General features: G+C 44.7%; 1 protein-coding gene across 1 annotated transcript; it reads right to left on the reverse strand.

The window, feature by feature from the left end:
• Nucleotides 1-584: 584 nt before the first annotated feature.
• Nucleotides 585-141,642, reverse strand: MYBPH (myosin binding protein H). Its single transcript, XM_078644123.1, has 11 exons — nucleotides 141,297-141,642; nucleotides 129,299-129,433; nucleotides 105,286-105,453; nucleotides 103,331-103,419; nucleotides 70,549-70,744; nucleotides 68,524-68,663; nucleotides 51,651-51,810; nucleotides 19,132-19,268; nucleotides 11,979-12,165; nucleotides 7,003-7,052; nucleotides 585-4,427 (listed from the first exon to the last, which is right to left on the reverse strand). The coding sequence occupies exons 1-10, from the start codon at nucleotides 141,625-141,627 to the stop codon at nucleotides 7,042-7,044; spliced, it is 1,554 nt and encodes a 517-aa protein (XP_078500249.1). The 5' UTR covers nucleotides 141,628-141,642; the 3' UTR covers nucleotides 585-4,427; nucleotides 7,003-7,041.
• Between the last annotated feature and the right edge of the window lie 146,716 nt (nucleotides 141,643-288,358).

A 288,358-nucleotide genomic window follows, 5' to 3' on the forward strand; every position in this document is an offset into this window, starting at 1 on the left:
TTTCCTTAATCGAAAGCCAAGTGGTTTAATGCAAATAAAAAACAAACTTTGTGATTCGTGAATGTTTTTAAATATTTATTTTCTTTGTAAGCATAACTTTGTTTCCAATTTTTAAAAGAAGAGGTTTTTGTAAGCCATTTTAATTAAAGGTATGTTATCTTTGTAGTTGAAAATGAATACATATGAATCACTTCACGTCTGCCATTAAAGGGTCCTTTTAGAGTGGTATGCTGCCTTCTTTGAAGCTGTGCAATTCCAGAATCTTTTTAACCAATCATTTTTTACTAGAAGTCACATATTCTGTGTTGATGACCTTTTGTGGAGGATTATTCTTTCAGTTACATGTTTTGTGCCAAGATCTTAACGCTAGTCGCCAGCATCTATTGTGTGCTCTGTCACGCAGCCACATCACATGTTGATGATCTCTTTTGCTGAAATGACTTAGGAACCACATTTTGTCTTTACCTGCCAGACATGTTAGTGTACCGGGGAGCTAGACCAGCCTCCTCAGTGGTGATCTCTCATGGAGCTGGTTAGGGGCCTTCTAGTTTATTTCATTTTGAAGAAGCACACGGTACTCAAAATCTTGGCACAATAGCAGCTTTATTAACTAACAGAAAGGTGCCACAATGACAACAGTGCAAGAGCCAAACCAAACAGAGGAAGTATCTCAGAGAACCAAGGCTTCCCTTTAAATTCAAATTACAAATACTCTATAAGACATCGGTGGCGCTCTCCTGAGACTCCTCCTGCTGAGGTTCCCTTATCTGTGACCTTATCAGGTGTGATGCAGTATGCAGTTCCACATATCTGTTTACTTGCAAAAACAAAAAGCAAACCACTCAGAAATTAATTAACAGAACTCTGGCTTGTTGTGTGTAGTGGAGCACCAGGGCTTGCTTTCTGAATGCCTGCCTCCTACCGTTCTTCAGTTGCCAGGCCAGGGCACCATCAGAATGCAAATGGAGTTCATAACTATATATCCACTTCTTGCCAAACGTGAAACACTACATATATTTGCACCATGGTGTTGCAATGGTCCTCATTGCATTAATGAGACCAAGAAGCCAACAACTCAAGCAGGATCCTTCCTACTTCCTGCCAGTTCAATGTCTTCATTTTACTGGGATCATTTCTTCAAACCAGAAGATTGGTCTCCCCAAGTAAAACAAATGATGGAAAGCATATGCGCACATTTGGGTCGTATATTCTTGCCATCTCCTGCCACTGATCCAAACGACCTCTAAATGAAAATGGTTTCTCTCTTTGTAGGCATATTGTCCTAATCCCATTGGAATATGGTTGTTATGCTCTAGAGCAGTGGTTCTTAACCTGTGGTCCAGGACTCCTGGAGGTCGCAATGCCTACTCAGGGGGTCCACTACTGCTTAGAAAATTTAATTATATCAACAGGTTAATAAGAGTATACAAATAAAGAAAATAAGAGTATACAAATAAAGAAGCAAAATGTCAAATTGATTTTTTTTTATGTTCTGTAAATGCCAAGGAATTTAAAATTGATTATAAAAATGAAGTCTGTATCCTTAGTTTGATTTCTGAAAGCAGTGTAAGTGCATCAAACATGATATAGTATGAATGATGAGTGACCTCAATTGAATTTAGAAAAGCATCAATATTCCAATACAAATTTAGATTTGTCTTATCTTTGTATTGTGAAATATATTAAATATTTACAGTTTTTGCTTGATGAATGCTCTGTATTCTGAGAGTAATGTTTTGCTGTTCGATTCATTGAACATGCTTAGGCTGGGGTCCCTGGTTTCCAGTAATGACTCAGTGGGGGGTTGCCGGATTCCAATGCGGGTTCCTTGGTGGTCCCGGGGTTCCAGTAAAGGTTAATTGGGGATCCAAAGAAGTCAAAAGGTTAACAGCCACAGGTCTAGATTTCATGCGGTGTATTTTAGACAGCCTAATATTTTATGCAAATTTCCAGTGGATTTTGTTGTCTGTGATCCATTTCATAAGACAATCTTAACTGAGGAAACACGAAAAAACAAATTGTATGAGTATTGAACTGTTTTCAATGAAAATCGTCATCCTGACTACCTACATAAACACCAACTTTATCCCCTGAGGCAAATGGAATGACAAAGTGTGTTACCGCAAAAGGCTGAGCGTTGTGACTCTGGTACTGTATGAAATTCTTCCACCTTTCCTCAAGTCCTTCACAACTCTTAGAAGGCGCCGACCACCATTATTTTCACCAATATTTCCACCTCCTCATTTTCTGAGTGCAGCTCTCCTTTCAATGGAAGTCATGATACACTTGTGCCTGATTCCCTTAAGGGAATTACTACAATGAAGCTAATTCATGCATCACGCAGCAGACAAAGCCTGGAAGTTTCCCTAAAATAATTGTCTCTGCCTCACTCTCACAAATCTCTTTAATGGTTTTCCGTAATTATCTCTCCACCACAGAATACCTGAATGTGATTATGCAACCTTTGCACTGCCCCACTTGCCTTTGGTCACTCGTCCCACATTTTTCTTTTCCACTTAAGCAATAGCCAACTTCATTCTCTAAACCATTATGTACATCTGCATCATCAAACTACAACCTCAATAGGCACTCTGCCATATAACTCCTATCTTAACACACATACAGCCAAGCCGTAATCACTGGTATCTGTAACTTTCAACAGCCTAAGATCAAATCTTTGATAATAAATGTAAATCTAAACAAAGAAAATCCTTTACTTGTAAAACCTTTGTCAATCATTTTGTGTTTGGAAGAGAAATGGCAGACACACTTCATTCACTTATTTTGGTTGGAGTTTAGTGGTGTAGGTAGTTGATCAAACAGCCTCACACCGTGCAATGGAGTAGTAAGAATTTCCTTTCGGTGATAAGGAAGGATTGTTGTCTTAATATGAAGATACTTCATGTAAATAGTGCCCCCTATGGGTGACTTAAGAAAATACTTGGAGGATTATTAGATGCTGGTGTATATTGTCCAGATTGACCCTGTGAGGAATTTCATTCTGCAAAAAAAAAGAAATCTACACCTACATGGACAATATTTAGCTAAATTATATTTTTGGAACAATATTTCTTTTAGAAGCTATTTCTGTATTCAAATTTCTGACATGTATCCCCATCAAGCGGTTGGGAATCTCAGAATTTAGAAGGTGTTCCTCTGCTGGGTGGGCAGAGGCTTAAGATTTGCTTCTCTGATTGTCTGGAGGACTAGCCGCCATTGTTTAAATGCCCCCGTAGTCTGATAGATGTTTCCTGTCATATTAGTGAGAGGGTAACTGTCAGACAATATGGGTGAAAAGAGATTGTATTAGCAATAGCATCGTGTAAGGTGAATGTTAGAATATCATTATGAAAAATAACGCCTACCAGAAAATTGTGTCCTAAACATAGTTAAAAAAATTTCACCAATTGGGTATAGATTTTTTCCCATGAAATCCAATGAGGCAATGTTTGTGAACTATATTTAGGACAATCTATTTCTGTCAGACGATATCTTGTCTAGAATACTCGGGTACCATAATCACTATTAGCAGAAATTAATCCAAATATTTCTGAATCACAAGGAAGTGCTCTTTCCTGTTGTCTAAACCTGAACCCTGGACTTAAGTATATAAAGAAGAAACCTTGGGAAGAACTGAACGCACCGGGTAACATAAAAAGTTTACCCAGTGCAGGAGAACCCTAGGAGGCATGTAGCATAAACATGAGCCTTTGCAAATTCAAACTATATAGTGAGTTGATTCTAGACAAGGAGATAAAACAGTCATTTGTAATGTAGGCTTATTGGGGAATTTAACACAGTCATGTGTAATCAAAGTTGGAAAAGAAAAGACAAACATGTGTTGATACATAGGAAGAATCAGTGAGCACAAATACATTGGCACACAACATCAACAGTGAACAATGAAAACAGGCTTCTTGTATTAGGTAGAGTGGCAACACACACCGACCAGATCTTTAGTGCTCCCTCTTGAGTTGTTTTTACCCACAAGCGCCTTATCAATATACATGTCTGTTTTAAAGTCCTTAAGGAACTAAACAACCAATATTTGCAGGCCGGGCTTTCATTGTCCAATCACACATTTAAGACCAGTAAGACATACGATTTCTCAATGAACAATTCAGGAGTAAAAAGGAGATCTTTGAGTTGCATCAGACACTCATTTATTCAATTGCTGAAATGTACTAATGAGCAACATCGATTGCTCCAGCAAAGTTCAAGCACTGTGAAATGTAGCTGACGGCATACCCTCCTGCCGACCTGCCCGACCTGAGAAGTGACGCTAAAACACAATAAATATATGAACAATGTCATTGTGAATTGCTTCTGTAAATGGTGATGGCTCAGAGGTGATGCACAGCATGGACCTGCTGTTGTTTGTTTGTTGATGTCTTGAAGCATCCGCTTGTATTCACGATGGATTCAATCTAACGGAAGCAAAGGAGAGCAAACACAAGTAAATAAACAGCAAGGACCTGCACATGCGAATCACCATACAGCATTTTTAACAAAAACCAAACCTAACTAGATTGCTTGCCTATTATTCTGTTCATTGAGTGGCACAGTATGGAGGCACAAGAATACGAGTATACAAGTGATGGCATCTCAAATGACATAATTGATGAAATCACTTCGGTTGAGTGCGACGGGTGTTGGTTGCAGGGCCTTGTCTGCAGCCAGGACCTGCAGCCAGCACCCCCCAATACAGCCAACACCACACTGTGGGAAGAGAAACAGATCTAAAATCTCCTCGCAGCAGGCAGGATAAATTCTGAAGCTCCCGCCAGCTTGGAGCGGACTTGCTCTTTGTTCCTGCTTGGCAGGAGATATAAAAATCCTCCCACTGAGTGAAAGCAAACACAGCTTTCCCTGCCTGTGCTGCTGCAGGTAGGGAAGCTGCTATGTCCTGGGGGTGGACACCCTGGGACATTGCCTGTGAGCTGGTCCTGAGGGATTGGGTTCCCAGGGCCATTACTGGCTCACGAAGGCAGGCCGTGTTACCCCCACCCTTAAAGGAATCGGCCACGGTAGTGTGCTGCCCGAAGCCTTTTCAGGCTTGGGGAAGAGGGCTGAGGGGCCTCTCCCATTTTATTTAAACCTTGGCGCCAAGGGTGTGCGCTCCATTGCGGTGGTTTCTATTAATTGGCTCCCTTGAGCTTTGAGTCGACGGGCTCCTGGATGCTGCCCTGCGTGCCGGTTCGGGCATCGAGGCCATTGACGGTTGTTTGGCGGCCTTCTCTTCCACCCCTAACCATTTTCTCTACTGATGAGGGAAGTTATCCCGAAACCCGAGCCATGTCTCGGGCGATACCCAAAAACCCGGGACATGTATCGGGTCTAGAGATTCATCAGTCCAACAAGTACCGACTTGCACCCACCTGGGTGATCCACTATTGAACTACAAGTACCAGAGTCCCGAGGGGCGATCCGGGGGAGGGGCTAGCGGTGTGCGCTCCATTGCGGTGGTTTCTATTAATTGGCTCCCTTGAGCTTTGAGTCGACGGGCTCCTGGATGCTGCCCTGCGTGCCGGTTCGGGCATCGAGGCCATTGACGGTTGTTTGGCGGCCTTCTCTTCCACCCCTAACCATTTTCTCTACTGATGAGGGAAGTTATCCCGAAACCCGAGCCATGTCTCAGGCGATACCCAAAAACCCGGGACATGTATCGGGTCTAGAGATTCATCAGTCCAACAAGTACCGACTTGCACCCACCTGGGTGATCCACTATTGAACTACAAGTACCAGAGTCCCGAGGGGCGATGCGGAGGAGGGGCTAGCGGTGTGCGCTCCATTGCGGTGGTTTCTATTACTTGGCGCCAAGGGTGGGCTCCCCAGTACCATTGAGGCTTGGGGAGGGGGCTCCTCTCCATACAAATTAATATAGGCCTCCAGGGGGCTGTTTAAGCCTCATTAATAAAATGTCATTCTTTTTAACCCTTTTACCTGTTAACCACATTGCTGCGGGGCTAATTCCCCCGCGGTGCGGGGGGAGGGGGGCCGCGCGTGGCGCTGATGACGAGCTCGGCTCGTCATGCAGCACGGTGGCGCTGTGCTGATGACGAGCTGAGCTCGTCATGGCCACGCCCGCTCAATGGAACGCCCAGCACAGCGGGGGAATTATCCCGGCGTGGGCGTTCCACGGAGGCATCAGCACAGCGCCACCGTGCTGCACGATGAGATGAGCTCGTCATCAGCACGTAAGAGGTTAATCCACCAGCAACTGACCTGGCAGTCATGACTGACAGCATTTAGAATAACTGAAAAAACGAACTAATATACGTTTTTATCCACATTTAAAAATAAATACAGACAGGAAAGTAAATGATTTTCTGTCTGTATTTATCTGTAAACATCAGTAAAAATGGCAAACAGGTAGCTTTAGTTGTATTTCACTTTTAATACTGGGAGGTCACGAGCATTACATCTGCGTGTAAATTATAATTTGCATGGCTGTTTATGATTTATGGTTTCAGATTTTCAGAACATATGTTGAGGTATTATAACCAACAGTTAACCATAACTTCTCTTTAACCTTTGGTTTCATCTGTGAGGTTTCTTCAATCATATACAACATCCAAGTGTTCCATGCATGTATGCTAAGAAAAACTAAGAAATCAATTTAGAAAACACCAATTAAAGTGCAGGTATTCCTATGGATTCGACATCCATTGTGGAAAATAAATGGAGCAGCTTTTTAAGGCTCAAACATAGCAGAACTGATAGGCACAGTTTGAAAGCCACTCACCGGCTGGAATCACAGAGATAAATACATAAATAAAAATAATGCCATGTTTGATTGTGAACGTTTCGTGCGAACTCTTATGATGTCTGTGCACCAGGCCCCTGAGCTCCCTTCAAAGCAGCATTAAGCATCCATAAATTGTCCTTCAAACAACTTACTTTCCAGTGCAATATTGCCATGTATGGGACAGTAAGGACATTGGAGGGGTTTGCTGAATTCTGACAAATACACCTTGATGAAAGGTTTATCATAACACTTACCATGCTCTTTGCTTCTACGCCAGTTCCAACTAGGGATCCTTATTGCGGCACTGCAAGAAAAGAGAAATATGCTTTTAGGAGATGAAACAAGTTTCAGCCAGCCCATCCTTCTGCCTCCTCTGCTTCCAGATGCAGAGCAGCAGACTGCCCGCTCCTGCCAATGGCAATGATATGTTTTAGGAATTGAATTACTCTGTTGGCAGGATCTGTGTTGCTTTTGCATATTTTTTGGGGTCTCTGCTTCATAAACAGTGGAACAACACGAATTCTAAAATGAGAACGTTTTGTCGCATTCATTTTCCTAAGTTGAATGATTACAGCATCTGTTCTTTTGGATTGGATCCTGATTAAACAAATGGAAACATTACAGACAACCATGGCCTTTCCAGACCCTGCCTGCTCAGAGGGAGGAGGCCCTTTTCACCACTTTCCTTTCAAAGTTGGACAGGCTTTTTGTTGTGCTGCCACTTTCATTTAAAGTAATGTATCCACAATTCCATGCACCCACCAACAGCTGCCTGCTTAAATGGTGATCTATTAAGTCACACTTTCCTGTTCTAAAATAAAATTGATTTCAACATTGTGTTGCCAAACTATAATTTGTGATCTTGTGGATACACATTTGTATCTATTTACCACATTCCTTAATTGGAAGTATCCTGTATCCTATACCTTGATCAAGGTTGCCGTTGATGTATCAAAGTAAGCGTTAATTGGTGCACATACCCAAATTATTTCAAATGTACTCAAATTCATGTTTCTGGTCCTTATAAATAAAGAAGAATCGCTCCCTTTTGGCTAACTTTTGGCCTGTGGTTAACGTTTTCAAGCAAAGTTGGTTCTGCAAAATTTAGATTATAGTATGTTATGTTTTAGATATTAGGTTTCACAATGCTTTGTCAGTCTTTTTCAATTTACTGTATTTGAGTCAGTTTTATGATTTAAATGATATGATTTTAATTAATCAACAATTAACTTTTTACTTGACTTGTACCCTGATCAGCAAAATGTCCTTTCAGGTGAGGACCCCAATCCCATTCCTCCCTTCCTTCCTTATACCTCCCAACAACCCAGTGAGAGCATGAGGTGCAAGCAGTGTGTCCACATATTTCTATCCTAATAAAAGTTTCAAGACACCCGTGATCATTAGGTAAAACAGAGACATCACACCCTGACAATATCGGGTAATCTCAGTTTTACATAGATTGAAAACATGAACAACAAAAGATGTACAGGATTGGGCAGTAGAAAAGATATATCCTACGTGGCCATGACACTGCATGCATCTAATTGACAGCACCTTAAGGAACCATTTCCCCAATAAATCAAGACATAAGTCCCAGTTACAGACGTGAAAAAGATCACAGAGAAGCAATATTGACCGGCAGAGAGTCAACCAAGGCTTGTGTAAGCACCAGCTGAGAGGCTAGGCATCATGGGTGTCATCATACAGGGCTTGTTTGAACCCGGGACAGATACTCGTGGAAGCAGCAAAAGATAACATCTCATTTTAAATTCTACACCAATATGAGTATCAAAGCTGGCGATGGTTCTTTCAAGGACTGAAAAATATATATATTTTATCTAGAGCAGAAACTTGATGTGGAACAGGCAAGCACTTCAAAACCGAGCCCTTTGACTGATGTGGGAATAACAAAATAAGACAAATTGTCAAGTGCATTTGAATACATTAAGAGGCGCCAACATGACTCAAGTTACTTGATGGGTATTTTACATGAGGAAGATATCAATACAGATCTATGCTCTTTTGTATTTCACCTGTCTTGCTGAAATTAAGTAGAGAAGTGTACAACTTACAAAAATTGAAAGAGTGTATTTGGGACTGGGCCACTTGTCTAGAAGTGAAAATTAACCATGATTGCTTGGACTGTAAGTTATTAGACAAGCAACATATAATAACCTTCCCTTTAATTGATGTGGATTAAGCTTTCACTGTAAGCATTGGGAGATTTAAAAACATAATGAGAAGTTCTTTAATAGCTATGTATTTTCAAGACTATTCACATAGTAGTAGTAGTATGAGCTTTATTCGATACATAAAATATCATAAAAGCATATACCATTTTTAAAAAAAAAGTTAAAATGTTAAAAGAATATACAACAATTTAAGATACGACATGCATCATACTATACAATACACTTGTAATCTACATATTAAAATCCATTCATTTCAAAAGTGCTAACGATTAAAACTAGACCATTTTATAAGCTGGAACACTATAGCAAAAACATAGCAGCAATTAGGTTAAACGTATGGCACTCTAACCCCAAACTCTATTCTCATAGCGTGACGGAGCTGGTGGGGCATATTGCCTTTTTTGCCAAGATCTTATTTCTTATCAGCCATGCACAGCCTAAAAACTTAGCCACCCCGCAAATCAATGTCAGTGAAGATGTCTCTGTACACAGGATGCGGAGAGCGGCACAATGGTTCATTTTGGCCAATCAATTGACAAGCCGGTTTGAGCCACTTGGCACTGGCCGATCTGTAGGCTGGACAGGCGAATAAAAGGTGCGCAGTTGACTCATTGTGGTAGGCGCAGCCTGGACAGGGCATGGGTGTCGAATTTGGCCATTTATTCATATAAAATTGTTAGGATAACTGAATGTCTGATTATTAGACCTTTTAGTTTTTGGTATTTAGGTAGCATAATTCAGACATTCAATCTACGATTTTCAAAATGGCTGTCCTTTTAATAAAAAAAAAACTAAGTTAGGTATACGCAAAAATATAAAGATCTAAATAATCTAAACAATCTGCATTAGATACAAAATGGCATACACAGACGAATGAAGCTGTCAAATATACACACAGTGTCACTTCAATAAGAATTTCACGTTGAACAATCACCTACACGTATTTCTATGTGAATGTGTCATTGCTACATTTTTCACATCATTCAGTGCTTTTTCCTCAGCCCTGTCTTCTCAATCACAGGAAAGGGACACACTACAGCAGACGAACTGACCTGACAACCATAACAACCTCCCTGATAAAGGGAGCAAATGAGGTCTCTGGTGACTTTGATCTATCAGTTTGCATGTACCCTGGGAACAAGCTGCATGCTGCTCATATCAGGCTGCCTTTAGATACGTATAGTGAGATTACAGGGATTTAGTACATTTTCACTGAGACAGCAGGATAGAAGTGGTTCTCAGAAAGCTAACAATGACAATATTTAATCTCCCAGGATTCCTATTAATCGGCTACTGGCACATTTTTGATATGTTTATTCATTTAATAAGGAACACTACCACCAATGAAGGCTTACAGGTATCTAGTCTCAGGCAAAAATGATCGATTCTTACCAGAACACAAGAGTTATTTTACAGAAAAGAACTTGTTCACGGTTTTTGAAAAGTGAGAATTGCCGGTCTTCAAAGCACTGCAGGGACAGAAATTGCAATGAAAGCAGCCTGTACCCAAAAAGTTTGGACCTTGATCTAGACTATACAAAACTGAGGGACCATCAAAACGTCTTTATTTACAAAGCAAAAAAACTTGTACCCTAGTGGTGTTTGAAAACACTTGCAGAGAAGAAAAAGCATTTATCATTTTCTCATTTATAGACAACCCAATTCTATCCATGTAACTACAATTTAATTAGAGGCGTTCAAATGCAAAGGAAGATTTGAGGATGAATACATAAAGAACTGGTGATTGAATCTCCTCATTAATGTGCACAGATGTGTAACGTAAACAATTAAGAGTGGTAGGCTCAAAGCGGAAATCTAGGAAACCAAGTCAGATAGGTGCCTTTCCACACACATGTATGGTGGCACGGCAAAATGCTGGGTGCAGTTTGTAGAAATGAGAAGCTCCAGCAAAGTATAAATCCCCCCACACCTGCATTAGAAACGTGATCAAGAATTATTGAATGTTGACTAATGCTTTGTAAAAGTGAAGGAAAATAAAGGCATTGCCACTGTTGTCATCTGCAACTTGCCAACATTTGTCCACAGGTGCCTCGTGTTTTGGGCACATTTCTGTGTAAAAGGATTACAGAAGCTGAAGTAAATTTAGGAATTGGTGTATTTGGCTACTTATAGTCCTTCAATACCCTTCCATTTGTAAAGCAGTTTAGATACAGGGCTAAGATCGTCAATGCCAGAGACTCCTTATTTGAAACTGATCTTACACGCTTTTAGAACTAGGTAGGCCACCATAGTAGCTGGACTTCCACCACCTTCTCCGTTGCTTGCTTTCATTCCATTCCTCCCCTCATTTAGTGCATCTGGAATTGACTACTGTATGGTTGGCTATATCAGCAGAAAAATGTCCTTTCATATTCGTCATTGGAGCTCTTATAACCTCTGTATAGACTGTGCCTTGTTGGCCCTAACATATTCACTTCAGAGGTCAGCTCATGTAACAAGCCCAAGGTGAGTTATCTCAACCCAGTCATGGTCAATGAGGATTTACCACCTGTGTCACTGCTTCATGCATGCCACATCATCCACTTCACACATAGCACCAGAACAGGCAATTTCATGTCTGATGCTGTGCTTTCTCTCACTCAGGTGCTCAGAAGCGACTGTAAGTTAAGCACTTGTTATGGTCGAGCTTGGCAGTGCATTTGTTGCCAGACAATTATGTGAGTATTACTAGGAGAAGGGTTTTAGCTCTGTCCACATGATGGGAGCCAAGTGTACATATTTTGATTGGGAAGGAGTTGTGTGCTACCACAAAAAAGTGAATGCCGTCCACACAGATGTGATCATTTTGTTTATTGATCCAGCTGCCTGAGCTTGCCAATGCTTGTTGCTCCTTTCACAGCCATTCTTGCTGTACACTTTCACGAATTGAGGCTGTGTGCTCAGTATGAAAATAATGCCATGGTTGAAAAGCTGGGGTGGAAAGTGGCAATTTAAATCTGGTCAAGCGGCAACAGTGTAAAACTCATGGGATGTTGCTTATTCTACACATGTAAGCAATATTTGCATTCATCACCTACCTTTCACATCAAGTCTGCAATCCACAATAGCTTCTCCAAGGTCATTGACAGCTTTGCAGGAGTACACGCCCCCATCAAAGGGGCAGGGCTTGCGGATCTCTAGGGAGCACACACCCTGGTTGGTGAGAGCTCTGTACTTAGGGTCTTCTCTGATCTCCATCTGATTCTTCATCCAAATAATTTTGGGCTGAAAAAAATGTATTGTTTTAACTAATTGCCAACATTTTTAGAAATCTGTAAATACGTTCAATTACAGGAGTGCATAACTGAAATGTAGAATCCTGTCATTAAAGTACTGGCAAACGACTGAGAGCGGCTAGCGCTCTAGTTGCCTGCATTTCTCTGGGTTATTTAGCCCCCGCCCCTCCCTGAGCGCGCAGCGGTCGCGCGCGAGGGAGCCGAAGCTAGGCCGAAGAGTAGCCAAAGAGTTGCCCGTCTGCGCCCGTCCGTGCCAGGACGGGGCTAGGGGCCATACTCCCTGGCTAACTCATACATAATGGACATCATGAAAGGCCCCAGACTAAGGTACTCTTCCCAAACGCTACACAACCTTCATCCTCTGAAGGAAGGGGGCTGTGTCAGTGACCAATGGCCATGCCTGGAGGGTCCCTTTTCTTGCATACTTTGCAGATTCCAAGCAACCCTTACGGCTATCTCCATTGGACATGTGGTTACTGAAATACCTATAGCTAAGGGATGGAAAAGTTTCCTCCTTAATGTACGCTCATTACCCAAACATTATCTGGAGATCTGGGACCTTATACATACTTCTAGTCCCGAAATATGCTTCTTAACAGAAACATGGTTAAAAACACATTCTACCCCAGCTATAGCTTTGGGAATTCCTGAAGGATACAAATTTCTCAGGCTTGACCGCCCTAAGAAAACTGGAGGCGGATTAGCTATAGTATATAAAAAAGATTTGAAAGTCTCCATAATTGAGCAAAGTTGTAGTCCAGTGATGGAAATGATGATTTTCAAGATAGAGTCAGGCTCCAAACAAAACTGGAAAGGAGCTTTGATCTATCGCCCTCCTGGGCCTAGTAAGGATTTTACTTTATCTCTAACAGACTTACTAGCACAACACCTAAAATCCAAAGAAAACTTTTTGTTAGTAGGTGATTTTAACTTTCATGTTGACATTCCCGACCGCCCTGAAACCATGTCCCTACTGTCAGACCTCTCCTTACTAGGATTCCAATTACAAAACACTGGTCCCACTCATATAGGAGGACATACCTTAGACTTGATTTTTTCTAATGGCCCTAAGCTATGTAGTCGCCCACCTACTCGAGTTAATTGGTCAGACCACTGTCTTGTTGAATTCACTCTTCCTGGATTAGCAAAATCAATTAAAAAACTATCTGCTTCTCCCATATGGCGCAGACAATGGCATAAGGTCACAGTAGAGGAAATCCAGAAGGTATTGAAGGAACCACTTATCACAGCATTGGACAATGCGGAATCAGCTCTTTCTAAATATACCACAACCCTTAAAGAAGCTGTTGACCTCATTGCCCCATTGAAGCAAAAAAAACAATATCCAATATCGAAACAGGAGACATGGTACACAGAACAATTAAGGACTGAAAAGCAAGGTTGTAGGAAATTAGAAAAGGTATGGAGAAAGACACACACGGAAGAGAGCCGGAAAAATCACTCAGAATCGCTAAGCTCCTACTACAAAAAAATTAGGCTAGCTAAAAAGAACAGCCTAACATCACAGTTAGCAGAAGCAGGGAACTGCCCAAGAGAGCCGTTCAGGATCTTACAGACCTTTGTAAAGCCCTTGGCCTGTGAGAGTCCTGATGAATTTACCCAAACATTATGCAATGATGTTTCCCTCTTCTTTGAGGAAAGAATTGACACCATTTATCAAAAGATCACAATGGCTAAAAACTCTGGGACTAACACTAAAAAAAATACTCTGAGGCCCTCTGACAATACCCAACCTAAGTTAACCCCTTCGACGCTCATGACGAGCTGGGCTCGTCATGAGGTAGCCTCCTCGCACGCTCATGACGAGCCCAGCTCGTCATGTAAAGTGCGCTTTTGAAAAAGGTTAACTGAGTTCCCTGAAATCAGTCAAACAGAAATCCTATCCTTGATCAGTAGCACTAAAACCGGCTCCCCACTTGATCTCATTCCAGCAAAAACAACGGCCTTAATAAGCAAGCTTCTGTCTCCCATGATACAGACGATCATCAATTTATCTCTCAAAGAGGGACGAGTCCCCCAAGACTGGAAAAAGGCGGTAGTAAATCCCATCCGTAAAAACACGGCCCTGCCTTGGTCAGAAATATCCAACTTGCGCCCTATCTCCCTATTACCATTCTTAAGCAAACTGGCTGAAAAACATGTAAACACTCATGTATCACGGTTTGTTGAGGCTACAGGAGGCCTGGACCACTCTCAATCCGGGTTCAGACCCAACTACAGCACCGAATCTGCACTCCTCTCCGTGTCAGATAACATCAAAATGACACAGGATAGAGGAGGCTCCATGATTCTGGTGCTGTTAGACCTGTCTGCAGCCTTCGACACCGTGTCTCATGAGATTCTTCTTGGCCGGTTGCAGCAGGTGGGGATCGAAGGCGTAGTTCTGTCCTGGCTGGAGAGTTTTCTCACAGGCCGCTCACAAAGCGTCTGCTTGGGCTCCTTTCATTCCATCTCTAGGGAGCTCACCAAGGGGGTTCCGCAGGGCTCATGCCTAAGCCCCACATTATTTAATGTGTATGTGGCCCCCCTTGCTGACATTGTGAGACAGTATGGGTTTACCCCTGTGTCGTATGCGGACGACACCCAGCTCTTGTTCCCCTTTCAGACCTTAACTCCAGAAATTAAGAACTCCTTTGCTGAGGGTATGAGAGCGGTATCACACTGGATGGCCAATAATTGCCTCCAGTGTAACGTGGGCAAGACAGAAGTTATGCTGTTTGGGGACGCAAATCTTCTGTGGTCACCAGACTGGTGGCCTCTGGAATTGGGACCCATTCCAAGTCCAAAACAATCAGTTAAGAACTTGGGAGTCAGATTAGACCAGAACCTGGTCCTAAAAGACCATGTGAATCTAGTGACTGGATCCTGTTTTCGGACAATTGGTCTTCTGAGAAGGGTTTTTCCCTACCTATGAGATTGCTACAGAAAGACCTTAGTCCAGGCGCTTGTAATAAGTCGGTTGGATTACTGCAATGGCCTCCTCATTTCAGCAAATGAACATGTAATCAACCGACTCCAAGTGGCCCAAAACACTGCGGCCAGACTGGTTCTCAATGTTCCCCCAAGAACTCCATCTAGGTCCCTTCTCGAAGAGCTTCACTGGCTGCCTGTACGCCAGCCAATCAAATTTAAAATTTGTTGTATCATCCACAAAAGTCTCTTTGGATCAGGCCCTCATTACTTGACTCAGCTATTTAAAACCCACAAATCCGAACGCCATCTGCGCTCCAACAGCCAATTCCTATTAAAAATTCCATTCATAAAAAAGGTGGACGTGCCCTCTCTTATGTTGGACCTTCCCTCTGGAACCAACTCCACTTAGACATGCGCCTTAACGCCAATCTTCTCTCCTTCAGGAAGGCACTTAAAACTTACCTCTTTAGGGAAGCTTAGACATCTAAACGACTCAGCACCCAAGACCCTACTTTTTTTACTTACAAGCATGCGAAGCGCGGAGATACCCCTCAGGGGGTCGAGTCCTGCGCTATAAAAGCAAATAAATAAATAAATAAATAAATACAAATATTATTTGGCTGCAAGTTATATAGACAATGTTATGTGTTATAGAGAAGGTGGGACCTATTCAAAAGGGCATTTTGGAGGAAGAAAGTAGGACTGCTCTGGTAATCTTTTACGTGCCTTTGTGAATTGGCCTCAAAACATGTAAAAAGGGAATATATTGTGAATATTTAGGTATTATCCTTGTACAATTAATACAAATATAATGGATGGTGCCCTAATCACACTTTTACTAAGAGGATGTTGGGTATTTCACGGTGGATTGAAAAAGGAACGTAAGAGTACATAAAATAGTACTCATGTAGCACTGCTTCCCCTACTCATGAAGGTTTTTGTGAATGAGTCACTTCATGTTATTTCATAATGCATTGTTATATCCCAAATGTGTTTATGTTGTATGACTCACTTTTGATTATTGCAGGCCATTGTCATACAAATGTATAACAGAATATAATGAAATACAGTAGTTTTAGGGCTATTTATTTAAGAAGGTCACGAATGGTTAAAAGGCATTTCTGAATCAAAGATGTAGACACTGACACATTCAGTGACTGAGAGTGCAGACACCTTCAATCGTGATACAGACTGAGGATGGCAGGCAGATGAGGTTCTACTAAGTAGGGGGGACAGTCATCTTTATTGTGGGACTGACTTGAATTTCTTCTCCAAATCCTAGATCGACAAACAAAAAAGTACTATTTTTACTAAGAGCTTAATCTGCTTTGTTTGGCTTTCTTGGAGATGGCGATTATAAGCATCAGGCTGAGTCTTTGATAAAGAGGAGATTTTGTATATGCTGAAATGGAATATCAATTAGCTCGTAAAATAAGTGTGTTTCATGTTATCCTTTATTAGTTTATTCAAAAAGTGGAGATAAGAACCCTCTGTCAGGTGTGTTTGCAGTGTTGCAGCAAGAATGCCTAGGGGTCTAACTCAAGGAAGGCTGCTCTGCCACCTTGCCTTCTGGTTACATAGTCATAAACAGCTCTAATGTGGTTGCAATAAGCCCTTAGAGCCCCCAGACCTGGTGCCAACGCACCTGCTCGACTAATGATAGCTATGCCCTCGCACCCTTTAAACCTACATTTTACATTTGTCCAGTGTGAGAAAGTGAATTATTAGTTGGGGTTGATTCTAGTCCACCATGCATAATAATGCCACTATTCTTGTTAGGTCCAATAAAGGTTTCAGTAATCTAAACCTGAGCTGAACTATGGCACAGAGTAGACAGGCTTAACTCTTTTAGTGCGGGCGTCGGCTAACAACTGAGGCTGGGCAGGCTCCTGGCGCACTGATGTAATTTCCACTGAAAGCAAAAATAATCTATCAGCTCCTTTTACTTTTACTAAATCAGTGCTCAGGGGCATATCTCAGTTCATTGAGCATCGATTTGCATGGGGAAGGTATTGTTGGAAAATGGGGTATCTTTCCTTTCCAGTGATGTCTCTCCCTACTAGTTCCCATTGCCACAGGAGGGCAATCCCTAAGCAGGTATCCTTCCACTGGTCACCAGGGATAAGGATTGTGGGGAAGTGGGGAAGGACATCACCCTGGGCATGGATATGGGCCTGTGCTCCTTCCCACCCAACGGCCCATTAGTCCTTTGGGCTTGTTGGAGTGTGGATGGGGCTTAAAAAACACTAAGCACCATGGTTTTTTGCTTGCGGGTTTTTGTGGGTGGTGAGTGCCCCCCCCCCCACCCCCACCCCCCCCCGGTCATGGTCCTGTGCTCCCCCTACCCCAGGCCCAATTAGTTTTTCTGCCCCCATGGGGTAGATGGGGTGCTCACATCAATCTGACCCCTCCCACAGGAGAGCAGATTTTTACCTGGTAGCATGTTTGGTGAGAAAATAGCCCCTAATAGCCTGGGCCTGTGATCCCCTAATTAGTCTTTCCTCCCCCCAGGGGTTGATGGGGTGTTCAATACAATCTGTCCTCAAGGTGCAGAAATCCCATTGGACCACCAAGGAAAATATGGTTGCAAACAAATAAGGGGTGAAGGGCTGCCTGCCTTGGTCACCAGAACTCACCCAACATTCTTCATCTCCCACTGGGGGTATATTGAGGGGGGGTACCTTCAATCTTCCCCCTGGGGGACATTAAACCCACCATGGATATATTTTATTGTTGTGGAAAAAAAGATGGTGGATGGGTTGACCACCTTGGTGTTAGGCCATTCCCCCAGCCCTAAAAACCCAACAGTCTTTCTGCCCACCTGGGGCATAGAGTCCCATTCCGTTTGCAAGTAAGGGGAAAATTCAATTGTTTTGGTCATAGTTTTAAAATATGGACTGGCATAGTAGGAGTAAATCTAAATCTCTTGCCATGGTGAATGGTTGCACCATTCTGGCCTGTGCTATGCCATATAGAAAACTAACCAAACCCAACCATTTTGAAAACTAGACAACCAGGAGACTCCAGAGTGGTGTGCCTTGCATGGATACCATAATAATTTCTTACCTAAAATACCCTGAAAACCTCAAACTTTGTCAAAAATCACACATTTTCTTCACATTTCTGGGAGGGAAAGTTACAGAATCTGCAGGGAGCTAAAAATAAATGTATACCACAGGGCATTCCCCTAAGTCTCGTCATAAAAATGGTACCTCACTTGTGAAGATGGAACTAATGCCCACAAGAGCAAAAGCTCCAAAACTGAACAAACCAGGGTTAATGGGGGTTTGCCCCGCAAGGACCAACGATTGGTCTTCAAGTTCCTATGTCTACATTTTTTTCTATGAAAAATAATGAGGTGGAAGATTACTGCAAAGTTTGTGATATGTTGTATGACAAAAATATAGAACCCACAATAGCGGCCATCACTACATCATCAAGTTAAGTAGATGTGGAGCTAACTCTCATAAATATTAACTAACCTAGATAATGTAGTCTTAGTTCTGTAGTAAATTAGATCATTTTTTAGTTTTACATTGTTGACCTTGATATAGTAACACAATAAAATATAGGTCCCCGTTGCCGGAAACCAAACCACCTTCACAAGTTGGCGTAATGTGTATTGTACTCCCCTGTTCAAATTGCCAAGAGTCATTTAAACAATATGCGAAGGCCAAATCATTGCTGTCATCAATGTGACCATCTTGGGGCAACTCCCACTTCCTAGCAATGGAGTATGATTAACACATCGCTGCTGCATAATAAAGATATACATCTTAATGAGATCTTTCAAAAGTTATCTTTCATGACAGTGATTGAATTCAATTTAAATTAGAAAAATAAATGTGTTTTTACCAACTGTCTGTGTGACAATTTTCAGATGCATTACACAATAAGGCAGAGTAACATGATTGAACAGCTTGGACACAAGGTAATAAACATTCTGTTGTCAATGCATGAAAACTCACTTATGTAAAATAAACAGTGCCATCAAGTTTTAATGCAGTGTAACTCGCCCTACCTTAGGGGTCCCACGAACTGCACAAAACAGCTTTGTGCTGTAGCCTGTTGTAGTTGTCCTGTTGCTCAAGACCTGAGTGAACTTAGGTGCTTCGGAGAAATCACGCTCTGGGAACTCTGCCGGCTTGAACACAACTCCTGTGAATAGACACAAGAGCATGAGCATCAGCAGCTCCCGCAAGGCCGGTCAGTATACCACGCTGTGTGCCTCCTTTCAGTTTTTTTGTGAAACTGTGTGTGTGCAACAGTGATCATATATGTTATTATGAGATGGAGCTAGTAATGTATTTCCATATTTGTCTTTAGGCCAGTGAGAGGCAGCTCAACACAGAGACATTGGGGATTGCACTCAAGCTTCATGGATGTCAATTCGCAAAAATACCAGGGGTAGTGGAAGTGACATCATCTCAACTGTCAACCACTGATGACATCACAGCAAGTGACATCAAAAGAAGTGACTTCAAATTACCTTTTGACACTGATATTAGAGAAACTGTTGTCACGTGACCTTTCGCATACTGGCATTGTGGTAGTGACCCCATTGATTTCAAAATACCAACAGTAAATCAAAGAGCAAACAATAAATGAAAGATTTATAAAGTAATGCACTGGTTTCTAAAACAGTTACAAATCTGTTTTTGTATCACTCTTAAATCTCAATTTGTGTTGTGCAGCAATTATCAATCACATGGGCAGCAGAACAGAGGCAATCGGCCAAATTGCTGAACATAAATCAATGGGATGCAGCTATATCCTGCCAGGTAATCCCTAGGATTTATTTCATTCTCTCGTCTCCTGGAGGTGGAGGGAGAGGTCCTAAAAAAGGCACATGCAAAGCTCAGTAACAGAAGAGAAAGTGAAAGGACTTCAGCTGCTGTTGGCGCCCCCGAAATGTAATGGGGCTTTTGTAATAATCCTGCAGGGAAGCAACGTTTCAATTCATTTGAGTGTGCATTGCACGCGCTTCAGATGTTTTCTATATTTAAAATAAAAACATTCTGAAGCGGGAAAGAAACTCAAATGAATTAAGATGTCCCTTTTCCGCTCAAAAAACAGAAAGTAAACAGGGCTCATGCAAGTCCCGTTCCGTTCTTCTTCTGTTCCAACCACTGCCATTGTGATTTGTGAAGCCATTGGTTAAAGGGGGTGCCAGGGATCGCAAGAAGCATGCCAGTGGTCGCAGATGTGACCCCTGGTGATCCATAAATGACGTCCATTGGTAGCTTCTATTTCAAGTTCCTCGATGGGCCATTAACATCCCAAAGTCTAGCCAAACTAACACTCAGAGGACCTAGCATAATCTTTTCTTCTCACACTTGCTACATTTTAAGAAACAATAGGGCTTATTTACAACGCCTTGTGCTGCTGGTGTGTCCCTTTTAATATGGGTGGAAAGGGGCGCACCGGCAGCGTAAGGGGCTTGTAAATAAGCCGCTCTTGTCTTCCCTTCGTAAGGGAGGTTTTAGAGATGTTACAAAGAATATGTATCCATTATTTCATAAGCATTGCTATTTTGGACAAAGAATAAGAGCACTACTTCAACATATGTGTGAGAAAAAAAGTAAAAGAAAACGTCATCATTCAAGTTACATACTTTCAAAATACAGCAAACACTTACAGTTCCTACAATTGTAATGGCTTGGTTTTGAGGCAGTGAAACATAGATATCCTGGACGGCATGGTCGAATACTGAAAGGGTTGCCAACTCCATTTTTCAAGTACTTGTATGCCGGGTAAACTAAACTGTACAGTTCTTAAATTGTTATATTCGTATTTCATTTGTAGTAGATTTCTATGGGTTTCTTAAAGGCAAATTAGGAAACTGCGTGATAAACATAAGGAAATATAGTGTTTAGTATTACTATTGGACAGGTGCATAAGATTCTTGTAAAGGTCCATATATGACTTTAGAATGACCATCTAGAGGCAGTGATATGATCATGCGAAGTGACAGAAGCCACTAGGAAAGTCCCAGTCAGCCCATCGGTCAGGGTGTTGTCCTATCAAACAGTAGTATAAAAATATCTCATTAGCTTTCCAAAAGATTGTTGATTGATCTTAAAGATTTCTTATAGGATTATGTTGTAATCGAAGTATATCTTGCTCACATATATTATATTTTATTTTCTTGAAAAGGGTTGGTTAGAACCGTAAATTGAGCAAGTAGTTGTGAATTAGACAAATTCATCATGAACAGTTGTCTTCAGTTTATCTAAACCTGTTTCCAAGCAGACGTGCTAAAAATAATAACAAAAAAATGATACATAAAACAGGATATCCCAAGGCTACAACAACATACACCACTTAGTTATTATTAATGTATTCCCCAATTATGCTGAAAAAACAGCTCTATACTATCTGCTTTATTGAGCGACTGCAACTTGAGCTGGTCTGGTCCGTGCTCACCAAAGCACGTGCAAAATATAATATCTAGTGGTCAAGTGATAAACTCCCTTGAAATCAAGCAATGCTACCCATAGTATGTATTGGAATACTTCCAATCCAGTACTTTATCCCTTTGTCTGGCGCCCAGCCCCAAAACACAACTATTCAATCTACATTTAAAATATAGGCAGAGCAATAGTCATTCATGAGTACCTATCCATTTTCAAGAAGTTCATTAGCGGAGTTGCCAGTGAAGACCGCTCTGTAGTTATCCATTAGTATGAAGCAATAATGGTTGGTGTGTCCTAATGGTTGTCAGTGGAGTAAAAGTGACCATGGAAAACTGATATTGTGTATCTCATAGTTATTTTGTTGTGTATGCCAACATCGGTACATCTAGATAGGCATCAGCTACAAAATGCCTTATTATCCACATACAAGGGCCCAAATCTAATAACAATTTGTGCCAGTTTGTGTCACAAAAGTGATGCAAACCCAGATGGATTTACTTTCCAACGCAAATCATGATTAGCTTTGTAAAGTTTCATAAAGTAGCTCTTGGTGTAAGATGCAATACTCTGAGTTAAGGGGCATACCATGGGTAATATATGGGCATTGACATGCAACCACCATTGGTTTTTGACACAAATCCCTATCTAGTAGCATTTATAGACAGAGATTTGCATAACAAAATTACCCCCCCTTGAGGCAGGAGTAACGGTTGAGCAAGATTTAAAACTCCCCACTTTTTTCCAGCTTTGCACATATGCTGCACTGTACAGCACATAAAGAGGAAACATTATTAAAGCATAGTTTTGTACTGGAAGGGTTTCCTTCCAGGACAAAACCTTTCCTTGACAGAAAGCACCCACCCCTGCATTATGGTTCAATGGTCGGTGTGTTAGCTCATGGTAGCCTAAAATGTGCCATTACTGGAGAACAGAAGAACAATTCCATATCCTGGTAGATATGGTGCTGTTTTGCTCATACCCTTTCACGCAACCTGGCGAGCAACTTTGGTTACTGCCCTGTGCTGTGTCAAAACTCAGTAAATCTGCCTTATAGCATGCATAAAGTGAGGTAGCTGTTAACATAAAGCATAGTATGTTTAGACAAAAGCAACATAACATTGATGCAAATCAACACGACCCGCACACATCAGAACTCTCCTAATAGCACACAAAAGGCAACATGGGCCCTCATTTGGTGTTTGTCCTGCTGACCAATGCAGTCAAAGAACAATTGACAAGTGCCTTTCTGCAATTCTTTCAAGACTAAACCTAGTTGGGTGCGCTTTGCTTACTTTTGTTGAGGTTCAATCAATCAATCCGGATTAGCAAAGCACACTAATCACCCTGTGAAGGAATCTAGGCACTGAGATCTGAGCTGCTCTGGAGGCATCATTTAAAAAGCCAGGTCTTGAGTCCCCTTCTGAACTCCTGAAGAGAGGGTGAAGCCCAGAGATCTAGGGGAAGGTTGTTCCAGGATTTTGCAGTGAGGTAGGAGAAGGAGCTTCCCCACTGCTGCTTTGGGGGGATACTGGGGGTGTGAGCAAGGTAGAGAGAGATGGATCATTGGAATCTGGAGGGTTGGTGGAAGCTGAGGCAGTGGTTGATGTATGCTGGTCCTTGGTTGTGCAGGGCCTTGTAGCCTGAAGTTAGAATCTGGAATTGGCACCTTTTGTGGACATAGAGCCAGTTGAGTTTCTTCAGGTGAGGGATGATATGGGTGCATCTGGGGAGGTCGAGGATGAACCTGGACACTGAGTTCTGAATGGTCTGCAATCTCTTGAGGATGGTGAGGCTATTCCTGCATAGAGTGTGTCTCCGCAGTCCAAGTGGCTGGTGATGAGGGCTTGATTTATGGTGCATTTGGTGGAGATAAGGAGCCATATTAAGATCTTTCAGAGCATGCTCAGGGTAAGAAAGCAAGTGGAGGAGACTGCTTTGATCTGGCTCTTCATGGTGAGTGTGTTGTCCAAGATGATGACAAGTTCGCCGGTGTGGTGCGTGGGGGTTGGAGAGGGTCCTAGTTTGGAGGGCGACCAGGAGTTGATCCATGGTGAGTATGTGCTCTCGAATGTCAGTACCTCAGGGGCAGCTTTACAAGCCCCTTGCGCCACTTTTGCTTCATTTTTTACATGGGAAAAGTGACGTACGGGTGGCGCAAGGGGCTTGTAAATATGCCCCTCTGTGTTCTGCGATTTAGGAAGGAAGTATTTCATTTAAGGGCATTCTTTTGGATTCTGATCCGGTGAAGCCTCTTGATCAGCTTGTGGTGGAACACAGGGTTGACAGCCGCTGTGAGGCCGAGGAGGGTTCTGATGTCATCTGTGGCTGTGATCAGGACGGTTTTGGTGCTGTTTTTCTTGCGGAATCCAGATTAGGATGCATCCAAAAGATCATTGTTGTTGAGGTATTTTGTGATTTGGTGGTTAATGGCCTTTTCAAGGTCTTTGATGGAGGAAGAGAGCAGGGAGACGGGCCGGGCATTTTTTAGCTTGATGGGGTCAGGTGAAGGTTTCTTGTGGAGGGATTTGACTTTGGCTTTTTTCCACTCATCCGGGAAGGTGGCAGAGGGGATGAATATTAGGATGATGGCTGTGATCATGTTCCTTATGGTGTTGTTGCATAGGTTAAACATGTGGTGTGGAGAGGGGTCTGTGATAAGTCCTGAGTTGACGGAGTGCATGATGTTGGTGATGCTCTGTGTGGTGAGCAGGTCCCATGCAGTGATCTGGTGGTCAGGGGGGCGCCTGTGGGGTCGAAGCGGCTGAGTATATCAGTGGTGGTGGGTTGGGGTTTGAAGTTTTTGTAGATGGTGGATATCTTGTCGGGGAAGAAGTCCGCCAGAGAGTTGCAGAGTATTTGGCAGTTGATAAAGATGTTTTCTGTCACTGAAGTGTTGGATAACACCTTGACGATGCTGAAGAGTTCTTTTCTGTGGACCGAGCTGTCTTTCATCCAGGCGGCTAATGTGTTCTTTCTTGGTTTTTTTAGGAGTCAGTGACACTAGTTGAGTGAAGTTTTGTAGATGTTCCAGTCGGTGGGCTCCTTGGTGGTGCACCATTTCTTTCCCAGTTGTTTGCACTTATGTTTTGAGGTTCTTGTTTGGAGGGTCTGTTGGGTTTGGTGGGTTTGATGGGGGCGACTCTGTCGGTGCAGTCGGAAATCCAGGTGGTGACATTTTTGACAGCCCATTCAAGGTTGGTAGAGGTGTTGGGTGGGCGATGTTGAGGGCATTGGTCAACTGGCTTTCAGATAGTCTGTTCCAGCTGTGGTTAGAGTCGCTGGATGGCCTGTTGGAGGTGCTGGGGACTGCTGTGAGGGTGAAGTGGATGATTGTGTGGTCCCTCCAGGTGAGCTCGGTGGTGTGACTGTACTTGACTCTGTTGCAGGCTGTGAAGATGGGGTCGAGCGTGTGTCCTGCGATGTGTCTGGGGTCTGTGACTAGCTGACTGACGCCAATGTTTCTCATGCTTTTGAGAAGGTTGGTTGTGATGACATTGTTGGGGCCATTGAGGTGAAAATTGAGGTTTCCAAAGAAGATGTAGTGTTTGGTGTTGATGGCTTGGAGGGCGATGAATTTGAGGATTGAATTGCAGCAGCCAGGTGTGGTCCTGGAGGTCTGTAGGTGAGGGTGCCCCTGATAGTGATGTTGCTGTCTATTCTGGGTTGGAAGTTGAGGTGTTTCCTGACCGGAGTGTTGTCGTCCGTGGTGGTGGTGCAGTGGATGGATTCTTTGTGGATGATGGCAAACCAGCCTCCATGTTTGTTGATTCGGTCCCGGTGTGCTATCTTGTAGCCGTTGGGAGTGGCTGTGGTGATGTCGGCTGTGGATGCAGGGTTGAGCCAGGTCTCACTGTCAGTCAGATTAGCTTTATTCGATTTTAGTTTAAAAATCATAAAAGCAGCAACAATACATAAATAAATACCTTAACAATTCATTACAAGGTTAATATCAATTATTAAAACAGGATTAAATAGGTGTGACGGGTCAACTAATCAATGTAAAACATTTCATTTCTTTATCAAGTAGGACATCTCTTGAAACAAAAAGGGTCATGCATACAGTGCCAAAAATAGCTTAAGGTTCAGGGGAAAAACATCAAGCAAACCTATGTCAGCAGTTTGCTTGCTAGGTACATACTACCGTGTCAATTGGACTAAAACTCGTGTGTTGCCTCTTTATAAATGGTTCTCCCAAAATTCAATTTTTAAACAGAGGTTCGAATCTATTAGAGGCTAGGGGGTTAGTGGCACAAGGTGCACAGGATCCCTTTCTCCAGGAGTTGTATCTCTTTGTCATTACTCTTGGTAACGGAGTGTCTAGGAAGCTCGGGTAGAAATCATGCAAGTCCCAAACGCCGATGGAGCCATCTCCTTCTTTGGGCTGGCAAAAACGTAAGTAGGGGACGATGTTCCTATTCTTAAATTTAATTAACACCAAGTCCCCCAATATGTCTTTCGGCAGCGTACCTAGCCACCCCACCCTCCTGACGCTCAGGATTCCACCATCTAAATCAGGTGGCAAAGGTCTATTGTTCTGTAACCAAAAAATAACCTTATTTAGCAGGTCCTGATGAGTTTCGTGTTTCCCCTGGCTGAGTGCAGGGACCCCAGAGAGGACAGTCACATATGGGGCGGCTTCGGGAGGTAAATTAATACGTGGCGTTCTTTCTCTGGCCACTTTGTGAGTTATTAGCGCAGGTTTTAATGTTACTTTTGAGGTAGGTGTATTAAGAGGCGGTAATTGAGTTTGGGTATTCTTACATGTAATGGGCTTAGACTTTTCAGGGTTGATGGGAGGATTAGGGCAAATAGGTGTTGCTATTTTATTGGTTGGTGGAGAATCCCTTTTAAGTATTTTTTCAATGCTGGTCAGCCTGTCCCCCAGGTCATGAATTTTTATAACCAGAGGTGATATGGCAGATATTAACAGTTGCTCGAACTGAGCCAGTAAAGTCAGTTGAAGGGGCGATACAGGATCATCTATTCTATCCACAGTCTTATCCACCATTGATGTAATTGGGTTAGAGGGGGAAGATGTAAGGCAGCTGCACAATTTTTCAATTTTAGATTGGTTCTCGTTGACATTTTACCCATCATGCTTCCTTTTAGTAATGGAACCCCAGGGCAGTGCATTTGCTTGAGTTTGATCTTTATTTGAGGGTAGAGGTACGTCCCGCGGAGTACCATTTAAATTGTCAAAATCACTGCCCATAGTGGGGGGGCTGATGAATCCGGGAGATATTTAGTGCCACACAGGGCATTGAGCTCCTCCCAGCTGGATATGACTATTAAGCAAAATCCAATAAAGCAACAAAAGCAGTACAGTAGAAGTCAAATAGTAAGAAGAGTCTCTATACCTTCTCCTTGGAAAAAGTCAGGTGGGGTGGCCCATCCCGTCCTCTTATGACCTCTGAGGGCCGTAGAGGGCCCGCCCTTTGCCCGGGCTTAGTCCCGGGCACTCCCGCGCGCGACTCGCGTGGCGAGAGGCGTTCCTCGCTTATCAGGCGCCTCCGGGCGCGAAGGTGGCGTCAGGGACGCGACTCGGCCGCCGGGGCACCTGGGGGTTGTGGTTCAGTCTCCCCGGTGGCAGTAGGCGTTGTGCGATTCAGCCGTTCCCCTCACGGCGCTCCCCTGGACAGAACTGCATGGGCCGTTGCCCTCACGGCGGGTAAGTGAGCTAATCAGATGTCCCCCTGAGCACTCGGCGCTCCTCGCTTATCAGGCGCCTCCGGGCGCGAAGGTGGCATCAGGGACGCGACTCGGCCGCCGGGGCACCTGGGGGTTGTGGTTCAGTCTCCCCGGTGGCAGTAGGCGTTGTGCGATTCAGCCGTTCCCCTCACGGCGCTCCCCTGGACAGAACTGCATCGGCCGTTGCCCTCACGGTGGGTAAGTGAGCTAATCAGAGGTCTCACTGAGGAAGACGACATAGGGGGTGATGGTGTCCCTGATCATGGTGGCATAGTTGCAGAGTTATAAGACATTGAGCAGAAGGCCATGAAGTTGATTAGGCGCAGTCGTGGTTGACGAGGGGATGGCAGTTGCACATGTGGGTGCTACAGCATTGTAGGAATAGTGGCAATAGTGGCAAAAGAAGGGTCCTCCTGTAGAGCAAGGAGTGGTGCAGCAGCAGTTTTTGTTGCAGAGGATAACATCCAAGACTATTAGCTCAGCGCTGGAGTAGGAGCTGGTGACAGGAGAACCAGAGATCCTGGCGCTGGACATGGTCAAGGCACGGACGAGCCCAGACAGGCTTGCTTTGGTGCAACAGCGGCATTCCCGCTGTGTGGCCACAGTGCGGCCTCCATTAAGTAGGTCCTGGGTGGACGGAGGAACTCTGGGAGGCGGTAAGCAGTGGAAGAGAATGGCAGGTAAAGGGTGGCAAAAAACTGGCATAAAGAGGCACACACTGGTAAAATAGGAGAACAGAAGCAGAGCAGAAGCAAGCAAAAGAAGAAAGGCAAGTGAAGGTAAAAGCAGTGAGCTGGCAGATGCGGAGCCGAGTGATAAGCAGGGTGGAGCTGTCACAGGGACCTGCTCAATGGGTTTGCGCTGGGAGGCGATAAGCGAGCGTGGGGCGAGAATGGCAAGAAAAGTGCAGCAATGGGGGGGAAAAAAGAGGTAACTATAGGCACAAACTGGTGTAATAAAACGAAATAGAAGAAAAGCAAGCAAACGTAAAAGAGGCAAGTGAAGGCAAGAGGAGCAAGCTGGCAGATGCGGATGGAGTTATACGCAGGGGGGGAGCTGGCAGGGGGCCTGTTTTAATGGTAAATGTGAAAGTGACATTTTAAACTATGTTTTGATACCAACACTACCGTATACAAAAACGTGTATATGCAAAGTCATAATTTGTGATCTGCAAAAATAAGCTACAAGGTACCTAAATACGTTTAACAATTGGTAGTGAATCCATGCACTTCATGGGTAAATCTTGCGATCAACAATACTATCTATCCATGCTGAAATGAAGTGCGGCGTGTGGTTCTGTGTGTTTCCAACGTCGGTCTCTGTGATAATCAGGCAACTGGTAAACAATAAAACCGCCCTTTAGAGCTACAATTGGACACATTGCTGGTTTTAGAAAAGCCCAAAGAATTAAAATTCACATAAAAACCAAAATGAAGTGCTGGGGACGCATTTCGTTCATGTCATCAGCTTTGCATAAAACACAGAGGCTTAAGCAAAATCTGTAAGCTAAATCTTTTAAAAGGAAATGTAAGTGCAAAGAACCTAATAGCCCGCTGAGTGGGACATAAGTAGACTGGGCTCGCTGTTGTGATAGTAAATGGCCGCGCTGCAGGGGTAGCTGGGCTGATATCTAATGCCCCTGATTAATGGGAGTCAATGCCGCGTGGCAGCGCATCACCATGCACGCACACACAGGAAATCGATGCATGGAATGTAGCAATCCATTCTAATCTATACAAGTGCTGCTGTGGACCCGTTCTGGGATTCCTTCCAAAAAGCAACAAATGACCTCAAGAATCCGTTTCTAAAGGCGTACATTATCCTCACAGAATAGCTAAAGAGAGCCAACATGGCGGAGCGTGGTGAACGCAGGCAAAGACTACTAAAGGGGGCAGCAGTGTAATCCAGGGCTTCCTGCCACGTGCTGCCCCTCCCACCTGAGCATCACTCGCCGTCCTGCCCCACTCCCCATCTCTGGTCCCTCTCTTCCTGCCCTCTATGCCCATGTCTCTTCCTGTCCTCCACTTCTGCTCCTCATCCTCACCCTTTCTCGTCTTCACCCTCGTACTTCCCACTCTGCCAACAAACCCAGCCCCAGCCTTCTTCCTTGTCTACGCCGCTTCATGGACGAGCGCGCATTGCTCTTATATCTAGTATGGTGCATCAAAAAACTCTGAGAAATTTAAAAACACTCTACAGGAGCTAATAACCTTGTGGCCAAACAAAAATGTGTCCTTGAGATTCCCCATAGTTGGACAACGCCCCTAAAGTGAGGGTGGGTTAAACACCCCCTCCTTCATTGAGTAGGAATAACTTTGGCTTTGATTTTTTGTGAGATGTCTACTCATTCAGATCACATCTCAAACTATCCTCTTGTCACATGGTGGCATGGCCCTCCTCCTCTTGACATCTAAGGGATGTTTTCTGATGGTTCTTCCAAACTGAGTTCTCAGTTGCCCTGTAGCTTTAGCACTGTTCACCATTCCATGCGCCACTGCCCGCGGATTCTGCTGTTGGGTGGAGATATTGACACACAGCAGAAAAGCTAAGGGCAGTTCTGCACACCACACCAATCATTCAAATGAGCGACCTTCTTCTTAAAAAGAAATTCTTCAAAGTCTTCAGGTTATAGAGAAGATAACAGCCATGGCCCGTGCAGGTAAGAGCAATGGGGCCGGTTGGGGGGATTTAGACGGACAATGATGAGGGAAAATTAAATAAATAATGAATTTTCCCTCGTCATCGTCCATCCAAATCCCCCCTCCTGGCCACTCCGCCGCACAAATTTTACCTGCACGGAATGCGGCTGGAAGATAAATAAAGCAGTACATGATAAAGCTGTTCATACATTGTGGAGATTGTCCATCATTATCCCAGAATGAAAAATGTCTCCTCCAAATTTAAAGGGCATTTTTGCTGAAAATCAAAGGTCATGTGTGTTTCCTAAAATTAAATGTCAATTCATTGATATGATGATAAGTGGTAGGCCTGGCATCTTTGGCATATTTTTCCACTGTCTCTTTGCTTCAGACTTCCATTTTTTTTAATGTGTGCTGCATTTAGTTTTTGCTGGTTTTAGAACTCTGAGCACTTCACCACTGCTGATCAGGGCTAAAGTGCTAGTGCTCACTGTGTAAATTGTCATTATGATGAGTTATCCATGATTGGATTATTTGATTTACTGGTAAGTCCCTTGTAAAGTGCAATATGTGTGCCCAGGGCGTGTAAATCAAATGCTACCAGTGGGCATGCAGCACTGGTTGTGCCACCCACATGAGTAGCCCTGTAAACTTGTCTCATGCCTCCCATTGCAGTGTCTGTGAGTGCGGTTTTAAACCGCCATGTTAATCTGGCAAGTGCACCCATTTGCATGGCCCAAACCTTCCCTTTTACAACATGTAAGGTACCCCTAAGGTAGGCCCAAGGTAGCCCCATGGGCAGGGAGCAGTGTATGTGAAAGGTAGGACATATACTGGTGTGTTTTATGAGCCCTGATAGTGAACCACTGCTAATTTCATTTTTCACTATTGCAAGGACTAGCGTTCCCATATGTTATCATCGGAACTGCCTTGTAACATCTTACAAGTGTAACCTTCAATTGGGAAGAGCTAGAGTTTGTGTTCCCTGAGCTCAGAATTTAATAACACATATTTTAGTAAAGATGGATTTTAAATTGTGCATTTCAATATGCCACTTTTAGAAAGTGGGCATTCTCTTCCTTTACCATCCCATGCCTCTGCCTGCCTGCCTGTGGAGTCAATGTCTGGTTCAGACAGCTGGGTTGTTTGTGCATTCATTCTAGACAGTCATACAAAGGGAGTTAGTTGAGGTGTGCCCTGCATATCCTGATTGCACATCACCAGGCTGATGGGCCTTCCTGAACTAGAGTGGTGGAGGAGCTGTCACCTGCACCTCAATAGGGCTGTGCCTGGACTCTCACAATGCTGTCCTTCTCCGGCCAGGGCGACTGACGCTGGAATCTGGGGACCACGGTTCGATCCCCGGCTCCGGCGGCAGGTTAGCCCAGCACCATGTGACTCTGGGCAATAGCTCGCTTAATCTTCCCGACGGCCCCCAGCGCCTAGAGACCCTTACGGGTGATTGTGCGCTTTACAAACGTGGACTTTACTTTACTTAAGTGTGTATGAATCCAATAACAGGCAGGACAAGAACTTGTGCTCTACAAAGAGAATCCTTTGAAGAATGCCTTCTTGAAAGGCAATATGAGGTATACATACTGGACCTAAACTCCAGACTTTTAGAACATTAGATCTAAAGGAACCTCTGACAAGGAGAAGAGCTGAAGAGCTGTGAGAAAGAATGCTGCCCCTTTGCTTTGTGTTACTTTACTGGGGTGGCCTGTAGTTGCTGCTTTGGAGAGTTAAAAAACTGGACTTTGCTGTGTATCCTGCATGTGAATTTTCGCCAAGGCTTTTTATGTGCTTGCCTCCTGTTAAGAAGTTTCAAGGCCATCAAAGACTTAATTTGCAGCTTCTCTGAACTCCACTGATGTGAGTTCTGGCCTATCAAGTGGTGCCAATTCCAGTTCAGGCTCCTTGGAGGTGTTTCCTACTACAAAAAGCTGCAAAATCCTGCAAAATCGATGCTTGGTCCTTCTAGCGCCTGTTTTTCCAATGCAGCAATACCGTGCAGGACAAATTTCCAGGCACTGCTGCCATGCGGCCGAAGAAATCGATGCATCGCCTGCCTGGGGCCGAAGAAACCGCCACAGCTCAAATTCAGTGCATCGTGTCTCTGAAGTCCGAGACCAGCACACTGACTCTGATGCAGGCCCTGCTGTGCAGCTCAGAAGATCAGCGCATCGTGCACCGCGGCTGAGGAAATTGATGCAGCGCTTGTTTGCAGTATCAACCTCAAGCACTTCCGGTTTTTCACACATCGCAAATGTGCGCCAAGTCAACATCGACGCTGGGCTTCAGTAAGGAACCTAGGCTGAGTGTCCAGAGAACGCATCACTTCCCCACGCAATAAGATACAGACGCATCACCTCCTCACTGTAAGGAACCAATGCATCATCTCTCTTGCTTAGCAGTAAGGAACTGACACATGACCTCCCATGGAAGCAAGGAACCCATGCATCACCTTCCCTGCGTGCATGAAAATGGCACATCGTTTTGCTTTCCATTGCTTCACCTCTGCACCAGTTGTCAGAGTGTAATTTTGACGCATCAAAGGTACTTGACAAACAAAGGGGCCCATTAGAATGTCAGACAGATCACCACCGCCCGCATGGCGGTGGCGATCCACCTGACATTCTTTCCCGCCCGCATGCCATTCCCCCGCCATATTACTATGGCGGTGGGACCCCGACGGACGGAAAGACCGTCTGCCGGTTTTCCGCTCGGTCGATGAGTCGACCAGGCGGAAAAGGTTTTAATATGGTGGCGGTGGCTGTTAAGACACCTACATCCATAATATAATGCATGTGTGTTTTGCCTTTCAGTGGCGGAAAGGCATGCGGTCTTTATCATTGGGGGCCTGTGGTGGACCCCCAGGAAGTTGTGGGGTGGGTGGTGCACATGGGGTGTGCCTATGGTACCCCCCTGCAGTTTTATGCACAACATGGCTGGCACCGTAAGGTGCCTGCCACGTTGTGAATGAAAATGCACTATATGCCCTTTTCGCATTGTGGCGGGCGGTGCAATGTCAAGAATGCAGGATGTGCCCGCCAGTGTGGCGGGTACATCCTAATGACCCCCATGGGACCGCCACACTTATGGCGGGCGGTCTCTTTCTACGTCAGGATGGCAGGCGGACTAAGTACGCCTGCCATCCTAATGATGCCTAAAGTGTGGCGAATGGAAGATGGTCGATGATCAGGGGACAGGTAGGAGATGAGCCAGCAGAGAACAGCTCTTGACTTCTCCAGAGAGAATAGAGAGTAAACACAGATGAGCCAGGTGTTGAAGGGAGCACAGGAGGGTTTCAAGAGGCAGGAATGCAGGTGTGCAGGAGATATCATGCTCAAGTATGGTAAGGTACTACTTTGTAGTAAAATAAGACATAGGTGCTAATATAAACTGAACACAGCATCTTTCCAGCCTCTACTATCAGACCAATGGAACTCGGGGAAAGGTATTTGCGTTTTTTATAAGATAATGTAATACACCCACAGTGGAGCTAAAAACAATCCAAACTCTTTAACCTGAGCTATCTTTAGCCTTACAACTGCCCTCTTGACTTATGTACCATCTGACAGACCTCTTTATATTTAGGGTCACAGGTTCAGATTCTATTTACCTTTTTGGACAGAGACGCAAAAAGGTGAAGGGATATTTATAATTGAATGACCATACATTATTGACAAAGTGCCTCTGTAAACACCAGGGACCCTTTGCCTGTGAAGGGTTAGACAGGGGAGATGAACACGGAGTCCATTTTCAAGCAGTGTGTGCACTTTCAAGAGGTCTCAGCTGATAATGAATCGTGCCTGACACCAAATGATTATGGCTGTGCCTTTTATGATTGATTCTTCTGAGGCAGCATCTTCGATCTAGTGCCTTGATACTCAAAGTATGGCCCGATGGCCGCATGCGGCCCTCCTGACCTTTACATGCAGCCCCCTGGTGTACAGCAGCACTCAGCTGCTGTTTACTAGAGAGATGCTAACAATAAAAATAGATGTTGAATAGGCAGACAAGCATTTATTTAAAGGTTAATTGGTGTCAAAGAAAGGCAGTAACTATTGAGTCCTGCATCACTTAACTTTAGGAGCACTTTCATTTTTAAAGTCATCTTGCAGCAATAGTGTAAACATACGATAACGTCTCTTCAATTCAAAAAGTGTATATAATTAATCTGCAGATCCTTTTCACTATAGTACATCAGGTTCTATCAGTGCATTGAGAAGCATTATTTTAAAAGTGATGCTTTTCAAACATGAATTTAGAAACATTCATTCTTCACCTCACCCTGACAACAATGGCAATAGTGAACTAAAGAGGCAAGTTAGTTCTTATGTGCACTCTTTGGGTGACTTGGGTTCCTATTATACAAGTAAAACATTATAGCTTATTAAATCAAACACAGGAGAAGGTTTTGTACTGCACACATCCTGAAGTCCTGTATTTTGAGATCCTCGTATATGTGATAATGAAGAGAAACGAGGGAAAGTGAAATTAAACTATTGCCTAGGATCACGCAATTTGGTAAAGTGGGGAAGCCAAGGGTTAATCGCAGTTTTTCTGGCTTCCCTTTGTGCAATTCAGCAACTAGATGTATATGCTTTGCTTCCCCTACACCCACCTTACCACCAATGCCCTGACCGCACCCATCTTCCATCAATGCGGCACTCGATCACATCGCAGACCACACCTTTTGGCCCTTGGGAAAATGTTTGCGCGTACCCATGATCTAGTGTGAATTATTTATTGAATGACTGACGCGCAAGGGGCGTGACTGTGACATCAGGGGTGTCTTGCTCAGAGGCAGGACACAAAAGGATGCGACCCGCCCTGAAGAATCTAATGAGCGGCCCCTGAGGCTTCCCTATCTCACAGATATTAATTGGTCTTGAGCTGAGTGAGGGCCCCTTGAAGGTTTGGGGCCCTCTGAAGGCTTGTCCCTTCAAGCCCTCCTCCCAATCCCTGCCACCCGTGTTCTGGGGCGGTAGCGTTACACCCCTGGTCTTGCCCTTGAAACTGTGATAGAGAACCACGTGCACCCTGGCCAGAGCGCATCCTTCATGAATGCCAAATCCACCGACCCATAACTGAACTGTGGCCTACTGAGAGAGAGAGGACACAACGCCCACGCTTTAAGGAAAAGACTGTGGGGCAGATTTATGATGACTGGCGCATCCCCAGGGATGCGCCAGTCATCCTGCGCCGCTGCTCCGCCACCCATGGTGCGCCGCATTTATAATGCGGCGCACCATGGGGCAAAAACGGCACAGATGCGTGACGCATCTGTGCCGTAAAAGTGGCGCATTGCTGGAGCTGCGTCGCAAGCGCGACGCAGCTCCAGCAAGGCTCGAGGGTGCCCCATCTCCACAATGCTGCGTCAAGACCTACGCCTGCTTCAAGCAGGCGCAGGGTTTTGACGCAGCAATGTCCTGAAAGTGACTGAGTGAAATCTCATAGATTTCACTCAGCCACTTTTAGGAGGCGTTCCTGCGCAGGAACGCCCCCCCCTGCGCAGGAACGCCTCCTTATGGCGCAGGGCTTTACAACGTGACGCATCTCCTAGATGCGTCACGTTGTAAATAGGGCGCATTGTTTGCGCCGCCGTTGCGTCAAATAAAGTGACGCACCGGCGGCGCAAGGCCTTCATAAATCTGCCCCCGTGTATTTTCACTCTACAAAGTTTTCAGGAGCATAAAATCTGGTCCTGGAGGGCGTAAATCCGGCACCTTACAAAAGGAGGACGGGATTAAATATGGGGAAAATGTTTAGAGAGCAGTAAATGAGCACTTTGCAAGCGTAAGCGTGTTCTCCTCGCTCGGTATTGCTTAAGTCAGCAGAGCGCAAAACTCTAAATAGAAAATGTCAATAGTAAGCGTGTGTTCAGGAGAAGAATAACGTAACCAATGAATCAAAGTTCGCATGGCTGGCTTCCGGTGAACACAAGAAAGAAATACAGGCATTGGTAAAATGGCCGCCTCCAGGTGGAGTGCGATCATGCTGCAATCCTACTGCCTCTTAAATTAGTCAGCTTGAAATGGACACTCTCTTGCAGGTGTGCCGGAAAGAGACGGCTAATGGAAGTGCCTGCACTCACTGATATCTAACGCCAAGGAACTATTTCAGCTGGCACAAAAAGGTGTCATGGTGGAATGCCTGGTACCTGTGCAAATGGGGGCATTCGCTTCTCTTCTGACATCAAGAGTCCGGCACACCACCTCTCGATCCGGATACTACATGTAAATCAGAGAGAAGTCCCTGAGGCCCAGGGTGCAAGGGCAGCCATGATTCACGCCGATGCCAAGGGACTATGAGGTGGCGCCACGGTGACCCCACAACCCAGGGCACCAAAAACAAGAGAAAAGTGAGATCGACAGAAAGGCAGCTGGTCCTCTCTTAAGATGTCAGTGCAAGTCCAGGGGGCCTGCAGAAGCCCAGTCTCCTGGACACGGATTCACCTTGTTCCCCTGGACACCTTCAGTTCTGACACACCTTTGTTTCCCATGGCAGGTGCTGACAAGATCCTTTTGTCAGCGATTAACACAACCTAGAGGAGGGAGGTCCGGAAGTAGCACAGCTGGCAAATTCCTGGCCCGGGGTGGGGGGAGGGGGGGCACCGAGATGGGTAGAGAATGATGACGTGAGTAGCCTGGTCAGCTACTCAGTGGGCGGACATGTTGATATCAGGAGCCCTCTTGATAAAAAGAAGGGAAATCGCAAGCAGGCAGATGAAATCAGGTGGCCCCCTGCAACCACACAAATGCAAAGATTCCATTATAACTGAGAAATATGCCTGCCAATGGGATGAAACTGGAGAAAAAGAAGCAAAGGAAGATAGAGTGGTGAGGATTTCTGCTTTCAGATCTTTGAAGCAAAAAGGGCACACACATGTGGTATAAAGCCATGCATCGCCGTGGCAACTTCTCGTGCAGGAGACCTACGGAAGAACCTATTTTCCATCTCTCATATGGAAAGGGAATTGTACATAAAGAACAAAAGAGTATTGTGACGAAAGGAAAGGGTCCAACTGGGCTTGCTCTAAAGCTACGATTACAGCATGCAAATCAAACATGTACATAAAGGCTATTTTAGAAGTCGGTTACGTCAATCAACAGCCTTGCGGTTTTGTGTGGCACTGAAGAGTAAAATAAACCTTGTGTTTCTCAATCGATACATCTTTTATGACTGCGCGTGGCTTCCCGCTTTGTAACAAAATGAGGTGCAACATAGACCTGCCGCCATTGAGCCAATTTTAAAGCAAACAGAATTACACCGTTCCCAGAATATCTGTAACAGTGAGAGCAGCCGCAGGCAGGATGTCTCAGACAGATGGACTCCTACCTACCTGCACAATCGATAAATGCATTAGGTGGAAATGTAAACTGCAATATGTGCGTTTTGATACTACGGTGAAAGATAAACCTTGTTTGCAGCCACAGGCACTGCAATCTACCGCACACCTTTGTATTGTATTGTAGCTGCATCTACATAGCGCTTCAAACTACTGTGAAGAATCCAAAGCACGTTTGGGTGGGGTAGCATGCTACTCTACGTCATGTGGCGGAAGTAGGAAGTTTTTGGGTGTTGTGCTTGCATTACAAGGACTGCTGAAACTGTGTCTCAGTAAGCATGCAGTGCCACCAATAGGGGGCAGCAGGAGAAAGTGTGAGATAAGATGCCGTCCTGAATGCCGATACCTGTCGGTTTCAGAATGGTTGGCACTGTGCAGTTTAAACCACATTGAAGAAGGACACGTGGTTACCAGACAAGCATCGAATATAGTGTATGCACTGGAAGCCACACGAAAGTGGCAGAGTGGCAGCCCATAGGGATGGGCATTATGCACCGGTTTATGCTCTGGCGGGTCCATCACTGAGTGATAGAGGAGCAGCAGCCTGCAGTCATAGGATGTGCCTAAGGAGCCTACCCAAGGGTGACAGGGAACAACCTATCGGATAGGTAGAATATAACCAGCCATGCTATATGGGCTGTAGAGGACCCCATAGGAGCGGTAGAGGAGCACCTCACAGCACTGGGTAGGATTATATCAACAGCCATAGTATATGCTCTGATGGACCTCTGTGGAGCGACAAAGGACACCTATTATAGGAACAGGAATATTATATTATTATATGCTGGAGGAGTCCACCCAAGAGAAGCAGGAAGCAATCCAAAGGATGGGCTATTCTTCAGTCCACCACAGTACAGGTTCTGTAGAGTTAACCAGGAGCAACAGAGGAGAGGTCATTGTTCAATAAGTCATATTAAATGCTGTGGTTCCACATAGGAAAGGGATAAGAGCAAGCGTTTGATTGGTCATTGTTTCCAGGTATGCCACAACAGTCTGAGAGATCCACCTAGAATCGTCAGAGGAGAATCCCAGAATGGCAGTATGCATCAGGTTATGGAATATGTCGTTAAGGTCGCATAGGAGAGGCAGTGAGCAACTCATATGAATCTTCAATATACCATACCATGCTATATACCATGAAAATATTCAACTAGCCATGCTATATAGGCTGTGGAGTGCCCAGGGAGCAGCAGAGGATCTAACTTTATCGACAGGCATTATACAGTCAGTAAATTATATGGTTGTATAGTACAGCAGAGGGCAGCTCGATGCTAACAGGCAGATTACAACTGGCTATGGTATATATTAGGAAGAGTCGGCCCAGAAGTCATAGAAATAGGCAATATACAAATCAGCCATAAAATAGGGTCTGATAATTGCTCCTAGAACAGTCAAGGGAGAAACACAGGAAGCTACAGACACCACATATGTATGGGCTGTGGGGTCCACCCAGGAGCAGTGACACTCAAGCCAATCGATGTAGATGATGTTAAAAAATCACAGAAAAGGGGCATCAAGCAGTGATTCTGTGGAAGGAATGGCATATGGGTCAAGGAAAGGTCAAAGGCACAGTACATTGCAACATTAACGTCTCCTCTCTTTGGGTGGATGCCACGGCTGGACGCTCCAGTGGTAGACGTTAAAAAGGACAGGTGAGAGGAGGCAGGAAGGTCAGAAGTCAGAGAATGTGGGCCAGCTGAGCCACCATGAGTGCCAAGATTAGGAGCTGAAGGGAGAATGCAGGCAGGCATGTGAGGAGAGGGAAGAAGAAAAGAAATATCCAAGGAGGCCTTTGGGAAATAGACGGGCAACTGGAGAATCTTCTGTGTTTCCTGATAAAAATGTTCACAAATGGGTAAATTAAGAGGCAAAAACAATCTGTAGAATTAAACACCAGATAGAAGGTCACAGCTTTGGTCAGGCCCATCAGGATAGTCCAGGCTTGAGCTGCTCCCTCCTTTGGTCATTCTTTACTCGCCAAGCACAAGCCTAACAAGACCGTAGCGCTCGTGACACAGATTGGAGCTGGTCTCACCACAGAGGAGAGCTGAGTCACAGACCCTGAGTAGAGCTGAGTCACAGACCCTAAGGAGAGCTGAGTCACAGACCCTGAGTAGAGCTGAGTCACAGACCCTGAGGAGAACTGAGTCACAGACCCTGAGTAGAGCTGAGTCACAGACCCTAAGGAGAGCTGAGTCACAGACCCTGAGTAGAGCTGAGTCACAGACCCTGAGGAGAGCTGAGTTACAGACCCTGAGGAGAGCTAAGTCACATACCCTGAGGAGAGCTGAGTCACAGACCCTGAAGAGAGCTGAGTCACAGACCCTGAGGAGAGCTGAGTCACAGACCTTGAAGACAGCTGAGTTACAGACCCTGAGGACAGCTAAGTCACAGACCCTGAGGAGAGCTGAGTCACAGACCCTGAAGAGAGCTGAGTCACAGACCCTGAGGAGAGCTGAGTCACAGACCATGAGGAGAGCTGAGTCACAGACCCTGAAGACAGCTGAGTCACAGACCCTGAGGAGAGCTGAGCGCCAGACCCTGAAGAGAGCTCACCCCTCTTGTTTAAATAGGTTGTTCTTGATTAACAGAGATCATTCCTTCATGGGAGGGACCAGGTGCAGAAGGACAGGTAAGGGGAGAGAAATAGCCTATCTGGGCAGACCAGGAGTCCTGGGACACCGAAGTGAGGGTCAAAGCATACGAATCCTACACTTTTGGAGAAATGAGAGTAATATTTGTAGGCAAATGCGTAAAATAAAGGCATAAGCACTCTGAAAACAAACAACAATGCTCCCTTTAGCCAGGCTGCTGATCGCAGGGTATTCCAGGTTAGAGCTGCTCCGTCTTCTATTCGCTCACCAAGGACCGAGCAGCAGTCTAACCCTTATATAAGCTCCTAATCTTTACAAAAAAGAACCTGGGCCTCATTTTTAATGTCTTCTCAATCCATGGGGCATATTGATGACATTATCACGAAGCGCAGCAAGTCACCGCACTGCGCTACGCTGCACTGCATGACAGGGATAGAGCAGGAAAGCTCAGTATTTAAGAAAAATTCCCTTGCGCTGGTGCCATTTTTGCAACCTAGCGTCAATTCAGGCACCCTTGCACCTTGGTGCAAGTGTGCTTGTGTTGCATGCAGGATTGTTTTTGTGCATGAAGGGGCACCTTCCTGCACAAAAACAATCCTGAGAGGCATATTTGTCTATCTATGTGCGCTGCAGGATGCAGCACACATAGACGAAGGAAATAAGGAGGAGAAATAAATATATTTCTCCTTATTTTTATTTTATTTTATTTTATTTTGAGAGTTTTATATAGCGCGAACAAGATCTTTGCAGATAACAGAGCGCTTTACAAAGGTAGGTGGAAGGGTAGGGGAACAAGGGGGCATAGTAGGGAGGTATATCATCAAGTTCATGTACATAGCAAAATATTACGTATAGTACAGGTATGAGGTAGCAAGGCATAGTTGGAGCGTAGGCCATTAAAACGCTGTAAATAATACAGAATATTATTATTATAGAAAATATTACGTATAGTTTAGGTATGAGGTAGCAAGGCATAGTTGGAGCGTAGGCCATCAAAACGCTGTGAATAATACAGAAATCGAGAAAAAAATTATATGAGGGAGCAAGGATCTAAGCACTTTAGACTAATATAAGTCAAGACACACGTGCATAGGAATATATAGGCTATATCATAGCAAAATACTGATAATACTGTTCGCAATGTAAATCAAACGAATTGTTCAAGTGTATTTAGCCATAAGGATACTTTTGACTTTTTTCTTAAAAAGAAGGGAGGAAGAGATGAGCCTCGTTTCAGGAGGAAGTGCGTTCCAGATCCTGGGCGCCATTCCAGAGAAGGAGCGTTTGTAAGTTTTTTCCTTCCGGAATCTTCGCGGTTTCAGCAGAAGATTGTTTGTGCTCCTGGTAGTTCTGGACCCACCGGAAATTGTCAACTTATGAGTGAGGTAGCTGGGTGATTTCAGGTGTATAGCCTTGTGCGTCATGCAGGCGATTTTCAGCTGTATTCTGGCTTCAAGAGGCAGCCAGTTCAAGGATTTGAAGTCAGGGGAGATATGCGAATGCTTTTTTGATCCAGTGATGAGTCTTGCAGCCGCATTTAGTGACGCTCTGAGGGGTGCAGTTGTCGTTAGGGGTAGGCCGCAGAGGGCCACGCTGCCGTAGTCTATGCGAGGGATGACTAGAGCTTGTACTGCTGTTTGGAAGTCTTTTGCTGGGAGGAAGGGTTTCAGTTTCCTCAAGGTATTTATTTGGAAGTTCGCCCCCTTAGTAGCCTTGCTGATATGCTGCTGCATGTTGAGGTTGGTGTCGAGTGTTATGCCTAGGGATTTTGCTGAGTCCACGATGGTCGGTTGGACATTGAGTGCTGTTAGGTGCTTAAGCCATGTTTGTGCGGAAGATATTTTCGTGGGAGGTGAGATTAGGAGGAACTCAGTCTTCATAGCATTTAGTTTGAGGTGGTTGTCGGCCGGCCAAGATTGGGTGCTTCTGATCGTTGAATTCAGACTCAGGATGTATTTGGGGGATTGTAACTTGAGATATATTTGAGTGTCATCAGCGTACATGTGAAAGTGTACATTGGATGCTTGTAACAGGGTGGTGAGAGGTTCCATAACAAGGTTAAACAAAGTAGGGGATAGGCAGGATCCTTGAGGGACACCTAACGATACCGGTACTGGGGAAGACATCAGGTTTTTGCTCTTGAATTTTTCAGACCTGTTGTGTAGAAAGGAAGTGAACCAACGAAGCACAGTCCCAGAGAAGCCCATTCTTGTCTTAAGGAGTTCGAGTAAGTTCTCATGTTTCACTGTGTCGAATGCTGAAGAGAGATCAAGAAGGATGAGGAGGCAGGTATTATTTTGATCTAAGATTTGGATGGCGTCGTCAATTATGTGAGTCATCGCGGTTTCAGTACTGTGCCCTGCTCGGAAGCCTGATTGGTGTGGGTTGAGGAGATCAAACTGTTCTATGTGCTTTGTCATTTGTAGTTGGACGCATTTTTCTAAAAGTTTGGCGAGAGTGGGAATGTTGGTAATCGGACGGTAGTTGTTTAGATCCGTGGGGTCGGCTGTTGGTTTCTTCAATAAAGGTGTAACTTGTCCAACTTTGAGGGAGTCCGGGATGGTTCCTTGTTGTAGTGAGCTATTGATAATTTTAGTCCAGAGTGGGAGTAGCAAAGGGATGAAGTCTTTTACGGCGTTAGCAGGAAGAGGGTCAGTGAGGTGATTGGATGGTTTTAGGGTGCTGAGTATTCTGTCAATTTCTTCTTCAGAGTAGGTGTCAAAGGATGACCATGTCGCATTGTTTTTTAGTTTATTTGGTGTTATGCAGTTGGGTATTGAGTAAAGGCTTGCGTCAATGAGGAGGTCGCTCCTTATATTGTCAGTCTTTTTGTAAAAGAAAGCTGAGAAATCTTCACAGGAAGGAGTAGTGCTCATGATGTCGACAGCTGGGTGTTGTTCCTTAGATTGAGATCGGATTAGCTCGAACAATTTACTTGGACGTTTTTTTTGCGTGGTCTAGCTGCATTCTGAAGAACTCTGACTTTGAGCGTTTTATTTTCCTGAAGTATGCATTTCTCTTTTTCCTCAGAGTTTTGAGATGCAATGTCGAGGGAACTGCTCTCCAGGTGCGCTCTGCCGTTCACATAGCCCGTCTCTCTTCATTGAGACTCCCGTTGTACCAGGGGTTGGATATCTAGGTGGATACTCTTTTCAGTTGCATTGGAGCGGCCTCATTGATTATTGAGGCCATGGAGTTGAGATAGTGGTCAGTTAGGTCCTGAACGTCAGTAGCGTCGGTAGGGGGGAGTAGGAGATTGCAGCTGTTGGGGGGTAGAGATATTGGATTGAGTTTCCTCATGTCTCTTTTCCAAACTTTGGGCATGGCGTATTGCACCGGGATGAGTTTTACTTTTTCCTTGATGAGGAATGTGATAATATGGTGGTCTGACCAGTCACAAGGTTGTATTGAGTCGAGTTGAGTGGTGCGTTCTTTGGAAATGACCAGGTCGAGGATAGAGCCTTTGTCATGTGTCGGGGTGTTGCAAATTTGAGTGAGGTCAGAAGCGGAAAGGAAACTTTTGAGGCTATTAACTACTGCGTCACCGCAATCATTCCAATGGAGATTGTAGTCACCAAGGTAAATTTGTGTGTTTTGCCGTCATGCGTTGATTGATATTGTGTCCATGAGTTGTTGGGAGAAGACGAGGTTGTCCCCCGGGGGGTGGTACATGATGTGAAGTGAACATACAGGTTTGTTCTCACTGGTGACATCAAGGCAGAAGTATTCACAGGAGGTAAGAGAAGGAGCGGTGACTTTATTATTAGAGAGGTTGCTCTTGTAAATGCAGGCGATTCCGCCACCTGACTTGTTGTTGGACCTGTCAAGTCTAGTGATGCAGTGTGGAAATTTAGTATGGTTTGGTGAACATTATCTGCGCCATCTTGCCCTTTTCCCCTGATGCCACACTTTTTGTCGTGCGCGCCCCGCCATTTTAGGTGCCTTGAACAGAACAGCCCCTTCTGCATGCCACTGGCCCCCCCAGCATAGCCCTTCGCCCTCACCAAGCCTGCACGCTGACCAAACCCCCCCCCCCGCTCGCACCTGCCTTGAGTCATAAACCCCTCTTCAGCGCAGCTCTGCCTCGAAGCCCCATCCTGTTCCCAGCGCGACCCCCCTCCCTCCATTCTTTTCATAGTCCCCGGCCCTTTGATGCAAAACCCCCCTTTTCCTGTGCCCGTTTGCCTTCCTCGTTCCCAGGCCGACACCTTGCTCTGCCGATACTGTTTATTGCCCCTCCCCGTACAGTAGGAAGCTTCCCTCATCAAAGGACCCCCGAATTGATCAAAGCCCCCACCCTATGAGATCCGATCAAACCCCCCACATTCCGTGAATCGGCGGAATATCCAGCTGCGCGATATTCATCACCTGTTGTGACCGGGGTGGGGACTTCAACTGTAAATGTGTGTGGGAACAGGCCCAAAGGGGAAATTCCAAGAATGTCTTTCCGTACATCAAAGCACTGCCATGAATATGTAACCTGCAATAAAACCATAAAACCAGGGTATAAGAGGCCAGGCCTCAGAAATGTAGCTAGAGCACCTCAGAACGATACCTGCTGTCTGTTTTGCTGTGTTCTCCTCCGGAGAAAATAAAACCTTGTTTCCTGCTTTCCAGTCTCCAGCGCCTGCCTCTTCATTGCTTAATAATTTGTGGGTTACAGAGGCAATACCGCCGGACAAATATCGATTGTCCCCAACCCTAGGTTTTACAGCAGTAGTTGGGGGGGACTAGGATATCCATGATAGGATTGGAGGATTCAGTTAACCATGTTTCAGTTAGTATGGCCAAGTCAAGGTTCCTGGACAAGATGAGGTCAGCGACCTCCGTCGAGTGTTTTTGGGCCGATCTACAGTTGAGAAGTGTGCATTTGAGTCTGGGGGTGCAAGGGGAGGTGGAGGGTTCCGTAGCGAGAGGGACTTTAGTGAGGTTGTTGGGAACAGAGCCTCTGTTGCTATGCGTGGGGTGCCTACTAGGGTTGGAGAGAATCGTAGAAATGGACATGTGCGTGGTGGTTAAGCTGTTTTGGGTTGCCGGGACATATGTGCTGAGTAGGGTGTGTATGTCGCGGTCCGAGAGAGTCTTGATTGCGCGCTGGGGGCGGTTGGCGGTATTGCGAGAGGGGATAGAGGTCCAATGTAAGGAGCGGTTAGGATGTGTCTTGATAGTGCGCTTAGGCCTGTTGGAGGTATTGCGAGAGGGGATAGAAGTCCCATGTAAGGGGTGCCTAGGATGTGGGGGGGAGTTGATCATTCGTTGAGAAGTGGTGGTGAGGGGGGGGTGCTCGGTGTGCGTGAGGAGTAACTCTTTGAGTGAGTGGAGCTCTTCTTTCACTTGGAGGAGGGTGGTCATGATTGTATCCAGCCTGCCGTTGGGAATGGGGTTAGAGTTATTGGAAGGGTAATCAGCGACAGGAGGGGTGAGGCAAGAGCGGGACGAGTGGAGACTGGTCGTTGCGGGGGGGGGGCAAGTGTAGTAATGGGGAGTGAGAGTGGGGGGGGGAGATATTGAGGGGGGAGTGGGGACCAGGAGTGGAGGGGGGGCTAAGGGTGGGGAGTGAACTGTTGAGGGAAGAGTGGAGGCTTGGAGTGGCGGGGGTGCAGGTGGTGGAGGGGAGATGTTGAGGGTGGGGTGTAGGTCTGGCATGGGTTGAGTGCCGAGAATATGTGGGGCGCTGATGAGGGAGGAGTGAAGGCTAGGAGTGGCGGGAGTGCAGGGAGTGGGGGGGGAGATGTTGAGGGAGGGGTGTATGTCAGGAGTTGTTTGAGTGGGGGTGGGGGGAGATGTTGAGGGTGGGGTGTAGGTCTGGAATGGGTTGAGTGCCGAGACTGGAGGGGGCGCTGTTGAGTGAGGAGTGAGGGCTAGGAGTGGCGGGAGTGCAGGGAGTGAGGGGGGAGATGTTGAGGGAGGGGTGTATGACAGGAGTTGTTTGAGTGCAAAGAGAGGGGAGGGGTGTTGAGGGAGGAGTGGGGGCCAGGAGGGGGGGCGCAGGGAGTGGGGGGAGAGAGGACACGGCTAGGGGGGGAGCTAGGTGCGGCGGGGGTGTAGGGAGTGGCGGGGGTGGAGAGATTGGGGGGGTATTTGGGATGGCATAGAGTCGGGTTGTGAGGGTCAGAGGCGGTGGGTCGTTCTGAGACGTTAGTTGGAAGTGAGGAGTTCTGGTTCAGTTGGATTGGGGTATGTGTGGAGGGCCGACGATTGGAAAGGTGCTCTTTGAAAGTGGGGAACAGGTTGTCGAGTAGTTCCAGGTTCCTGTCTGTGGATTGAATTAGAACAATCCCGTTATTGTAAATAGTAATGGCTGTACTGCCAGGGAAGAGTTTGGATGGAGCGATGGAGAGTGATAGTCCATGAGCGGATTTCCTGATGGTGGAGACGTTGAGTAAGGCCTGGAAAGTTTTTCTCCATTGAGCTCTGCGTGCGGTGTGGAAGATGATATCAGTGTTCAGGGATCCATTTACCGGAGAGAAGTAGGTGTCAGCAAAGGGTCTTTCAGGGTGGGACCTCAGGAGGTTGTGTTTAAAGCGTTTAGCGGCTTTTTTTGTGAGTGCGGGTGGGTAGATTATTTTATATGTCTGCTTGCCGCAGTGATCCATGTTAGGAAGGCGAAAGGTGGGTGTGGGAGAGTGAGCAGAAGAGATGTGCAGGATCGCAGATAGATGCAGACAAAATGTTACAAATAACTGTAGACAGTATGTTACATAGGTCAAAAGGGATAACTGCAGACCATATGTTACAAGGGTCAGAAGAGGCACTAGTGAGAGAACTAAATATATGTGTTAGCAACTAGGTGCATTATAGGCATAAAAAGAGATGGGAGCAGCATACATAGATATATAACTATATATATAAAACAATCAGATATGCGTATAATACTGCTGAAATATTGTAGCAAAAAACATATGCCCACTGCAACTTAATGCGTCAAGTGACGCTAATGAGCAGGGTGAGTTAGGTGCAGAGTGAGTTAGGTGTAGGTAAATATATCCAAGGTACACGTAGGAGTATAATACTGCAATAAAGGCATACACTCTATCACACGGAGGTGTAGGTACATAGATATGTGAAAGTGCGCTGTAGATGACATTAGTCTCAAAGAGTCCAGATCTTAGAGTAGGGTCACTTTAAAGTGGAAATTACTGGTCCATAATGGGGGTACGGCAAGGGAGATATTACTACAGATTACTGTCCCCAGACAATTTAGACAATTTTGAGCAGATGTGGTAAACAATGTACTCGAGTGTGGTGATGTAAATACCTTTTTTTTGCAATTACTGCTGCTCAGCAGGTTGTTCCTTGTTACGCCTCTCATTGGAAGGAGTATCTTTTGGGGGCGTTCCCAGGTTTACCAGTTCAGGTAAAGCTGGAAATGTGTCAAAAAACCATGGGAGTTGTGTGGGAACACCCACGCAACTCCCATTGAACACCTCCCTTGCACAGAGAAAGGCAATGCAGAGATTTGCGCTGCATTGCTTCACTACAAATTTATGAAGCCATTCGGGATCACGCAAGTTGACCATGCGTGGCCTCATAAATCTCATTTTTGAGTTGTGATGCTCAAGAGTGATGCAGACTGGGTACATAAATACGGCCCAATGTGTGAATTTATAGAATCTGTGTGACCACACTAGCCCCAGGCTGTGCTGGGGAAGGGAACTAGAGGCAGACAAGGCGTCAGGAGCTGGCCAGCCTCCAACAAAAGCTGTTATACATCATGAGGCCGCTCCTGATTTTATGACCTAAAAGGTACCCAGGGTTGTTTTGTGTATGTGAGTGTAGGCATCTCACAAAAAGTTTTGGACTGGCCTCACACACCACCTGGTGTCATGTTTCATCATCGGCCGTCCTCGCCCTCTAAAAAGTTGGTTTGCTAGAGGGCGGGCATTCACCTGACGACAGAGATGCACTGCTAAACTAAGTTGGGGCCCAAAGTGAGTGAGTAAGATATAAAAAACATTACAGTTGCCTCACTAAATTTTAATGGAATAGGTAGCAGTACGGTGTTACAAACAAGTGAACGAAGATATAGGGTAAGTTATTAACCCCTCACTGTATAGAATTGGGTCGACATGTTTCTGCCTAGTGTCATACAATGGCACACGGCATTCATCAGGACCTATATATTCAAAGGGCTCCGCTCTTACCAACTCTGGTGAGAAAACCACTATGAGGGGTGACCTGTCTCACTCTCCACTTCCTGGGGGTCCCTAGTGACCCCACAGACTTCACAGCCAAGGATCTTCCCCCAAGCCCCTGAAACTTAAAACGTGGGACTACGGCAAGGTGTAGGGTCATGGATCAGAGAGCTCGCGAAGGAACATAAAAAGAGAACCGACCCTGCAGATAGCGAGGACCAAGCCCGTGGAGAGCACGATGCGCCTGGACCAAAATATTTTTATTTAACTCTATCCACCACAGGGAGCCAATGAAGAGTACGCAGCTGATGGTGAAAGCAGCTCCTGGCTGAAATGCCCAATAGCAATCTAGCTGCCGCATTCTGAACCACCAGACGTCTTTTCAGCAGGTAGCCTGGAACACCAGCAAAAAGGGCATTGGCATAATCCAACCGTGACAGAATTAGAGCACATGTGACCGTTGTCCTTGCTGCCTGCTGCAAAAAAGGAAAGAATTTTCTAAATGTTTTAAGAAAGCCGAAACAGCATCCTGCCAACTTCCTAATGTGCGTCAAGAAGGAAAGGCTCTCTCGAACCAGACACCCAGATTTTTAACTGGCTTCCCGGAGGAGGGAGGCAGCAAAAGATTTGGCAGCCACAGCCGCTTTTGAAATTTGGGAGGAAATTTGCCAAATAGCAAGATCTCAGACTTCTGATCATTACACTTAAGTTGTGCATCCGCCAGCCATTTAAAGACAGAGGCTAAGCAGTGTTGGACCAATGAAACAGAGTCTGTATCTTTGTCCCAAGTGAAGAGGAGATGGGTATCATCTGCATAAGCCATCACCTTAGCCCCAAGTTCCTCTGGCAGATAAATCAGTGGAGTGACACAGATATTAAAAAGAAGAGGGCTAAGGGAGGATCCCTTAGGGACACCAGTTGTCGCAGGCTGAGGGGTGAAGGAAGATGGTGGGAGCCAAATCGGCTCAGCACGCCCTTCCAAAATAGAGCTAAGCCAGTCCCAGTCATCCAGTAACACTCTCATCTGCAGTCTTTGAGAAGCAGAAGGCCCCACATGGCAGTCCATCTTCAGGGAGATGACACTTGCAGTAGGTCAGACCTCCACTGTCATTGAAACTGACGGCCACAGACTGTAGAAGCTGGCAAGATACATAGAACCATTACATTTCAGAGGAATCTTCAGGGCCAATCAAGGTATCTTACATAGAGGCAGTGCCCCAAAGAAGTGAGTTGAATTATGATTACATCAAGAAATGTATCTTCAAGTTTCCATATGAAAAATAACAAAACTATTGCAACTTGCAATATATCAATCTATGCATGGAACCTTTAACCGAAATTATGAAGCCTCCAATGTTCATGACCACATGTATGCGGATGACACCCAACTATACCTAAAAGTATCATCCCCGGGTGATATCTCTCTACTCAGCACAACTTAGCAAAAAAAACACAACTGGCTGACAAAAAAACATCTCAAACTCAATGCGCTTAAAACCAATTTTCTCTTAATCTCCCCACTGCAAAGACACAGCAACATAGAAAACTGGATGGAGCACTTAACAGCCTTCAACTGCACCCCACACATCATAGATTCCACAAGATCACTGGGAATAACACTCAAAAAGAATTTCACCATGCAGGAACACATCAGCACAGCCACTAGAGGAGCACACTTTTATATGAACCTTCTTAGAACACTAAAACCCTTTCTCAATGACGACTACCTAAAAACAGCTGTACAAGCTCTAATGATACCTAGAATAGACTATGGGAATACAACCCTTTGTGGTTTGCTGAGATCCAGCCTGGCTCCACTAAAAGCCTCACACAACGTGGCTGCAAGACTTGTCTCCTGCTCCAAAAGGAACATCACCCCTGATCTAAAGGCCATGAACTGGCAAGATCACAGCTAAAAATTGCCTGCATAACACACAAAGCCCTGTAACCTCAACACACCAAAATATTTAGCAAATAAACTGGAATTATCAGGAGGTAGCCGAAATTTGAGAAGCACCAACACCATGCAATTGCAACCACATACATTTTGGAAAATTAAAACCTACAAGCACAGCTTCTAAGGCCTGGCAAATAGGATCTGGAATTCCCTGTCCCTGGCAATCAGAATGAACCCTTCAATCTCATCCTTCAAAAAAGAAGTCAAACTATTTCTAATGAACAAAACTCCCCACTGATCCCAGTTCTAGAGCGAGATGGGTACCACTCAGACTCAGTTCACCTACTAGGATCTATGATGAATGAACGCGAAGCAAGAATGACTAAAGCACCCCTGAATTCCTCCAGACCTACAAGGTTTACTGTCAACATTTACTTTCTCCTGTTAGCTACCCATATCTATGTTCCTAGTTCTCACCTCTCTTTTTGTTGTAAAAATGGTAAAGCGCTCTGATACCCTCACTGGCTCTAGTTCACGCTACATAAAACTTTATAAATAAATGCATTTACGGCAGTATAAATTCACCATGAGAATAATATGACATTGGAGCGATCTTCATGCAGACCCTTGCTCCTTGACCGGGTGCATCCAGTGAATTTGAACAATTCCATGATGTAGTGTTATGGAGACCAACAACCAATTTTACAGGATTACCTAAATTTTGCCCTAAGTCCAAAATAGGATTTCTTAAGCACAGACCCAGCCAGGGCTGACGCAATTGCTAATGTTCCTAAAATTTGTAAGCTGTTGTTGCCCTGACAGTGCTGCAAGATGCATTGTGGTCCTCTAAAAAGACTTGGGGCTCATTTATTAAAAAATTGAATTGCAAGTCTTTCTGCTGCATTGCCCTTCAGCAATTTGAATGGGCAGGAATGCAGCTTGTTTACGCAACATTGTGCATTCCTGTCCTTTCAGCCAGCACTGACATGCAATTTGGTGCCTAGCACTAATGCAGGCCCTATTGCACCATGGTGCAAGGGTGTCTGCTTTGTTGACAGGAGTGTTTTTATTCAGGAAGGGGCACCTTCTTGCACAAAAATAATCCAGAGAGGTGTTTTCCTCATTCTATGTGTGCTGCAGAATGTAGGACACATGGAAAGAAGAAAAGACAGTGAGGCGTAAGGTTGTGTCGCTGCCCCGGTTTACGTAATTTTGTAAATTTGGGACTGTGTCAAAATCCATGGGTGTTGCATGGGAACACCTACCAAAGCGCCCATGGAATGCCTCCTTGATGCAGAGTAAGGCACCACAGCCCTTTTGTGCTGCATTGCCTTATTCCATATCTATGAGGCCATGCAGGGTGGCTTTGAGTGGCTTCATAGATATGTTTGAGAGTCCTGTGCCATCGGAGCGTAAACAAAAGGGACGCTCCGGCTGCAAAGGCCTCTTATAAATAAGACCCTTGCCCTGAAACTCGCACAATAATTCAGTGCAGGGTGCGAATGTTGGTTTCAGGCCAATGTGAGGCCAAAGGTTCCTCTCTAAGACTATGTATAAAACTTTCTTAGATAACATGTTATACATCTAATGTACACTAGAGGGCAGGGCAGGATTACTTTTTATTATTCCAGACCTGGCCCGCTTCCACTCCACGTTGCTGGAAGGGGACGTGTTGTATTGCATGCTGTATTCGCTACTTTACCTTACAGTGATTTTGATTGTCATGAAAGTTAGATGAAAAATAGTAAATAATGATTTTCACCGCCAATGAAGCACCCCTACACATTCAGTGAATTGTGGCACATTTTATTACGAACCTGTTTTCTTAATGAAGGCGCAGTCTTTCGTTACCGTGGGCTTCTCGCTGAGGCCACACTGGTTTTCTGAGAAGACCCGGAAGTAGTAGGAGTTGCCCATGATGAGGTCTGTCACCGTGCAGTTAGTCCTGTGGTAGTGCTCCAGAACAGTAAACCACTCCTGGAAAGAAGAGATCGTGTAGGTTAGTGCCTGTGCGGAGTATGTGAAAACAGTGGTCATAGCAGTGAACTCTGAAACTTCTCAATTCTTTCATTCAGCGCTGGCTTTTGGCATGGGTGAATTGGGCCCAGTCCCCGGCCACCAACCTTCAGAGGGGCGAAAAGAACTGTCTGCATTAAGGTCATGCAAAGTCAAGTCAAGTCAAGTCAGGGACATTAGTATAGCGCACAAATCATATCCTAGAAGTCTCATGGCGCAAACAGTAGCGCCCTCTAATGTTGCACCAATGATTCTGTTTAGAGTGCAGTGCTTTTAGTCACTATTAATAATGCAGCATGTGCTGTTTTTTTTAACACGCTATCAGCTCCATTTCCTCCCCCCAACCCCCATCCAGTGTTTGGAATGAAGGGGGATACAGATGGATCCCGGATCCGGCAGCTGTTATGAAGCCGGGTCAGGGATCTACAGTCTGGCCCCAGCGAAAAATGCTGAATTTGTTCCAGTGTAATTTAACAACACTGGGACACAATTCAGCAGCACCAGCACACTGTCTGCTCGGAGCAGCAACCAGCAGACAGCGAGGGAGCTTTCATATTTTAGATTTCAACTGGGATCCAAAATAAAGCCCATATTTAAAGGACCATCAGCCCTTCTTTTGTTCAGGTAAAAACCTGGCTGGGAGCTATCTGGAGCCTAACACCTAAGTGCAATGCAAAGGAGAAAATCAAAGGTGCACAGCTTCTTATCACTTCACAAGTACTTAAGAGAAACTACGATTTGGAGGTAAGCTTTTGACTGTGCATATAAGAGATGCAAATGTACTGTAAGAATGTCAGATGTTTGACTCTGTACGAGTATTTAGAAGAATAACAATTTGAATAGCATTAAATATTTTTTCATTTAATTCTTTTGTAGCACTACTCATCGCAGTGTCTCGCGTCAAAGCCCTATACATCACAAGCAGACATACATTGACAATAAATCATAAAAGTGTGTACATCAATTTACTGGGCGTTACAGAAGACAATGACGGTTTCTAGGTGTAGCAGTCATACTTCGTCTTTACTGGTAGGGAATACTGTCAGGGAGAAACACAAAGTCTGGATTTTAAAATGTAATGCAGGGCATGGGATTGACTGTACTAATCTGCATTATCCCATGCCTTACAGTTGGAATCAGGGTCCTTAATGCCCTTTCATAGCTCACTGTGCAATACTAGTAAAACAACAAGCAATAAAAGGATCTCTGAGTCACAAGCAATATCCCCTTACTTATCTACATAAAATAAATATTTGTCATCTGCATGTTAAAGGATATGTTTTCCAAGAAACACATCTAGGTCAGAACTGTCTCTAGACAAAACGCAGACCTCTTCAGCAAGTGCATTAACCACCAGAGTTATATTACCATTATTATTATTTCCTGAGATGTACTAGGCACACAAAGCTCTCTACAGTAGGTGCCTTTATCCCATAAGATATTTTAAAATCCAGCATTTTCAACCAATGCAGCTGGAACAGACTTACTGCCATATTTCTCCTTGCCAATTTTTGTTGGGGCAGTTATAAAAAAATAAATGTATAAGCTGACAGTTAGACTGCTTTTCGTTACTCCATATTTCACGACCTTTCACCTTTCCACCCCCTTTTTATTTCCCCTCATGACTCCACTCCCCCTTTGTTGCCACAACTTGGCCCCCAATTGATGGGTGCCCTGAGTCACGTTTTTCCAATGTCAGCACTGCTCCCATCTTGTTCTCACCCACTGCTGCAATGCCACCACATACCAAAGACCTTCCGGCCAAGAAACAACTTGGCACCAGTGTTACGGAGCTACGTTGTGAGTGTAATGAATAAGTAGGGGGAGTTGTACAGATGTTTGTGTTCAGAAGTCAGTCACTGCTCTAAAGCAACCAGCCAGGAACTGACCTGTCAACTCAAAAGGGACCCCCTCTGCTGCCTTATTTTATTAGTCAGCAGCAGGCAAGAGCTCTGATGGAGCACGATTTTTGAAAATAAAATCTGCTCGATTAAATCTACTCTAAATTTATGTATTTTAAATAACCATACGCAAATCTACTAATATAACACTAGAGTGTATAACATGAGAAATGTGCACAAGGCACGATAGTAGATTTTTCCTAACTAAAATATTGTGAATATTGTTAACTGAATGTTATGCTGTTTTCTTAACTGCAGAAAAGAAAACGACAAACAAAAGACTGTCATGCCATAGTCACATTTATCCAGCTCTATCAATGGTAGGACATCCATCACTCATCTTCTCAGGGAGGGGCAATACACTATGGAACCCTTCTGCAAGAAGAATTGTATGTACGGCAGGAAAAAAGTTACCTCATTGTCTGTTTAGAAACAAACTTTTTCTTTGGGAGATTGTTTTAAGAAAATATAAAACTTTCCTGAGCAGGTGCATTATAGATGGCACTGATTGGCAAATCTTTGGTGGTGTGGTTCCACTGAAGCCAGAACTATCCCGACATGCCTGGTGGGGAATCTCTAAATATGATGACAGTCTTATACCAGGGAAGAAGAGACCATACAGAGTGTTACCTGGTGAACCACCCATCATATTCTAAATGACACCATAGGTACATCTCCATGGCTTTCTAGCTGAAATAAGAGGAAATGTGGGCACTAATGCATCAGAATCCTAATATAAAGGCCATGTTAGTTAAGTATTGCCCTTTAGGCGTGCATGAGCTATGCGCTCCTTAATTTCAAATATGAGAGGTTAATGACAGAAGAACCGTAGCAAGCTCTTTGAGGCACCCTCCCTGGGACAAGGTTGGTTGAAGTCTCTGTGGTCTTAGAGTCTGATTTAGAGATTGGCAGATAGGTATTCCACCACAAAGGTGATGTATATACTGTCCACCCATTATAGCCTAATGCGGTTGAAATAAGGTGGACAGGATATCCTTTATATCTGTGACAGTGTTCCCATCAGCCAAATTCTAAATCAGCCCTTCATGTTTCAGCTAAAGTTCTTTTTTGATAAGCAGGAAGAGGATGATTTCAGACAACAGGCAAGGGTAGGGTATCTCTCAACTATAGGGATAAATGTTCCCTGACAGTCAGCATCTACTTGCATCATTCATTGCCCTGCTGGCAGCATCAGTACTGGTCAGTTTTCTGTCATATGGTAACACCTCCCAATGTCATGGAAGACCATGAAGTGGTGGTAACAGATAAGAGAGCTATCATTTTTGCAGACTGCTCCCACCCTAATGTGGGGGCAGGGTAAACATTTGCTGGGCTCCTGGGCTCCTGGGCTCCTGGGCTCCTGGGCCCTATACCAGGCATTCTCAGTTTAATTGAAGAACAAACAAGCCTCCCTATCTCATCACAATGGTGTGAAGATCTCTCCACCTTTTTTATTGAAAAGATCCAAAAGATCCAAGATAGCCTTGGGACCGCCTCCCAAGAGCAGAGGTCTTTACTTCTGCCTTCTCTTCCCTGTTCCAGAGCACCTATCCAGCTTTTTTCACAGTTCAGGCTTCCTGAGGGGCGGGATGTTTTAGCCATCCTTAAATCTTTGAAATCAGGATCCCCCTCAGACCCCTGTCCGGCTAGAGTTCTGGGCGGGGTGGCCGAGGTAGTTCATCTTTAGGCTGCAGCCCTTGTTAATGGCTCACTTCAGTCAGGCACAGTCCCCCACCAATGGAAGCAAGCCAACCTCCTTCCTCTCCTCAAGAAGCCTTCTGCGGATCCTTCCATCTCCTCTAACTACTTCCCCATCTCCCTCCTACTGGCCTTGGCTAAGGTCTGTTAAAAGGTGGCCTTTAGGCATCTGGAGGAGTTCGTTGAGTCTTCGGGGGCTCTCCACCCTGCTCAATTAGGGTTCAGGGCATCCTATAGCACTGAGACGGCGCTGGTTGAGATAACTGAGGCTATTAGGGAGTGCCTGAAAGCGGGCGGCAGGGCGGCTCTGATTTTATTAGACCTCTCTGCCACCTTCGACACGGTTCCCCATCAACAACTCCTCGCCCGATTGTCTGCCATCGGCATTGCGGGCCCGGCTTGGGACTGGGTCAAATCCTTTCTTGATAACCGCACCCAACAGGTGTGGATGCCGTCGTTACATCATCTGTAAGTAAACTGTCCACGGGGGTCCCGCAGGGGTATACCCTTAGCCCCCTGCTTTTTAACATTTAATTGACACCTCTGATTTTCCTGGCTGAGGGGCTGGGTGCCATAATAATAGCTTATGCCGATGACACTCAGCTCCTATTCACTTGGAAGGACTCTTATCTTCAAACTGACATTGCTCACAAGTGTCTTTCATCTGTATTCTCCTGGCTGGCTCATGCCAGACTTAAATGCAATGAAGACAAGTCCGAGGTGCTCCTTTATGGCCAGTTTCCTCCTTCCTTCAGAGAGACACTCTGGCATCCTGATTTTCCACGCCCTAAGTCTGAGGGTGGGCCTGCTAAGAACCTGGGAATATGGTTTGGGGAAGATCTGTGCTTTCACAATCAAATAAAAAACTTACAGGAGTCTGTTTTGGCTCTCTCAAAACCCTGAGGCATTTTTTTACCCTGCTGCCACGCACTGCCAGGGAAATGGTTCGTCATGACCACACCCGTTTTCGTTGCTGTACAGCACAGCAGGGGAAACTACCAAGCAGCGATGTGGTTAATACTTCTGCACACGCATGCCACAGTTCACCTACACGCCAGGACACTCCAGAGTATTAGTGCGCGGTACAAATCTCTATATCACATAACATAACAAGGAATCTGGGGGTCAGTTACAACTAGTCGTTGTTCAAGGTTGTTCTGTATCGCCTCCCCTCACTCCTTCATTTGGGGTCATGCTTGGATTGACGGCTGGGGTTTTAACTCTCCTATCCACATGCCATGGCTGGTAAGTGACTGATGCAGAAGGGAGGGGCCAGAAGACAATCAATAAGGCCTCCTATGTGACCTATTACACAAATTGAGACCGTTGTCTTGGATTTGACTAGATCAGAGTCGGCTGTATCGTGTAGCCACATTTTCAACATGCAAAGAAAAAGTGGACAGGTTGCCATGCTTGTTGGTTTCCACTCAATGTCAGGATATAACACTAGGATGACATTCCTGTTGAAGGATTGCGCTTATGTAATAACAGTATCCACAGGAGCTGTTGTTCCTTTCTCCAAAATAATTGGCTTTGCATAGCTGGCAATCGTAGGAGGGAGGTGGGGTAAAACAGCCCTCTTCCTTGGGCTACTGTGTTCATTCTGAGAGGCCAGCAGTCGGATTAATATTACTAGTGAGCTTTCCTCCTCAAGCTGGGCTACACACTCCTGTAGGTGCTGGCTGGCTGATTGTTGCCTGGTGTGGTAAAGGATCTCCTTGATTTATGGTGGGCTCCTTGCTACTGAGACCACCTTCAGCTTGAAGACCAAAGTATACCTAGCTCAACCCCCAGCTTGCACTTCTGGTACCTGCTCCTCTACAGTGGCCAGTGTACTTATTGCTAATACAAAAGAGGAGGAAGAGAACATAAGAAAGTTCCTTTATTCTCATATGGGTCAAACACATTGCATAGGCATACTGTGCCCACTGGATGGGAATAGACCACTCACTGTCAGAGGGATTGTGTCAGTAATTAATGAGGTTACAGTGTGAGGGACCCATGAACCAGTAGTGGTTAACCTGTTATATAAGACTGCTAATTTCTCCAATTAATCCCTGAATATTCGCATACTTGGGAGTCTGTGTACCTGTGAGAAAAAACTGAACATACAGGTTGGCTGCTATTGCTGTGTTCTCTGAAACGTCTAACCTACGCTAACTCCATGAGCCTTGTGAGTTGTTGCAGATTTTACATGGTTGCAGCAAGGATTAAGCGTGGTTGCTGGCTTGCCCAGAACTCAGTCTTCATTCATGATGGATTTGCCACGATGGGACTCACGGTGAAGCAACAGGACCAACAATGTAGCACCTGCCTCTGTTGTAACAGAGGGACAACTCAACATAGGCACACACATTATCATGTGTTCCATTGCAGAATCAGTCAGCAGCCCTTATCAAAAAGCAATGTAATTAGCACACTTGATACTTTGCACAAGCGTTGCATTCAATTCCCATAAATGCCTCATTGTCTTAGTCAGTTCCACCTTGTCTGTGAGAAATACAGAATCCTGTGGTTGGATCTTTTTGCTTCCCCAGACAATGCATTGTGTCCCCTTTTTTGCACAGAGACACCATATCCTCAGGCATAGGCAGTTGAGGCACTGGCAATCCCTGGGCCTCTGGGGTGGCTGTATCCTTTCCCCCCAATTCCCCTCCTTCCAAAAGTTCTCCAGAAAATCAGAATGAAGGAGGCCCATGTGATCCTGATTGCGCCTTATTGGTAGGGGTGCAAAAGACACACAATTGATGAACGGAATGCAGAACCAATCAAAACATTCACCCCCACTCAAGAGATCTGTGTTAAATCCATCATTCTTTTGCTCACCATGCCACCCCAGTTTAGACCTGGCCATATGCAAATCAGTCTTGACCCTGTGCCTCATGGGAACATTCCACCCTGAACTGTTAAGCCAGGTCCTCCCTGGACCGGAAACAATGATCCTAGGACCGGTTTCGGGGTTCCACCCCTCTTCAGCCAGGATAGCTTGAATCCAGTGGCACAGTGAGCCCGGGACCCATGACTAGGCATAGGGAGAAAGAGCATCCTCTGGTGCTGCTTTGGCATATGCGAGGTTTCTTTGCGAAGGAGAAGTGTACAGAGTGGAGATTCCTAGGTGGCCTGTGGAAGTGCAGGCACAGCCATTGCTAGGGCATACTCTTCGGTGGGGAAACCATTCCTGCGGATGTACTCAGACCTTCCACTATGGTGGTCTCTGCTTCCTGGGTGGAGGAATGAGGCGTTTTCTTACTTGAGACTGCCGAGCGGCTACTTGGTCCTCACAACAGATCTTCAATTAACTTTATTGTCTTTCTGTTTGTGATGATTTAGATGATCATTTTGGCTCCAAAGTTCTGACTACAACAATGAAGTAATTGCTGTTCTTCTAATAAACAAGTGTTGCATATGTTTGGTGTAGTGCAACTTTTTTTTACTGCTTGGATACATCCTGAAGTGTAAGGCCTTGGACGAGAATGGAGACAAAATAGCGGCCAATTTTCAGCAGGGCATGCTGGCCATCAGCAATTGGATGTCAGTCAACTGCCTCAAATTGAACTCCAACAAATCCGAGGTCATGACATTCGGTAAGCTCACCCCTACTTGGTCAGATGCATGGTGGCCCACTAACCTAGGGTCTCCCCCTTCCCAGTCACCAAGGTTAAAAACCTAGGAATACTCATAGATGATAAACTTACTTACTCTGCCCATGTCAACTCCACTGTATCGTCATCTTTCTTCAAACTCAAAGCCCTAAAAAAGATCTTCCCTTTTCTTTCCCCTAACTCTGGTAAAACTATGGTTACATCATTTGTTATGTCGTCAGTGGACTACTGCAATGGACTCCTGGTCAATGCCCAAAGCAAGGTCATTAAAAGGTTGCAGTCCATACAAAACGCCGCGGCCAGATTGCTTTCAGGTACCCCTAAATTCCAACCAATCGCCCATACCATTAAAAACTATCACTGGCTAGCACTGAAAAACAGTATAAAGTTTAAAGCTCTCTGTATCGCCTACAAAGCCTCTCACAAACAGGGCCCGCGATTTCTTGTCAACCCTTTCGCATTCCATGTCCCCAAACGACCACTTCGCTCAATGAATGCGTCTATCATGTCAGTCCCACGCACTAGAACTGTCGCCTGGGGCGACCGCAGTTTCCATGTATCAACGGCCAAACTTTGGAGCTCCCTTGAACCCGACGTTAGGTTGGCCCCCACTCTGACCATTTTCAGAAGAAAAATAAAGACATGGCTTTTCAACCAATAACTCCTTTCTCCTCCCTTCTTCATTCTGCTTCGTCCACAGCGCCGAGACGCCCTCGGGCAATTGTTCGCGCTATACAAGTCACATAAATAAATAAATAAATGAAGAGTACCAGTAAGTAACAAGTTATTTATTTATTAGTGCCCCCGATCATAGTTTAAATAGCTATAATGGTACACATATATGTTCAGGCTGAAATCCTTAGATCATATCGATAAACACAGCCTCTGCGTCTAATTGTCTCCTAATTGCCGTTTAAAAATATTGCCTCCATAAAGACCTCCCAGTTGGCTTGGACTACCGTGCTACCCGTCCTCTGGAGGCTGGGGATGCCTTCCTGCTGCTGTATTTGGTCAAGATATCCGTCAGCACTCTGCCACCCGTGACAGATGCCCCTCGGCTCAGCCAGACCACCGTAAATCACTCAAGCAGAGTCGCATACTCAGAAAGGATAAAAATATTTTTCGCTAGGGATTTAAGCCGGTGTCAGAAACGAGACACCCCCGCCTGCTGGCAGGAGAGAAGTGGTCCGGCCTGGTGCGTTTTCAACTGTTTATACTGTTTGCCAAAGAGAAGGTTGGAGGGCTCCTGCCTCTGTAAGCTCGAGCTCAAAATGTGATACAATAGCAACACTACTGTGCACAAAAGACACGCACGTTGTGTCCGTCGCGTTGTCGAGACGTCTTGCAAGGACCACGGCCTGACACCTCAAGGTAAGAAGCATTTTTTCAGGGACCGCGCATCACATTCTGCGGGGGGGGGGGGGTCGTTTTGTGTTACGCCACTGGCCAGCTCCTCTCTTTAGTTGCAACTCTACATGCCCGCGCCTATGGAATCCATAGGGGCTGAACACTGAACTCAGAGGGGTCAGATTTCACATCTGGAATATTCTCGGAGTCCGACGCCACCACTCGCCGAAGCCGCCTTCTCCGTTCTAAGCTGCTCCTGTCTCTCAGACCAACAACAGACATGATTGCACAGTGCGTTACCCAAAGGCCATTTCTTTGAGCCAGTCACCAGCATCCAAGTTTCGGTGGAACAGGAAAGATTCGAAGTACATTTTGGAAATGAAAAGATGGCTCCTCTCACAAACACTCATAACATAACCTTCTTTTTTTCTGAAATATTTAGCTCTTACAACTACATTTGTGGAATAAGCAGCAAGGCCCTGACTTTTAGGCTGTCAAGCGTGTGTAATGTAACATATTTACCCTCGAGAAAATCAGTGGAAAGCATTGCGACGCACTATACGAGCGACAGGGCAAAAAAACTTTACCAGCTACCCCCTGGCGACAGTAACATTGCAGTCTACGTGATAAATGCGGATCTAAAAAATGCACCACGTACCCACATTCTCTTTTCCGGAATAAAAGGTCACATTTGTTCAGTTCTGGAACTGAGAGCTACATCGTATGTATTTACTTAATCTGTAATACTGTATTCGAAAGCATCTGCCCCAGTTTGACAGCTCTTGCGAAGTATTGTAAGATATTTACCTACGAATCTATAAGCTACACTGCAGCAACTGCCCACTTCTGTCTCCATCAATAACTGTCTGAAGAGACAGCACCTTCCTGCTTTGAATTGTGTCTGTTTCCTGAAAGGTTTTGTGCCCAATTCAGCATTAACGCTAGGCACGAAGGATCAATGAAAGGAAGGAACATTTGGTTATTTATTAGCAGCTTTTATTGAGCTCTGGTAAATGAGGGGCATTCAAAATGGCCGCTCTGAAAACAGCGTCAGCGTCCGGTTCTGGCCATATCGGCATTTGATGTGTGAGACTTCCAAACATGGTACACTATCTAACTATCCAACACAGGTCTTCACTTGCCACAGATATACGCGTCATATATTTTGCTCCCACAAAGTATAAGGTCAGGTCAGTGGGGCTTTCTGTTTTTGGCCTACATTCGCAGTAGGCAATACGTTTCCGTGAACTCAGAGCGGCCTGCGCGTTCCAGGACAATCCCTGTGATACTACGCACATGGCTTCAACAGATTACATGTAATGTGTCTCAGTGATAATCTCCACACTCTGTCACTGGACAGCTATTCTGGGCGCCATATGCCTGAACAGTTACGGGCCTTTTCCGACTATCCATCTTCAGAAGCAATCTCCCACTCCGAGGCCTGCTCCCTGTTTTGTGTTGTGTCAGTGATATTTGAAAAGCGCAGTCTGTCACGTATATGGCTTAGTAGCCAACGCATGCTTCTATGCGCCTACTCCCAATGTTTCGATGGTTAGAAGTGGATGCATTTATATATAGCAATCATCTATGGCTGTCCTACAAATAACTATAGCAGACCACGAGTCAAACCCTGTCTCTATGCAGTTGTAATAATTCAGTAGCGCAACCGAGTGCCTGTATTTTTGGAAAAACCGCTGGGCCGGCCGGCCAAACACACATGCGCACTTACAAGTGCACGTGGCACTCCTCCTCCCCCCTCCCATGGCCCGGCCCGCCCGCCTGACCTACACGAGCTGACTCAGAGCCAGCAAAGGAAAAATAAAACAATGATAAAAAATGGTTTTATTTTTGACATGATGGCTCTGAGCCAAAGGGGCGATGCTCCTCCGCCATTGTGGCCGAGCCGCCCCTGATTTCGATCTGTCAGTTTTGTTTCAAATCCATCTGTTTCAAACCATCTTTGCTAGTATTGGGAGGTAGGACATTTGAAAACGATATCTGTGTTCTTTTAACCTAAGTTTCCGGATTTCTTTTATAAAAGTCACAAGGTGTCTCCTGAGCGCCACAGCCTAACAATGCAAACACAAGGAGATGGTGGACAGAGCGCTGAAACTTTTCAGACACTCACCCCCCCAGTCACAGATCTGGGTTGAATCCATCATCGTTCTTTAGCTCACTTCGACCCCAGTTCAGACACAGCTATATGCAAAACTGCTACCTTACTAGACTACAGCTTTGCTTGATTGCTGCCCTGAGGCTCTCATTAGAGGGTCTGGACCTGAACCCAGGACTCCCGGGATGACTCCAAGGGCTAGTCTGCTGGCCTCCTGTTCAGAGCCACAGGGACATAGCAGGCTCACAACCACCTGAACCAGCACCCAGATGCAGCTGGGGTAAGCCCCAGAACCCCAAGTGTTGTCCCTCAGGTCCTGGATCCTTGTGTGGCCTTGGAGGAACTGAATTGAAGTTTTTGGGCTCTATGCAACCACAAACCAGCCCATTGGAACCTAAACCTTGTCGCTCACACTGCCCGCCAACACGAAGTTCCATCAGCTCGATCCTTTGTGCTACAGCATTGACCGCTCGGGGGAGCGCCAATGCAAAGGCCCAACAGTTCGTGATAACAACAGGATCTTCATGCTACAGTCGAGTTGGTGATGCGGTGAGAGCAAGGTTAGTGATTTTATTACATTTTTTTTTTCATTTTACCTATTCCGGCATCTGTCAACTTCCCCCTCGCCCCGTCCCATTGCTATTACATGTGCCAGTCGCGCCTGTTCAAAAGAATTCTGAAACTATCTTCAACAATATGTTCTGCCGGACCCGAACTGCAGCAAATGTACAGGTGTGGACATGATCTGCTCTAGCTCAAATTGTTTATTATACAAGCATGATATTTGCAGGGCCTCTTGATCACATTTTGCATGCATCGGATTCACCCTCCTCCACAGATTGTTAAGCCATTGAGATACAGCACAACTATTGAAAGCAGGCGGAGGGGTACAAGAGCATTATGTGCATTATCTCCAGGGGAGAATCCCACTCACGAGCTCCACAGCCCTGCTTCGGGGATATTGCGGGGGTAGGGAGGAGAGTCGAGTCGGGGAGTATATTGACTCTTGGCACAGGTGAGACATGACAAACAGAACTTTATATAAAAGGTTGTGGTATTTATTTTTAGCACTGCTTTTCCCTAGGTTGGGTCACGAGCACCTACCACAAGGAAGCACAAAGAAAGTGTTGTGCTGATGTTTTGTTAGTCCCCCAATTGTCTGTGCCCTTAGCTGCCGACATGAGTGTTTATCTTATTGACATTTGTCACCTGCTAATTGTTCTACCCCTTAATGTGCCCCTATCATTCAACTTGATCATATTTTGCTTGTGTGCACATTCAGTGTAAGAAACTCCATGGTCCGTATCATGAGAGCTCCTTAACCACTACAGGCACATTAAAAACAGGCATTTGGTTCTGTGCTGAGGCATCGGAGTCCATCATGATATGGCTCAACAAGCTGTAAAATGAACGGTGCACCAGCGCAGACAGAGGCGTAACACACAACCCCCTACAGCACAGGGGTGGGGCCCACCCATCACAGGGCCCCCCAATGGGGCCCCAAACCTTCAGACGGCCTGCATTCAGGCCAATGAAAATCTGTAAGATATGGGAGACTCAGGGGCCCCTCGTGACATTCTGCCAGGGGGCCCCATCATTTTGTGCTATGCCACTGAGTTCAGGTCAGAGCTAAGTGTCAGTTTAAGGGGGTAAACAGCCTTTACAATACCGCCGTTACCATTCAATACCATTACCATGCATCCATTACAATACATATGCCTTTACCATGCAAACTTTTACTAAGCAGATGCCTTCACCACACATGCCTTTACAACGAAAATGTAAGTATTTTGCAGGTACATAAAAAGCATAGATAGATAGATAGATAGATAGATAGATAGATAGATAGATAGATAGATAGATAGATAGATAGATAGATAGATAGATAGATAGATAGATAGATAGATAGATTAGGTTATGTGTGTTTTTAGGGTTTAGGAGTGAGTGCGGATATTGGGTGGCTAGGTTTTTTTTAGGTTTAGGGTAGGTTAGGGTATTTGGGTGGAAAGGGTATTTTAGGGTGGAATACTTACATTTTCGTAGTAATTGTTTGGTAAAGGCATATTTGCGGGTAAACTTTTGCATGGTAAAGGCATATGTGTTGTTAAGAATGTGTGATAATGGCACACGTGGTTCCATCATACATCCGTTTTTGTGTTTTGCAGTATATAAAGTACATACATAAGTCTTTTCCAAGGTAGTGCATGTGCTGCCGGCAGCTTTGGTAATAAACAGAGGGAGGCAATCACTGCTCACTGTTTCCGAGCTGTGCTGTCTGCAGATTATGCATTAACTCGAAGAAGTTGCGCGTTAATGCAAGCACTTTAGACACTGTAGATGTGCTGGCTCTGCTCTGAGCCAGCACATCTGTGCATGATACAACCCCATTTGTGTCACATTTTTAACCTTGTGAGCCAAGCTAGTTTTGCACATAAACAAATAATGTTCTTTTTTTCCCCCATGGGTTAGTCTACTTGAATGACCCTTCAGTTTCGGTCGTGCTGAAATGATTGACATCAGCATTTTGCTAAAGCGTTTTTAATGCTGACTACGACGGCCCTGAAAAAAGCCACCAGCTGTGTGTGCCTTAAGAGGTGAGCCGAGGCCCCTTTAAACGGAGCCGAGAAGAATACATCATACAAGAGGGGGAGTGTTCATTGCTTTCAAAAGACTGTTAAAGTGATTTAAGTCTTTAAAAACCAAAGGAAACTATATTTATAGAAACACAGTGGTTCTTCTTATGACATGGGGAAGTTTTGCTGGAATATGTCCAGTGGACCAAACCACCAATATCTAGAAAGTTGCAAAATCTAAATCGAGGAGGTGTGTCTGGTGCTGAATTCATCAACTGTTGAATCAGAGCAAGTGGACTTGACCAGACTACATGATGTGAAGCAAACAATGTATCCACACAGCCTCAGTTCTCTCACCTCACACAGCTGGAGACGACAGGCGAACCCTAATACTGAGGCTGGTGGAAAGTGTACTGGAGCCCCCGGGCCCTGCTGGGCCTGAGCTCCTGCCTGAATCTATTCTTGTCAAGCCTCCAAACTCCTCATGCCGCAGAGGAGGTGCCATAAATGAGGTGCTAGTCAGCACAGTGAGCTGACTGCCACTGTGCAGCGATGCAGACTTCATGGACAGCAGGAGCGGCCCATGCAGGTAAGGGCGGTGAGGCGGTGTGGGGGGGGGGACTCGACAGACGATGAGCGAAAAATAAATATTGAATTTTCCCTTGTCGTTGTCTGTCGAGTCCCCCCCCCCATACCCCACCCCACCACCCACCGCTCTTACCTGCATGGGCGGCTCCTGACGTACAGACTCCAGGAGTGGAGTCGGTGTCTCTCTGTTATTTGTCGGGCTTGGGTGAGGGGTTCCCTTTGTCGCTGTTGGCACATGAGCCAGTTTTTGGCTGCTGGTGCTGCATGGTGGCTGCATGACTGCCTATCAGGAGGGATGTGAGTAATTTTCTCTCTGAATGCCATTGGCTGGGCCAAGGCATCTGGTGTGGCCTCAGGTGTGTGCATAATGCAGTTTTGAGTTGATGACCAACAGGGCAGACCTGTGTCTCATATGTGATTGTCTATAGAATGAGCTTTGCATGATGCACTCCTCTTGATGGACGTGCTACCTATTCAATGAAACCCATCAGTGCCCGTGTAGTTGAGACGGTGCTCATGAGTTTCCTCTGGAAGAGGTTTAAACAACTACTCTGAGGAAGAGATGCACCTGCAACAGCCTCTAGTTTGCTTCTGTTCGCTCGACTGTAGTGGACTATTTTGGACTCTGCCGCTGGACATACATCATCTGCTTCATGTCTCTTCCTTACCACATCCAGATGTGTTACTACCATTGGTGCAGAAGGTGCAGTGACATGTATGCCTAAAGTCTTGAGGTGCCCATTGAACCAGACAATGCTGTATTTTACTATCCCAGCACCATTGAAAGGGGCCATTTTCCTTGCTTGCACTAGGGCCCACGGCATCGTTGCTGCTCTACTGACCGCCTCTGAAAGTTTTCAGGACTTTATGATCTTGCTCTGCTTTTTTTTAGTTTTTCTTTATTGCCTAAATTATTGTACAGATTCATTAAAAATGAAAAGTGTATGCATGCAGAAAATTATAGATGCACCATACAAAAACGGCATAATTTCCCCCTTTTCTAAAAATGAAGTAGCCAGTAGGAGTTTTAACTGAAAAGCAAGTGGCGCCAATGGGGATAAAAGTGCCAAACTTCTCGCCTAATCTCTTGCATTACATAGTGGTAGCCAGGAACCCTGAGCTGGGTGTCAACACTTTTCAGAGACCACTGGCACCCTTGCACGAGGTTCTATCAGGCTTCCAGGACAGCCTGTACCTTCTCATCACTTTCTTGCCCGAGACATCAACACACCTTGTATTTGGCCAGGCCACTCTAGAAGTACTCAGAAGCTGGATGAGGTCCCAGCCGTGACAGATGATTCAGCAGCACATAATACACCCTGAACCCAATCCAAGGGTGCATTAGCTGATTACACAACCACCTCCAGGGCCAGTAGGGAGATTATAACTAGCCTGATCAAGTGCATCGTTGATGACATACGAACTCAGTACGTTGTATCCATGCATCTCAATAGCAACGAACCCCCCCCTCCACCTCACCCCCCCTCCCACCCCCATTAGTTCTGGTGATGTTGCGATGGTTGGTTTGTGGAAAAGGTCAACCTGTGTAAAACATTTATACCCTCATTACGACTAGCCCAATAATTCAGCTACAGCCCCATCGGAATGATAAGTGTTAGGGAGCGCTCATCTCAGTAGTGTTTCACCACAGATTTCACCTACTGCAAGCAGGCAAAGTGTCCCTGTGCAATGCAAACATATAGAAATTGACACAATAAGTGCAAGTTTCATGTTTTATATCCCAAAAACTATAATGATGTTTTTTTTTCTGCCCCTGGAAGTATTGGAATCAGAGGAAACATTTAATGGAAAATTTAATACATGGGAAATAATGGGCATCATTAACAGTCATTGAAATGAGGGCCTTGGCGACCACTATCTGACGGGCTGATGACCCCACACTCTACACCATCAGAAGAGAAAACTGAACGATGTGTTTTATTTCCAAAATTCCCTTTGCTTCTGCAGAAAACCAGCAGTAGGGTGCGCACACTTGTTATGTAGGAGCACACGTGACCTATAGCGTAGATCAGTTTTGAGTTCTGGCCCTCAGACTTCATGATAGTTCGGAACATAAGGTAGAGCACACTAGTGTGTATATGTCAATACCACTAGGCAGAATCAGTGCCATCTTAGTCGTCTTTCTACTATCCCTTTCATAATATATGTTGTTAATACAACCAATTACATAATGGCTTATTTTCCTCTGCATGTGAAGCCCTGGGACCGCCAGAAAATAACGAGCTCTTATTGCGATGCATGTGAGGCGGGCGCAGAGTGCAGGACTGCAGGGGTCTTTGTCAGGCAGTGACAGACCCTATGAGAAAGGCGTTGCTCCGCACTTGTCGTTTTACAGCTTTTACCACAAACTGTGGGAGAACAAATGTCTGCAGATGCCGGGAAGGGTTCTTTTGGGGATTTTGTGCTGCCTCGGGCAAGCTTTTGATGGGGCGAAACGTGGGCGTCTATAAGGTGCTCCTGCCTGGTGCAGACGTTCGTAAGGGTAAGAACGGAAGTGTGCTTATGCATGAGTAATACACCTGCATTGGGTGTGGGTTTGTGGTGGACTCCATTGCTGGAGTGGATGTGAACCCCATAACGCGGATTGTTGTTTGCTATTGTCAGTGCTGAGAACGGATACATAGAAGTGGAGGTGCCCTATACCAGAGTAGCTACTTGCTTCCTTGAAGTGCCGGCACTCTCCAATTAAAAACAGTGCCCCTCTGCTAAGAAGTGCTGATACACGGGCCCTGACAGTGCCGGCCCATGTGAAGCACAGCTTGTTGCTTTAAATGTGATTGGTTACATTTCGCTGGCCGTGCACAGTTGCAACCAACATTAGGGAGGCTTACCCCGGTCTTTTTGTCTGATTTCTGGACTGTGTAGCCCTTAATTTCAGAGTTGCCATCGTCATCGGGTGGAGTCCACTCCAGAGCTGCGTTGAATCCCCAGACGTCGACCAGCTTGATGGTCTTGGGAGGCCCTGGTCGCTCTTGAAAATAAAATAAAATGCAGGTAAGAGTGCTGCAGGGAATGCCTCAGCAATCAGACTGTTTAATATCCATTATTTACATTATCATCTCTCTGCAGAACTCAAAAGCACATTTTCGAAAAATGGTCGTGTTAGTTTCACCTTATTGAATGAGCTGTTCATTGCGTCCACACCAAACTCCTGCCCTAGCATGACCAGTTAGCTAAAGCCGCCTAACTTAAGCTTTCACTTGGGGTCAGAGGGTTAGTATGGATCAACACAAGCAACCAAATAAACCAACCCAGCTTCATCAGTTCCACCCTCATCCTGGGATCTGGTCAAACTCGCACCCAGGCACCCAAGCCACGGCTGGTAAAAGTCAGAACCTCTCCTTTGTATACCAACCACGGGTGCAGGGCTCCTTGTAAACTCTATCTTTCTGGTGCTTTACAAAGAACCAAGACTAATGTCAGCCCTAAAATGGCAGGTATTGTAATCCTCACTTGCAGGTTGCAATATCAACGCATGTCTCCCCCTTATGACTCTACCTAGTCTGCTTAGTGCACCATGGAACAAAGAATTCATCGCTAAGCCGGGGGATCCAGCTGGGATGCTTGATGCCCCAGTATTGATGGCCATTTCAATTGAACCACTAGTGGAGATGAGATCCTAAAGTGTCAGAACGCTGCAAGAAGCACTTTTAGCAAAGGATTGGGCTGTGGTTTCTTACATAGGCCTAAACAGCTGGAACACATCATGTGCAGATCGCTCACAGATCACCAAACTCAGTTCACATAATACTCTGTGCGATCACGCATCCTAACCCAGTCTGCACACAATGCGTCAAGTCTGCAGGCCAAATCTAACCAGATTTCAACAAAGCTGTCCACTGCCCTGTACCATCCTGGCAAAGCAGATCTAAAGCCATCTGGAAGACCTCTCACTATAGCAAGCCACCATCTTGCTTCACATGCTCTTCCAGTGATCACACCTTTCTCAAAAGAATGTTCCTCAGAAGACAAGCTACCCACGGGCTTGTTCTGAATAAAATCACACAAGCACCTCTCCAATATCCAAGCTCTGAATGAACCTAAAATTACAGGTAAGTAAGTATATTTCATGGGGAAAATTAAGAGGAGTCTTGTTTCCCAAATATAAACAAGATAGTCAATCCTGGGACTTAGTACCCTAATTTGACAAAGCTTTAGACAAAGATAACTTCAAAGTGTTGACTTCATTTCAAAATGACTGACAACTTCCTGCATCTTATGAATACATGTGATAATAAATTGCTTTACCGAATGAAATGCTTTGGATGCAGCACTCAGAAATAATTATGAATTCTCTACTAAACCACAAAATGGCCTGAACATCCACTCTGCCATCAGTGGCCGTCTCATATAGATAAATGGCTTGTTTCACAAGAACCAATCACTGGTCTCTGGTATCTCCCATTCAGGTGTTTTTCAACCATTGATGTCCAACAAAATTAGGAAATGTTGCAAGAAAATGTTATGCAGCGAGGGACTAACCAGTTACCAAGTTGTGCAGAGATTTTATAGGTAGAGAGTTACTGGCCCTGGACTGGAGGCAAGAGCATCAGATGCCAGGAGACTGAGAGAGGCAACGGTAAGAGGAGGGAAGAGTAATGCACACTTGAGGCATGGGATGCTTTCATTAACAGGAGTGATAGTGGCACACTTAAGGAAATGCAGGAGTTGCACAGACTTAGAGTGGAAGAGAGAGATCTATGTAGAAAAACAAGGCATGGATTACAGTGGAAGGGGAACAACAAGGTCCCCATGCTGTGCTGGTCAGAGTCAAACAGGCCATTGCACTTCATGTGATATCTTTTCTGTCACAATATATTAATTCACAATCGTATTTAAATTTAGAGGCTCCTTACCAATAATTTGAATATCAATGGTTGCCTTGTCCTCCAGGCTGTCAATCTGAACGGTCACCTCATATTTTCCGGAATGCTTTCTTTCCGTCTTGCGGATGAACAGAATGGTGTCCTTGTCGCTGTTCCGTACACTCACTTCCTTGGGATCCAAAGGCTGGCCATTTTTAGTCCAGCTCACCTGCGGCCTGGGCTTCCCCTAGAAAAAATAGAGTGACATGAACATGACGTTGTAACAAATGCAAAAGAGACCCCTGCAAAATGTATTATGGAACATAAGGAAGGGGATCTTGTTAACGATAAACCAGGCACATCGGGATACTACAACCACTCTGATGAGTAATATTGCCTTTCAAGAGGAATTTTAGACTCAAAAACTCCTGCAACTATCTGCGTGATGTGCAAACAGGTAAAACCTTTGAATAAACCAAATATAGTCCAAACATATTAAAATGCATTTCCTAATGAAGGAAATAAACAAGAGCGACAGCTAAGTGTATTTTGGGGAAACCTGTCTTGTCTTACTAGGCAGCTAGTATGGATGTTAACCAACGACAACTTAAAAAGCCAAACATTTTTAGGTCTCGCTGGTAAACTGCATCCGAAGGATGCGTGTCCAGCTGGAGACATATAGTTGCCTGTCTCGGGGGAAGGAAGGACAAGAGGGTGCCACGCGCTTCTCTTGTCCTGGATTTCACTGCGTGCACGCGCACCCACACTCACACTCACGCATGCGCACATCACAGCCACACGCATACACAGCCAGACGCACACCCCCCCCCGTCGCCGCACCTACACACACACTAGCGCACCTACACGCAGAGACCCCCCACACACACCAGCGCACCTACACACACGCACGCACACATACAAAGACTCCCCTCCCCCCGCCGCCGCTATCGCACACATACACACACACACACACACACACACAAGCGCACTCCCCTCCCCCCTAGAACTAAGCCCCACTTACCGCCATTCGGGACTTCGGTAGCCGGGGCTCTCCCTCGGGCATGGGAGCCCCGCTCTCAGGTACTCCATGGGCGCGTGCGCGGGACTTCAGAAGACGGAAGTCCCGTCCAAAGGAAGTGGCTCCACGTCTCCTCCGTGTTTGCCTGTCTTCCTGCCTCGGCGGCCGCCAATGACAGCGCGGCCCCGAGCAGGGAGGCGGGCACAGTGTCTCCCGTCCACAGTACAGCGAGGTAGGCTCTCGCTTATAGAAATCAATTGTTTGAATTGCACCGGGGGATCTGTTTGTAATTTAATTTAATGCGATTTTATATAGCGCAAACTTTACCCGAAGGTGTGAGAGCGCTTTACATAAGAACCAGTTTCAATACACAAGGATTTATGATGACGCGTGTTACATAAAAGATACAAGCAGAAAAAATTGCAAATGTACAAGTTGTAAAGTCACACAAGGAAGCCCGACTGTGAGGTTCGTATTGAAAACAAAACGGCAGCCTTAGGGTAACGACAGGACCGCGCGCTGCAACTGCCCGTTTCCTACCATACATATAAACCAAAGACAGAAATATTCAGCAATATCGGGCCGGGGCCGGCGCCGGCCTAGGGTCACCCCAGCAGGAGGTCACTAGCACCATGTTAACACTGGACATCTGACGAGCCCTTGGGGCATGAAAATGGCACCTAGGAAGTTAGTGGGGTAGGGGAAAGGTAGGGCTTGGGTACAATGCGGAGTGAGACATTGCAAGAACTGAGTAGTTCTATCGTACACATCACACTAGAGTGCGTCCTGTGTAAAACCCATGGCGAGGACATTTGTGACAGCCTACAGTTCCCAAAATGGGCAGAACTGGCATATACCCTGACGATCGTCACCAAATGAGACCACGTGTGAAGGACTGTCTGTCTCTCCCAAAAATCACCGAGAATGCGGCGGTCATGTCAAGCAGGGCCCCATGCAAAGCCTCTTCCCGCCTTTCCGAGAAAGGTATATCCCACATTCATCTCTACTGCTGGAAATATGTCAGGGCAAAATGTACCTTTGATGCTAAATTCACGGGCAGATGTAATTACTGCAGCTTGCGTTTTACGCAATACGCACGTACGTATTACGCACATCATTCAAATTCATAGGAGACCAAAAAGCTATTAGTAATTTTAAATGCCTCATCCACATATTCCGATGCTGTGAATCAGGATTAGTGGATTTTTGTGTCACAATGTGGAAAATCATCAGTTTTGGTGGATTTTCTTTTACTGTAATTTTATGATAGGGGAAGAGTTGTGCTGCTCTGCGAGAACAGCTAGCAGGAGGGTCATGTTAAATGTATTGAACACCCACAAATAGTCACTTCCCCACCACGCAAATCACATGAAATGACTCTAGAGTAAAGTGCCTTTCCATGGAGGGGCAGGGAAGTGAACTCTTCCTTATTCCATGGACGCTGTGTAGGAGAAGGAATTCCATGTAGAAAAGGTGACACAAAACAAGCAAACACATGTTTCGGCCACTTATATTCTTACAAATTGTACATTATGTAACAGATCCCCGGGATTATGCATGAAGAAAAAGGAGTGTGTATGGAAATCTACCACCTGCATAGACTACCATGTATACTGAATGGTCTCTTTGCTAATACCTTCAAAATGAAGACATTTGTGCCGGTCGTTAATACACTTTGGCGACGGTCAGGGGTGCAGCAATCATTAGTCTAGCAGGTGTGGTTTCACTGGTGTCCATGGATGGTTATGATGGCGACCTTGGTAGGTTAAGGCAGGTCTTTACATCTCAATCGCGGGTGCAGAGAGACCACTTTCTTTGCTTAGGACCCACAGCACTCTTGCTGTGCCCCTAGGGAGGGGCTTTGTGAATCTGGCCACAGTTACTTGGTAATCAGGACTTGACTCCGGAGCATGTCTCCAGGGGCAGTGAGAGGACTGGTTGACTGGGGGTCCAAGTTAGTTTCAGGGTCTAGCGAAACCCTGTTCGATTTTATGCTAATGTGGGGTTGGGGGATGTTTCATTAAAAGTTGCCCATTCAGAGTGGATCCACTGAGGATGCTTGTCACCTGGGACCGATGCGGCCTCTCTTGCAGCTTCCTTGCCCAGTGCTCTCGCAAAGTAATTGGGGACAACCAGGGTTGAGTTGGCAAGGTGGGCAATCGGCCGGTGCCGGGGGAGTCTGTGGCAGAAGAGAGCTACTGGGATGTCTTTTTTTGCCTGGGAAAAATCAGTCCCAAATGCCTGGGCAGATTTTTCTAACCTATAGACATCTGCAGCTTCAGGTGAGAGGTGGTCTGAGCAGACCATATATTATACCCATCAGTTGTCATTTACAAAATGATAAATTGTATGGCTGGAGGACGCACATCATCTGCTGCACCTCCTTCCATCCCGGGCCTCAGAAGGTGTCATGGAGCTTTTGTGGGAGGTGCCTCTTTTGAGCATCACAATTAAGAAGTCTTCGGTGTGGGAAAGAGGCTTTTTTCCCTCCACAGTAGCTTACATCGATCAGACAGACAAGCTGCAGTTGCCTGCTGCCAGTTTTCTCTGACTGAGATTGGGAGTTTCATTCAAATAATGTGCAATGGAATGCGAGAAAAACACCAAAAACCACACAAGTTTTAAATACCTTTGCACTTTGAAAATAAAATCTAATTAGAAACAGATAAAAGGAAAATACCTTTTATTGCCGTTTTATTGATAAAAAAGCATTCACCCCCATCCTGGGATGAAAGAGGAGACAACAGGAACCGAAAATAATAGAGAGAGAGTGACAAAGGGAAACTAGAGACAGGGAGAGTGGCGGAGAGATGAACAGAGGAAGGGTGAGGAAAGATTGAGTGGCGAGAGGGGTTGAATGATAGATTGGTATCGCAATTGTTATATGGGGCCTCCTCCTGGCATAACTTGTGGATTGACCTCACAGAGGCTGCTCACTTCCACCTAGCCTTTCAGCCTCTGCTTAGATGTATTTGTATAGTGTATACAAGCGCACAGGCTACCCACAGACAATGGAAGCTTGTATTACAATCACAGCTTCCTTTCCAAATTTGCGAAAACCGATAATCACCCGACTCCAGGTTGACTTCAACACACTTTTTTTTAGCAGTGGGTTCCCCATCCAGCGAGAACTCAGGCGAGGTATGCGCTGTTGTTCTCAACGCCGCAGGAGGAGTACAAGCCTGACACTTTTAATTAAGTATTAATTATCATGTTCTCAAAAAAAATCTTTAAAAAACTAAAACACTATTGCAAAGTTTGCACAATATATTTGTGATGTTTCCAATTACCTCGTTTGGAAATCGCATGTACATATCAAATTTATTTCTATCTATCATTAAAATTTGATACTTTTGTACAAGCCATATTTTATATGTTCCTTTTTATACAAACAAAACTTAACTACTGCAAAAATAAAAAGACATTGCCATTTACAATACTAAAAGCTCAAACTTACCTAATGCGAGACCTATTGCATTGCAAATGCTTGTTACATTTCTAAAACTAATTATGGCAGCCCTATGAGCATATAAGAGACACACATTGACAAACTGAAGTTGATATTCAGCAGCATTCCCAGAACCTCTAACTGTATGCACTACTCTCTACTGATAAAAGAAAAAACGATCATGAAACATGGACTAATGTCTAAAGATACTCAGCACTGGCTGCACCAACCATGGGGAAAACAAAAGATTGTTTAATGGAAGTAAGTGTTGCGGTGCATGCTTTTACCAGAATGCATCTGAGTGGACTGGGTGCTGGGATGACAAGGCATTGTGCTCCTGCTGTGTTTTTGAAGATGATACTGTATCCACGCCACAGGAATTTTCTCAGAATTTTCTTTTTAAACATTTATATAGTTTCAGTAACGCTAAACTCTCTTCAACACTCTTCATTTTTACCTTAGGTTCCTCCTCGATTTTCATCAAAACTTCGTTCACAATCTTCTTCCTTAATTGAAATAGCATCACCTCCCAAGCTCTCTGGTGGAATTCCCCAAGCCCCAGGACATGGTATTCCCTATTCTCTCACTATAAATACTTAGAGAACGAATCCACTATTTGTTATCAATTACTGACTTCACACACATACCAGCAACCTAACCCTGTCTCTCGGTACTCCCCCACTGTGCACCATGCAGAATCGAAGACCTCCTGGATCACATGCTGACACCTTAAGCTAAACATCTCAAAAGTGACAGTAGTCTTTTCACCTCAACATATTACCACCTGACCAGTATCCAAAGGCACAGCAATGTCAGTTTTGAACCTTATGTGTTAGGCCCCTAAATACTATATCTGGCCACCATGACATGCCCTTCAGGGTCTGAAAAGTCACACCCTTTATTTATTTCTCACTGTGGGAATCACAGCATTTTACTTCCAGACTTCTCTTTAATCACGCTCCTAACTTAGGCGATACTTTTGCTTGTTATCTAGTTTCACCCACCCTCTTCTCAGTTGTCCAGTGACTCCACCTCATCTCATGCAATCTTTTCCCAGAAAGTCTTGTACTTCATAACCCCATCTAGCAGATCATGCACAACTTCCCATACACAAAAGCTCCATGCCGCTCTTCTTGCCCTCTCCTACAGTACTAAATCTATAGATATTTTCAACTGGGAAACAGCCTTTAGAATGCAGTTGTTACTATGCAATACCTTTATCATGCATCCATTACCACATATATGTCTTTACCAAGCATATACCTTTACAACGGATAACTTTGCAATAAAAATGTAAATATTGCGCTGGTAAGTGTGTGTGTGTGTGTGTGTATATATGTAGAACCTAGTCTTCTCAGAACTTATCAGTGGCTCTTCTGTCTGTTACTTAGATCTAGAAGTCTATGTGGAGAATAACAGACTTCTAACAAGACTTTATAGAAAGCCCACGGCAGGCAATTCCGTCCTGCATGCAGGAAGCTGCCATCCCAGGAGCTTAATTAGAAATATCCCCTATGGGGAGTTCCTGCGCATTAGACGAAATTGTACGAACGATTTTGAATATCGTCATACAAAAGGTGATGCAGTGGAACGCTATAAGACGAGGAGATATATGAACAGTATCTTGAAAGAGGCACAACAAAGGGTAGACCAGGTACATAGATCGAATTTGCTAATAGCCAAAACCTGTACTGTTCCACAAAATGCCAGGGAAGACAGCACAGTCAGAATGATCACGCAATATAATGATAAATCACATCAAGTGATGCAGATCTTTGAGAAGAACTGGCACATTTTACAGACAGACCAAGCCTTGAAGAATGCCAGTACGGCACCAACCCAGATCACATACAGACGCTGTCGTCGCTGAGTTATCGTCTAGTACAGAGTCACTATCGAGCTATCCCTCCAACAAGAATAGAAGGAATTAAGGTGTTTTTTCCTTGCATGAAATGCTAGGCCTGTAAATTTAGCAGTAAAGCGACCAAGTATAGCATCATGGGAGATGGCCCCCGTAGATTCAGGAACATCAATACATTACTGAACTGTAACTCAAATTTTACAGTGTACTGCCTTGAATGCCCATGTCCGAAGAGGTACATACAGAGCACCATCCATCCCACTAAGAAGCGCATCCTGGAACACATGGTGGTTAAGCATGGGCGGATTTTGCGAATTGGCAATCCGCGAACTTGCGTATTTACGGATTCGCAATCCGCAAAATCCGCGAACTCTCGCGAATTTGCGGATTTTTTATTTTTTTTGTGTTCGCAAGGATTTCTGCAAGTTTGCGAGGGTTCTGTACCAGTTCGCAATTGCAAACGTACTTGTCGGCTCGCAACGGCCGCGACTATGTTGTTTCTATATCTGGTTCATCATCACAGGTTTCACCACTGCCACCCTCTGGTACACCCATGCCACCCTCTGGTACATCACTGCCACCCTCTGGTTGGTTTATCACTGTAGATTATGTGGGTGAAAAAAAGCAAGCACACCTGCCCTGCTTCAACTGACATGAATTAATTTGGGGTTGAGTAATGTGTCACTGAATTTAAACTTCCAGTCTGGCTGGCACCTGCTTCCTTATCTGTAATTTGCTTTCTGTTGCAGTGCACTTTTTTTTCACAGGACCTTTGTGGCCTATAGTTGCAAGTAGGCAACTGAACTCTGAAGGGGCCCCTCAGGAAGCACTACAGGGAATGGTTACTAATGATAAGATTGAACTTTTGCACCTGCTGAGTGCTTTCAGTTTTGTCTGTAATTGCTTTCTGTTGCAGTGTAATTTTTTTAACAGGACCTTTGTTGTATACTTGTAGCTTTTCTCTGAGCCTGCTGTGAGGGTCAGAGCAGGATCATAGAATAGTTGCAAGTAGGCAAATGAACTCTGGAGGGGCCCCTCAGGAAGCACTACAGGGAATGGTTACTAATGATAAGATTGAACTTTTGCACCTGCTGAGTGCTTTCAGTTTTGCAAAAATCCAAATATCCAGCAGCATCCACAAAAAGTAATCCTTCCAGGTCAAGATCCAAATCAAAGTGACCAGCACATGAAGAAAGCACTGGGAGGAGCCTGGTGGACAGGAACAGGAAGTTGGAAACTGTGGGGCACTTCCTTCCTCCCACCCCCACCCCCCAAAATGGACTCCTTGCAAAGAAAAAGTGCAGGCAAATGTCAACCTGAGGAGTTATTCTGATAAAAATCATAATTTTCAAGGTTTATGCTGCCTGCTGGTGGATTTCTTGTGCGAAATTGCAAATTTTGCAATCTCGCAATTGCGAGATTGTCGCTGCCCGCCGCATCTACGTGTTCGCAAGTGTTTACTCCCGCGAAATTGTATAGTATTCTAGTTGGCAAGTGCGACCAAGCAAAAAATCCGCTTCGCACTGATTTTATGAATTTTCGGTAAGTTCGCGAGAGTTCGCGGATTGCGAATTTACCGAAAATCCGCAAAATCCGCGAGCGGAACGGATTTTACGCCCATGCTTAATGGTGGTCATCACAAAGAATGATCCCACCTATCCGGTTGCCCGTCATTTTGAAGCTGTGCATAACAGCAACCGTGATCTCTTAAAAATGTTCTGTTTGGACCAGGTACCCAAAAATAAAAGAGGGAGAGATAAGATCAGAAAATAATGGGCTAAAATGCAAAGATGGGGCCACCCACCAAACTATTGGAAGCCATAATCAACTTGTACTCGCATACGTGGGTCCAAATAAAGAAAGGTGACGGGCGCACTTTAACCAAAAAGATTCAAACATCCAGTGGCCATAAACAAGGGCGCGTTCTGGCTCCCTGCCTATTTAACATCTATACTGCAGCCCTTGAGAAGTACCTCCAACTCACACAAACTGACCCCCCAAAACTGGGCAAAACGTTGATACGTAGTCTTCAATACGTGGATGACATAGTGCCCCTAGACCAAACACCTATAGGCCTACAGCGATCGATATCTCAATTAGGTGCCTACATTACTTCCGCCCAACCTTCAATTAATCATCAATAAACAAAGGTGCTATGCTTTTCAAAACATCATAAAAACAGGCAAAAAGGTAAATTTACATGGAAGCTAGATGTGAAACCAATATCCCAGTTGGACTCTTATAAATACCTGGGGTTTCATCTTGACCGCAATCTCAATTTTAAGTCACAACTGGATCAAGGCAAAACGAAAGCGAAACAACTCCTCTTCACTTTAAAACTGTTCAGAAGGAGCAAACAGGTTGCTCAACAGGACATCTCCTTAAAGTAATCGCTGCTAAATTCCTCCCCTCTATATCCTACGGGTCAGAAATTCTGAAAACAAAAGATGCCACTGTGCTAAATCTAGCTCAATCAAGTCTTTTTAAGAGACTGTTTTCAATTCCCCAATATATTTCTCAGGCTCAAATCCAATTGGAATACGGACTCAAAAACCAGATACCCGCTAGACAAGGGGCAATGGCCAAATATTACTGGCGGATGAGGGAAGCTGAAGACAACACTCTGGCCAACTTCTGTTGGGAAGAGATAGAAAAACAAACCAGGTCAAAGAATTCAATTTTTACCATCCTAAAAGAATCCCTCCTGGCCCTTCAACTCGAGGAGGCATGGCTCAGAATCACCACATACCCCGGATTCAAAACAGTAGTGAATAACGCAATTAAACAGGTCTCTTTGCTAATGGATAAAACTACCTCACCATGAAAAGTCACGCATGGGGAGTGAGACAATCGTATCAGTCGCTGAAGCCCCAAGCGTACTTATTTGAACACTTTTCACAGCACAAAAAGCATTTTTTGATGCTGCTGAGGCAGGGCTCTTTACCTATGAAAGACTTAACTCCGAAATGGAAATTCAGCTGGCCGACCAAAGAATGCCGCCTCTGCGGACAAGGAGAAGAGTCACTGCTACACCTCCTATACATTTTCCCCTCAATACTAGAAATTAGAAACAAACTGCTCTGTGAGTTACTAAGCACAAACAAGGACATGCAGAGGAGCAGTCATACAATGTCTTGAAGGCTCGTCAATTCAACTATCTTGCAGAGCTATAACTTTTTGGAAAATGGCGGCAAGTGAACTGAACAAAATAAACACAAATTAATTAACTGGAGCAGTCCAGAACTGAACGGCCTGTTCAATTTTCAAATATCACCGCTATTTCTCATTTTATAGTGCGCAAATTTTTAGAATAATATTTTATTGTACAATCCGATACTTTTTAAATCTAATTATCGATGATTGTTCAAGTACCTGATTGCGTAATGCACGTACTTCTTGTATTGTCAAAATTCCTAATTTATTTTTACAATGTACTATGGTGGTTTGCATACCCTTTTAAGATTTTTAATTAAATCAAAAACAAGTTTTATGACTGACTGACACTGTGTCCTTGAATCAAAATACATCATCAAAATCCAGACAAAGTCCCCAGCAGGCCTCAACAATGACAAGGAATTGTGGGTACATCTGGAATGAGATTAGGGAGGGAAGAATAGGTGAAGTCCACAACTGAGATATGTAAAAGTACAGATAGTTCCCTACCCAGAGTCACCCATTCCCCTTGTTTGCGTTACCAAGTTGCAGACCTGAAAAAAAGGTTTAGAAAGGCATTGGTTCTTTAAGAAATATCTATAGGTTGCATGGAAATCAAAGCAAGGAATGTGTTATAATTTATTTTTATGATTCCTGTCACCTATCTGCCCCTACAGCTCTACTCCTCTTCTTGCCCATTCATGGCTCTATATCTAATAACCAATGTGAATATGAGTCATCTTGTCTCTACAATGGAAAAATGGTATTCATCCAAATACGCCACAAGAGATGAGTTGGTTATTTTTTATTAGATGATGAATTCATAATAGGCTACCCTTAATTCTCATTTACAACAAAAACAATGGAGTTTAATTGCTTATGTAATTAATTGAGTATGAATTGCTGGTTTGAAAACAGGAATGCAATTACATCGATATAAAGGCTTTTCACATGTTTTAAGATGGCTGCCATTGTGACAAAATGAATGTGATGCATTTTGCGACCATCTTCACTGTTGATGAATTATGAAACACACCCTGTTTACTTTTTTGTGTAAAACGGCAACCATGACAGTGATCAAACTGACATTGAAAAAGGCAGCATGCCGAAACGCGTCTGTCAGTGTTTGGAGGCTTGTTCAGTAAAGCTTTGATTTAATAATACACCTGTGAGTGTACTCATTATTGGCCGAGTATTACAGTCCATTTTTGTGGTTTCCTGTGTTGCGGCTCACCACTGCAGTAGTTATGCACCCCGAACGTGAGATGCGGTGGTGTTACTGTGGAAGTTTGGAACTCAAGAGTGCGCTTTGACTGAAGGTCTACAATACTCCCGGATATTAGACTTATGGGACATGTAGTATTTACCTATTTTCGGTAATACTAATGGTGTAGATATACAAAACCTGATGTGGAATTTTTTCAGTAACCGGCACAATTATCTACAGACACATTATAGGCTATACATATTTGTTAGCATATGAATACAGTTTAGATTTTCCCCACTATGTGTACATTTCGCATTTAATATGCTTGATTCATAAATAATTTTATGTCACTTTATGCAATCATTTCCATACAACCTTCAGGTTTATTATTGTATATTTCTAGTGTCTTTATACTATAAATGCACGTATAGCTCCTCTGATTGATTTAAACCGAACGGGGTCATTGTTCTGAATTTTAAAATGTGTCGGGATTCTTTTTGACGGAGCATTTTTTCCAGATTTCCTCCTCGTTTACTTTCTGTCACTTGATCAATGCCATAAAATGTTAACAATTTCCAGTCCCCCTTGTGAGTCAATTCCATGTGCCTTGCTACAGCATTGTTTTTATCTTTATTTGTGGTGGCGCGCGTATGTTCCAAAATTATTTTTTTAAGTTTGCATGTTGTACTCCCTATATATTTTATTTACAGGGGCATTCAACTACATACACCATGTATCTGCTCTTGCAGGTGATCAAATTTTGAATTTTCCAAATTTTTTTATTTGCCATTTGGAGTTCCGATGTTGGCTTGGCAATCTGACAGACCTTGCAACTGTAACATTTAACAAAGCCTTTAGTTTGTAACCATTGATTTCCTTTACTTTGGATTTCTAGATGACTGTGAATCAAGTGATCTTTCAGATTCTTTGCTCTGCGATATGTTACTATCGGGTGATTTCCCACTACTTTTCCAATGGTGTTATCTAATTTCAGAATTTTCCAATTCTTTTTTAATATTGAATTCACCGTTTTGTAATCTTGGGTGTAATCCGTGATAAATCTTATTTCTGCTGGGTTTGTTGTTGTTTTTGCTTTTATTTTCAAACATTCATGTCTTGTTTTTTTGTTGGCTCTTTTCCAACAGTTTCCTACAATGCCAGCATTATAATTTCTGCTTTTGAATCTTTCTTTTGTGTTGGTACTGTGCTTTAGCCATTCTGTTTCCTCACTGCAGATTCTGCGTATTCGGAGAAATTCTCCTTGTGGGATACTTTCAATTAATGATTTGTGGTGGAAGCTGTCTGCTTGTAGGGTGGCATTAGTCGCAGTGCTTTTTCGATGAAGGGTGGTTTGGATTTTGTTTTCCTTTATGTAGATCTTCATGTCCAGGAAGATGGCATGATTTTTTTCCATTTGATAGGTAAATTTTAAACTTTCAATACTTGTGTTCAAAATTTTAAAATATTCCTGGAATTCTAATTCTGTTCCTTTCCACACGATCAATAGATCATCGATAAATCGTGACCACTGGACGATTTTTTTCCACATATTTGTTGTTTTGGATGTTCCAGGCCACTTCCTTTTCCCACCATCCCATGGTGAGGCAGGCATAACTTGGACTACAGGAAAAACCCATAGCTGTTCCGTTGCATTGTTTAAAAATGTCATCTCCGAAGAGAAAGATGTTTCCGGTTAGACAAATTTCCAACATTTCCAACAGCATTCGATTGTGATCACTTTAATGTATATTCCTTTCTTGTTGGAAATATTTACAAGCATTTATTCCCAAATCGTTTGCTATGGTGGTGTATAACGAGATAACATCCATTGTGATCAAGTAATACGAGTCATCCCAGGTTATTTGCTGAATTTTTCCAAGGATATCACTGGTGTCTTTGATATAAGAATCCAGGTTTCCCACAAATGGTTGCAAAAAGTAGTATATAATTCGCCATTGGCTCCAATAAAGACCCATTCGCCGAGACTATCGGTCGTCCGCGAGGTTTTAATGCGTCTTTGTGCAATTTTGGGAGGAAATAAATGGTGGCCATCACTGGATGGTCCACCACTAGATATTTTCTCTCGTCTTCATCAATTAGTTTTTGAGCTTCCCATTTCAAGATTTGTTGATCTATTTCTCTTTTCATTTTGACAATTGGATTGACTTGTAACCTTTCATAATAGGTGGCATCCCCAAGTTGCCGATGGGCTTCAGTCATTTATGCTTGTCAGTCCCAAATGACGACATTTCCGCCCTCATCGGCAATTGTTATCACTATTTCCTTATCCATTGAAAGGTTGTGGAGGGCTTCCTTTTCTTCTTTTGTTAGATTATCCTTATACCCTCTCTTTTTCATTTTATACAGGTCATATGTCACAGCTTCTTGAAAAAGGTCTATTTTGTTCCCTGGTTGTAATTGGGGATAAAATCTTGAGTTCGGGCGTTTTTTGCTAAGGCCTGCTCCAATTTGTTCACAGGCCTCTTGGAGGGTAATTCCTTCTTTTTCCAAAGCATTTAGATTTAGTAATGTTAGATATGCTGTTTTATCTTTGGCTTTTATGATTGATTCAGGGTTTTCCCTTATGCTTGGTTCTTTCTTTGGATGTTCTATAAAGAATTTTGAAAGCTTCAATTTTCTTATATATAGATACAGATCTATTCTTGTTTGGGAAATGTCCATGGTTTTGGTGAGGCAGAAGTTTATACCCTTTTTAAGTAAAGTGACTTCTGTTGCAGACATTTGGCGTTTTGACAAATTGATTACTTGAAGTTCCTTTGTTTGTATCTCATTCGATTCATTGTTTACTGGATTGTTTTCAGCTAGCGATCCTTCCTTTGGGCCATTCTCCTTGTTGTTGCTCCAGTTTTCTCCGTTGAACCGCTTGCTCCGTCTTCCTCTCCGCTGCGGTTTTTTCCTTTTACCTTGCCAAGGGCGTCCTCTGCCCCTTCCTCTTGATTGATTCTGCGCTCGGCGGTTCTGCTCCCATTCCCTTTGTCGAAGAACCAGGCGCATGTCCCCTAAAAAATTCTGTTTTTCTCCTCCTATTTGATTATCAGATTCTTCTCCACTCATTTGTTCCGTGGATGTTAGGAATGAAATACTGCTGGATGCGCTCGCTCTGTCAAATCCAGGTGTGTTTTTTCTGAATGGATCGAACTTGCGTGCAAATGTAAATTTTCGCCCTTCAGCGTAGTCAACTGTATCACGTATACATTTGGAGTGTTTCCGTTGTCTGACCACCTCCTCGTGTTTTTGTATATGACCTTCCAGTTCTTCTTTATATTTGGTCATTTCAGGGCTCAATTTCAAGGCTTCCAATTCTTTCTCCATCTCACATAATTCCTCCTTTACTTTATTTAGAGCAATGTCTATGTGTTTTACTAGAATTTCGATCAAACCTAGTGAAGATTTCAACACATAATTCCCCCAGTCCTCTAACAAGTCATTGGTTGCGTCTTGATAGTTGGGCATTAACATTATTCGCAGTCCCCTTGGGACCCGTTGCACCTCCAGATACTTCTTCAATGCCAAAACTTCCCAAGATTTATTTATTTCTTTCTTGCTCAATTTTTCCCAAGCCCAAAGTTTGCCTTTTACATCCAATTTCACAGTTATGTTTTGTGTTTCTACATCATTTTGTATTTTTTCCTTTTCAAACTTGGACGTCAAGAATTCTTGTCTGTTTACTTCTCTTTTTTCCATTCTGTCTTGTTAGAGTATTATTTATGTCGTTTTTGCCGTTTTTTATTCTTGTTTTTGTCTTGCGAAAGCTTTTGTTCGAAATTTTAAGGTTTGCATAAAAATACCTCTCCTTTCAATGCTTTTGGTTCCTTCTTAAACACATATTAGTAGGTTTCATAAGCAGTATCTCCACCAAATAAGCGAAACGGTTGAGTCTTCTTATTTTTAAGCATACATTTGCTTTTTGCATTCAATTGATTTTGAAATAATATTGAAATAATGGCTGTTGTGCCTCTTACCTCCTATCCAGGAGACGTAAGTGCAGTCTTGCGTTGTCAAATTTGAAATAGTTCAACCAACCGTTCGCGTTCACCGAAGCAGGTTTATTTGTATTGCGTTGTCAGTCCATTTGTCCTGCTTAAACCGGCGCTCTCTTTGCGGTGCATTTTCCAGCGGCGGGACCACGCCGCTAACAATTTGCCACATTTCCAGAATCTCAGAAAAACGGGTCGCACTCACCAAAGGATTTGCTTAATCAAAAATTATTTTTATTTTTATTCCATTTTCATTTTCTAGACGGCATATCTTAAGACAAACAAATCCCACGCGTTTCGCAGCAGCCGCTGCTTGATCACGGCATATTACAACTGGTTTTTTTCGGAGTTTTTAAACTTGTTTGAAAAGGACAATTACCTCATTTCCTGTTACATTTCAAATTGCCCCTGAGACTTATGGGACATGTAGTATTTACCTATTTTCGGTAATTCTAATGGTGTAGATTTACAAAACCTGATGTGGAATTTTTTCAGTAACCGGCACAATTATCTACAGACACATTATAGGCTATACAAATTTGTTAGCATATGAATACAGTTTAGATTTTCACCACTATGTATACATTTCGCATTTAATATGCTTGATTCATAAATAATTTTATGTCACTTTATGCAATCATTTCCATACAACCTTCAGGTTTATTATTGTATATTTTAGTTTCTTTATACTATAAATGCACGTATAGCTCCTCCGATTGATTTAAACCAAACGGGGTCATTGTTCTTAATTTTAAAATGTGTCGGGATTCTTTTTGACGGAGCATTTTTTCCAGATTTCCTCCTCGTTTACTTTCTGTCACTTGATCAATGCCATAAAATGTTAACAATTTCCAGTCCTCCTTGTGAGTCCATTCCATGTGCCTTGCTACAGCATTGTTTTTATCTTTATTTGTGGTGGCGCGCGTATGTTTCAAAATTCTTTTTTTAAGTTTGCATGTTGTACTCCCTATATATTTTAATTTACAGGGGCATTCAACTACATACACCACGTATCTGCTCTTGCAGGTGATTACATTTTGAATTTTCCACATTTTTTTATTTGCCATTTGGAGTTCCGATGTTGGTTTGGCAATTTGACAGACCTTGCAACTGTAACATTTAACAAAGCCTTTAGTTTGTAACCATTGATTTTCTTTACTTTGGATTTCTAGATGACTGTGAATCAAGTGATCTTTCAGATTCTTTGCTCTGCGATATGTTACTATCGGGTGATCTCCCACTACTTTTCCAATGGTGTTATCTAATTTCAGATTTTTGCAAGAGGAGATACGTGGTGTATGTAGTTGAATGCCCCTGTAAATTAAAATATATAGGGAGTACAACATGCAAACTTAAAAAAAGAATTTTGGAACATACGCGCATTTTTGCACATTATTGACTTGATAAATGAATGACCTGAGTAAATCATAAATTGTATCTGTAGAAAGGGGAAGTTTGAGAAATCTTTAACAAAGCCACCAGAGGCATAATGCAAATGAAATTTAATTGTATACAGCATGACACCGATTGGTTAAAGCCACCAGAGGCTTCCAAATATACACCGTGAAAGGAAAATATTGCGGTGTCTAATTAAGTATGTTACACTCAGCTGTCCTGACAATGACTTAATGGTACTGCAAAATCCGAATGATCCCCTGTAAACAATGACTGTTTCTAATTGTGATATTAATTTATATTACTAACAGAAATGTAATTTTGTTAATTTTAATCAGGTCTTTCACACATTGCATTTAACACATGAGTGTTACACGTTTATTTTATAATTTGAGAACAAATAGTTCTTTTATAAATAAGAGGGGCTTACAGCACTGTAAATATGAGCACTACAATTACCATCATGCCCGTTGTGCTGATGTCAGTTGCTTACGTATGATCACATGGTTCCTTTAAAATGTGACTAGAAACATGAGGGCGTTACCGTGAGCAAGATCTCAGAGGGAGATCGAAACGCGTTGGTGTTTTGCATGTTTGGAAACCTTGCGAAATAAATAATTGCTATCCTACTATCAGTTACTGGAGAGCGTCCTTTGGCTGGCACTGGCGGCAAGGATCGGGACAGCCTTGCTACAAATTGTTGCAACAAGTTATCTTCATCAAAGAAGACGCCGCACACCACTTCAATGTTGGTTAGTTTTGTTTATTTTCCTGTAGGTTTCTCCCACCTACGCGTTTCGGACTATACAAGTCCCTGGTCACGGTTTACAAACATTAGTCCTTTGTTTGTCTTGCATATTTATACTGAGATCTTCACATGGCTAGTTACGGTGCATTGTGGGAACAGTAGGCAATTTCAGTTTCATGCTATTTTTCAGCCTTATCGCTGAGTTGCTGGTCTGCAAGTATTTCGCTATGCATTAAGTTAAAGGTTAACATTGGTATTGGTATTGTATTACCAAGTATATATAAGGCATGTTTTGACATTTAGTATGCAAAAACGTGAAGTGGTGTGCGGCGTCTTTTTTGATGAAGATAACTTGTTGCAACAATATATATATATATATATATATATATATATATATATATATATATATATATATATATGCAGCTCCAAAATCCCCCCTCTCCCAGCCGGGAAGGACGAAAACAGCACTCACGGGGAGGTATGTAATCGGAATTCACTTTAATATCTTACGCACAGACGCGTTTCGGGAGAGCCCCTTTGTCAATGTCAGTTTGTTAGTGCAACACTGTAGCATTAGTATATTTGGGAAGCGACACGTGATTAGAAAGGGAAAAAGGAAAAGAGGACTACTCGCTTTAACCTTCAAGTTGCGAGCGCCATCTTGCAATGTGCACATATTTACATATTTACAAATACTCTGATCAGTATGTGAATAAAACAAATAACGACAGAATTAATTCATCATCATAAGTTCTAACAAACCACCACATCTATTGCGTGGTAATTTAGGGAAGATTCATCATCTAAATAGACAATAGCTTCACCTTAAAGGCACATTCGCAAGCATTTTGCAATGATTTAGCCGTGGATCAGCATAGGCGGCCCAATAAAGAGCCGCCTGATATCTCCTCAATTCACACACGATGTGTGAGTCCCATATTTACACTATATACCAATTTTATCAGTCAGCCATAGGGAATGTAAGAAAATGACATACATGATGGAAAAAGAAGAAAACAGAAATGATTAGTGCATTTTAGTTACAGATTATTTCCCCAAATGTACGGCAAGTTCTTCGCCGCTGTTCAGGCCCAAAGGGGCCTTAGTTTGGAGATCGATAATGAATCTAGATTCCAGGCGTCTAAGTTTCATTTTTCTATCCCCACCTCTCACGTGTTCGGGAACATGGTCTAGTCCAAAATATTGCAGTGCGTCCCTGTTGCTATTATGTTTGATGGCATAATGTCTTGCCACAGGAGATTTCATATCCTTGTTACATATGGCTCGCATATGCTCCAAAATCCTTAGTTTGACATTGTTCACCGTGCTTCCGATGTACTTCAGATTGCACGGACAAACCAAGCAATAGACTACAAAAGCAGTTTGACAGGTGATGAATGTGGTTATCTTTTTACGTTCCTGCATTCCTGGGACCTCGTACCCCAACACCCTTTTGCTGTATGTACAGGCTTTACATTTCCCACATGGGAAGAAGCCTTGCATATTTTTCAGAGTATTGTCCTGTTTTTTAGGGATGTCTAAATGACTCTGTACTAATAGGTCTTTAATAGATCTATTTTTCTTAAAGGTTACCAGTGGGCCCTGGGGAATATCCGATCCAATTATTGGATCTGTTTTTAAAATATGCCAGTTTTTCTTTAGAGTGGCTTTTAAGAAACCAGCATCCTCAGAAAAAGATGTAATGAGGCGAAATTTGCCTATTCCCTTGGTACCTGTCTTAGTGACCTTTGTGTCTGCCAGTAATGTTTGCCGTGGGATTCTGGAAACTTTATTGAGGGTTTCAGTTAAGAGAGAGCTCCCATATCCTCTCAGTTTGAACCTCTCAATACACTCATTAGCTGATCTCAGAAAGTCATCATCCTGAGAGCAGTTGCGCCTGAGACGTAAAAGCTCCCCATAGGGGACACTCCTCTTTAGAGCAGTTGGGTGTCCACTTTCAGCATGTAAAATGCTGTTCCCTGCAGTGGGTTTTCTGTACAGAGATGTAATGACTTGGTTGTCTTTAATTTCCACCTTCAAGTCGAGGTAGCTCACTGCCACTGAGCTTACCTCGCCCGAAAAGTGGAGATTCAGGTTGTTGTCATTCAAATGCCTGATATATTCCCTGGCACTGTCTTCCGACCCTTCCCAGACGATAAACAGGTCGTCAATATATCTGTGCCAGGTGACTATGTGATTCGACCAAGATTGGTTACCGTCGGACCAGGCCACCTGCTCCTCCCACCAGCCCACGAAAAGATTTGCATAGCTGGGAGCGAAGCAGGTGCCCATAGCTGTCCCGGAGACCTGTCTGTACATGTTACTCTCAAATAGGAAGATGTTATTCAGAAGACAAAACTCTGTCATTTCAAGGAGCATGGCACTGTGTCCTGCATATTTTAATGGTCTTTTTTTAAAAAAATACTCCACCGCTCTCAAACCTAACATGTGATCAATGCAGGTATATAGACTTGTAATGTCCATGACTATGAGAGTGTACTCTTTAGCCCATTTGAGTCTTTCCAACTTGACAATAAAGTCCTTGGTGTCCCTTATGTAGGAGCTGAGAGTCAGTACTGATTCGAAAAGAAAATGATCAATGAAGATCGAAAGATTTTCAGTTAAGCTACCCATCGAGGATACAATGGGTCGCCCGGGTGGCATCTCGATGTCCTTATGAATTTTAGGCAGCTGATAAAACGTCGGGATGACGGGGTGGCAGGACCTTAAAAAGAGATATTCATCAGTGTCCAGCATCTGTTTGTTATGCCACTTCAGAATTAGCTTGTCATATTGTTCAATACTTTCTAGATATTTCCTCTGCGTCGTCCTTTCGTAATGCTCATTATTGTTCAGTTGCCTCATGGCTTCACCAACATATTGGTCCCTGGTTAATAGAACGACGTTGCCGCCCTTATCGGAGGGTTTAAAGATTATGTTTGGTTCCTCCTGTAATTTCTTCAAGGCCAACGTTTGTCCTTTAGTCAGTGGATTTCTCTTCCATTTACGTGTGGTTTTGCCACGGAATTCATCGAGGTCTTTCAAGACTGCATCACTGAAGGTGTCAATGGCATCTGGTGGTGTTTGGGGAAGAAACTGGGAAACAGGTTTGAAATCAGTTTGTGGTGCCTCCTGTCCTATCCCCAAGGTTCTACTCCTCTGTGTCCAAGTATCGGATTCACTGGTCTCACTGCATGTTTCGGTTCCGAGTTCTTCCAGGGCTTCCAGTGTTGTTAAATCATCCAATTGTATGATGTCTGTGTCCCTCATCGTATTTCGTAGGCATCTGGTTTCTTTTATGGTGGGTTTCAATTTGTAGTACTTATGCAGTTTTAATTTGCGCACGAATTTGAAGAGATCAATCCTCGTTTGCGTAAATTCGAGGTTGGCAGGTGGGCAGAATGAGAATCCCAATTTTAAAACAGACTCTTCATCTGTAGTCAGGACTCTGTCTGTCAAATTAACAATTGTGAGATTGTTGGCCACTTCTACCATCTTCCCCCTCTCTTCTTCTTTTTCAGGGTTGATTGGTTTGGCGCTGCACCTCTGCCTTTGCCCTTTCCTCTTCCTGCCCCCCCTCCTAGTTCTTCTGTGGTTTGTTCTGGGGGTTTGGTTTTGCCTCCTCGCAGCCACGTAGCTCTTATCAGGTCGAACTCCTCGTGAAAAGGAGTCTTCTTAAGGGGCCTGGATGGTCCAGCTATTTCATCCCCTGAATGCTCAGATGCTGTTATGTCTGACTCTGAAGTTTCTACTGTTTCGGAAGGCTGTGAGGGGTTCAGTTTTTTGCGGATCATTTCTTTACGAGGCACGTCGAATTTTCTGGCAAAGGTCAGAGTGCGTCCCATAGCATAGTCTCTCTCGTCCCTATCAAATTTTTCTTCCTTTCTCTGCCGAATTTTTAGTTCATATCTTTGCAGTCTTTTTTGCATTTCTTCCCTGATTTCATCATGCTCTTTTTTGTCAGGGTTGTTAGCCAGCTCTTCATCCAGTGCTTTAATTTCTTGGAGCACTTTATCTCTATCGCTCCAAGCGAATTTGACCAGTATCCTCAAGCTCCCTTCACAGAAAGATGCAGTGTGGACCTTCCATTCTTCTAGAAGCTGTGGGTCTGGGTTCTCATAGGCGGGGATGGTATACACGCGCAGCCCACGGGGGACCCTCTCCACTTCGATATAATTTTGGACAGAGGTCGCCTCCCACCACTTTCTAATTTCTCTCTCATGTAACCTCTCAAGTTTTTGATATTTCACAAGTAAAGTGCCTGGAGTCTTTTTGGTGCCAGATTCAGTTGTAACATTTACATTTTGTTTCTTCTTAAACATCCCTGCAGCAGCTTCTTCACGCGCCGCATCACTAAACATTTTCACAGTGTTATATATTAGGTACCGAGCCCGGTATCCGTGTGAATTTCCAGCCGATTAGACCTCCCCTAAACGCCTCGCCTTGAATCAATCCGTGTAACGTCCCCTTTTAAGTAAGTCTTCAAGACGCGCGCTGCTTACCCGGTTTTCATGGAGACCTTTTTCAATGTTTGGTCGCTTCCCCGGGGAGTCAAGCTCCAATGCAGCCGCTGCTTATCTTGACCGGACGATTTCCTCGGAAATTTCGGCGGTGCCTCGCTGAAAAAACGTCAACCACGTTTCACGCTCCTTGCACATCAAAAGCCAGCGCAGCACTATTGGCGGGTGCCGTATCCACGGTGATGCTCCGTGTAACATATGCAGCTCCAAAATCCCCCCTCTCCCAGCTGGGAAGGAAGAAAACAGCACTCACGGGGAGGTATGTAATCGGAATTCACTTTAATATCTTACGCACAGACGCGTTTCGGGAGAGCCCCTTTGTCAATGTCAGTTTGTTAGTGCAACACTGTAGCATTAGTATATTTGGGAAGCGACACGTGATTAGAAAGGGAAAAAGGAAAAGAGGACTACTCGCTTTAACCTTCAAGTTGCGAGCGCCATCTTGCAATGTGCACATATTTACATATTTACAAATACTCTGATCAGTATGTGAATAAAACAAATAACGACAGAATTAATTAATCATCATAAGTTCTAACAAACCACCACATCTATTGCGTGGTAATTTAGGGAAGATTCATCATCTAAATAGACAATAGCTTCACCTTAAAGGCACATTCGCAAGCATTTTGCAATGATGATGATATATATATATATTACAACACAATCCTTTTTACGGGAAACAGGGGCTTCAATTTTCCCAGGATGTAGTTTATTCCCTCAAATGAATGTACTGGTAAAAAGCGTCTAAGCATTTCGGCACAGAGCCTTTTATATATATAATATATATAATATATACTTATCTGCAAAATACCTACATTTTTGTTGAAAAGGCATGTGTGGGAAAGATATATGTGTGGTAAAAATGTGGGTGGTAAAGGTTTGCATGAACGCGTTTTGCTGAAGCGGTGCTCCCGATGGAAGTGACACAGTGGAGGGCATGAGTTAAAAGCGGCATCCACTACGGAATGAACATTGTCTGTGACTACGATTTCCATGATGCATAGCGAACGTACCTGCCCAGGGGGCGGAACTAAGACTACATGAACATCTGAAATTTTGCACGCTTTACCTCACTTATCCCCCAGAATGCCATGCCATGATTAAGGACACACTCCGAAACGCGTAGGCAAATATATGGCACACAAAAGCGCCGTCCTGAGGCATCTCCCGACCTCTGCTGCTGCATGAATAAATAGGTGAATTTGAACGTTGCGTGGGTGTCTCTAACTGCGAGCAGTTTATGTTTGGATATATATATATATATATATATATATATATATATATATATATATATATATATATATATATATATATATATATATATATATATATATATATATATATATATATATATATATATATATATATATATATATATATATATATATTACCTACTGGCGGTCGCCAGTAGGTATATATAGTTAGGATTTTTTCTCTATGGGTTTTTTGAAAATTCTATGTCTAATAAGTTTGGCGTTTGTGGACGGAATTGGCTGAAATTTTCAGGAAAATGGCACATTTTGTTTCTGAGCAGCCCTTGAAAATTTGGGGGGGGTTCGTCAAGGGGGGGCCGAGAAAAAAGGGGGGTCCCAAAACGCGTTTTTCCCATGTTAATTTCCATAGGGCGGTTGGCCTCACTTTTAGCCCGAACGGCTGAATGGATTTGCACGAAACTTGGCAAAATTGTAGGGACTGGTAGCCCGATGTGCCTTTTGTAGGTCTCAATATATGTGCTCCAGTGGATTTTGAGAAATTAACGTTTAAAAAAAGATATATATCTGTAACAGCGGACCGGGCAGCGCTCTGGTTCGCGGACTTTTCGCGCAACGGAGCTTTGTGAAGCGAAGCTGATTGGTTCTCCGGCGTCTGTCAACATTCCAAACAGTCCGTAGCGGCCGCCATCTTGTCTCTCGGTAGGATCGAGAGACAAGAGGAGGCCAAAGCGAAGGGGCAAATGACCATAAGGGGGCATAGTACATTGTCGCTCACCCCCTAGGTTTGATGTGGAGGTTTTAAAAGGGCCCCGCGGGGCAAAAAAAAATAAAAATAATAATAATCGAACAGCTGAATGGATTTGCACGAAACTTGGCAAAATTGTAGGGACTGGTAGCCCGATGTGCCTTTGCTAGATCTCAATATATGTGCTCCAGTGGATTTTGAGAAATTAACGTTCAAAAAAAGGTATATATCTGTAACAGCGCACCGCTTCGCGTACTTTTCGCGTTACGGAGCTTTGCGAAGCGAAGCGGATTGGCTCTCCGGTGTCTGTAAACATTCCAAACAGTCCGTAGCGGCCGCCATCTTGTCTCTCGGTAGGATCGAACAGCTGAATGGATTTGCACGAAACTTGGCAAAATTGTAGGGACTGGTAGCCCGATGTGCCTTTGCTAGGTCTCAATATATGTGCTTCAGTGCATTTTGAGAAATTAACGTTCAGAAACAAGATATATATCTGTAACAGCGCTCCGCTTCGTGGAGATAAAATTATATGTGTATTACCTAGCTGTTGCTAACACCAGTTAGCGACGGCTAGTAGAAGATAGCGACCATCTTGGGCCCCACTTTGCATGTGAGTGATATTTATCACTAATGACATGCAAAGTGGGCATGCCAAGATGTTAGCGACTGGAAACAGTCGCTAACATCGCTATCTCCTATTATCAACTTTTGGAAATATTCGAGATAAGGGCGAATATCTCTAAAAGCTACCACCTGCCCTGAGCAGTTCTTAGCCATGTTATCCAATGGGAGGTGGATAACATGGCTAAGAGCATTAGCTCGGTAATGCATGAATATCGCTGAGTTTTCAGCGATATTAATGCATTGCGGTCGTTTTTTATCGTATTTCCGATAAACCTTGATAATAGCAAGGTTTATCTGCGATAATTTCTGACGGTAAAAAAATCGTTGCTAAGCATCGTTAGGGATAAATATCGCTTAACTTTGGTAATATGCCCCAACGTCTGTTAACGTTCGATTCGAAGGAAATCAGGAAGTGTTGAAAAACATTGTCTGCGCCATCTTGTCTTTTTTCAAATGCCACACTTTTGTCGTGCACGGCAGCCATTTTAGATGCCTTGACCAGACCCACTCTGTGCACGCTGTCGATCCTTAGCATGGCTCCCCACCCTCGCAAACATCTCCCCCAGGCAGTGGTCACCCCCGCTCTCTGTCTTATGCATGGGTAATAAACCTCCCCCATCTGCGCTGCTGTTCCCTGAGAATCACACCCTGTGCCCGCCCGACACCTCCCTTTCGCCCTATTCACTACCGCACCCTCTGACACTCCTTTTCCTCTGTGTCCGATTGTCCAGGCTGGTCCTAGGGTATCAGCTAGCCCTGCAGATGTAGTTTATGGCCACAGCTGTAAAGAATCACCCCTCTTCAAAGGAGTTATAGTAGATCAGAGCCTGAAGCGGAAGATTCCAGGGATGACTGTTTGTACATCAAAGTTTTTACAATTATGTGTCACATTAAAAATATATAGCACTCCGACAAAGTAGTAAGATTATAAAACTTTAATAATTTATAAATATATACAAGAAAACAAAAATAGTAATAACATATAAACATTTTTAGGGAAAAACAACGAAGTAGCGGTCGGCTGTGCGAATAGTCCCAACGCAGCACAACGTCCAGATTTCCGGCGTGGGGCGTCGCGGGGGGTGGGTCATCAGTAGCAAACTGTTGTGCGAATAGTTCCAAGGCAGCAGAACGCGCCGAAATCTAGATGACACGAAAGTGATGTCTAGTAAGTTGCCACCCAGCAAATAACGGCATGGGGCGTCGCGGGGGGTGGGTCATCAGTAGCAAACTGTTGCGCGAATAGTTCCAAGGCAGCAGAACGATGGCACCAAGGTGATGTCCAGTAAGTTGCCGCACTGGTTTTGGTATCCTACAATGCTGCTCCGAATAACGGCGTGGAGCGCCCCGGGGGAGGCGGCGTGAACGGGCCTCTCCAGGTGGAGTGTCATCTGTTGTAGTGGGGCGCCCCTTTACCGTTTCAGTTGCCATTCCGTCCGTTTTTGGTCCACTGTGTCAAAAGCCGCAATTCAGCTGAGTTGCGCCCACTCTTGCGGTGCAGCGATAGGCGGCTGTCACAGGACTCTCAAAATGGCGGCAGGCTGTTTCCTTTTTGGGCCTGGTCCACTGAAATGGCCCTGGGACACCTTGGAAATCGGACGCTTGTCTGCTAGGTCTTGGACCTCATTCTCGAAAGCGTCCCCTCCGCCTTGAGAATTCATCAAAAGTTTTGGGGGCTCCGACTCCTGCAGGCTTCTGATGGGGAGCGGCTGCCATGATTGCTCGCGGAATGACCACGACTGAGCTACGAGATGGTGGTGCTTTCATGCTGACGCCAGCTTCAGTCTGAAACATCCAGAAACAAGGTGGGGCTTTCATCGTTTGGGGAAAAAAAAAAGTTTTCATCCTATGAAAAGTGTTGTTTTTAGGTCACATGATCAAGCCTTCCATCATTAGGAAACCAAAAGTAAAATGAACCAATGAAAAGTTTTATAAACAAGTCACATGACCTGTTATGCGGCATAGGGTGTAAAATTAGGAGAAAATACGTTGGCACGTGAGGCGGCGTCAGTAGCGGACCGATGTGCGAATAGGCCGAAGGCAACACAACGCGCCAAGATCTGGATGGCACCGAGGTGGTGTCCAGCAAGTTGCAGCACTGGTGTGGCCATCCTACAATGCTGAAAGTCGGCGTGGGGCGCCCCGTTGGCCTGTGAGTTTGCGTCAGTAGCGGACCGATGTGCGAATAGGCCGAAGGCAACACAACGCGCCAAGATCTGGATGGCACCGAGGTGGTGTCCAGCAAGTTGCAGCACTGGTGTGGCCATCCTACAATGCTGAAAGTCGGCGTGGGGCGCCCCGTTGGCCTGTGAGTTTGCGTCAGTAGCGGACCGATGTGCGAATAGGCCGAAGGCAGCACAACGCGCCAAGATCCGGATGGCACCGAGGTGGTGTCTAGTAAGTTGTCGCACTGGTGTGGCCATCCAACAATGCTGAAAGTCGGCGTGGGGCGCCCCGTTGGCCTGTGAGTTTGCGTCAGTAGCGGACCGATGTGCGAATAGGCCGAAGGCAGCACAACGCGCCAAGATCCGGATGGCACCGAGGTGGTGTCTAGTAAGTTGCCGCACTGGTGTGGCCATCCTACAATGCTGAAAGTCGGCGTGGGGCGCCCCGTTGGCCTGTGAGTTTGCGTCAGTAGCGGACCGATGTGCGAATAGGTCGAAGGCAGCACAACGCGCCAAGATCCGGATGGCACCGAGGTGGTGTCTAGTAAGTTGTCGCACTTCTGTGGCCATCCTACAATGTTGAAAGTCGGCGTGGGGCGCCCCGTTGGCCTGTGAGATGGCGTCAGTAGCGGACCGATGTGCGAATGGGGCCAAAGGCAGCGCAACAATATTTTCTGATTTGAAGACACCACAAGGCGCTGAGATGCCAAGATCCGGATGGCACCGAGGTGGTGTCTAGCAAGTTGTGGCACTGGTGTGGCCATCGTACAATGGTAAAAGTCGGCGTGGGGCGCCCTGTTGGCCTGTGAGATGGTGTCAGTAGCGGACTGATGTGTGAATGGGGCCAAAGGCAGCGCAACAATATTTTCTACTATATTTTCGGAGTAGAAGACACCACAAGGCGCTGAGATGCCAAGATCCGGATGGCACCGAGGTGATGTGTAAGTTGCGGACGGATGTGCGAATGGGGCCAAAGGCAGCTCAACAATATTTTCTGAAGAGAATACACCACAAGGCGCTGAGATGCCAAGATCCGGATGGCACCGAGGTGATGTCTAAGTTGCGGACCGATGTGCGAATGGGGCCAAAGGTAGCGTAACAAGATTTTCTGTATGGAAGATACCACTAGGCGTTGAGATGCCAAGATTCGGATGGCACCGAGGTGATGTCTAGGAAGTTGTGCCACTGGTGTGGCCATCGTACAATGGTAAAAGTCGGCGTGGGGCGCCCTATTGGCCTGTGAGATGGTGTCAGTAGCGGACTGATGTGCGAATGGGGCCAAAGGCAGCGCAACAATATTTTCTGACTGACACCACAAGGCGCTGAGATGCCAAGATCCGGATGGCATCGAGGTGATGTCTAAGTTGCGGACTGATGTGCGAATGGGGCCAAAGGCAGCGTAACAATATTTTCTGTATGGAAGATACCACTAGGCGTTGAGATGCCAAGATTCGGATGGCACCGAGGTGATGTCTAGCAAGTTGGTGTGGTCATCCTACAATGCTGAAACTCGGCGTGGGTCACCCCATTAGCCTGTGAGATGGCGTCAGTAGCGGACCGATGTGCGAATAGGCCGAAGGCAGCACAACGCGCCAAGATCCGGATGTCACCGTGGTGGTTTCATAGTTGAGAGGCACTTCATCTGCAGTGGGGCGCCGAGATCCGGATGGCACCGAGGTGATGTCTAGCAAGTTGCTGTACTTGTGTGGTCATCCTACAATGCTGAAACTCGGCGTGGGTCGCCCCATTAGCCTGTGAGATAGCTGTTCTTTGGATTTGGGCCTGGTCCACTAAAATGGCCCTGGGACACCTAAGAACTCGAACGCTCGATTTTTTTTTCCTTTCCTGTACATGCAAAAAAAGGTAAATGCCCGGTATGTTACACGCTTCATCTGCCACGATGAACTCTCCAGAGGAACCGAAAAAATATATAGTTGTTGGTGTGGTCATCCTACAATGCTGAAACTCGGCGTGGGTCACCCCATTAGCCTGTGAGATGGCGTCAGTAGCGGACCGATGTGCGAATAGGCCGAAGGCAGCACAACGCGCCAAGATCCGGATGTCACCGTGGTGGTTTCATAGTTGAGAGGCACTTCATCTGCAGTGGGGCGCCGAGATCCGGATGGCACCGAGGTGATGTCTAGCAAGTTGCTGTACTTGTGTGGTCATCCTACAATGCTGAAACTCGGCGTGGGTCGCCCCATTAGCCTGTGAGATAGCTGTTCTTTGGATTTGGGCCTGGTCCACTAAAATGGCCCTGGGACACCTAAGAACTCGAACGCTCGATTTTTTTTTTCCTTTCCTGTACATGCAAAAAAGGTAAATGCCCGGTATGTTACACGCTTCATCTGCCACGATGAACTCTCCAGAGGAACCGAAAAAATATATAGTTGTGGTAACTATACCATGCATCGTCATATGGAGAGGTGGCACCAATTAATTATAGTGCTGCATAAAAGAGAGATTTGGAGGAGAACCCCTGACCTGCTAGTACATTCATCAAAGAAGTGGCACTGAGAGCTTCAGAGGCAAGGGAAACGGTCCCAAATATTTAGAAGAACTTTGGAAAGATTAAAATGACATGTTTAGATTGTGGTAAATTAATTTCATGTGGGCAGATGAGTGTTACTCTAATAAATACAGCATATGAACATCATCATAGTCGATGGTTGGTAGAGACATTTTGACTATATCCTGGACCTGCCCGTCCTCGCCCAAAATGGCGCCGGAATAAATGGGACTCGTAACTCCTTGTTGTGTACTGGTTGCAGAACCTTGAAATCACGAGATACGTATGCAGTTTTGAAGCACATGGCGGGCGGGGACGAGAATTGATTGAGTATTTCGACATCCCTATTGATATTAAGTTCTGATGTGTTATTGATTACTGTACTATTGAAAGTTCGAATTAACGTCACGCATGGTACTTGCCCGCAAATGTATATCTAGATAATTTTATTGTAACTGGCTCTGTCGTATTTTAATTATAAAATGTACGTCCACCGATTCCGTAACTGTTAGACACCTTAGTTTTTGCAACCTAATGGCCCGCCCGTTACGTTCCTCTACAGTGTAAATGTCTATTCATCATATACGATTACAGTTTGCTCCGTGGCAGGCCCACGTGGTTATAGGCTTGTATTTGTATAATGAAATTTTCACAATAAAGGTTTTTAAAAGAAAACATGGTAGTAGTGTATACATTGGTAAAGTTTTTAATAATAGTCACTGTTTTAGAATCATTAAAAGGCAAGTGAAATAAAGCAGACCAATTACATGAAGGGTAAAAGGTATAATACGAAGGAACGCAGTAAAGATAAATGGTCAAGGGCTGTTGTGTTTTCTATTCCTGCAACATAAAGTGATCGATAAGAATCTCATATTCAGGCGTATCGGCGACTAAGTCAGCAGGTCGACCCTCTTTTGCTCAACGGCTCCGTCATGGGACGAAGAAACGCTCTTTTTCTCGAAAAAAGAATATATTTTACTTGCAGGACAGTTGTAAAATTTCCGGGAAAGTACATTAGCTTGGAATATTATAACATATATTTAAGAGAAAATAATGTTCGGAAGTAATTAAAAGCGTAATTTTTAGGTGATATGACCAAGGCTTTCATCATTAGAATAAGAAAAGTAAAATGAACCAATGAAAAGTTTTATTAACAAGTCACATGACTTGTTATGCTTACGTTACGCGCTGCGCGCCCCGGATGACTTCCGGATGCGCTAACGCGGCGCGTCATATGACGCATTACGCGACAACGCAGGTCCAGAATATAGTCAAAATGTCTCCACCAACCAGCGGTCGAAACACAACCCCTTTCAGCAGGCTAAATAGTTCTGTTAAATGACAACAGAAAGGACAGGCAACAAGAACCACCAGTCAAAGAGGGGAGGGCTAGTTCTTCTCTACCGGGTTACATTGGGGCGCTACCGGAACTGATCAAATTGGTAGTCTACAGTGTTTCTGGATGTTTCAGACTGAAGCTGGGGTTAGCATGAGAGCAGCACCATTTCGTAGCAACGTTGTGGCCATTCCGCAACCAATCATGGCAGCCGCTCTTTATCGTTATTTTGGGCGGGGTGGGTGGCGGAGCCGAGCTGTTTTGCAGCCATCATTGTGTGGAGTTCAGTTCATCTCACTAGTTTTGTATTTGTCATGAGGGGTTGTTCCTAATGTTTCTATTTTAGCGAGGTCAAAAAGAGATCCCATTAGTGGCCTACTGATTTTGCTCGATTCCTTTTCTTTTTTTTTTTACACGATTTTTCGTTATCTGCAAAGACTAAACAGAGTATTGCGACTCTGTGTTTGTTTGTAAATAGAGAATGAACCAAAGAGAACTAATTCTAAAACAGTAAATACTTGGATAACAATCAATCAAATGGAGAGAGAAGCAGGCACGACGGATTACAACGGGGGCAAAGGCCTGCGTTAACTACCTTTCACTATCTGCAAAGAGAGAGTACTCCTAATAGAAATGAGGGGGGGGGGCACCATTCAAAGCAGATCAGTGTGCATAAACACGAAAATGTTTTCACTTACCACGTACTTGACATTCGACAGCTTATGATATTTGCTATTAAAAAACCATTGAAATTCACTGAAAAAACCATAGGTTATAGACCATATATAGTTAGGAATTAGCATTTACAAAACCTTGAAAATTCACTGAAAAAACCATAGGTTATAGACCATATATAGTTAAGAATTAGCATTTAAAAAACCTTATTTTACTCACACAAAACCATTGAAATTCCATATATAGTTAGTTGCACTAACTATATATCGCGCACCCGCAATCCACTGCTGATCATGTCACATATTACATCATTCATGACATGGTCAGTGACATCACTGATGACATCACTGATGACATCTCAAATGACATCACTGATGACATCACTGATGACATCTCATTTGACATCAATGACCACATCACTGATGATATCATTCATGTGACAATACAATGCATCTCCTCACATTTTAATATAACCTCTGTTTCACCCAGTGTTAAATACAGAGTATAATTTTTGAAACCATTGACACACCAATACTAGTTACTACATACGTACTCACTGATTCCTACGTCTACACACACATTCACTCATTCACCCATACAATCATTCATACATACAATCACTCATCTTTACAACACTATCATATGCACTCATACACCTATACAGACACTCACACTCTGCCACTCATCCATGGAGTTACTCACACACCTAGTCAGTCCTGTAAAGAATCAATCACACTTCCATTTTCTTGTCTATACAGTTAAACATAGAGCACCTTACATTTTCAAACATATAGTAACACATACTTACTTTCTTATACAATCATTGATACAAGTACACATTGATCTGCACAGAGTCACACACCTCCCAGCCAGCCACACACACACTCAGTCTCCCATACAAATACTTGGACAATCAATCAATAACCCATATAGTTAATCATATAGCTACTGATCAACACATGCAGTAGTTTACAGAACAACAGACATAATGATGCACAAATTAAGACAGTTTAGTCACTAACCCATGCACTCAGTGAGACACATTTAATCACTCACTCATACATTCAGTCATGCACCTACTAAATCCTTCGTCCAGACAGTTATACATCTACTCATTCTTCAATATCTAAAACATATTTAAACTTTACAGAAACACACAGTCACTGGATGATGTCATCAGTGATGTCACTGACCATGTCATGAATGATGTAATATGTGACATGATCAGCAGTGGATTGCGGGTGCGCGATATATAGTTAGTGCAACTAACTATATATGGAATTTCAATGGTTTTGTGTGAGTAAAATAAGGTTTTTTAAATGCTAATTCCTAACTATATATGGTCTATAACCTATGGTTTTTTCAGTGAATATATATATATATACACTCAGCAGGGCTTCAATTTTCACAGGATGTAGTTTATTCCCTCAAATGAATGTATCAGTAAAAAGCGTCTTTTTTTGTTGTAAAGGCATGTGTGGTAAAGATATATGTGTGGTAAAAATTTGGGTGGTAAAGGCATATGCGTGGTAATGAACATGTGGTAAAAGCATGCATGGTAATGCCATGCGTGGTTCTGTCATACATCCCATTCAAATGCATAATGCCCCATTATTTGCCACTTCCCTTTCGATCTTGACATCTCACAATACAGGCCATCTATCCTACACTCCTTCAACCACTAGCATGTATTTGCTCTTCACCTCCCTCTTCTTGCTTATCAGCATGTTGCTCTTCAGCAGCCAGTGCAACTTTTCATAGACACCTCTACACATCCAGCAGTTATGAATCTCTGAGTCAACCAAACATGCTTGTGCAATGCTTCTTAGCCACTGGAAGCTCAACGGGGTAGCATTATGGTGCATTGATTTTACTTTGCCTGCGCCAATGGAAAGGGGACCAGCAACAAGCAAATCACTGTTGACACCCATGCAAAGTAACAATCCAGTCAGAATTCCTAGGTCATGTCCCCCCTGCCTGGGACACAATCACGCCTGGATGCAGTGTTAGCACAGTCCCAGACAGTTCAATATTGGAGAATTTACCCCAGAAACCATCCCCATCATTAGCACAGACAGAGCCTGAACGGACCTTTGCAGTGACTTGGCAGCGTAAAGCTGTATTTTGTACCAGGTGGTAGGTGAATGTGCTGTATTGCGTCCGTTGGTTAGAACAAATGACGGTACATAATCAGAAAACATATTCTGCTATTACCTGGAAAGGAATGACCAAGTTCACGCCTTCACCAACGACTCTTAAATATGTTTGTCTCAGGAAACGAGGTAGACGGATTTTGGGGCGATCTGTGGGTTAGAACGAAGACAAACTCGACATTTCAATCAGTTTTATTTAATAACTGCCACTAGACAATCAAAATGTTACATCAGGGCAGAGACCACAATTACTTTCTGAACAATGCATGAATTTAACAACTTTTTTGCAACGTCCGTGTGCAAACGTATGCGCTTGCACCACTTTACCTAGACTTCCAGCTTTGTTTTCTACACTAATCACAATTTGGAAAGCAGTGCTAATACTTGGATGTACCTGAACCATTTCTAGCTCATATTTTCCCTGGAACTCTGCAGAATGGGTGCTTTTTCCGCTATGTGCACTAAATGCGTGAGAGACTTCAGGCGTGTTGCACATTTCCTAACACTTACAGACGTTCTTGACATATTCTCAGCCTCATACATATTTGACGACAGGGCATGAAGGGGGTGGGGGGGGATGAGGAATCCAGATGCGCCTGGGCATGGCCTGGACGTCAGGATTTGTGCGCACGCGGCAGTGTTGGCCGTGTAACTTAAGTTCCAGTACCTGAACTTAAAAATACACATAGCGACCCACGTGCCAGAGTTTATGCTGACAGAGAGGGCTGAGCAGGGTGGGGGGGGGCGTGTTGAGGGCTCAGAATAAGGCCATGAGTGCGCACTGCTGTCATGGACGGCGTCCGAGGACCTCGGCGGGCTCCAAGGCTCAGAACCGAGCACATGACTAACACTTCTACTGGGTAGAACACCTCATGCTCGAGAGACTAATGGGACAGCATGTCTCATCGATAATCTAAGTGCGATGACACAATGTTAGACGGGTTTTAAGTGCGCCACGCGGGCACTACTGGCGAGGTGAGACCCGCATGGCTGACAGGCCCAGATGGCCGCTAGAACAGCTGAGAAAGCATGTTCTCTCTCCCCTCACTCCATAACTTGCTTCTGGAATTTTTTTCCTGCTGCAAACACTTGCCCTTATCCGTCTAGAGAGGGAAGCGGCGAAACCCAATGCCTGTGAGTGGGCATTCCTGCCAGGGGCTTTGAGTGACGTCGTTCCTCTGATACAAATTGATTATTATACAGTTCCATAAGCAAGTTGCAGTATTTCTTTCATTTTTTTTGGTGACCTGCTATAAATTGGTTTCAGCAATGTCAATACAAAATCAAGAAAACGTGATACGAGGCAATGTAGTCTGTGTCATAGGTGTGAGCAGGAACACAAATGATGTACAAACAGATGCATGTGCAGATACTTGGGGCTTCTTGAACGGTTCCCAGCACTGTCAGGTTAGCACAGAAAGTCAGGACGGATCCTAAAGTCAGGATAAGCCTTTTGTATGGCGCAGCACTCTGTATCTCAGTTTACTTTTTTTAGCGGTATTTCTTCACCTAAAGAAAAGTAATTACGTTTTGAGATGTTGAACCCTTTCTAATGAGAGCATTTGGATGATTCAGAACCTAGAGGTATTCAATCCATCACAGCACTATAGTGTACTTAAATTCTAAACACTAGCAATAATTTTAGGTCCTCGTTTATTAAAATATCTCCAAGAGCAACTGGAAGCATAAGTAATGGCCTGCACTTTTATTATCTGTCTTCAAGTTGTAGATCTGTTGGGGTTCAGGTGTCTGGCACATTTCGTCCCTGGCACACAGTGTAGATCGGTCGAGGTCTGGGTGTCCACCACGCTTCCTCACGCGCATGGTCGCACCCGCTTGTACTTGACAAGCACAAGGGGAGGGGGGGTCACTAATGTCTTTACCCCTGGGACACAATGAACAGAATTCTTTGGATGGGTTGAGAAATGCAAAGCTCGAGGCCTATGCAGCAGGCATGCAGACGCAGCACAGCACACAGGAGTCCTGCAATGCGAGGAATGGACAGAAGGCGCTTACCAACAATCTCTCTAATTGGCACAGGTTGGTCCAGGACAGCTGGCGAGCTGGCTCCCCCACTGTTCACTGCCTTCACTCGCACAAGAAGCTTGTCTCCCTGGGTCAGGTTCTGGATGTTGTACCTGTTGGATACACAGGGTTCTTGGTTTACAGCAACCCAGGCATCAGCTGAGGGGAGACAAAAACACGTAGGTACAAGGTCAGTAGGAAGGGGCAGTTCAATGCCAAGTAACATTTAATACATGTGCACTTGGAGTTGGGAATACTTTTACTGTAGCTATAAAGGGACACAGAATGTAACGACACAGAGGTGTTCTGCCCAGATGCAGTACTTGGGTGTTTTCAGTAACATAGCTCAGATACAAAGTATAACATAGCTCAGAAACATTAACCATGTTGCGGGACATCTGATTTCATTTTAATTAAATCTCATGACAGACACACTTCATACTTCAATGTGAGAACAATTATAATATTTATCATCACACAAAAAACTTAAATAAAATAAGAAACACAACAGGGCCAAATGTTAGAGAAGCTGGCCAGTGGAGAGAGGAAAAGGAAATAGAAAAAAGAAGGCAGTTAAGTGCATTCAAAGTATGCTTAATATTTATTCATTTAAGAAGCAGAGGATTGTAAACTTTGAAACTTGTGGGACAAAAATATCTACCTAGAAAGTTTAGAAAAAAAAGACTAAAGTTTGCAATCTGAAGCACGATTATCACATAATTTGGCTATAAATGTCAAAGGTTACAAAGGTATTCTAACGGATTATGTATTCCAATATATTCTTGCCATGTTTAGTAAGACCTGTTCACTGTATGGGTGTCAGGGCATACCTAACACAAGTCAACTTTGAAGCAAATGGTGGAAAAACAATAGAATTACCGCACAATTTCCCTAGAAATTGGATCAAATGTTATATTTTGTATAGGTAAATTAAAGTGGGAATTGCAATGTCCTGGTGTTTTTCAATATATATATATACAACACACTTCATTTTCCATTCTTGTCCTTCCAAGTGGATTATTCCCTGTGACTGAGAATTAGACAGCAGCCAGGTTACACAAATCTTTTTTTTGGACTTTAGCAGTAGTGATAATATATATTTTAATTTTTTAATATAAATAATGAAATGTCTGCAATATATCACGTATCAACAGCTATAGCAGTGAGGTCTCCAAGGTACAAATGCCCAAAAATCATCAATAACTCTCCTGAACTCAGTTGTCACTAAAATGGCATATTTATACATATGTCATAACTTTAGCTAGTCTGTCCATATAGCTCCTCACCAGTTTAAAAAATGCGTACATTTCTCAATGCAGCATACATTTTTAATTTGTGATACGTGAACTCATCCCCACAAAGTGATATCTGCCCTGATAGTTAGAAAAGACAAAATTGTTGTCGTTCAGAATCCATTTTTCATTCCCAGTAAATAGGTTTGTTTTTTAAACATCACTGCCTTGACTTGACCAAGTATTGTACTCTAGTGTATTGTTTCAGTAATAATCTAGTGCTTTCCTAAGAGTTCACGTGTACTACTGTCCCACATGGACAGATTCTGCCTTGCATAATCATCAAATACCAGAGATGTCAAACTTAAGGAGGGGAGTTCCATGCCCCCAGTATGGCAGAGACAGTTAGAATGCTGTCAAGACTGGTCACAGTATGCTGAAGCTTGACCTATTATTATGCCAGATGTAGACAGACTTCGATGAGCATGGCCACAATCTGTCATAGATTGGCCGCTAATATGCTAGCCATGATGCTGTGGGGAGTACCCATCATATCTCAAGGATGGGCCATTATTGGCATTGCCACAGCACAGACATTGTCAAGAGTGAACGCAATATGTGAGGTGTGGGCCAGTATTATGCCAGACATCGCCTCAATATTCAAGAATGCACACACAATGTCAAATTGTCCCTGTTTTGCAGGGATAGCCAAGAGGTCGTCAAGAATGCTCACTATATATTTCAAGAATGGGCCACTATTGAATTAAAGGTGTCCAGAATATCAACAAGAATGCCCACAACATGCAATGGATGGCCCTTTTATGCCAGGGACAGCCAGAATGCCATTAGTAATGCACACAGTATTTGAAGGATTGGCCACTATTGCAGCAGGGATAGCTAGAATGTCAGCAAGAATGCCTACTACATGCGGAAGACGGACCACTTTTAAATCAGGGTTACTAAAATTTCAAGAGTGCACCATTAGTATGCCAAGGGTGGCTATAATGATACAAAAAATGGAGTCAGGCCCTGGGACTTGTGGCTGGTTGGGCCATATATATCTGGGAAAAAGACAGCGATGTTTGCAGTTTCGGATTAGAAAGAATCCTCTCAGAATTAAAAACTAAAACTTTTCCATCTCTGTACACAATTTCAGATACTCACTAAAAGAGCCCTGAAGAGAACCTATGAATTAAAAGCAACTGGTTCGAAACGCGTAGGCATAGAAAATATAACGTCGAGTGATTGTTAGACCTATGAATTACAATATGGTTTATCTTTTGGCATATGAAATGTGATATTGATTGATTTATAGACCTATGAATTGTACTACGGTGTATATCATTTAAATATCTTGTTTTCCACATTAAGCGTCATTTTGCCAAATTTAGATACTTTGTCAAATTTAGATAAGCATCTGAGTTCATTTATTGGACTAAAAGAAATATTTTGTACAGTTAGAATATAATTTTTGTATATATATGTGGTAAATGTTTTGTACTTTCGTGTAAATGTTTTGTATTTCTTCTTACACATAAGAAAAATGTTTTGCTAAAAAAAGAAAAATAGTAATTAAAAGGGCAAGAAACGCCCAACAGACCTGAAACGATATTGGTTTGTTACTTTCCTGCAGCGATAGGAACGGAAATAGAGTGTGGTTGGTACCTGTTCTTTTTCCCAGGTGGCTATAATGTCACTAAAAATACCAACAATGTTTGAAGGATGAGCCATTATTCTACATAGCTAGTTATATTGCTCCACAATAGCACGTAATAAGTCAAAGATGGTACTTTGTTATGGTAGATACAGCTAGATGAGTGTCAGGAAAATCCACAGTGTTTAATGGAAGGGCTGCTATTATTCCAAGAATAGCCAGAATATTACCTAGAATAGATGCCAATGACAGGGATGGGCAATTATTATGCAAGGGATAGCTGGAATGCCCCAAGAGTAACCGCATAATGTCAAGGATATGGAATTGTTATGCAAGGGGTAGCCAGAATGGTGGTAAGAGCGTCTCACTATCAAAGAACAGCGAGCATTACCCTAAATTTATTCCAGAATGGCAACAGTAAGTCAAGGATGAACCAATATTATGGCACATTTAGCGAAAATGTGATCAGGAATGCCCGAGTATGTCAAGAATGGGCCGCTATTCTCTCAGGGACAGTTAGCATTTTACTCATGCTGTCCACATTATTTCAGGATTTGGCTATGCTAACACCAGGGAAAGACAGAATGTTATTCAGAATGTTCACAGCATGCAGCTATTGGTATTCTTAGGCTTACCTCTATGGTAGAGTAAAGTTTCTCGCTGGCCTAACAGACACTCCCGTCAATTCCTATGTACAGGCTCTCCTACACTCACAAATAGGCATCCATGCATACATATCCATAGGCAGTTAATTCAATTCTCAACATATATTGCTAGGCCTGGTAGCACTGCAGGTGGTCTTACGCTGCTCATCCACTATAGCCCTGGATTTAAGAACAGTGCAACGAAAGTAACAGAGAGAAGGAACCAAGATAGACATCTTACGCTTGTCCCATCCAGGTCTCGGTCACCTTTACCAACCAGGAGTGGATATAAAGATTATGGGAAGCATTTGGTTGAGTGAGGGCTGGTGCTTGCATCACCCCTTAATTAGACAATACAGCAGGGTTATTTTTGCATGCTCGCTGCATGCAGAAGAAAGTCGAAAGACTCAACTGCACTCTGTCAACATGCAGTGCCCTTGTGCAAGGAAGCCAATAGTTAAGCTGGTGGCATGTGTACCTTTGCTAATGACTGCATTGAGTGGCAGCTCGAAAGTGATGAGGGTTGGCCCACCACAGACTAATGGGCCAGCCACTGCTGCAACTATGTGTAAAACGCTACAGGCTGACACATTTAATAGTGGTGAATTCCTGGATTGAAGCTATACGTTGATACCTTTACAATAGTTCCACAATTTTAAATCAGTGTCCCCTAGCATCATAAATGGCACACAGTATTGCACCAAATTCGTTTATGCCATGTTTAGATGTTTATCCAGCTAGTTGCAATCACTCTTGACACCACTGCCATCACTGTATTATTATTAGTGTCGTAACAATAGCCCCTCTTCACAGTGGTGTGAGGGGGGCCCCCTTCGAGTACCATGCACCAGCAGGCCTGGGAAATCCTGACTGGGTCCGTATTGTGGGGGGCCCCTTCCATGCACTTTGCAGGAGGGTCCTCTCAAGTTTTTGTTACGCCATTGATTCATAACCCCTCCGCTGCGCTGAACGTTCTGCGCTGGTGCGGAACGTTCTATTGCGCGGGCGGCGCCGCGATGTTCAGCGGACGTGCGCAGCACTACCGAGGTAGTGCACGCGACGTCCGCTGAACGTGCGCAGCACTTAACGGGTTAATGCTATGTCCTGAGGTTCAGTATCACTCTTGTTTTAAGGTCTCGAACATTTGCACCTTAAACCTCAACCAAGTTGATCCTCAAACATAAAAAGAAAGAGACCAATATTAAAAGTGAACGCAGAAGGAAAGTATGAGGTCAGTCTGGCCTCTTTACTTCCTTATGACTGTAGAACCTGTGCATGGAAGACCTACTTCTTCACCCTAGGGGGGTTACAATCATCTCTTTGCTTCTTGACACTTTTAAGTAAATCACAGCTTCACACTCTGGATTTCGCCATCAGCCCTTGCCAAGGCCTTTGATATTCATTTTGAGGTGGAGTCCTCATGTCCCCTGTTTCCATCCCCCTAATGCTCTGAAATGTGGAATGGGGTTTGATGAAGTGCCCCACACTGGAGTGGTACCCTAGAATGACAGAGTGAAGCTAGAGAATAGGGCAAGGTTACAGCTCTGGGAAAAGTTCGGATAAAGAGACATTGAGAATTGCAATAATAATCTACCAGGGGACTTCCAAGGGGGACTTGCTCTAAAAAACACCACACTCTCTATAGTGCCCTACAAATGTGTACCATACAACGTATAGATCCAGATGCCCTCAACTGCTTTTAGAGTCCGGCATGTGTGATCGGACGAAAGTATGTCCTCACCAGAGCCTGTCCTCACCAGAGCCCATCCTCTCCAGCACCTGCCCACAACAACTTCAGCCAGATAACGACATTGAGAGGAACATTCAGGCAGCAGACACTGGGAACAATTTTGAGGAAGATATAATTAAAATATCATCATCATGGGTACTGCATAAATCGTGGCACTAGTTCACAACAGGCACCCGACTGGATTAGTTAACACAGATTTTGAAGTGTCCATACAAGTAACCAAGTTTTACAAGTTAGATATAAAAATATCTCCACAATCTTTATCCAAACTTCTAGGAAAAGCTGGCTGACCTTCTGCCTCTGGACTGTGCCGCTATAAATGTCTGACCAGAGAGGCCTTTTTACAAGCAATCGGCATCCAATGTACTTTTAACGACAGCATTGAGATCACAGTGTACAGAAGAACAATTTATTATGGTAAGTTGACATGCAAGGTTTGTGAAGGATGTCCTACTATATATCACAACGTCTAATAAAGTATCCTTACTAGGGCGTTTTAGTCAGTGGGCAAATTCTTGTTAAAATTAGTTTGATCTCATAAAACACAGCATAACACTGCGGGAGATGTTTTACCCGATGCTGTATGCAAGACTGAATACCAGCCCTGGCAGTAACTAAACAATTCTATCATGCAGGGTAGGAAGCACAAGAGACGACCATCTTCTAAGGTGGCCAACTTCTCAGAGCCATCAGGGTAGCATTTTCGTCAACAGGGGAGAAATCCGGAGGTGGTGTATGCGCTGCTGAATGTAGGAAACTTTAACATTTCCCAAGTCATCCTCCATTGTCAGGGATCACCAGGGTCTGCTCACCATACGTGGGGAGCGCAGGAGCAAGACTGCGGACCTCCACGGAGAGGTAGGATCTCCACCTTCTCGATTACAATGCTAGAACTCTAGAATACTATATTGATATGTACCGAGATTACACAACAAGCTTCATATCCAAAAAGAAAGTTACCAGGTCAGTAATAGTGGAGTAGATGCATGAAATAGATTACCATGAAAAGTCTAAGCGCCCATTAAACTCGAAAGCATGGGAAGCCTTGAGAATACCTAAGAACGTGCTGGAGGTAAGTGAACACACCAGGACGGTGTCACTGACGCAACACATGTTACAATCTAACAGAAGAAGCTCCCAGTGTCGAAGGCATATAAACGTGAGCTCACAGTAGCACAGAAGCTGAAAACCTACCTATTTCCCTAAATTTTGCTCCTCTGTATTCTCTCAAGGTGCGTGCCAGGACACTCTTGTAGTATCTGTGCGCGCTAAAAATGAAAATAACATAACATAACAGTAATCTGCATAGAAACACGTGGAATCTTTCCCTGGGGCAAGTGGGCAGAGGTAACGTACACTAGCCGCAGCATAGAAATATGTGCCATGAGACTCACAGGGGCAATGATAACAAGGAAACGTCTAGAAGAAAGAATATGGCAGGCAGGCAAGAGGGTAGAGAGCCAACTTTGAAAAGGAAACACAACATCAAGCGCAGGTTCCAGTCTGCTGTGTACCTCTGCGTTACTGGACGAGGAATATAGTTGGATGCAGGGGCTGATTTAATGGCTATGCTTTCCTCTAACCATAAACTGTCCAGCTGAGGACAGGAGCAGGGTTAAGGAAAGGTTTTTAATTCCTGGAAATGGAAATAATGCATGAGTAATGAGGTGGAAACGAGTTTTCACCAGGGATGTGGACACTGCACGGTTGGCTGAGGAATTCAGTTCATTTACAAGATTGTGAGTTTTTACTGTATTCCTGCAGTGGAGTAGTGTGGCTCACTGGTTAGAGGCGGCAGGCCTGAGAGCAGAAGTCAGCCTGGGACCAGGGTTCAATTCCCGACGCGGCAGGGTCGTGGACCTTGGTCAGCGGACTCGATAATTCTCGCTTCGGTGCTTACTCTAATCAGGGGTTCCACTCGGCAACTCTGGGCATTAGCTTGCCTAATCTCCACAACGGCCCCACCAATTCCGGGGATGCCTGGCTCCACCTTGGGGACTCCCAGCAAGGGACCATCCCACAGGGAAAGCCAGGACGGGTTCCCCAGAGTTATACAGCGCCGGGACGCCCCGTTGCTGGGGCAGCTGTGCGCTTTACAAGTATACTACATTTACATTTACATTTACATTTACATTTACCTACCCTGTAAACATCCACGCCCCTGGCTCTGCCAAGCGCAAGTCTGGACGAAGCGCGCCCTTAGGACCCGGGCCCCCCGGCCACGCCCCCCCAGTCTCGTGGTCAATGGCGGCCGGTTCACCCAATAGGCGCCCGGCCGCCAATCTCTTCCGGGGCGCCGTGACGTGTTTCCAGAGTGGTGGGGGGGCGGGGACCTTTGGCCTATTTAGGGTCAGGTTCCCGTGGCCTCTGTCTCTTTGCCCTCTGCCACTCCGGCTGGACGTTCTCGCTGTGCCTATCTCCCCCCCTCCTAGATTCTTTTTTGCGTACTCCCTAGGCCAGCACTGAGGGGGGAAACGGTAAGATCTCCGCTGGGAAGAAGTGACCACCGGCTGGGGAGGCTAGGGCATCAGATTACGAGCCTCCTGGGTCCCTGGGCAGCCTGGTGGTCGGGGGGGGTGGGCCCTAGAAATGGCGGACAAGGATCACAGGTTGGGGCCCACCTTTCTTGGGCGCAGGTGCGCTGCACCTTGCGTGGGAGGCTCAGTGCGAGATGCGAGCCAGAGGCCCCCCTTGGTGCTGGGGGCGATGATAATATCTTGCATTTATGAATGTCAATACTAAATGTGTGGTGAATATTGATTATGCATGTTATTTGCTTTTTTGTCATGTTTATGAAATGTTGTTATTAAACATGGCCGTTTTCATACCCACTCAAATCTTTGGTGATTCAATTGTGGGGTTTGTCAGCTTGGGGGAGGCGGGGCTTTACTGGGGGGATCCGGGTCCTATTCCTGTAAGAATGTGTAAAAGCCACCATGCTGGCAAGTTGTTACCTGCCATTTATGATTGTAAAATTCCATCAGCCCTGCATCTGTGAATCTGGATGTATAATTTACTGCATGTTGTATATATATATATATATATATATATATATATATATATATATATATATATATATATATATATATATATATATATATATATATATATATAGATGGACAAAACTTTTGTGATTCGGCCCAAAGTGAGCATTTCAGTTCACATTACCTGAAGTCAACTGAGCTCTTTACAAACTGCTTCGAGCTCAGTAAATCCTTTATACGTTTGGGTTCACTTTCTCTGTGATTCATGATCCTGGCTTGAACAGCACGGCTGAATTCATAATAAATTACACCTTCCTCCATTTTCCTCTCCGCTCTTCCATCACTCGACCCAAGCATCTGGACTTTGTGTTATTCTACCGTGAATTTTGTATAAAAGCATCAGATGATGACTTTCGTTCTTGGCGCTCAGAGGAATGCAGACTCTCTTATAAATCAACACAGTTTTTTGCACAAATAACAACCCTCTCGTTATTTGTGAGGTCTGCGTGTAATTCTGGCAGGAGAGGAGTGGGGGGGGGGGGGATTCCATCTTATGCAGAGCTCCTTGCTGCCTCTTGGTCTTGTGTATCTCACAGGCCCATCCGGCACAGGTAACAGCGGTGGGGTGGTGAGACAGGGCGGGGGTGGGGCAAGGTGGTGGGGGGGAGTGAACAGACGACGGGATAGGGAAGGTAAAATAAAAAATAATAAAACCACTCAATTTGCACTCGCCGCATCGCCGACTTGGCAATGCGGTAAGCGCAAGGTGAGTGGTTTTCTTTCTTTCTTTTACTTTCCCTATCCCGTTATCTGTCAACTCCCCCCCCCCCCCCCCCACCCGTCCCACCACTGTTACCTGGGCTGGCCGTGCCTGGTATCTCACCTAGGGGACATTCCTCCTCTCCAGGTCGTTATATCTCACGATTTTTGTATTTTTGTGCATTTCAGATAAGGAATGTTCTTGCTGCTGTGACACAAGTATCTTACATGTAGGGGCTGTTCCGGCTGCTAAAGTTTATGCATCTTACACACAGGGGCTGTTCCGGCTGCTGGATCCACGTACCTTACACACATTGGATGTCTCGCTAATAGGGCGCATGGGTTGGGATCTGGAATATCGAGTATGGGACTATTGTGGTACCTTAATATCATAGCCAAAATATCGAGGACCAAGGCATTGAAAGGTATATGCATATAAGGAAGTATAGATCCACTCTTCTAAATTGAATATGGCTCATTACATCGTGATGTATTACATCGTGTGCTTTTACAACGCGATTGTTACAACGACCACATTGTTAGAATGCGATGCATTTACATTGCAAGTCATTACAACAACTTGAACTAGGGGCGCGCTGTACTTAGGAATAGTATTAATTACTATACCTACTACAGTTTGCGCAACAGTAGGGAAGGTTTTGGAATTCATTTCTTATACCTCATCACCCCCTAGTGCAAGTTGTTGTAATGACTTGCGATGTAAATGCATTCCATACTAACAACGCGGTCATTGTAACGACCGCATTGTAATAGTAGCACGATGTAATGGCAGTGTTGTAAACGCTGTTTCCCTTCTAAACTTCACGTCTATGTACCTTGGAAGTATATTGTCTAGGCGTGGAGTTAGGTATAGAAAATATATAAATACATACCTGCCAATATTTCAGACCTCGATATTTGGCTATGACATTAATCTATAATGATATTCCCAACTCCATATTCAGGACCCACACTAGGCCAACGTATGTCACGCTGAAGTGCTGGAGTGGCAGGGGCTTCTAAACTCCTTGCATCTTACAAAGGTGGGCACCAGCTAACGGATTGTGTCTATTTATGCATATCAAACAGAAGGGTTGTGCCTGCTGCTTTGGGGAGTGGGCATGTATCCCCTACAGTGGAAGTTCCTTCTACTTGACTTTGTCTTTATCAAGCAATGCACGACACTCCTGGTGGGGTACATGTATTTCACATATGGAATCACTGGGATTTATGTGACTCTTCAGAACCCTTGGCTACTCCTAGGTTAGGCGTATCTCCCACAGAGGCTGTTCCTGAGTTCCACGTAATTCACACATTCCTGCTCCTGTGGCCTGCGTATCTCACACAGGGACAATTCTGTTCCTGTGGCCTTCGTATATCACACACGGGACATTCCTGCTGGCTACATGTGTCTAATAAATGCCATATTCTAGCAATATGGTTCAGTGTAGCTGGCATAGCAGACTTTCCTACTCCTAGGTTCCCGTATCTCACACAAAAATGTTCCTACTTCTGAGCTCCGTGTATGTCACATAGGGGCCATGTCTAATGTTGGGGTAATGGTTTCTCATACAGAGGCCTATCCGGGTCCACGTTTCTCACACACAGGATTGTTCTACTCCTGCGGTCCACCTATCCCACAAAGTCGACATTCCCCCTTTTGGGGTCCATATATCTCACACATAGGACATCCCTGGTCCTGTGGTCCACGTGCCGCACACAGCGCACACTCCAGCCTCCGGTGTTCGCGTCCAAGACAAGATAAGATCAACTCTGGTCACTCATGGATGACACCAAAAAGTTTTCCACATAGATTTAAAACAAACACAGCCCGGAACCCACTGTGCACTTTGGGGTGCCAACCGTCCCGTCAGGTGCTTCTGCGTCCCACAGTAAGGTACTGTATGGTCATTTCATTTATAGAGTGCTTGCACCCTGACTGTACTGCTGCTGCCCCGCGCAAAGCGCCTTAACGACTCATTAGGGGTAGTAAGCGGTACATAAACGTGATACAATACAATACTGCACGGGGCGAATTCATGGCTGGGCTTAAGTTAAAACTCTTCCGATAAATTAACGTCCGGAATGCATTAAAAGAAGGCAAGGAGGATTGGCGTCTATATTTGGGCTCCCGGCTTTATGAGGCCATGTGCGTTGCACGAGCCCCTACGCCCTCCCCCTCAGGCGGGCGCTGATAGCCTGACCGCTGCGTTATCTCTTCGGAGTACGGCAAGTTAAAACCGTCCCTGCTGACCCGCCAGCCGGGCTGCTGCACAAACTGCAGAGGGTGCACATTGCCGAAGCACATTTGCTGAAACCTGTCAAGGCGTTCCGGCGACCGCACACCGGCTGCCTATTAAGACAAGGGTTAAATTTAACGTGGCAGCTATGATTCACAAAGCTGCCATGATGGATGGCCCGGTTATATCCGGAGCCCCGTCCTAGCGCGCGCCACTGGCTGCGGCGAGTGCGCTGCGCAGGGACGGGGCTGCGACATCAACCGAACCTGACGCAGCGCCACCGCTTCCGACGCAAACTCTGCAGCTAGACGCCAGCATGCTATTGGTTCCCCGAGTCTCGAGTTTGTTGCATTCTGGAAGTATTGAGAGGCCCCGCCTATTTGGCTTGGATGATAAATAACATGGAAAATGCCAAACACTTCCAAAAACGATAGATGCAATGTTAATACCACACAGGAAACATTTAATTTGGCCAGAAATCACATCGCAAAGTGTCAGATTTGGAAAGCTCACATGGCAAATTGTATCAAGTCCACCTCTGAAGGCCAAACAAGTTCTACTCTGAGTAGTGTACATTAAATTATGCTATCGATAAAGGCTTCTTGTTATCATGGCTTCCTCAGCTAACTTATTTCTTGTATATAGTTTTCAAAACTTGTTGAGGTTCAAACTATTTTGTGGAAGTTATAAATCTGAGTTGTTTCATCAACATGAATAGATAGCTAGACCTTCTGTATCGAAATAGGCCATGTCCTCCATTTTGTTTAATTGTGAAATATCATGTGCAATCGGAGGGCAAAGGAGATGAGCCAGGATAGGAGCACAGTATAGCATGGGGAGTAACAAGACCAACATACACAACATGGGTGGGCCCAGACGGAGGTTGCTAATGTACTATAATTGGCTAGACTAAGTTTTAACTTTGGAAACAAACGCATATTTCATTGTTTACCCGACCAAAGCGACAGGCCAGAATCACCTTGGTAGAACCACAGACTGGAAAGGGATGTCTGGAATGTCCCAATTTAATATAAATCTATGGCTATCAAATATATTTAGTATTTCCACTCATAGTAGGAAAAGGTAAGGTGTCTTAGCTTCGGCTGATACACAAATAACTTGTTGCATCGAAGGCATCAAGTGGTGTCGCTAAGTGTATTTACAGGTGACTTCATATAGTAGTTTTCGAAAGGTATCAAACAGAAGAGAGGATAATATCCATCTCTGTAGGACACTGAAATACACCTGCGAACATATAGGGCACTCACATCATCTGTTGGGAACCATGATATCCGCTCAGATGCTCAACAGCATCCTTAATCAGTCTGAAAAACGAGCATAAAGGAGATCTTAGAAAAATGAAATTGTGCCTATCGCCGATGCGCCTTGCAGACACAAAATGTGCAAAGCCCATTTATTGAAATGAAATTTGTAGTTAGAGGTAAACACAAAACTGCCTCAACAAAGGCCATCAATTCATCACAAAGGTGTGGCTTAATTAAAAAAAGCAAAAAACAACGTCAATGAAGTAGAAGAGATATAGAGGCAAATCTGGACTTTGGAAGACAAGGTACTTGGCCACAGATGCTGTCGAGTAACCTGGCCACCAAACTCCTGCTTCTCCTGATCTATCTACAGTCAGGGAACCCATCATGTTTCCTCCAGTGAAGTCTCCGATGGCTGTGCCAGTGGAAACCTTAGACATCGGGCTGTCTGCCTAAGTATCTCAGACTGTCCATATTGGCTGTCCCAAAAAAGAAAGAAAAAAAGTCCCCTCCCCCCCCCACCCCACCCCCACATACTGGGTGAAAACATATAGTGTGTCAGGGACACCTGTTTTTTTGTTAAACAAACTTCCTCTTCCCATTTGGGAGTTTGTTTTTGAAAAAAAAAGCTTTGTTGAGCAGCCACAGTAACCATGGCGGCATTTCATGAAAGCTGTAGTGTCTTCAGAGGCCATGACATAACAGTGAATCTTCTGAAAGCACAGAGAACTCTCCTTGTCTGACAGAGAACTGTAAATATGACGGTCAGTCTTGCACAAGGGCAGCAAAATCAATTCTTCTTCTGCCCTAGTGCAGCATCGAACCAGCCACCAAATCTCGAAAAGCCCATGCTCAATTTTGACATGGAACATACGTGCCCTGCCAAAGAAAAAGACAACTGGCAGTTGTTTATCCATCACATTTGAGCTTTAGCAGAGCCTCAATGCATACACATCGTTCTGTCTTGCACAACTACTCCAATGTAATACACAGGAATCCAGTCAAACACTCTTTCGCTGTAGACCAGCAAAAACATTGATAACACCAGATTTATATTCATTCATCAACAAACTCAAATCTTCGTGTCTGTAAAAAGAGATCAAAGATTCTATCTAACCGTTTCTACACTCAATAACAAGCTACACTCAAAACTGCATTCTGGATAATCACCGCAAAAGCTACACCCATCACACGTTAAACAGTTACCGACAAAACCACATCTCTACCACCTGGCTACTCTCCTAAAGTTATACTTCACTCCATTAACACAGCCATCATACAAACCTCAGACAAAGATATCCCATCACAAAGCAAACAACCATAAAACACACAGCTTCTAATAGAACAACCTTGATCACTCAAGCATCAACATTCAAGGATTGGCTCAGCCTTGGCAAGAGCATTATGCATCTATAACACCGAATATTCAATATTCATCTCCAGACATTCCACAATTAACGCCAAAGAAACCCAAACTTGTCTCAAAGTTTACCTCTGCAGATATCACCTAGAAGCAATTCAAAATCATGTGCCAGTCTATGAACAAAAAATGAGCCACAATAAATGAATCCCAAAAATTATATAAAATGTCAAATGTCTTAATTGAAAAAAAATTTTAAAATCACAAGACACCCCGTCCGAAGACCTAAATGTGTTTTGACGATCAAACATCTTTGACAAAATATTAAATACCTTGAAATACATTAAATATGGCAGCCACACATCACATTGACAGAGCCTTTAAAAGAGCTGTGCAGAGATCACCACCAGCCAGGAGGAGTCCTCAAATTATGACAGGTGGTCATCCTCTAAGGTGGTGGTGATTACAACCTCTGTCACCCTGACAAGATGGTAGGAGACCCAACCCACCCTAACTAACCCTGTAGGTTTGTATGGTCATACTTTCTAATTCTGATTTCTTGCATCTAAAACATCACCTGTGTGTTCAACAGTGACATTTAAACTACACCTTCTGTTCCACAACCAGCCACGGCTATTTTCCCTCGTTCACACAAGGTAAAAAATGCAAAGTTGCAGGTCTGTACTGATTTTAAAGTGTACAAAGTTTCTCAAGACTTTCTTCTATCACCATTTAATTTCGAAATATACCACTGTGCACTCCTAAAGGCCACTAAGACTCAAAACCTGCATTCTCACTTTTATGACTGTTGGACTCCTTCCTGACCTAACGATCAGTGAATTAGCTCCCAGTCAATCATCCAGTCACTTTTCAAGTCCTACTTTCCAAATACATCTATGGACAAAAAAGCTTCAGCAAAGAAATAACTCTGTGTCAGCTGACTCACAGGGTTCACCCATATAAAGCCAGTCCACATTCCCAATTCTCTCAGAAGAAGTCAATCCCTTCATGATTCAATGACGCTTGGCTTGAAACATGGCCCCTGTAAACACTATCTCCAAAAGTAACACTCTCTCCTTTGCAAAGAAATATATAACCCATGAAGTCTAAATCATCTTTGCATCCACTAGTTAAGCCAGAACTCTTCATGTCTTGAGGTGATTCTATTCCAAATACTTATAAACCTATCTATTCAAAAGGAAGAAAGAAATGAAGATACAGAACAGACTACAAGACGTGGCCAGCCAGTCAGGAAGGAAGGACCAGTGGTGTCAGGTGTAATTCAGAGGTTTAACAAGATCAACCGGTGCATGTCTCTTTCCTCTGCAACTTACAGAGCCTACTGCAGTGGCCAAGGATGCCCGTTGACAGTTCATAGTCATTGATTGTTTATCAATAGTCATCCAAGGACAACAATCATTTTATTATGCTTTTGACCAAGAGTTTTCTTGGGATGGCAACAAGAGAATCTGAAGATGGTTTCCTTCACGTGCTCGCTTTCAAAATGTGAAACTGAGCACACAGGAAAAAATGTAAATATATGATGGGACCTTTCTTGGCCCTAGCATGTGGTAGATCTGCAAGGAAATACATGTTTGTAGACTTCCTTGTGAGGTTGGCTGATTTAGAGCCAGACAGAACAGGCATAGCTGTTGAATGAGGATTAAACATCGCTAGCATATAGTTTTGCACCCATGGTTCATGCTCAGGATCACTCGGGACCACTAAGCACAGTTTAGAGACCTCTCAGCAGAGCCTGCCAACACTGTATAAATCTCAAGAGTGGGTGACATACGCATATAAAAATTATTTCCATTTGACATATCATTTGATCAGATGACAACTTATGTTGCAGTGCTCATGGGACGAGCCTTTGAAAACTGTTCCTTTTACCACCATTCCTACTGTACATTGGATAACAGTGTCCCCTTCCGAGCGGTTTTCCCGCCCCAGCACTGTGTTAGTTATGCCTCATCTTGTGCCTGATCTTGAGCCAGGAAGGAGCCCAATGGGGGAGTTCAATCATTGCATGGAGCAGCTAACTGTCTAAAGGCAAAAACAAACTTCTAAGTTTTAAATCGAATGAAAACAGATCCCGCTATTGGCCACCCAAAACAGAAAGTACACCATACCGGAAAGCATTGTTCTCAATGCTATAAAATAAGTTATTCTTGCTAAGATTGTGTCCATAAGTCATGACTTCTTTCTTCATTTTTAAGAGGAAGCCACAGTGTGAGAAGCCAGGGCTGGCAACCTGACTAAGTAGCCATACAAACTAGTGCTGGGCTGAAGTGCCTCCGCCTTTGGATAACAGGGTCAACCCCCAGGCTGACAGAATACTAAGCACAATTTTCCGTGTAGAATAAGAGGAAAATGAATGCTACAGACCACTGGCGTCAACCAAGTCCAAAGCCATGCCATACTCTCAGCAAACTATCTGACTTTCCACTTAGATCCATTATGTGTAAAATGATCTCATGTCCATATCCCTTAAATCAGGCATGGATCCACTATTCTGTACCTTCGCACTACACTTTTCAGTTAGAGTAACACGTCATACTGTACCTTGCCTGACTGGAGAACAGTATCCTAGACTCTCACAAAGAAAGACTAGCCACTAATTGTTTTTAACAGTTGAGAACCAAAAATGTGCGCTAAACCAGAAAATACATCTGTTAATAAAAAAAAATTCTGAATCACTACACAAATTTCAAACTCTCATACTAAATCAGTCATCTGGAAAACACCTCACAATGAATCAACACAGTTCTCAAATGAGACAGATGTGTAACTTTCCCCCAGGGTGTAGCTTGTAATGACATAGACCGCAGCCTACGTGGTATGTGACCGGCCACCACAGCACACTGTGGGGCGGTCGGGGCATCGGGTGTGAGTGACGTTATTGCCATTCACTCCTCCCCTTGAATTCAGCCCCCAGGGTTCGACTCAGTGTAGATTCCAGGAGCTCTGTGGCACCAAGAGCTCTTGTCAGCATGCAGGTCTACACTCTACTTATCTCACTGAAAAGTAAGAGTGAGGCGCCCCCTATCTCCCCTTTAAATGATGGGTTCACATCACAAATCCAGGAGTTAAGCCTTCCATTCCTTGTGTAATCCATTAGTTACAGTCTGTTTAGACATGTCTTGCTGATAACTACATAGAAACAATAATATGTGTCTGAGGTAATTTCCCCTCACCCACCCAACATCCATCTACTATGCATCTTTGCATTTGTGTACTACTTGGCGTTACCTTCCACTCTCACTCACTTTTGTCCAGAAAGAGCCAATTTCCAAACATATCCAGTCACCAGCACATGTAGCCAGCCCATGAGCAGTCAAGAAAATGTGACTTTGTACCAGACAGAACAGATAGGGCGGAATCTGCTGTAAGGGAAAATAACGCTCTCTCAGGCGGTCACTGTTTATAGGAGCATGTTAAAGCTTTGGATAATGTATGTCACACTGGGCTTTGTTGGGGGGGGGGCTCCAGTGCTTTATGGTGGTGGGCCATTCTGCACTTTGAGGCGCTAAGAGCTGTATGGACAGCTGCCACGGTAGCAGGTTAACAATATCACATTCTGCTTGCTGGGAACCGCAGCGTCAGGCTGTGCCCCTTGACCCGACAGCTATTTTTAACACCTCCACTTTTGCAGGCTCCAAGTGTCGGTCCTAAGAGGTTGGGGGAGGGAAATGGCAGAAAGAGAAGAGAACTACTTGTATTTTAGGAGGGGCGAGTCGAGTGAATGTGTTTGCAAGGAGCAGCATGGAAAATAGAAAATAAAGAGGTGTGTACACATGTGAATAATATAAAATAACAAAAATCACAGAATCCTTTCACGGGCAAAGTGTATTAGAACCACCACAGACCAGATTAGCTTTCTGAATCACAGCAAAAATGGATAAAGGAAGTAAGAACGTGCAACTGAGTCTTTCATAATTGGTGCTCTCCTCGCGTGACGTCAGTCTGTTTGGGCCTGAATAGTCCGTTGTCATTGTCTGCAGTGCTTTGTTCTCGAATCTTCTATATCAGTGTACACCGTCTCCGCGCTCTTCCCTCAATTCTGCCACTCAATGAATAATCACTCTTAGATGAAAATGTGTAATTCAAACCCCTCTGTGGCCCGAGTCCGAAAACATGAGCAAGTGTGTTGGCATCACAAAAGACATACTATAGACAAGGTCTGTAGCTTACTCCTGACTGCCATAGCCAGCTCTACAAATGCAGACCTGTTTGAGCTTATGAGATGGTTAAAGAAACATCCAAACAACCAATGCATATACGTTATCTCAGTGAGTTTATGCACCTGCTGCAGCATTCTGTGTAACCTGCAAGTGAGCGGTTCGAATCCTGTTAAACACAAAGTCACGTGAGCATCGGGAGATTTCCGGACAGATTATTTGTTTTATTCATAGTTGGAGCAGTATAAGTCACCTGCGTCATGCACTAAAGGAGTAAAGTAGAGAAGACAAACCAAACTGCTACCAGCTTGTGAATCTGTTGCAGCTGCGCATGCTGGTAAACACCTAGGAGGGAGCATTATGCAAAATAGCTGCATACCTAGCTATTGTGGATCATGCAGGTGAAGGCCAGTGGCATGTATTAACCACAGGTCAAGGTAACTACTGTTCAAACAGAGCATTGTGTCTTGGAATCTGTATGACTACATGACCAAAAACAGGTAAGAGTCACAAAACCACACAGGGTCTTGTCTTTCATCACAAGTAAAAGAAGTTGATCAGGTAAAAATGTGCTCTTGATAACTCAGAAACATTACACTGTCTCAGTTTTAGTCAGCATAGCAGTACTGTAGGCCTTGGTTTGCTTGAATCAGGTGGCTACCAATCAGTCAGAGTCGAAATGACTGATGCAAGCATTTGTGTGCCCACTTTGGACACAAGTTACCTCTTGATGCATTCAATAGCGTTCCCTTTAGATGTCTTCTGCTGAAGGCAGAACTTCTCTGTGCCTCCCAGTGACCACCCTGCGTTGATTGGTGGGCTGAGTGATGTGCTGCAGACTCTCATTCCAGTTCATAATCCCTATGCACAGCCCTGTATCCACTAGCACAGTATCCACCACATTGCAACAGTCGAATGGTGTACATGGCATATTATGGGATTTGTTCATACCACGCTTAGCCCACCGCAGTCTATTTTTATAAACCTTGGAGAGGTGACCATTCCTGCTTCTTCTGGCAGTAAATTCCACTGCAAGGAAACCCACAGATGCGAGCTATTTCAAGCAGAATCCGTTGAAGGCTTCAGGACTTGCAGCCTTCCATGATTTCAGCTGTAATGGCCTCCAGTGGAACTTGCCTGTTTAGTTCTGTTTCGTTGGTTTTTTTTTTAAACTAGAACCTTAAAGCGAAGGTGGGACATCAGTATAGGAACAGAATTGTTTCCAAGGTCTGGGCTTTCCATTTACAGACTATTCTATTCTGGTACTTGTAGACTCTTTGGCTGCATTGATATGAAAGAGTAAAATACTCAGAATGAACTGGTTTGTCAAGTGATCGCAAGGCCGGTGCATATAGTAGCCATCTTTAATACTCCTTAAGTAGCTTCCCATATGGTCAATAATATTAATAGTGCAGCAGCTATGGTCAACAAAGCTGAAGGTAACAAACACTGACTCAGTCTGCGCAGATTTCAGGGTCGTAGCAGTTCTGTTCTTTCAAGAGATCATGCCGCGGATATGACGCAGAGAAGAATGTATGTGCACTCTAACATTGTCAGTGATGGAAATTTCAAGTGCAGTTCACGCTCCCAAACACCATCAGCTGAACACACCACTTTAAATCTGAGTTATGTTCAAAGGTCTGGATCCAATTAGGGAATGCAGTGCCTTTCAGACTTGGAACTGCTTCCTTTCACATACTCACAAAGATTTGCTTTGGCACTGATAGGCTCTGGGGGAGCCGGGTATGGCTGTGGGTGACCACAAGCCTCTGGACAACTGGATCCCGGGGCTGCCACAAGGCTGCACTATGGAGGCAGGAGAAGCAGGCCTCCGAGACTTGCACCGAGGGGGGCGGCCTGCTAGAATCAGCAGGGACTCAGACTCTGATTGTGGGTACCGCTGTACCAAGTGATCTGGAGAGAGGGGCGGAAGCTCCCTGGAGGACCCGATGAAGGAGGACCCTTGAGCCCTGAGATGGTAAATCTCCCCTGGGGGCTTGGCCACTTTTCAACACCTGGAGGGCCCGCTGGAGGGTAGGCAAGTAGCTGTGGCCTGCTCTGCTCAAGCTGCATGACAGGGACATTGAGTGCTCCTGAACCCCTCCCACCCCCAACTGATTAAGTGCATCTACAGTGCTGCAACCATGACTGGAGCAGGTTGGTGTGAATCGTTCCTGGCGCAGACATGTGAATCCCGACCCACAGGTACACGTCATCGACAAACTGAACCATAAGACCCCTCAATTTTTATTTTCAATTTTGAAATACAAAAGATCAATCTCCCTGATGCGCTTCGAGCTTTTTCCTAGCATGTCGGAGACATTCCTAGTTTTTTTCAGCCTACGACTAATGGTCCTAAGTAGGTAAAAAGAGTGTCAAAAGCCCAGCCCGAAGGAGGGTGGGCTTTCTGATGCTGTGGGGATGGCTCACAACAAAGGTGTTTCCATTGGCAGAGCCCGCTGAAGCGCAGTCGAAAATGAAGTGGTTCCATCACTCCTAAATAAGGTTGGGAAAAATGTGGCTGGAAGAAAGGTGGCCAAAGATTGTTGGTGGATGCTCCATTTTCCCTCCTCTAAATGAGGTACAAATTGTTGACAGTGAGCTAAACAAAAACATTAGGGAACAAAAGAAGCAGTGATCATTCATACCACCGCATCTTGAAAGTTTTACTAGAGTCCAGGAACCATATTTTAACATGGAAAAGTGAGTGTGAGAGCCTCCGTGAGAATCTGTAGCTGGATCACAAGACGGTGGCTACCCTAACACTCACTAGTGTAATAGTGTTGGACCATCCTCAATCATGTAATTGCCAGGCTCCACTGTAGTTCGTACAATGGCCTCACCGTAGGCCCAGTGGGTTATGTACCACCTTGGCATGAGCAACTGATCAAGCCAACGAGGTCACAGAACTTTTGCTATCAAACTATATCACCACGTACATGCGCATCTCCAAAGATATAACTCTCACACGAGTGAGCGCACAAAGATGAAACACCAAATAGTAAGGAAGACTAGAGAGCAGAGCAACGTAAGCAAGGAGAAGCAAAAGGCAAAAGAGCATTAAACAAAATAACAAATAAAGTTTATGCTATATATTTATTTTTCATAAACTTTGTCTATAAACATTAGGATTTTGATGAGTTGAGATTGTTTAAGTGATCATCACCAACTATTTTTTAGAAATTAACTGTATTGATTCTGAGTGAAACATGCTTAATGTTCTCCATAATTTGTTAAGCTTGAGAAATACATATAATGTGAACACCTTCAACATACTCAAGATACCCCATTAGGGGTGAACGTGCGCTTTACAAATACTTATGTTATTACTCCAACTTTTCCAGTTAAAGTTTTTATGTGAACCCTCTCAGTTGGAGGCCAGATGTTTGTATTTGGTTTCTAGAAGTGTGGAAAGCATTGATTAGTAAATGAGATAGCCAATCAGTACAGCCAAAAGTAAAAAATCTGGTTAATAAGAAGGGACGTCTTCAATATGTATAGGAGGAAATAGGCAAATGGAAACCGGAAATCATGGACAAGGAATCCAAACCTACCAACAGTATTAGGAATAATCAGAAGTGCTAATGATGATGATGATGATCCTGCAAGCTAGTCTTTAAATAGCACAGAGAATAGATCTAGAACCAGCGTGGGAAGGAACACTGCAAGGGTGACAGTGTACATCAATGCCCATACAAAGAGTCTACAGAGGGCTGAAATCATCAGGGTGGATGAACAAGCCTCTGAGATTCGTCTGCAAAAAACGTGAAATGAATTCTTGATCGAAAGTAGATTTTTCCTTTAACTCAAAGGAGAAGAAAGTAAGTTCTGGAAACCCTGCACACTTGATTTTGGCAGGGACTCCACAGATCTACTTCCACAAAGAGATGATTGTTTTACAACAAAAGGAGAAAGGAAAGAAACTGAAAAGTAATCAGAGTTGAAAATGTTCTTCCATTGTGAAAACCTTATTCCTCATAAGGAGACAAGGCCAATCCATGAAAGCATCATAAGGAGTAACCAGAGGAGAAAAAGTTGTGAAAGCGTAAAGACCTTGGGCTCTACCCCAGAAGGCCCAGAAATGTACACCTCTGCATGAGCGTATTTTTGGACTTGGAAAGTCCTATGGCAATTCCTGTGAAAATCTGTCCCTGCTGTGCACAGTTCTGCAAAGCATAGCAATCCACATAGCAAAAATGGGGCCTTCTATGAAAATGCATATTTTTTAATTTTGCTGGAAAAACATTTTGTGTGGCAGTAAATGGATTTACACCCATTGGAAATCCCTTTGTGAGTGCCTGGTATGTGCTAAACAAGTATTTATGGCCTTAAAACGTATGCTTATGGCTGAAAATGTATTTGTGAACCGGCCAGAGTGCTTACTCAACAGTCTGCCTAATCTTCTCTCTTGTGTATATGAGTGATTAAAGGTAGTTGTGAGACAGTTTGAATTTACATCTCTGGTTGAAGAAACAAAACACAGAGTCCCAAGACATTGATTAATGAAGTAACCCATTTAGCATAGAAGTCTCCTTGGTAGTTTTGGGCCGTGGAGTTAAATCTGGAAAATGTACTGCAGTTTCAGAATCTCTACGGATGTTCTTCTGGAGTATCCAATATTGAAGATGTGACTTCTGGCCCCACCTGGAGTTTCTCCAATAGGGTAAATTTGTTAAAATGTATTTTTTTTTTAAATTGTTGATATGGTACATGGATGGTGTTGGTTCAGTATCTGATGGAAGTGGGTGAGGGTAACTCTAATCTGAGCCAGAATCCTTGGGTAAGCAGCTATTGATGGTTAAATATCATCAGAAGCACCAGCATTTCCCTCAATGCAAAGATGCCAAGAAGATTAAAAAGACAGTTAAACAGGACAAAACACTGTTGAGACGACTCACTGTTGTCCATGTGAAAAGAATTCATTGGCTTGTCTTTGCTGTGGCAAACACAATGAGGAGTCACCATGATTTAAATATACAAGGAGTGACTATTTTCACTGTGGCTTGCGTTTTAAAGAGAGATTATGTTCACTTGTCAGCTTTAGTTAACAAGACGGTAACAAGCTTTGCTATCATACATAGGTTTAAAAGGTGGAGTATGATCGCCTCCCTACAGCAACAATGCTTCTCATTGTTTTCATCTGTAATAACATACTAAAAAGGGAAATAAATTCAGCAGGTGGAATGATGGGTTTAGAAAAATGCATGGAATACATCATAAGGGGCTCTGGCTCAGGAGTCTGTGATGGGAAATAAAGATAGGACGATTTTGTTAATGAAAGAACAAAGGGAAGATTGATGAATCCCATTCTTCAGGGCGTGACTTCAATATCCTCAGCACCACGGACATGACTGTCTACGTTTAAATGTTAAAACATGTTCTTGTATACTGCAACAAAACCCCCTTAGCACTGAATATCTGACAGTGTAACACCAGATGTACAGCTTTTGGCTTCTACACTGACCAATGTTTATGGCTTCTAATCATGCACTTACTGGGAATGCATGAAAAACACTAAAATAAAGTCTCATGATTATACGAGACAGGCAACCTGAGGATGTGTCCTGACTGTATCTTCTACGTCTTCTCTCACACAATTCTCATACTTCTACTGTTGACAAGTACCATATTTACATTTTCAATTTATGAAGTGTGCCAATATCCTTTTTTTCAGCCAAGAGCTGCCTTCTATTGCAGGCAAAACAATATTGTCTCCGGTTTGTTGTGTACTAAGCAAATCAGTTGAATGTATACCGTATTCTCCATGTACCACTGACCTCCTAGTGCATGCTATGGAACCTGAACAGAATCAAAGCAAGTTAGTTCTGCTTGAAGAAGACCCAAACTATTCAGACTTACAGCTAGACAGTCTTGTTATAGATTGGTACGCATGTGACCTTCAAATAGACACTGTGAGAGAGAAAACATAACCTACTTCCTTCCTTGCAGTACTCCACCAGGTATCCATCCAGCCCGGCCGGTCCCAATTGCTCTGGAGCTTTCCACTTCACCAACAACGTGGTATCACTGACATCTTCCACTGTCAGTTCAAGGGGCTGACTGGGAGGTTCTGAAACAAGACCAAAAAGCATATTTTACTATGTGCACCTATCACATAATATCTCTATATAAATGGAGCTCAGAGGTTGCTGTTGGCTGATCTTGTAGATTAAATGAGATCAGGTGAAATCAGGGCTGAAATCTCATATCAAACAATTGGGTGACTTGGCCATTATGATACACCAAGTGTATCTAATATAGGTTGGGAAGTTAAGGATCCATACCAGGTTTTCAGAAGAACCACTTAGTATGCACGTTTTCCATGTGGATTAATTGTGTATACATGTTGCCTCTGTGACCGTCATGGAAATCTGACATGGATACAACCCTTCTGGGTGTATGTTGTACACTCCTGGACTAGACCATCTGGACTTGGAGATATCTAACTATGGCTGCTGCCAACCCATTTAATTAGAGGGATGTTTCAATGTAAGTCTCCCATTGACTGAGGTCTTTCTTCCAGGCCTCTTATGTGACATTACTTCCGATTGGCAGCAGGAGAGGAGGAGTGGTGCGCTGTGCACTTACATTTTAAAGTTCACATGTCACTTTGGCAGGCTGTCTTGCGACGGCCAGCATGACAGGCGCACTTTAAACCTCTCCACCTGAGCTGTCTTAGACATCTGGGTGGAGAGCAGGCACAGGCCTCCAGTGCCTGTAGGAGTGTTGAGCCAGCCTGGTCCAACCAATCCTGGTGCTGCTCTCATGCTGCTTAATAGCCTGAGAGCAGCGTGTGGAGTTGGCTCAGAGACCTCTTGCTGCAGAACTGCAAGCGTAGAGGACTGTAGTCGGTAAAGTACGCTTTTTTCTTTTAATTTCAGAACCCGATTCATTTGTTTTTACACACTCCCACTGCCTTCAGCCTCAACTCCGGAGCTCTTAATCGTGGCCCGTTATAAACTGTTATAACCAACCACAAATGAGAGCTTTGGGGTTGGACATTCTGGAGTGCCCGCCTATTGCCCACTACTTTTAAACCGAATAAGCCACCACTGCTTTTTTCACAAAGATCATTGGAGAACTGATTCTGTCTTTATTTTTATTTCTGATGACTTACTTCATGGCAGTGGCGATTTGCTACGAACCATCAAAACTATTAACGGCAACCTCTACGAAACCTCCCTTTAACATTTACGTATCTGACATTTTCAGGTCCGTCTTGTTATGACCCGAATATTATTTGAATTTGAAATGGCATTCTCCAATGCCAAGTTTATTTTATGCTCTGAGTAAATCACAGCACTTACCTGTATATAAAAAGTGCAAATGCTGTCACTTTGAGCCATTTCAAAGCTTTTAGTATGTACAAAGCATGCATGTGATTTGCAAAAGATTAACTCTAGAATATTCTTTTAACTTTCTTTGTGTGATTATTATTTTTTTGTTATTTTTGTATAGGGCTCTTCCAGTCAGGAAGCCACGTCAGAGTTCTCATACAGATGTATTTTGCATTTCAGTTTTATTTGTAAAATAGGTCAAGTTACTATTAAAGGGAGGGCTATCATTGAATAGCCCTAGCAAAGATTTTCGTATCCTGGGGCATTGTAAGGTCATCCTTTATTATGCTTTTAATGCTAATACAATTGAATATATAATGAAAGGAAAAATGTGTCATCACTTATAGTGACATAAACTGTGCTTTGCATATGCTCATAAGTTTCCTGTTTATATTATTTAGGCCTTGTGTCCTGAAAACCACATACCCACAACCCAATAACACTTGATAGCAGTTAAAAATGGAGTACCCGATTCAGGGCCGGCTCTAGGACAGGGCGATCGGTGCCACCGCACCTGGTGCTGACTTGGGCTGGGGGGTGTCATTTTTGCAAGTATAGTAACATTTTAAAAGCACCTGCTGCTGAGTTCCTGGCCTCCAGCAATTTTCAGGCATCAATTAAAACGTCAAGATAACTCATGTTCCTGGAAAGAGACTGGAGGTTTGTCTAGTGGAAGTTTTGACTCATTCTAAGGTAGCGCAGAGGGTTAAAATGCCTGCTGCTAAGAACTTGTACCATGCAGATCACAAAGTGCATCACAAAGTGCATATAATGTAAATAGGTCAGTGGATTACTGATTCTGTAAAAGTGCTCTTTTTGTTATTTGTAGTTTATATGTCAAAATCCTGATATAGAACATTGAGCTATTATCTGTCATCAAAGAGCTGCATGCAAAATGCAAGGTATATGTTAGAGCCATATGTTATTTTGCACAGTCTTTCATTATCCTAATCTTCCCAAAAGAGGTAATTGTGTAGAAAACAATTCTATTATTAAGGAGATCCCCTAACCATTGTGTTACGTTTTACATTCTGAGTCTGTGCTTTTCCAGAATAAGGACTCAAACTATATTGCCTACCAGTACCAATGACATATAACTCCTACACTACACCTTGTAGTCCTGTCTGATGTCACATATCCTATACACTGATTTACACACATATGATTGTCTTTGTTTAATGTGTGTGTAATGTAAAGTGCTCTGACACCTAACACTAGTATGAGTGGTGCTATAGAACTAAATTAATCTGAGAGACAGTGGTTATGGAGATTGTTGGGGCATTGTTAAAGGGTGCTAGTGATGGACTCCATGGCAGAGGTGGCCATTGGGGGGGCTCCAACAAACATTGTAGCACAGGGCGCCACCAGTGTTAAAGCCAACCCTGACCTGAATGAACAGTGCACATGCGAGCCAGAATGGTCTACAATGTGCTCTAAGTTGGCTAGCTATTGGAAGCGCTGGAACGTGGGCCAGGGTAAAGGGATATGATTCACACAAAAGTGACAGACTTCACTAAATGTGCCTTCGACACTAGGTTATCTCTGTAGGAAAGGGAACTATGATTCATTAATCATTGGTGTGGTAAAAACTCCAAAACAAACACAATGGTGTTTCTCACCCTACACGACTAACATTTGTCTTGCATGGAAATGTTGACAGTAATGTAAGTCGTGCGCAAACAAGCACCCTACATACTTTGGCTAAAAACATCGTCTATTATCCTTCAATATCAACATACTTATTTTCAACAAAATAATCGTAAAATACCACCTTTAAAAGCTCCACTCAGCACAGTCTGAATCTTGAATGCAGACATACAGCAAGATGACAGCCTAATCTAAACAACAATAAACTTAAATTTTTTGCTATACACATTGTTCATGTAGGTTGATGCAAATGGATACACCATGACCGTGCATCATTATATGTGAACAGTTTGACAGCATGTGGCAGGTATTTGACGTCAGTGGTAACTGTAGCCATATACGCAAACCAACACATTCATTGGGTGTAAATAGGATATAAAATCTTTAACACAAGAGGAAGTGTTTGTTGGGTATTGACTCAAACCTGCCAAAGCTACATTTCTAAAAATATTTTTCAATTTTTAGTTCTAAAAATAAATACTTTGTAAAAGAAACACTTCCTAAAGTGTTTGTACCTACACTCAATTGTAGGAAGGACAATGCACATGTGGTTAAGAGTTAGAGGTTAATAATATAGGTGTTAATGGTATGGGATTAGGGGTTAATGGCTTGTGTTTTTTCAGTTAAGGGGTGATTGACCAGAGGTAAGGTACTAAAGGCTAGGAGCTCAGGAGTAGGGTTATTGGGTTTAGTTTGAAGGGTCTGGGTTTAGGGATTAGGACTAGGTTTTGGAGTATAGGGGTTAGGGGCTAAGGTTGCAGGTTTTCATTGCACAGTGAAGTGTGTAGGCATACAGTGCAGTGTGTGGGATTACAGGTTAAGGCCATAGGGTTCATGGTGAAAGTTTTGAGGAACATTATTTAGGATTTGGTGTACAGGGTTATGGTTTAAGGCCTAGTGGTATAGTGGTCAGGCTTAGAGGGTATAGGTATATGGTAAATGAGGTCGGATTAATGGTACTGGCGTAGTAATGGTGTTGGGGATAAGGCTATAGAAAGAAAGGTAAAGACTGTTAGGTTTAGGGTTAAGAGTTTGGGGTATAGGGTAAGGGATAGAAGGTTAAGGGTTTGGATTACAGGTTAGGTGTGTAGGTATTAGAGGTTAAGAGGTTATGGGTTACGGAGCTATAGGTTAAGACTATAGGGTTAAAGTTTAAGGTTTAAATGTATTTTGTATCTGGTAAAGACTACAATGAACAGGGTTAGGAGTATAGGGCTAATGGTTTGAAATATGAGATTTAAAGTTTGTGGAATCGGGTTAAAGGTTTGGAAACTAGGGTTTAAGAGGTTGGGAGTTGAAAGTTGTTGTTAGGTTTTGATGATATAGGGTTAGTCCAAATGACTACATTTGTTTAGTGTCACAACTGAAAATGTGTTCAGTGAAAGGCCAGTTGATGAGTGTTAGTTATTTTTATCCTGTATGTATGAAGAAAAAAGTAAATATGTTGCTTTTCAATGGGAAACTGCACTTAATTCAAATGGAATACACAATTTCGTAGTGATGCAATAAGAAATGTTAAAATCGAACTGATCTTCTTTCCCAGTAGAATATTCAAATTCAAAAGGCACAACCATTTGTTTTAGGTCATTTACCATCTAAAAACTGAGAAAGTAAGAACTATTTGTAATTTATATATATATATATATGTGTGTATAGATATGATTACAAATTGGTTAACCATGTATTATACTCGATTACCCAGCATATCATATATTTTTTACATGTGGACTTTCCTTCAACTTCCTTTCTGCCATCCTTTCTCCAGCTCTATGAACAATAGGTGCATAAAGAATTTATGAAAATTATTTTAACCTGCACATTTTGCATAGGCCATCAATGAACATAGGGCCTGATGTACAAATTACTGATTGCAAAAATCTGGTAGCAATTTGTGACCAGTATTTACGACCAGTAAAGAATATAATGAACATACCTATGCACCTATAGGTCAGTTTGCTAAAGTCCGATTTTGAATGAGTTGCAATTCACCCTACCTCTGGAATATTAGTGAGGCAGGTCGATGCAGCTCACTGTGACTGGTGGCCATCTCATGGCTGGCGACCTGCCAGAGACAGACCAACAAGTCTGTGATCATCTTTCAAATAATTTCTTTTTAAAATGCAGTCCATTTTCCTTAAAACAAACAGGTTTGTGTTTAAAAAGATGTATTTTTTGAAAATGTTTGAGTTGGCAGTGGTCCCCTGGACCAGTGCCTAGTTCCCAACAACCTATTTTGTACATTCGCAAATGGGAATGTATCGTAGAGGGACCCTTTCCTCTTTGCAAATGCATTACCACCCAAATTCTGGATTTGGACATTTTTCAACCAGATTTCTACAGTAAAACAGTAACACATTTCAGACCGATTCTGTATTTGGAAGGAATGCTTCCAACAAGCCCCTTCCAAATACCGAATCAGTATGGGAAACCAATTCCATTTATCGGGTTTTACTTATTCTTATAGTGGGATTAGTACATATAAAAAACGACTTTTGTGTTTAGAAACTCTGAATCAGAGTGCTTGTGCCCATAAAAAAGCGTTGTACATCAGGCCCATAGTTTGTAACTTGAAACAGGTTATCTTCAAGTTTTGGGTATTTCACGGAGGTGTCAATAACTAAAAGTGGTAGTTCAGTTGTAGATTTATATAGCACATGGCTCATCACTCATGAGGGTTTTCAGGCGCTGTCCATGGGCACAGGGAGATTAAGTGATTTCACCAGAATCACAAGATGTTGCGCTGATGCCAAGGCTCGAACCCAGAGCTCCAGCTCCCGAGTTGGCAGCTCTGGCCATTGCACTATATCCTCTACCCTAGGCTAAAGACGCATGATATATATCATTAAGTGGAGGCTGCTACTTAACAAGGGTGGAAGGTGTATGAAAAAAAACCAATCACATACTTGCAGACCGGCCACTAGCTCTCGGTCCTCTTCAGTCAACTTCAGAAACAGGAAGCACGCAGACTCCCAGATTCCCCTAGCCAATCACAACGCTGCTGTCATCATCATGACAGCAGCGTCGTGATTGGTCTAAGTGCCGTGGTTCGCCCTCAAACAGGAACAGGTAGCCTGTGCATGTTCTCCACCCAGGCTGATAAATACAGCTGGAAAGAGAACATGCTAAATGCACATGACTGGTTGGCCGGCCCAAGACGGCCGGCCAAACTGTCATGTGCACTTAAGATAGTGCCCACTACTCCTCCCCTTGTACCTGTGACAGCCCAACCCTGCCCCACCCTGCCCCACATCTAAAATGTAAGCAGCTTAGCCAGGACGGAAAAATAAAATTATTATAACATTGCTTTATTATCATTTTATTTTTCCTTTTTGAACTGCTCAAAGAGCAGTGGGGGCTATGCTCCTCTGCCTTAGCAGAGAAGCCGCAGCTAATATCAGTTTGTCAATTTCAATTCCTCTGAACTTCTGATGGACCTCTGATGACACCCATGGGCGTAAAAACTGTGTGTACTCACCTGGATACACGAGCAACCTTGGCCTATGCCCGGTGGAGCTGTCATATGCAGCTAAAGAGGAGTTTGGCCCCGGTTTCACCCCCCCGGCCTTCACCTACCTAGCCAGACATGTGTCATTGTTTTTCCTCATTTTTCCCGTTGTGTATTCCCACCCTCCCCCTCCCCCTGTGACTCTTTGATTTAAGTGATGTAACTATGTTAACTTGTAACTCGCTGTAACTCATGTAAAGCGCTCTGATACCTTCGGGTCTAGTAGCGCTATAGAAAATGTTTCAAATAATAAATAAATGTATTCTACATCATCTCTAAAAATAAAAAAACTTCTGTAGGAAAAGTAAAATCATTTCTCAGGCTTGCATTGGTCGAGGACATCCGTAGTCCTGCATAGTGAGCGCTGTATTTTAACGATGTTTACAACATCAGTACAGCACATCCCAGCCACAGGACATGCAGTCTTCACACTAAGTGATTTCTGAAGGGAATTTTCATTTGGGACAGGCTTGAAGCCTCCATAGGACACAAATCCTGCAGTTGCCCTTTTAAAGGTCATCTGAGATACTTTTTTCCGTTCTGTCGCTACTCTATCCCACCCTGAGATGCTTCCTGTAATCTTGTAATCTACGCCTGCGGATCACAGCATGATGACAGCCTGCTAGAAGTTTCACTGCTTTAAAAATACCCTATATCACAGCGCCAAAACCGTAACAACTAAGGATCCTCTTCACAAAGCCTGTAGTGGAAAATCAAAAATCTATGCATAAGATCCCTGTGTTCCAAGTGTGCATTAAACAAAAGGCATATCAGCCCCATGTTGAGTACTTCATTGGTGCCGTTGTGTGGGAAATCGAGTATTCCTCCTGGTATCGAGTGCACGCCTGGAGAGGACAAAAAAAGCTGTGCTCGACAAGGGACTGACATGCTTTTTGTTTACTGCACACTCGGAGTACGGGAACCTTATGCATACCATCTTTAATGAGGCGGGATGTCATCCATCTCATGACTGCCTGTCTTTATCATCAGATGGACTATTGTGGGAACTTCATAGGGTGACCAACTGGCATGGGTGCAAATTCAGGATAGTAAGTGCAAAAATTCAGAACAAAGGGTCAAAATTCAGGACAAAAATTAAGGACAGAAGGTACATTTTGCATACACATCAGAGAAAGTCGCTCAATAGTGCATAAGTAAATAGACAACCAACACAAGCACAAGTCAAAATAAGTTTATTTAGGTTGAGAGAACCTTGCACTCACTGCATCTGTTGTGTATGCGAGTGAAACACACCTGCGTTTGCATATAAAAAAAAAACGGCTTCTCAGAGCTTCCCCACTGGAAAAAAAACACGGGATCCGAAATGCTGTCACTGGGCAGGGAGGCCCATTATCATTCTGTATTTGATAATTAGGCCGCCATACAGAATGATAATGGGCCTGATAGCAGTCTGTGCCGCGTCGGGAGAGGCTGCTGCAGGCCACAGATCACAGCAGGAGCGTGAGCTGGCCCCTGCAGTGAGAGTTACAGGCTGCTTGCAGGGGGCAGCTCACGCCCATGTCTGAAATTATGGACAAAAGGCGTCCGTGGAAGAAACCCTTACGGACAACGGATAAGAGACCCAAATTACGGGTAGTCAGGGAAATTTACGGACGGTTGGTCACCCTAGAACTTCACCATGTATTTTATCGGACCAATTTATAAGCATCATACGCAATTGGATCATATGATTTACATCGTCTTTACCATATTAATCTCCAGCAGGCCATGGTGTCAGGGATCCACCGAGGAGAGAGAGATACCTGTGGTGAGCAACAGAGGAGTGAATGTGTCATTATTTGAGTATTATCTAAGTTAAAACACAGCAGCGTCAGTGTGTACCTGGGTTTGATAGGCTGTGTGAGAAATCTCTGGGCCGCAATAAAGGGGGAGCCTGTGGTGAGCCAAAAAGAGAAAGACCTTGAATGTGAGGAACTGAGCATCACTGTGTCAAGCCAGAACAGCTTTCTGTTGGTGCACCGAGACCTCTGGATGACCCAGGCACACATCACATGTGTGTGGCTACCCATGAAATGTATGTCTCCGAGGCTTGAAGAATTCCATTGTTTAGGATCAGCTTCAGTCGCAAGGCACAAGAATAAGCCACAAACACAATACGGCCTCATTGCATGTCAGCAGCGATTAACAAGGACCGGCTGGGAACCGAAATCAGCCCTGGCAAAAATGTTCAAATCCGGCCCCCGCTCTCTCATCTCCTGTCTCTTCTCCCTCTTGGTCTCCGTCCATCCTCTCGCTCTTTTCTTTCACCTCTATCTGTTTCCCTCTCCTCTCTCCCTCTCTCTATGTTTAACCCATCCAGGGCACTGAAGTCAGTGAGAGCTACCCAGGGCATAAGTCCTAAAAAAAGAAGTGGGGGGACTCTCCGAATTAGATAGTATCACAGGAAGTGACATCACGGCATGTGACATCACAGCACGTGACATCACAACACAGGAAGTGACATCCCAGGCCTGCAGTCTTAGCGGAGAGGCCAATGATTGAGAGCCTGCTAAACACCCTTTGAGTGACTGGCTCTCCCACTAACTAAATATCTTGTTTGGTCCAGGTCGGTGATGCCCTCTGTCAGACACACACTGGAACTCCATCACCTTTTCGTTCAAAAGGTTAATCAGTCGCCCCCCCTTACACTCCAACTCACATACTATTTTCTGCTTAGAGTCACTCACCCCCTCTACTACTGTTGCTCTCTCTTAGTCACTGTAAACGTCTTTTCCTCCATCCTCTTTACTCCACTCACCAAGAATTAGCCCAAACAAGTCCTGAGGCACATTGGGAGAGCAGAAGTACAGTGGTGAGAGGGAGTTGATGGGGGAATCGAGAGAGGCTAAGGTGAGGGAGGGGGGGCTGGTGATTGAAAAGCGGGCATATGAAGGGACATCAAGACAGGAGTGGAGGTGGACGGTGACCAGCAGTCCGAGAAATTTCCGGATGCAGCCAGAATCACCTGGAAATGCTTGTTTGGTGCGCTCTTATCACGATATTGATGAGCAGGGTGGATGGCGTCCACCCTGTAAAACTGGTGAGGGGACGCCATCCACCTGCGTGTACCCCCGACTCGTGCCATGAAATCCACAAGAGATAAAACACGAGGCGCTTGAGACATCGCGCAGTTCATAAAATAATAATTCACCTGCGGGCTGGATTTACTGCGTGATTGGCTCCAGGTGCTTCTGCCTTCAGCATCGGAAAGCATCCCTTTAAACTTGCACTCTGTTCCCATTGAAGCACACTCACCAGGCGCTAGAATCAGAAAACACTGCACGATTTATTTCAAAGGAACACACCTTTCTTACCGACAGAGACCAGAGCAATGGGAACCGAATAACTGCAATCAACCAGGCGCTATAATCCTGCTAAGCAGAGAAGCGCTGTACATGAAGGTGAAAAAGCCCCTACACACCAGCTCCACCATATGCTTAGTTATCCCACAATGAATGTCAAGTGCAGTTATGGAATGCCCGACACTGTGGACTGTATCACAAAGTTTGGTGCGCGGGCGCGCTTTATCACGCTTTGGATGCTTTGGACAAGCAGGGCAGGCTGGACGGCGTCCACACTGGAAAATAAGTGGGGGGACGCCGTCCACCCGTGTGGTGCCCCGACTCGTGCTCTGGAGCTACCACAGGTGACTGATGCAACCCTCCTACTCCAGGGTGTAAAATGCCCAGTGTGATAAATGGCCAGGCTGGCCCTGGCGGTGTAGAGCACGAGTCTCTAGGCCCAACAAGCGACCACAGGCACATGCCAGCCTCATTGCACCTGATCCGCAACGCACAGCTTGATTTTATAGGCATAGGGCCCACTGCTGTATTGTGAACTTGTTTGCGGGAAGGATATATAAATGGGAACGGTCATTTCAGTGGTGACATATGACCATGAGGGGAAACATCCTAAACCACGATGCTGGAGCAACGACTCACCTGAACAACGAGGAGAGAACAACGGAGACTGCTCAACAACGAATGCCGGAACCACGACAGACTGAACCACGACTTGACGGCCACGTCACTTCTCTCTGCTGTCTTTCGCCTACTATCCCCTTACGATCACTGCGATTGGGCTTTGTTGGAGTGATACGTCACTCATCTCTGCCCAATCAGAAAATGTATCCCGCGATAGGTTAGGAAAAAAAAGAAAACATTAGAATTGTTTCGTATGCACCCTGGCTGGCCTAAAAGGTAGGTCATTTCTTTAAATGAATACTAATATAAGTAATTTAAAAAAATTAAAAACGTTATAAAGAGAATTTGGGGGGGTGTGGGGGGTTTTCTAAGAAAAAAGGAATTTTGTTGATAAGGAAGTCGTAAAAAAAAAGTAGTTGTAAAGAATAGATCGTTGTTAAGACTTTCGTGGTTTAGGAGGTCGTAGTTCAGGCAGTCGTGCTTCAGGCAGTAGTAATTGAGTCATACAACCGACCATGAGTGAGCCCCATGACGAGAGGGGGACAAGATTGCAGAGGGGGACAAGATTGCCTGGCATTACTGAAGTCCTCGGAATGTTTATTAGAGAATGTCTGATGAACACAAGCCTGCCATTTATATTTCCACACACTTCTTATTTTCTTAATGAAAGCAAATCCTATCTCCTGACTCCTGTGTCTCAGGACATTGGTCCGAATCACAACGATGCTGCCATGAGTAGGCATCACTCACTCTTGACTTATTCCTGGCTTTTTAGGAGTAGGACATGAGCATTCTTGCTTACTCCTGGATTTGAGGAGTACGTCAGGAGTAAGACACAGAAAAAATCATTGTGACTAGGGCGCACTGTGCAGCTATGAATAGCGAATGCGATATATATCGGCTAAACGGAGAATGATTCGGAAAGCCATCAGTCACTGAGCAAAAGACACACAACGTTTATGTCCTGAGTGGGCTAAGCTGTCATGTTGAGTCTGTCTTTAAATGGGCTTAATCCTATCAAACATAAGGTCTAACTCTCAGAACAGAGAGCAGCGCGTGAACGCCAATACGTTGTCTGAAAATTTGCAGCAGTCTAAGATTATAAACAACACGAATTAATATCAGAAAAAGAGTAGCCTGATAAAATACTGCAGCTAACGTTTCTTGTTTAATTAATTTTGTTACCATGACGCATTTTTTTAAATACCACGGAGACAGGCCACACAATAATCTTTTTTCAAAAAAGCGATACATTGTTGCCGCTTAAATGTAATGTCAAAAGAGAACATACCCGAGGCTTAGTAAAATTAAAGACTAGATTGACTTTACGGATACACCTGTGTAATGTCACAGTCTGTGAGGGTGAGTAAAATGGGTTTACAGCGTTTAATGAAGAAATTACACTTTCTGCACTTCTGAGTCCTCTGTGCAGCCCTGCAGCTGGGCTTCCCTCGTGCACCCACTTCGCCCTCTTACAGTATTTCCCATGGACTGGTCCCAACCACCCCGTCCCCTCCTCACCATCCTTTGGCTTCTCGGGCTCCGCTGGAGGGGGTGGGGGTGCGACCTCCGCCGGCTTCTCTGGCTCCGCCGGGGCAGCACTCTCGGCTGGGGCAGCCTCCGCTGGAGCCGCCTCCGCGGGGGCCTCTGCCGGCGCAGCTTCTGGCGCGGGGGCGGGTTCTTCCACTGGAGCGGGGGCAGGTTCAGGTGCTGGGGCAGGGGCCGGCTCGGGCTCAGCCACGGGAGCCGGGACGGGCTCTGGGGCTGGGGCCGGGGCAGCTGCCGGCTCGGCCGGCTTACTAGGAGCAGCCTTTTTGGCCGGGGCCTTCTTGATGGGGACTTTGGCTGGCATGTTTGTACACTCTGCTCACACTGCCACTGTCAGGACTTCGAGCTCCGAGCAAGCTCCTTGCCTCTGATTTATATAGACACTGGCTGCACCGCTTTACCATCTGTTCTGCTGGGCCCACCTCCTCCAAAATCCTATTTCTAGTCACAGAGGGCGCGCACGGTTCCCCGTGACAAAAATAGACCGGGGGTAGAGTGTGCAATATTGCAGATACCGAAGGAAATTCTCATCACAGGTTTTCGGTCCACGTTTCGTGCTCAGAATTCTTTCACTTTACGAAATAACACTCGCCCTGCGTACGAATCTAGACGCTAGGATGAGCGCTTCAGCGACATGGGTAAACAAACAGCAGCGCAGGCACAAAGCATCACTTGCTTCACAGACATTGTTTGCATATTCCATCAGTAGCCTCGTTGTGTAGGCGCAGCAAGTACACCGACATATTTCGTTTCCTTGCAATATGTTCTTTTAAAGGTATCAATTATTTGGTACCCTCTCCTTTCATCTTTGAACAAACACAACCAAAAGCACATGAAAGAGTAACACCGTAAACGTTATTGTTCCGTTAGCAGTAAATATTCCAGGATTTATTGACTCTACCAAAATGAAGGAAACCTTTAAAAGAAACACACCATGAAAACCTTTTGCGACTTTGTCTCAGGCCACGCCCACAGAACTGAATTAAACGAATGGAAATTATTTCAAAAAGTGCTTCGAGAACCAGAGTGAAAAACGGAAAACAGTTATCAGTTACAAAAGCAATCTGTGTGGCTTTTGTACAGGTGAAGGAATTTGTATTTTGGCGAGTTTTTGTGGGCGTGTCATGATGACACAGGGGAGGTTGATAAATGAGAGGATGGATGGAGTGAAGGAAGGGATGATGGATGGATGAATGTATGAACGGAAAAGAATGTGAATATGGATTGACGAATCAAAGAGAGTGGTAAGATGAACGGGTGAATGAAAGTCTGGATGAATGAATGCATACATGTCAAGATGGATGAATTAATGAATCAATGTGCTTCAAATTGTGTCGAAGGGCGTAGTAGGTGTTAGGGATGTTTGTGCATCATCACAAAGGGCCACATTTTGAAACTAAGCATACAATTAAATATACGTAAAACACGTTTAGGGCCTGTTTACAAGTGAGCCATTAAATTAGGTTTAAAACATCTGTTGGAGCAGGAAATTGCAAACACAAGTGGTGCGATTTTTAGCGCACTTGGAAATAACAGATGCGTTAAAGATCACTCGTTTGTTCAATTTTGGCAGGTTAAACAAGCCACAATTTAACATGGAGAAAAAGGCACAATATTACTGAGACATTCAGAATTTAGTAAGGTAAGCACCACATGTGCATGTTGTTCTCCAGAAAGTCACGACAGGCAATCATTGCAGATCTGATACATTCTTTATATCTTGGTGTCTGATTTTTATCCGATGCAATCATGAACGGCTGTAATCGGGCCCTTAATGTCAAAGTGAAAAGTTGGGAGGCTAAGGGAGGGGGTTGAATAGTATTGAAAGGACAACACAGTCAAAATGTGAGAGGCGGGTGTGAGGCAGAGAGCATAAGGCTTACAGAAAAAACACATTTATGCTTACTGTAGTGAGTGCTATTGATTACAGCCTTTTTAATTCCCTTTTTAGCAAAGGCTCTCAGTAGCCCACTACCCTGAGACTATACACTGCAGCAGGTATTGGACTATTAGAAGACGGTGGCAGCCGTAATTTTTAAGATATTTTTTCTTCATTTTATAATTGTTTTTGAAGATAATTATTTAACTTCTTATAACTTTCCTTTTATTGTTTAACAAACTCAGAGACACCAAACAACACTGTAAACAGCTAGAAAGGAAATGGAGAGCCAACCACAACACCACCCACAGAACTACAAGGCTGCACTCAGGCGATGTCACCAGCGAATAGGAGACACCAAGACAAAAAAAACTAGTGGAACACATTGAAATAAGCTCCAAACAGCTGCAAGGAGATCTTCTTGATTGTCAAGGATTTCACTTCATCACAAGCCACTGTCAGCAATATCGCTGCCTCCCAACCACTCTGCGACAACCTATCCAACTTCTTCCATAGCAAAATCACAAATTTGTACAGCAACTTCACACACCAAACCAATCCCAGAGAACTCATTGCTAACATAATCACCACCAACCAAGACACCCACCTGAATGAATAGACAACCCTCACAAGAAACAACAGTGCAGCAATCATGTGGACCATTCACTCAGGGGCCCCAATGAACCCATGCCCCCATCACATCTACAACCTGAGAACATTACGAATCAGCACCACCCTGACCCACATCATCAACACCTCCATTACGTCCACCACTTTCCAGGAAGAATGGAAAATTTCAGAAATGAACACCCTCCTCAAGAAGCCACAGCCAACCCGAATCAAAAGAGCAACTTTCAACCCATCTCCCTGCTCCCCTATGCAGCCAAAGTGATTGAGAAGGCATCAACAAGCAACTTCCAATCCACCTCAAACTTCACCATCTTCTAGACAACACTTAGTCAGAATTCAGAAATAACCATAGCACCGAAACTCCATGATATTGACATACAAGGAACTGCTCTCAAATGGATCTGTTCCTTCCTCGAGGATGAACCCAAAGGGTCAGGCTGCTACCCTTCACATCAGAGACCAAGAAACTGATATGCAGAGTTTCACAGGGATCGTCACTCAGCTTCACCCTTTCAACATATGCATGACACTGCTCGCCAACATCATACAATCATAAGACATCACCGTCATCTTCTATGCTGATGACACCCACTTCATCCTCTCCCTGACGGACATGATAACCAGTATCAGAACCAACTTCACCAACTGCATGACCATGGTAACAGGCTGAATGCAATCCAACTGCCGGAAGCTCAACTCTGAAAAGACAGAAGTAGTGGTCTTCGGCAACAAGCAAACTTCCCATGGGACTTTGCTTGGTGGCCATCGGAGCTAGGACCAACATCCACAGACCACACTAGAAATCTAGGGATCATCCTAGATGCTCAATATGACGGTTCAATGCAATGCAATGTGCACCTCCTGCTTCCATATCCTGCGCATGCTGTGAAAGATCTTCAAATGGGTGCCTCAGAACACTAGATGGACTATCAAGTAAGCACTCATCACCACCAGGCTGGACTACGGCTACATCAGAATCTCCAAACAACTCCTACACATACCCCAGTCCATCCAGAACACTGCCGCAAGACTAATATTCAACCTCCCATGCCACACCCACATCACACCAAACATTAGGGAGCTTCACTGGTTCCCCATTCACAAGCTCAGTCAATTCAAAATTCTCATGCACACATACAAAGCCCAACAATTCCTGAACAACAGCAAACACTTTCACCAATCCACCAGACACCGATGCTCTGCCTCATTCTCACTTGCACACTTTCCCCGCATCTGCAAAAGAGAAACTGAAAGTTTGTCATTCTCCTACATGCAAACACAAAGTCCTGAGCACACGTCAAGTTTATTATTTCAAAACACATGTATTGAGCAATTATTCAGTTTCAAAATGAATAGCAGGAATAAGAAAACAAGTTTGACAAGACAATAGTTGATTTTTTTCGTTTTATGTGATTGTGGTCCTCCTTCAAGAGGAGATCCCAAGAAGAAACCAGCCAACACGTGTTTCGTCACACGGGTAGTAACCCGTGACTCTTCAGGGCTGAAAGAATCCAAAATAAACAGGATCGGGGAACCGGTGATAATTTCAACCCAGTTCTGAACGGGTTAAGCGGTAAAGAATGGCCACTGTATGCCTGTAAGGGTACGTGAAAACAAATCCCAAGTGAAGGGCGCCTTGCAATTGACGGGCGGGTACAGCAGTCAGTTTCGGAAATGCTGTTGGCTGCAGGTGCAGCGCGGTTTGCCGAAAGCAGTGCTCTCCTACATCTCACCCAAGACATGGAACAGCCTCCCTCAACACATCAGAGCCTCCTCCTCACTTTTTAAGTTCTGCAAGAAGCTTAAACCCCGGCGCTTCATATAAGCACCACACACCTATACACCTGCCCAAGTGGCTAGATTTCCCCTCAGGTAATCAGTACGCTGTACAAATCAATATAACATAACAAAGCATGCCTCTACCTTTCATTGGTAGTGCAAAATTGCAAAGCTACATCTTTTGAAACTTTACATATTGTGCCCGATTCACAGAACTAACTTAAGACAAAAACCTAAACTTACTACCATTTTGGTATTCACAGAAGGCACTTACTCGTTTTGGTATTCACAGAAGGCACTTACTCATTTTGGTATTCACAGAAGTCACTTACTCATCAATGAGTAAGCGCCTTCTGTGAATACCAAAATGAGTAAATGGTAGTAAGTTTAGGATTTTGACTTAAGTTAGTTCTGTGAATCGGGCCCACTGCGTTCAAGCCAGGGTAACTTTAAAGAAGTTGAACTCTGGAAAGCAAAAGAGAACCCCAAGTGACTGCATATTGTTCCTCCAGCTGCTCAATATGTGGATGAGGAATACTATTTGTGAGGCAACAGCACTTTATTGGAAGCATATTAAACAAGGGGAAAGGGGTTTGACATGGGTAGTATAAAGGTTATTGAATCAGATATTTTGTGTGGAATTACATTTGCTTACTTTATTAAGTACCAATAGTTGTATTTTTGTATTTTTCATTCCTCCTTAAGAACCAAACAGTCTACTGCTGTGGAGGTGCAACAAGGTGGCATTAGCACCACAGCTGCGAGTCCAGGGGCACATTTACATGCCACTACATGCTGGAAAGTTGGAAAAGATTGCAGAGGCTGTTACTTTGCCAAAATCAAAACTAGTCAGATTGGTAGGAACAGTCAGGTACTTTCTTGAATATAAGCTAGGAGCGTGGTGAATATTTATAACACACAAGAGGTGCTGTCGGTCTATAAAGGCTAGAAAGTGTCAGTTTCCTACTTAGTTAGTGTGTGTGTATGTAAGAACTACTAAGGGTGACAAAAGGGAAAAGAAAGTGTTAGAATTGGAAAAGAAAACCCATCAGCCCACCCATTGGCGGAGCATCATCATCTGGGATTTTAGCCGCGCTTCCGGGTCACGTGGTTGATACTATGCGTGGAGGTGACCTTTATACACATAGAGGTGATACATATCACGACCAAAGACCCTCTCCAAGATGGCCGATCCGCCAACACATCTTTCTAGGTCACCTCCACGCATAGTATCAACCACGTGACCCGGAAGCGCGGCTGCGGGCGTGTTCAAAATACAAACGCCAGGCCGGGGAACGCGAGCGAGAAGGGTGAGCGGAGGCCACATCAGCTTGCACATACGGTAAGGCATACAGGCAGTAGGTATGACGGACGCTAGAAAAGAAAAGAAAGCTAGCGCGACTGGTTACTATCTGGGGCATAAGTGTGAGGAATGTCCGCTTGGGCAGTTAACCTACGAACAACAAGGGAAGGTGACCAATGTATATATATGGGCGAGCATAGCCGGTAAATACAGTAATCTGGACAGCTAGATCGTGAAACAGGATGAAAACACTGTTAGTGGACAAAATCACTTAAGAGCAAAATAGGAAGCAACTAAGCATAAATCATTTGGTTTTTAGATATCGACCTAAGGGCGAACACGTAAACCCGCTTATGGATAAAGGGGGTTCTTTTAACAGCCATTTCTTCTACGGGAGCCTGATATGCACAACTACACAAGGCTACCTGGTAACGTATAATGAGGTTCTGTAGGAGTGGTGCCGGAACACTCCATTCTCCGAGTCACAATTGACCAAATTGCCATAGATGTGTGTGTTACATTTTTATTTCCATGTGTGCATGTAGGTACAATAAAGGGAGAAAATTGAGAAAATTGATGACATGTGCAAGAAGTACGCAGATCCCAACACAACCCTGATGAAATCGCCGGTAATGTATAAAAAGGCGATGAAACATGTTGGTTTTTAGTAGAACAGGCACACGGCAAAGAATAAAAGGAAAGTGCTAGTGGGGCCAAGTTCTTTTTAACCTAATAGGTCCTACAATTCACACCCAGGAGGGTAGGCCCTATCACGTAGTTGGGTCATTCACATCACTACACGGAGTTTGTTTTCTCTAGCACACTTTTTTGATCCCCTTTATTTTTACGGTTGGCAACTGCTGATGATGATATAGTGGGGAGTCAAGCGAGTACCAGTTTGACACATCCTCCATGGTGGTTGCTCCCGTGAGGCGTTGCCAACCCCCCTCCCCCTTTTTTCACCAGAGAAGGGTTGAGGGACGGCGAAGCACAGCACCAGGGACTAATAGGCACACACACAAATGGCACTAGGAATGTATTGATAAAGGTAAATGTGACAATAGACACTGAAACCAGGAGTAGGAGTAATCGCACCCACTTCTAGGATTATCTCAATTTACAGAAAGAAAGGGATAGTTCACCTTGCAATAAGGTCAGGCACATTGTTCAGAGATGCCGAGTGAGTGGGGGGCAGCCTGTACCTAGTCCGCATCCCCCTAGGGTCCCTTTGTTGTTTAGAGTAGTTTGTACGGCAGCTTAGCCGTGAGGACCACAGGACTTTTTATATGTATGAAAATTAGGTTGTAAAACAAGATACGGATGGGCGAGTAGGATTTTTCCACACAGTCCGTTTTTAAAGGTCAGTGACTCGGGTGGGTGTTCACACGCCACTCCTTCAAACGCAGAATGGCTCAATTTTGCTTGGCATTCGCAGATGATCACATCACATCAATCTTGTCAGGTCCATCGTTACTGCCAGACACTCCACTGGGAGGTACAAACCAAGTGCGAGATGAGTGGGAAAAACTATCTGCATTAAGGAAACGTCAGATCAGGATAGCTCTGCATGGAGCACTGATGACAGAGTACTTAAGAGCGGGGGCAGCACCGGCCAGTCTTCTAGTCGGACTGGAACCCAAGATTTTTCTGGAGGATAAGCAGTTCCGGGTGGACTGGAGCTACATAGCTAACAAGTGTACCCGGGACTGGCTTATCCTCATTATCAACACTGCAAAACGACTTAGTGAAGAGTTGCTCACAGAGATACTGGATCTAGAAACTACCATAAAAAACAATACAACAATTCTAGACGCTAAGGACCAGCTAAATAAGATACAAACTGACTTGGGCGAGTACCAGGCCTACATGGTGAATCAAAAGATCAAGGGATTGAAGCGCAATCTAGAAAGGTTCAGCCATGGGTGGGCCTTCCCCTACACAGAAGACGAGTACTACCAACAAGCCGCCAACCAGAATGTAGGAAATCAAAGAGGCAGGGCAGGCAGACCGCAACAGAGGAGAACCCCCAACCACTGGGCCTTTGATAACACCAGCAGTGAAGAGGATGAACAAACGGCTCCTCATCAACAGAGCAACACACGAGTCAGGTTCAACCCAGATACCAATACCGATCAGGACTTGGGAGCCATGTTTAGGGCTTTTTTAGATCAGTGTCGCCACAACCAGAGAGGAGGGAACACGAGAGGCAGAGGAAGAGGACGAGCACGACACATTCCAAACACCACTCGACCTATAAACTCACCCAGAATCACCCGCAGCAGAGGGCGAACGATGATATAAATGCGGAAACCAACATAGTGGTGAATCTTTCAGACCAGCCACTTACTAAGGAAGAGATGAGAGTCTTAAACAAAGGCTTGGGGTTTGTCCCCACCCCACGACATGATAGTTTCCAGCTGAGAGGAGAACTTAATGGGGCACTGCGTAAGATCAAACTCTATAAGTTTTTTTAAGGTAAGGATCAAACATCGGTGCCTGAATCTTTCAGCACAGACCTACGTCGGCCGTCTACCTTTACCCCTGCGAGTCACCAAGTGGGACCCGAGGTCACGGTCTTTGAGCAAAAAGTCCTCAAAGAGATCAGAGAACTTGAACAGAAACAACCCGTGCGGACCCACAGCAACATGTCCCAAACGGATTGGCAAGCCATCAAATCACTACAGAGCAACAGCTCGATCACAATTAAACCGGCGGATAAGGGGGGAGCCGTGGTGGTGATGAACACCACGGACTACGAGGCAGAGATCACCAGACTGTTGAGTGTAAGAGAACATTACCATCCTCTCGCTCGTGACCCCACTGAAGAATTAAAAACAACTATCCAGCAACTTGTTACCACGGCAAAAGAGAAGAAATGGATAACGGCAAAAGAGGCAGAATTCCTGATAAATCCATCACCCAGGGTTCCGGCATTTTATATAGTGCCAAAAATCCACAAGGCTCAAAGACCCCCCCCTGGTCGCCCGATAGTATCGGGTATTAACTCAATACTCGAGCCATTATCACAGTTTGCAGATTTCTTTCTACGCGAATGCGTAGTTACACAGCAGTCCTATGTGCAGGACACAACAGACATCTTACGGTACATTGTCCTCTGGAAGAGATATATCGATGACATTCTGTGCATCTGGAGGGGAACCGCGGATGAGCTGACTCAATTTCTCACATGGCTCAACAACCTGGATCAGTGTCTCCGGTTCACCTGGAATATTGATCGACATAAGGCGACTTATCTGGACTTGGACATATATGCTACAGACAATATACTGACAACAACGGTCCACCAGAAGCCCACCGACAAAAATTCACTACTGCACTATAACTCTTTTCATCCGAGAGCCCTCCGCGACAACCTCCCGGTAGGACAGTTCATGAGGTACCGAAGAAACTGCTCTACTACAGCCAACTATTTAGAGCAGTCAGAAGATCTAGCAACAAAATTAACTAATCGGGCATACCCCACCAAAATAGTGAAGCAAGCACGGAAACGGGCATTAAATACCCCCAGAGAGTCCCTACTTACCAAGCACATTCGAGAAAAGAAAGAATGTATACCAGTTGTCACCACCTTTGGCCCCCATTCCACTAAGATCCGACAAATTATCAAAAAACATTGGCACATACTAGACACCAGTTTGAAGCCAATGCCACAACCGAGGTTTGCCTTTAAAAGATCTTCAAGCCTGAGAGACCGCCTGGTCCACTCACGTGCAGCTCCGGTGATGAAACAAACCAACATTCCACCAGGACACTACCCGTGTGGTAGCTGTACAGTTTGTGGGTGGACCAGTAAAGTGAAATCATTTACCAGAACTAGCGGAAAGGAGTGGCACCTAAACACTTACAGTAACTGTAACACCTCCAATGTAATTTACAGACTTACGTGTCCATGCAATCTACATTACATTGGATTAACATCCAGAAAAATAAAGATCAGAATACAGGAGCACCTCAGTACTTTGAAATCGGCAAAATTAACAACGAAACTGGTACAGCATTTCGTGACCCATCATCATCAACCTAGGGATCTACGGTGGATGGTAATCGAAACAGTGCGAGGGGATCAATACAACATGGACAACATTCTACATAGAAAGGAAGCCCGCTGGATCTATGAAGAATGTACAGATGACCGGGGGCTGAACGATACTATTGAATGGTATAAATTTCGGTGAACTAGAGAATATCAGAGAAACCGTGAAATTATGACACATTGTGAGGACACAAAGAAAATAGATTCAAGGGGACATAAGTATAACCTAGGTTCATGTGCAGCATAGGGTTAGACATCAACTTATGCGACCCAACATCAGATGGCTCCTAGTAGCACAACAGAAAGTAATGCAACAGCCTATCTAATTAACAAAGGCAATGCGCTAATAATAATACATCTAGAAGCACAAATAAGACAGAATTAACAGAGTCTATCATGTGGAATAATAACATACATAAATATATGCCAGATCCTCAAACACAAACGAGCTAGATCTGGCTATAAAATATATGTTTATACACATAGAGGTGATACATATCACGACCAAAGACCCTCTCCAAGATGGCCGATCCGCCAACACATCTTTCTAGGTCACCTCCACGCATAGTATCAACCACGTGACCCGGAAGCGCGGCTGCGGGCGTGTTCAAAATACAAACGCCAGGCCGGGGAACGCGAGCGAGAAGGGTGAGCGGAGGCCACATCAGCTTGCACATACGGTAAGGCATACAGGCAGTAGGTATGACGGACGCTAGAAAAGAAAAGAAAGCTAGCGCGACTGGTTACTATCTGGGGCATAAGTGTGAGGAATGTCCGCTTGGGCAGTTAACCTACGAACAACAAGGGAAGGTGACCAATGTATATATATGGGCGAGCATAGCCGGTAAATACAGTGATCTGGACAGCTAGATCGTGAAACAGGATGAAAACACTGTTAGTGGACAAAATCACTTAAGAGCAAAATAGGAAGCAACTAAGCATAAATCATTTGGTTTTTAGATATCGACCTAAGGGCGAACACGTAAACCCGCTTATGGATAAAGGGGGTTCTTTTAACAGCCATTTCTTCTACGGGAGCCTGATATGCACAACTACACAAGGCTACCTGGTAACGTATAATGAGGTTCTGTAGGAGTGGTGCCGGAACACTCCATTCTCCGAGTCACAATTGACCAAATTGCCATAGATGTGTGTGTTACATTTTTATTTCCATGTGTGCATGTAGGTACAATAAAGGGAGAAAATTGAGAAAATTGATGACATGTGCAAGAAGTACGCAGATCCCAACACAACCCTGATGAAATCGCCGGTAATGTATAAAAAGGCGATGAAACATGTTGGTTTTTAGTAGAACAGGCACACGGCAAAGAATAAAAGGAAAGTGCTAGTGGGGCCAAGTTCTTTTTAACCTAATAGGTCCTACAATTCACACCCAGGAGGGTAGGCCCTATCACGTGGGTCATTCACATCACTACACGGAGTTTGTTTTCTCTAGCACACTTTTTTGATCCCCTTTATTTTTACGGTTGGCAACTGCTGATGATGATATAGTGGGGAGTCAAGCGAGTACCAGTTTGACACATCCTCCATGGTGGTTGCTCCCGTGAGGCGTTGCCAACCCCCCTCCCCCTTTTTTCACCAGAGAAGGGTTGAGGGACGGCGAAGCACAGCACCAGGGACTAATAGGCACACACACAAATGGCACTAGGAATGTATTGATAAAGGTAAATGTGACAATAGACACTGAAACCAGGAGTAGGAGTAATCGCACCCACTTCTAGGATTATCTCAATTTACAGAAAGAAAGGGATAGTTCACCTTGCAATAAGGTCAGGCACATTGTTCAGAGATGCCGAGTGAGTGGGGGGCAGCCTGTACCTAGTCCGCATCCCCCTAGGGTCCCTTTGTTGTTTAGAGTAGTTTGTACGGCAGCTTAGCCGTGAGGACCACAGGACTTTTTATATGTATGAAAATTAGGTTGTAAAACAAGATACGGATGGGCAAGTAGGATTTTTCCACACAGTCCGTTTTTAAAGGTCAGTGACTCGGGTGGGTGTTCACACGCCACTCCTTCAAACGCAGAATGGCTCAATTTTGCTTGGCATTCACAGATGATCACATCACATCAATCTTGTCAGGTCCATCGTTACTGCCAGACACTCCACTGGGAGGTACAAACCAAGTGCGAGATGAGTGGGAAAAACTATCTGCATTAAGGAAACGTCAGATCAGGATAGCTCTGCATGGAGCACTGATGACAGAGTACTTAAGAGCGGGGGCAGCACCGGCCAGTCTTCTAGTCAGACTGGAACCCAAGATTTTTCTGGAGGATAAGCAGTTCCGGGTGGACTGGAGCTACATAGCTAACAAGTGTACCCGGGACTGGCTTATCCTCATTATCAACACTGCAAAACGACTTAGTGAAGAGTTGCTCACAGAGATACTGGATCTAGAAACTACCATAAAAAACGATACAACAATTCTAGATGCTAAGGACCAGCTAAATAAGATACAAACTGACTTGGGCGAGTACCAGGCCTACATGGTGAATCAAAAGATCAAGGGATTGAAGCGCAATCTAGAAAGGTTCAGCCATGGGTGGGCCTTCCCCTACACAGAAGACGAGTACTACCAACAAGCCGCCAACCAGAATGTAGGAAATCAAAGAGGCAGGGCAGGCAGACCGCAACAGAGGAGAACCCCCAACCACTGGGCCTTTGATAACACCAGCAGTGAAGAGGATGAACAAACGGCTCCTCATCAACAGAGCAACACACGAGTCAGGTTCAACCCAGATACCAATACCGATCAGGACTTGGGAGCCATGTTTAGGGCTTTTTTAGATCAGTGTCCCCACAACCAGAGAGGAGGGAACACGAGAGGCAGAGGAAGAGGACGAGCACGACACATTCCAAACACCACTCGACCTATGAACTCACCCAGAATCACCCGCAGCAGAGGGCGAACGATGATATAAATGCTGAAACCAACATAGTGGTGAATCTTTCAGACCAGCCACTTACTAAGGAAGAGATGAGAGTCTTAAACAAAGGCTTGGGGTTTGTCCCCACCCCACGACATGATAGTTTCCAGCTGAGAGGAGAACTTAATGGGGCACTGCGTAAGATCAAACTCTATAAGTTTTTTGAAGGTAAGGATCAAACATCGGTGCCTGAATCTTTCAGCACAGACCTACGTCGGCCGTCTACCTTTACCCCTGCGAGTCACCAAGTGGGACCCGAGGTCACGGTCTTTGAGCAAAAAGTCCTCAAAGAGATCACAGAACTTGAACAGAAACAACTCGTGCGGACCCACAGCAACATGTCCCAAACGGATTGGCAAGCCATCAAATCACTACAGAGCAACAGCTCGATCACAATTAAACCGGCGGATAAGGGGGGAGCCGTGGTGGTGATGAACACCACGGACTACGAGGCAGAGATCACCAGACTGTTGAGTGTAAGAGAACATTACCATCCTCTCGCTCGTGACCCCACTGAAGAATTAAAAACAACTATCCAGCAACTTGTTACCACGGCAAAAGAGAAGAAATGGATAACGGCAAAAGAGGCAGAATTCCTGATAAATCCATCACCCAGGGTTCCGGCATTTTATATAGTGCCAAAAATCCACAAGGCTCAAAGACCCCCCCCTGGTCGCCCGATAGTATCGGGTATTAACTCAATACTCGAGCCATTATCACAGTTTGCAGATTTCTTTCTACGCGAATGCGTAGTTACACAGCAGTCCTATGTGCAGGACACAACAGACATCTTACGGTACCTGGAAACTATCACTTACAACCCGGAGGAGCAGTTCTTGGTGACAATAGACATAGAGTCACTGTACACCAACATACCCCAGGAGGCGACGCTGGTGGCAGCAGCTCGTGCCCTGGGGCAATGTGAATGGTTTTACGACACAGCACCATCGTTCGTACTTCAATGCATAGAACTGGCTCTCACCCGCAATTTCTTTATGCACAGAGATCAACTGTACCTCCAGATATCGGGGACCTCGATGGGGGCCACATTTGCCCCAAGCCTGGCGTGCATTTACGTCGGGCAGTTTGAGAACAACTACATCCACCATGTCTCCAATCTCTTCCAGAGGAACATTGTCCTCTGGAAGAGATATATCGATGACATTCTGTGCATCTGGAGGGGAACCGCGGATGAGCTGACTCAATTTCTCACATGGCTCAACAACCTGGATCAGTGTCTCCGGTTCACCTGGAATATTGATCGACATAAGGCGACTTATCTGGACTTGGACATATATGCTACAGACAATATACTGACAACAACGGTCCACCAGAAGCCCACCGACAAAAATTCACTACTGCACTATAACTCTTTTCATCCGAGAGCCCTCCGCGACAACCTCCCGGTAGGACAGTTCATGAGGTACCGAAGAAACTGCTCTACTACAGCCAACTATTTAGAGCAGTCAGAAGATCTAGCAACAAAATTAACTAATCGGGCATACCCCACCAAAATAGTGAAGCAAGCACGGAAACGGGCATTAAATACCCCCAGAGAGTCCCTACTTACCAAGCACATTCGAGAAAAGAAAGAATGTATACCAGTTGTCACCACCTTTGGCCCCCATTCCACTAAGATCCGACAAATTATCAAAAAACATTGGCACATACTAGACACCAGTTTGAAGCCAATGCCACAACCGAGGTTTGCCTTTAAAAGATCTTCAAGCCTGAGAGACCGCCTGGTCCACTCACGTGCAGCTCCGGTGATGAAACAAACCAACATTCCACCAGGACACTACCCGTGTGGTAGCTGTACAGTTTGTGGGTTGACCAGTAAAGTGAAATCATTTACCAGAACTAGCGGAAAGGAGTGGCACCTAAACACTTACAGTAACTGTAACACCTCCAATGTAATTTACAGACTTACGTGTCCATTCAATCTACATTACATTGGATTAACATCCAGAAAAATAAAGATCAGAATACAGGAGCACCTCAGTACTTTGAAATCGGCAAAATTAACAACGAAACTGGTACAGCATTTCGTGACCCATCATCATCAACCTAGGGATCTACGGTGGATGGTAATCGAAACAGTGCGAGGGGATCAATACAACATGGACAACATTCTACATAGAAAGGAAGCCCGCTGGATCTATGAAGAATGTACAGATGACCGGGGGCTGAACGATACTATTGAATGGTATAAATTTCGGTGAACTAGAGAATATCAGAGAAACCGTGAAATTATGACACATTGTGAGGACACAAAGAAAATAGATTCAAGGGGACATAAGTATAACCTAGGTTCATGTGCAGCATAGGGTTAGACATCAACTTATGCGACCCAACATCAGATGGCTCCTAGTAGCACAACAGAAAGTAATGCAACAGCCTATCTAATTAACAAAGGCAATGCGCTAATAATAATACATCTAGAAGCACAAATAAGACAGAATTAACAGAGTCTATCATGTGGAATAATAACATACATAAATATATGCCAGATCCTCAAACACAAACGAGCTAGATCTGGCTATAAAATATATGTTTATACACATAGAGGTGATACATATCACGACCAAAGACCCTCTCCAAGATGGCCGATCCGCCAACACATCTTTCTAGGTCACCTCCACGCATAGTATCAACCACGTGACCCGGAAGCGCGGCTGCGGGCGTGTTCAAAATACAAACGCCAGGCCGGGGAACGCGAGCGAGAAGGGTGAGCGGAGGCCACATCAGCTTGCACATACGGTAAGGCATACAGGCAGTAGGTATGACGGACGCTAGAAAAGAAAAGAAAGCTAGCGCGACTGGTTACTATCTGGGGCATAAGTGTGAGGAATGTCCGCTTGGGCAGTTAACCTACGAACAACAAGGGAAGGTGACCAGTGTATATATATGGGCGAGCATAGCCGGTAAATACAGTGATCTGGACAGCTAGATCGTGAAACAGGATGAAAACACTGTTAGTGGACAAAATCACTTAAGAGCAAAATAGGAAGCAACTAAGCATAAATCATTTGGTTTTTAGATATCGACCTAAGGGCGAACACGTAAACCCGCTTATGGATAAAGGGGGTTCTTTTAACAGCCATTTCTTCTACGGGAGCCTGATATGCACAACTACACAAGGCTACCTGGTAACGTATAATGAGGTTCTGTAGGAGTGGTGCCGGAACACTCCATTCTCCGAGTCACAATTGACCAAATTGCCATAGATGTGTGTGTTACATTTTTATTTCCATGTGTGCATGTAGGTACAATAAAGGGAGAAAATTGAGAAAATTGATGACATGTGCAAGAAGTACGCAGATCCCAACACAACCCTGATGAAATCGCCGGTAATGTATAAAAAGGCGATGAAACATGTTGGTTTTTAGTAGAACAGGCACACGGCAAAGAATAAAAGGAAAGTGCTAGTGGGGCCAAGTTCTTTTTAACCTAATAGGTCCTACAATTCACACCCAGGAGGGTAGGCCCTATCACGTAGTTGGGTCATTCACATCACTACACGGAGTTTGTTTTCTCTAGCACACTTTTTTGATCCCCTTTATTTTTACGGTTGGCAACTGCTGATGATGATATAGTGGGGAGTCAAGCGAGTACCAGTTTGACACATCCTCCATGGTGGTTGCTCCCGTGAGGCGTTGCCAACCCCCCTCCCCCTTTTTTCACCAGAGAAGGGTTGAGGGACGGCGAAGCACAGCACCAGGGACTAATAGGCACACACACAAATGGCACTAGGAATGTATTGATAAAGGTAAATGTGACAATAGACACTGAAACCAGGAGTAGGAGTAATCGCACCCACTTCTAGGATTATCTCAATTTACAGAAAGAAAGGGATAGTTCACCTTGCAATAAGGTCAGGCACATTGTTCAGGGAAGTCTTTGATGTCCCTGAGACCACGTGTATTGAGAGACATACAGAAAGCATCAAATGGCTAAAGTAAGAAAATAGCAACTTTCTAAAAGTGGCATTTTCGAATTACAATTTAAAATCTAACTTGACCATGAGTTAAAATTTTAAATTGTGATTCCAGAGACACCAATCTTGGGGGTCCCATACCTTTCCAATTGGAAATTACTCTTATAAGATGCAATAAGGTATTTCCAATGTTAACCTATAGGCCTTTCAGTAGTGTAAACCAGTTTTAAAAGGTTTTCACTACCATGACATGTACAACCTAACAGTACATGTCCTACTTTTTACATACAATGCACTCTGCCCGTGGGCTTGTTTTGGGCCTACCTTAGGGGGACATTTACATATTAAAAAGGAAGATTTGGGCCTGACAAGAGGGTTATCTTGCCAGATCGACATGACAGTTTAAAACTGAACACACAGGCTCTGCAATGGCAGGCCTAAAACATGTTTAAAGGGCTACTTAAGCGGGTGGCATAATCAGTGCTGCAGGCCTGCTAGTAGAATTTCATTTACAGGCCCTGGGCACAGGTAGCCCACTTTACTAAGAACTTATAAGTAAATTAAATATGGCCATTGTGCACAAGCCAATGTTACCATGTTTAAAGTAGAGAGCTCTCACACTTTAGCACTGGTTAGCACTAGTTAGCAGCGGTGAAGTACCTAGAGTCCTAAAGCCAGCAAATAGGAAGTCAGCATAACAGGAGGTCAGAAGGCAAAAAAGTCAGGAGAAACCACATCAAGGATGTCAGGTCTAACACGTGTCCCCCCATCTGAAAGTGGGGAGGACCACCAAACCTCTTGGGAGTTCTATTCAGACGGAAGAGTTACAGTGCTTAGTTTGTAAAAATAATGAGTGCCAGGGCCCTCAACAGAAGGCAACTTCAGCTTACGACACTTATTGCCCTTGCCAGCACTGTCAATTACAGTACAAACATAGCTGCTAGCCATCACACTGCTACAAGTGTGACAATGCAGACTATTCCATACCCCCAATGCTATAAGAATAGTTTGGACCGCAGGTATTAGTCATTTTATGTTATATTGAACAAATAAACAACTGTTCTTGTCCTGATCTCTACATGTGATATACAGTGCCACCATGTGGCAGACTATAAAAAGTCCTGGTGCTTACAATTGAGTTCTGGTGCTGGGCACTGGAAACCACAGGCTCAAATTAAGTACTGCGGAAGAACCTAGAGCGACTATCAGCATTAGCGTGGTCTGTTCCAGGGTGGTGTTTCACCATGTTGTCCATTCCATGTAGGGAGATGGACCACCTCAACAGTTTAAGATTCTCATCCCTCATTCATTAACCGTCTGAGGGGTCTGTGTCCTCTCTGATCCCAGAAGTGAGTACCAAACCAGTATGGTTGCAGCTTCTTTAGTGCATAGACAACAGCAAATGCTTACCTTTCGATTGCGCTCCACCTCTGTTCCCTGGGAAGTATCCTCCTATTGATGAAGGCCACAGGCTGATCCAGGCCCTCTTCATTTAGCTGTGAGAGCATGGCCCTTACACCTTACTATGAGGTGTCTGTTTGGACAAAAAATGCTTGGGAGATGTCAGGGGCCTGGAGCACAGGTGCTGTGCACATGACCGCCTTCCGGGTGTCAAAAGCTTCCTGGTTTTCTGTCCACATCACCTTATGTGGCTGCTTTCTGGAAGCCAGCTCTGTCAAGGGGGCTACAATGGTGCCATATCCCTTGAAGAAATTCCTGTAGTAGCCAGTGATGCATAAGAAGGCTCACACCCCTGTCTGGGTTGTTCCCAAGCCAGAATGGTTTCAATTTTGGCCTCGAGGGGCTCCACCTTGCCACCTACCAAGTAGATCACTGAACCCTGTCCTATCTGGCACTTACTGGCCTTGATAGTCAGGGCTGAACTCTGCAGAGCCCAAAGCACTTCCTGGAGGTGGCATAGGTGGTCCTCCCAGCTAGAGCTGAAGACTGCAGTGTCGTCAAGGTAGGCAGCACTGAAGTTCTCCAATCCAGCCAGGGACTGGTAAACCACCTTTGGAAGGTGGCAGGGGGGAAGGCCATGACCCAGAACTGGAAGTGCCCTTCTGATGTAGATCAAGCAGACTTTTCTTTAGCCCCCTTGGTCAAGGCTATCTGCCAGTACTCAGATGTTAAGTCAACTTGACAGCTCAAAGCTGATCTACAAGCTCATCAGCTCTGGGGACGGGGTGCACGTCAGTATTGGTGACCACATTAAGCTCACACTAGTTCACATAGAAGTTGAGGTATGACATCTGGAGGAGCAGCCTTGAGGACCAACACCACTTGACTGGACCAAGGGCTGCTTGAGAGCTCAATAACCTGTAATGCCAGCATCTTATAGACCTCTGATAATGAGTTGTGAAGGTGAAGTTTGTTGCTGGCATGGATTCAATAGCACAGCTTTGTATAGGCTACACTAAGATTGTTTATTATAGGGACAGTTGGTTCTCCTTCTCCCTCTCTCTGACCAGGAATCTCAACAGTTGCCTGCCAACTACACATGTTTATCATAGGGCCAGCTTGTAGGCTCATGGTTTGTAGTATGTCTGTAGCTAATGGCCCTCATTGAGGTGCTTATGCTGGCATGAGACCCACAGCTTCACTTTGTATGGCTGTTTGAAGGCAAACTTGGTCTTGTTTTTCTTCCTCCTAGCTGTACCACACATTTTTAGTATAAGGCTAGGTTGTAGGCACACTTTCTCTCTTTTTAACTTCCAGGTGGACCAGGAGCTAGGGGTGGTGATATATCCCACTCCGCATGTGGAATTTGTGAAATTTTAGGCATTCCACATTACGCTTGTAATGCAGAGTTCTGGTGAAATTCCTGCATCTGCCGCGTGGCGAAGTTTTTTCTTGTGCGTGGATCAAAATAGGTAAGCTGGCAAGAACGAGTGAGATTTGGCATCTTAAGTGTCATATTTGGTCACTAGGAGGGCACCGGGCGATATTTCTCCAGTGCGGGCTGGCGCAGCCGTTTGTGGTTAGAAAGCTATCGCTCAAGAAGAAAATCTACTTGATTGGCAGGATAATCAACTCAAGAAGCTGTGCCCCCTGGCGCACTGCGGGGTGCCATATGTGCTGATATTTCAGCGTGGAATGAGCTCCCAGCGCTAAATCACAGCACATGCCCATTACCGCCCGTTTGCGGAATTCCATGGTCTCAAGCTGAGCTTTTTGTAATTCAGCAAAATTCCACGGAGTATAACTCTGCAAGTTCTTCCCAGGCCTACCAGGAACCTTGAAAGCCTCCAACGACACATGTTTAATCTAGAGTCATGTAATTTCACGGTTTACAGTTTGCGTGTAGTCATGGTCCTTATTGAGATGCTTTGCTAGCATGAGACTCGTAATACCACTTTTTATACTTGGTTCAAGAAAAACTCAGTCTTTTTTTGTTTCACCTTGTTAGGCTAAGAATGTTTAGTATAGGGACAAATTGTTAGCCTCTGGAAAGCATGTTCCTGATCTTCTTCCCAGTGGCATGGTACCGCTGTATGGCCAATGTTAAGCTGTGCTGGATGACTGTTAAGAAGTCCTCTACAAATTGTCTTTAGAAGTTTGCGAATCCAATAAACAATTGCACCTCTATCACTGAGCCTGGTGAAGGCCAATGCAAGGCTGCTTTTACCTTAGAAGCATCTATATACTGAATGCTTTGAATAGACATTTGTCTGCCTTGGCATACAAAGCAAGTTTTCAAAGATAATAGAGCACCTGAAACATGACTGTGATATTGCTGCAAGGTATCAGAGTAAATGAGTATGTCATCCACATACACCTCCATGTAGACATCTATTAATTCACACAAAATATCATTGACAAAAAGCTAGAAGGCAGTAGGAGCATTATAGAGCCACAAGGTATTCTAACTGTCCATACTATATATTAAACATTGTCTTCCATTAATCACCTCTTGTACTGTCACCAGATTATAAACCCACCTCAAACCAAGCTTTCTGATGATTTTAACAGTCTTGGCTTGATCCCGGAAAAAGTAAATGAAGGGGAGAAGGTACCTGATTCAGATGATGATGACACTGACTTTTGATATTTAGTAGATGGTTGATATTCCTCATTAGATGTAGGTACAAAGAAAATGGAGGCCTCTGCTGGTGATGTGAATTCATTGCAAAGCACTTGTGAAGATTTTCTTTCAGCTAGTGATGCAGCACCTCATGTTCTTTCATAGTTAATGGGAAGAAGTAGGGGTTTCCTGGGCAGTAAGTTGATGACAGTCAAGATCACGATGAAGAGAAAGTGTGCCTTCTCCCGTCTTACTAAACATATTGCAAAAGTCTCTGAAAGTTCTAGGCAATGGGTCTTCTTAAAATGTATCTCAAGTCTGAGAAAATGGTTGCAAGTAGTGCAGGACATAATACATTAACGGATGACTGTCCTCTGTACTGTAGATATGAGGTACTGTTTTCTACAATAGAAAGTATCCTTCATGATTTAAGGTGCTTCCAATTTGATTCTAGGATTGTGGATCCTAAACCAGGTTGTGCCCAATTCAATAGGAAAGACGCAACTTAATATGTTTCATGTGTCCAGCTGGGTCCTGCAAGATATCTCGAGAAGACAGGGTTGTGCCATCAGTCTGCATTATCTTTTTAGGTACTTCATGTTTTCTATGTGGAATTTGTATCTTATCCTTGAAAGCATAATCCATAAATCATCCGGAGGCCCTGGAATCCAATATTATGAAGACTCTGAGAGAGCCTCAAGGCATGGTGATAGATGGAGATGAGCTTTGTTATCAATGCACACTTCATGTATTGGCTTGGTTATACCCCGTCCATTTCCTAGAAATGAGTTGCTCTGTTTCCTGACAGATGGAACAGGTTCATTTTTAATATACTATCTAGCCGGAGTACATGCATAACTCTTCTTTTCTCCAGTGAGAATTGTCTTAACTCCTCCAATCTGCATGGGTTCACATAGGGTTACACATTGGTTTACTTTCAAGGATTTCTGTTCATTTGGATAGTCTAGGACATCACGAGTAACCTCTCCATTTACCAGAGTGTGTGTCTACTGAGCATTTATCTGCTGTGTTAAATAATTTAGGTTGTCAATCGTGTGAATTGTTAAACAACTAAAGATAAGGCATCTCAGCTTTTCTCGTAGCTCTTCTTAACAAGCATTGGCATAGCCAAAAGGTCTCACTTTTGGGACCTTATGTGTTCATTTTGAAGTTTTGGCTATGTTGTTGAGTATTGTGGCTGATGTGTTTTATGTAGAAAAGTTCTAATAAAAAGTGTTATATGTGGTACTTAGTGGTATTATGTGGAGTGTGTTGATGTTGCATAGAGTATAGTGTAATTATGTGGTGTGTAATTATGTGGTACTGAGTATTGTTATGTGTAGTGTATGTATATTGCATTGAGTGTAGTTATACATTTGTGGGGTGTTATTACGTGGCACTGAGTGATATTATGTGTATTGTATTAATGTTGTATTGAGTTGAATGTAAATATGTGGTATGTAATTATGTGTTATTGAGTGGTATTATGTGGGGTGTATGTTGCATTTAGTAGAGTGTAATTATGTGGTATGTAATTATGTGGCAGTGAGTGGTATTATTTGGAGTGTATGTTGCATTGAGTGCAGTATAATTATGGAGCATATAATTATGTGGCACTGAGTTGTATTATGCGGAGTGATTTTGTGTTGTATTGAGGAGAGTGTAATTGTTTTGAGTGTAATTTTGTGGCACTGATTTGTTTTATGTGTAGTGTATTTATGGTGCTTTGAGTAGAGTGTAATTATGGTGCATGTAATTATGCATTAGTAAGTGGTATTATGTGGCGTGTATGTTGCATTTAGTAGAGTGTAATTATGTGGTTTTGAGTGTTATGTGTAGTGTATTTATATTATTATGGTATTGAGTGGTATTATGTGGGGTGTATGTTGCATTTAGTAGAGTGTAATTATGTGGTTTTGAGTGTTGTTGTGTGGAGTGTATTTATATTGTATTGAGTAGAGTGAAATTATTTGGTGTATTAATACGTGGCACTGCGTGATATTATGTGGTTTGTATTGATGTTGTATTGATTATAGTGTAATTATGTGATATGTAATTATGAGGCACTGAGTGTATTATGTGGGGTGTGTGTTGGATTTAGTATAATGTAATTATGTGTTATGTAATTATGTGGCATGTAATTATGTCGTTTTGAGTGGTATTATGTGGGGTGTACGTTGGATTTAGTAGAGTGTAATGATGTTGTGTAATTATTTGGTTAATTTGCAATTTATAAGGAGATTTGGGGTGGAACATTGAAGGCTTGCACTGACCTTTACAGAGCCTTGTATCCTGACGGCTGGTGATGGCGTGGTTGTTGTCCCTTTGTGGCTGCTTACAGTTTCCACTCCCTCAACTTCATGGACCGTGTATTATCTCTGATGCAATTGGCTGTACATTCATTAGCCCTGCTCAAAGTTCACACCTGTCTGTTTGCATTATGACCCTTACCCTAGTGAGGTTTCGGTTTGGGGATCACACATGATCCTTCCTGCCCTAGAAGGCTAACGCTGGTGTTCTTTTTTGGCAGAATACTACTCAGATGGCTGTGTGGCAGTGGATACACCCTGCCTTGTACTGTTCCAGTAGTTTCTATGATGGCAGGGAGTAATGTGCTCCTCCAGACTTCATCTTTTCAAGGGGAAATGTATGTAACTCCCCAGGCACTCCCAAAATGGCCAGTCTACTAACACATACGTATCAAATGTATTAGAAAAGTACACATCGCATGGAGCTAAATTGCAACTTTGGTCGTTGCACGAGCTATCTTCTGGGTTTTGGATTGGGGCATCTGTGGCTTGAATATATGCCAATTTCACTTTTATGTTTGAAATTGCATGCAAACACCCATTATCAATCGAAAATAAACAGCTCAGTTTTTATACATATCTTAATCCCGGTTTTATGCTGGTCTGTAAATGCTTATATTTTTGTCAGTTCAGCAAGCTAACCTGCTTTGCACAGAATCACACAGTTAGTTAATAAGTGGAAACAATCGTTCCAAGGGACAGCGCGTTGTTTCCAGTTTTAAACGAGCTCATGTTAATTGTTTAGGCAAGGTAGATAATGTAGTTTTCCCAGAATCACAGGATGTTGAGCTAATGCTGCGATTATAACCTAGTTCCCTAGTTGGCATCTCTGGCTATAACGCCACACTCCTCTCTCCTGGGAATATTACGGAGAAGAGAGGTGCTGCTGCATTGTGTGAGGTGAGGGGGCGGGGGTTGTGGTGGGCTAGGGGAGCCGTAGGCCTATGGAGGGATGGTTTCCTAGGTGGGAGGGTTAGTGCCTTTTGGCAGTGCATGGTGCTGGGGGGTGTTGGGCACGGATGGGAGCAGCGAGGGGGCATGCAGAAGGCCCATGTGCGGTTTGGAATCGGGCGTAGGGCCGCATGGTGGTTGCGCAAAACAATCGCAGTGAGGGGCAAGATATAAGGAGTGGGGGCAAGGCTTGGACCTGCCTAGGTTGGATCAGGGGAGTTAAGTTTGGGTTTTTGAGTGGCTCAACAGTGCGGAGGTGGCGCACATGGGGGTGCATACAGGCTCCGGTCGGCAGTCCGTCATTCTGTGCAGACCCGAGCACGGTGGCGCCTTGATGTGGGAGGGGAGGCGCATATGAAGCACTTTCGGCTTGCAATGTAGAGGTTACAAACAGGGTGCTGCCGTAATTCAACTACAGGGTGCCGCCGTAATTCAACTGGGGCTGGGTATAATGCCGTGGTTTTGCTGGGTCTTTGACACTGGGATTAGGGTGACCAACTGGCATTGGTGCAAATTCAGGACGGTGAGTGTAAAAATTCAGGACAAAGGGTCAAAATTCAGGACACAAATTCAGGACAGGAGGTCAAAATTCAGGACAAAACTTCAGGACAATAGGTAAGTTTTACAGACACATCAGAGGTCGCACAATAGTATATAATTAAGCCCAGCCATTTCCAAACATATTCAACCATTTGCAAACCTATCCATCATGTATCCTTCCATCTATCATTTCACTCATCCATCCCTTCATCCATCCCTTCATCCATCCTTTCACTCATCCATCCATTATCCATCCATCCACCCTTTCACCCTATCCATCTGTACACGTATCCATCCACTCTTCATCCCATCCATCCATTCATTCATCCATCCAGCCATTTACCCTTTCACCAATCCAGCCATCCTTTCACTTACTAATCCTTCCACCCATCCACTCTTTTAGTCATCCATCCATCCTCCCTTTCTCTCTCCATTGACCCTTTCACTTAGCCATCCTTCCTTCCTTCCATCCATCCATCCACCCACCCACCCATCCATCTACTCATCCACTCATGAATCCATCCATTGACCCTATCACTCATCCATCTATCATTTCACTCCTTCACACATCTATTCATCCTTTTGTCCATCTACCCTCCCTTTCACTCACTCATCCATCCTTACATCCACCCTTTTCACTCATACGTACATTCATTCACCCTTGCACTTATCAATCCATCAATCCATCCATCATTTCACTCATCCACCCACCCACCCATCATCCACCCAACCATCCACCCACCCACTCATCCATCCTTTCACCCACCCACCCATCCAATGCACTCATCCATCCTTTCACCCACCCACCATCCACCCACCCACTCATCCATCCTTTCACCCACCCACTCATCATCCATCCATCCATCCTTTCACCCACTCTCCATCCATCCATCCTTTCACCCACCCACTCATCATCCATCCATCCTTCCCCTCATCATCCATCCATCCTTCCCCTCATCATCCTTGCATCCATCCATCCATCCCCTCATCATCCATCCATCCATCCCCTCATCATCCATCCTTTCACCCACCCCCTCATCATCCATCCATCCATCCATCCACCCTTCTCCTCATCATCCATCCTTTCACCCACCCCCTCATCATCCATCCATCCATCCTTCCCCTCATCATCCATCCATCCTCCCCCCTCATCATCCATCCATCCTCCCCCTCATCATCCATCCATCCATCCTTTCACCCTCCCCCTCATCATCCATCCATCCCCTCATCATCCATCCTTTCACCCACCCCCTCATCATCCATCCATCCTTTCACCCACCCCCTCATCATCCATCCATCCATCCTTCCCCTCATCATCCATCCTCCCCCCCTCATCACCCATCCTCCCAGCTCATCATCCATCCATCCTTTCACCCACCCCCTCATCATCCATCCATCCATCCTTCCCCTCATCATCCATCCATCCTCCTCCTCATCATCCATCCATCCATCCTTTCACCCACCCCCTCATCATCCATCCATCCTTCCCCTCATCATCCATCCTTTCACCCACCCCCTCATCATCCATCCATCCATCCATCCTTTCACCCACCCCCTCATCATCCATCCATCCTTCCCCTCATCATCCATCCTTTCACCCACCCCCTCATCATCCATCCATTCATCCATCCATCCATCCTTTCACCCACCCCCTCATCATCCATCCATCCGTCCCCTCATCATCCATCCATCCTTCCCCTTTTTATCCATCCATCGTCCCCCTCATCATCCATCCATCCATCCTTCACCTCATCATCCATCCATCCTTTCACCCACCCACCCATCCATCCATCTATCCTTCCCCTCCATCCATCCATCCTTCCCCTCATCCATCCATCCTTCCTTCCACTCATCCATCCATCCTTCCCCTCATCCATCCATCCTTCCCCTTATCCATCCTTCCTTTCATCCATCATCCATCCTTCCCCTCACCCATCTATCCATCCATCATTCCCCTCCATCCATCCCCTCATCCATCCATCATTCCCCTCATCCTTCCTTCCCCTCATCCATCCATCCTTCCCCTCCATCCATCCATCCATCCCCTCATCCATCCATCCTTCCCCTCATCCATCCATCCCCTCATCCATCCATCCTTCCCCTCCATCCATCCATCCTTCCCTTCATCCATCCATCCTTCCCCTCCATCCATCCATCCATCCCCTCATCCATCCATCCTTCCCCTCATCCATCCATCCTTCCCCTCATCCATCGTTCTCCTAATCCATCATCCAGCTACCCTTCCACCCATACATCCAGCTATTTACATTTCCTCTCATCCATCCTTCCCCTCACTCATCAATCCATCAATACTCATTATCCATTTATTCAATCTTTCATATATCCATTCACCCTTTCACTAATTCACCCAGCCATCCACCCATCCCTTCACTTACTTACTCGCCCACCTTTCATATTAATTTTAAGCTGAGCCCTTTTGAGAAGAGGCCCATCAAGAACTTCACCCTCGCTGCAGGAGCCATTCCAGGACTGGGACAGAAGCCACCCAGGGCGGAGACAGGATCCACCACAGGGGGGGACAGGAGCCATCACAGGCAGGGGCGGGGGAGGGGGACAGGATCCACTACAGTGGGGGGACAGAAGCATTCACAGGGGGGGGGGGCAGGAGCCATCACAGGCGGGGGAGGGGGGGGCAGGAGCCATCACAAGAGGGGGGAGGGGGGACAGGAGCCATCACAGGAGGGGGAACAGGATCCACCAGGGTGGGCACAGGGGTGGGCATGCAGTATTCTAGTATCATCTTGGGCTCCTCGCCCCCTCCTGCACAAGACAACGAGATGACAGGCTCTCTGTCCAAAATGCCATCCCCCACTTTGAGGTACAGTACTTACAGGAGATACTCTAAGAGAACTGGTTTAACTGATTGTCCTTTATTAATCAGTGTGGGTGCGATTGTGCCATTTCTTAATGTTATTACAATATAGACTGCATGTTTGAAGAACGGGGATTTGCTTACAATTTACTGACAGTAATTAAGCTCTGTGACGAGAGAGAACCACGTGCTGCCTCTGTGTAATCAGGGGTGTAATCTGGCCGAGTCTAGGATGTTTGGGGCCCTGGGTAGAAATGTAATGTGTGAGCCCCCCTCTAAATAGTAGAGACGTGAAGCATTCAGGGCTGTTTGCATCTGCATAGATGCCCCTGCTCCTGAAGCTGCAGCTCCCCTCTGTCACCTTCGAGCACCTCTTAACAGCTCATCACGGGCTGGAGGTGTCAGGGCTGCCATCCCGCTGTGCCTCCAATGCTGCTGGGTGTCTGAGCTTTGGAACAGTATCGGTGTCAAGAAGGGAGGTGGGTGGAAGCTGCGCCTGGTTAAAATTATGGACAAATGGCGTCCGTTAAAGAATCCTTCACGGACAACGGACAGACGGCCAAAATTACGGACTGTCCGTGAAATTTACGGACGGTTGGTCACCCTAACTGGGATACCTGTGGCACTGAAGGGTAGGATGCAGCGTAGGGAGAGATGCGGGGGAGGCGGGAGGGGGTTTGCGTGGATGGCTGGGGAGCGGATGGTCTCTGGGGGGGTGGAAGGGTGACACGAGGCTGTGGCTCTGACCTGAGGGGGGAGAGGATTTAGGGAGCCGCTGGTGTCCTTCGAGGTTAGCTATATAGCTATATCGAGCTCCAATCTGCTTCTACAAATGTCATCAACTATTAACCCCTTCGCTGCTAGGCCTTTTCCCCTCCTGTGCTAAGGCTTTTTTTGGCGTTTTGGGGTAGTGCGCGCTTAAGCCCTTGTACCTTTTTGACCACATAAGGTATCCACGCCAAATTTGCGTCCTTTTCTTCCAACATCATGTGGATTCTAAAGGCGCCCAGGGCTTGTGGATTCCCTTGGAGGGGTCCCAGAAATTAATCAAAATATAGTGATATTTTAGTTTTTTTCAGAAAAATGGGAAAAACGGGCTGCAAATGAAAGCCTCTGGGTTTTTCCCTGAAGATGTTATCAAAAAAGGGTTTGTGGGGCTGAAATCTCCATTTTCTCAGCTTTTAGGGAATGACAGTCTTTTGTCCGAGAACCGACATTTTTTACACAGTTTTGGCATTTTCTGGGACATAGCCTATTTTTGCTATTTTTAGAGCTTTCCACCTCCTTCCAGTTAATGGTAGAAATGAGTTTGAAAGCAATAATATATCCTGGAAAGCTGTACATTTTCGAAAAGTAGACAACATTCTTAATTCGGAAAGGGGTCATTTGTCTAAATCCATGAAGGTTTCTTTATAGAAACTAACAGTTAAATATTGGAATAATTGAAAATTTGTTGAAAAAAACAGCCTTTGGTCTCAACGTTTTCACCTATAACTTTTTCTAATTTTGACAGCTCTTGGAAAGCAATATACCGTTACATCCGTTAGACCTTCCTGGTTGTGGGGATATATAGGACTTGTAGTTTCACCAAGAACCCGACGACCCCAGATCCAAAAACTGAGCAGCAACTTGCAATGGTATTTTTTCATTTACTGGGTATAGAGCACTTTGTCTTGGAAAATGTATACATGGAAAAATCTGTATGAAAGACACCTATGTATTTCTGAATTGGGTACAAATTATAGAGTTCAGAAACAGTATATAATTGCACATTTTCAAAATTGGGAATACTCATACTAGCATGAGAATTATTGGTAATTTTTCAAAAATATTTTTTTTTTACACAATTTCTTTCATTGAAAGGGAGAAATGCATGAAAGCTCAATTGGTAATAACAGTTGATTTACAAATCTGAATTACCCCAAGTCTCCCGATAAAAACAGTACCTCACTTGTGTGGGTCGGCCTTGTGCCTGCGACAGGAAACGGCGCAAAATGCAACGTGGTCACACCTAAATTTTGCAGTTACAAATTGACCCTTTTTTGGCAAAGTGCCTACCTGTAGTTTTTGCACCCTAGCTCTGCCGGCACCTAGGGAAACCTAGCAAACCTATACATTTTTGAAAATTAGACACCCAGAGGAATTCAGGATGGGGTGACTTGACTGCCTACCACCAGGTTTTGTTACCCAGAATCCCTTGCAAAGCTAAGAATTTGACAAAATAAAACACATTTTCATCACATTTCTGTGGTGGAAAGTTCTGGAATCTCCGTGGATCAACAAATTTCCACCCACCCAGCGTTCCCCCAGGTCTCCCGAAAACAATGGTACCTCACTTGCGTGGGTAGGCATAGTGGCTGTGAAACGAAACAGCGCAAAACGCAACGTGGTTGCACCTCAATTTCCCAGTGAAATCTTGCGCTCTTTGGACAAAGAGACTGCCTTTTGTTTTTGAGCCCTAGCTCTGCCAGCACCTAGGGAAACCTAGCAAACCTATACATTTTTTGAAAAGTAGACACCCAGGGGAATTCATGATGGGGTGACTCGACTGCCTACCACCAGGTTTTGTTACCCAGAATTCCTTGCAAAGCTAAGAATTTGACAAAAAAACCACATTTTCCTCACATTTCTGTGGTGGAAAGTTATGGAATCTGCGTGGATCAACAAATTTCCACCCACCCAGCGTTCCCCCAGGTCTCCCGAAAAAAATGGTACCTCACTTGCATGGGTAGGCATAGTGGCTGCGACACGAAACAGCGCAAAACGCAACGTGGTCGCACCTCAATTTCCCAGTGAAATCTTGCGCTTTTTGGACAAAGAGACTACCTTTTGTTTTTGCGCCCTAGCTCTGCCAGCACCTAGGGAAACCTAGCAAAACTATACATTTTTGAAAACTAGATACCCAGGGGAAGTCAGGATGGGGTGACTCATCTGCCTACTCCCAGATTTGGTACCCAGAATCCCTTGCAAAGCTAAGATTTTGACAAAAAAACAAATTTTCCTCACATTTCTGTGGTGGAAAGTTCTGGAATCTGCATGGATCAACAAATTTCCACCCACCCAGCGTTCCCCCAGGTCTCCCGAAAAAAATGGTACCTCACTTGCGTGGGTAGGCATAGTGGCTGCGACATAAAACAGCGCAAAACGCAACATGGTCGCACCTCAATTTCCCAGTGAAATCTTGCACTTTTTGGACAAAAAGACTACCTTTTGTTTTTGCGCCCTAGCTCTGCCAGCACCTAGGGAAACCTAGCAAACCTATACATTTTTGAAAACTAGACACCCAGGGGAATTCAGGATGGGGTGACTCGTCTGCCTACCCCCAGGTTTTGTTACCCAGAATCCCTTGCAAAGCTAAGATTTTGACAAAAAAACACATTTTCCTCACATTTCTGTGGTGGAAATTTCTGGAATCTGCGCGGATCAACACATTTCCACCCACCCTGCGTTCCCCCAGGTCTCCCAAAAAAAATGGTACCTCACTTGCGTGGATAGGCATAGTGGCTGCAACAGGAAATGGTTCGAATCGTACAGTGGTGAATTTACAATACCCTATTGCAAAACAACCTTGATTTTGGGGGGGCACCTGAGTTTTTGGCCCGGGGCTCGGTGGCCATCTTTGAAAACTACTAAACCCAAACAGTTCTAAAAACTAGACACCCGGGGGAGTCCAGGGAGGTATGGCATGCGTGGGTCCCCCAATGTTTTCCTACCCAGAATTCCTTGCAAACCTTAAAATTAGGTAAAAATATCACTTTTACAAACTTTTATGCGTGGGATCTCCGTGCCGGCAAAAATGTCCTACCACCCAGCGTTCCCCTTGTTCTCCCGAGTAAAAGGATACCTCACTTGTGTGGGTGCCCCAAAGCAGAACAGGCTAAAAATAAATTTTGAAAAAAGTAGTATTTAAGTTTTACAAATTAAGCCCCCCTACCTTAGTCACAGGCCTTTGGCCCACCCACACAAGTGAGGTATCATTTTACTCGGGAGATCAAGGGGAACGCTGGGTGGTAGGACATTTGTGCCGGCAGCGAGATCCCACCCAAAAAAAGTAAGGAAAAGTGGGTTTTTTAACCTAAATTTAAGGTTTGCAGGGGATTTGACAATGGTGACAATGTCAAGTCAACCAGCTTTTGCAAGAGGGGTTACCTGGGTTTTTGGCCCCGTGCTAGACGGCCATCTAGGGAAACCTACCAAACCCACACATTTCTGAAAAGTAGACACCCGGGGGCTTCCAAGGAGGTATGGCTTGCGTGGATCCTCCAACGTTCCTTTACCCAGAATCCCTTGCAAACCTCAATTTTAGCTGAAAAAATCAGTTTTTTCACACTTTTTTGTGTGGGAAAGCGTGGCATCACTGGGCTCACACAAATTACCTCCCACCCAGCGTTCCCCCAGGTCTCCCGATAAAAACGGTACCTCACTTGCGTGGGTAGGCATAGTGGCTGCAACAGGAAAAGGTCCAAATCGTACGGTGGTGAATTTAAAATACCCTGAAGCAAAATAACCTTGATTTTTTGGGGGTGGCACCTGAGTTTTTGGCCTGGGGCTCGGTGGTATTCTTTGGAAAGTACCAAACCCGAACAGTTCTGAAAACTAGACACCCGGGGGAGTCCAGGGAGGTATGGCATGCGTGGGTCCCCCAATGTTTTCCTACCCAGAATTCCTTGCAAACCTTAAAATTAGGTAAAAATATCACTTTTCCAAACATTTATGCGTGGGATCTCCGTGCCGGCAAAAATGTCCGACCACCCAGCGTTCCCCTTGTTCTCCCGAGTAAAAGGATACCTCACTTGTGTGGGTGCCCCAAAGCAGAACAGGCTAAAAATGAATTTTGAAAAAAGTAGTATTTAAGTTTTACAAATTAAGCCCCCCTACCTTAGTCACAGGCCTTTGGGCCACCCACACAAGTGAGGTATCATTTTACTCGGGAGAACAAGGGGAACGCTGGGTAGTAAGACATTTGTGCCGGCAGCGAGATCCCACCCAAAAAAGTAAGGAAAAGTGGGTTTTTTAACCTAAATTTAAGGTTTGCAGGGGTTTCTGGGTAGGAAAACATTGGGGGACCCACGCATGCCATACCTCCCTCGACTCCCCCGGGTGTCTAGTTCTCAGAACTGTTTGGGTTTGGTAGTTTCCAAAGATGCCCGCAAAGCCCAGGGCCAAAAACGCATGGGAACCCCCTTGCAAAACCAAATTGTTTAGAATAAATTAAGTTTTCAGTTGGAGAACGTGCGATTCAGGGGACAATATCGCATGAAAATTGTGACCAACAATTTCAAGTTTGCAAGAGATTGTGGACAAAAAACAACAATAGAATTCACCAGAAAGACATGACCATATACTACCATGAATTAACAATAATATCTAAATTTAGAAAGTTATTTATAGCTATATTATACACCATAACTGAGTTACTCAAAAGACATAGAATCAAGCACGGCTATCTATTCCTCAAAGACACACACATACAGGTTGGATTTGGCACGAGGGCGAGTGATGGTTCAGTACATAAAATTTTATTAACATGATATTTCAAAAAAATGAAATGCTCTATTAATAAATAAATGCATAAAAACCGAACCAGTGACTCGCAACTCGTGAGCTGTAAAGCCACGACAAGGCACCAACCGTTTTACAGGCCATTCACGCACCTTTCATACCTGATACAAACCAGACCACTGACCCCCATCTGGAAGGAAAAGCAACACATTACAACAATCACAATAAGGGACAAGGTACACCCTACTGCAGAAAGAGAAAAAAACCAAATATTACTGCACAGCCATCTAATCCGTAAGCACACACACATACTGGTTGGATTTGGCACGAGGGTGAGTGATGATTCAGTACATACAATTGTATTTGCAAGTCATTTCACAAAAAATGAAATACACCGCGTATAATTAAAAGTATGATTAACTGAACCACTAACTCACAGCTCGTGAGCTGTAAAGCCACGTCAAGGCACCAACCTCTTTACAGGCCATTCACACACCTTTCGTACGTGTGACATATTCAAAACATTCACACCGCCAGCCGCGGACCCATCACATTTCAACACTCACACCAGCAAACAGCGCCATTGAAGGGCCCATCACTTTCACACGCCCACATTTCTGACACTGCAACTACACAAAATGATGGACTGCGTGGAGTGTCACTCAACTAGCAGTGTGTGTAGTGACTAACAGAAAGTAACTACTCACACACCGCCAGCCGAGGGCCAGTCCACCCACACCACCATCCAAGCACCAGACCATGCACACCGCCAGCCAAACACCACTCAGCGCACACCGACAGCCAAGTACCACTCCACAAACACCACCAGCCAAGCGCCACTCCACACACACAGCCAGCCAAGCACCACTCCGTGCACAGACAGCCAAGTACCACTCCACGCACACCACCAGCCAAGCACAACTCCACACACACCGCCAGCCAAGCACCAGCTGGCACACACCACAAACACATTTAGAATTCTTTTTTTGAAAATAACACTAAACAAATGGAAATACCTACAAATCAGCTAACACAAATTCTTAAACTAAACACTTTGCACTAATGCCAATCCTTGAAACAAACTAAAATTTTTTACAGAATGCAGACCAGGCAATTCACTTTACAGCTCATTAAAACTCCCAAAACTTCTTTTGCGTGTGGTACGATTTAAAACAAGCTGACAGACACAATGCAGGCTTAGAAGGACAGTCAGGACAGTATATACGAGACTCCTTCCGCACGCCTCTTCGCCAACAGACTCTGCATCTTCTAGTCGGAAAGTCTCTTGCGGTAGTGAAAGGATTAGATTCAGGAAAGTGGCGATCTTTCAATCTAGCCACTTCCTCCACCACTCCAAATCTAGGAACACTTGCCTGCTCCACAAGTACAAGGCTGCCTATTATAGACTCCTGAAACTTAACAAAAGGCATCTTCTTCTCAGGACAAGACTTCTGGTACACAACAAAAGCATTAAAGGATGCCAAGTGGAACAGATGGATAGCCAACTTCTTGTACCAAACGTAAGCCTTTCGAAGAGCAGCATAAGGTTCCAACCTCTGATCTACTCTGTCAACACCACCCATGAACTTATTGTAAGCTAAAATGCACACAGGTTTGCGCACTTCAGCACCCTGACCCCAAACAGGCACAGGTTCTGTACTTTCATCGTGGATAGTAGTCAGCATGTACACATCTCTCTTGTCTAAAAACTTCACAGCTAGAAGCTCCCCACATCGCAATGCTGTAGACTGTCCCTGCACAAGCCTTTTGCAAACAAGTTCCTTTGGGAAACCTTTACGGTTACTGCGCATTGTGCCACAAGCAACAGTGCCCACTTTGGCCAACTCCTTGAACAACCGCACACCAGTGTAGAAGTTATCTACATATAAATGATGGCCTTTGTTAAATAATCCTCTACCTAGTTCCCACACAATTTTCTCAGTCACTCCAAAAGTAGAAGGACAACCAGGAGGGTTAATGCTGGACTCCTTACCAGTGTACACCCTGAAATTGTAGACATATCCAGTCTCACTGTCACACAGCATGTACAGTTTGATTCCATAGCGTGCCTCTTACTAGGAATGTATTGCCTAAAAACCAAGCGGCCCTTGAACAACAGCAAAGACTCATCCACTGCAATTTCTTTACCAGGGACAAAGATCTCAGAAAAACGATCAACAAAGTGATCAAGGACAGGCCGAATTTTAAACAAACGGTCACAATCAGGGTGATCGCGTGACAACCCTAAACTATTATCAACAAAATGCATCATCCGAAGAAGAAGCATATACCGATCACGACTTATGACTGCTGGAAATATAGCTGTTGCCATCAAGGGACTAGTGGACCAATATGAAGTCATTGATGGCTTCCTTAGCAAGCCCATCAAAAAAGTCCACCGGATTGCTCTAGAATAGGGCTTAAGGCTGGCACTGTTGGCCCTCAAAAATTGTTCTGCATACAAATTACTTTGATCAACAATCTCTTGCAAAAACACATCGTCAAAAAACAACTGAAAAAAATTTATTGGCAGAAAATTCTCAGTATTCACTCTACATCCAGGAACACCAGTGAACTCTGGCAATGCCGGCTGCACCATGCCAGGGGGAACCCAGAGGCCATCCCTATCAACGGGGGGAGCAGCCACCCCAGCCTGCAGCCCAGAAGCCTCTTGCTGCTGTTCACCAACGGGAAGCCTAACAGCCACAGATACTTCTGGCTGCACAACACCAACAGAAGACATAGCATCCCCAGAGGGCCCTTCCTGCACTACACCAACGGGAAGCCCAGCAGCCTGAGATGCTTCTTGCTGCACTACACCACCGGGAAACCAAGCAGGCCCAGGTGCCTCTTGCCGCTCTACACCAATGGGAAGCCTAACAGCCCCAGATGCCTCTTGCTGCACTACACCAGCAGGAAGACGAAAAGCACCAGATGCCTCTTGGCGCACCACAGCAATGTGAAGCCTTTTGGGTGCAGGCTCCAGCCCACATGCCTCTTGCCGACGTAAAAAGAAAGGAAACCTTTCGGCCCTAGGCAGCAGCACAGATGCCTCTTGGCCCACTACCGGCACATCAATGTCCTCCTCTACCATAGGCCCTTCATCAGCACTAGAAGAAGATTCATCATCCGATGATGATGATTCCATGCGAAGAGAAAACTCACTGCCTGAATCTTCTGCCCCTACCTGGGAGTCTGAATCGGACTCAGTCTCTGAACCATGGTCAGAGGAAGACTCAAAAAGCAAGCCAAGAACCTGCTGAGCAGTAATCCTGTGACTAGCCATTATCCTTACAAAGCAAGAAGACTGCACACAAAAGTGAACAACAACCTACACTGTGCAAAGTAAGAAGTAAACAAGGTAAAGCTTTCACAAAAAGATAAATACAATCCAAAACAATTTCACTCTTACCAAATATAGCTACACTCACCAGCACCTACTCTGTTGAGACACAGCAAAAATAAATGATATCCCACTAGAAAGAAAAAAAGAAATGACAGATTAGAAAACAAAGTGCACATCAAACACTAATGCTGAAAAAAAAACACAGAGCCACACAAACTGCTAGAAGTACAACCTTTTTCAAAAAGACAAACATCAAGGGAAAGTAGTACAAAATACATTCACTTACCAAGCACAAGCAACTACACAAGCTGCAAACAGACACGCAACCTACAACAATCCAAACAGCAAAAGCCTGGAACAAGACAAAAATAGAGAAGAAAAAAAAATTACTACCACATTTCACAAACAATATAACAATTAAAACAACAACACACAAATTTGCCCCCCAAATTTAAATTCGGCCAGATGGGCCATCAAATAGGGCTTAGACCAATTGGGATTAGATGAGGTTTAACATCAAGACACTGGTTAATTATTTGAATTTTTTTTACTGCCTGACCCCTTTGGGGCCAGTCAGTCTTTTGCTCCTACCAGTACCCCCATCACACAGGGGCAGTAAGGACATTCATATACCTTTTGTACGTGTGACACATACAAAACATTCATACCACTAGCGCCATTCAAGGGCCCATCACTTTCACACGCCCACATATCTGACACAGCAACTACAGAAAATGATGGACTGCGTAGAGTGTGACTCAACTAGCAGTGTGTGTAGTGACCAACAGAAAGTAACTACTCACACACCGCCAGCCGAGTGACAGTCCACCCACACCACCATCCAAGCACCAGACCATGCACACCGCCAGCCAAACACCACTCAGCGCACACCGACAGCCAAGTACCACTCCCCGCATACCATCCAGCCAAGCGCCACTCCACACAAACCGCCAGCCAAGCACCACTCCGTGCACAGACAGCCAAGTACCACTCCATGCACACCACCAGCCAAGCGCCACTCCACGCACACCGCCAGCCAAGCACCACTCCGTGCACAGACAGCAAAGTAGCACTCCATGCACACCACCAGCCAAGCGCCACTCCACACACACCGCCAGCCAAGCAGCACTCCGTGCACAGACAGCAAATGACCACTCCACACACACCACCAGCCAAGCGCCACTCCACACACACCACCAGCCAAGCACCACTCCGTGCATAGATAGCCAAGTACCCCTCCACGCACACCGCCAGCCAAACACCACTCAGCACACACCGCCAGCCAAGCACTACTCCACGCACACCGCAAGCCAAGCGCCACTCACCGCCAGCCAAGCACCGCTCCAGGCACACCATCCAGCCAAGTACCACTCCACACACACCGCCAGCCAAACACCACTCCACACACACCACCAGCCAAACACCACTCCGTGCACAGACAACCAAGTACCACTCCACGCACACCACCAGCCAAGCGCCACTCTACACACACCGCCAGCCAAGCAGCACTACGTGCACAGACAGCAAAGTACCACTCCACGCACACCACCAGCCAAGCGCCACTCCACACACACCGCCAGCCAAGCACCACTCCGTGCACAGACAGCAAAGTAGCACTCCACGCATACCACCAGCCAAGCGCCACTCCACAAACACCACCAGCCAAGCACCACTCCGTGCATAGATAGCCAAGTACCCCTCCACGCACACCGCCAGCCAAACACCACTCAGCGCACACCGACAGCCAAGTACCACTCCACACACACCGCCAGCCAAGCACCACTCCACGCACACCGCAAGCCAAGTGCCACTCACCGCCAGCCAAGCACCGCTCCACGCACACCATCCAGCCAAGTACCACTTCACACACACCGCCAGCCAAACACCACTCCACACACACCACCAGCCAAACACCACTCTGTGCACAGACAACCAAGTTCCACTCCACGCACACCATCCAGCCAAGCACCACTCCACACACACCGCCAGCAAAGCAGCACTCCGTGCACAGACAGCCAAGTACCACTGCACGCACACCATCCAGCCAAGCGCCACTCCACACACACCGCCAGCCAAACACCACTCCACGCACACTGCAAGCCAAGTGCCACTCCACACACACCGCCAGCCAAGCACCACTCCGTGCACAGACAGCCAAGTACCACTCCACGCACACCACCAGCCAAGCGCCACTCCACACACACCGCCAACCAAGCACCACTCCACACACACCGCCAGCCAAGGCAGTACGGACAAAAAAAGACCAACCGGCACCAAGGGAGGCGGACAGTAAAAAACAACCAAAATTAAAACCAAGATTGGAACAAAACTCAAATCCTAGGGCCTAGTGGGCCACAAAACAGGAGGCAAAACGTCAAAAAAATGGGCCGATTTGCCCCAAGGGCGGGCAGAAATTCAAAAACATAATTACTTGCCACCAGGAAGCGACCCTTGCCCAAGGGGTCGCTTCCTAAAAACTAAATTTAAATTCCCTGGTGCTAGTGGGCATTTTCTGGGCCCCCCCCCGGGGGCAAACCGGCAAAAAAAACGGGCCGATTTGCCCCCAGGGTGGACAGAAAGACAAAAACACAATCATGGCCACCTGGAAGCGGCCCTTACCCAAGGGGTCGCTTCCCAAAACAAACACATTGCCCCAACAAAAATCCCTGGTGCTAGTGGGAAATTTCTGCCCCCCCTGGGGGCAAAACGGCCGAAAAACTGGCCGATTTGCCCCCAGGGGGGGGCAGAAAAACAAAAATTAATTATGAGGCCACCTGGAAGCGCACAATCAACTAACAATTATTCTGGGGTTCAAGGGGTGTGTTTCAAGACCAGGGCACAGTTATATCCCCCACACAAGCATTCAGAAAAACGACAAATAACTGTGGGTCTGACAGTGAATTCAAAACATGCTAAGTGTGGCTGGCTATGTGTCTGCTACTCCTCTTGAGATGGAAGACAGACTGGACAGTTAACCACTGTGAAAAAATGTCCATCAGTTACGCGTTTGTGGGCGCCCAGTACATCATATGGTCTACTCCACAGTAGTATAACCACCACTCTATCACCATAGATCAATATTGGAGATAAAGAGTGATGGGTGGATGTCTGGTGGATTGAGTTTTCGTAACTGTGAGCAGTGCACAAAAATAAGAGTGTGAAAAATAAGTGTAAGATTGGATGGTGCATACAATTATTCTTTATTCTGGAGTCATGCACCTCCAAGGTTAAAAATGACGTGCAAGTAAGTCAGGTGGTTCAAACAAATACCTTCTGACTGGGCTATCTGGTCGACATGTTTCTGCGGTTACTGGTCAAGTGTTACCATCCGCTTCCTCAGGACCCATTAACTTAGTTGCTACTGCTGAATAAGTGATAAGTGAAAAAAGGACATTATACAAACATAAAAAGTGTCACCTGTACACTTCCATTTTTCTCCTGTGAGTGTCCGTTTTTGATATAGCCAGCGAATCCACATGTAATGAAAAACAAACAGTAATAGCGCTTACATTAGTTAAGGCTATCCCAAATTAAATTATTCCAATGATTATGATACTCCCTCTAGGTCAGAATGACCTTAGAGTGTCCCACATTGTAAAAATAATCAATGTCTCACCTTAATCTGTAAGGGAAAACGCCTCACCTCACCTGGCAAACAGCTCAGGAAAATGAAGCACCGCTCTGTAGTGCAGAACAAATATATATACAGAGTCAGTGTTAAAAGGCAGTGTCAGGCAATTACAGAAGCACACCCTTGGTGGGTGCCCGGATGGGCAACCCACGAGGGGGGGGCAGTTATCCTATCGTGGTGCCCGCATTATGGCTGGGTTCAGTGTTTTCAGCACAAGTATAGCGTGCTATCAACAGTAAAAGTATTTGCAGAACTGAAGTGTCGTTAATAGGTGTCTCTCATTAGTCGATCACCAGGGATCAATGCCACTCAGTGACTAGTTGTAATGATGGTCTCCCAATATTAGTCCTATCAAAATTAAATCACTATTGGTAAAGCCGCTCGCTGAAGTTAGACAAGGACAGAATAATACGAGCGCTCCCACCCATTGAAGCAAGCGGCATCTAGCGCGCGCTGCTGGTCTATCAAAGAGTTAAACGAAGCCCCTCCTGCTGCCTCACCTCTCCGTCGGTACTTCTGACAGCCGGCCGGGCTGTTTGGGGAGGTGCCGTGGGGGGCGACGTGCACTTCCTTATTGATTCTGTGCCTGCGCATCAGGTCATGCGCGCAGAGGCCAGAACTACAAATGCTCATGGGAAGTATAGTTCGGTTCCGCCGAGCGTTGCAAAAGACTACAGAGTAATAGGGAGTTGTAGTTTAAAGGGTGCCTGTCGTTCGCGCTAGACTGAAAATGCCATCTAGCGTGATGACACGTCAACAAGGTATAAAATGCCACTATACAGAGAGATTGCTGGCGTGATGACCAGGTCTTGTTGATTTTAATGGGGCTGGCCGCCCTAGTACGCGAGTTCATTAGTGACTGCACGCACCTCCGGAGTGCATGGATACAAGGGAATCCCAACATTCGGGCTTTATTATTGTTGTTACTATGTAGTCAGGTGTTGATAGTAGCGTAGTGACATAATCACATCAGTCCTGGCACGGAGGCTCACTTATTACAGTGCACCCCTATTTACAGTGCACCCCAGTGTTTAAAGAGCTCGTCCTCTGTCTCAGATGGGAAGGAGATCTGTGAGGAGCAGGGGATCACTATTAAGTCCTCAACACAATAATAAGACAACCATAAAACTAGCTGGACAACCCCTGTGTTAGGGGGAGTCACTCGGGTCCATGCCCCAATCGACAGGACTCTTCTCAGGATAGCATCAGATGGCTGGTTGGGTAAACCTCTCGGAGTACATGCAAACAAGGAATAGTACCTCCACAGTGTCATCCACGGGATGTCTTCGTTGAGCCCGCTCTTGTCGCAGTTGAGCTTATACACCCATTTTTGTTCGATTCTGAACAAGTACCTGGATATATCCGTAATGTGATTGGGAATGTTGGGTTGTTCTAACACAGTCCACTCAAAGTCCGTGGGTCTGTGCCCCACTTGGATGAAGTGATTGGTCAATCTTGTTGACTGCTTCTGGCACCTTATTGTGCTCTTGTGCTCCGATATCCTTGTCTTCACCTTGCGGGTGGTCATACCAACATATCTCAATGCGCAGGGGCAGGTGATAAGATAAATCAGATTACTGCTGTTGCAGTTAGTGAACCTTTTTTGCTCCCAAGGCCGATTGGTTCCTATGTCTACGGAGGTTGTTCTTTTCGTTTGTGGACAAGCCGCGCAATTGCCACAAGGGTGGTGTCCCGTAACTGGTGGCATGTTCCAAACCGTACCCACTTGATGGATCGCCTTAGGCGGAGGTCTGGTATGAACAAGTCTGTCTCTCAGACTCGTCGCTCTTTTGAAAGCAAATAATGGCTGCGGAAGGGAATCTTCTCCGGTGTTTAAGATCCTCCAATGTTTACGGACGATACGCTGTATGGCGTTGGATCTCGTGCTAAAAGTGTTGACACAAGTGAGCCTATCGTTCTTCGTCTTAGGGACTGGTGGTTCCAACAAGGATTCCCTATTATTGTTAGCCGCTCTTTTTCTTGAGCGCCGGATCAGTTTCTTGGGGTAGTTCCGTTCAGCCAGTTTAGATGCCAAATCATCACAGTACTTGACCGTGTCCTCCTTGTTGGTGCAGTTCCGCTGCACTCGCAGAAACTGTCCATATGGGAGATTATCCCGTAGAGATTTAGGGTGACAGCTGGTGTACTGCAATAGGGAATTGCGAGCCATAGGCTTTCTGTAAAGCTCGGACTTCAGGCCCTGTGGTGTGATCGTAATTAACAGGTCCAGGAAAGCCAAGGATTGTCGACTACTCTCCAAGGTGAACCGTAGAAAAGGGTTCTGTTCATTGAGCCAATTATGAAAGTCGTGGAGGGATTGTTCATCGCCACGCCAAATCACCAGGATATCGTCGATATACCTCTTCCAAGTGCATATCGATTCCAAGAAAGGGTTCGTGTTGACAAGAACCAGGTCTTGTTCAAACTTGTGCATATACAGATTCGCCAGGGACGGAGCAAAAACGCTGCCCATGCTCGTCCCAGACGTCTGCAAGTAGAACTGGCCTTCGAACTCAAAGAAGTTTTCTTTCATGGCTCAATGAACAGAACCCTTTTCTACGGTTCACCTTGGAGAGTAGTCGACAATCCTTGGCTTTCCTGGACCTGTTAATTACGATCACACCACAGGGCCTGAAGTCCGAGCTTTACAGAAAGCCTATGGCTCGCAATTCCCTATTGCAGTACACCAGCTGTCACCCTAAATCTCTACGGGATAATCTCCCATATGGACAGTTTGTGCGAGTGCAGCGGAACTGCACCAACAAGGAGGACACGGTCAAGTACTGTGATGATTTGGCATCTAAACTGGCTGAACGGAACTACCCCAAGAAACTGATCCGGCGCTCAAGAAAAAGAGCGGCTAACAATAATAGGGAATCCTTGTTGGAACCACCAGTCCCTAAGACGAAGAACGATAGGCTCACTTGTGTCAACACTTTTAGCACGAGATCCAACGCCATACAGCGTATCGTCCGTAAACATTGGAGGATCTTAAACACCGGAGAAGATTCCCTTCCGCAGCCACTATTTGCTTTCAAAAGAGCGACGAGTCTGAGAGACAGACTTGTTCATACCAGACCTCCGCCTAAGGCGATCCATCAAGTGGGTACGGTTTGGAACATGCCACCAGTTACGGGACACCACCCTTGTGGCAATTGCGCGGCTTGTCCACAAACGAAAAGAACAATCTCCGTAGACATAGGAACCAATCGGCCTTGGGAGCAAAAAAGGTTCACTAACTGCAACAGCAGTAATCTGATTTATCTTATCACCTGCCCCTGCGCATTGAGATATGTTGGTATGACCACCCGCAAGGTGAAGACAAGGATATCGGAGCACAAGAGCACAATAAGGTGCCAGAAGCAGTCAACAAGATTGACCAATCACTTCATCCAAGTGGGGCACAGACCCACGGACTTTGAGTGGACTGTGTTAGAACAACCCAACATTCCCAATCACATTACGGATATATCCAGGTACTTGTTCAGAATCGAACAAAAATGGGTGTATAAGCTCAACTGCGACAAGAGCGGGCTCAACGAAGACATCCCGTGGATGACACTGTAGAGGTACTATTCCTTGTTTGCATGTACTCCGAGAGGTTTACCCAACCAGCCATCTGATGCTATCCTGAGAAGAGTCCTGTCGATTGGGGCATGGACCCGAGTGACTCCCCCTAACACAGGGGTTGTCCAGCTAGTTTTATGGTTGTCTTATTATTGTGTTGAGGACTTAATAGTGATCCCCTGCTCCTCACAGATCTCCTTCCCATCTGAGACAGAGGACGAGCTCTTTAAACACTGGGGTGCACTGTAAATAGGGGTGCACTGTAATAAGTGAGCCTCCGTGCCAGGACTGATGTGATTATGTCACTACGCTACTATCAACACCTGACTACATAGTAACAACAATAATAAAGCCCGAATGTTGGGATTCCCTTGTATCCATGCACTCCGGAGGTGCGTGCAGTCACTAATGAACTCGCGTACTAGGGCGGCCAGCCCCATTAAAATCAACAAGACCTGGTCATCACGCCAGCAATCTCTCTGTATAGTGGCATTTTATACCTTGTTGACGTGTCATCACGCTAGATGGCATTTTCAGTCTAGCGCGAACGACAGGCACCCTTTAAACTACAACTCCCTATTACTCTGTAGTCTTTTGCAACGCTCGGCGGAACCGAACTATACTTCCCATGAGCATTTGTAGTTCTGGCCTCTGCGCGCATGACCTGATGCGCAGGCACAGAATCAATAAGGAAGTGCACGTCGCCCCCCACGGCACCTCCCCAAACAGCCCGGCCGGCTGTCAGAAGTACCGACGGAGAGGTGAGGCAGCAGGAGGGGCTTCGTTTAACTCTTTGATAGACCAGCAGCGCGCGCTAGATGCCGCTTGCTTCAATGGGTGGGAGCGCTCGTATTATTCTGTCCTTGTCTAACTTCAGCGAGCGGCTTTACCAATAGTGATTTAATTTTGATAGGACTAATATTGGGAGACCATCATTACAACTAGTCACTGAGTGGCATTGATCCCTGGTGATCGACTAATGAGAGACACCTATTAACGACACTTCAGTTCTGCAAATACTTTTACTGTTGATAGCACGCTATACTTGTGCTGAAAACACTGAACCCAGCCATAATGCGGGCACCACGATAGGATAACTGCCCCCCCCTCGTGGGTTGCCCATCCGGGCACCCACCAAGGGTGTGCTTCTGTAATTGCCTGACACTGCCTTTTAACACTGACTCTGTATATATATTTTTTCTGCACTACAGAGCGGTGCTTCATTTTCCTGAGCTGTTTGCCAGGTGAGGTGAGGCGTTTTCCCTTACAGATTAAGGTGAGACATTGATTATTTTTACAATGTGGGACACTCTAAGGTCATTCTGACCTAGAGGGAGTATCATAATCATTGGAATAATTTAATTTGGGATAGCCTTAACTAATGTAAGCGCTATTACTGTTTGTTTTTCATTACATGTGGATTCGCTGGCTATATCAAAAACGGACACTCACAGGAGAAAAATGGAAGTGTACAGGTGACACTTTTTATGTTTGTATAATGTCCTTTTTTCACTTATCACTTATTCAGCAGTAGCAACTAAGTTAATGGGTCCTGAGGAAGCGGATGGTAACACTTGACCAGTAACCGCAGAAACATGTCGACCAGATAGCCCAGTCAGAAGGTATTTGTTTGAACCACCTGACTTACTTGCACGTCATTTTTAACCTTGGAGGTGCATGACTCCAGAATAAAGAATAATTGTATGCACCATCCAATCTTACACTTATTTTTCACACTCTTATTTTTGTGCACTGCTCACAGTTACGAAAACTCAATCCACCAGACATCCACCCATCACTCTTTATCTCCAATATTGATCTATGGTGATAGAGTGGTGGTTATACTACTGTGGAGTAGACCATATGATGTACTGGGCGCCCACAAACGCGTAACTGATGGACATTTTTTCACAGTGGTTAACTGTCCAGTCTGTCTTCCATCTCAAGAGGAGTAGCAGACACATAGCCAGCCACACTTAGCATGTTTTGAATTCACTGTCAGACCCACAGTTATTTGTCGTTTTTCTCTCCGCCACCTGGAAGCGACCCTTGCCCAAGGGGTCGTTTCCTAAATGCTAAAAACAAAATCCCTGGTGCTAGTGGGCATTTTCTGTCCTCCCTGGGGGCAAAACGGCCAAAAAAACGGGCCGATTTTTCCCCAGGGGGGGCAGAAAAACGAAAACATAGTCAGACTCCCCCTGGAAGCGACCCTTGCCCAAGGGGTCGCTTCCTATAAACTAAAATTAATCCCTGGTGCTAGTGGGGGCATTTCCGCCGCACGATCACGACGCTGTGCGCGATCGTGAGGCAGAAATGCCCTGCAAAGAGACATCAGGGGAGAGGAAAATCTCTTTCCTCTCCCCTGATGCCTCTTCGCTGCCCCAAACCCCCGCCGGACACCAGAAACCCACCTTGATTCCAGGCGCGCAGGAAGCAAATGGCTTCCCGAGCGCTGGGAATCCCTGATGATGTCAGCGCGCGCTGTGCGCGCTGACGTCATCAGGGATTCCCATGGGGGGAGTCGGGGGCGGCAGTGGAAACTCTTCCGCTGCCGCCCCCAGCAAAACGAACAGGATCGGAGACCCTCGGGGGGAGCGCCAGCGCTTCCCCCGAGGGTGGGGCTGATGACGAGCTGGCCTTGTCATCAGCGCACGACCGGTGTGCGCCATGACGAGCCCAGCTCGTCATCAGCCCCGAAGGGGTTAAAAAAAACAAAGCAATTACGCTTACCAATGTAGTCGCAGCTTCCCCGCATTCTAGACTCAACTTCAACTGTGTGAAGCACAGTGCTTTAACGAATCACGACTATTCCCATGACGTGCTAGCTTTAAATCTCAAAGCACCTACGTGACCCGGAAGTAGTGTGGTAATCCGTCCTTAAAGGCAGAATGTACACACTTTAATTAAGAGTTAAGCACAACTCACCATTCGGGTGATTTCTACGCCGCCTCACGCCCAACCGCCATCTTAGGTGTGGGCTAGAGACGCTGACAAGACGTCTCGGGGGTTAGCGCTATAGTCTTTGCGAGTACCCTTAACCACACACTACTAATACGTCCAGTATGCAAGCACGCAGCGGACGCGCACAGCGGCGCGCCGGAGGAGCGCCAGAGGAAAGCCCGTCTGTGCCCTTCCGGGCCAGGACGGGCCCAGGGGCCACCCCCCCTGGCCGACCACGTATATATTCGCCCGATACCCTCAGGGCTCTCAACACAAGCAATACTGTGTTAGATGGGATAACCCTAGCCAAACTACGGTCAGAGGCTTTGTTGCAGGGAGAGGATGTACTCACCCATACCAGGACCCAAGGCCTTATTATTGCAACGTTAAATACACACTCTCTGCAAAAGCATCACTTAGAGGTATTCTCGCTTCTGGCGGAGGGCGAGATAGACATCCTTGCTCTCTCAGAGACTTGGCTGGGCACGTCATCGACACCGGACGTTCTAGCAGCCCTGCCTCCTGATTTCGATGCACTTTGGTACAACCGCCCTAATGACAGCAGAGGGGGAGGTGTTGCCATCCTGCTCAAAAAAAGTCTTAAGGTGACACAGATTGTAGCAGAAAATTGTGCTTGCGCAGAGCTGCTAGGGATAAAAATGTCACTTAAATCCTCATGCATCCTGCTGTTGCTAGTATATCGCCCACCTCAGAACTCACCTGAATTTAATGACACTTTTTTTGAATTGCTGACAGACTTGTCCTCTAGATATAAGTCCCTTATAGTGGTAGGTGATTTCAACTACCATTGGGATAAGGTTCCCAGAGAGCCCACTGAGACAGAGTTTGAAACTAATCTCTCTACACTTAACCTACAACAATTAGTAATGGGTCCTACTCACGTGAAGGGCCACACACTTGACCTTGTTTGGTCCTCCCTGTCCCATATGGAAATAACTGAAGTTAGCCCTTGCAGATCATTTTCTGATCAAGTGCTGGGTTCCGGGAGATCCATTGCTGGCTGCCTCAAAGCAAATGCGGAGGAAAGTTCGGTCTTGGAAGAAGATTGAGGCCGACTCCCTAATATCGACCCTGCTCTCTTCTCCCCCCCCAAGATGACACAGATGAACCTGGACTCTGACACTACTGCCCTGATGACCTAGATACGGGCCGCCTTAGATAAGCTTGCCCCGGAGCGAATGGAGAGGACTAGAACAAAAGGAAAGGGAGCCCCATGTTTTGACGCCTCTCTTAAGGAAAAGAAGCAAGCCCTCCGCAAGGCGGAGAGAAGGTGGAGACTCAATTACTGTCCAGCAGAGTCACTAACCTTTAAATCACTTCTTGCTAGTTACAAGATGGACATCATGGCGAGGAAATCCGCCTTTTATGAGAACAGAATTAGGGAGGCTACAAACAAACAAAGGGAGACCTTTGTGATTTTAAGGGAACTTACGCAGCTGGGCAAGAAAAGTCTTGCGGGTGATCAACCCGATTGCGATACCTTTCATGGCTTTTTTCTCCAGAAGGTACAGGACATCTTGACGGATATTACTACGATCCCAGCTGGACCTTCTTTGCCATCCTGCCAAGATAGTCAGCTGCAATTTGGGACCATGAACAGCTTCCCATATATTGATGAAAAGCGACTGGTGGAGCTTGTCGGCCATGTCAAATAAGGTTCTAGCACAGATCCCTGCCCCTGAAATTTTTTAAACTGGCCTTGCCCGGTATTCAGTCTCAGTTACTGAGTCTACTGAATGCCTCACTAGAAGCGGGCAACCTTCCAGCCCAGCTGAAGGAAGCTAGAGTCTCCCCACTCCTCAAGAAAGCGGGAGCCGATGTTAAGGTACTGAAAAACTATAGGCCTATCTCCCAGCTGCCACTCCTGAGTAAGATCTTAGAAAACCATGTCCTGAACACCTTAGCCAGCTTTCTGGAGGAACACCATCTACTCCATGCCAGGCAGGCTGGTTTCCGGCCACAGCATAGTACAGAACTAGTTATGGCCATGGTCACCGATGAGCTGAGAATCAGGGCAGACAAGAAACAGCCATGCGCCCTGATTCTGTTAGACCTATCGGCAGCTTTTGATACGGTCAGCCATACCATCTTGCTGGACCATATCGCTAAGCTGGGGATAACAGGACAGGCGCTCAAGTGGCTAGAATCCTTCCTGTCAGGACGTACTCAGAGGGTACAGATGGGGGATCAGCTGTCAGGGATTAGTGAGGTGACATGGGGTGTGCCCCAAGGGTCCGCACTTTCCCCCTTACTTTTTAACATCTACCTACAACCACTGATGGAGGAGCTCATGCGTAGGAATTGTGAAATCTTTAACTACGCAGATGACACCCAGCTGCTGGTGCAGCTGGAAGATACAAGGGAGGCTCAGGAGTCAGCGAGGAATTTGCTCAGATTCACGGTCAATTGGATGACCAACAACCTCTTGAAGGTGAATGCTGAGAAAACGGAGGTACTGGTGTTCACCAACCAGGCAAATCCTTGGGGTGATCTGTACTGGCCCCCAGAATTAGGAAAAACTCCTACTCCCGTTACGGTGGTAAAAAGTCTAGGTCTAAAGATCGATGCAGATCTTACCATGGCCCCTCAAGTTTCAGCTGTGGTAGGCTCTTGCACGGGTGTGTTGAGGCAATTACGCAAGCTGACCCCTATTCTTTCAGCCTCCACCCTACAAACCATCGTCTCTGCTACAGTCATCTCGAGGCTAGATTATGGCAACGCTCTGTATCTTGGTTTGCCACAGAAGTTGCTGAGGAAGCTGCAGGTCGTGCAGAACGATGCAGCTAGATTGATTTTTTCTCTACCTAGAAACTCACATGCAACCCCACTCCTTTGGAAGCTGCACTGGCTGCCTGTGAAGCTCAGGGTTCAGTTTAAATGTCTCTGTGTGGCCCATAAGGCACTCTTTGGTAAAGCCCCAGAGTACATTAAGCAGCACCTGAGGAGGTATGTTCCCGGCAGAACTCTGCGCTCAGGTCAGACCTCCAATCTGACTCAACCCAGATTTAAACTAAAAACTAAAGGAGGCAGAGCTTTCTCTGTGATTGTTCCGCAACTTTGGAATGAGCTACCGGCCAGTCTGAAGGAAGATTCACAGCTACTTTCCTTCAGGAAGAAATTGAAGACGTACCTATCTAAAAAGGCAATACTTCCGGCCTAATCAGAGATGGCAGAGGGTTTTGGGGTGACAGCATGTTATGTTCTTTCTGTTTAAGCGCTTAGAGACCGGCGGTGATAGGCGCTATACAAAAACTTTATAACATAACATAACATAAAGTAACGAAACGTGAGAAAGTATAACAAATGAAACAAGTATTGGCCGCGTGCGAGGTGGGGAGGGGGAGAAGCGGGAGTTGTGTGCGTGCTTGGTTAATGCTTACAAAAACAAGCATTGTGCAAAGGCGCGCGCAAGGAGGGGGTGGCTGAGAGCAGGCAGCGTTTCCCTTGTGGGAGCGTGCCACCAAATGGCGCTGCGAGCTCCCGCAAGGAGATTGCCAAAACGTGCGCGCTACATTGAATGCAAATCAACTCGTGCACGTTTTTGCCTGGCAAGGTGCATCGATCTCAAGAGGTCTCTTTCCTATGCAGCGCGCCTGCACGCTGCGTAGGCGAGACCTAAAAAGAAACCGAGACTGCCTTGGCTGTCCAAGTAACGTCCTAGGACAGCTGTTACGAATAACTGATTTATGTCACAGTTCTTTATTTCCTTGCTTCATGATCAGTAGCTCCAAATGTGTGCAGACTACTTCATCTGGTGTTTACCAAATATTGCTCTAAACTGAGTGAGGAACTGGCCCCAATTCGTAAACCAAGGGCTCTGGTTCAAAATCAAGGATGAAACACAAGCCATATTGTCTTTGAACAAATATGAGAGTACAACATTCACCTTGATAGAATCTACCACAAAGGATTGTGACTGTGCTAAAAATATAGTTAACACTGTATCAAAATTGTTGAAACATAAAGGGATCACCCTAAAACGTTTCAGTGGTTGCCAAAGTAGATTTACTCTCAATCACTCCTGGTCCTGCCACATTTCTGTTCTCTGACTGATTACCACTCACCACAGGGATGTGTGAAGGTCCTAGTATGGCAAGTGCTGGTACCTTACAAAGGAGGCATCTGATTTATATAAATTAACAGGAAAGCCTTTTTTGGTGAGCTGTATCTAACACTTCCTGAATTTTATTGATGGCTTGCGCTATTCTGTTGCCTAAAGTGGGTTTCTGGATTGGTTAATGGGCCTGTCAAACTGTCAGATTCAAAGAACCCAAACAACCCAGAGCCGCTAATATCCCTTAATCCCCGCGTGGAGGAACTGGACAGATGATACGCTCACAGGAGGAACTTGGGAAAAATAGGGAAAGGGGTAAAAGAAAACCAGGACTGGATTCACCCCCTATATTAGATTATACCAATCAGTAGAGCTGTCTCCCCGTTAGGCGTAAAGTTTCAGCATTATCCAACTATCCCCATCTCATAAACATTTCCTACTAAAGCGTAGGCCTACCTGTGTGGAGAGATCAGCACACGTGGCATAGACCATCAAACAGAAAAGATAGAAGTGGTAGAAGGGGAAGTGTCAAAACATAGGTCAGTAAATAGCATTTTGCGGTATGTGATTAGTAGGTATTACTGTAGTACTTGTTATGTTATGTTAATTAAATGTGTATCGCGTGTGGATACTCGAAAGGTTTCCGGCGCGTACCAGAGAGGGGTCAGAGTCTAGTATGAAGTGTTTTCAGGTTCTTTTTAAAAATCTGCAGGTCCTGAGTATTCCGCAGGCTGAGAGGAAGGGCGTTCCAAGCCTCAGCTGCCTTCCACGCAAAAGAGTTGCCTCCAAGCCTCTTACATTTAAAACGCGGAACCTGAGCAAGGCGTTGAGACATGGATCGCAGATACCACGTGGGGGCATAGAAAGAAAGCCGTTTTTGTAAGCAGCTTGGGCCAAGACATTGAAGAGCACGGTGGGCCATAACTAATACTTTACATTTGACCCGAAGGGCTACCGGAAGCCAGTGTAAAGAGCGTAAGTGGCAACTCACACTCATCCTAGAAGGAATCTCAAGAAGAAGTCTGGCCGTCAAGAAGATGGCCTGGAATACCCACCAGTAAAGCATTGGCATAGTCCAATTGGGACAAAATAAGTGCGCAGATGACAGTTTCTTTTGCCGCCCTGGGCAGAAGAGGAAGAAATTTCCTTAGAGTTTTCAGAAGGCCAAAACAAGTCCCCGCAAGTTTTTTGATATGCGTGGAGAATGACAAGTTATCCTCAAACCACACCCCCAGATTTTTGGTGGGTTTGCCTGTAGAAGTTGGTAGGGGGAACTCGGGCGGCCAGAGAGTTTCCTTAAAATTTGGAGGGAACTTCCCAAATAGGAGGATCTCTGACTTCTCCATGTTGCACTTCAGTTGCGCCCCGGCTAGCCATTTAAAAATGGAAGACAGACAGTGTTGGGCAGAGGAGACTGAGTCCCCACTCCTATCCCAGGTAAAAAGAAGCTGAGTGTCATCAGTGTAGGCCATGACCTTAGCCCCAAGACCCTCTGCCAAATACACGAGGCGGAGTTACATGAATATTAAAGAGAAGGGGGCTAAGGGAGGATCCCTGGAGGACACCGGTAGTCACGAGCTGGGGAGCAGAAGACGGCGGGATAAGTGTATCGAGGGACGGCTTTTTTTAGAGTGGCAGAATCTTGGCCTCCTTCCAAGCCACTGGGACACAAGGTTCCATGAGGGACAGATTGATAATGCCATTCACTTCGGGATTAATGGTCTCTGCAACTGCTGTCAACAATCTGGCCAGACATGGGCCGGAAGGCGAGTCCGACTTCAGGCCCTTAAGAATTTTATGGGAATCCGACACGTATTACAAAATGCAGTCTGTGAATAGCCCCTTTTTCTTTTGAACTTTGGATACTATGAATACGAAGCTACCTGGAAAACCAGAGGTCACCTCATCTCCTTAAAATGTTATTTATATTTTCATAATACATATATTATAGTTAAGGTTTTAATGTGTGCTCAGAAAAGAGGTTCATTTTAAATATGCGTGAACTATATAATTCTTATTAACTGTTTGTTATATCACGGTTTAAGAAGCAACCTTGAATGTACATCAAAACCCAAGGGCATATTTTGATTAAAAAAAAGGCAATTAACTTAGTCAGACAAGGAAGTAAGATTAGGCCAACATTTTAATGCTATTTATTACATCAATATTATTTATAGTTGCAAGAATGTGAGAGTTCATCTGTAAAAATTGAAAGTCTGATATTCATGTGGTGTATACTTCATTATAGCAAGGTATAGATGATTCAATACACCCATAAGGTACTAAAGTTATCCAATATGACACAAAAGACATCAGTACCCATAAGTCAGAGTGGCAATATACAGTGTCTATGTTTTCTCTCTTTCCCATTCTCAGTCACACAAGATCTACTGCAAACCAATAGATATGGAGAAGTGTGGAAAAGATAATTGCTAACATTGGATCTGGAATGCAGGTTATTGAATTCGATTCAGAAAAGGGGGTGGTGATGAACAGAGTGCCTGAATTAAGCAGACCACTCTTACCCAGTCCAAAGATCAGGGCTTGATCCATCACGGTTTTTTAGCTCACTGCACCATCCCAGCTCAGAACTTGGCTATATGCAAATTAGTCTGTTCCTGTCCCAGTGCATGATGGGAACAGGGCAAACCAAACTACCAAGCCAATTCTTATACTGGGAAGGAAACAAGCTTCCGGGGACCGGTTTCTGCCATTTCAGGCGTCGTCGGCCCGGCTTGCTTGAATCCTGATGGTGCAATGAGCAAGGGACTCACATCTGAGTATACCCTTCCACGCATATGGTGGACAAAATGATTCAGAAAAGGGGGTGGTGATGAACAGAGTGCCTGAATTAAGCAGACCACTCTTACCCAGTCCAAAGATCAGGGCTTGATCCATCACCGTTTTTTAGCTCACTGCACCATCCCAGCTCAGAACTTGGCTATATGCAAATTAGTCTGTTCCTGTCCCAGTGCATGATGGGAACAGGGCAAACCAAACTACCAAGCCAATTCTTATACTGGGAAGGAAACAAGCTTCCGGGGACCGGTTTCTGTAATTTCAGGCGTCGTCGGCCCGGCTTGCTTGAATCCTGATGGTGCAATGAGCAAGGGACTCACATCTGAGTATACCCTTCCACGCATATGGTAGACAAAATGATTCAGAAAAGGGGGTGGTGATGAACAGAGTGCCTGAATTAAGCAGACCACTCTTACCCAGTCCAAAGATCAGGGCTTGATCCATCACCGTTTTTTAGCTCACTGTACCATCCCAGCTCAGAACTTGGCTATATGCAAATTAGTCTGTTCCTGTCCCAGTGCATGATGGGAACAGGGCAAACCAAACTACCAAGCCAATTCTTATACTGGGAAGGAAACAAGCTTCCGGGGACTCGTTTCTGCCATTTCAGGCGTCGTCGGCCCGGCTTGCTTGAATCCTGATGGTGCAATGAGCAAGGGACTCACATCTGAGTATACCCTTCCACGCATATGGTGGACAAAATGATTCAGAAAAGGGGGTGGTGATGAACAGAGTGCCTGAATTAAGCAGACCACTGTTACCCAGTCCAAAGATCAGGGCTTGATCCATCACCGTTTTTTAGCTCACTGCACCATCCCAGCTCAGAACTTGGCTATATGCAAATTAGTCTGTTCCTGTCCCAGTGCATGATGGGAACAGGGCAAACCAAACTACCAAGCCAATTCTTATACTGGGAAGGAAACAAGCTTCCGGGGACCGGTTTCTGCCATTTCAGGCGTCGTCGGCCCGGCTTGCTTGAATCCTGATGGTGCAATGAGCAAGGGACTCACATCTGAGTATACCCTTCCACGCATATGGTGGACAAAATGATTCAGAAAAGGGGGTGGTGATGAACAGAGTGCCTGAATTAAGCAGACCACTCTTACCCAGTCCAAAGATCAGGGCTTGATCCATCACCGTTTTTTAGCTCACTGCACCATCCCAGCTCAGAACTTGGCTATATGCAAATTAGTCTGTTCCTGTCCCAGTGCATGATGGGAACAGGGCAAACCAAACTACCAAGCCAATTCTTATACTGGGAAGGAAACAAGCTTCCGGGGACCGGTTTCTGCCATTTCAGGCGTCGTCGGCCCGGCTTGCTTGAATCCTGATGGTGCAATGAGCAAGGGACTCACATCTGAGTATACCCTTCCACGCATATGGTGGACAAAATGATTCAGAAAAGGGGGTGGTGATGAACAGAGTGCCTGAATTAAGCAGACCACTCTTACCCAGTCCAAAGATCAGGGCTTGATCCATCACCGTTTTTTAGCTCACTGCACCATCCCAGCTCAGAACTTGGCTATATGCAAATTAGTCTGTTCCTGTCCCAGTGCATGATGGGAACAGGGCAAACCAAACTACCAAGCCAATTCTTATACTGGGAAGGAAACAAGCTTCCGGGGACCGGTTTCTGCCATTTCAGGCGTCGTCGGCCCGGCTTGCTTGAATCCTGATGGTGCAATGAGCAAGGGACTCACATCTGAGTATACCCTTCCACGCATATGGTGGACAAAATGATTCAGAAAAGGGGGTGGTGATGAACAGAGTGCCTGAATTAAGCAGACCACTCTTACCCAGTCCAAAGATCAGGGCTTGATCCATCACCGTTTTTTAGCTCACTGCACCATCCCAGCTCAGAACTTGGCTATATGCAAATTAGTCTGTTCCTGTCCCAGTGCATGATGGGAACAGGGCAAACCAAACTACCAAGCCAATTCTTATACTGGGAAGGAAACAAGCTTCCGGGGACCGGTTTCTGCCATTTCAGGCATCGTCGGCCCGGCTTGCTTGAATCGTGATGGTGCAATGAGCAAGGGACTCACATCTGAGTATACCCTTCCACGCATATGGTGGACAAAATGATTCAGAAAAGGGGGTGGTGATGAACAGAGTGCCTGAATTAAGCAGACCACTCTTACCCAGTCCAAAGATCAGGGCTTGATCCATCACCGTTTTTTAGCTCACTGCACCATCCCAGCTCAGAACTTGGCTATATGCAAATTAGTCTGTTTCTGTCCCAGTGCATGATGGGAACAGGGCAAACCAAACTACCAAGCCAATTCTTATACTGGGAAGGAAACAAGCTTCCGGGGACCGGTTTCTGCCATTTCAGGCGTCGTCGGCCCGGCTTGCTTGAATCCTGATGGTGCAATGAGCAAGGGACTCACATCTGAGTATACCCTTCCACGCATATGGTGGACAAAATGATTCAGAAAAGGGGGTGGTGATGAACAGAGTGCCTGAATTAAGCAGACCACTCTTACCCAGTCCAAAGATCAGGGCTTGATCCATCACCGTTTTTTAGCTCACTGCACCATCCCAGCTCAGAACTTGGCTATATGCAAATTAGTCTGTTCCTGTCCCAGTGCATGATGGGAACAGGGCAAACCAAACTACCAAGCCAATTCTTATACTGGGAAGGAAACAAGCTTCCGGGGACCGGTTTCTGCCATTTCAGGCGTCGTCGGCCCGGCTTGCTTGAATCCTGATGGTGCAATGAGCAAGGGACTCACATCTGAGTATACCCTTCCACGCATATGGTGGACAAAATGATTCAGAAGAGGGGGTGGTGATGAACAGAGTGCCTGAATTAAGCAGACCACTCTTACCCAGTCCAAAGATCAGGGCTTGATCCATCACCGTTTTTTAGCTCACTGCACCATCCCAGCTCAGAACTTGGCTATATGCAAATTAGTCTGTTCCTGTCCCAGTGCATGATGGGAACAGGGCAAACCAAACTACCAAGCCAATTCTTATACTGGGAAGGAAACAAGCTTCCGGGGACCGGTTTCTGCCATTTCAGGCGTCGTCGGCCCGGCTTGCTTGAATCCTGATGGTGCAATGAGCAAGGGACTCACATCTGAGTATACCCTTCCACGTTAGGTTCTGAGCTGGGATGGGGCAGTGAGCTAAATAACGGTGATGGATCAAGCCCTGATCTTTTGACTGGGTAAGAGTGGTCTGCTTAATTCAGACACTCTGTTCATCACCACCCCCTTTATTGAATTCTGACAGACTGCTTAGCTTATGTTTTCATCCATCCAGAGAAATGGATCCCTATACTACACTGTCTCAAATATTAGATCTAGTAACCAAATAACAAGAGATGGTTCAGTAAGGAATGAGAATACATTTTTGCAATCACAATTAATTGCAGTCAAAAACTTAATAGGTGCCACACAAACGACAAAAAGAATGTAATTATGTGCCATTATCCTTATATCATAAAAATAAAGATCCTTAGTCCTTACAATTTCCGTAACAAGATTTAAGCTCTTTTCATATACCACAGACACTAGTAACATCCATTATACTTTTAGCACCACCTGAGACACTTAGGGATTAATTACGTCCTTGGCAGTCTTTGGCTGGGACCGCCAAGACCATGGCGAGCCCGGCCACTGATTTAAGAGTATAATCCTGGGCGGGCGGTGGTCCGGTGGTCTTACAGCTGTGGTATGTTAGGCTCATTTGAGAGCCTGTACAGCCTACTGCCACTGTGACAGCGCCAAATGCTTGTCCGTGCACAGGGTGGCATGTACCATGTTGTGCATGCCACACAGTGCATGCACAACCATGCATTTATTGGGAGCACATCATGTGCCCCCAGGACCAACCCGCATAGGTAGATTTGCCCACACTGCCATGAAAAGGCTTGCGGAAGGGCAAGTCATAATATGGACGACAGTGTTGGGATCGGCACCGCCACCATTCCTCTTCATTTCCAACACTACCAGCACTGCGGGATCCGGGATCCAGGATCCTGGCGGTACCGGTGGTGATGTAGTGGGTTTCTGGTGGTCTGCCCACCTCACTCTTAATAAGGCAGTTGGACGGTGGTGGTCAGACTACCACCACGAGTACGGCAGTCCCAGGACCTCCGTACTTGTAATGACACCCTTACTGTGGACCCAAAGAAGCTTACATTATTCCTTAATAAGAGTAAGTTGTTTTGATGCAAACCTATATGTCTCGATGACTAAATGTGAGAAAGTGCCATCTTTCTTTAATTGGTATACCCCCACTTTTTTTCTGAACTGCTGATGTGCTTTGACTGAGTGTGCCCTGGGTTCCTGCCAACCAGGTACCCAGGACCTGTGTTCCATCCCTAAAACTAAGCTGAAACAAAAGACCCAATTTTGCATCTCTGGCCACCTGTCAGCCCCTAGTAAATGGTACTCTAGGTACCCAGGGCATGGTGACCAGGGAAGACCCCTGAGGGCTGCAGCACTTATTGTGCCACCCTTCGGGCCCTGTACCCTGGCACCCAAAGACTGCCTTTGCAGGCTGAGTACCTAAGTACAGAACTAAAACAAGAGTCGACATGGCACACATCCCTGTGTGCCATGCCCCCAGAACCCACTGCCCTCGCATACTTCAGCCACCCCTCTAGCTGGGTGCCCTATGCCAGAGGTGAGGGCACAGGTGCATGAGCCCTGTGCCCCTACAGTAACCAGGGCCAGCCCAGGGCACTGTAAGTGCAGTGATGCCATTAAGAGTATATGGTGCTGGGAGGTTGTCATTACGAACTCCACAGCACCATAATCCCTCAGGTGGGGGGAGACGAGGTGTAGCACGACGACGGGCTCCATCCATCTTGAAGATGGGGACTCAGGAGCACAACTAGGCTCCTTCCCCCCTCCCACAGGAGAGGAGCAGGCTAGGGAGTGCACCCACCCCAGGGCAGGGACCCATTGGTCCCTGCCCTTGCCCTACCTGTAACGCCCCTAAATTCAGTATTTAGGGGCTCCCTGAACCTTCCTTCCCCAGATCCTGATACCAAAAAGAAGAAAGAAGATAAAGAAGAAGAAGACCCACCGGGCAGCTGCTAACAACAGGACAACAACAACTGACTTGGCCCCAGCCCTACTGGCCTGTTGATCCTGGAACCTGCTCCTGCCTAAACCCGGCGACCCCCGCGGACAGCAACCTTGGGACCCCCAGAGGACTTGCCTGCCTTGACCCTCTTGAAGATTGGGACTCCCATGAGCAGAGGCTCTACTGCAACAACCCACCTGGTGCCCACCAGGAAGCTTCGGACCAGCCCCCTCTGCACCAGCCGAGCCTGGGCCGGGCGAACCCAAACCAAGACCACGAGGACGTCCCCCCAGCGACTGGGACCTGAAGTCCAGTGCCCAAAGACCCTCCTCGACGAATCAGCCGATGCCCGCCTAGGGTAAGCTTTTCCGACACCCAAATACACCCCTGCACCCGGCACCCTACAGCCCCCTGTGCCTCCCTTTGGGGTACCTTCCTGTGCTCCAAAATCCCAACTTACCTCTCGAAGTGCTGGTCGCCCCCGGAGAGTCTCCGTCCCCGAGCCTGCAGCCTTTTTTCCCTCTTCAAGATCCTCATTGGATAACATTGAGCGCCCGATGGCTCAAAAGCACCCGGCACCCAGCCGCCCAAGTTCCGCTTGCTGTGACCCCTTTGTCCTATCCTACTTCCCCCCTTGCCCTGAGCAAGTGACCAGGAGCCCAGCTCCCAGAGCCGAGTCGCATGCTAGCCAGCAGCCACCAACTGACGGCCCCCTTTCCCTCTTTGGATATCATTGGGCCTACCTACCTCTGCACCTGGCCGCCCCTGTGCCGCTGGGACTGAACTAACTGTACTCACCTGACCCTGGGGGACGCCCTGAGTCTATTCCCAGAACCTTAACTTCACCAACCAAGTACTCACCTGAAAACCGGTAACTCACTTACCTGCCATTGGATAACATTGACCCATTTTTTACTCGAATATTTTCTGTGAAGTTTTGAAAACTGAAAATATTCCTATAAAATCAGCCAAAGTTCGAATTCCAAAGTACTCACCTGTGATCAGGGGAGAAGCCAGTACTGTACCTTTCAGCCCAGTACTGAACCGCAAATGAAATCCCTAGCTGGTTTACTAGTAATCTGTATTTTCTCCATAGGAACCCATTGCCTGCTTTTCTATGAAATTTCTTCTAAGTGTCTACTTTTGAAAACTGCAAATATTCTTTAAACATCGTACGAAATACTGAAACGCAATTACCTACCTGTTTTGAGTTAAGCCCCCAGTGCTGGCCCTAGGAGACCAGTGCTGGGTTACAAAAGTAACGCGATCGTACTTTACCTGCAACCTGAATTTCTTCCCATTGAATAACATTGTCAGATTTACATTGAAAACTTTCTGTGTGTGAACTTTTAAAACAGCTTTATATTCATGGAAATTCATCACAGTAACTAAAACGGTTTTGCTAATCTGGTTTCAGCTTAGACCCCCGGACTAAATCTAAGATCTGGTCCTGGAACTACCAAAGTAATCCATAAAGTAATCAACTGTCCTTATCTGTGAAAAACCCATTGAGCTCAATGCTATAGTGTGTTTCAGAACTGTGTTGCTCCCTATCTATCCTGTAATTATTGTGTGCACAAACTTTATTGCACCTTTGCAAAGTATTTACATGAGAGTACTCATATATTTTTATAACTGTTGGTTCTAAAACTAAAACAACTATATCTGAGGATATAACAACCATTGGCCTGGAGTTCAGTTCTTGAGTGTGTGAAAACTTTTGCTGGCTGAGTGTATACAACAAATGCTTTACACTGTCCTCTGGTACTGCCTTACTGCTGGACCAAGCTACCACTTTGGAGAATAAGGTCAGTTCTGACTTTAACCTCTGTTTTACCTCTGGGGTTGGTGGACTCTATACACACTGTACTTCATTCTAGTCCAGTATATATAGAGCCACTTTGGTGGCAGCGGTGAGATACAAACTTGCATTTGTTGGACTACTTGGTTACCATCTGATCACACGCCAGAACTCATAAATTGCTTTTAGAATTCTTGAAATTGGTCTTTCCAAAAATACTAAAAGTCTGATAGGGCCTTGCTTAAGTCCCATTAGCATTTGTGAAAAATAAAAATCACTGCAAGCTAGGGTAGAGGGTTAGAACTATCAGGTTAGAATGTCTCAAAAGAACCCAGCTAGTAGTGAAGATAATATAAACATGGTGGAGGAACTCGACCTCACACCTTAACTGCACTTGGACTTCAAGGAATTGAGGGCCCTATGCAAAGTTAAAAAAATAACTGTAGGTCTGCATCCAACCGAACAAGGGCTCCAGGAGCTCCTGGCTGAGTATGCAAAAGACCACCCCTCTGAGCAGGGTGATACCCTGCCAGAGGAAGAAGGAGTGGATGAGGAGGATAATACTGATGACCCTCCCCCCCCATCATTCCTAGGGAAGAAAGGGTCTCTGTTCCCTTGACTCCAAGAGTCAGCCTTTGGGAGCCTGGGAACCACACAGGTGGGCTGGGCCCCAGGGAATACATTGGGGAGAACCCCAATGAAGAGGACAACTTCTTAGCAAAGTTGGCCAAGAGATTATACCTACAGACCAGACTCCTGGCTCTAGAAAAAAAAAGAAAAGAGATGGGCATAGCCTCCATCTCCGGTGGCAGCAATACCAATAACAAGGACAGAGAGCAATCTTATGATCCTAAAATCCCCAAAGGGATTGTCCCTAAATTTGAGGGAGGTGATGACATCACCAAGTGGTTACCCGCCTTTGAGAGGGCTTGTGATATCAGACAACTAAAGGTACCTCTCTGGGGTGCACTTCTCTGGGAACTGTTCTCTGGTAATTGCAGAGACAGACTTCCGACCCTCTCTGGGCTAGATGCAGGGTCCTATAACCACATGAAGAAAACTCTGATTGAGGGATTTGGACTCACTACTGAGGAGTATAGAATTAGGTTCAGGGGGGCTCACAAAACTCAGACCCAATCCTGGATAGGTTTTGTAGACTACTCAGTAAAGACACTGGATGGTTGGTTAACTGGACACAATGTGCAGGATTTTACTGGACTGTATAATTTGTTTATGAAGGAACACATTTTGAGTAATTGCACAAATGAAAAGTTGCATCAGCATTTGGTAGACCTAGGTCTAATTTCTCCCCAAGAATTGGGAAAGAAGGCAGACCACTGTATCAAGACTAGGGTGACAAGGACAGCCACTGGGGGTGACCAAAAGAAGGTGGTCACAAAACCTCCCCAGGAGGAAAGTGGTGAGAATCACCAAGATAAAAAGTCTGAGTCTTCCAAAGGGCCCCAAAAACCTATGAAGGTGGGTGGGTCCCAAACTACTCCCTATGTGGCTCAGCCCTATAGGGGAAGAAACTTTGATCCTAACAAGGCCTATTGTAACAACTGTAAGAAGTTGGGACATTTAACTGTAGATAAGTACTGCCCCTACAACAAAGCCCCTAAGGCACCAATTCCAGCTACTCCAGGGACAGTAAATCTACAGATGGCATCAGAGGAGTGTCCAGAGCAAATCTTTGAATACACTCAAGCTAGTCTAGTCTCCGTGGGGGACATGGAGTTTGCCAGTGTTGCTGGGTGGCCACCCGACTGTAAAAAGTATTTACAATACCCCTCCATTCATGGAATTAAAGTAGAAGCTCTGAGGGATACAGGTGCCAGCATCACTATGGTGAAGGAAATGCTGGTTTCCCCAGAGCAATACCTGATTGGGAAATCCTACCCAGTCACCAATGCTGACAGCATTACCACCTAACGCCCTATGGCTATGATGACATTGAATTGGGGGGAGGTTACTGGCCTGAAACTAGTTGTGGTCTCTCTACAACTGCCAGCTGGCTGTCTGCTTGGAAATGATCTGGAAACCTCAGCCTGGGCTGAGGTTCAAAAAGTATCCCATGCAGCCATGCTGGGTATCCCTAGACTGGTGTGTGTGCAAACCAAAGCACAGAGCAAAAAGCAGGGTGAACAAGTAGGTTTGGAGCCTGAAAATATGGCCCAACCAACCAAGAGAAAAAGCAAGAAGACTGGGGAACAAGCTTCTACACAGCAAACCTCCCAGGACCCCTCTCCTCAGGGAGAGGACTTGGAAACCCTAGAGGGAACTGAGCCCATGGAGCTTGAGCCTTACCAGGTTGGAATCCTGGGCCCAGGGGGACCCACTAGGGAAGAGCTGTGCCAGGGCCAGCGAGAATGCCCTACTCTTGAGAGCCTGAGGCAGAAAGCTGTTTCAGAAGCCAAGGGAGATGTCAGTGGTACCCACAGAGCCTATTGGGAAGAGGGATTACTGTATATTGAGGCAAGCGACCCCAAACCTGGAGATCCAGGAGGGTGGTAGTGCCACAGAAGTACAGGGAGTTCCTCCTAACTTTAGCTCATGACATCCCCCTAGCTGGACATCTGGGGCAGACCAAGACTTGGGAAGGGTTAGTTAGTCATTTCTACTGACCCTAGATGAACCAAAAAGTAAAGGAGTTTGTGAGCTCCTGTGTTACCTGTCAGGTCAGTGGCAAGACAGGTGGCAAGCCAAAGGCCCCCTGATACCACTACCCTTTCTTTGAGAGGGTAGGTGTGGACATTCTGGGTCCACTGGAACCTCCCACAGCCTCAGGGAACAAATTCATTCTAGTAGTAGTGGATCATGCTACTAGGTACCCTGAAGCAATTCCCCTTAGGGTTACTACAGCACCTGCAGTAGCCAAGGCCCTCCTAGGTGTCTTCACCAGGGTAGGGTTTCTTAAGGAGGTGGTTTCAGATAGAGGTACCAACTTCATGCCTGCTTACCTGAAACACATGTGGAAGGAGGGTGTGGTGCAGTACACGTTCACTACCCCATACCACCCATAAACCAATGGTCTTGTGGAAAGGTTCAACAAGAAATTGAAAGGTATGATCATGGGGCTCCCTGAAAAACTCAAAAGTAGATGGGATGTACTGTTACCATGCCTGCTTTTCGCTTATAGGGAAGTGCCACAGAAGGGTGTCGGGTTTCCACCCTTTGAACGTCTGTTTGGTCATCCTGTAAAGGGACCACTTTGTCTGGTAAAGGAGGGTTAGGAGAGGCCTCTCAAAGAACCAAAACAGGACATTGTGGACTATGTGCTTGGCCTAAGGTCCAGAATGGCTGAGTACATGGACAAGGCATCCAAGAATCTTGAGGCCAGCCAGGAGCTGTAGAAGCATTTGTATGACCAAAAAGCTGCCATGGTTGAATTTCAACCTGGGAAACAGATGTGGGTTTTGGAGCCAGTGGCACCAAGGGCTCTCCAAGACAGATGGAGTGGCCCTTACCCAATCCTGGAGAAAAAGAGTGAGGTCACTTACTTAGTGGAACTGGGCACCAGCAGGACACCCAAGAGGGTTATTCATGTGAACCGCCTGCAACTCTACAATGACAGGGCTGACCTCACCATGCTGATGGTGACTGATGCGGAACAGGAAACAGAGTGAACCTCTCCCTGGTCTCCTCTCTTCCAGCCCAACAGATGGGTCAGTAGATGGAGTGGTCTTTTCAGGCACCCTCTCTCCCCAACAGCAGACTGACTGCAAGCAAGTGTTGCAACAGTTTGCTAACATCTTTTCCTGGCCCCCTGGTCTGACCAGCTGGTGTACCCATGATGTGGACACTGGGGACAGTAACCCTGTCAAAAACAAAATCTATCGACAATCAGACCAAGTCAAGGAAAGCATCAAAGCTGAAGTCAGCAAGATGCTGGAGCTAGAGGTGATTGAACCCTCTGAGAGCCTCTGGGCTAGCCCAGTGGTTCTGGTCCCCAAACTTCATCAACAGGGTGGAAAGAGCGAGATGAGGTTCTGGTGGACTACTCCTGGACTGGGCAGCTCCAACCACCCAGACCCAAGTCAGGGCATTCCTTGGCTTGACTGGGTACTACAGAACGTTTGTGAAGGGCTATGGGTCCATTGTGACTCCCCTCACAGAACACACATCCTATAAAATGCCCAAGAAAGTGAACTGGACTGTTAGCTGCCAAAAGGCTTTTGACACCCTGAAAGAAGCAATGTGCTCAGCACCCATTCTAAAAGCACCAGACTACTCCAAGCAGTTTATAGTGCAGACTGATGCCTCAGAGCTGGGGATAGGAGTGGTCCTCTCCCAGGTCAATGAGGAAGGCCAAGACCAACCTGTTGCTTTTATAAGCAGGATGCTACTCCCCAGAGAGCAGTGTTGGAGTGCCATTGAAAGTTAGGCCTTTGCTGTGGTTTGGTCCCTGAAGAAGTTGAAACCCTACCTGGTTGGAACTCACTTCCTGATTCAAACTGACCACTGACCTCTCAGATGGCTAATGCAGATGAAAGGGGAAAATCCAAAACTACTGAGATGGTCCATCCCCCTACAGGGAATGGACTTTGAAGAGGAACACCGACCAGGGACTGCCCATGCCAATGCAGATGGACTTTCCAGGTTCTTCCACTTAAACAATAAAGACTCCCTAGGGCAAGGTTGGTCTGGTCACCTTTCGTTTGGGGGGGGGGGGGGGGGAGAAAGTGCAATCTTTCTTGGATTGGTATGCCCTCACTTTTTTCTGAACTGCTGATGTGCTTTGACTGAGTGTGCCCTGGGTTCATGCCAACCAGGTACCCAGGGCCTGTGTTCCTTCCCTAAAACTACGCTGAAACAAAAGACCCAATTGGCATCTCTGGCCACCTGTCAGCCCCTAGTAAATGGTACCCTAGGTACCCAGGGCATGGTGACCAGGGAAGACCCCTGAGGGCTGCAGCACTTATTGTGCCACCCTTAAGGGCCCTGTACCCTGGCACCCACAAACTGCCTTTGCAGGCTGAGTGCCTAAGTCAGAACTAAAATAAGAGTCAACATGGCACACATCCCTTTGTGCCATGCCCCCAGAACCCACTGCCCTGGCATACTTCAGCCACCCCTCCAGCTGGGTGCCCTATGACAGAGGTGAGGGCACAGGTGCATGAGCCCTGTGCCCCAACAGTACCCAGGGCCAGCCCTGGGCACTGTAAGTGCAGTGATGCTATTAAGAGTATATGCTGCTGGGAGGTTGTCATTACGAACTCCACAGCACCATAATCCCTCAGCTGGGGGAGACGAGGTGAAGCATGACCCTGGGCTCCGGCCATCTTGAAGATGGGGACTCGGGAGCCCTGCCCTATCACAGCTAGGCTCCTGCCCCCCTCCCACAGGAGAGGAGCAGGCTAGGGGGTGTCCCCACCCCAGGGCAGGGACCCATTGGTCCCTGCCCTTGCCCTACCTGTAACACCCCTAAATTCAGTATTTAGGGGCTCCCTGAACCTTCCTTCCCCAGATCCCGATACCAAAAAGAAGAAAGAAGATCAAGAAGAAGAAGACCCGCTGTGCAGCTGCTAACAACAAGACAACAACAACTGACTTGGCCCCAGCCCTACCGGCCTGTTGATCCTGGAACCTGTTCCTGCCTAAACCCGGCAACCCCCATGGACAGCAACCTTGGGACCCCCAGAGGACCTGCCTGCCTTGACCCTCTTGAAGATTGGGACTCCCATCAGCAGAGACTCTGCTGCAACAACCCACCTGGTGCCCACCAGGAGGCTCCGGACCAGCCCCCTTTGCACCAGCTGAGCCCGGGCCGGGCCAACCCGAACCAAGACCACGAGGACGTCCCCCCGGCAATTGGGACCCAAAGTCCAGTGCCCAAAGACCCTCCTCGACGAATCAAGATCCTCATTAGATAACATTGAGCGCCCGACGGCTCAAAAGCACTCTGCACCCAGCCGCCCGGTGCCACGATCAGGGTCTCGGATGAGATACTCAATACATTCACAGCGCATTACCACTCGCTCTACACTTCTACCACAGGGTCCGACACGTCCTATGCTGCTTCCCTGAAGGATGTGGCGTTGTGTTGGCTCAGTGATGGGGACAGGGCGTTCCTGGCGGCACCTTTCGAACTAGACGAGGTCCGCGAGGCCATTATGTCCCTCAAGAATGGCAAGGCTCCCGGCCTTGACGGCATTCCTGCAGAGTTTTACAAAGCATACATTGATATCATGGCTCCTGTCCTTCGTGAGGTGTATTCGGAATCGCCCTGTGACGGTGCTCTCCCATGCTCCATGCGCGAGGTGGTAATCACCTCACTCCTGAAGCCCGACAAAGATCCCAGCTCCTGCAATTCTTACCGCCCACTCTCCCTCTTAAATTGTGATGTTAAAATACTCGCCAAGATCCTTGCTACCCGACTGTCACTGCTGATGACTAGAATTGTGTTTCCCGATCAGTCTGGCTTTGTGGCTGGCCGGTCCACTTCCCACAACCTCCGTACCCTGTTCTCTCTGCTTCGCACAGTTCATCCCGATATGCCTGTTGCAGCCATTTTCCTCGACGCCTCCAAGGCTTTCGACTCGGTCGAATGGTCTTACCTCTTCTCGGTCCTGGATAGCATGGGGTTCCCGAAATTGTTTACATCCTGGGTCCGCCTACTCTATACTCGCCCTACGGCGAGGGTGTTAATTAATGGTCACCTGTCGCAACCTATTGCAATTACCAGAGGCACGCGCCAGGGTTGCCCCCTTTCTCCCCTGTTATTTGCCATAGCGGTTGGACCTCTTGCCTGTCGCCTGCGTCAACTACACCGAGACCGGGCGGTGCGATGCTTACAACGTCAAATAGATGTGTCTCTATATGCGGATGACATCACGCTATATGTTAAGCACCCTGAGACATACCTCAATCCCTTACTCAGGGAGTTTGTTGCGTTCGGCGGGATGTCAGGTGTGCATATTAACTGGTCCAAGTCGCAATTCTTCCCTTTAACGGACGCGATTGCTGACTTTCCTCTTGACTATCCACTGGAATGGTGCCGGACCGATCTTCGTTACCTGGGGATCCGTATCTGCCGGGATAGGGAAGAGACATTGCGGTCCAATTATGGAGTGGCAATATCCAAGCTGACCGCCTCTGTGGATCGCTGGATCACCCTGCCGCTCTCCATGGCCGGGAGGGCATCCCTTATAAAAATGGTAATCCTCCCCCATTTTCTTTATCTCTTCCTCAACATTCCCTATTTCCCCGGCGCTTTCTTCTTCAAGACCCTGAAGATGGAGCTACGCAGGCTCTTCTGGGGAGGCAGGACCCCCGGCTTAAATGGTCCACGCTTACCCTCCCCTGTGACAAAGGAGGTTTTGATGTCCCTGATTTTGAGGCATATTATCAGTGCGCGCAGGCGCATTTCGCCTACCACTGGATGGCTCCTACGCCTTTCATGCCACATATTGCGGTGGAAGACTGGATAGTGCATCCTCTCCCGCTCAATGGGTTGCTTCATTGCCCCGAATCGTCCATAACCACGCCGAATACTTCGGTCTCATGCACATTGGACGCGTGGCGCCGTATAGCCAAGAGCTTGTCATGTCACCTACCCTACTCGCCTAGGTTGCCGCTTACCTATCATCCTAATCTCACCCTTTTGTGGGAACAAGAATTCCGCAACCTTTGTGCAAGGATTCATGTCACCTGTTGGGGTAACTTGTTCTCTAACGGTCATTTTAAATCGGTGGAACTTTTTTTTGCGACGCACAGCCACAGCCCTCTTGAGCTTTTTTATTATATACGCCTACGAGCGGGGATGAGAGACATCCTACCCAACTTCCCCGACGAACCCGAGGTCCTACCTCCGCTTCATTTCCTGTTGTGCTCACAAGATGGGGCCCATTTGGTCTCCGGCCTTTACCGTCAGCTCAGGGTCGCAGCTCCGATGCCGGAATCTAGTGCTCGGGCGCGCTGGACTACTGAACTGGCCACTGACATTACCGACGAGCAATGGCACTATTGCTGTGCGCTCACATCCCGCATCTCCGCTAGTAGCAGATTGAAAATCATACATTATAAATTCCTAAAGCGGGTGTACTATACGCCGGTGAGGAAACGCAGATTTGGCCTGGCGGATGACGATCGCTGCGAGCGCTGCCGTGCCGCACACGCAGACTTTCTGCATTTGGCATGGGAGTGTCCCCAGGTGACGCGCTACTGGCAGCAGGTGACTGATGCCCTCGCAGAGATGACGAGGGAAGCGGTACCAATGGATCCCTTGGTGACACTTCTCCGGTATACTATGCAGATCCCTAGATCTTGCCGGAAATTTGTTGATACCGCGCTACTCTTGGCCAAGAGGCGTGTGGCATGCCGCTGGGGTTGGGGCAGGGCGCCCAAATTTAAGGATTGGCTGACGGATTTGACCTATTGTCAAGAACAACATATTACATTCGCTGAATTATTACCCATCTCCGGTCGGCCCCGCGACATCCGGGATCCACTAGTGAGCTATCTGCTCGCACGTTCCGGTGACGCGGATCCGCCTGAAGAACACCCTGTCACAGTTTAGTGTCCTGGTTTTGGACTCTGGCCTCAACCATTGTTCTCACTCACGCATCCACATCTCATCTCAGACAGTCCTCACCGGGGCCTCCTACCCTCAGGCCGCGACGATTCGGCCTACTTCCCGAGCCCCACGCGGTACCCAACATTGACGACCTCCCTCCTTGTGTTGCCTTTCTCTCCCCATCTGTCATTTCGGGATTCCCTACGCCACATTCGACGCACACTTGCACTTTTTCTATTACTTAACACTTGGTGACACCACACACATCGCTACTTATAGCACTGATGGTTGTTTGTTGGGATGGGTGAGCTGCGGCTACTGTGACATGCCTGTACCTGCCTGCCTAGGCTGCCACACCGGCTTGCTACCTTTTTTCCTGCCGAGCGGACGCGAATCGCCTCTTAGGTTCTATACTGTTGGGGTTTTCTGTTAACTGTTATGGACGTGAACGCTACATTAAAAAAACACTGTTCTACTGCTGCTCATCCTTCCTTGCCCCACAACACCGGATGTGTCACCAACCTCACTCACAGTTGTGCTGCGCCACCGGGCCTCAGGAATGCCGGTCAAGAGGCAGTGTTATGGTTACCTCACAATGCGGCCGGCCTCCGGGTTGTAGGCGCAAAGAGCTGTGTAATATGCTTCATCTTGTACAATAAAGCAGTTTTGAACTCCAAAAAAAACCAAACAAAAAAAAACCCAATGATTTGTATAGCGCCCTGACACCGGTTGGTTTCCTGGCGCTGTAGAGACAGAGAATAGTCTGAGTAGGAAGCCTGCGGGTTTAGTAGTATGCTTGTTGGTAAAGCCAGGTCTTTAGGGATTTCCTAAATGACATGAGGTTGGGGCATAGCCGGATCTCAAGGGGGAGGGAATTCCACAGACGAGGTGCCAAGGTGCCAAATCTGCAGCCGCCCGAGCGTTTACGTTTATATTTATACCTTCAAGGTATAAATATACCTTCACTTGCTCTAGCAAGACACAGTGGTTCGGAGCAGTTCGAAGACATACTTGCCCAACGCAGCTTGCTACAGCAAGTGCAGAAGGAAGCCGACTCTTCAGCTGACGCACTGATCAGGAAGCTGCCCTTCTCCTGCCAAGAATCCAGCTCCAGTGCTTCAAGGCTCCCCTTGCGGGGTGTTTGCGACATTGAGTCGCGAGACAGAGATACCAGACCGCCTTCATTCTAACAAGGTATGGAACTGATTAGAACCTAGGTAGATGCTTGGCAAAAACTAAACCTATGGTACACAATACTTACTTCTTCCCTCCTACTAGACTTAGGTTAGGTACATTGGGGTAGGCGTATTTTAGAAATACCAGTTGAATATTTTAGTCAATGTTATTTATGTATGTATTTTTATATGGCTTAGAAACCATACAATGCTCTTACAGTATTATTTCATATTACAGTTTATGCTGTACGCAATATACTTTGCAGTCTGCATAACGATTGTAGCAGTTCACCTCTCTTGCATGAGAAAGAAGACTGCTCAATAATCCCTTTTTGTTGAAAACGCCCGCCTCACTATTTCTCTGCAACTCCGTAGAAACGAAGCATGCACGATTGACTGAGTGAAATACTTATCTATTGTTTCCGCGACTCTGAGACATATATTCTTATTCTTGGGAAACAAAGTTGTCATGTTTATGCGATTGTCAGAAACTAATCCCTTCTTGTGTATTCGAGAAAGTTTCTAGTGACCTCTGAGTTAGCTGGCACACACACAATTAAGTTTAGTATATTCAATAGAGACCTAGTTGACCTCAGTCCTACGTCAAATCTATAGGATATATTATTCCAATGCGCAGAGCCTATTGGGAATATAGGAACTACACTACATGGCACCCAACGTTTGGTAAGGCACTCATTTAATGCTAGATACTAAAGTAACTCAGTCGTGCTTTTCTCAGAGACCCCTTTTTCCGTAATACTCCAATAGACGTCTGGAGTCGGTAAAGGGATAATATCCACCATAAATGAGTAGGACGAAAATCCTATGTATTAGTTTTTGGTTTGTTCAATGTTGAACGTTGAAGGATACAGTGTTCCAAAATATTGTGCACCTTATCTTTGTTTCCTTGAAACTTGCTCTGCAACTTTCATTAAACAATGTCGAATAACGGCAACAACACCGAAATCGTTGGAGCTGAGGCTGATCCAGCCGATGCAGCTTTTAACATAACAGGTTTCCAAGAAACCAACGATGTTGCTAAAAGCATACCTATAAGTTTAAGGAAAGCCATTACTATAAAACTTATAAGAAATGGCCTAACACCAATAGGTGGTAGGTAAGTTTGGATGCAAAATCTGCTCCGCTAGCGAAATGTGTGAATTTTCGGCGATTTCACGATCCGCAAATTTTGCGAAATTGCCGGAAAAATACCGAATTCGCAAGCGGGCAGATTTTTTTTTTGGGCCCCAGGAAGCACAGTTAAGGCAGGTGCTCGAGTTGAAGATAACTTTGTAACCATTTTAGAATGGCGCCGGCAAGCGGCCAGAGTGCCAGAGTTGGGGAGAGGAGTTGGCCTAAAGGCTAGGGCGCTCGACCTCGGACCTGGGTTCGAGTCTCGGTAACGACGCCAAAAAACATCCTGTGATTCTGGGCTAATCACTTAATCTCCCCGTGCCTAAAATGAATGTGTGTCTGTCCTCATGTAACGTAACTGGTGCTATGTAAAGCGCTCTGATACCTAATTCGTTTCGGGTCTAGTTCGCGCTATATAAAAACTCTGCAAAAAAAAAAAAGCACTATCATTTACCCAACGAGGTAGCACTTACTGGATTAGCCAGTAGTACTCCAGTTGAGTAGAGGTATTGCACAAAACGGTGGCATCTTCGTGGATCATTATGCAGGGCAGGATTCCATCAGGCACGAGGCTCCTGTCACAAAAATTAAACCTCAACAGGAAGCACTTACAGATATAAATAAAGCAGGTGCCCGAGTTGAAGCTCAAATTCAGTAACGTTTTAATCAGCCCAAAACCATTAGTGAGCACGGTCGAGGCTGGTCAAGTGTGCTTTAACCCCATATCTGCCGTCGAAAATTAGCTGTAATACCCGAGGGAGGTCTTTGCATCCCTGAGTTTCTCGAGCGCAATCCCCGTTCCTGTGACCAGGAGGCTGCTTTCGCCTCACCTGCTGCCCTGCTCGCTCTCTGACCCTTTATACACAAGAGGCATGTGAACACGCATAGAAGCCCCACACCACACACTAGCGGTATCAAACGTCTTCCTGCCCTTTGCCAATCCCAACTATGATGGACAGCTCACTCAAGGGACCTCGGCGCATTTAGGCGCGGTGGCAAAGTTACAGGCGCACATGGTCAGTGGAGACAAATCTTCTGTCCATTTACGCAGCTGCAGTGTAGGAAAAGCACTATCATTTACCCAACAAGGTAGCACTTACTGATTAGCCAGTAGAAAGTACTCCAGTTGAGAAGAGGTATTGCACAAAATGGTGGCATCTTCGTGGACAACTATGCAGGGCAGGATTCATTCTGGCACGAGGCTCCTGTCACAAAAATTAAACCTCAACAGGAAGCACTTACAGATATAAATAAAGCAGGTGCCCGAGTTGAAGCTCAAATTCAGTAACGTTTTAATCAGCCCAAAACATTAGTGAGGATGGTCGAGGCTGGGCAAGTGTGCTTTAACCCCATATTTGTCGTCCAAAATTAGCTGTAATACTCAAAGGAGGTCTTTGCATCCCTGAGTTTCTCAAGCGCAATCCCCGTGCCTGTGACCAAGAGACTGCTTTCTCCTCACCTGCTGCCCTGCTCGCTCTCTGATCCTTTATACTCAAGAGGCATGTTGACACGCATAAAAGCCCCGCACCACACACTAGCGGTATCAAACGTCTTCCCGCCCTTTCCCAACTATGATGGACAGCTCGCTCAAGGGACCTTGGCGCCTTTTGGCGCGGTGGCAAAGTTGCAGGCACACATGGTCAGTGGAGACAAATCTTCTGCCCCTTTACACAGCTGCAGTGTAGGAAAAGCACTATACATTTACCCAACGAGGTAGCACTTACTGATTAGCCAGGAGAAAGTACTCCAGTTGAGTAGAAGGAAATCGCAAAAAAATCCGCGATTTCGCGTGAAAATTCGCAGACTATTTTGCGATTTCGCGTGAATTCACGGACCGCAGATCCGCAAAATTCGCCCATACTTAGTAGTAGGGTAGTTTTTGTGATAGAGGCACATGAATATCATCAGACAGAGGTATTCTATTCATGGATAGTCTTCCCCGAAGCAAATCCAGTAACACATGTGTTTCACTTCTACAATGAAGATGAACGACCAACGGAATACATTCCTTTCGAGGATATTGAAATTCCACTAACTTACCAGGAGCATGCGCTCTGGATTAAAGGCACCCTAAATCATATACATCACATTACCAGGCCCGGTCCACTAGGAAGACCAGAAGCAACATGGCTAGCTTTAGCCAACTCCAGACCTGACCCTGACATTGAAGCAATGTCAGACGTTGAATTACTTAGTAATATTCAAAATTTAATTGAATCATATAGTTAAAGGTCTTTATTAAAAACACTCCTACTCCTTCTAAAAAGAAGTGGGAGAATACTAAACAAACTTCTAAAGAGAAGCGTTCTCAATCCAGAGGTAGGTCTCCTCAAAAGGAGTCCTCTGAAAGGAGGTATAACCTCAGGAATAGGGATAATTTGAGAAAACCTGATAGATATCAAGATACTGATACACGTTCCTCTCGTACCTTTCAGACTTCGTAACAGAAATCCGAAAGAAGAGGACGGTCACAAAACAAAGAAGAACGCGTGAAGTCCAAAGACAATCAACACGTTCCAAAAAATAAGTAAATTCAATTCACCAAAAAGAAGGTAGCAGTTCTAAAAAACCAGACATGCCGAGGATCTTGAGGACACAACTCAAGAACGGGGAATGGGCTCAAACGATGTTGGACAGCGCAGCAGAAGTCACCATAGCTTGCAAGAACTTGAAGGATCATCTGGAGACAGTGGACTTGAATGAGTACATCCAAGTTGAAACTGCAGATACCAGGGTTAGTGCCCCACATAAGTTATGCAAAGTAACACTCCGGATGGAGGGGGACATAACTAGAAAAATAACAGCACTCTTTTGGGAGCGACTCTCTCATGGTTATGACATTCTTCTAGCTGAACAAGACTGGCCATCTCAATTTGTCAGGGAGTGCCCACATGGCGAAGAAATCATTATGCCAGCTTTCTCCAACCACATTCCAATTAATTTAAAATATACCCATGCCAGGAAATGGGCAGTAGCCCAGGCTCCTGCATTATATAAAAATCATGTAGGATGGTGTGAGGATTCTCCTCACCATTAAATCAACCGACTGCACAAAGGCAGTATCCAGTATCCAAGAAGCTTAAAAACAAGTCTGGGAGATCTTAGATCAACTGGAATACCATGGGGTGATTGAAACATGCACCTCATCAATGAACAATCCTTTGTGTCCTGACTCCAAACCAGACAATACACATCGTCTAGTTTTGGATTACAGACATCTAAACTCTTGTTGCAAAACCTTTGCAGTACAAAATGCACACAGTGCAGCACTAAAGAATAACATTGTGCGTAAAAAATACAAAACCACATTAGATATTTCTAAAGGTTTCTTCTGTCAAAACATTGCACCAGAAAGTAGGCACTTAACTACTTTCTCAATTATGGAGACGCAGCGTCAATTTTGTCAACTCCCACAGGGATTCAAGAATAGCCCAGGGTTATTTTCAGCCAGAGTAACAGAGTTACTACAAACCTATGATGATGAGGCATTATCATATGTCGAAGACATCTAACAGACGATGACTTGGATAGGCACATGAACAGGGTGAACACCATAATATTGGGCTTCGCCTCTGTAGGGTATAAATTCAATTTTAAGAAATCACGAATTGCCCATTTAAACGTCCTTTTCCTAGGATATGAACTATCAAGTGAAGGCAAAAGCCTGGCAGCAAACTTTCTAGAGAAATGTGCACTGCTCCAACCTCCAAAAATGCTGAAAAACTTACAGCCGATTCTAGGTTTCCTGAATTTCTGAAGAACTTACATTCTAAACTACGCAGAAAGAGTTAAACCTCTCTACGAATTAATCAAACCTGATTTCAAAACAGTTAATAGGACTCAAAAACACACAGAAATTTTGCGTTCATTGCAAATAGACATGTTAGGAACAAAACATTTACAAACAGGCGTAAACGTACACAACTTAGTGATCCGAATCATTCCAGGACAATACGGATTCACATACTTAACCTTTAATGAAGGAGAAAAAGTACCAATAGCTTACAAATCACATTTGTACACACAAGCAGAAATGAAATTCACTTCAACAGAAAAAATTCTGACAGCGATACATACTGCTGTAGCAAAAGAGAGAGCACTCGCACAGGGTAAGCGCATTATGGTCGTTACACCTGTACTTGCCTTAGAGACAGTGACGAAAGCGAGCATTCCGAATGCTAAAGCTTTACATCCAAAATGGATACAATGGGTTAATTCTCTTGCTGCAACAGACGTTGAATTTGTTTTTGACCCTTATTTGAAAAACAAGCCTTTCTACAATACGAACAAGAATGTCCTCTGCCTACTGAGATTCTGCCTCTAGAACAGTATGAATGTATAATTTATACTGATGGATCAACCCAACCCGCTACGGAGGGTAAATAAGCTTATAGTGCTGCGTGCGCGATTGGTAAAGGTCGCTGGCGCGATGGTAAATTCCGGCCAATGGTCACTAAAACGTAATATCTAGGGGATTGTACAGCTCAGCGAGCCGAACTACAAGCATTCAAGATGGCGCTTGAAAATTCAGATCGCTAATTCCCCACACTCATAGTGTGCGATTCGTATTATTATGTTCAATCGTACAATGAATACTTGCAAAACTGGATTCAAAGCGGTTACAAAGATGCAAAAGGTGGCACAATTAAGCATAAATTACTTTGGAAACAAGTAGTTCAGTTACGACAAGAACTACAAAAGGCTCATGTGATATATACACTGAGTCATCAACGTGATGGCGTTCACGTTGCAGGGAATTTATTGGCTGATGAAGCCGCGAAGGCAGCTGTGCAAACGGCTTCCGTAGCTGCAATCACTCGTTCAAAAAACGAAAATAGACAGCAAAATAATGCAAGCTGTCAATGCTTCAAGCAAAGACAGTGGTAAAACATTACCAAAAGGTTTTCCACTCAAATACTCATACATAACTGATGCGAATAACAATCCTTTTGCTTGAATCCCTGGAGTGGGGGATCGAGTAATTCCAAACATGGATCATAGATTAGGACTAATCTTAGCAGCACATGAAGGGCTTGCCTTTGCACATGCAGGTGTTTCCGCCACAGTGTCATTCTTAAAACAGAGATACTGGTGGCCGCGCATGAGAAAACAAACCAGAAACTATGTTTTGGAATGTGACATCTGCCAAAAGATGAAAGTCTCTACAGTGAAACGTCCTGCGCAGACGCCCCTGTTAATTTCAGACAAACCATTAGCTTGCGTTTACCTGGATCACTGCGGTCCCTTACAGAGGGATGGTAACTACAAATATATCATGGTCGCAGTGGATTCATGCTCAAGATTTACTTGGATGTGGCCTCAGCGCTCGGCTGACGCACAAATTGTTATAAAAGATTTGCGAGTCTTTATCGGCACGTACGCAGTCAGCAAGCTACTGACGCGGGTCCTGCGTTTAGCTCTCGAGCTCACAAGGAGGCCATGGCCAAATTGGGCGTTGCATTGCGGTACTCTAGTCCATTCCATCCTGAGGGAAATTCGGTAGTGGAGAGAAAAAAACGGGAAATAAAGCAATCTAGAACAGCTGGGGTATTAGGCTCGGGTGATGGGTGGGTCAAACATCTAATAAGTGTCCAACGTAGTCTTAATAATCTGCCAAGAAGTTCTCTATCGGGGAATCACTCCATATGAAATCCTTTTTGGAACAGGAATGATTATTTCGGATCTCGATTGTCAGACTTCAGTGGTAGAACAAAAACCCTTTGATATCAAAGATCATTTGGCTGTTTTACAGGACTTAAATTAAATATGGAAAAGCCAAAGTAACGTGTTCCTGAAGCCAACAACCACTGAAGAGAAACCGACCGTCCCATCAAGACCTGTCTGGATTCCAAAGATTGGGGATCTAGTCAGAGAAAAGATCGCAGACAAGAAGGAATTTTGGCCTTCTTACAGACAACCAGTACCTGTCCTAGCAATCCACGGATCAAGGACAGTATTACTGCCGCCCCTTGCTGGTAAAAAGGAGAACAGGTTCTTGTCCATCGACCTGGTAAAACCACATCATGTGGCCGATCATAAGCAGTAGGCCAAGTGGACTCGGACAATGTAGCAGACGGGCTAATCTGGCTACTATCCAAGAGGTTCAAACTGAAAGACTTATCACTTTTGAAGAATCTGCAGTGCGAAATGGAGGACTAAGCAACAAAGCTATGGAACTTGTACCTCTTGAAAAATAACAGTTCGTCAAGAAACACCTGTCTACAATGAAATAGCATCTGACTATACAAATGTAACAAGTGATCAAGTGGTTCCAGCGATTTCAACGAATCCTGATGCAATCCCTACAATTGACAGAAATGCCTCTGGCTATTTCATTATCCCAGCGAATCTGAAACAATGCCAGTAAAAAGAACTTTTAAAGAACAAGCAATCAGCCTTTTTCATCATCTGGAAAAGACTTATCTGGTTTCACCGTGGATTTAACTTTGGATTGTGTTGGTTGTACTTTTTCTTCTACTTTGGTTGACTCTTGTAATAACTTTGGGAATGCTGATAAATGGAAGATATGTAAAAAAGGACACAGCAAGTAAGAACATCAACTTACTCCTAAAGCCACACAAATCATCTCATCGTGAACAAAGAAACTTGTCATCAGTGAACATCACAGCCGTTCCTATACCTGGTAGTATAGCTAGGGACAGAACTGAATATGCCATTTTCGGTCCGGCTGAGCTGTTGAAGATTCCACACCAGTTCAAGATTTCCTTGAATGGCTTTGTTTCATCTGGTACCTTTTCTGATGATTGGGACTTCGAGAATGTTAATAATATGATGTCAGACTTAGAAATGTCTGCTGTATTTACACATCATGAATACTTAGAAGGTTCATCAGATTATGAACAAATGTATTGTTATAATCACTATGGTCATCATTTCTTGCACAAATCTGCAAATCCTAGAAATGTATTGAAATATAACCATTGGGAACAGTGGCCAACGCCACCAAAGGACAGCTCACAAACATTTTATGGCAAATCTCCATACTTTTCAGGTTTTAATGTTTCAAATCCAGAATCATTTTACTTAAAAATGTTAATAGGACAGGAATGAATAGTATGTTGACAAATACCAAGCACATTTATTCTGCGGCCTTTTATGCTCAGCTGTCTTTATTAGGTTTCGACTTTTGGAAAGACAACATTTAGACAAAAACTGTCTGGGGCACAAAAGACTGGCAGGTACAGGGTTTAGAAGCTTTATTTAGAGCCTGCATCATCCCAGAGCAAATAATGTTTTTGAATGACACTGTCCAACAGACATCTTGTCTTGGGTTAGCCAAGATAAAAGATTTAAACAAACCGTCAATACCTACACCTACACCTGATAGCAGTAACACTCCAGAGGGGGTGGTCAACAAACATACTATTTTGCTTCACAACAGAACAGATCCAGAATGGAAAAAATGATTAATCTGGCCCACAGACACAAACACCTGTCAAGATAGATTCCTGAATAAAACACAAGGCTTCACATTCACTAGGCCAGACCCAAGATATGTTCAGAGACAGCATCCAGGAATAGTAACAACATACAGTGTAGGGAAACTGTGCCTTGAATGGTTACATAGATCTACACTAAAGGTTGTAAAACAACACTTATCTTTACTTAAAGATGGAGCAGATCTAAGGGACTTCTTGCAGGGACCTACTAAACCCCGTCACAAACTTTTTATATACGCCGGTAACTATGCATTGTATAACGAAGCATGGAAGATTACGCAAGCAGAGACTGCAGAACGAATACGAGAAATTGATCGTATTCATTTAGAGAAATCTCTCTCTGTAGTTGACAATGGGTTAACGACTCTGTCGTCCAGGATATATTCTTTGGATAGCATAGTATCCTCTGCCATAGACATAATGGGACAGGACTTGGTCATGTTGCAACATGGTCAGTCGCAATTACGTTCTATAATGCTATCAGGCTGGATGTTACAAAACCTTCCTTCAGGCTATGTGCCTTAGCGTTTAATCAATACCACGTCTCTGTTTTCAGAATTCAATCTCAGTGATAGACAGATCAAACTGGCACAGATGGGAGCAGACTATACGGTGCTGAGCATTGAAAAACTGGAACGGTTGCTATTTACTGTCGCTGAAAAGCCAGCCATTGAAAGGATAATACACGGAACAATCACTCTGCCTGTTACAATTTTCCATTTTCAGTATTGCTTAAAACATATACTAGCAGGCATATATGAAAGGTTGCGTAAAGAATACATCAAAACATCCTGGGAATTACCATACACACACAAATGTTGGAGTGGGGGGAAAGAAGTGTTTCTTAGTGGTAAAAATTGGGAAAACGCACTAAGGGGTTCTCTCCTTTGTCAGAGTATTAATTTACAGGGGGCCTGCGATGGTTCCTCTAACAATTTATCCTGCCACTTGCAAGGTTCACCAGCTGCGTTGGTTGATCCAATTTTTGGACAACTTTCTAATGGAAGTTACCTCATGTGCAACGATCGCAGCTGCTATGGCATGTTGCCAGGTTTACCCTATCTCGTAACTGTGTCGGCCAGGGTCACTTGCTGTATGCAAGTATTGTTTCCAAAAACCAAGACAGACTGGGAGTCGCCGTTATGGCATTCACTGAACATCTCTTCTTTACGAATTGATACTTTAAGCAGAATGAAAGCCATTCTTTTACAGAAAACTGTGTCACTGAACTCGGCCAAAGAGACCTATAATCTGTAAGTTGCAAGGACTTCTGCGGAGATACACACCCTATTAACTACAAATTGCCCTGTACATTTCCCAGAAATGTTAGGTTGTATCTTAAACATGTCTGATACGAGTGGTATTGTACATGTATTTAAGACAATTTTTCGGAACTGTTAGCACCCTTTGAAGCAGTCCTAGGCATATTTCCAAACTTTGTGCACTCTGTGTTTGGCGGATTGCCTCTCATTTTGGGGCTCGCTTCCGGTAATACTATTTTTGCTCCTACTGCTTCGATATGGCAAGGCAATCCACAGCAGACACCCAGATCACCTTGGAAAATACTCTACTGGCGATGAAGTGTCATGAGCGCATAGTCCAAATTTTGGGATTTACTCGTTTAAGAGAATTGAATACCACATGGTTTTAAGTCATTCAGATCAATCTGGCAAGATTGCACCTTACCTGTTCTACAATGCCTGCTATGCGGAGAAGAATGCGTATTAGTCTCACACTCCCATCAGTCTTGCCAACGGATGTTGATACTTTGCTTGGACCAGTGACGGCTCATGCACCCTGTTGTCCCCAGCGGCTACCAATCCTGATGATGGCATTCATTGAGATCTCACAGACGCAAAATGCTGACGGTGAGGTACGAGAGAAAAGCGGCACACAGGTACCATCTAATTTGAACATTGCTAACGCGACCAACGCTGACGGCGATGCTTCACATCTATGTGCGGTTGATTTTCTTAACGAGGTAATCCAACTTTCACCTACAATGGTAGAAAAATTCTTTACAGACTTAGAAGATTTGATGTTTTCACCAAACAATAACACTCACTTTTGATTTGGCACGCAGAGTTCTGAGAGACTCTGAATTTGACCTTCATTTTGCAAAACAAAGTGCTAACTTTGGAACTCTAATTTTTTTTTTCTATGATCAAACTTTTGTTTTACCAAATTTGTATTTTTTCATTTTTTGGCACAAAGTAATCTGCTTAAAGTAGAACTATTCATAGAGAACTAGAATTCTTTGAAAACTTCCATGAGACAATATTTGACCTTGTCCTCACTCAAACTGTTTATATAATCTGCCATGGAATGGTCTTGGCTTTTTCTTCTGTAATTAAGAGCCATTTCATGAATGTATTTTCGTGATTCATTTGGATAGCATTTTCAAATGTCATCTATATGCTTTGAATGAAACATTGCTTTAAATGCGTACAGCACAAATGCTTTTCGTGTACAACCAGTACCAATGCATTTTATGTATTTTGGGTGGGTTTTAACACATCATGTTTAGATATGTTTGTATGTGTTTAGAACTTAGTAATGTCGTACATAAGAAAGTGGAGTGGGTGTTGTGTGGCGTTTTAAGCTCCGAGTGAATTTTCCCGATTCATGCCCTTATATAGGTACAATTCACATTGCCCTTATATAGGCATAGAAATCAAGCCCTTATTTAGGCATAGCCCATGCTACCCAAATACAGGAATGGCTACTTCCACCCGTACCAAACGTCACAACGACTTCTTGGAAAACCAGCTAAAGCAGTCAAGAACTTCCCCTTGCTTGAATATTGATTTGTCCAAGAACTCAGTTACTTTACAAAGAACAACTATTCCCTAGTGGTATTTTCTGACGTTCATATGCCTGACTTTACGGCAAACTATGGCATTCCTAAACACCTTCAAGGTATAAATATACCTTCACTTACTCTAGCAAGATATGGTGGTTCAGAGTAGTTCGAAGACCTACTTGCCTGAAGCAGCTCACTACAGCAAGTGCAGAAGGAAGCCGACTCTCCAGCTGACGCACTGATCAAGAAGCTGCCCTTCTCCTGCCGAGAACCTAGCTCCAGTGTTTCTGGCTCCCCTTGCAGGGTGTTGGGAAATCGAGTCCGGAGACAGAGATAGAGAAACCTTTGGTAGATTCTTGGCAAAAACTAAACCTATGCTACACAATACGTACTTCTTACCTCGTACTAGACTTAGGTTAGGTACATTGGGGTAGGCGTATTTTAGAAGCACCAGTTAAGTATTTTAGTCAATGTTATTTATGTATGTATTTTTATATGGCTTAGAAACCATATAATGCTCTTACAGTATTATTTCATATTACTGTTTACGCTGTACGCATTATACTTTGCAGTCTGCATAACGATTGTAGCAGTTCACCTTTCTTGCATGAGAAAGAAGACTGTTCAATAAACCCTTTTTGTTGAAAACGCTTGTCTCACTATTTCTCTACAACTCCGTAGAAACGAAGCATGCACGATTGACTTAGTGAAATACTTATCTATTGTTTCCGCGACTCTGAGAGATATATTCTTATTCTTGGGAAACAAAGTTGTCATGTTTATGCGGTTGTCAGAAACTAATCCCTTCTTGTGTATTCGAGAAAGTTTCTAGTGACCTCTGAGTTACCTGGCACACACACAATTAAGTTTAGTATATTCAATAGAGACCTAGTTGATCTCAGTCCTATGTCAAATCTATAGGATATATTATTCCAATGCGCAGAGCCTATTGGGAATATAGGAACTACACTACATTCTAACACCATATACTCAGAACACTTCTGGAACTGAGGATTCTACCTGGAAGAAGAGCTGTTGTGCCTTGTTGGCCTGCTGCTTCTTGTCTGGGAGTGAGGGGACTGGTCTTGACTCTCTACATCCTGCATATCTACAGGTTCTGAAGGTTCTCCAAGGGGCTTGTTGGGCTTGCCTCCTGTTTTAAAGTCTAAGGGATATCAAAAACTTCACCTGCATCTTTCTGGGAGTACCTGGGCTCCTCTACTGTGAGTCCTGCTGTGCCAAATCCAGTTCTGGGCATTTGGTGTTGCACCTCAAAAACCAACACATCAACCCTGATCGGAACCAGTGTGTTTCCCTGTGATCTTGATGCATTCCTCCTGCCTGCACCGGAGCCGTGGACACCGCTCACTGACTGTGACTCAATGACTGTGACTTACAATGCAGTCCAACTTTGCCGACGTAGCGCCCCCGCATCACCGCTGCTGTCCCGGTCCCAGGCACCGCATCGTCCAAGTTGGCAACACACTGTCCCCGGACCATGTCGCAGCCCAGCGGTTCAACATAGAAGCATCAGCCTGAAGCACATCAATTCTTGACTTTGATGCATCAATGATATTTCCCCGACTTCAGAAATTATGTATCGCCTTTGACAGCAATGCATCCCCTCCTTGGCTCAACGCATCGTCTCCGAGCTTTGACGCATCCAAGGTACAGTCAGGGGGTTTGCATGACTCCTGTATCCAGCCAGTGCTCCATCACGGTCGGACTGAACCTTTGGATTTGCCCCGGTCTAACGTGACCAGATAGCCCAGTTGGAGGTATTGATTTCTAAGCACTGCACTTTGAATAATTAATCTTGCAAAATTTGTGTCTTGTCTTGTGTATGTTGGATTTTTATAGTTTTGGTCTTGTGTTTCTCAGATAAATATTGGCTATTTTTCTAAACTGGTGTGGAATTGTTTTGTGGTGTTTTTACTGTGTTTCTGTATGTGTGCGCACACATACTTTACACATTGCCTCTTTAGCTTAGCCTGACTGCTCTGTGCAAAGCTATTAGAGGGTGAGCACAGGTAAAACTTTAGGGTGTACCACACTTAACCTGACTAGGATTGTGGTTCCTGCTTGGACAGGGTGCATACCAATGCCAACCAGAGACCCAATTTCTAACAGTGTGTATCCACAAAAAGAATGTATTTACCTTTGTCACTTAAGGGAGTGAGATTATGCCAAAATTAATATACCATAAATTACATACATTTTATTCCATTAAAAGACCCAGAGAATCTGAGACTAAAGATATTTGGAAGTTGTATAATTTGCTATAGCACGTGTAAGCTCATTCAAACTAACAATAAGGTACTAAAGACATCCATCTTGTCTTTAGCTCTCCAACAAATAAACATCAGTGCAAAGCGGAGTGATGAGTTAAAGGGCCAATATCCAGTGTCCATTTGCTCTCGTCTATATCCGATTCACCTTATTTTTTGGCGAACCAACATATTTCTATAGTGTATACATGACTGTGGATACCGTACTGCACACTAATTGCATTGCTATAGTGCTTACTACCCCAGACAAAGAATTGCAGTGCTTTGTAATGAGTAGCACGCTACTCCAGAACCCAACATTAGTGGTTCATCAAGTGGTGTTAATGGTTATTGCGGTTAGTCTTGTGTACAAGAAAAATATATATGAACAGGTATATATAACATTGGTGGAGACGAAGCATCATTGAAAAAGGGGGCAAAGCAGCAACATAAACAAGATGAAAGCCTGCTGTAAACTGACATCTTCTGTTCCTCAGATCTCTTCATGGCTGCTTAAAAAAATGACAGATTTTGGCTAACTATTCTGTTCCATTTGCTTACGTTTTATGTAAGGGGGTGGCGAGGAGGGGTAAAATGGGACAGCACCACCATTACACTAACTGGAGAGAGAGTCTAAAGTCAAGTATTTTCTTGCAGAAAGATTTCATGTATGCAGGATGTGCATGTGTGGCATTCCTCTCCAAGACATCTTTACTTGGAAATCATTAAATAGATTTTCTTATACATTAATCTTACTAAGATTCAAAAAGTTATTTTCAACAATGTAGGCTGGCATTTGCTCCACTGGAATGAGATCTGCAGTGAGCCAAACGAAATGAATGCGCTGCATGCCAAGAACGAACGGATACAGAGAAGTAGGGTAAAATTCAACACTTCCGTTGGATGCAGAATTCTGGTTAGTACATTCTATTAACAAAAAACACCAGTATCAAGTGTGAGTTCTTTGAGGTCATCCACATCTGTGCTGAACACACTACCTTAGATAGAAAAGACTGGTGCTTTCATTGATTTTCATTCATACGAAGATTATCTTGATGGTGAACTGATCCTTATAGCCACTTCTCGGGCTCACTGTTTTGACCTGGGAGCATGGTCTGACTTAGCTGCTTGATGTTTTGAAGGATGGTATAGTATTGAGGCTGGTAAAGAGGAAGTTATTCTTAGAGCTGCAACTTCTGTAGATTTTTTTTGAGAGTATTATCCAACCTTGCCATATCACTATCCTTGGCATTTACCTTCCACCTCAGGGCATGGCTCAGGTGAATGGTGATTACTGCAGTGATGAGACAGATGTCTGGATGGTTGGCCTTCATACAGTGTGCCGGCCAGTGCCTAATTTATAAATAAGTGCCAGGGCTCTCGCCAGGAGGCCACTGCAGCTTGCACCACACGTTGTCCCTCTGATGCTGTCAATGATAGTAGGAACACGACTACTAACCATCACACTCCTACAAACGTGACAAGTCGGACTAGGTCAGGCTCCCAAAGCTATAGGAATGGCTTGGGTGGCAGATCATTTGTAATGCATATTGAATTAATAATTAACTGTTGCTATGGTCATCTCTAAATAGCCAGACTGCGCCACCTTTTGGCAGACTGTCAAAAGCACCAGTGTTGACAATTAAATGCCGATACCAAGCACCGGAAATCACTGGTTCAAATTAAGCACTGGCCAGCACTTAGGGTCATCTACTTCTGTCCAAAATGTGTGATGATTCATTAATGCTGTCTAAAATTTCTGCTCTGTGTGATGCTCTCGTCAAAAAGTGGAAGATTCCCAGGTCATGATGATTTGCAATATCAATGCTTCCTTTCTATTGTATTTGTCAGTTCTACAGTGTTTGACACATTCTTTCTAGAGAAAAATATAGTGTTTGTAGTAAATGTCCTTTCCGGGAGGAAGTACGTGATGAGGCACTGCCTGAGATTGTCCTATTCGTCAACCTAACCGTTCCCAAATTGAAAGGTGTTTCTCTTTGCTGGACCAACACAATGCACCATGAGACATATCAACCGTTTTCATATTCAATTTCAAAAGCGACAGTGAATATTTCACCTAGAACTCACATTCTTAGAGTCAGAGAAACTAAAGGGTGATGGGATATATTTATTATATTATTATATTTATATTTCGAAGTTTTATATAGCTTAAGCTAGACCCGAAGGTATCAGGGCACTTTACATGAGTACCAGTTGCGTTACAGACAGACACATTCATTTTTTATTTTTAGGCACAGGGAGATTAAGTGATTTGCCGAGAATCATTGGATGTTGAGCATCGCTGCTGAGACTCGAACCCGGTTCCTCAGCTTCGAGGTTGACCACGTTAGCCATTAGACCACATCCTTTCCCCATACCTACAGAAAACAAAGGCAGTGTGTAGCATACACATTGTGGACTGCATCCCTTCACCTATTATTAATATTATTATTAAGAAACGTATAATCCACACAGCTACCCCAGGGGTTTTGGGTTTCCCGGCACAGAGCGGGAGTAGGGAAAAGTAAAAGATGATCTGCAACAAGTTAGAAAATCAAGGTTTTTATGCCCCTACGGAAAGCCAGAAGGGATGTCGAATCTCTCAAGGAAGCTGGCAAGGAATTCCACAATAGCTGCCCTACGTAAGAAAAAGACTGGCCTTTCATGCGAGCCATCCGGGTTCTAGGTACAACAAACTGAGTCTACAGAGAGGATCTCAAGGGATGGGAAGGTTGGTAAAAATGGACCAAGTCCAAGAGATATTTAGAGACAGTTCCAGACTTGAACCTGAACATGTAGCATAATGCTTTGAACTTGATACGTTTCGACACAGTAAGCCAGTGTAGTTCACAAAGAAGGCTGGAAACCAAAGTGAACTTGGGTAGGCTATAGAGAAGCTTGGTGGCTGCATTCTGCACAAGTTGCAGTCTATTTATAGTAGATTTATCGGCTCCCATGTACAACACATTGCCGTAATCCAGTCTGGAAACAGCAAGGGCCTGGATCACCGTCCTCTGTGCCTGGAAGGGACTCAGCCACAGGATATTTTTTAACCACTTGAGAACTGCAAACAGGTAGCCATCACTTTGGCCACTTGTTGTTTCATAGATAGTGACTCATCCTCAATGAACCCTAGATTTTTAACACTACTTTAAGGGGTAGGAGAAGCTCCTAGCTCGGTGGGCCAGTGATGGGGTCTTCAGAGATCAGGCCTTTTCCTAAGAATCATAACTTCTTGTCCTCGTTGACCTTGAGCAAGTTACTCTGCTTCCAGAGAAAGATCTTGCTCAGGCCCAAACTAAAAGTGGAGGACTTGTGTCCCTGCACCGGTGAGAGGGAGAAAATGATCTGAGTATCGTCAGTATAGGAAAAAAGAGACAGCCCGGCGTTTTTCCACCACCTCTGCTAAAGGTTGAATGGTTATGTTAAATAGCAAAGGGATCAGCACCGAGCCCTGTGGGAGTCCACAGGGAAAAACGTAGGAGTTTGACCTGGTAGAGTAGGAGGATTGGTCCTTAAGAAAGGAGCAAAACCTTTCCAGGGCCATTCCATCAAGACCCAGTGTCTGCAGTTCACCCAGGAGGATATGGTGAGACACCGTATCAAAAGCAGTCCTAAGATCTCACAGGATGAGTATCGCTGTTCTCCCTCATCTATGCATTGCCTTAACATCTCACTTATCCCCAAGAGGGTACATTCTGTAGAGAAACCAGCTCTAAACCTAGACTGGAAGGGGTGGAGAAAATTCTGGGATTTCACAATGAAGATAGCTGGCTATTGACGTGTTACTCCAGAATTTTTTTAAGAATGGGAAGTAAAGAGATGGGACGAAAATTGGAGGGTTTAGAAGGGTCCAGATTCACATTCTTTAAGAGTGGAGGGACCATTGCATGTTTCCTTCCCTGGGGGACTACCCCTTCATTTAGAGAGGCGTTAAGAATATCCATCCACATGGATAGTATGGAGAGATTCAATTGGTACAACAAAGGAGGGATGGCATCAAGGGGTGAGCCTGATTTAGTGGTGTGAAGTATCAGTTAAAAGTTGTGTTATCTAGAGGGAGCCAGGAATCCAGTTTAATTGGTAGGCTAGCATTGTGCTGGAAGTCAGCTTCATGTGAAGACCTGATGTTCTAGCCAGATTGTAGGTTCAGCATTGTCCAGTGGCACTCTCTGTAAGTAGTTGCTCGACAGCTGAGAATGTGTATTATCAACTTTATTAATAAAGAAGGGGCCAAGTTCCTCACATTGATTGTGGGAAAGAGGGGGAGGTTGCCACTTCAGGGGTCAGATAGTTCCTTCACCACCTAAAAGAGAGTTTTAGCACAATTTTTAGCCTCTAGAATCTTATGAGAATAAAAATCAGCAAGAGCAGATTTACAGATCCTGTAGTATATTTTTAGCTGTTTAGTAGCTTGTTTTGGTGTCTTCTATATAAGAGTTCCTCCAGCGCCTTTCAAGGGCCTTGCATTGTCTTGTTATCTCCACAAGAAGTGACATCACTATATTTCCCATTCTCTATTTGCACAGAAAGTGCAATGACTGGTTTTCCAATCATCCATCTGCACACAAAATTAAATCACTAATTTCCTGCCACAGTACCCTACATTCCCACAGAGCCTATTTATTGGCAGCTGTAGTGGAGATGCACAATGGATACGAGCAGCAGTCAACCACTGGCTCACCAAAGGGAAGCCCGGCTCTGCCTGGACCATGCCCAGCATCAAGAACACTGGTTCTCTTCCTACCCACCGCTACCCTGCTGGGCGCCTCTGTGCTCTCAACAGCAGCTGTTGCTTGCAGCAAAGCTACCACATCGCACCACACAACATAGAAGGTGCATTTACATGCACCTCCTGCAAGTTCTGGTGCACTCTTGAATAGCCTGCACCCAACACTCCTGCACCAACAGCACCCAGAAGCACCCCAATCACTCACAGAAATCTGATATCCATTCAAATTTACACATATCAAATACCACTCAAACAACATGCCACATTCACATGCATGCTCGTCAACACCCACTTGCTCACCAAACATTCAACGGAGATATGGCTGCTACTGCACAATGACGCTCTCGACCTGCTCTTTCTCACGGAAATATGCTAAACCCAACACGACATCCCAGCCAGCTATAAAATTGCCAAGCAAGATCGGAGCTGGAGTAGCCATCATATTCAAGGATGCCATCAGCTGCACCACCTACATAAACACCCCCACCAGCTTACATGGAACACCTCACGTTCAAGATACGCATCACAGCTAACTTCTCCCTTGGCGGTACCGTTATATATAGACTACCATGACCACACACTAACTTCACCAGAGAATATCACAGACTTCGTTGGCCGCCTCATCGTCAACATCAGACCAAATAGAGAGTAAACCCTCGAACCAAAGGGATGGGGTTGTGTCAATCAAATATCTCAAGAATTCCCCTTAGTAAAATCTAATCATACAATTCTTTTACACTTCTCCCATAAAAATCACATCTGCATAACACACACAAATAATCATGTAAATAACCAAACACCACAAAAAAGTTCAAAAATATATGTGACATTAATACCATTACATAGTTTAAAAATAATCTGTTAAAATACATATTTTGGAAGCACAAATACTTAAAAGTATGAAAAATAAAAACTAAGGAATATATTCCAAGGACCGCACAATTTGTGTTTCAATACATGCACCACTACTCCTCATTTCACTTGGTGTCCAAGCAGTTCACTGATAGGATATAGAGATCACCAGTGCACCATAGTTTATGCTTTTCTGATCTTGCCAATGCATTTTGGTGGAAAACGTAAATAAACACCTCCTTCTTCAGCACTATTATGTAGATTACTCCTCCCTATTACACAAATAATAAACCATGTGCAGGTTATATCAAGATCCACTTATGTTTTCCAAGCATAATCTGAGGCCCCAGTTTAAATTTGATATTTTGTGGCCAGCATCCATTATCAGCCATAGAATCCTTTAATTTATATGGGGAATTATACACCTCTCACCTTCTGTGGTATGTATCGCCACATTGTTAAATAATCACTATAGTCAATTTTCCATGTTGTAATGCACAGCTCTATGGAAAAAAAACTCCTCTTTAAAATTTCACACCACTTTTCTCATATATCAGAAGTGGTTTACTACTCTATTTCTTGAATGGGAGGCAGTATTCCTATCCAATGTCTCCAAAAATCAAAATTCAAGATGTTCGGCTCAAGTACTCCTGGTAAAACTCATCAACTCCAGCACCCTCATTCTCCTCAAAGACCTTAACTTTCCCCTAAAGGACCACACTAACCTAAACTCTACATCCCTTCTAAGAAACCTCAGAAAACTTGGCCTCACTCAGCATGTTACTGAACCTACCCATACCACCAGACAACTACTGGACACAATTCTCTCCTCAATCAGCAACATCACAGACAACAAGCCAGCAATTATGACCTCGACAGACCATGTCCTAGTCAGATTCAACATAATCATCCCACAACACTACAGAAATACAACCATCTGAACTGCTTGCTGTATGTGGAATAGCACCACTCTCTCCGAACACTGACAAGCAACTTGGAAAAAAAATACATCAAGAACTTCAACACCTCTATCACCACACGTGCCGACACCTGGCTTCCCTCAAGTGCAGCCCAATGGCAATAGCCCTACCATAGGCCAGCTGATGCAGAGAGGAACTGAGGCTGAAAATACTCCACTAGAAGGAACTGGAGCACAAATGGAGAACAAATCAAGACATTCCAGATAAACGCATCTTTAAATCAACCCTAGGATGCTACCACCAGCAGATACAGAACCTCAAGCACACAGCTCATACAGATCACATCAACGCTGGCATTAACAACAAGGACATCTTCACCATCAAAGATTTCACCACATCTCCTGCCACCTCTAGCAACATCACCCCCTAACAAGATCTTTACAATATGCTCTCAAAACTCTTCTTTAACACGATTATCTCCATATAGAGGAACTTCAACTCTCAACCAGACCTCATCACCACTCAACTTTCCATCACGGCCGATGAACGAATCCTGACCTTGTGGCCCGCAACCATCACCTTTGAAATTGCTGCTACCATGGAGACCATCTACTTGGGGCTCTGACTGACCTTTGCCCCTACCTCACCTTCTACAAAGGACTCTTACTCATAAGCAAAGCACTAAAACCCATCCTCAATGCCTCCATAGACTCAGCCACATTCCTGGACAAAAGGAAACATGCCACCGTCATAACCCTACTCAAGAAACCATCCGCTAAACTAGTCACGCTTTCCATCTACAGACCCATCTCCCCCCACCATAACCGCAAAGGTCTTGGAGAAACTAATCAACTGATGCCTCACTGACCACCTCAGCAACCACCAGCTCCTTGACACCATGCAGTCCAGATTCAGGCCCAAACACAGTACAGAAACAGCACTCATCGCTGCCACAGGCGACATCTGCATTATCCATGAATGTAGAGACATAGCCCTCATTCTCCTGGACCTCTCTGCCATTTTTGACACCTTCTCACAACACATGCATGAAATTGGCATCCAAGGACTAGCTTTCCGCTTAATCTGCTCCTTCTTATCAGATAGAACACAAGCTGTCAGCCTGGCACCTTACTCCTCGAAAGCCCACAAATGTATCTGCTGAGTGCCTCAAGGTTCATCGCTCAGTCCCACCCTCTTCTCTAGCCAACATCATCCGCGAAAACATCAAAATCCACTTCTACTCCGATACGCAACTCATACTCTCCTTGACTTACAAGACACAAGTTCACAGCCTATAAGACAGAAGTCACTAATTTAGATAAAAGCCATCTCAAGCTCAACACCAACAAGACTGAGGTTGTGATCTTCTGCAAGAACAGCTCAACATGGAACTCCACCTAGTGGCTGGCCAAACTTGACCCACACCGAGAGCCCACACTAGGAACCTCAGAATAATCATCAACAGCAAACTGGACATGACTGCAAAAGTCAACACCATCATTACATTTTACTTCCAGACCCTGATGATGCTGAGTAAGATCTTGAAATGGCTCCCAAGCAACATTAGAAAAACTGTCACTCACATTCTAGTCACCAGGAAGGTGGACTATGGGAACACCCACTATGTCGGGATCACTAAGCAACTCGCTAGAAGACTACACACCATCCAGAACTCAGCAGCAAGACTCATCTTCAATCCCCCACACAGAACTCGCATCACACCACACTTCAGGAAGCTCCACTGACTCCAGATACACAAATGTGCTCAATTCAAACCCCACATATGCATTCAAGGCACCACACAACTCAGGACCCACCTACCCGAACAGTCGCATCTCCTTCCACCCGCTACCTGGAAATCTCTGCTCTGCAGAACACCTACATGCACACATCCCATATATACACAGAACCAGTTTGGGAAGATGGGCGTTCTCTTACATTGCTCCTAAAGTGTGGAATGGCCTCCCACTCAACATCAGACCCTACTCTTCTCTTATTGAATTCTGCAAGTTCTGGCTTTTCAATTAACTAACTAACCATGGGCAGGGCTAGATACACACTTGTACTCAGTACCAGAGTACCCTTGTGGTTGATAGTGTGCTATACAAATGCACATAACACAGCAGCTGTTGACATTGAAGGATCCAACTCCAGTTCAAGTTACAGTGGATGACATCATTGTGCTGTGCAACTGAAGACTGGTAGGGAAGAAAGAAGACTACACTGACACCAGAGCTTGAATGTGCTGGTGTTTGCCAGTGATCAGTACCAGCACTTAACGCTGCCGCTTTTTAGGACAGCCCACCACATACTGACTCTCCTTATCTTTTGCAGAGCACATCAGTTCAGCAGAGCACACCAGCAGTCATATTATGTATTAGGGCGCCCTTTCCCTGCTGGCCCCTTGCGCACCATGAGACAGGAACGGCAGGCGCCAACAGAGAAAGTACACCCTATTACATAGAATGCACTACACCCAGGCCAGCCACGAACTGGGGTGCACCTACAGTGTGCCTCCTGACAGCTTCTTTGCCTCTGCTCCCGCGTCTGTAATACTGCACTGGCACAGAGGCAAAGGGATCCCCTCATTTGCATTGGGCACGGCCGCATGCAAATGAGGGCACACCCCCTGCAAATAGCGCTGGCTCTTTATGTTCACCAGGGCTCTCGGTATTGCGAAAGGGGGCGCAGACGCTGGTGCTTCTGTAATACCAAAATGCCTGGGGGCGCACAAACACCCGTTGTGCCACCGGGACACTCTTGTAATACAGCCCCAGTTCAGCAATTCAGTATACAGTAAAAAAAATAATAGCAGTGTGTTCCAGCCACTGATGCTGGTATTTTGCAGCTCTGACAGAGACAGTGGTTGGTGCCAGCTGCAGCTGCATCCCTAACGCTGCCTTGAAAGAAATTGAACAGTGCACTCAGCACACACATGGGGAACCAAGACTGCCTTGAAGCCGGTGTTGCATCCAAAAGTTGAACCTTTGAGGCATCAGATACCGGGATCAATGTCCAACATGTAACTTTATGAACACACCGGGAATCGGCCAGTTCAAGCTCTAGGGCTCTTTGCGTAGTTCTAAATGTAAACTGCAGAGAATATTCCCTTCTACTATTTATCATTAGGCAGAAGGCCTGTCTTGAGGCTCGCGTCACATAGCGGCTCGGGCTGCTCTTCCACGAGACGACTTAGCTGACCTTCTGGCTCTACCGCGCAAAGCTCCATGGTCTGGGACTGCCGGCCACCCCCCGCCTTAACACACAGACTACGTTACCCAGTTAACAAGTCAACACATAATTCTTTGGAAGGCAGGGGCTCTGAGACCCCCTGGCCGTATTTATTAAAATATGAAACAAAATTAAAATTTTAATAAAATAAACATTTACACAATTATTAAATGCAAACTTCAGAACATTAGATTTCCATCCATTTTGACATGATATGGTGGGCTAACCTTAACAAGTAGCTAATACAGCATGGTTCCTAATCGAATCTAACATCCTGAAATTAAATTTGCATTTTTAATAATTTCTGGTCCTACGGCAAGGTCGCTAACCGGTGTCAGATCCTTTTACCCAGCTACGCTCTCACGTCCGAGATGCGCATGCGCGTCGAGGGCCCGTTTACCCTCGTGTGCTCCGTGAACTCCATTTAACCATAACAGGAGGGCCCTTACACTCGCGCCTTAGCGTCATAGTGTATGTGAGGGGTGGCTACCAGCCTGAGGAAAGCGTTGACTCCCGTCCCCCGCACCCAAGCAAGCGGATATCCTGCCCCTGAAGTTCTGGGAGAGACCAGTGGCCCCTCCCCCTGGACGACCCCTTTCGTGAATGGGGCCGCCCCCACCTAAGGACCTTAAATTGCTGCTCACCGATTATGACCTTACCGCCAGATCCACATAATAAATACGACATTACTAATCTAAGAGGGAAAAAGGCCTAAGGAAAAAGAGTTAATGCAACAGCACAATACACCTAAAAACATACACATATGTACATTTGCCTGTAAACGGGAAAAAGAGCCTAAGGAAGGAAAACATTTACTCCTATGACATTCGCATAGCGTTACACCTACCAGTGTCCTCACCAGAATTCTGCTACAAGGGGATGGAGGGTGGGCAAAATTAAACGGCCCCACTGTGGGGCGAGGAGCGAGCCTGGGAAGCGCGGGCACAAAGAGGCCGCTTCCTCTTTAAAATTTCACACCACTTTTCTCATATATCAGAAGTGGTTTACTACTCTATTTCTTGAATGGGAGGCAGTATTCCTATCCAATGTCTCCAAAAATCAAAATTCAAGATGTTCGGCTCAAGTACTCCTGGTAAAACTCTTCAACTCCAGCACCCTCATTCTCCTCAAAGACCTTAACTTTCCCCTAAAGGACCACACTAACCTAAACTCTACATCCCTTCTAAGAAACCTCAGAAAACTTGGCCTCACTCAGCATGTTACTGAACCTACCCACACCACCAGACAACTACTGGACACAATTCTCTCCTCAATCAGCAACATCACAGACAACAAGCCAGCAATTATGACCTCGACAGACCATGTCCTAGTCAGATTCAACATAATCATCCCACAACACCACAGAAATACAACCATCTGAACTGCTTGCTGTATGTGGAATAGCACCACTCTCTCCGAACACTGACAAGCAACTTGCCAAAACCCATCAAGAACTTCAACACCTCTATCACCACACGTGCCGACACCTGGCTTCCCTCAAGTGCAGCCCAATGGCAATAGCCCTACCATAGGCCAGCTGATGCAGAGAGGAACTGAGGCTGAAAATACTCCACTAGAAGGAACTGGAGCACAAATGGAGAACAAATCAAGACATTCCAGATAAACGCATCTTTAAATCAACCCTAGGATGCTACCACCAGCAGATACAGAACCTCAAGCACACAGCTCATACAGATCACATCAACGCTGGCATTAACAACAAGGACATCTTCACCATCAAAGATTTCACCACATCTCCTGCCACCTCTAGCAACATCACCCCCTAACAAGATCTTTACAATATGCTCTCAAAACTCTTCTTTAACACGATTATCTCCATATAGAGGAACTTCAACTCTCAACCAGACCTCATCACCACTCAACTTTCCATCACGGCCGATGAACGAATCCTGACCTTGTGGCCCGCAACCATCACCTTTGAAATTGCTGCTACCATGGAGACCATCCACTTGGGGCTCTGACTGACCTTTGCCCCTACCTCACCTTCTACAAAGGACTCTTACTCATAAGCAAAGCACTAAAACCCATCCTCAATGCCTCCATAGACTCAGCCACATTCCTGGACGAAAGGAAACATGCCACCGTCATAACCCTACTCAAGAAACCATCCGCTAAACTAGTCACGCTTTCCATCTACAGACCCATCTCCCCCCACCATAACCGCAAAGGTCTTAGAGAAACTAATCAACTGATGCCTCACTGACCACCTCAGCAACCACCAGCTCCTTGACACCATGCAGTCCAGATTCAGGCCCAAACACAGTACAGAAACAGCACTCATCGCTGCCACAGGCGACATCTGCATTATCCATGAATGTAGAGACATAGCCCTCATTCTCCTGGACCTCTCTGCCATTTTTGACACCTTCTCACAACACATGCATGAAATTGGCATCCAAGGACTAGCTTTCCGCTGAATCTGCTCCTTCTTATCAGATAGAACACAAGCTGTCAGCCTGGCACCTTACTCCTCGAAAGCCCACAAATGTATCTGCTGAGTGCCTCAAGGTTCATCGCTCAGTCCCACCCTCTTCTCTAGCCAACATCATCCGCGAAAACATCAAAATCCACTTCTACTCCGATACGCAACTCATACTCTCCTTGACTTACAAGACACAAGTTCACAGCCTATAAGACAGAAGTCACTAATTTAGATAAAAGACATCTCAAGCTCAACACCAACAAGACTGAGGTTGTGATCTTCTGCAAGAACAGCTCAACATGGAACTCCACCTGGTGGCTGGCCAAACTTGACCCACACCGAGAGCCCACACTAGGAACCTCAGAATAATCATCAACAGCAAACTGGACATGACTGCAAAAGTCAACACCATCATTACATTTTACTTCCAGACCCTGAGGATGCTGAGTAAGATCTTGAAATGGCTCCCAAGCAACATTAGAAAAACTGTCACTCACATTCTAGTCACCAGGAAGGTGGACTATGGGAACACCCACTATGCCGGGATCACTAAGCAACTCGCTAGAAGACTACACACCATCCAGAACTCAGCAGCAAGACTAATCTTCAATCCCCCACACAGAACTCGCATCACACCACACTTCAGGAAGCTCCACTGACTCCAGATACACAAATGTGCTCAATTCAAACCCCACATATGCATTCAAGGCACCACACAACTCAGGACCCACCTGCCCGAACAGTCGCATCTCCTTCCACCCGCTACCTGGAAATCTCTGCTCTGCAGAACACCTACATGCACACATCCCATATATACACAGAACCAGTTTGGGAAGATGGGCGTTCTCTTACATTGCTCCTAAAGTGTGGAATGGCCTCCCACTCAACATCAGACTCTACTCTTCTCTTATTGAATTCTGCAAGTTCTGGCTTTTCAATTAACTAACTAACCATGGGCAGGGCTAGATACACACTTGTACTCAGTACCAGAGTACCCTTGTGGTTGATAGTGTGCTATAAAAATACACATAACACAGCAGCTGTTGACATTGAAGGATCCAACTCCAGTTCAAGTTACAGTGGATGACATCATTGTGCTGTGCAACTGAAGACTGGTAGGGAAGAAAGAAGACTACACTGACACCAGAGCTTGAATGTGCTGGTGTTTGCCAGTGATCAGTACCAGCACTTAACGCTGCCGCTTTTTAGGACAGCCCACCACATACCGACTCTCCTTATCTTTTGCAGAGCACATCAGTTCAGCAGAGCACACCAGCAGTCATATTATGTATTAGGGTGCCCTTTCCCTGCTGGCCCCTTGCGCACCATAAAACAGGTGCGGCAGGCGCCAACAGAGAAAGTACACCCTATTACATAGAATGCACTACACCCAGGCCAGCCACGAACTGGGGTGCACCTACAGTGTGCCTCCTGACAGCTTCTTTGCCTCTGCTCCCGCGTCTGTAATACTGCACTGGCACAGAGGCAAAGGGATCCCCTCATTTGCATTGGGCACGGCAGACGCTGGTGCTTCTGTAATACCAAAATGCCTGGGGGCGCACAAACACCCGTTGTGCCACCGGGACACTCTTGTAATACGGCCCCAGTTCAGCAATTCAGTATACAGTAAAAAAAATAATAGCAGTGTGTTCCGGCCACTGATGCTGGTATTTTGCAGCTCTGACAGAGACAGTGGTTGGTGCCAGCTGCAGCTGCATCCCTAACGCTGCCTTGAAAGAAATTGAACAGTGCACTCAGCACACACATGGGGAACCAAGACTGCCTTGAAGCCGGTGTTGAATCCAAAAGTTGAACCTTTGAGGCATCAGATACCGGGATCAATGTCCAACATGTAACTTTATGAACACACCGGGAATCGGCCAGTTCAAGCTCTAGGGCTCTTTGCGTAGTTCTAAATGTAAACTGCAGAGAATATTCCCTTCTACTATTTTTCATTAGGCAGAAGACCTGTCTTGAGGCTCGCGTCACATAGCGGCTCGGGCTGCTCTTCCACGAGACGACTTAGCTGACCTTCTGGCTCTACCGCGCAAAGCTCCATGGTCTGGGACTGCCGGCCACCCCCCGCCTTAACACACAGACTATGTTACTCAGTTAACAAGTCAACACATAATTCTTTGGAAGGCAGGGGGTCTGAGACCCCCTGGCCGTATTTATTAAAATATGAAACAAAATTAAAATTTTAATAAAATAAACATTTACACAATTATTAAATGCAAACTTCAGAACATTAGATTTCCATCCATTTTGACATGATATGGTGGGCTAACCTTAACAAGTAGCTAATACAGCATGGTTCCTAACCGAATCTAACATCCTGAAATTAAATTTGCATTTTTAATAATTTCTGGTCCTACGGCAAGGTCGCTAACCGGTGTCAGATCCTTTTACCCAGCTACGCTCTCACGTCCGAGATGCGCATGCGCGTCGAGGGCCCGTTTACCCTCGTGTGCTCCGTGAACTCCATTTAACCATAACAGGAGGGCCCTTACACTCGCGCCTTAGCGTCATAGTGTATGTGAGGGGTGGCTACCAACCTGAGGAAAGCGTTGACACCCCTCCCCCGCACCCAAGCAAGCGGATATCCTGCCCCTGAAGTTCTGGGAGAGACCAGTGGCCCCTCCCCCTGGGCGACCCCTTTCGTGAATGGGACCTTAAATTGCTGCTCACCGATTATGACCTTACCGCCAGATCCACATAATAAATACGACATTACTAATCTAAGAGGGAAAAAGGCCTAAGGAAAAAGAGTTAATGCAACAGCACAATACACCTAAAAACATACACATATGTACATTTGCCTGTAAACGGGAAAAAGAGCCTAAGGAAGGAAAACATTTACTCCTATGACATTCGCATAGCGTTACACCTACCAGTGTCCTCACCAGAATTCTGCTACAAGGGGATGGAGGGTGGGCAAAATTAAACGGCCCCACTGTGGGGCGAGGAGCGAGCCTGGGAAGCGCGGGCACAAAGAGGCCGCTTCCCGCGCTCCCCAGGCTCTTAACCCCTCCCAGGCTGCGGTCCCGCCCCCTTGACCCGGAAGTGCAAAACTGCTTCCGGGGCAAGGGCGGGACGCGCGACCAACAAAGGATCGGCCCGAGGGGGGGGGGGGGGCCGGGCCTAGCCATGTGTGCGTGGGGGCCGATTGGCCCCCCCCCTTTTCTTTCCCAGCCACGGAGATGCATCATGACCGCAACGTGTCTGCAAAGACGGCGCTACAACCTTGACTCTACCTTGTATTATTCTCCTGCATTGCTCCGCTCAGCGCACGGGCAGCTCGGGGCAATCTGCAGGGCATGGGAGGCGAGTCCTGCACCTCTTACCCAGCCCGAGCTGGACTGGATCCGCCGCAGGCATCTGTTCTCAGAAATGCGACCTCCCCTTACTTAGCCTGGTATTTTAGAAACATGTACTCAGCACCATATATCACACAAGGCATAGCTCGCAAAATGCCAAGAGTTTTTGGGGATTAACAGAACATAAAATCCTTGATTTCTGTACCGGTTTCGACATCCCCATTTCTTTTTACCGAACGACTTTTACAAAGCATCAAAGGATTTTACACAGCGTAAGATGCGGCCTAAACACATTTTCAGCTAACATGTCGAAACGAAATATCCATCTCTGAGCGTTTGATTTATTTTATTGTAACGTAGTGGCGTCCTTAATAGTAACAGCGCCATCCTCCAAGGATGAACCCATGACTGGTTTGCAGCATGTGGGCGGGTGTATGCTCCTGCTCAGAAAGGGTTACAGTTTCACTTAAGCCTGTACCACCTGGTAAAGCAAGCACTGGCAAAGCCAATAGATTTCGCCTATGCAAAATCTATTGGCATTGTCAATGTTTTTTTTTGGTTTTTTTTTACATTTGCACAGCTTGCTTGGCAACATGGCATAAAGCAACAAAAAAAAACCACAATTACACAGCCAGCATTGAACACGTCACAGTACTTTTTTCCACCATGTTGCACAGCTGCCTGTGCAACATGCAAATAAATTAGGACTTCGGAGGAAGGCGGTGAAGCAGGATGAAGGAGGAGGGTGGGAAAGAGACCAGATGACATCACAAGGAGCGGGAGCTTTGACACCACAGGGATGTTGACAAACGTTAAAAGCGGGAGAAGCGCGTAGGAAAGACAATCGAGAATGGGGGCACTTGGTGAAACTACAGGAAGGAGGTAGAGGGCAGGGTGAAAGAGTGACTGCACAGACATGCTGAGTTCATGGCAAAAGGAAACAATGGAGTGCCTGCAGCCAGTGGAAGGACATTGGCCACAGGAAGCAGTACTTGGTCCATGCTCCATGGCATGGACAAAGACTCAGAAGGCGCGGTGCAAGCCGGAGACCAGGAGGAGCAGCTGACCAATATGAAGACAGGAAGGGAAAGTAACATGGTAGCCAACCAATGGTACATAAATTAAATAATGGGCGAACTCCAGGGCTCTTTTAAGATTTGTTTGTTTAATTACAAAAGACTTAGCAAGCAGTCCAAGAGGAGGCCAGGAAGAGTCACTGACCAATAGGAAGACAGGAAAGGGAAAGTGACGTGGGAGCCAACCAATGGTATGTAAAGGTAAACAAAGGGCGGGCTCTAACCCCCTTTTAACAGGTTCGTTTATCCAAGAGATTTTGCAACAACAGTGCAGCCCTGTGCAGGCGAAACCTAACAAAGTCTGTAAAAGCTTTACGCACGAAAGGATTTTAAAGTTTATTGCAGTTTTCGAATATCATCCTAGTTTGTAATACACTTTCTCAAATTGCACTCGGATTTTCTTCAACTCTTTTATTTCCAAGGTCCTCAGATGTGAGACAATCAGAACTTCTCTTAGGTGAACTTCAAAGGAAACAAAATTGGCACTGACCAAAGGAGGCAATTCGGGAACAACACAGTTTAGACAATAGCAGTCACAGTAAGAGACCAGCATGTGCCATAAGATGCAGACTTTCAATGCAATGTCGACCTTCTCAACAAGCACTGGAAAAGCCAATGGGTCTGGCTTTTCATTAGTGTAGGGGCATGGTAATTGATGTCTCGTTTGCATGTGTGGTTGTGTTAGGTTGTAGGGGTGGGTGTGGAAATGCATGCACTGTGACTAATAAAAGTGCAAGCCTATTAGCTTTGGCAATGCTTGTGTAAACTCTGTCTCCCGCTTTACCCTTGGCTGTCACTCTAATATTAGTGGCAGTTTCCTGGAGGAGCTTTCTCGCTGCCAAGGGTCAAGGAATGCTGGGTCTCCCTCTCCCCAGCTCAATGACACTTTGTAGCACTGCAATTAAATGGGGTAGAATTTGCACATTTGTGGCACCGATATAACTTGTTTGCTGCCCCTCCCCACCTCATAAGCACATAGGTTGAATGGTAGGATCATACCGTTCACCAATCCAGAATCAAAATAATGAGAGACTTAAAGGTGCTTCTTAATTGACAAGTCCACTGGTTGAAGTAAGTGTGCAGGGCTGGCTTGAGCGCAGAGGGCGCTGGTGCGACAATCATTTTTGTCGCCCCCCCACTCCCCATGACTGCCAGCTCGCATTCTCTCACTACCACCAGGCAAAAGTGCCCCCCATCTCTCCAATCATACATTATTGCTAAACACAGCACCCCCCTGAAGTCAGCACCCAGTGTGGCCGCACTGCCCTAAAGCCGACCCTGAAAGTGTGTTATCAACTTGCATGGAAAACATTTTTAATGTGGTGGGTGTCACGTTTGTATGAGTTGCACTGACTACACTGCCATGAATATGCATAAATGTTAGACAGTTTCACGAGTAGACATGTTTAGCTGTTTTGAAATGGCACTGTATACGCTTTTGTGGATGGGAGAAACTGATAGCCAATCTCATTGCTGTACAAATAACAGAGGAAATAAGAGAAATGCTTATCTCTGAATCTAGTGTACTTTCTAGGAAGGGCGCAGCTTTGCCAGCTCTTTAGAGGGAATCACCCCTCTCCAGTGCACGAGTCGGGGGTACACACGGGTACACGGCGTCCACCCACTGTTTTCACAGGGAGGATGCCCTCTACCCTGCCAAGAAGTTGGACCCCACAGAAATATGTTGAACTTGTCCCAGTGTAATTTCCAGACACCGGGACACGTTCACAGCTCCTGCACTTTGTCTGCTTTCTATTCCTAGCAGCAACGTGCAGGCGGGCGGGGGATTTTTTTCCCCACCTCCCAACTGGGCGAAAGACAAAGGTAGAAGTTAAGGGGCCATCAGTCCGTGTTTTGATCAAGTATGGGACTGGAACCTCACACTTAAATGCAAATGCAAGGGAGCGGAAACAAGAGCACATAGCTTTGTATCTCTTCACAGGTAATTAAGAGATGCATGCTTTTTACTTCGTTCAGTCCCTGTATATACATGCATGCACTGTAAGAATGTCATATGGGCTTGTCTGTCTCTGTATTTACACAAATAACAATTTAAAATAGCACTATTTTATTTCTTCGATAGCACTACTCATATTAATATATATAGTGTTAGAGCGTTTTACATAACATACACACTATCCATTCAAAATAAATCATGCACGTGTGCAAATCAATGTTCAAGATGAGTTACATGAGACAGTCAGGGTTGCAAGGTGTAGGAGTCAAATACTCTTCATAGCTCACTGTGGTCTACTACAAGGATTACAGTTTATGAACTGCAAGTAACAAAAGGATCTCTGTATTCAAAGCAGTAATCCACACACCTAACTTCATAAAATAAAAGTCTGTGATCTGCATGTTACATGATGTGCTGTGCAGGAGACAATTTTTTTTAAAAACACATTTTATTGCATTTTCAGTTGGCATATGTTAAACCATACACATATCAGAGCAGTATTGCATAATTAGGTGGTACATTTATGCTCACAACATTGTTAAAGATACACACCAAGTGGGTTGAGATATCATGAATAACAAACCGGAAGAAGGTAGCAGCAAAATAGAGGTTCAACAATTCCCAAACGCCCCGTCCCACCCAAGAACAGTGGCTGATTATATTTTGCAGGACACAAATTAAACTTCTATACTTTTTTGATTCAAATTTGGGACTACACAAAACACAGATCTCTCCCACAAATGTGTCAACCTACAGAGTTATCTCACCATGTGAGATCTTAGTATCTGATGTCACTTCCAGTGAGGTCACTACCTGTGATACCACGTGGAATGTCACGCGTCATGACATCATGTGCTGTGATGGTGCGTCATGATGTCACTTGCATGCTGCCTAACTTGAAGAGCCCCCCCCACTTCCTTTTATAGGACCTGTGCCCTGCCCCTCTCTGTCCCTCCATTGTCTGCAGGTGAATGCCCTACCTACATCGGACTCATGAAGTTTCCGACTACTACCCAGGGCCGGTCCTAGGGTTCATGGGGCCTTGGGCAGAATAGGAAAATGCGAGGCCCCTATAATTAGCATACGATTTAACTTAACAGGAAGTGACATCATAGGAAGTCATTTCAATTGGCCATTATTTATATTGTTTATAGAGCATGCCAATGTGGCCCTGCCATCTGCAGCTGTAACCGTAAATAAAGCTAATTGTGCAACGTAGTTGAAAAAAGACAGGTTTTAAGTTTTTTTCTTAAACAGAATTGGACTGGGCTTTGAAATGCAAAGACATTTTGTTTCAGAGTTTGCAAGGAATGAGAAAAAGCTTTTATCACTCCAGGACTCCTTGTTTATTTTAGGTGTTTCCACTGTTCCCGAGGGGGTTGATCGTAGAGCTCACCTAGGTGTGTACCATATGAATTTTCTCCAAGGTACTCAGGACCTATGTTATGAGCAGTATACAGTGTCGTGAAGGCTACTTCTTTTCTAATGGGAAACTAGTGTAGCTCCAACAATACATGTGAGAAAGATTTGAACTTTGGAATTCTCATTAAGAGAGATGAGCTGCTGCGTTTTATAAAATGTGCAGTTTATTTAGAGATCACAGATTATATGGCATTGTGGAAGCCTTTTTGCAAGAAGCTACTTACTGAGTTTGGATGTGAGTATAATGGTTACAAATTAATAATACTTAGAAAATGCGTACCTATATTTTACATATGTATTAAATAGGAATACATTAAATGATTTAACATTTGGTATTGTTCTATTGAATGGGATAAATGAATTTGATATGCTAACCTGGCATCCTGGCACTAAGAGAGCTCCAAAGGAGAGTTGCAGACTTTACTAATGTGGAGAAAGGACAGTTTTAAGTGTTTTTGCAAAAGATTGGAGTTACACCATAGTTCAAGAGGGAGAGAGTTCCAGTCTTGCACATCTAAAAAGGAGAAGGATCTGCCTCCAATCAGGGACCTCTACAATTTTGGTGGCACAGGAGTTTGGTTGGCACAGAGTATAGGATTCTGGAATTAACATAAGGAGTGTTGTACAAAGAGAGAACCTTTTTAATGAAGTGCATAATGATGAATGGATGGTGCCTTGTAGATAGAGGGTTTCAAACCAAAAACCCAGCAGACAGCAAAAAGGTGAGAAGAATTGTCCCGGCGATGCAGCAGTCTCAGATGAGGCGCCCTCTACTGTTCTGAATGATTTGAAGGGTACTGAATGTAAAAAAGGCAGAAAACCTAAGATGGCGAGAATATAATGGACTGTATAGCAGCCTTACTGCAGTGAGAAGGGAGAAAAGGGATGCTTTGGTGTTACATATGGATGTAGTAAAAGCAAGTGGATGAAACAAGGTTAATCTATTCTGAAAAAAAGAGAGGCTGGAAAATGAATCCAAGATTTTTTTGCTGACTGTGCAAATGTGGGTAATGGACCCAGCTCCACAAGCCAACAAAGCGGACACCATATGGCATGAGATATTTTCAAAATTAGAACCCTTTCTGTGTCACTATAAAGTTGTACTGAATTTGTCTTCATTCAGAAATTAACTGCTAGCATGCAAGACCAAACATATTCTTGGGCAGATTGCCACTGAGGGAAATTCATGTTTGGGTACAAATATGCGCAAGACATCAACAAGAAACCAAAGGACTGAATGAGTAAGGCTAATTGGGAATGATAAAGATTAAACAGCGGAGACCCAATAAATTTCACAAGTCTGAGGTTTAGTACATAACAGAAACAAGTGATGAGTGGCTTGCTTCAGATTGCCCAAATAGGATAGCGGTTAGCCACACCAGGGGAATACCTTAATATATAAGTTGTACTAGTTGATTTATAAGCACTGGCTGGGAAACTGTGTCAAATGTGGCACTAATGTTTAGTAATACTTAGGCTGTGCTAACTCCATGAACAAGAGTGGTAAACATCCTTTACGCCACAGTGAATACCACAATGTGTTTTTACACCGCAGTCACTACCCTGCGACATTGCCGCACATTCCTTTACCACACAAGTTATTAAAACGACTTGCTTTAGGGGATGTGTTGTTGGACTACAGTTGGAACAGTAATTTATACTATTCCAAACTCTAGCAACCCCCTAAGGCAAGTCATTATAGTGACTTGCTTGGTAAAGGGATGCATGGTAATGTCGCAGTAGAGATACTGACTGTAAAGGTATGTGTGGTAAATGCTGATGGGGTTCTGTCATAAAAACCTCAAGGGTCAGCCACAAATCATCTAAATCAGTAGGAAATGCTACTTAAAACTCCTAAAGTTGTCAGAAGCCAACTGGCACATTGTCAATGAGTAACTTACTTTTTATGAAAGAAATTTGGAAGTTGTCCACTTTTTTTCTATGATTTTTGAGGAAGGGGCAACAAGGTGATGTATGAAGATGCTGATAATTTCTGAGCCGGCTGAAGAGTATTTGAGCATTTTTACCTCCCTTTCAGACTCTTACTTTTTTGCTTCAACTTTCTCTTGCTGGATCTGCCCATCTAACTTTCACCTCTACCCTCCTGTCTCCCTCCGCCCAACCTCAACATTTTCGGTGGTTCTGCTTTCTTCCATCCACCTCTCAACATTACTTCTCTCCAATCTGCCTATGTTCCCTTGCAGGTTCGGTCTCTTATGAACACAGACATCTTACCCACATGTTCCCCTTCAACTCTCATCTCTCCCCCAGCCTCATAACTTCTTTCCTTGTTCTGCTTCATTTACATTCATGTCTCCCCTTCCATCCTCCCAGAGCATCTGATCTTTTCTTGTTGATTCTGTCCCTCTTAAATCCACCTACCTCTCAATACTCTACTCTTTTTCTCATCTTTCCCTCATACGCTTACCTTACCATGTGTACTCTATCCCTCTTACATCCATCTCTCCCATGCAACCAAGCTCATCCAATTTCCAACTGTTTCTATCTCTTATATACACCTATCTCCTCAATGGAGAAAAATATAGGTTCCTCTCGATAGTGGCACTAGCATCTTTGCCAAGAGCAGTGCCCAAATTAGTATTACAAAAAGTGAGTGAAAACCTAATCTTGAGTAGTGACATAGATGCAGCCTCCAGATATAAGCATAGCAGATATATTTCAGACACATTTTCTAGCTTAAGGCAACCTTACTTTGATTTTAATTTGCGGTCTCAGGACAAAAAAACAAATTTTTGAGATTCAGGTATTTGTGCCTCCCTTTTAAGGCTTTTGATGGTTCATGGAAACTAAAGGGCTGCACTGACAAGTCATATAGGATGTGCAAGTTAGCTGAAGAGACCATTGAACATATAATGTGCCTATGTCCAGACCTACTAGATGTGCGTAGAAAATATTTAAAGTCAATGTTTAATGCTGAGGGCATGAGAACAATACCAGAGGCTGTATTATTGTGCTTCAAAGGCGGTTCTGTAAAAGTGGTGGGTAACCTTTTAAAGTTCTTGAGACATACGGTTCAGCTCTGGGGGGAAATACTTAACTTTGTCTTTAATTTTTAATCAAAATGTGTTGAATTTTAATGGTGCTTTTTATCAGCATTTTGTGAAGTTTGATGTAAAGTAATTTTTGTATGTAGTTTTATGTAAACTTTAAACAATAAGGTAAAATATCTCTCTCCTCAATGCTTTACACTTCACATCATCTATCTGCCTGACTCTTAGAGTACCCATTGATTCTGCCCCTCTGACATCCAACTCTCACTAGTCCCTCTCTCTCTCTCTCCCCCTCCACTTTAGTTCTCTGCTGGCTGGCACTGTGTCTCTGACCAGCTCCCATCCATGTGCTACCCTTCACCTTACAACTCTCACTCGAGCCTTGAACCTTGTCTCACTGTTTCTGAATCTCTTACGCCCATCTGCCTCTTATTTTTCTCACTGATTCTGCTTCTCTTTCACCCCCTCTCCTCCTTGCTGTGCACTTCATCTCTCAGCCTCTAATCTTTTCTCACGGAATCTGCACCTGTAATGGCTACCTTCCACCGACCTCCCTACCCAGCCTCCTACCTTCTATTATGTTCCTGACCTCTTACATCCACCTCTCACTTTCCCCTCTTCCTGTTACTTAAATCCTCCTAATTCTTTTATATCTACTTTTCCCATTCATGCACTATCTTGCACCTTTTATTTTTCTCTCCAATGACAAGTTTTTTTCACAGGTTCTGTACTCTTTAGATCCACCTCTTCCCTCCATGTTCTACTCCTCATGTTTCAGCTCTTCCCCATCTCTACTCTCCTATTGCTGGTTCTGATCCTGTAACATTTTCTTCTGCTCTCCGTGTGCTGATCTTCACCACTTTCCGCAGTCTCTTATTTTGTTTTACTTGTTCTCCTTCTTTACATCCACCTCTACTCTTCCTCTATCCTCAATCCTTTTACCAGAGCCAGCTGGTGCTTGGGGCCACTAGAGCACAGATGCCTAATATCAACAGGCAAAAAGAAGCTGCTTTGAACAGCTTTGAAAGGCAAAAAGTATAAACACCCAAACTTATAGTCAGTTTGCGTGTTTGTTTTCGTCAGTGCTATGCTCCTTTTTGCACTTTTCACACATTCACAAGCCATAAAGAAGCTGAGCATGCTCCCTGAAATGCACATCTGTGAAACACAGGAGCATGCTTGGGTGGTGATGCATTTGTAGCATTGTCACCCCAAAGGCCTATCAGAAGCCATGATACAATGAGGCTGTAGGAGGGTCAGCCCCTGTTCCTATCCTGTCTTCCGATAGGTTTGTCAGCAAACTCATGGCAGAGACACAGACATGAGGACTGAGTGACCCAGAAGAGAAGAGCTGATACGTATAAACTGGTCTCAGTACCACTTGGGAAGTTGAACTGTTTCCACTGCTCGTTGTTTCTCCTGTCTGTTTTGCTCCCCACAAGCCAGGTTGTGTTTCCACACTAAAGCCTTAGCATGCTGTGCAGGTGGTCATACATTGGGTCAGTTTTCGCAGCCTATGATCACACTGTGAAAAATCTTTGAGCTGGGAATCACCTATGATCATACAGTATCACCTACCTGAGAAGACTGTCACAGCATGCTGACTTTTTGAGTGTCCAGTAACAGAACCTTATTGCATGTGTAAATAAAGATGGATTCCCTACGTAGTTACCTTAATTGTACATTGAGCTAGGACAATGGATCAACATGATTTGTTGGCACTATTCTCTCATGTATTTCCTGTGTTGCAGTATTTCCTGTTTCAGAGTTTGAACAGAAGCATATTTTTTGTGAAAACATTGAGCGTCCTTGGTATAAAGCAGACATATATTAATTTGATTGAAATATTTTAGACTGGCAATGTCTACCCTTGAGTAGGAACACATTTCAAGAGGTGGAAATGCTTCAATTGCAAAGAAAAGTAAATGGAACACTAACTCTTTTATAAATCGTTTACTTTAACACATTTGCCGCTCTGTAAATATGTTTTCTTAATAGCCAATTCAAACCTGTGACCTGCTGACCATTGCAATTATGGCCCAAATAGTTGTAAAAAGAATTTTCACCTGATTTAGCACCGGTTTTGTTCACTAGGAAGAGAGGAGACAACACAGGCAAAGTACACATGGAAATATAATGGTGTTCAAAAGAGGAAGGAGCTTAGAGAGCAGAATGTTGAGCACTAGAGAACATTACACTATAAAGAGAGGTGATTAATGGGGGTGAATGGTGCAGACAGGAAAGTGTGTTGATTGAAAGGGTAATATGGAGCATATGGGAAAGTGGGGATTACAGAAGGGAAAATACAGGAGTGCAGTTCTTACATGCGAATGAGGCAAAAGAAAGTGGTGCAAACTGGTAAGAATGGGTCACACATGACCTGTGGACTACTTTTTATGGAAAATGGGCCTCAAAATACTATCTTCTGGCATTTTTCAAAGTATTCTTGATGAGGGTGAAACCCCCAAACCACTAGGAAGAGTGAGGCATGCATGGCACACAACAAATTATTAAATGTTTCATTAGGAACCTCTGCATTTCAAAGTTCCCCAGTTTCCCAGCCTCCTAGCCTCCTACCATTTTGCATGGATTCTACCCCTCTTACATCCTTGTCTTTTGAATGTAATGCCCCTCACCTCGGCTCTTAATCTCTCTAGCAGCCTGTTTGCATGGATTCTGCCCATTACATCCATTTCTCCTCTTCACTGTCTCCCTTTCTGCCAGCCCAGGCCTTTAAGCTGGCTGAAAAAAATGAGTGGGTCTCTAAAAGGGGCGTGGTCTACGTAATTAAGGGTGTAGCTTAAACAGGTAATCTAAATTTCTGTGATTCCACAAAGAGTTCAATCTGACCAGTACTTTATTTCCTCTCTGGGCTTTCCGTGATTGAAAACAGAAATATGACACAACAACTGACCTACACCTAAAAACAGCCAGGAGTATTGATTTTGTCAATGGTTGTTAGCTGTTTTGGGTAAATGAGTAACAACAACAAATTATTTTACTTTTACCTTGTCACTGTGCCTCCTTCACACACATTTGCACAGAATCACACCTGCAATTTGAATACTGTGCTGTTGCTCTGTGTTCTCTGCAGAGAGGCCATGTATTGGATGATCCTGCATTCTGAACACCTTTTTGATCCCGAGGTAGGCACAGTGAGAAAGTTATACTGCCTTCGACCTCAAATACAAAGCTCTCAATTGTAGCCTGTTATAAACACCTGGATGAGACTCAATACAAAGTGTGTACCATACAAGAGTTATATGCTGTGAAACGAATGACAGAAACACACATCTTGGAAATACCTAAGATTTTAAGGAATGCAAAATTAAGTGAAGCATGTGAACTACAAACAGGAACTAATTTGCTGCCATGTATTACCCTAACATACATTGTCAGACTGAGACAGGAAAAAGGCCCCAGCACCGAAATAAAAGTGGCCCCCATTAGAGAATTAGGCAGCTAGAAAAATGTCTGTATTTGCAAATTATATCAGTTTTTAATTTGTAAAGACATGCTGTATACGATTGTGTAAGGTATGGAAGACTGCATATAGTTGAGTTTGCTGGAAGCAATGTTTGTTTTAAAATATCACGAAAATCAACAGTAAAAAAAGGCTTATATGACCATAAAGCAGACCTGTAAACATCCAAAAAAAAAAACTACATTCGGACCGGACAGATTGGGCACAGTCTGATTTGATTGCTCTATAGGTCAGTCGGACCCTGCAAACGTGTCATACCTCATTGTGCAGACACTAGACCAGTTTCTTTGCAGGTCAAGTTAGTACATGAATATAGGAAAATATATGGGGCCCGTTTCAATGTCCGTTCTAATTTATTGCTGGGTCCAAGACACATAAAGCCTTGCTCCAGCCACTTGTTAATGCTGTGTCTGCTCCTCTGCCTGCACCCCTTGTCTCACTGTTATACTCACACCTATCTGCTCCCCCCCCCTTTTTCTCACCTCTATGTTTCCTTTCCCTGTGTTCCCTCATTCTAGGGAGCAGTTTTCACGTGACAGGACGTCATTCTATCCTTTGTTGTGCGCCCTGCAGGATATCCTGCTTTTCATTCATACAGGGGCAGGGCGCACTTCACACATAAGGGCAGTTTAGGTACCTATCAAATCGCTGCCATCATCATGCAGCTGCAGCGATTAGGCCCTGGTTAAAAAAAGAAAACCTTTAAACTCTTAGGGGGCCCCCTGGGCCTCCAAACACTGAAGTCAAGGTGCGAGGCCCCCCTCCTGCGACCGGACCGGAGGCCCTTGGCAGCCGGCCATGCTGCCCATGCCTAGCGCCGGCCCTTACTACCAGTTGGAGTGTATCCTTTCCTTTCAGCTTAGGATAGCAAAAAAGGATCTGGTGCTAAAAAGAAGACAGAGAAATCTGCTTCCAGCATTTAAATGAGCTCTGCAAATCAAACAAAAGGAATATTAGCATATTGCAAAATTGTGTGGAGAAGTCAGAGCGCTCTGGAAAATTGTTTCTAGCAGTATTGGCAAAGGTCCGACAGAAGCCCTGTTAACACGTTTCCATCTAACTGATTAGCACATTTATGGAAATGGCTCCATAAGAAGCATACGATTTGTACACTTTTAGCTGACACACATTTTAAAGCCCAGTGTGAACTTCCACACTATTCATCATATAAAGTTAGCCTAGCATTAAAACTTCAAACAAATTGTGAAATTCCAGGATCAGATAGCAAAATACTGGCACCAGGATTCATTTTGTTACAAGAGCCATTAATGCTCCGTTAGAGGCAACTAGATCTGGATCTTTAGGGGGAAAGCAATAACATTATTAGGTAGCAAATGAAATGCAACAAAAATAAATTCATCGAATTATAGACACATACATGTTAAAAAAAATTGTATAAGACTGGGCGAATGAAAACAATCTACAATTTTGCATGGCAAGGGTATCATCAAGGTGTGAACAACAAGTACTTAGATCATATACAATAAATGCTAAAGCGATCTAATTTCACTTTTTTCTGATCTTTCTACAGGTAAAATCTGCATTTGAGGAGGTAGACCAAAGAAGGATTATAGAATACTTTTGTCAAGCTGAGTCTAGACGAAGGGCCTGCAGAGGCAGTTAATATATTAAATCACAATACTAATATTAGATTTTAGTTCAGCCATAATAGGGAACTAACTAAAACAAGCATTGGCATTGCCAATAGGTCTCGCTTGTGGGACCTTATAAGTATTTAGTTTTGCAGCACAATATCCTTGGTGCAACAAGACCTATTGGCAATGACAATGCTTGTTTTAGATTAATCGTCGGTGACAATAAAAGCGATTGCAGCCTGCGCCATGCCCACCGCTATATAAATTTTACAGTTTGGTGGAATACAGGTTGGATAGTTTAAATACATGCAAGAACTATTTGCTGCATAGGCACTGGAGCAATATTCGAAGTCTTGACGTCACTGGGGATGTCCATTGCATCGTTAAGGCGCGCTCATTAGTTTGATGAGAAGAGAGGGCAACTAAAATGTCTATTTTTCGCTAGCCAGTAGAACGTGCCTGCTGGCGTGTTTACATGCATGACAAAGTACATTACAGAAACAGTGCTTCTAAAATGCACCAACAAGTAGGAAATCGCCGTTTCTAGTGATGTTTGAGATGCAGGGCAATGTTTCTGTTGCAAGGGGGGAAAAAACATAAACACGACAGCCCCGGCATGCAGGCAGTGAGGCTTGCAAGGTCACAGCGGTGTGTCCCTGGCGCAGCTCCCTGCCTTAGCAATCAGTAAGCCTCCTTCTTCCTGGAGGAAGGGGGCTAAGCATTTCTGCAGCATGAATAATGTATAGCTACTTGAAGAAAACAGATGTTTGGCTTTTTGCAGATCTTAGAAACTGCTCCATCATCAAAAAAATGCCCGCGATAACCTCATTATTGAGTCTGCCCGCTCGTAAAGTTGTTGATCGAGAGTGAGCGCCGGGGCTCACCTCTGCGCCCTGTCAGTACACGATATTCCGCATTCCCGCGTCTTACAGGTTTACTCCGACACAGGCGACCCGACGCTCTTACCACCGCCATACAGACAGAGCGCCCGCAGAGACCCTCCCGCACAGAGACTGACGACGTCAGGCCCGGGTCTGACTGCGCGTGGCACCGCATGCATAAGCGCTGCCCGCGACTGCAGCGGAGGGGGCTGCAGAGCAAGACAACACATTGCTGAGCACACACACCCGACGGCCGGGCTTCCAAGACGGAAATGCATTTTCTATGAGCATTGAGCATACATACATATAGTAGCATAGGAATAAAGCAGAGTTTACCAAATAGACAAGAACTTATTGATTCAATAATTAGTGGAACAAACATCCTTTTACACACTCCTGTCCTGCTTTGTTGACTTCACAAATTTTGCATACATTTTCCCGTACATCTGTGAAGCGTTTAGCAGAGCGGATCGTGCACCTCTGTACAGGTATCACGACTATATAAGCAGCATTAATCGTGCATGCACGTGTTAGTTGCTCCAGGATCCAGGCGAAGAAATCGAGCCTCCTATAGAGTGAATATTTCCCGGTATTCAGCTGTCGCGGGGTTTCTGTTCTCACACAGAACTGTGCACAGAGGAGTGGAACCTCGGCGAATTAGGGTGACCCAAAACACACCTTAGTACCCAACTCACCCCTTACCGAGCGAGCTACAGTGTCTCATTGGACATATCAAACTCCCAATGTTTAGACAAACCAGAACATGAACTTACTGTACCTCAGGGTACGTGGAACTCATGAACACTCTTTCGTTATATTATCATTACAAACCAGAACATGGAGTAAAGAAGACACATGTGCATTTGAAATGTTTATTTACTAATGCCGTCTTCTCAGGCGCAGTATCTTAGATAATACAAGTATACTTATTATCAGTAGCAAAATTACCAGCATAGTTACTAAGACATAAAAGGCGAATGGTGACAGCATGTCAACATACTGTAATGAATAAGAGTTAACAACACTTATATCTCACCCTCCCTAACACATATATTATATTATTAGCTAAGAAGGTCTCTTTGGGTTGTTTTAGGGCGGGCCCATACCTTAGTGTCCTAGCATGAAGGAATCACATCAGCATACACCAGCTCTCTCTGCATGTGCACCGCATCAAGTGTGTTCTATGTGTCTCGTGCAAAGCAATATCAATCCCGCCTGAAGCCAGAGTTGGCAAAGGCTGCACTTGTGTTATGACTATGAAGGCGTGGAGATCAGACCTCATAACAATTCCATATCGTGTTGTTCCTGAAACTTCAGCACTCTTCGTGCAGACATAGTTTATTCAAGCAAAGCTGATATCAGAGCAATAACATATTATTCTCACATACACCATGGCAAACTACTAGGTTGAAAGCTAAGTCAACAATTAAGTGTTGTGTGCAGAAGTTGCAAGAAAGAAAAATGGCGTTTAAACCTCAAATGTACCTATGCTAACTTAACACGATATAAGGATATACAGGAGCTATATGACACCCCCCCATGATCCGAGAACGGACTAAATATGATAACAGAAGAGCCATCACATGAGAGCAGAACTCAACAGTAAACGAGCATGAATCGAAACTAAACTTTAAAAAGTAATGCTAAAAAATAGCCCAAAAATATAACGTGGCTCAAGCCAATAGGCAAGTAAAAAAAAAAAAAATTCTTGACAAATAAGTCAATAAAATCAATGAAAAGCTATTAATCAGCACGTCAATCCGAAGCAGTGTCTATGATAAAACTGTATATGAAAAGTAAGCAGCAACTGCCTCTAATAGGAAATCACTGTCCTCATCCGAAAATAGTTCAGCCATCCAATTTAAAAGATGAAAGGAACATACGTGTTCCCCCAGCACCGGATCCTCTATAACCATCAGAGGACAGCTCGGTGGGTTTTCAAGAAAACTGAGTTCCAAGAAAGTCTGTGCTGCCGACAATATATCCCAGGGACCCATTAGTCCATGCGCCACTGCTAAGGCCATAATCCTCTCGTCAGAACAAGCCAACTCGTGAGCAATGATAGGACTCATCAGCTGATTAAAATCGACGTCAGGAGAAACCGGTCCGCAGAGACACAAATCAATGGCCCAATGGAAATCACAGGTCAGGCAGTGAAATACAGGCTGGACACAGGTGAAGTAGGAGAATCGAAAAGATAATCCATATGCCGTGCTCAATGTCGCTAACGGCAGTGTGCCATAATATTCAAGCATGCGGTTGCGAAACCGCGTCAGTAGCTGTTGCGCGGGGTCTTGCACAGGAAGGACATCCATATTTAAAGAGACAAAAAACCACTAGCGCGCCAGCTGCTAATGCAAGTAAAAATGGGAACCCTCCAAACAAGGATGAAAAAATAGAATGGAAGAAAGCAGGGATGACTCCAAAAATCTTTTCAAATGAAGTCACGAGACCACTGCTAACAACTTTAAAAAAATGTGCAAGGCCTTTTGTGGAGGATGCGTTAAAGATAGTTCGAACCATCGCTCCGAAATGCAAAAGCAAATCAGTATTCAAAAGAGCCTGAACCTCTGTACGGGTGTTTGCAATGTGAAGCACGATAGTTTCACGGGCCGAGCTCAAGGCCACCTCTTTCTGGGACAAAAGAGCCCTTATTCTTGCCATGCCGCTGAATTCTGCTCCCAAGGTTGGTATCTGTGGCCAGATGGAAGACTCCCTATGTTCACGTGTGGGAGGATAAAGCACATTTCTGCAGCAAATAACCCGCTCACTTACTGTTACTATGAAAGCTATACCTTTAATTAACCCACAACAGTTTTCATTATTGAGCATTAAATAACTACCATTCTCTAATAATTTAAACGTGGGGATGATAGCAGGAACTGGCGTGCCATGTAAAACGCAAGCCATATTCGGTCGGTCCTTGTTGCATGAACCGTGTAACTGTATGTGTCTACACATTAAAGAATGATCTGGCATCTCAGTGCACTCCTCCCCTGTCAGATAAACTTCCTGGTCATCCTTAAAACATCTGTATGTGTATGGGAGTGACCAGACTGAAGCGCTGCGAGGCCCTAGGGCAGTTATGCGCTATACAAATGCAATTTTTCATTTCATTTCATTTCACTTCATGAAGGAAACCGCTACCTAAAGGTTCATAACGACCTATGGGCACATATTTCATACAATTTGAAAATTTATATAAAGCAAAAGGCAGCGTTATTAAACCGTGGATAAGCCACGTTGCAGCAGTGGCTTCAGCCACGGAAAAAGGTAAAGATTCTAACCTTTCAATATGTAACATAGAAAAGGAAGCATCACGCATTGAAAGTAAGCGTTGTTTGTCAGTCAAATTAAACGGTGCAAATAAAGAAGAAACGTTCATGTACCCCCAGGGAACTTTACCCATTTTTAGAGTTTGAAGGGTCCATGCAAACTGCATGATTGATCGTAATTGATTTTGACCATGGTATAATACTGACACTTCATCATGTACAATATCGACGACTGACGACACAATATTATCCAATGTGTAAATTCTAGAGGAAAGCACATTAATGCTATTGTCGACAACTGCAAGCACTTTCTCAAGATTTGCTTGATCAATAGCCCTAAGGCGTGTAGCAGCCTCAATCTGTGATAGCTTCCAAATTTCATTGTAAACCCCATATAACCACCTTTTCGACCTGCCACTAGCCAGGCCTTTAATGAAATCATTCAAGTCCACGTCTGCATTTAGTTTAGAAAGGTGATCCTTAACCGCAGGTAAAGTTGAATGTTTCAGCCAATTTTGACACAATTTGCCTACAGAATACGAGGTGACAGTATGACCTAAGTCAAATCGGGGATCAGATCTAACAGTTTTAAAACCGTCAGTTAAATTCAAAAATCTATGTTGGCAAGAATCAGCACTACGGTGCCAAAGCAGCCAACCCTTAGGATTCATACTGGAAATGTTAAAGGAGGAATTAAGAAGTAGAGTCTGTAATTCTCTAATGGACAACTGAGTAAAAATACTCCAACCATCATATTCCTCCAACTCCGGGAAAGAAGGAGCGTTCAACTTGTTAGAAGTAGCCAATCCAAAGCATGTGGTCTGGGAAATCGTTTCATTCAGAAACAACATATGATTCGGGATGAGACATGCACGGTGCAAAGCCTCGGTGCCTTGTACCTGCCAGGCCTTGGAACCCCAAACTGATTTAAGGTCTATTGTATCCTTCCATAACTCATAGCCTCCAGTAACTAATTGATCAAGGAAGGCCTTCGAATACAACAATTTAGTATCGGTAAGTCTAACCTTGGACATTGGCATTTTTCGAAACTTAAAATAAAAGGACTCTGGATTGGACTGATTAAAGTCAGTGAAGTAAGTATACTTTCTCAGAAATGCTTCAGAACTCCCCTGATGAGGCGCTGGGCAATGTTCCCACTGTGTAAAGTTAACAGTATCCCTTCTGGATGATGTTTTGTGTAAGAAGTGATTGCCATAATGTTGGTAACAGAATAATTCACCATAATTAGCAGATTCTAAATATAAATCCTCAGCATCAAATGCAGCATAGTACTGTAAATCAGAAAATAAACTTTCTACAGCATTGACATCCCAGTCATCAGAACGAATGTTTTGTTTCACCACATCCCCCATATTCACTCGAAGTACATTAGGGACATTAACGACTTCCGTTGGGCCATGAATCTGAAACCGAACTGCATCCCACACGATTCCATCAAGGACAGGCCATGCTGTGATGTTAACCAAAGTCAAGTCTCTTTTAAATCTGTGTGTAGAATGGGACGAGGAAAGCGGGGCCAAAGTTCCATTCAGATGAGTAATGCAAGTTCTCTCCTCGACATAGTGTCCATTCATGATTCGAAAAAAATAAAACACAAAACCAATTAACATAAAAAGGTAAACTGAAAAAAGGACCAGTCAAATGTATGTCCAAGGGGGTATCAAAAAATGTTTTTTAAACAGGCTAGCATAAACTGCAATTCGAGAGGGTTTCTTCGAGGCAAGGGAAGCAGAGTCAAATGAAAATCTGGATTCCGTGGCTAAACGTGCTTGCAGGTCAGGCATGGACAAATCAGTGGGGTAGGTATAGTCTATCTCATCAATGTTAGTTCCGGGTAAATTATTTAATAACGGACTGGAAACAGCAGGTAATTCGATGGCCACTTCAGATTCAATATTAGAAGAAGTGGGCATAACAGAATTTCTCACAATGGAAGGACAGGAAACAGCCGGTGTCATGCTAAGAAGAATCGGCCACTCTGTGTATCTTGACATTGTCAATTGAAATAAACCTGTTTTCCTTACGACCAGGAAGTGGTGGTAAAATGACTGTTCTTGTGCCCTTCACTCCAAGGACTGGAACAGGAGCTCGATAGGAAGGACCAAATTCTTTCTTGTTATCGATCTTCTCTCGAACCAGTTCGCCAACTCGGGGTAGCCAGCCAACTACCGGGATCTGCAACGCATCATCCGACGTGGAGGGCAAATGTTCCTTTGCAAGACTGTCTCTAGTCTTTTGTAGATTCTGTAAAACATTGCAATGTTCATCTGCGTCAAAGCAAGTGGCGCGAACCACACAGTCTAGACCGTCAAGGTCAGGGACGTACATCTTGATGCCAAAGAGCATTTCGTATGGGGTCCGCCCACCCAGAGACCTTCTAGGGAGATTATTAAGAGCACGCTGCACACCATAGAGGTGAGCCAGCCAGTTTCTGCCAGTGCCTATAACTCGGGCTGTCAAAGATTGCTTTAAATCACGGTTCATTCGCTCAACTACACTGTTACCCTCAGGTCTGTAGGGAGACGAAAACTTGACTTGGACCCCCAACGAAGTCATGGCATCCTTATACGCCTTAGAGGCGAAAGCCGGACCCTGATCCGAATGGAAGGTACCACAGGCAAAAATCCCTATAAAGACACGCAAATCTCTAATGACAGTCCGTGAATCAGCGCTGCGATGTGGCCATACCCACACAAAGCGTGTGCATGAGTCAACTGCTACTAAGATGTACTTATACGCAGTATCAGATGAAAAAGGACCGCAGTGATCTAAATAAACACAACCTAGCGGTTTATTAGAAATGTACAACTGAGTCTGTGGCGGACGCGTAGCAGTTGAAGGTTTAATCTGCTGGCATATGTCACAAAGAAGGACATAATCACGCGTCGGTTTGTACAGTCCCCGCCACCAGAAACGTTGTTGTAATTGAGTTACAGTGGCCGAGACGCCCGCATGCGCAGACGCCACACCTTCATGTGCCGCCCTAATCAAGTCCGCTCTGCGATCCGAGTTGGGAATCAGCCGTTCCCCAACGTCAGGAATTGTCACAAAAGGAACCTTGTCGGGACTTAAGTGGCATTTGTACTTCGAAGGGAATCCCGCAGGATGTTTACTTCCCTTCTCAGAGGCAGCAACTGCCGCCAAGATGTCGCTGTCAATCTTGGTTTTTGATCTAGTAACCGCTGCAACTAAGTATGTAGATACTGCTGATTTCGCTGCTTCATCAGCAAGCGAATTGCCAACAGCGTGTACTCCCACGCGCTGATGACCGAGAGTATGAATCACATAAACGAGTGGCAACATAGCCTTAAGCTCTGCCACTCGAACCCAGATCAGTTTATGTTTTATTGTGCTACCCTTGGAATCATGAAAATCATTTTGAATCCAAAAGAACAAGTTCTCATTGTAAGACTGGACACAGTAGTAAGAATCACTTACAATCAGAGTAGTAACACTTGGATCTGCGTACTCCAACGCTAGTAAAAGAGCACGAAGCTCCGCCAATTGTGCAGTGCAATCGCCCAGGGGCAACGTGTGTACCTCCCTGGAAATGAATTCATCGTTCAACATAGCACCAACCACAATAGCGCATGCGGAAACGTAGGCATGTTTAGAGCCATGCGCAACCTGCGCCGACCCATCAGTGTAAATGATGCAATGGAAGTCCTCCAAAGGTCGCATAGCCAGAGGAGCAGGATGAACGAACTCATACTGCAAGTACTCTTGCGACCGTAAAGAGGCGTCAAAAATAAACGTGACATCTGTGGACGTCAATGACGCTGCCCATTGAATCCACCGTGGGTGCAAAGCTTTAGAATTCGGTACACTGGCTTTCGTGACTGCCTCCAAATGAGGACAGGGTGTTACCACTAACATGCGCTTCCCCTGTGACAGAGCTCGTTCTTTAAGAATCGCCATCTGTACAGCAGTTAAAACTTTCTCCACAGTGGGAAACCGCAATTCAGCCGAAGTGTACAAGTGTGACTTGTAAGCAATAGGTATTGTGTCTCCTTCATTAAAAGTCAGGTATGTGAAACCCACCGCCCCTGGAATTATTCTTATCACCAGGTTGGTGTGGTTATCACGAGTCAGTAAGTATTCAGAAGCGAGCAGATCAGCCTGCAATGATTGCAAAATGGCCGAATGCTCAGGCAGCCAGCATGATTTTGAGAAAGTAGGTTGTATCAAAGCATACAAAGGCTTGATACGCTGGGCATATTCCGGAACATAAGTTCTGCCAAAATTCAAGAAGCCCAGCCTAAGACTGTAATTTTTTCAGTGTTGTAGGAGCGCGCAACTGTGCGCACTTCTCTAAGAAGTGAGGAGCCAAACCTCTACCTTCATTGTTGAGCTCATAGCCCAAAAACAACACTGTGTGTTCAGCAATGTGCGATTTTGCAAAGTTAAATTTGTAACCCATGTCAGCGAAGTTGCAAATAACAGAATTTACACGACACAGATGCTCCCAAATATCGTCGTCTGTGAGATATATGTCATCCACATACGAACAAGCATCCGGGTCGAGTGCCTCCAGTATAGAGACAATGCGAGCGGTAAATATACCAGGACTATTCTTATAGCCCATTGGAAGACGCCGGAATTGTTTTTGAACTCCAGCGCTCGTAAAACTGGTCCATTGGGAGCTAAAGCTGTCCAATCTGTGGGCATAAAAACCGTTGGATATGTCAAGCGTTGTCTTGAAACGCTTCCGCACGAGACTATCCACAAGGGCAGAGCCGTGAGTATTCTGTACTGCACAGTTACGGCAATGCGAGTTTAAATGCCGGTAATCCAAAACCAAACGATATGATCCGTCAGGTTTGTTCACAGTAAAAAGGGGATTATTCATCGGTGACACACACGTTTCAATAACTCCCTGATATTCCAATTGTTCAAGGATTTCCGCGACGGAAGATTTTGCTTCACGCCGAATGGGATATTGAGGTTGAGGCTGCGGCTGAGACCGCAACGGAATTTCGTGGCAAGGCGACAATCTATCCCAACCACATTGGTTACGGTACAGAGCCGGCGCGAGAGCCCGAGCCCACTCCTCTGCAAAATGCTGCGCATGCTCTTTCGAGACAGTGTTCGCGAAACTGGGGAGGATCACCTCCTCCCCTCGCGGCGCCGCGAGCACAAAAGGTGGGGGCCAGTCAGCCTCCGAAAGTAAAATATCATATGTAGAAGACAGATTTTCCCAAAATACACCTTTAACGGTACGCTGTATGTCACCTTCAATCAACAGGACAATTTCATAAAGTCTTTCAGGGGGAGCAAGTCTCGTATCCGCTGTTTCTATCACAACGTAGACATCAGTCGCTGTCACCCTCAGTAGTGGACGCAGCGCCTCTCTGACTATGGTTATCTCCGCCGCGCTGTCCAGCAAGGTCAGAGCTCACGTCAGATTCCGAAGCCGCGTTCTCACTATCTGTGGCATATCGATGCGCTGTTAAGGCTGCGACTTTCTTTTTCGCAAACTGCGGTCTCTTTGGCGTAGAATCCTCCTGCTTCCATGCGCCTTCTGTCTGGCGGGGCTGGCCACGTCCCTGTTGGCCACCACGTCCCCGTCCGCCTCCTCCTCCACCGGTCTTCTGGGCCGATGAGTCCTGAAAGGAACGAGGAGAGCGTTGATCAGAAACCTGAAATCGATCAGGTGATTTAATCATCGCGCGATCGCGCAAATCATAAACTTTCTCAGCTGGCGCAGGGAGTTGTGTTGCAGGATAAGATTCCTGCGTTTGCTGCTGTTGCTTCCCCTGTTTCTGTTTCTGAGGCCAATTTTGTTTTTTGGACTTTGGTTGTACATCTGCCGTGGCAGATTGCACTTGTGGTTGTTTCTTCTCCTTAACCGCGAAGTACTTTAAACCCTTACTTGTGCGACCGATAGTTTTATAAGCGGCCACCACAATCTTCGCCAACTGGCGGGGCTTTTCGGCATCGGGTAACGCTGCCAGTGCATTAAAAACCTGGAAGTTCACAGCATCTCCCTTGATGTTGGAGAGTATGAGATCACTTACAATCTCAAAAGAACCACACAGGCGCATACCCAATTCAACCGCTGCCTCAGGACCGTGATCATACTGAACACGTTTTATGATCGTAGGCAGTACAGCCATAGATGGGGTGCCGAAACACCTCGCATAAACAGCCGCAAAAGTCTTACCCCAACTTTCACAGTCAACGAGCTCGGGAGTGATATCCTTAGGTAAAGTAATCGTCAACATTCTATGTTTGTCAGCAGGAGAAGAATTGGGAAACACGGCTTCCAGTTGGTCAAATTTCTCGGCCAGCCAAAAAGGAAAATCATCTTTATTATCAGGGCATTGACCAAAAACCGAATTTACCATAACTGGATTGAGCCGTAAACCACCTCGTTCCGTTTGAGCGGCCGGACCCCCCGGGGGACCACCCGGGAGATGACGACCTATGTATTGCACTAATGCTCGAATCACGGAAATAGACACAACATGTAACCTGCGAATTTCCTGCAAGGTACAAGCGCCGTGATTCGGGTGCGGGGTAAAACCACCCAACGCAGGCCAGTTAGTACCTGGAATCGAGAGTGGACCTAACCTCGCAGCGGACAAAGAGTGGGGGAGGGCGCCATCAAACCAAACACGATGCTGCCAATGATCAATAGGTATTTCCAGTGCCCTGTACGGTGTATATTCAGCCGGGACCTCCGAGGCGGTGTAGGAGTGGAACAAACCAGAAGTTGCGTCCACAGCCGGAAACGTAACCCAAGAGTAAAACAACTCGTAAGGGAACGCCGGATCTGCACACACCACGAAAATCACAGCCATCCCATCCACCGGGACTTGGTACGTCTGAAGATGGTTGCGCACCGCCACGCGACTACGCTGCGCAATGGCCACCGCCGCCATGACAACACTGGAAACAAGAAAATACAAAGAATACTTTGTAGCACAACTGGGTAGTAATTCAAAGAAACCGTTTAAGAAAGAATCAAGCTTGAAGAAGACCTATTTCAAAAAATAGGTAGGTTTCACCGACACCCCGCTTTCCGGAAACGGAGGTGAAGGGGTTAAGGTATGAACGATATACTACTCGAGTGTCATGATATAAGACCACCGAAACCGTTGGGCGCCATGTCGCAGGGTTTCTGTTCTCACACAGAACTGTGCACAGAGGAGTGGAACCTCGGCGAATTAGGGTGACCCAAAACACACCTTAGTACCCAACTCACCCCTTACCGAGCTAGCTACAGTGTCTCATTGGACATATCAAACTCCCAATGTTTAGACAAACCAGAACATGAACTTACTGTACCTCAGGGTACGTGGAACTCATGAACACTCTTTCGTTATATTATCATTACAAACCAGAACATGGAGTAAAGAAGACACATGTGCATTTGAAATGTTTATTTACTAATGCCGTCTTCTCAGGCGTAGTATCTTAGATAATACAAGTATACTTATTATCAGTAGCAAAATTACCAGCATAGTTACTAATACATAAAAGGCGAATGGTGACAGCATGTCAACATACTGTAATGAATAAGAGTTAACAACACTTATATCTCACCCTCCCTAACACATATATTATATTATTAGCTAAGAAGGTCTCTTTGGGTTGTTTTAGGGCGGGCCCATACCTTAGTGTCCTAGCATGAAGGAATCACATCAGCATACACCAGCTCTCTCTGCATGTGCACCGCATCAAGTGTGTTCTATGTGTCTCGTGCAAAGCAATATCAATCCCGCCTGAAGCCAGAGTTGGCAAAGGCTGCACTTGTGTTATGACTATGAAGGCGTGGAGATCAGACCTCATAACAATTCCATATCGTGTTGTTCCTGAAACTTCAGCACTCTTCGTGCAGACATAGTTTATTTAAGCAAAGCTGATATCAGAGCAATAACATATTATTCTCACATACACCATGGCAAACTACTAGGTTGAAAGCTAAGTCAACAATTAAGTGTTGTGTGCAGAAGTTGCAAGAAAGAAAAATGGCGTTTAAACCTCAAATGTACCTATGCTAACTTAACACGATATAAGGATATACAGGAGCTATATGACACAGCCGATATACTGCATGCTACGTTCGCATGCCTTACTTCCTTTCAGGGTGAGACATAATTTATGGAGGAAAAGGGGGCAACTCATTTTTATTGCCAAAGGGTGATAATGAGTGTGGGAGTGAAAGGCAGCAAGCAGATTCATTGCAGCAAATGAATTAGGATGTAAATAAGACAGATAATATGAAAACAGACGGTGGATCATGGCCACACAGCATCTAAAGGGTTGAATGTGTTGGCGAAAAATATCACGTGTGTGGAGACAACTTACATGCCGTTTCAGAAACCTTCTGTCGAAAGATCAAATTGCTCATCACAGCCTGCTTTTCCTTACATAGACCACGAGCAAAAAATGAACTCTAAATGGCGAAGTAGGGAAGAATACATCATATCTATTTAGAAAGAAGTTTAAAAAAATGGTGGGGGCCTGAAGGAGGAGGGGGTGCGAGGGATGAGTGAGGATGGGGTAGCAGGGGAGGGAACACGGCCTGGGGGAAGCTGGCTGGGGAGGGGGAGGAGAAATCCAAGGAAGGCTGTGTGCCGGCCGGCCATCCAAGAATAATTAGGGGAGGAGAAGCCGAGAAGCCGCAGAGCGCACGCTGGGCGAAGCCCTTTGATGTGCTGTGCGGCAAATGCAATTAGGAGGGAGGGAGGCTGATGCGCGTTCGTGTTTGATCACGTGGTTCACGTGAACTTCATGAACACCGCCAGCAAAAAGCTGGTGGTTTCACGAGGATTTTGGCCACTTGAATTCTCGCTCCACTCGATGCGCTTACGCGCATCGATAGGTCGCGAGACCTAAAAAATGTTTCTGTGACTAAGACTGCCCAGCAAGGGCGTCTGCTGACCCTAACCCTTTTTAGGTCTTCCCTACGCAGCACGCATGTGCCACATAAGCAAAAAGACCTTTTGCTATCGCTACGGCTTTTCAGCCTAAAACGTGCATGCGTTCCATTGCCTTCAATGGCAACGTGTGCACGTGTGGCAATTTACTTGCGAGAGCGCAAGGTGCCATATGGAAGCATTTATCGCTCCTGGTGCAGCTCGCTCTCGCAAGTGAAACACACTCGCCCCCTCCTCTCGCCCCTCCTCCTGCTGCCTCCTTTAAGTGCGAGGAACGCGTTTGTTTAAGTTGGCCCACTTGTCTCATGTAATGAGCTGTCAAAGATGGTATGCACTGCACATCTCATTGAAGACTCACTGATGGATATTTATGTCATCACACCACGTAAACAGTACAAACAAAAATAAAAGCTGTCGTTTCCCTGCAGCACTATGCCAGAGTGCGTTGTCAGGCCTTAACCAGTTCTGTGCTGATGACGGCACCGCTCCGTCATCAGCCGCGGTGGCGCTGTGCTGATGACGGAGCGGTTCCGTCATGGCCCGCCTGACGCGCCTGCGCGGCGCGTTCTATTGAGCGAACGGGGCCATGACGGAACCGCTCTGTCATGAGCACAGCTCAACCGCGGCTTGTGACGGAGCGGTTCCGTCACCAGCATGCGCCCGCCGCGCGGCCCCCCGCCCCCTTAGCGCTGCGGCAGAATAGCCGCCACAGCGATGTGGTTAACAACACCAGTAATAGCAGTTTTATTAAGGTTTGGGGAATTGTTTATGTGTTTGGGGTTTTTAATTTATCCCTACCAAATTACGATGATTATTTTGAATTTTTCATCCAGCTCCGTAATATAACTTGCTATGAATTTAGCATAGTAAATGGTCTCATAGTGTTGCTTCCAATTACATGATCGTTTACAGGTTATATGATGTCACTTCCTTTGATGTCATTCAGGGGTCAGATGGCAGCAATGACATTTACGCAATCCATGGCATTTTGGTAAATTGTCTTCAGTTTTTATCATCTCCTATTCTTGCTGTTTCTGTTGTATTTCGTGTATGCATCTCTACGGACTTCCTCTGCTGTACAAACTTGTTGATTTGTTGCCTTCTGCACAGCTGTTTAGCACAAAAAAAGTAACCATTATTTCTTCATTAACTGTTGACTCAGGATGATATGGAAAAATCCAAATGATTTATTGCTAAACGACTGCCCCTCTGGCGAATTCAGGGTTGTGGGTGGAGACGGAAAAGGGGGTGGGGCTATGGTGGTGAATATTTTGCAGTAGTTATCCAAGTATGCATATTTTATTACTCAGGGGTCAGAGGTCACTCAGGGAGTGAGAGCAAAGGCTGTAGTATGTGCGGCTTAAACATGACGTTACATTTATCGTTTAAACATGGCGGGCACTGTGCAATCCGAGGCATCACTGCTTTCTTTGTGAAGAAGCAGCAGGCCAAGCTATGCTGCTTCAAAGACGACTTTGTGCTTCTTGTTGACACCGGGCAAACGTGTGCACAAGCCCAGACTTGTAAGTAAGGCACAAAGTCATGTCAAGTCAGTATTAACAGCAACATGTTACTTCTTGCATGCTAGGGTGGCTGGGGCCCCGCAGGAATTCCCCAGGGTCAGTATCACTAGACCCAAAGAACCAAAAGCGCCCTGTTCCCCAAGAATTCACACACAAAATATACAGTCGGCACGTACTCTACTTTAGGAACATTTCAGCTTTTGGAAACATTTTAATTTTGTCTCTCCGTGATTTCAATGGTTTGACTGTTCTGCTGTTAGAGCTATATATAACTGCTCTCAACCCTGCAAATCCTTAACACTTTACATTAAGACAGCATTGGTAGACAATCTCGCAAAAAGGTATTCAGAGAAGGCAGAAGATTAACCCCTTTGCAGCGGCCGCGATTTCACGGCAGTGCGGCACTTCCGCACAATGGGCGGAGCCGCGTCGCCCGTTGGCCGATGGTAGCACTAGCGAGGTAGTGCTCCCCGTCAGGCAACGGCCGACAATAGCACGCAACGGGTTAAAATCGAAACGGAAATAGATCAGTGCTTCCAAGATATAAAATCATGCACGAAGTTTGGGGCCATTAATGTTTTGTAAAAGTTACATATTTCCAGAGCAGACCAGGAATCTCTCTGTACTTCGCCCACATCCTCCAAGAATCTGCCAAAAAAGAAAACCGCTATAATTACTATATAAGGCAGCTCGGCATTCTTCAGCCTCGATGCGATTTTGCGAATTTTTTTAATGTATTTTTTACAGTTTTATATAACGCGAACGTGCCCCAAAGGCTTCGGAGCGCTTTTCATGAGCTCCCAAGTATACATTACGCAAGATCTTTATTTGTAAAAAACACGGGGAGATGAAGTAATTTTCACAGAATGTTAAACACCGGAACTATAACCTGGTACCCCATTCGAACTCAGGCCGTTAGGCCTCATCTCCACTAAATAAAAAATATTTTAATTTAAATGCAACAGTGCACCCCCCCCCCCCTCTTTGAATTAAAGCTAGAGCAATTCCCCATGTCATTTAAATTTGTCTTGCAGAGGATTCTTTGCACACCTGTTGTTAAAGGCTCGGCAAATTTACACATGCTGAAGTCCCACGTTGTAGACTCTTTCCTCCCAGTCAGTCCCTGCCGAACGCTAGTGTGCTGTACTTTAACATTACTTGCACACGCGCATTCACATGAGCATTCATCGCACCAAGTGGTGACCACAAAAAAAACAAGCATTGGCATAGCCAATAGGTCTCGCTTTCAGGACCTTATAAGTATTTAGTTATGCAGCACTATATCCTTGGTGCAACAACATCATGTGGCTAAACACTTATAAGGTCCCAAAGGCGAGACCTATTGGCTATGCCAATGTTTGTTCTGTCTGGCTACAGATGACTTTAGCAGCCTGGAATAACTCATGGTATCAAATCTTCAAAAGAGTACACTGAAGAGATTGGGCTTTGGGCTTTGGATCCATTTAACCACAGATTTCCATCTTTTTCAAGGATTGCATTGCCCGGATGGCTGCAAATTAAAGCAATGGCATTTTGAGGATGGTTACATTGTCCCATCAGGTTCCGTGATGGAGCCATCATGAAGTCCTTTAGTTAGACTGAAGATGCAGAATGTAGCATGAGACACAGTGTATATTATTTGAAGTATTTACCTTGCTGACAGGACAATATTTCTATTGGCAATTTAATCTCTGTTTGTTTAGGACGTGCTTGCTGTTTGAATATTTTGACTTCTCATTGAAGTATAGTCATCCTAACTAACCGCGTTGGCTCAGTCATTTGTGCCACTTTGCTGCCCTAATAACATGTTGTATTTACAGGTTCTGTTTCAGTCTGTGGCACGGTTTTCTTGCTGTGCATGAGATAAATCTAATAGCTGTAACTTTGGGAAGGTGGTTAGCATCCACGCTTTGCTTTAAGGAAGCAACGGTTGCTTCTGGCATATATGAGAGCACACTGAACCAGCCTTATTAGACCTTCATTGTGAACAGGACTGAAAATGAAATTTGAAGTGGAACTGGAATGCTGCTAAACATTCTATTAGAACTATATATCTCATATACCTAGCATCAATGACACAATTAATATGTTGCTGGAGGCCTACCTGTTTTGAAATCAATGGTAAAAATTACAACTTAGGTCAGTTGTTGGAACACGTAATGAGGTGCCAACTACTGGTCTATACGACTTCGAGAGCATGTCAAAGTAGGCTTTGACAAGAGGAGAATCTTGCATTAGAGAACGTTGCACCATAAATCAAGGGCAGACTAGATATTGTTGGTGGTAGGGGTTGGTTATGCATAATATAAAAGATACAGGGATAGTCTTAAAATAAGCATTAATTGTTGTGTTTTAGATGACATGAGCATATCAGAAAATGCAATAGATTATCCTTTGGTTCCAGTTCTATCTGCCCAACCATTTGTTTACATTTTTTGTGTCCGAACTATCATGCAAAGACATTCTTAGAATTGATAAATTATAATCCACCTCACATGTACATTTGAAGAGACTGTATACCATTTTACAGCTTTTTAAATGAACAGTTGGAGCAAAGAGAATAAAACAAACGAGTAGAAGTGACAAAGAACATCTTGAAAGAATACTGGCAAGTTAAGATTCATCATACTTGTTCAATGCCACTCTGCCCTTTCTGAACAGTCCTCGCAAAGTTGCGCGTTGACATGTCAAACACAAGGTTTGTAGATCTTCAAGCACTTGAACTTTCCGTAATCTCTCGTCCCCGGCAGTCTTGCAAGGAACTAAAATTAAGGTTTCCCAATATTTCATTAATGTCACCAGATACCACTTCACAAGCTCTAGCAGGCTGTCTTTTCAGATGACATGTTTGAACTTGTCACTTGCAGAGCAGTGTCTAGGAACGTGCATCAGTTTTCCTTAGCTACCGTTGCTTTAACCAATATTTGGTCTCTCGATCTATTATGAACAATATGTTCCTTCAATTTCTGATCTGTTTTATGATCTTGTCTTGCAAAAGCTACTCATTCAGGGGGTTGGTTACATTGAATCGGTGGGCGTCTGTTCCCTCTGACATGGCCAAACATCAACTCTGAAGAAGCCTTTTTAGTTGCAATATGTGAAGTAGCCCTATAATCAGGTAGCACTTGGCAAATTACTTGGTGCATTGATTTAGCTTGTTGACTTGCTTTCTTTACAATAGCTATGCAACTTTCTGCCATTCCCTTGTGTTGTGGAGACAGTGGCATACTTTTCCCATGATTAACATCCATATATTTGATAAAGTGTCCTTAAGTGGTGCCCCATTGTCAGATTTAGGTGTTATAGAGACACCCCACTCAGCAAATAAATTGTGTAAGATTCACAGTGAGACAGAGGCAGACGGGGGTGTTATTATCAAATAATTGGAAAACATGAATATTCTTCAATGATGACAAGTATGTCCCCCAATCTGATGGCCATGTCTACAGTTATTGTGGACCACACATGTTCCAGTAGATCCGACATAATTAATGTTGGAACTGGCCCTTCTTGCAGGGTCATCCTCAAACTCTTTGCTTCTTCCTCCCTTATTTTTCCTGACCCGTGGCTGTTGGCAATAGGACTCTGCGCACTTTACCACTGCTGATCAGTGCTAAAGTGCATATGCTCTCTATGTAAAGTGTTATTCTAATTGGATATACATGTTTGACATATTTGTATCACCATGAAGTCCCTAGTAAAGTGCACTGGGTGTGCCAGGGCTGGTGATGACAAATGCTACTAGTGGGCCTGCAGCACTGATTGTGCCACCCACATGAGTAGCCCTAAAATGGTGTCTCAGGCCTGCCACTGCAGTGCCTGTGTGCAGTTTAGAACTGCCATGTCCTCCTGGTCAGTGTCCCCACTGACCAGGCCTAACCCTTCCCCTTTTGTGCACATCAGTCACCCCTATGGAAGGCCCAAGGTACCCCCTGGGCAGGGTGCAGTGTATGTGAAAGGTAGAGCATGTACTGGTGCAGGAAACATGTTCTGGTAGTGAATTACAGCAATTTTCGTTTTTCACTATTGTAAGGCTATCTTGCTCCATAGATTAACATGGGGGATGCTGGCTACGGTGGTTAACAGCATTTCTTCCCATAGGAACAAGATAGGACATAAGTATCTAGTATCCCTGAACTCAGAATTTAATAACACATCTTTTAGGAAAGGTTGTTTTTAAATCCTGTGTTTGAGAACAGCACTTTTAGAAAGTTGCTGTTCTCTTGTCTGACCCTTCTGTGTGCCTGGGCCTGTTTGTGTATTGACTGTCTGGTTTGAGAGTGACAGGGGCTGGGGAATTCCCCAGGAGGGAATTCCCCTGGATGAGTCAGCACTAGGCTGAATGACTGCATTTGCAACTGGAGTGGTGGGAGGAGTTAGCACCTGGGCTGAATCGGGCTGTGCCTGCCTTCCACAATGCTGGCTCCACCCCCCTGCTGGGCGGCTGAGGACCCTGTCCCTCACTCTGAAAGGAAAGAAGCAGCCAGCAAAACAAAGTACTCAGGAAACCCCAGAACTGGTTCAGACCGGGCTCAGGGCCCACATGCACAGAGAGAACAAAGACTTTAGGGGTATAAGTACAGGACCCCTGACAACAGAAAATTAGATCATCCTGGAAATCAAGAAGGAACCTCTGCCAAGGAGAAAGCTGAAACTAAAGAAGGAAGATTGTCCTGCTGTTGCTCTGCTGGACTGACCTGTTGCTTTGCTGCAAAGGAGAGGGGAAGGACTTTGCTGCTGAGCTGTGTCCCCTGTCTTGAAGGAATCTCCAAGGGCCTGAGAAGAGCTGGCTCCCTGTTTTGAAGTCCCAGGAACAAAAGGACTTCACCCCCAGCTTCCCTGAACTCTGCTGAGAGAGTTCTGTCCCTCCTAGAGTGCTTGATCCAGTTGTGGGGCCTCTGGAGGTTGTACCTGTGCTGGGAAGCTTGAAACTAAGCTTGAGTGACTTTTGAAACTGAAAAGTGTCGCATCGCTCGCTTGCGGAGCGCATCCCCGACAGTGCGAGAAGTTTCCCGCCGCTACGGAGGTCGAGATCGTCGCAGCGCCTGACGCCGCTGCCAGAGACGTCGCATCCTTCGTTTGCGGGACGCACCAGACCGGTGCGGGAGAATTGAACATCGCTGCGAGTATCGTCGCAGAGCCTGTCGTCGCTGGGTGAGATCGCCGCACCGCTTGTTTGCGGGTCGCATCACGTCGCTGCGAGTGTCATCGCAGAATCAACGCATGGAGGAGCTGCGAGAGAGAGGATCCCCGCTGGACCGCGCATCGTCGCAGCCCCTACGAGATCGTCGCATCGTGCCTTTGCGAGAACAGACTTCCTACGGAACCTACGCACCGGAATCCATACAAGTGGCCTTCCTCCCCATACAGACCGGATTCGTCGCAACACGCCCGCTGCTGCAGCGGGGCAGTCGCATCGCCTCCCCAGGGTCTCAGGAGCAACGCATCGCTTGTTTTCCACCGCACCAGCTTCTGCTTTTGGAACTTTGTTGCAACTAAAAGGTACTGTGAGTAAACGTGACGCAACTGTGAACTTTTCACGCATCAGTAGAGAATTCTATCGCAACCTAAAGAATTTTAACGCAACCTTAAGAACTCTTTTGAAACCATATTCTTGAACTGTGTATGTTGGATTTTTGTCGTTTTGGTCTTGTGTTTAGATAAAAAATACCTTTATTTTTCTAAACTGTTGTGGAGTCAGTTTGTGGTGTTTTCACTGTGTTACTGTGAGTGTTGGTACAAATACTTTACGCATTGCCTCTGGTTAGCCTAGACTGCTCGTGCCAAGCTACCTAGAGGGTGAGCAGGGGTTATCTCAGAAGGTTATCTCCTTGCCCTGACTAGAAGCAAGGGTCCCTATTTGGACAGTGGTACCTACCTCTGCCAACTAGAGACCCCCAGATCTAACATTGGTGGTCAGGCGGTGGGATTTGAACTTGTATTTGTACTTGACCCACAGTAATTGGTGTACATCACTAGTGAGTGCAGACCACTACGCCACCACATACTGTTTATTTTTTCCGGTGTCCTCCTGGAAGTATTTTTGGATATTGAGACTCTGGCTAGTATTGCACCTGTAAAATCCTGCCAAAATGGAAGTCAACTTTTTCCACCTGTGCATCTACACAGAAGAGGAGATAAAAGCCTTTTGCAAGAAGAGGGGGCTGCCCATGGAGAAAGTAGACAGTGAATGAACAACATCCCACACATCCATGGGTGCATTCCTTCACTGGAAAAAATGTGTCCAAAAATGTAATTTCCTTTTTCACATTTGGCAGCATTTAACTTGAGTCCAGCTTCAAATAACCAAGGGCATACTTCTGAGGTCTGAAGTGAGAGTACAGGGGACGTAAAAGGCGGTTCTGAACTTTCTTTGAGGAAAAGTTTCACTTTCTTCAGATGAGAATGCTACGCATGGGAAAAAAAAATGAGAGTTCGAGTCGGTCATGTTCATGTTGTTGAGATGTAGGTGGATAACACCAGAAATTGTGTTTTGATAGGATTCAGCTTTACTCAAGCGCTGGACAAGAGGAGACCTTCAAATACAAGTGCATGAAATTGAATAGTATTCATTGGGGTGAGTGACGTCTAAACTTGAAGGAATAACAACAACCCTTGTCAGAGTGAATCATTAAGTCACCAAATATACTAAAGCTTAACCTCTTGGTATCTTGGCACAGAACAGAAGACAGGCTTATGCAATACAAAATAGTAATAAAATCAAAATGCAAAATAATAAAAACGCCAAACTGAATTAGTAAAATAGAGTAAACGTTTACCAAAATAACACCAAAAATCCAAACAGAGGAACCAGGGATATGATTTTTTTTACAGTTTTAAGTAGGAATAGCACAAAGAATCATAAAGCGGCAATGATAGTCAATGGTGAGGTAGACCGGGAGAAATTTGACGCTGATTGCAATAGAGCGCAGATCAGAAGCACCAACCAGATTTGTCATGGTCAAAGATTTTACCTTCTGACTTTAACCCATTGAGTCCCAACCAACCGCAGGAGTACACTCAAAAAAATTCGAAAGAGACCTCCAGAGAGGCACTTAGAGACTCACAAGGTATTAGGCAGAGGCCAACAGCAGGGTTCAGTCAGGCTTAGTTGCAGGAAAGTCCTCTTATAGTTTGTTGTGACCCTGTAGCTTCAACGGAAGCTCAGCCTTATGACCTTTGGAGTCCACTTCCTTGTCATGAGTACAATAGAAAGCAGGTGATTTCCTTCTTGGCTCCTCTCAGGTCACAGACAACATGTCCAGTTCTCCCTCATGTTGTAACAAAACAAGGACCCCCTGATAAAGGTAGAATTATCCCACGAGGAAGACACCACGCCGTTGCGGTTATCCCTACACTGAGCTTTCTACAGGTATACCACCTGCGTTTTCACGTTTTTATCAGCTCGATATTCTACTAACATAAGAGCTCCTCTATGCGCCATATCAGCAACTGAAGATTTTCAAAGCCCTCGCTTGGCTAATTAACAGCTTTTCCTCTGCCCTATTCAGTGAAGTGCTTGCCGATCGGGAACGAAAGATCACTCTCAAAGAGCCATCGAGCTTCTTCCCACCTGTAATTTGATCCACCGCGACTCATGCTGTCATGATTTTTTGACCCACGAAGCTATATCGCAGCTTAATAGCTAGATTACAGATAAAAAGACCTGGTGCAGAGACCTTGTTTGGACCCGTCTCTACATTGTTTCTTCTTTCAACATCCTAAGACATCTATATATGCTACAAGATGGTAGCGTCCTGAGGAAGACACTCCCCATGTGTCGAAACGCGCAGACGAAAACCATCTTCCCTTCATATCATTGGGAATATTTGTAAATACAATAATTTGCATATATCGAATCTTTTATGAAAGAATTTTTATTGTTATTTTTTAGTTGTTCTTATGTCATTGATTATTCTCATGACACTTTTTATCAACCTTATTACATTAAATTCTCAAATGCTAATTATGTGCCGGACTATTTTTTACAAATTTTTTGTCACTTGAACCTCGCCAGTACATGTGTTTTGCCTGGGTGTGTTATTTTTTCATAAACAGTTCTCCCTCATGTTCAGGGATAGTTCAGATGTGGGTCCCTGAAGATATCTCATTCATGCCAGCTTGAGCTAGTGGGTGGGAATGATTCCTAGGTACGCCCTAACCAATAGGGCAAAAGTTCCTACGGCCAACCCTACCCTCTGTGAATTCTCAAGATGACAAGTATCGTCAGCCACAATAAACTTAGGCTCTGGGGCGGGGAGTTAACTAACATAATTGTAGGAAATTGGGTTTTTAATCGGGGGGGGCGGGAGACCCTTCTTAAGCAACAACCAGAGGTGGGGTACCTCACCTGGCTTTCATGATATAAAGTAAAAGAGGTGACAGAGATAGTGTGCCATATCATAAAGTGGAGATTTAAGGGCGCAGATTCATTTTTATGGTAGGTTCAGAGATCAAACTATTATTAGTTCAGTGAATGTAGGTATTCTGACACCATGTGTGGCGGAGGAGTTAGAAGAAGAATAGTGTACTCTACTAAATGTACCAATTTCACCACTGGGGGTGTTAGCGAGGAGCAAGAAAAACATGAGAACTAGGACAATTGTTCCTCAGAAAATATATTAGTAACTGAATTAACATGAACAGTGAGTTTTGGACCTTTGTAATGCTCTAGGTATAAACAGTTTGAAGCCTATAAGATTAGAGGAGACGCCTATAATAGGAATGACAGGAAAAGATGGAGATGGCGAAGGATGCTCGGCTGTTGACTCAAGTGTGTGCTGCAGCATAAAAATAAATGCCAGGTTGCAGTTCTAAGAGTTGTAAAGTATGACAGGAGATGAAGGTTGTAGAGGGACCTCTGGATGCTTATTTCAGAAGAAATGCAAAGATTTGGAGGTTAATATGTTTGAGGCATTACTGGATGTTACATGTGCCTAGTTTGAAACAATTTCTTGGTTGTTGGTCAAGAGAGCTGACCCCTCTTCCTAATTCCACAATTTCATTTGGTTCCAAGGCTCTTTGTCTATTTTTCTCCCTGTGTTAGTTTATTGGTTGAACGAGAAATGTATATACTGTATAGAAAGGAAGGAATACAAAAATAGGGAACCTTGAGGAAAGCACCTACATCAAATGGCAAAATGTCTTTATATTTTACAGATCTCTCTGGGAATAATGTTCTTAAGACCAAAAGCTGTCATAACATTTCTCTGAAAAACAGCGCAACAAGGTGAAAAATTATGTGAATTGTATTTAATTGAAAACACCCTAGACTAATTCATTTTGGTTGTTATGGAAAATCTAGGCTTAAATCCTTAATAAAAATAAATTTTAAGAAAAAAAGGTTCTTTAATATAACTGAAATCATCTCTGGGTGAAAGCATGGAGGATAAAAGAAATGTTGAAGTAGGTAAATTGTAGCCTTTAGTGTTTCAAGAAGAGCAAACATGAGATAGGAAAAAAAGTAGTGTCATAAACAAAAGGCCTGATTTTATGTGACAATGCATCTTTGAGTAAATTTACTACTTTTACTTATTCACAAAATGGGAGTGTAAAGTTTCTCAAAAGTGTAGATTTCTAAATGTTCACCGCCTGGAAAAGGGGGTGGAGCCAAATGTACGAGCAAGTCATTACTGTCAAAAAATAAACAGTAGTAAGTCCAGCGCCACTGATGGCGAACCACTGATAATGCAATACCCTCCCATAGAAAATAGAGGTAGGGACTTAAAATAAAATCCCATAGGAAATAATGTTAAATTATTTTACATTATTTAAAATAGTTCAAAATATAAATAAATACAAGTTTATGTTAAAAAAATTAAACATAAAACATTTATAATTTAAATATAAAATACTTTAATCTTTTTTAAGATTACTATTTTGATCTACTTTCAAAGTAAATGTATACAATTAATTTAAAATAATATTTAACAAAACATTTTTACAAAATAGTAATTTAATAATACTTAATTGTATAAATAAAAAAGTTGGTAAAAGGATATAATTAAATTAAAAATACATTTTTTTAGATTTTTTAAACGTTAAATTATATTCCTTCATAGTTTTTACTATTTAAAATAATTTTAGTTAACTTTATTACATATAGGGTTTTATTTTTATTGCCTACAACCATTATATTATTTTGGATGGTGTTGCAGTTCCACTGGTTGGCCATGTCTGGTGTTATTTCAGATCTGAGTTAGAGTGATTTATTACTGTTTTGGGCCGCTTGTAAGCTGCAGTTAACTTTAGAAGTGCAGTTTGAGAATAGCAATGGGTTTACTCTTTTGTGAGTGGGTGCATGTCCTTCCCTAAACCCTCCCTAGCACTCCCGAAATGCCTATCATCTCCTCACTGCATCCCCTCCCATTTAGCAGTAATTATATTCCCCTTTTCCAGCCACTCCCCAGTCCCTCCCTCATTCACTACAGAGTAATAAACTTGCATGTGTGAAGATCCCCTATTCAAGAAATAGGAGTGGAGATTTACACTAGTAGGTTTGTGACTAGCATTTAGTACTTAAGCAGTACTATTTTAGTACTATCAAATCTACTGAAAAATAAATGCAGTTTGTGAACAGCCCCGTGCACATACAAAGCAATAGTCAAATATTGCACAAACTGGCAAAATGTGAATTAGAATTTTAGTTATAGGAGGGGTGCGTTTTATAGAAAGATCATCAATAAAAATGATTTCACATAGTGTTGGGGGAATTTAAAAATGATATTTATAGCAGAAGGTACTTTCACTTTGTAAGATATAGGTACACATGGCTGGAAGCAGATCAAGTGAAACAGTGCAGTAAGGGACAGGAGTATGCTGTAAACACGAAGTTCAAATGAAGATAATTGCATTATCTGGAGGCTTTCACTATATTGTATTGTAATTGCATTTATATAGCGCTTACTACTCCTGACGAGGCGTCAAAGCGCCTTTTTGACGAGTAGCACGCTACTCCGGGACTCATAGAGGATTAGTGTTGAATTAGTATAGTGAAACATGCAAGTACATTTTAAGTGGTGGATAGGTTAGTCAGTTATTTTGATTTGGAATGATAGCAGAAGGATAGAGGATGAAAAAGGTTTGTACTTATAAAGCGCTTGTTGACACACACTATTCAGGAAGCCCATAAAGGATTAGTGGTGAATTAATATGGTGAAAAATGAAGTAATTTCAGTGGTAGGTATTTAGTCAATTATTTGTAGTGAGAAGGATAGCGGAGGGATAAAAGGGGAAGAAAGGTTTGCATTCATATAGCACTCGTTACCCCTGATGGATGTTGAAGCGCTTTTCTGGCCAGTAGCACGCCACTCTGGAACCACTAAAGGATTAGTGTTGAAAATTAGTACAGTAAAATATGAAGTAATTTGAGTAGTGGATAGGTTATTCAGTTATTTGGGTAGAGAACGGGTAGGTGGCAGGATAGAAGCGGGAAAGAGGTTTGTAATTATATAGCGCTTGCTACCCCTGATGGGGTTTTGAAGCGCAAGTAGCACGCTACTCTGGAACCCATCAGGATTAGTGTTGAATTAGTATGGTGAAACATGAGAGTAATTTTTGTGGGGTAAATGTTAGTTAGTTATTTGGATTGTATGTCACAGACGTGTATGCAACATACAGGTATTGAAGTCAACATTTTATGGCAAAATGTAACACCACCTTGAACGCTATGGGGATTTTTCTCCTGTGCTGGGATTCTACAGATACCACTTTACATGACGAGCTGGGCTCGTCATCAGCGTAGCAGGAGGCTACTCGGCTCGTCATGAGCGTCGAAGGAGAATGCTAAACCCAAAAGCTTCATTCTATAGTCTGCGCGCTCCACATGTGCTAAACAGCTAATAGGTAAGGTACATAAGAGCACAGTTGCCAATTCCCTTTGTGTTACAGTAGCTAATCGGCGCTTGCTTGCTTGGACGGAAGACGCCTGACATCTAGTGGCTAGTTTTGCAAATGCGTCAATTCCACAGTGTCACATGACTTTTTTTCACAATGAAAATAAAACTACACGGCAGTGCTTGGTTAGTCGGAGTTTTTGGTATAATAAGGCAACACATAACTAAATAGACGTTTTGTGGTGGGGACACAGAGGGATGGATTGGGGGTACCTTTCATGAAAGTTGAGGACATGAGGGCAGGTGGAACTAAACATTTCTTTATTGGTGTTTATTGGGCACAACATTGAGAGCTTTCTCACGTCACACTCTGTATATTTGCTGCATTATAAGAGCAACAATAGCTGAGATTTTAGTGAGCTGACAAAGGAACGGGTGAAAAAAAAATTCACACGATTCTCAGCTACATCACATATCTTTTCACAAAGTTGATATTAATAAACTGCAATCGTGTTACCTAGAAGAGTAAAAAGCAGACAAAAATAGACTTCCTCACATGCAAATAGATGGCATTGTTTAATTAAATTGTTTTTAAGGATGTGATAAAGCAGCACTTGCCTCCAAGAGGTAGCTTGTGGTGTCGCGTGGTCCTCCAGCTTAGTGTGAAGTGAACAGCAAATCTGACAGCAGCAATTTACGTAACACCCACTCATTTTAACATAGTGGTGAAGAAAACGTCAGCTTTTCAGACTGTATTAAAAGAACAACGGCTCACCTCGAAATCACTTCCCATGCAGTACCTATGACAGGCTGGCTACACAATAGCACAGATTTAGAAAGCAGGTGGATGTTACAACTGTTTCAACCCATCAAAACAAAACATGAATACAGAGTAAAGACCGTTCACACCCTCATTACTTCCTCACTGCCTGTTTTATCCAAGTCGCCATTTCATATTTGAGAAGGTGCCAGTTTTACATCAAAATCCATTGACACTGGATTGCCCATCTCCAATGCTTCTCTTAGTGACACCTGCTCCTCTGAGAGGACCAGCAATGTTGCTGCCAACTTCCTGCTCTTCGGAATAGGCCTACTACAGTGAACGGAGGGGTGGGGGAGCTCAGAGAACTCTGTAGATGGTTAAAGATGCCAACAAGTGACCTATCCGCAGAGAAGTACAATGCAGATTGGCCCTGGTTTTGTGTACCACAGGTGCCTTCGATGTTGCTGCCTATCCTGCACGCCTGACCTATGCTTCACCTCTCTTGCCACTGATATGTCAGGTCATAGTTGTTTTAACACTCACCTACAGGGCATATAGTCAATGTTAGATGGCCATGCTTGGAGTTGGGCATTGCCATTTCATCCCCTGCCGTCCGGGGACCCTCCTCTCTTCACTTCTAATACATAGGATCCTGGAGTCTGGAACAGATGGCATGGTTGCAATGGGTAGATCCATACAGGTCTCTTGTTGACCTTCATTGGGCATTATTAAAGCTCCGATCAGGGTTGGAGTTGGAGATCGGATCTGGCACCAATATGGTGTGAAGCTAAACTTGTATTGCAATTTCCATAGGACACAAGAGGTACACCTGTGCCACGGTAAATGCCAAGAAAATTTCCGATAGATCAGCAAATGAGGTCTACCAGAACCAAGGTCACCATGACTCGTTTGCAGCGTGAAAGAAAACAAAGGTGGTCAAGACCAACGATAACCCCTGTTCAATGTACAGGACTTTACAACACACTTGGGAACTTCAATTATTGCAAGATCACCATGCTGTGGCTCCAAGCAAGCATGATGGTGGAGCGGGACAAGGCCACACTGAAAAGAACTGAGCAGCGATCTGAACAACAGACAAGAAGAAGAACTGGCCCTAACTGAGGTACTGAGAGCGTACCGGAATATGCCTCATACCACTACCAGGTAGTGTCCTGCAACCATCACGTTGGGGAGAGGAGTGTGGATATGAATCCCCAGCTGGAAGGAGATTGCTTTGACACAGACTCGGAGGGAAGACCTGTGTGCCGTATCAAACAAGCAGCAAAAGGACAAGATGAAGAGATAGGTCTACACTCATTGAAAGGCTTGAGACTCAGACCTCAGGCAAGGAGCCTCGGATCTTGTCCAAACAGGACCAGAAAAAGAAAACAGAGGCTGCTATGACAGCCAACCCTCCAAGTAACTGACCGCAAAGGAACCATGATCACCACTGCTGCAGATGACAGGAGGGTGGGTGACTCACAACACATCTCATTTCAAAAGGTACGTTCCAGGAAAAAGGGTGCAGAGTGTACCAGAAGAAAGTGAAACATCAGAGGAAGGTTGCAAGATCGTCTGACCTGGCTCAGCCAGCATGGCCACGACCCGCACTGGACAAGACTTACTGTGACCGTCATGGAGAATGCCCCGGAACCCAGCATGACTCCTTGAATACATGTACGTCAGTGGGGGGGACGGTATGCAAGAGGAGTGAAATGCTTCACTTACTTACCGGTAATTTAATTACTCAGAGTCCTCTTCCCTCGCTTCTATTCATTACACAAAAGCAATAAAAAATCCCCCACCCCGCTCCAACTTCCTGTAATACCACATAATCCGTAACCATACTAAAAAGGTTGGCCTGGACTACAAGGATGAATTTTTTACTCAACCACGACAACAGTACTCTGAAAATTACCCCACTTGGGGCCGCTTTAAGAGAAATATTGGTGTAACATTCTCTGACTCCTCAGCGAGTTCAGCTGACGATTCTGACCCAAACACCAGCACGCGGTATGGCTCCTATAATTGCCAATATACTCCACCTTCTTTTTTAGATCATCGTGGAAGGGGGAGAAGCCGAGCCAAAATCCGACCACCCCCTACCAATCCTCCTCCACAACATTGGAACTTCCAAGCAGGAGAGAGACAGACTCGCAGGAAGTTTTACTTGTGGGGTCCACCGCAATAGTTGATGTGAATTTATTTATTTATTTATTTATTTTTGACATTTGTAGAGCGCACTGTTACCGAACGGTGTCCTGGCGCTGTAATGATAGCTCCCCTAGCTAAGCCTGGAGATTAATTTGTAAACAGCCACGTTTTCAAACTTCTGCGAAAAGTCATCAAGTCCGTGGACAATCGGAGGGCCACCGGGAGGGCATTCCAGGCCAGAGTGGCCCCTCGAAAAAAGCTTCTGCCCCCCCCCCAACACACTTTCCTAATGCGTGGGGTCTTATTCAGCCCAAGGGCGGCTGACCTGAGGAGTCTCCCTGGTCTGTACCAGTAGAAATGTTGACCAAAGAATGGCGGGCCAATTCCATGGACTGCCTTAAAAACAATGCACATGGTTTTGAATAAAATCCGCTTCCGCACTGGGAGCCAGTGCAGCTTCACCAGTTCCTGCGAAATGGAGGCGAACTTAGGAAGGCCTGTGAGAAGGCGGGCTGCTGCATTCTGTAATATCTGCAGCTTGTTGAGCACTCCTTGCTGGGCTTCAAGGAGTAGGCTGTTACAGTAATCAAGTTGTGACAGCACACGGGCCGTCACCACCGTTTTTTTTCAGTCATCTGGTAGGAACGGGAGGACTTTCCGAAGGATTTTCAACGTCCATTGGATGGATGAGGATAGGGCGTTTATTTGAGATCTGAAAGAGAGTTTGTCATCTATCACGACCCCCAAGTTCTTTACCTTATTTACCGGGGTGGGGGGTCCCCATCTCTTCCGGCCACCACCGTGGGCTCCAGAAGTTGACTATGGAGCCAAACAGTATCACTTCGGTTTTGGCCGAGTTAAGCTTTAAGCAGTTCCTGGCCATCCAGGTGCTCACTGCTATCATGCACTCCTGGATCTTACCGGCCACGTCATCTTCTCTCCCTGGAAGCAGCGACACCACAATCTGTGTGTCGTCTGCATTAGATGTTAGTTCGAACCCATAGGAGCGGATAACCGGGGCCAAGGAAGATACGTAGATATTAAATATTCAAGGGGCAATGATACTATACCCATCTTTAATTTGTCTGAGCACTTGTTGTCATCAGCTGAGCTTTCGTTGTTGACTTAAGGACTGAGTTTTGTACCTACTGAAAAGTCCTGTCTCTTTGAAACTCAGCTTGAACTTTTACAATTCTTTCAAAAATTACGGCTTAAAGCCTTTTTCTTGAATAAAAATACACCTATGGTGGATTGTCAATCAGGTTTGCGCCCTCCCTCTGTTTTTAATCCTCCTTGCAAAATGCCAATTGAATTGCTGGCATTTGAATCTATGGTTCTAAAGGAAGTCTCAGATCTAAACAAGAATTTCGAGTATATCCCTTATAACATCTCTCTTGCTGAACGACAAGCATTGGTTAAACTGAAACAAAATCAGGAAGTTATTATCAAGCCTGCAGATAAGGGTGGGGGGATTGTTGTACAGTCTATGGTCGAGTATCAGGCTGAAGTAAAATGACAACTCAACAATAAAGATCACTATTTGAGTTTAAGAACTAATCCCCTTACCGATATCCAGAGTATGATCACAAGTGTCACCACAATGTCAAAAACGGAGGGCTATTTAAGTGAAAAAGAGTTTGCTTTTCTTAATTTTAAAACTCCACGTACACCTGTCCTTTATACCCTCCCGAAAATACACAAGGACTTGACGAATCCTCCAGGCCGACCCATAGTGTCCGGCTGTGGGTCGGTCCTGGAGCCACTTTGTAAATACATAGATGTATTTATTAAAGATTTCGCTATTGCAACTCGTAGTTACGTCCGTGATAGTGGAGACATTATCTCACAGTTGGAGATGATGCAATTTTCCCCGGAAACGCAGTTGTTGGTGTGTTTGGACCTCGAGTCCTTATACACCAGCATCCCCCAGCTGGAAGATATAGCGGTGATCAGAAAGGTATTAGATACTCGGATGGCTCCTGTGCCTGTTCCTACAGACTTCATTGTTGAGCGACTACGTATTTCATTGACTCACAGTTATTTTGAGTTTGACGGACATTATTATTTACAGATCAAGGGTACGTCTATGGGGGCTTCTTATGCCCCCAATTTTGCTACTTTGTTTGTAGACGATTTTGAACAGCGGTTTATTTTTGACTCTAACAATAACCCCTATTTTGATAGCGTGTACCATTGGCGACGCTATATCGATGACATTTTTTTCATTTGGACTGGAACAACTGACGATTTGAATTTGTTTCTTAGGTGGCTCAACTCTTGTTCTTCGGATTTGAGGTTCACCTACAATTCCAGTAAGACGCAGATTGACTTTCTGGATTTCACAATTTTTCCACATGATAGGGGGTTGTCCACTAAACTATTTACCAAGCCTACGACTCGGAATACTTTATTGGAATACTCTAGCAATCACCCTAGAGGTCTTAGAGACTGCTTGCCCTTTGGGCAGTTTTTGCGAATACGCAGAAACTGTCGCTTCAAAGAAGACTATTTCTGTGAGGCTGAGATATTAGCTAAGAAACTTCAGCAACGAGGATATCCACGCAAGTTGATCAAAAGATCTATGAAACGAGCGTGGTATAACCACCGCAAATTTCTACTAACTCCCAAAGCAAAGAAACAGATTAAGCGCATTCCGTGTGTAACCACATTTGAAACGCGCAGCAATCAAATCTCTGCTATTATTAAAAGACATTGGCCTTTGATTATTTCCACTGGAATCACGCATGAACAGCCACTATTCTCTTATAAAAGAGGAAGAAATCTTCGGGACCATCTGGTCCGAGCAGCATTACCCCGTGTAGAGATCCCCAACCTTACATCTCTGTGGGGTCTCAACAAAGTAGTCAGTCACTAAAATGTGGTGGCTGTCTCATGTGTGGGACCAGTATGAACACAAAGCAGTTTGTTCATGGGAACATCACCCATGATTTACGAGATTTCTCAAATTGCAACACAACTAACGTTGTGTATGCGATTAGGTGTCCTTGTGACCTGATCTATATTGGTCAGACGACACAAAAAATCAAAACTAGGCTGGGACAACATAAGAGCAAAATACGTTGTCAAACAGAAAATGCCCCTCTGGTAGCTCATTACTTAGAATTGAACCATGCACCCAGTGAGATGCGCTGGCAAGTGTTTGAAGTTACACATATCTCTGCGAGGGGGGGGGGCAGTATTGCGAATGTTCTGAATAAAAGTGAATGCCGCTGGATACTTCGCTGTGACAGTGTTAATAGGGGACTCAATTCTATGCTATGGAGGAATGTCACTCTGTTATTATCAATTAATATGCCCGGTAGGAATCCCCTAACGCTGTCATGGTCTTAGTGTCAAGTTATGGTTCTGTATCTGTCAACTCATTCACTGTCATGAATTTGAACTGTCCGTATACTGCTAACCGATATAAATATTACATTTGAAACTACTGCCATTTAAATTTAATTGTTGAATTATGTATTGGAGTTTCTTTGAAGTAGGTCTTTCTGTGATATGTAACTAGGCCTCTTCCAAAGAAAAATGTTTATCTTTATTCCTTTTCCTTTTTTTTTTTATTTCTTGTACTTGGTCCCTTAGAATTAATTTTTGACCTTTTTTGGCACACAAGTGACAGGTGTGGAATCTGATTTACTATTGCATCATCCACCTAGAGAGAGCGAATTGAGAGGTCTTCTCTTTCTCAATCATGAGATATGACATTAACTATGAAGTTGGATTGCAGCTTTTGTGTGTTTTGATCATATTTTTATTATTTTTTCACATCCATTTTTTCTTCCATTGAATTATTATTATCCGATGGTTGTTGTCTTGCGCTTATGGGCGTGTTTATGTTTTTAATTTATGCATTTTTGTCTATGAAAGCAATTTTTCCGCCTTCAAAGCTTCATCTTAGGTCTGTTATTCATATTAAGGATGGCCAGACACTCCGTTGTATAGATGCCATATTTCCATTATGATTCACTAGTCTAAGATGGCTGTCTGTTTCACCCTCCTGAACAGACCCAGTAGTCCGCTTTCGATGTCACTGAGGAGAGGTATTTAGTTCCGGTTTCAACGCCGGCATGTTTGTAGTTGTTTGACACAGACGCGGAACGATCTTTTCCCGTAAATTGCTGTAGCCGGTAAGCATAAGCCTTGCACCATTACCTTTACTGAGAGTTAATATTCATATGGGTGCCATAGTTTTGTTTTGCGGTAACGATCTTTGTCCATGCATTGATGTAGCTGATAAGCACACGCCTTGAAATAATAAATTTATTGAGCACTGACATTCATGCGGGTGTCACAGTCGTGTCTTGCTCATTTATTTGGCCAGCACGTTGATGTTTTTCTGATCATCTTTTTTCAGAAAAATATTTGACAGTTATCAGAACTATAAGCCTTGAATTACTACCTTCACTGAGTGCTGACATTTATGTGGGTGCCATAGTTTTGTCTCGCAGTAATGACCTCTGCCCGTGCATTGCTGCAGCCATAAGCATACGCCTTGAAACAACCTTATTGAGCGCTGACATTCGTGCGGGTGCCATAATTGTGTCTCGCTCATTTATTTGGCCAGCATGATGATGTTTTCTGATCTCAATATTTTTTTTACAGTTTCCGGAACCACAATCCTCCGTATCTATTTTAAGTAACAATGTTACATTTTTACGAGGTAGTTTCTCTTTGTAGCCCGTTCTGCTCCTGACTAGTGTTGAGCAAAACGTGACGCCTTCATAAGGCTCTTTGTTATCTCAACCTAATAGCAGAATATTGAAAATATCTTGAACCATTTTGATGAGCTTTAATGGCACCTTCAGCACGCAACTTCGAGCAATGTGCTTCGGAATGTTCCCAATGAGGTAACATAAAGATATCTGTTTGTTTGTTTTTTGTCTTTCCTAGCCAAGTAATTGGGCGATCAGTTGGTTGAAGGTTTGATGCCACCGTCTTAAGTTTATGAAGCTTTCTAGATGTAGTGTGTCTTCACTCGTTATTGCCAGTAAGTTTGTCTCCCTTGGGCTTGATTATAATTCAGTTTTCGCTCAAGGTAGTGGTATTAACTTTGTTTTCTTGTCTTAGTTTCTTAAAGTACCTACGGACGACCATAAGTAATGATTGGTCTCATCAATTTTTAAACAGGTGATGTTGCCTGTTTTTTTACAAATCTTGGTGTAGGCCTTTCTAAGTCACTTTGGGCTTTGGTGCTGGTTTACTCTATTCTTTCTTATATGATCTTTCACGTGGTGGTTTTATTTTATTCACTTTAAAGCCTTTTCTTTCGAAGAAGCCTACAATGACATGAATGTATGTACAAATTAATGAATCTAATTAAAAATGATTTTTATTGTATAGATATACAACGCTCAAGCTAATTTTGAGTCCTGAAGATGACCGCACAATAATATAGCGGTCAAAACGCCATCAACGCTTTTCTGTGGCCCAAATTGAATTAAGGACACAATATTTATGTTTATGCTGTTCCTTCATCCGAATATGTAAGGGTTTTGTTTGCCACATGTCTGGTTTGTGTTATATCTTTCTCTTTTATGTACACCAGCACTTTTGTCTTGAGCGTAACGGTTTTTAGAATTGCTTGTTGTACTATATGTAATAAATAATGTCTTTTTCATATCAGTAATACTGTCTAAAGGGCTTCTTTAATCACTTTTCATTGTTTCTTTTGATTCTTCTATTCGTATCTTCAGTATGCTGGATCACATATAGTTTTGGGTGATCGCTTTCCCTGAACCAATGGTTAGATGTATTAATTGACTGTCCCGGGTTCGGGGTTTTTGGACAGCCCCTGTGGTTGTTAATGGAGTACAAGGGAGGGAGAGATGGAATGAATAGAAGTGAGGGCAAAGGACTCCGAGTAATGCAATTAACAGTAATTAATTGAAACATTACCTCCTCATCCATCCCTCACTTCCCTTCATTACACACATGAGCCGTACAAAGCCAAACAGGACAACCAAACTAGAGATGGACAAAAAGCATGTTTATTAGAAAAAAACAGACAACAAGGAAGCACCACTATTCAGGTACCACAGCGGAAAGAACCCTGGAACCAAAGACCTCAGAACTGTCAACCTCCTGGACAATCCGGTAATGAGAGGCAAAAGCCAAAGGGGAAGCCCAGGTGGCACCCCGACAGATCTCAGGAATATGGAAGCCCCCTGGATCCAAGCACAAGAGGTCGCCATGGACCTAGAGGAAGGACCCTGAACCCCCAAGGGCGAAACCTGGCCAGCAGACTTGTGTGCCAGAGAAATAAGAGTCCGAACCCACCAACTCAAGGAAGCAGTGGAAGGACGCAACACCCAGTTCACAGAACCAAAATTCCCAAAAAGGGAATCGGAAAGACGAGTGGAAGACACACGTTCCATATAGAGCAGGAGAGCACTCCTGACATCCAAAG

This window comes from Lissotriton helveticus, chromosome 5_1 (assembly GCF_964261635.1).
Source record: "Lissotriton helveticus chromosome 5_1, aLisHel1.1, whole genome shotgun sequence".
Taxonomy (NCBI): Eukaryota; Metazoa; Chordata; class Amphibia; order Caudata; family Salamandridae; genus Lissotriton; species Lissotriton helveticus.

Excerpts from the sequence above, each read along its gene's own strand:
- MYBPH (XM_078644123.1), bottom strand. The coding sequence starts at position 141,627 with ATGCCAGCCAAAGTCCCCATCAAGAAGGCCCCGGCCAAAAAGGCTGCT. Across the intron at positions 129,434-141,296 it reads GCCCGAGAAGCCAAAGGATG|AACCTCCCAGTCAGCCCCTT; the intron begins GTGAGGAGGGGA and ends GTCTTGTTTCAG. Across the intron at positions 105,454-129,298 it reads GGAGTACTGCAAGGAAGGAA|CTGATGCCTGGGTTGCTGTA; the intron begins GTAGGTTATGTT and ends GTCTCCCCTCAG.